The 263,019-nt window shown below is 46.2% G+C and overlaps 68 protein-coding genes across 68 annotated transcripts; 35 read left to right on the forward strand and 33 right to left on the reverse strand.

Moving 5' to 3' along the window:
- Nucleotides 1-28,905: 28,905 nt before the first annotated feature.
- On the reverse strand, nucleotides 28,906-29,805 carry MYCFIDRAFT_77962 (uncharacterized protein; the record flags this gene model as incomplete). Its single annotated transcript, XM_007930726.1, has 1 exon — nucleotides 28,906-29,805. One exon carries the CDS (start codon nucleotides 29,803-29,805, stop codon nucleotides 28,906-28,908), a length of 900 nt encoding a protein of 299 aa, XP_007928917.1.
- A 4,578-nt stretch (nucleotides 29,806-34,383) lies between these two features.
- On the forward strand, nucleotides 34,384-35,908 carry MYCFIDRAFT_177166 (uncharacterized protein; the record flags this gene model as incomplete). Its single annotated transcript, XM_007931031.1, has 2 exons — nucleotides 34,384-34,419; nucleotides 34,448-35,908. 2 exons carry the CDS (start codon nucleotides 34,384-34,386, stop codon nucleotides 35,906-35,908), a joined length of 1,497 nt encoding a protein of 498 aa, XP_007929222.1.
- Nucleotides 35,909-39,354: 3,446 nt separating this feature from the next.
- MYCFIDRAFT_177167 (uncharacterized protein) lies at nucleotides 39,355-42,039 on the forward strand (the record flags this gene model as incomplete). The annotated part of the gene is made up of 8 exons (XM_007931032.1): nucleotides 39,355-39,368; nucleotides 41,176-41,186; nucleotides 41,222-41,274; nucleotides 41,316-41,373; nucleotides 41,411-41,791; nucleotides 41,837-41,860; nucleotides 41,899-41,978; nucleotides 42,013-42,039. The coding sequence occupies 8 exons, from the start codon at nucleotides 39,355-39,357 to the stop codon at nucleotides 42,037-42,039; spliced, it is 648 nt and encodes a 215-aa protein (XP_007929223.1).
- Nucleotides 42,040-45,288: 3,249 nt separating this feature from the next.
- MYCFIDRAFT_177169 (uncharacterized protein) lies at nucleotides 45,289-47,015 on the forward strand (the record flags this gene model as incomplete). The annotated part of the gene is made up of 13 exons (XM_007931033.1): nucleotides 45,289-45,417; nucleotides 45,444-45,470; nucleotides 45,541-45,679; nucleotides 45,712-45,873; nucleotides 45,930-46,094; nucleotides 46,121-46,148; nucleotides 46,194-46,240; nucleotides 46,273-46,317; nucleotides 46,341-46,467; nucleotides 46,511-46,799; nucleotides 46,838-46,872; nucleotides 46,900-46,938; nucleotides 46,973-47,015. 13 exons carry the CDS (start codon nucleotides 45,289-45,291, stop codon nucleotides 47,013-47,015), a joined length of 1,275 nt encoding a protein of 424 aa, XP_007929224.1.
- A 1,096-nt stretch (nucleotides 47,016-48,111) lies between these two features.
- Nucleotides 48,112-48,600, forward strand: MYCFIDRAFT_77963 (uncharacterized protein; the record flags this gene model as incomplete). The annotated part of the gene is made up of 1 exon (XM_007930727.1): nucleotides 48,112-48,600. The coding sequence occupies one exon, from the start codon at nucleotides 48,112-48,114 to the stop codon at nucleotides 48,598-48,600; it is 489 nt and encodes a 162-aa protein (XP_007928918.1).
- A 750-nt stretch (nucleotides 48,601-49,350) lies between these two features.
- MYCFIDRAFT_77964 (uncharacterized protein) lies at nucleotides 49,351-51,217 on the reverse strand (the record flags this gene model as incomplete). The annotated part of the gene is made up of 3 exons (XM_007930728.1): nucleotides 49,351-49,472; nucleotides 49,554-49,644; nucleotides 49,724-51,217. 3 exons carry the CDS (start codon nucleotides 51,215-51,217, stop codon nucleotides 49,351-49,353), a joined length of 1,707 nt encoding a protein of 568 aa, XP_007928919.1.
- A 39-nt stretch (nucleotides 51,218-51,256) lies between these two features.
- MYCFIDRAFT_208509 (uncharacterized protein) lies at nucleotides 51,257-52,615 on the forward strand (the record flags this gene model as incomplete). Its single annotated transcript, XM_007931034.1, has 5 exons — nucleotides 51,257-51,353; nucleotides 51,404-51,421; nucleotides 51,450-51,521; nucleotides 51,555-51,915; nucleotides 51,991-52,615. The coding sequence occupies 5 exons, from the start codon at nucleotides 51,257-51,259 to the stop codon at nucleotides 52,058-52,060; spliced, it is 618 nt and encodes a 205-aa protein (XP_007929225.1). The 3' UTR covers nucleotides 52,061-52,615.
- Nucleotides 51,908-52,847, reverse strand: MYCFIDRAFT_155993 (uncharacterized protein; the record flags this gene model as incomplete). Its single annotated transcript, XM_007931035.1, has 1 exon — nucleotides 51,908-52,847. One exon carries the CDS (start codon nucleotides 52,845-52,847, stop codon nucleotides 52,089-52,091), a length of 759 nt encoding a protein of 252 aa, XP_007929226.1. The 3' UTR covers nucleotides 51,908-52,088.
- A 215-nt stretch (nucleotides 52,848-53,062) lies between these two features.
- Nucleotides 53,063-54,141, forward strand: MYCFIDRAFT_49844 (uncharacterized protein). Its single transcript, XM_007930645.1, has 2 exons — nucleotides 53,063-53,260; nucleotides 53,313-54,141. The coding sequence occupies exons 1-2, from the start codon at nucleotides 53,157-53,159 to the stop codon at nucleotides 53,998-54,000; spliced, it is 792 nt and encodes a 263-aa protein (XP_007928836.1). The 5' UTR covers nucleotides 53,063-53,156; the 3' UTR covers nucleotides 54,001-54,141.
- Nucleotides 54,142-54,159: 18 nt separating this feature from the next.
- On the reverse strand, nucleotides 54,160-54,973 carry MYCFIDRAFT_86804 (uncharacterized protein). Its single transcript, XM_007931036.1, has 2 exons — nucleotides 54,820-54,973; nucleotides 54,160-54,751 (listed from the first exon to the last, which is right to left on the reverse strand). The coding sequence occupies exons 1-2, from the start codon at nucleotides 54,958-54,960 to the stop codon at nucleotides 54,320-54,322; spliced, it is 573 nt and encodes a 190-aa protein (XP_007929227.1). The 5' UTR covers nucleotides 54,961-54,973; the 3' UTR covers nucleotides 54,160-54,319.
- Nucleotides 54,974-55,554: 581 nt separating this feature from the next.
- MYCFIDRAFT_166575 (uncharacterized protein) lies at nucleotides 55,555-56,887 on the forward strand. The gene has a single exon (XM_007931037.1). It carries the CDS (start codon nucleotides 55,563-55,565, stop codon nucleotides 56,790-56,792), a length of 1,230 nt encoding a protein of 409 aa, XP_007929228.1. The 5' UTR covers nucleotides 55,555-55,562; the 3' UTR covers nucleotides 56,793-56,887.
- Nucleotides 56,888-57,246: 359 nt separating this feature from the next.
- Nucleotides 57,247-61,830, reverse strand: MYCFIDRAFT_208514 (uncharacterized protein). Its single transcript, XM_007931038.1, has 6 exons — nucleotides 61,369-61,830; nucleotides 61,182-61,315; nucleotides 57,896-61,144; nucleotides 57,531-57,862; nucleotides 57,433-57,507; nucleotides 57,247-57,401 (listed from the first exon to the last, which is right to left on the reverse strand). The coding sequence occupies exons 1-6, from the start codon at nucleotides 61,427-61,429 to the stop codon at nucleotides 57,365-57,367; spliced, it is 3,888 nt and encodes a 1,295-aa protein (XP_007929229.1). The 5' UTR covers nucleotides 61,430-61,830; the 3' UTR covers nucleotides 57,247-57,364.
- A 554-nt stretch (nucleotides 61,831-62,384) lies between these two features.
- On the reverse strand, nucleotides 62,385-64,652 carry MYCFIDRAFT_77971 (uncharacterized protein; the record flags this gene model as incomplete). The annotated part of the gene is made up of 1 exon (XM_007930729.1): nucleotides 62,385-64,652. One exon carries the CDS (start codon nucleotides 64,650-64,652, stop codon nucleotides 62,385-62,387), a length of 2,268 nt encoding a protein of 755 aa, XP_007928920.1.
- A 633-nt stretch (nucleotides 64,653-65,285) lies between these two features.
- Nucleotides 65,286-65,908, reverse strand: MYCFIDRAFT_77972 (uncharacterized protein; the record flags this gene model as incomplete). Its single annotated transcript, XM_007930730.1, has 2 exons — nucleotides 65,286-65,361; nucleotides 65,445-65,908. The coding sequence occupies 2 exons, from the start codon at nucleotides 65,906-65,908 to the stop codon at nucleotides 65,286-65,288; spliced, it is 540 nt and encodes a 179-aa protein (XP_007928921.1).
- Nucleotides 65,909-67,136: 1,228 nt separating this feature from the next.
- Nucleotides 67,137-68,309, forward strand: MYCFIDRAFT_31107 (uncharacterized protein; the record flags this gene model as incomplete). Its single annotated transcript, XM_007930574.1, has 4 exons — nucleotides 67,137-67,457; nucleotides 67,513-67,731; nucleotides 67,779-68,045; nucleotides 68,091-68,309. The coding sequence occupies 4 exons, from the start codon at nucleotides 67,137-67,139 to the stop codon at nucleotides 68,307-68,309; spliced, it is 1,026 nt and encodes a 341-aa protein (XP_007928765.1).
- Nucleotides 68,310-68,336: 27 nt separating this feature from the next.
- On the reverse strand, nucleotides 68,337-69,437 carry MYCFIDRAFT_31190 (uncharacterized protein; the record flags this gene model as incomplete). The annotated part of the gene is made up of 1 exon (XM_007930578.1): nucleotides 68,337-69,437. One exon carries the CDS (start codon nucleotides 69,435-69,437, stop codon nucleotides 68,337-68,339), a length of 1,101 nt encoding a protein of 366 aa, XP_007928769.1.
- Nucleotides 69,438-69,692: 255 nt separating this feature from the next.
- Nucleotides 69,693-70,558, forward strand: MYCFIDRAFT_204500 (uncharacterized protein; the record flags this gene model as incomplete). The annotated part of the gene is made up of 2 exons (XM_007931039.1): nucleotides 69,693-69,861; nucleotides 69,908-70,558. Coding segments are annotated over exons 1-2 (672 nt in total), but the record flags the coding sequence as incomplete, so codon positions are not given.
- Nucleotides 70,559-71,276: 718 nt separating this feature from the next.
- Nucleotides 71,277-72,769, reverse strand: MYCFIDRAFT_156006 (uncharacterized protein). The gene is made up of 3 exons (XM_007931040.1): nucleotides 72,493-72,769; nucleotides 72,050-72,436; nucleotides 71,277-71,997 (listed from the first exon to the last, which is right to left on the reverse strand). Exons 1-3 carry the CDS (start codon nucleotides 72,701-72,703, stop codon nucleotides 71,420-71,422), a joined length of 1,176 nt encoding a protein of 391 aa, XP_007929231.1. The 5' UTR covers nucleotides 72,704-72,769; the 3' UTR covers nucleotides 71,277-71,419.
- Nucleotides 72,770-73,123: 354 nt separating this feature from the next.
- MYCFIDRAFT_49849 (uncharacterized protein) lies at nucleotides 73,124-75,149 on the forward strand. The gene is made up of 5 exons (XM_007930646.1): nucleotides 73,124-73,201; nucleotides 73,444-73,625; nucleotides 73,679-74,018; nucleotides 74,122-74,448; nucleotides 74,568-75,149. Exons 2-5 carry the CDS (start codon nucleotides 73,448-73,450, stop codon nucleotides 75,034-75,036), a joined length of 1,314 nt encoding a protein of 437 aa, XP_007928837.1. The 5' UTR covers nucleotides 73,124-73,201; nucleotides 73,444-73,447; the 3' UTR covers nucleotides 75,037-75,149.
- A 78-nt stretch (nucleotides 75,150-75,227) lies between these two features.
- On the reverse strand, nucleotides 75,228-76,216 carry MYCFIDRAFT_211997 (uncharacterized protein). The gene has a single exon (XM_007931041.1). It carries the CDS (start codon nucleotides 76,142-76,144, stop codon nucleotides 75,860-75,862), a length of 285 nt encoding a protein of 94 aa, XP_007929232.1. The 5' UTR covers nucleotides 76,145-76,216; the 3' UTR covers nucleotides 75,228-75,859.
- A 387-nt stretch (nucleotides 76,217-76,603) lies between these two features.
- MYCFIDRAFT_198503 (uncharacterized protein) lies at nucleotides 76,604-77,632 on the forward strand (the record flags this gene model as incomplete). The annotated part of the gene is made up of 3 exons (XM_007931042.1): nucleotides 76,604-77,130; nucleotides 77,185-77,238; nucleotides 77,293-77,632. The coding sequence occupies 3 exons, from the start codon at nucleotides 76,604-76,606 to the stop codon at nucleotides 77,630-77,632; spliced, it is 921 nt and encodes a 306-aa protein (XP_007929233.1).
- Nucleotides 77,633-95,829: 18,197 nt separating this feature from the next.
- MYCFIDRAFT_31199 (uncharacterized protein) lies at nucleotides 95,830-97,071 on the reverse strand (the record flags this gene model as incomplete). Its single annotated transcript, XM_007930580.1, has 1 exon — nucleotides 95,830-97,071. The coding sequence occupies one exon, from the start codon at nucleotides 97,069-97,071 to the stop codon at nucleotides 95,830-95,832; it is 1,242 nt and encodes a 413-aa protein (XP_007928771.1).
- A 602-nt stretch (nucleotides 97,072-97,673) lies between these two features.
- MYCFIDRAFT_156013 (uncharacterized protein) lies at nucleotides 97,674-99,953 on the forward strand (the record flags this gene model as incomplete). The annotated part of the gene is made up of 2 exons (XM_007931043.1): nucleotides 97,674-99,058; nucleotides 99,386-99,953. The coding sequence occupies 2 exons, from the start codon at nucleotides 97,674-97,676 to the stop codon at nucleotides 99,804-99,806; spliced, it is 1,806 nt and encodes a 601-aa protein (XP_007929234.1). The 3' UTR covers nucleotides 99,807-99,953.
- A 1,121-nt stretch (nucleotides 99,954-101,074) lies between these two features.
- MYCFIDRAFT_77984 (uncharacterized protein) lies at nucleotides 101,075-102,229 on the reverse strand (the record flags this gene model as incomplete). Its single annotated transcript, XM_007930731.1, has 2 exons — nucleotides 101,075-101,086; nucleotides 101,255-102,229. 2 exons carry the CDS (start codon nucleotides 102,227-102,229, stop codon nucleotides 101,075-101,077), a joined length of 987 nt encoding a protein of 328 aa, XP_007928922.1.
- Nucleotides 102,230-102,881: 652 nt separating this feature from the next.
- On the reverse strand, nucleotides 102,882-108,648 carry MYCFIDRAFT_104048 (uncharacterized protein; the record flags this gene model as incomplete). Its single annotated transcript, XM_007931044.1, has 4 exons — nucleotides 102,882-103,302; nucleotides 103,384-103,586; nucleotides 103,670-107,504; nucleotides 107,657-108,648. Coding segments are annotated over 4 exons (5,451 nt in total), but the record flags the coding sequence as incomplete, so codon positions are not given.
- Nucleotides 108,649-108,989: 341 nt separating this feature from the next.
- Nucleotides 108,990-109,811, reverse strand: MYCFIDRAFT_211999 (uncharacterized protein). The gene has a single exon (XM_007931045.1). It carries the CDS (start codon nucleotides 109,727-109,729, stop codon nucleotides 109,106-109,108), a length of 624 nt encoding a protein of 207 aa, XP_007929236.1. The 5' UTR covers nucleotides 109,730-109,811; the 3' UTR covers nucleotides 108,990-109,105.
- Nucleotides 109,812-128,752: 18,941 nt separating this feature from the next.
- On the forward strand, nucleotides 128,753-129,443 carry MYCFIDRAFT_156019 (uncharacterized protein; the record flags this gene model as incomplete). Its single annotated transcript, XM_007931046.1, has 3 exons — nucleotides 128,753-128,858; nucleotides 128,923-129,100; nucleotides 129,153-129,443. 3 exons carry the CDS (start codon nucleotides 128,753-128,755, stop codon nucleotides 129,319-129,321), a joined length of 453 nt encoding a protein of 150 aa, XP_007929237.1. The 3' UTR covers nucleotides 129,322-129,443.
- A 544-nt stretch (nucleotides 129,444-129,987) lies between these two features.
- On the forward strand, nucleotides 129,988-131,952 carry MYCFIDRAFT_212000 (uncharacterized protein). Its single transcript, XM_007931047.1, has one exon. It carries the CDS (start codon nucleotides 130,305-130,307, stop codon nucleotides 131,130-131,132), a length of 828 nt encoding a protein of 275 aa, XP_007929238.1. The 5' UTR covers nucleotides 129,988-130,304; the 3' UTR covers nucleotides 131,133-131,952.
- MYCFIDRAFT_204508 (uncharacterized protein) lies at nucleotides 129,988-132,463 on the reverse strand. Its single transcript, XM_007931048.1, has 2 exons — nucleotides 132,129-132,463; nucleotides 129,988-132,056 (listed from the first exon to the last, which is right to left on the reverse strand). The coding sequence occupies exons 1-2, from the start codon at nucleotides 132,427-132,429 to the stop codon at nucleotides 131,458-131,460; spliced, it is 900 nt and encodes a 299-aa protein (XP_007929239.1). The 5' UTR covers nucleotides 132,430-132,463; the 3' UTR covers nucleotides 129,988-131,457.
- A 331-nt stretch (nucleotides 132,464-132,794) lies between these two features.
- CYP51 (lanosterol 14-alpha-demethylase) lies at nucleotides 132,795-134,561 on the reverse strand (the record flags this gene model as incomplete). The annotated part of the gene is made up of 3 exons (XM_007930561.1): nucleotides 132,795-133,966; nucleotides 134,057-134,069; nucleotides 134,118-134,561. 3 exons carry the CDS (start codon nucleotides 134,559-134,561, stop codon nucleotides 132,795-132,797), a joined length of 1,629 nt encoding a protein of 542 aa, XP_007928752.1.
- A 702-nt stretch (nucleotides 134,562-135,263) lies between these two features.
- Nucleotides 135,264-135,836, forward strand: MYCFIDRAFT_63438 (uncharacterized protein; the record flags this gene model as incomplete). The annotated part of the gene is made up of 1 exon (XM_007930684.1): nucleotides 135,264-135,836. The coding sequence occupies one exon, from the start codon at nucleotides 135,264-135,266 to the stop codon at nucleotides 135,834-135,836; it is 573 nt and encodes a 190-aa protein (XP_007928875.1).
- Nucleotides 135,837-136,970: 1,134 nt separating this feature from the next.
- On the forward strand, nucleotides 136,971-137,910 carry MYCFIDRAFT_212002 (uncharacterized protein). The gene has a single exon (XM_007931049.1). It carries the CDS (start codon nucleotides 136,988-136,990, stop codon nucleotides 137,330-137,332), a length of 345 nt encoding a protein of 114 aa, XP_007929240.1. The 5' UTR covers nucleotides 136,971-136,987; the 3' UTR covers nucleotides 137,333-137,910.
- Nucleotides 137,911-138,542: 632 nt separating this feature from the next.
- On the forward strand, nucleotides 138,543-140,945 carry MYCFIDRAFT_86816 (uncharacterized protein; the record flags this gene model as incomplete). The annotated part of the gene is made up of 5 exons (XM_007931050.1): nucleotides 138,543-138,748; nucleotides 138,809-138,927; nucleotides 138,993-139,205; nucleotides 139,259-139,990; nucleotides 140,041-140,945. 5 exons carry the CDS (start codon nucleotides 138,543-138,545, stop codon nucleotides 140,811-140,813), a joined length of 2,043 nt encoding a protein of 680 aa, XP_007929241.1. The 3' UTR covers nucleotides 140,814-140,945.
- A 59-nt stretch (nucleotides 140,946-141,004) lies between these two features.
- On the reverse strand, nucleotides 141,005-143,593 carry MYCFIDRAFT_77993 (uncharacterized protein; the record flags this gene model as incomplete). Its single annotated transcript, XM_007930732.1, has 2 exons — nucleotides 141,005-142,819; nucleotides 143,507-143,593. The coding sequence occupies 2 exons, from the start codon at nucleotides 143,591-143,593 to the stop codon at nucleotides 141,005-141,007; spliced, it is 1,902 nt and encodes a 633-aa protein (XP_007928923.1).
- Nucleotides 143,594-143,719: 126 nt separating this feature from the next.
- On the reverse strand, nucleotides 143,720-144,599 carry MYCFIDRAFT_63440 (uncharacterized protein; the record flags this gene model as incomplete). Its single annotated transcript, XM_007930685.1, has 2 exons — nucleotides 143,720-144,523; nucleotides 144,582-144,599. 2 exons carry the CDS (start codon nucleotides 144,597-144,599, stop codon nucleotides 143,720-143,722), a joined length of 822 nt encoding a protein of 273 aa, XP_007928876.1.
- A 266-nt stretch (nucleotides 144,600-144,865) lies between these two features.
- Nucleotides 144,866-145,729, forward strand: MYCFIDRAFT_89874 (uncharacterized protein; the record flags this gene model as incomplete). The annotated part of the gene is made up of 3 exons (XM_007931051.1): nucleotides 144,866-144,934; nucleotides 145,001-145,049; nucleotides 145,131-145,729. The coding sequence occupies 3 exons, from the start codon at nucleotides 144,866-144,868 to the stop codon at nucleotides 145,727-145,729; spliced, it is 717 nt and encodes a 238-aa protein (XP_007929242.1).
- Nucleotides 145,730-150,313: 4,584 nt separating this feature from the next.
- Nucleotides 150,314-152,392, reverse strand: MYCFIDRAFT_198517 (uncharacterized protein; the record flags this gene model as incomplete). The annotated part of the gene is made up of 1 exon (XM_007931052.1): nucleotides 150,314-152,392. One exon carries the CDS (start codon nucleotides 152,390-152,392, stop codon nucleotides 150,314-150,316), a length of 2,079 nt encoding a protein of 692 aa, XP_007929243.1.
- Nucleotides 152,393-153,528: 1,136 nt separating this feature from the next.
- MYCFIDRAFT_116102 (uncharacterized protein) lies at nucleotides 153,529-155,355 on the forward strand (the record flags this gene model as incomplete). Its single annotated transcript, XM_007931053.1, has 1 exon — nucleotides 153,529-155,355. A coding segment is annotated over one exon (1,827 nt), but the record flags the coding sequence as incomplete, so codon positions are not given.
- Nucleotides 155,356-155,573: 218 nt separating this feature from the next.
- On the forward strand, nucleotides 155,574-157,776 carry MYCFIDRAFT_208526 (uncharacterized protein; the record flags this gene model as incomplete). The annotated part of the gene is made up of 5 exons (XM_007931054.1): nucleotides 155,574-155,585; nucleotides 155,617-155,803; nucleotides 155,852-155,927; nucleotides 155,968-157,465; nucleotides 157,514-157,776. 4 exons carry the CDS (start codon nucleotides 155,574-155,576, stop codon nucleotides 156,197-156,199), a joined length of 507 nt encoding a protein of 168 aa, XP_007929245.1. The 3' UTR covers nucleotides 156,200-157,465; nucleotides 157,514-157,776.
- MYCFIDRAFT_212004 (carbohydrate-binding module family 50 protein) lies at nucleotides 156,116-158,128 on the reverse strand. Its single transcript, XM_007931055.1, has 4 exons — nucleotides 157,962-158,128; nucleotides 157,833-157,894; nucleotides 157,550-157,775; nucleotides 156,116-157,501 (listed from the first exon to the last, which is right to left on the reverse strand). Exons 3-4 carry the CDS (start codon nucleotides 157,641-157,643, stop codon nucleotides 156,354-156,356), a joined length of 1,242 nt encoding a protein of 413 aa, XP_007929246.1. The 5' UTR covers nucleotides 157,644-157,775; nucleotides 157,833-157,894; nucleotides 157,962-158,128; the 3' UTR covers nucleotides 156,116-156,353.
- Nucleotides 158,129-159,650: 1,522 nt separating this feature from the next.
- MYCFIDRAFT_30750 (uncharacterized protein) lies at nucleotides 159,651-160,442 on the reverse strand (the record flags this gene model as incomplete). Its single annotated transcript, XM_007930562.1, has 1 exon — nucleotides 159,651-160,442. The coding sequence occupies one exon, from the start codon at nucleotides 160,440-160,442 to the stop codon at nucleotides 159,651-159,653; it is 792 nt and encodes a 263-aa protein (XP_007928753.1).
- A 507-nt stretch (nucleotides 160,443-160,949) lies between these two features.
- On the reverse strand, nucleotides 160,950-162,518 carry MYCFIDRAFT_56678 (uncharacterized protein; the record flags this gene model as incomplete). Its single annotated transcript, XM_007930667.1, has 2 exons — nucleotides 160,950-161,952; nucleotides 162,004-162,518. The coding sequence occupies 2 exons, from the start codon at nucleotides 162,516-162,518 to the stop codon at nucleotides 160,968-160,970; spliced, it is 1,500 nt and encodes a 499-aa protein (XP_007928858.1). The 3' UTR covers nucleotides 160,950-160,967.
- Nucleotides 162,519-164,475: 1,957 nt separating this feature from the next.
- On the forward strand, nucleotides 164,476-164,963 carry MYCFIDRAFT_31314 (uncharacterized protein; the record flags this gene model as incomplete). Its single annotated transcript, XM_007930584.1, has 2 exons — nucleotides 164,476-164,745; nucleotides 164,805-164,963. 2 exons carry the CDS (start codon nucleotides 164,476-164,478, stop codon nucleotides 164,961-164,963), a joined length of 429 nt encoding a protein of 142 aa, XP_007928775.1.
- A 451-nt stretch (nucleotides 164,964-165,414) lies between these two features.
- On the forward strand, nucleotides 165,415-166,676 carry MYCFIDRAFT_177203 (uncharacterized protein; the record flags this gene model as incomplete). Its single annotated transcript, XM_007931056.1, has 7 exons — nucleotides 165,415-165,734; nucleotides 165,770-165,814; nucleotides 165,856-165,900; nucleotides 165,929-166,270; nucleotides 166,302-166,430; nucleotides 166,462-166,553; nucleotides 166,579-166,676. The coding sequence occupies 7 exons, from the start codon at nucleotides 165,415-165,417 to the stop codon at nucleotides 166,674-166,676; spliced, it is 1,071 nt and encodes a 356-aa protein (XP_007929247.1).
- Nucleotides 166,677-168,130: 1,454 nt separating this feature from the next.
- MYCFIDRAFT_78002 (uncharacterized protein) lies at nucleotides 168,131-169,006 on the forward strand (the record flags this gene model as incomplete). Its single annotated transcript, XM_007930733.1, has 1 exon — nucleotides 168,131-169,006. The coding sequence occupies one exon, from the start codon at nucleotides 168,131-168,133 to the stop codon at nucleotides 169,004-169,006; it is 876 nt and encodes a 291-aa protein (XP_007928924.1).
- Nucleotides 169,007-169,190: 184 nt separating this feature from the next.
- MYCFIDRAFT_86820 (uncharacterized protein) lies at nucleotides 169,191-170,750 on the reverse strand. Its single transcript, XM_007931057.1, has 4 exons — nucleotides 170,591-170,750; nucleotides 170,309-170,466; nucleotides 169,585-170,247; nucleotides 169,191-169,525 (listed from the first exon to the last, which is right to left on the reverse strand). The coding sequence occupies exons 1-4, from the start codon at nucleotides 170,663-170,665 to the stop codon at nucleotides 169,432-169,434; spliced, it is 990 nt and encodes a 329-aa protein (XP_007929248.1). The 5' UTR covers nucleotides 170,666-170,750; the 3' UTR covers nucleotides 169,191-169,431.
- A 309-nt stretch (nucleotides 170,751-171,059) lies between these two features.
- MYCFIDRAFT_156029 (uncharacterized protein) lies at nucleotides 171,060-173,011 on the reverse strand. Its single transcript, XM_007931058.1, has 2 exons — nucleotides 172,495-173,011; nucleotides 171,060-172,443 (listed from the first exon to the last, which is right to left on the reverse strand). Exons 1-2 carry the CDS (start codon nucleotides 172,541-172,543, stop codon nucleotides 171,161-171,163), a joined length of 1,332 nt encoding a protein of 443 aa, XP_007929249.1. The 5' UTR covers nucleotides 172,544-173,011; the 3' UTR covers nucleotides 171,060-171,160.
- Nucleotides 172,837-174,734, forward strand: MYCFIDRAFT_189859 (uncharacterized protein; the record flags this gene model as incomplete). The annotated part of the gene is made up of 2 exons (XM_007931059.1): nucleotides 172,837-172,867; nucleotides 173,347-174,734. The coding sequence occupies 2 exons, from the start codon at nucleotides 172,837-172,839 to the stop codon at nucleotides 174,732-174,734; spliced, it is 1,419 nt and encodes a 472-aa protein (XP_007929250.1).
- A 3,693-nt stretch (nucleotides 174,735-178,427) lies between these two features.
- MYCFIDRAFT_4165 (uncharacterized protein) lies at nucleotides 178,428-179,631 on the forward strand (the record flags this gene model as incomplete). The annotated part of the gene is made up of 3 exons (XM_007930537.1): nucleotides 178,428-178,494; nucleotides 178,583-179,386; nucleotides 179,435-179,631. Coding segments are annotated over 3 exons (1,068 nt in total), but the record flags the coding sequence as incomplete, so codon positions are not given.
- Nucleotides 179,632-180,318: 687 nt separating this feature from the next.
- Nucleotides 180,319-181,601, reverse strand: MYCFIDRAFT_78007 (uncharacterized protein; the record flags this gene model as incomplete). The annotated part of the gene is made up of 2 exons (XM_007930734.1): nucleotides 180,319-180,335; nucleotides 180,500-181,601. The coding sequence occupies 2 exons, from the start codon at nucleotides 181,599-181,601 to the stop codon at nucleotides 180,319-180,321; spliced, it is 1,119 nt and encodes a 372-aa protein (XP_007928925.1).
- Nucleotides 181,602-182,714: 1,113 nt separating this feature from the next.
- Nucleotides 182,715-184,652, forward strand: MYCFIDRAFT_189860 (uncharacterized protein; the record flags this gene model as incomplete). Its single annotated transcript, XM_007931060.1, has 6 exons — nucleotides 182,715-183,249; nucleotides 183,300-183,555; nucleotides 183,610-183,715; nucleotides 183,768-183,871; nucleotides 183,926-184,124; nucleotides 184,290-184,652. 6 exons carry the CDS (start codon nucleotides 182,715-182,717, stop codon nucleotides 184,650-184,652), a joined length of 1,563 nt encoding a protein of 520 aa, XP_007929251.1.
- Nucleotides 184,653-185,737: 1,085 nt separating this feature from the next.
- MYCFIDRAFT_15555 (glycosyltransferase family 34 protein) lies at nucleotides 185,738-186,463 on the reverse strand (the record flags this gene model as incomplete). Its single annotated transcript, XM_007930548.1, has 1 exon — nucleotides 185,738-186,463. A coding segment is annotated over one exon (726 nt), but the record flags the coding sequence as incomplete, so codon positions are not given.
- A 3,081-nt stretch (nucleotides 186,464-189,544) lies between these two features.
- MYCFIDRAFT_212007 (uncharacterized protein) lies at nucleotides 189,545-190,851 on the forward strand. The gene has a single exon (XM_007931061.1). The coding sequence runs from the start codon at nucleotides 189,576-189,578 to the stop codon at nucleotides 190,608-190,610; it is 1,035 nt and encodes a 344-aa protein (XP_007929252.1). The 5' UTR covers nucleotides 189,545-189,575; the 3' UTR covers nucleotides 190,611-190,851.
- A 4,097-nt stretch (nucleotides 190,852-194,948) lies between these two features.
- Nucleotides 194,949-197,177, reverse strand: MYCFIDRAFT_78011 (uncharacterized protein; the record flags this gene model as incomplete). The annotated part of the gene is made up of 1 exon (XM_007930735.1): nucleotides 194,949-197,177. One exon carries the CDS (start codon nucleotides 197,175-197,177, stop codon nucleotides 194,949-194,951), a length of 2,229 nt encoding a protein of 742 aa, XP_007928926.1.
- Nucleotides 197,178-197,605: 428 nt separating this feature from the next.
- MYCFIDRAFT_32043 (uncharacterized protein) lies at nucleotides 197,606-197,892 on the forward strand (the record flags this gene model as incomplete). Its single annotated transcript, XM_007930620.1, has 2 exons — nucleotides 197,606-197,741; nucleotides 197,810-197,892. 2 exons carry the CDS (start codon nucleotides 197,606-197,608, stop codon nucleotides 197,890-197,892), a joined length of 219 nt encoding a protein of 72 aa, XP_007928811.1.
- Nucleotides 197,893-198,115: 223 nt separating this feature from the next.
- On the reverse strand, nucleotides 198,116-199,523 carry MYCFIDRAFT_70601 (uncharacterized protein). The gene is made up of 2 exons (XM_007930692.1): nucleotides 198,516-199,523; nucleotides 198,116-198,460 (listed from the first exon to the last, which is right to left on the reverse strand). The coding sequence occupies exons 1-2, from the start codon at nucleotides 199,509-199,511 to the stop codon at nucleotides 198,227-198,229; spliced, it is 1,230 nt and encodes a 409-aa protein (XP_007928883.1). The 5' UTR covers nucleotides 199,512-199,523; the 3' UTR covers nucleotides 198,116-198,226.
- Nucleotides 199,524-200,025: 502 nt separating this feature from the next.
- MYCFIDRAFT_56687 (uncharacterized protein) lies at nucleotides 200,026-201,383 on the forward strand. The gene is made up of 4 exons (XM_007930668.1): nucleotides 200,026-200,117; nucleotides 200,262-200,369; nucleotides 200,429-200,780; nucleotides 200,835-201,383. The coding sequence occupies exons 2-4, from the start codon at nucleotides 200,323-200,325 to the stop codon at nucleotides 200,964-200,966; spliced, it is 531 nt and encodes a 176-aa protein (XP_007928859.1). The 5' UTR covers nucleotides 200,026-200,117; nucleotides 200,262-200,322; the 3' UTR covers nucleotides 200,967-201,383.
- Nucleotides 201,384-201,610: 227 nt separating this feature from the next.
- MYCFIDRAFT_212010 (uncharacterized protein) lies at nucleotides 201,611-202,383 on the forward strand (the record flags this gene model as incomplete). The annotated part of the gene is made up of 1 exon (XM_007931062.1): nucleotides 201,611-202,383. A coding segment is annotated over exon 1 (660 nt), but the record flags the coding sequence as incomplete, so codon positions are not given.
- Nucleotides 202,384-202,599: 216 nt separating this feature from the next.
- MYCFIDRAFT_216157 (uncharacterized protein) lies at nucleotides 202,600-204,208 on the reverse strand (the record flags this gene model as incomplete). The annotated part of the gene is made up of 3 exons (XM_007931063.1): nucleotides 203,577-204,208; nucleotides 202,731-203,511; nucleotides 202,600-202,620 (listed from the first exon to the last, which is right to left on the reverse strand). Exons 1-3 carry the CDS (start codon nucleotides 203,582-203,584, stop codon nucleotides 202,600-202,602), a joined length of 810 nt encoding a protein of 269 aa, XP_007929254.1. The 5' UTR covers nucleotides 203,585-204,208.
- Nucleotides 204,209-204,620: 412 nt separating this feature from the next.
- Nucleotides 204,621-205,243, forward strand: MYCFIDRAFT_89878 (uncharacterized protein; the record flags this gene model as incomplete). Its single annotated transcript, XM_007931064.1, has 1 exon — nucleotides 204,621-205,243. A coding segment is annotated over one exon (623 nt), but the record flags the coding sequence as incomplete, so codon positions are not given.
- Nucleotides 205,244-206,021: 778 nt separating this feature from the next.
- On the forward strand, nucleotides 206,022-206,863 carry MYCFIDRAFT_204519 (uncharacterized protein; the record flags this gene model as incomplete). Its single annotated transcript, XM_007931065.1, has 2 exons — nucleotides 206,022-206,188; nucleotides 206,248-206,863. Coding segments are annotated over 2 exons (622 nt in total), but the record flags the coding sequence as incomplete, so codon positions are not given.
- Nucleotides 206,864-207,515: 652 nt separating this feature from the next.
- On the reverse strand, nucleotides 207,516-208,199 carry MYCFIDRAFT_212012 (uncharacterized protein). The gene is made up of 2 exons (XM_007931066.1): nucleotides 207,932-208,199; nucleotides 207,516-207,873 (listed from the first exon to the last, which is right to left on the reverse strand). Exons 1-2 carry the CDS (start codon nucleotides 208,138-208,140, stop codon nucleotides 207,756-207,758), a joined length of 327 nt encoding a protein of 108 aa, XP_007929257.1. The 5' UTR covers nucleotides 208,141-208,199; the 3' UTR covers nucleotides 207,516-207,755.
- Nucleotides 208,200-208,468: 269 nt separating this feature from the next.
- MYCFIDRAFT_212013 (uncharacterized protein) lies at nucleotides 208,469-209,900 on the reverse strand. Its single transcript, XM_007931067.1, has one exon. It carries the CDS (start codon nucleotides 209,813-209,815, stop codon nucleotides 209,099-209,101), a length of 717 nt encoding a protein of 238 aa, XP_007929258.1. The 5' UTR covers nucleotides 209,816-209,900; the 3' UTR covers nucleotides 208,469-209,098.
- On the forward strand, nucleotides 208,469-211,412 carry MYCFIDRAFT_86827 (uncharacterized protein; the record flags this gene model as incomplete). Its single annotated transcript, XM_007931068.1, has 4 exons — nucleotides 208,469-209,866; nucleotides 210,151-210,231; nucleotides 210,287-211,053; nucleotides 211,104-211,412. The coding sequence occupies exons 1-4, from the start codon at nucleotides 209,839-209,841 to the stop codon at nucleotides 211,410-211,412; spliced, it is 1,185 nt and encodes a 394-aa protein (XP_007929259.1). The 5' UTR covers nucleotides 208,469-209,838.
- A 602-nt stretch (nucleotides 211,413-212,014) lies between these two features.
- Nucleotides 212,015-213,040, reverse strand: MYCFIDRAFT_198537 (uncharacterized protein; the record flags this gene model as incomplete). The annotated part of the gene is made up of 4 exons (XM_007931069.1): nucleotides 212,015-212,148; nucleotides 212,312-212,638; nucleotides 212,736-212,815; nucleotides 213,021-213,040. 4 exons carry the CDS (start codon nucleotides 213,038-213,040, stop codon nucleotides 212,015-212,017), a joined length of 561 nt encoding a protein of 186 aa, XP_007929260.1.
- Nucleotides 213,041-215,525: 2,485 nt separating this feature from the next.
- Nucleotides 215,526-216,020, reverse strand: MYCFIDRAFT_6399 (uncharacterized protein; the record flags this gene model as incomplete). The annotated part of the gene is made up of 1 exon (XM_007930539.1): nucleotides 215,526-216,020. A coding segment is annotated over one exon (495 nt), but the record flags the coding sequence as incomplete, so codon positions are not given.
- Nucleotides 216,021-219,637: 3,617 nt separating this feature from the next.
- MYCFIDRAFT_212014 (uncharacterized protein) lies at nucleotides 219,638-220,996 on the forward strand. Its single transcript, XM_007931070.1, has one exon. It carries the CDS (start codon nucleotides 219,645-219,647, stop codon nucleotides 220,713-220,715), a length of 1,071 nt encoding a protein of 356 aa, XP_007929261.1. The 5' UTR covers nucleotides 219,638-219,644; the 3' UTR covers nucleotides 220,716-220,996.
- Nucleotides 220,997-221,365: 369 nt separating this feature from the next.
- MYCFIDRAFT_212015 (uncharacterized protein) lies at nucleotides 221,366-222,607 on the forward strand. The gene has a single exon (XM_007931071.1). The coding sequence runs from the start codon at nucleotides 221,774-221,776 to the stop codon at nucleotides 222,494-222,496; it is 723 nt and encodes a 240-aa protein (XP_007929262.1). The 5' UTR covers nucleotides 221,366-221,773; the 3' UTR covers nucleotides 222,497-222,607.
- Nucleotides 222,608-263,019: the final 40,412 nt, after the last annotated feature.

The raw sequence follows: 263,019 nt of genomic DNA on the forward strand, positions 1-263,019 counted from the left end.
GTAAGGCAAGTTTATAGCATTAGAGATAAAGGACAACTAGACAGTTAATGAATTCTAGACTAAGTTCTAGGAGTATAGCTAGCATATAAACTATAATAATGCCTAGGAGCTTTAGTAGTTTAAACAGAAGATTGCGAATACTAAGTAGTTCGGTCGCACACTCGCCTACCGAGCTACCTTAGTCTAGGACCTTCTAAATAAGATACGGCGCTAGGAGCTCAAATTTGATATACGAGCGACTGTTAATCCGAAGCCTGCTATATCTATACGAGCGAATAATAGCGTAGGTAACTAGCGTAACAATTAGGGCTCTAATGCTACTTCTATAAATGCTACTAATACTGCTCGCAATTAACAGCCTTAGTAGTTAGCTCAACAGAAGCCTTTAGTAGATCGCATTAACTATAGCATCTAGCGCGACTATAACTAGAGCAAGATAAGCTTTGCTTTTAAGCCTTATACTTAAGCGGAGTTAGATAAGGTTAGTATAAAGGGATGCCTCTTATATAAGACCGCTAATTACGCCCGCAACAATTAGTCCTACCCTTACTATAAGCACCGCATCCGCTTTCCTAGTAGCAACAACAATAGTATATCTGTTGCTAATAAGGCTATAACATCTAATACTACTAACCTTATCGATCTTAAAGAGGGAAAAGACACGCCCCGATTCTAGAGCGTATAGGATCGGGTATAGACATTAAAGAAGCGCCTTACGGAGAGCCTCTACCGGAGCCTCTGTTTAGACTACCTACGATACCGGAAAGCTTGCAAGTAGATTATATTCGTATATTAGCGAGTAGGACCTATCTAGTCGAGATTGCTAATTATATACTATTTAAGGGCATCCTCGCTAGTTACGAAGTTACGATCTATTTAGATAGCGGCGCGGACTCGGTGTATTGCAACCTACGGTTCGCATATAAGGCACAATTAATACAGAATTATTTAGAATATTCTATTCTAGTTATTCTAGCGAACGAGAGCCGCGGCAACGACATTAGCGTATAGACTAGTGCTCCGTTAAATCTAAATAGATACGAAGAGGATTTGCTAATGTTTATTACCGATATCGAATATAACTTAGTCCTAGGACACTCGTAGTTAAAGTAATACAACCTAGAGATCGATTAGGCAAAAGGCATTATTAGATTTAACTAGGAAGGTTGCGCTAACTACCGCTATATAATTAAGTACGTAGGAGGGAGCTGTGCTATAGTTAATATAGCTACTCCGGTACCGGAGGTTTACTATAGATATAGCAGTAGCCTAACGCAGCCCTTTGTTAATTATATAAGCTTACACTCTGTAGGTCGTATATAGGATAATATAAACGAAGGAAAGGAAGGCTTCTAGGTTTAGGATTGCGATAATAAGGAGCACCTTTTCTAGACTTGCGGACAGATTAACAAAGTACTCCGCTTAGCTAAGTTTTCGATACGACACTTCCGGTCGTATATATACAATAATAGACACGACTATATCTATAATGTACGTCTATCCCTAGAAGACATTGCGAAGTATATAAAAGGCAAGGAAGCTAAGGACAATTCGCACCTTATACCTAAGGAGTTTAAAGACTATGCCGATATATTCGATAGAGAGGTAGCGGAGATATTGCCTAGATCCTTACCGCCTTATAGAGAAGGCGTAGACCTAGCGATCGACTTCTTGCTAGATGCTAAGATCCCGTAGACGCGCCCTCGCCTAATGTCTAAAGATAAGTTAGGCATTGTATATAAACACGTTAGCGATTAGAAAAGCAAGGGCCTTATTAAGGAGTCTACTTCCAGCTACGTCTTAGCTCTTTGTTTAGTACGTAAGCCCGGTAGGGGAGTGCGTGTCTGCGTCGATTATCGAGTAGTAAACGCTATTACCGCTAAGACCCGATATCCTCTACCGTTAATCCGAGAGACAATAGCAAGGTTAAGCCGAGCTAAGGTCTTTACTGTCTTAGACATTATCTCCGCTTTCTACCGCATCCGTATTAAGGAGTCAGATACCTAGAAGACCGCCTTTACTTTACGATATAGAACGTACGAATATCTAGTAGTTCCTTTCGGCTTATCGAATACACTAGGCGCTTTCTAGTTATTTATTAATAGGACCCTAGGCGAGTATATAGATAATTTCGTTTCTGCTTAGATCGACGATCTAATTATCTATAGCGAAGATAAACAGACTCACATTGATTACGTTCGGAAAGTCTTATAGCGTCTGCGAGATACGCAGTTGCCTATTAACATCAACAAGTACAAATTCTTCGTTAAAGAAGTGTGCTACCTCGGGTTAATTATTACTACCGAAGGCCTACGGATAGACCTAGAGAAGGTTCGGGCTATTACTAACTAGTACGCGCCTACCTGCCTTAAAGACGTATAGGCGTTCTTAGGTCTAGCTAATTTCTACTGACGTTTTATTAAAGACTACTCGCGTATCGCATACCCGTTAACTTCGATATCGCGCGCTAGCAAAGAACGCGTTAGCTTCTAGTAGATATATAAATGTAAAAGCGCTTTTTAGGAACTTAAGGAAGCATTTACGACTGCGCCCGTACTTACGCACTATAATCCCTCTAGAGAATATATCGTCGAAACGGATTCTTTAGACACCGTTACTATAGGTATCTTATCGCAATATAGGGGTAATAGGCTACTTTACCTAGTTGCTTTCTACTCTAAGAAGATAACACCTGCTAAATGTAACTATAAGATCTACGATAAGGAACTTATAGCGATCGTAAAGGCCTTTAAGGAGTAGAGGCCGGAACTTATTAGTGTGCCTAAAGCTACGTAGGTTATTACTAATTACAAGTCCTTAGAGTACTTTATAACAACGAAGCAACTTAATAGGCGCTAAGCACGTTAGGCTAAGTTCCTAGCCGAATTCGACTTCTAGATCGCCTACCGACTAGGTGCTAAGAATACGAAGGCAGATAGCCTAACCCGCCGAACGTAAGACATAGATGCTATAGAAGATCTAGCGAACCGCAACCGAGCGCTAATTAAGAAACATTAGCTTAGTAATAACGTCCTTAAAGACGTAGATCTCTATATAGAGCCTATTCGGCTAAAGTCTTCGCGGATAAGCCGCGCTACTAGATAGAGACTAGCGGCCCTCGCCATTATTAAAGAGAATGAACAGGCGTTAGACACCCGCATCGAAAACGGCTATACGGATAATAAATTGGTACAAGCAATTATCTCAGCTCTCGTACAAGGTTAGGACAGACTACTACTAAAGATTAGTGCCGAAACTAAGATTAGTCTTTCGGACTGTTAATATATAGAAGGCGTGCTTTACATCCGCAACCGTACGTATATTCTATCGGACGAGGAACTTCGTTGTACGCTTATAAAGCATTTCTATAATGCACCTATAGCTAGCTATACCGGTCGTAAGAAGACTTACGACCTTATCTAGCGCTACTACTTCTAGCCTAGTATATATAATAATGTACGCAAGTATATAAAGGCTTGCTATATCTATACAAAGACGAAGGCCTCTCGTAAAGCATACTAAGGGGCGTTACGACAATTGCCTGTACCCGATAGTATATATAAAGTAATTACGCTTAACTACGTAGTTAACCTCCCGGAGAGTAAGCTCGATAGCGTAACCTACCGCTATATCTTAGTTAGTACAGACAGATTAACGAAACGTCGGCATTTTATACCCGCACCTAAGCTTACGGCTACTAAGATAGCGGAGCTAGTAGCTCGTTATATTATTAAGGACTAAGGCATAATAGATATTATAATCTCTAATCGTAGTACCGCCTTTACCGATACCTTCTATCGGCGCCTTTCTAAGATTACCAAAGTACAGCAGCACTTTAGTACTGCCTACTATCCACAGACTAACGGACAATTAGAGAATAGTAACTAAGGGATAGAACAATACCTTCGAGCTTATATTAATTAGACCTAGGACAATTAGGCTAAGTAGCTCTAGCTCGCCGAGTTTGTAGTAAATAACTATAAGAGCGAGGTGACCGGCTTCTTACCGTTCTATACGATACTAGGTCGTAAGCCACGTATAGAAGTATTACGTAACGTTATTAGAAACCCTATAGTCGGGCCGCGTATTCTTCCGGCCGTATAGCGCATTTCTCGTCGGCAAGTAGAAGAATACGTACTTAAACTAGAGCGTATTTATTAATACTGTAAAGAAGCTATCGCCTATATATAAGGACGGGTAGAGAAGTATAGCCGTAGCGTACCCGCTAGAATATTCTAAGTCGGCGACCGCGTCTAGCTCGACACTCGCAATATCCGTACGCGCCGCCCTTATAAGAAACTCGATAATAAGAAGGCTAGCCTATATCGCATTACTAAAGTTGTTAATGCTAACGTATATAAACTCGACTTAGTTACGCGCTCGCGCATTTATAATGTCTTCTATACTAACCTCCTACGACCCGTTTCCGAGTAGCTATATTATCCGACCTAGCTTATTAGTTAAATCGAACTACTACCGGAGCTAATTAATAGTAAGGAACGATAGGAAGTCGAAGAGATACTAGAAAGTAGGGCAGGTAGGGGTAGCGGTATATATTACTACGTAAAGTAGGTTAGTTCGGATAAGACAATATAGTATAAGGCGAAGGACCTATTAGACGATAGTTATAAAGACATTATTACCGATTTTCATTATAAGAACCCTATCGTAGCGCGGCCGCGAGGTTAGCGCCCGCCTAACGAATAGACACTACCGGATACAAATGCTAAAGGTTTAGCATACCTAGTATAATAGCCGACTTACGAGGATAGGCAATAGTATATTACTTAGAGGGTTAATAGTATATTAATATACCTTACTACCGATAGTGTATCGCGTAGTTCTTCTTCGGTCGCGCCCTCGTTCTAGATGCCGGTTAGATACTAGGCAATAGATCCGTCCCGCTATTAACGCCCCTCGGTATCTAGTTATATTTAAACGGCCTCTAATAGTCTACCTATTTTGTAATTTAGAGTTGTTAAAGGATATTGCATATAGTTATTATTATACGCTCGTAGGGACTCTCGCGTTTAGAGGGGGGGATATGTTATAGGGTAACGGTTAGTAAAGGACTGAGTTGATGCCTAAGGCATCAAGGCTTGGCGTTCTTTTAGGCTTTAGCGAGGCTGCGCTTTCGTAGAACCTCTCTCTCTCTACGTACGATCTAATAATTAATCGGTTACTATATATTAGGCTGTGCCCCGTATTAACAGGTTTATTAGCTAGCCTTGCTAGTCTAGGTTTATACAAGCGCTCTTTACTATAGCGGGCTTAGCGGATAGCTATAGTAACGATAATAACACCTTAAATTAGTCTATACTACTCGGAAACCGACGATACGAATATTAGAGGACTCTAGGCGTAAGAGAGAGAACAAATAATTCAAAAACCACCAAAATAGCGGTGTAGTTCCTCTCTCGGAGGTATAGGGTTCTCCCCGCACTTACTAACAGGTTTTAGGCAAAAGACAGTATACTAGGTATGCTAACGATAGGCGTGTCTTCGATCTTTTAGTCTTTAACAAGCACCGATTGGGTTCTATTTACAACCTCGAACGCCAATTGCTGTGTGCTATTATACACGTTACATCTAATAAAAGTCGAGTTATTACGGTACCTGTTAGAAGTGTTAGGGTCCTTATAGGCTATACTGTCGTTACTAGAGAAATCTGCGGTTAACTACGCCAAAAGCGGAGTTAACTAACGTCCGTATAGCCGAGTCTGTACGTAACCGTGCATATAGTTAGCCGCAAATTAGCGCCTACGCATCTACTTTCCTACTAATCGACTAATTCTTTCCCTTCCCTTTCCTTCTACTATACGAATACCCGCTTCTTAGACTATACAGATTACGAGCACCGAACAAAACTACTATCTAAAGCACCGACTAAAGCTATAAAGACTCTATTAACCTTTCTTCCCTATATATAGGAAGATTATAAACATAAATATTCTAATAAGCTTATCTCGTATACCGAGTCTATTAACGAGCGCGTATATATAAGCATATAGATATACATACCCTTTAGCTTACTAAGATACAGGCCTCTAATGTCTTTACGTTAGGAATGCTTGTAGAAGAAGATCGCATCGCCTTAGAGGCTACAGAAGACAAGCAGCTAGAAAGCAATATTGTAGGCTTAGCTATAGCTAATAGTATGCCTATACTTTCTAACAAGACTTAGCTACTTCCTCGACCCGGGCCTACTCTTATTATAAATGCTATATATACCCCGCTTTCTATTAAGCATATCGAATATATTGCTACGATACTAGAATACCTAAGTAGTTATAACTATAGCTATGTATATATCGTTCTACTTGCGGATTACTATAACTATACCGATCTTATCCTAGAGAACGTTATAAAGATTCCGGCCGTTCTTAAATATAGAGTATATATAGGCGTATATATTGTTATATATATGCTAATATATATTAGATGCAATATAGGGCAAGGTAGCCCTATTCCCCGAAGGAAACTAAAGCGTCGTACTTTAATAGCGTATCCTATATTCGGGTACGGAAGAATTGTAGCGGTATTAAGATATATTAATATGCTTGCTTATATCTCCGGGAGGGCGCTACGTACTATCGCCTTACGGACGAGTACCTAAACTAGAGGGTTAATTCTATACCTCCGCTCGTAAGGATATTCGTACTAAGAGGAGAAGAGACGCAATACCGGATAGAGAACTTACATGCGTATATATATCCGTAGTTAGATAGTTTACCGAGTACTAACCTACGGGCATAGGCTTTAGTATATAGCACAAGCAAGATTCCGGTCGAGAAAAGCCTACGACGATTAACGCGAAGATTGTAGTTTAACGCACGAGGAGGCAGAGACGCCTATAAGTAATTAGTTATATATATAGGTATATCTATAGCTAACTGTATAGACGCTAGCTAGTTATTACTAGTACTTACTCGTATGTACTAACTACTATACACACCTACGACTATTATACTTCCGCTAAGTTATTCTAAAAGAAGGGAAATAGTTAATCGATATACTTAAGGACTTCTTCTAAAATCCACTAGCAGGTCCGACTAACGTTTGTACGGTTATTAAGCCGATAAAGGTAGTTTATACGATATGCCGTAGGTACGTCTAGACCTATAGGCATAGATTAGCTAATACCGCGTAGAAGTCGATTACCTATAAGGGTAGGGCAAGCTCGTTACGTAAGAGTGTAAGGTCAAGTTCGATTTCATCGTCCCGCGCGATCCTATAAGGACGCCCTATATAATAATCGTATCTCGGGGCAAACATACGTATATACTACCCCCTCCGACGAAAGTCCCTACTCTTATCGAGGAAGAGCTAAAGGAATTAATTAAGAAGTGTATTTCGCCGGACCTAACAACGGGTATGTATATAGCTATACCTATAGACTTCCGCTTACGTAGTCCTTAGCCCGATTCTAGGTCTATCCGATGTTGTAGTAGTTCCTTAATAAAAAAGGGGTACTATTACTTACTAAGCTCTATATTGCTTTAAATAATACTTCGCGCTTAACCGCGATAATAGTAAAGCTTAAGCATACGGAGTATAGTTACCTTCGCGATATTAACGTAGTAGAATAGGCATATAAACAGTAGAAACTCAACCCGAAGACTATACGTCCTTATCTATAGCTATAGATGCTAACATACGCTAATTTAGTAGCAATACATCTAAGACGTATATATCTCCCCTATAGGTATATAGACAGTAGTATACTTTTATAGGGAACAAGCAGAGATCTTTACGTCTCTCTAGTTATTCGACGTCGATATATCCTATAAACGTATCGTAGGATCTAATATAAACGAGGTTATCTTTGCGGTTAAGTTAGGTCAGAATAGAAAGCGTATATATAGGCTAACCTATAGCTATATACCTGCTAACAAGATAGTCTTTACCTTAGCTCGGGTTATCTATAACGAGAAGAATACTAATCGGATATATTATCTCGTATAGAAGCGCCTATTTACGACCTTAGCGGCTGTCGTAGGTGTAGGCAGATATAGGTAGGCATATATCTACGGGGATACGGACGGATAGCACTATATCGCAGTCGATTAGCTCGGGTGCTAATATGCTAGTATCTATGCCCTAGCCTATACCCGTACCTATACTAACCTATAGGCCTTAGTCTCTACCTATACGAAATCGACCCCCTCTATACGGCGGAGTATTACCTATAGTATATACTTATGCTCTGTCGTATACACTTTATTAGGAACGTAGACAAGGTTATAAGCAAATAGCGTAGTAGGGTTACTATAAAAGAGCGAGAAGATATACTATCCCTTATCGACGCTCCGAGTAGGTAGGAGTACTATACGATTATCGGCATCCTCTAACGTACGTCTATATATATAGCTATAGACATTCGCTAATGTATACAGGGTCCCGGAACAAAGATCTCCGTAACTAGGCGACGAACAAGAAAAACGATATTATTATAGCCGCGCTTAACCCCGAGTATACGCTTATAAACAAGGACATATATAGAAGCAGACGGGCGAATACAAATGCTAATAAACAGACGGGATATAAGTTATACTTATTCGGAACCGACCTACCTTTAATAATAGGTATTTCTAGAGCTGCGACTATAGATATACGCGATATCGATTAGTTCTAGGGTTGGACCGACTACCGCGTAAAGCATACGTTAGTAAATGTCTCTATCTAGTCTAGATACGAGAGGGCACTATAGAAGCAAGGTAAGAGCTACCTATTAGCAGATTTATACCCGTACTAATGGCCGTAGTTGTAAAGAAGACTAGATATAAACAGGAAAAGGCTGTAAGGCTAGCGTACTAAGAGTAGGCCTCTAGCAATCTCTATAAGTATAGGAGTAATAGTAAGGATAAGCGTACTACTAGGGTCAATAATGCGCATCGCGCCGCTAGAGCTTAGGTTAGAACAATTCCTACCTAGAGGACCCTCCTAGAATAGGAAACACGTTTATAATTACGGGATATCGAGCCTAGCCTACCGCTATATCTACGACCGTTATAACGCCTAACTAGAAGTCTAAGCCCTACGCCCGCCCTACGACCGTTATAACGCCTAAGCCTACTACCCGGGATTCGCCTATATATAATCCCTATCCGGGATCCTAAACTAGAGGTTACTAGCCGGCGACGAAAGCGAGCGAGTACGGAAAGTATGCCTCTACCTTTACGCGTTCCTACGCCTAGAGAAAGGGGAAACTAGAGATTAGTTACTAACACCGCTATATTAGGACCTAGCCGTATTAGAACGCCTATAGGTACGCCTATAGATATGTCTCGAGACGGAATTCAACTTTAAGATTAAACCCGAATTGTCCCTAGCTATAACTAGCCGATAATTGGACAGCTAATACAGCTACTAACAATGCCGCTAATATAGCTACTAATAGGATAGCTAATGCAGCTACCGATAGGACAGCTAATACAGCTACCGATAGGACAGCTAATACAGCTACCGATAGGACAGCTAATGCAGCTACCGATAGGACAGCTAATATAGCTACCGATAGGACAGCTAATGCAGCTACCGATAGGATAGCTAATGCAGCTACCGATAGGACAGCTAATGCAGCTACCGATAGGACAGCTAATATAGCTACCGATAGGACAGCCAATGCAGCCCCTAATAGCTATACTAATAGCCGCGACAATGCCTTCCTCAATGCCTCCGGTTATATAACCTACCTTAATATATCCGCTAATACTAGTAGAGATCGCTAGTTTATAGGCGGAGTATCTACGGGCGCAGCTACGGGTATACGACGAGATAGCTCGCTAGTTAAGAGAGGGTCGGAGATAGCTATATATATAGGTTATATTAACATCTTTTTAGTATATATTACGTACATAGACATAGTCGAGCATATATGTATAGGCATAACTCGAGGGAGAGCCTTATCGTAAGCGCATAGGTATGTTCAAAGGGTAGATAAACTAGGCTAAAATTACCCTAATATTAAGCCTTTATTACTAAAAGGAAATGTAGGCGCATGCCTAAAGCGTAAGGTATGCGCATACCTATACGCAGCCGTATACAGAATAGAGGTAGTAACTAGAATAATAGTAGTAGAGATAAGTAATATTTCTATTAATATATATATAACGAGAAAATTTAGAGAGAGAGCGATATCGTAATAACGTAAAATGTAATAGCTATAGAGTATTATTAATAAGTATAGATCTAAAAAAATAAAAAGATCTTTTTAGCTATATATATATAGGGTCTTCTACTATATAGGCAAACAAGTTAAACTATTTACTTTATATTACACTAGCGTAATAATCTTATACTAATATAAAATAATACTAAGCCTTTATTACTAAAACGGAAGAAGGGGCGCATATCTATAGTAGGAGATATATGCATACCTATATTGTGTCTCGCATAGAATAGGGAGTGCCTAATCGCTAGTGCATAGGTATGCGTAAAGGGATAATAAAGTAGGACAAAACTAAGCTTTAACTATAATAATTATATTACTAAAACGGAGGAACGGATACATAGCTACAGCGTTGCCTTTGCGCATACCCGAAGGCATCTGTATGCTAAGAGAGGGGCAGTAACTAGAATAATAGTAGTAGAGATTATATTTCTATTAATATATATAACGAGAAAATTTAGAGGGAGAGAGATATAGTAACAACGCAAATTGTAATAGTATAGAGTATTATTAATAAGTATAAATCTAAAGAAGAATAAAAAGATCTTTTTAGCTATATATATATAGGGTCTTCTACTATATAGGTAAACAAGTTAAACTATTTACTTTATATTACACTAGCGTAATAATCTTATACTAATATAAAATAATACTAAGCCTTTATTACTAAAACGGGAGAAGGGGCGCATATCTATAGCAGGAGATTTGTGCATACCTATATAGTATCTCGCATAGAATAGGGAGTGCCTAATCGCTAGTGTATAGGTATGCGTAAAGGGATAATAAAGTAGGACAAAACTAAGGTTTAACTATAATAATTATATTACTAAAACGGAGGAACGGATGCATAGCTATAGCGTTGCCTTTGCGCATACCCGAAGGCATCTATATGCTAAGAGAGGGGCAGTAACTAGAATAATAGTAGTAGAGATTATATTTCTATTAATATATATAACGAGAAAATTTAGAGGGAGAGAGATATAGTAACAACGCAAATTGTAATAGTATAGAGTATTATTAATAAGTACAAATCTAAAAAAAAATAAAAAGATCTTTTTAGCTATATATATATATAGGGTCTTCTACTATATAGGTAAACAAGTTAAACTATTTACTTTATATTACACTAGCGTAATAGTCTTATACTAATATTAAATAATACTAAGCCTTTATATTACACTAGCGTAATAGTCTTATACTAATATTAAATAATACTAAGCCTTTATTACTAAAACGGAGGAACGGATGCATAGCTACAGTGTTGCCTCTGCGCATACCTAAAGACATTTATATGCTAGGAGAGGGGCAGTAACTAGAATAATAGTAGTAGAGATTATATTTCTATTAATATATATAACGAGAAAATTTAGAGAGAGAGAGAGATAGTAACAACGCAAATTATAATAGTATAGAGTATTATTAATATATATAAATAGGAATTAATAAAAAATAGCATAGGGTATTCTACTATATAGGAATACAACTTAAACTATATACTTTGTATATTAAAGAAATAGCAAAGATACGCAGATCTGGAGCATCATTTATACGTAGATATACGCGAGACATTGGCTAAACATATAGCGCTCCTTCTGTTCGTTCGGTAAAGGGGCTAGCGCCCCGGCAATAGCCGTCCGCTAGGTAAGTAGAGTTATAGGCGTAGATATGTCTATAGTTATACTAATACATCTTAGCTGCCTGCTATCGCGTCGTTCGAGAGGGTATCGAGTAAACAGAGCTATAGCTAGACGTATAAGCATAGCGATAGCCGTATGTATAAAACTCCCGCTACCCGCCGCTAGCTCGGTCGACGCTAGCTAAAGTACGTCTTAGCGATTAAAGAAGTTGCGGAAAATGGTATAACGTTAGCTATACCTCTGTATACGAGCTATACTATAAGCAGTAGTATAAACTTTGCTATACGTATAGGTCGGCGTATAGACTTGTATATAAATTACTGTATACTAAACGCTATAGGATGTCAATCTATATACTCTTACCGCCGCTAAGCCAAACATTAGCTAGCGCAAAGCCAAATCAACGCGCGAGCTATAGCTATAACCGGTTATATACGTATAGCTATCTAATTCCCTAACGAATCCCTCTCCCCGGTACGAGCCCTACGGTACTCTTGTCTATACGCGTAGGTGTAGCTATAGATTAGAGTACGTATACCTTTATATTCTCGTAGGTATAGTTACCCTATTTGCAGTCTATACATCCGTTAGTATACTAACAGACTAAAACGGATAGATAGGTATACTCGTCTTCGTACCGGCGGCCTTATAGGTATTATAGGGTACGGCTACATTAGGGAAGCGCCTTTTAAAGTCGTTGTTTGTAAGCGTCCTATTAACCTACGCGCATTAGTATAAGCATAGATAAGGCTAGCCTTATACTTACCCTGCTAGACTTCGAGGCAAGTATAAGCTCGAATTTGCTATATATGTTAGCGGCGACAAGTCTCTATAACTATATCTAAGTATATACCCTTGCTTAGACCTAGAATCTATTTCCTCGTCCTCGTCCTCGTCCTCCGTAGACGACTTAATAACTACGGTCGGGGTCTTAGGACCTTTAGTAGAGGGCTTATCGGTAGCTATATCGGTAGCCTTACTTTTCGCCTCGTTCTTAGCCTTGTTTTTAGCCTCGTTCTTAGCCTTGCTTTTAGCCTCGTTCTTAGCCTCGCTCTTAGCCTCGTTCTTAGTCTAGTCGCTAGCCGCGTCGCTAGCCTCGTCGCTAGTCTCGTCGCTGCCCTCGTCGCTAGTCTCGTCGCTACCTATATCGGCCTTCTTCGAGGTCGCCTTAGAGGGACCCTTACTAGATAGGTGTTAGAATGCGTATATCTATAATCGTAGACTTACGTATACTCTCGCGCCTCGTCCTCGTATATCTCCTAGAGGCGGTCGTAGAATTCTAAGGCTCGTTAATAGGAATTAATAGGCAAATGTATAGGTATAGCTATACCTATATAGCGCTTTAACTTGTCTTCCGGGGTATAGCGACCGCCGGTATCCCGCTTGCTATCTTCCTTACGTCCCTCTTCGACGACGCCGCTATACTATAAAGGTATAAGTATAAGCAGATCTATTCGGGGACAATATATACCCTATACTAAATATGCGTCGCGAGTGTCCTTATATCGCGGCATATTATCTACGCAAGTATTAGCAGAATATATAGGTATACGCGAAGGCTAGGTTATATATAATATATGCCCTCCTCGTCGTATATATCCTCTAAACTCTTATTACTATAGAGATTAGTGCTATATATAGATATGCGTAATAGTATAACTATACCCGTTATCCTCCGTAGCGTCGATAAATCGACTCTAGTTTTTAGTACTAGCCGGCATACGACAAACGACCTTACCTATAAAAAGGCGAATAGCGGGCACTTTCTTCTTTAGGCATATCTGTATATATAAGTATATAGATAGGTAAGGGCAGAAGAATGCTTACGACGACATCTAGAATTGGTAGAGGGACTAGCTCGCTACTAAGTAGACGCTTTTTGTACTTGCGGTAGCTGCTCTGTTTACGTATTAGTATATAGCGACGTATAGCTATAGGAATGTACTTACGCTACCGTTAACGAGCGAGCTTAGGAATACGCAGCCCTTAATGTCCTACGGTATAGTCGACTACTATGCGTATAGCTTTGTGCGGATGTATATATAAACACTAGAATTGATTCTAGTACTAAGCGGATTAGGAATGCGTATAGGTATATATAGAGGGCTCTAGGTCTAATACGTACGAGTAGTTTGTAGTAGAGAAAGAAGAAGAGGGTTCGAGCGTATAGAAAAGCGCAAAGATATTATATCCTTACTTAGCGTAATATATAATCCTAGCATAATAGAATCTTCGTATCCGGGATTGCCGGTCTCCTAATCCGATATGCGCAAACGTATAGCCATATGTCTGCGTATACACTTAGTATATCTTATTCGACCCTAATATAGTACTCTACTATAATCTCGTTATATATAATACTTAAACTAATATACTAGGTATATCTTCGTATGCTTGTAATTAGCCTTCGACTCGTTATCCTACTAATATATACTAGTAATAGTCTATTATAAAAATAGAATAAAACCTTATACTATTAGGAGTACTAAAGAACGTAGAGCTAGCATATTACTAGACGACTTTATAGGAATACTAGTAGTATCTTATAGATAGTAACTTAAAACCTATTAAATAAGCACTAGGAGTATAACTAGTATTCTAATACGAAGGGACCTAAGCTTTATCTACTAGCCTCTAGGCCCGAAGAAAAAGGGTTTCTATATAGGAGAATACAAGGTAACCTAAGGACTATTCTAGTCTATATAGGCTACCTATAGGCTTAAGAGTTACAATTATAACCTTCTAAATATTTTATCTACCTAAGATCTAAGATAGATACCTAGTATATTAATAGCTACTAGACTAAATATAATACTATATAGTAAATTAAATTGAGCTATACCTCGACTAATAGTATATTAATCTGAACTATTACCTAGTTCTAGCTACATATTTTGCCTCTATAAACGCTTAGATTTATAATAATATTTAACGAGTATCGCAAAGTCTAACGCGAATATAACGTATATACTTAATCCGATAGGCGAGTAGTTACTATTTAGGTATTAACTATTGCTAGCTAGTTATAGCTCCTTATAGTATTAACTATATCTCGACAAATAGTAGGTTAACCTATATAATTAGTATACGGTTAGAGGCCTATATAGCAAATTAAATGTTACTAGTAAATTAGATTCCTAGTAGGTAGTACTAAGCGGAGGCTACTACTACTACGACTACGACTGACTGACTACTACTACTACTACTACTACTACTACTACTACTACTACTACTACTACTACTACTACTACTACTACTACTACTACTACTACTACTACTACTACTACTACTACTACTACTACTACTACTACTACTACTACTACTACTACTACTACTACTACTACTACTACTACTACTACTACTACTACTACTACTACTACTACTACTACTACTACTACTACTACTATTAGCTATAATAGTATAAGGTTCTATAGGTAGTATAACCTATCGTAGTATATATAGCTATACTTAGTAGTTAGAAGAGTCTACTTATAATTTATACTATAGTATATAGCGCACTATATTAGCACCTCTATTAGAATAATGTGGGAATAGTATATTATACTAGGTTAATAAGGGTGTCTGTATTCTAGTAACAAGTCCTAGCGCTATACTAGGGGGAAGATCCCCTCTTAGAACCCTCTCTTCCGCCTCTGGCCTACAAAAAGAAGGCAGACGGAAGTCATGCTTCATTGTAGTATCGGAAGTAAGGTAATTAGCTATATCTAGGTTCCTTATTGTGCTATCGCTATATAGGCAACTATTAGTATAGATACTCTATAGGACTAACCGAGAATTCTAACGTATACTAGTAAGACTAACGATAATACTACGATACTATAATAATAAGCAACAACTATACCTCGAAATACGTAAATCCGAATTTAGCGGGTACTATTATACCTTACCGCGTCTAGAAGACAATATATTAATAATAATTATATATAATACCGACGGTTTTAACTTATAATATATAAAATCCGAAAACTTAAGTTTAGCTAAGCGAGTTCCTAGGGTATAGGGAATAGCCTAACGTCCCCTATTTTTAGAGACTATAGGCCCGGTTTGCTATATATGTCTAGGTACTAGGAGGGGCGAGGCAATAACCTAAGTACCTCCCTTAGACCCTTTCGTAGTATTTAACGTAGCTAATACTAATTACAAGTAGTATAATATCCGCTCGTAGTACGATAGTATCGAGCTAGTTAGAATATAGAACCTTATTACGCGGTTCGAACTAGGTACTTTTAACTAAAATATATCTAGAGACCGCCTAGATATCTAAATAACGTATACCGCTTTCCGATTAAAAAGGCAGCGTTAGATTCGTCTTAGATTCGAGATACGTTCTCGATTTATACGAAAGTTTTATATTAGATAGAATAAGATTGCGCGGTTCTAACGATATACTTTTTATTAGGTTATATTAAGAGACCGCCGAGAAATTTCATTAAACGTGTTTTACTTTCTAGATAGAAAGCGGCGTTAGATTCGCGCTAGATTCGAGGTACGTCTTCGATCTATATATTAATTTTATTTAGGACTAAGTTGTCTAGTAGTAACGGTATAGTAGTTTCTGTTAATATTATCTTAGTATCTACTAATATATATAAACAAATAATACTTTATCTACCCGTTAGGAAGATAAGGGTAAATTTTAGTAATAGAAGACTACTTAATAGGATGTCCTAGAATTGTTTTAATTTTATAGCCTAATTTACTCTCTTATTAAGCTTATAGTACTACGACGGGCCTAGACGATAGTTTTAGTATAATATTAGAAAAGAATAGGAGAATATTCAAAGAAATATTTAAACTACCTAATACTCTAAATTATACTACTACTTATAAACATCGTCTAAACTAGGGCGCTAGACGAGACTAATACCGTTTATAACGTAGGCTAAAACAAATTCTATCTATACTATAGCTATCTAGGAAGGAGCTTTCCGATTTAGGCGGAGGCTATAAGTACTACGAGGCTACTACTCCTCTATTCGCCTAGTAGTTAACCGGCGTCTACTAGTTAATTTAAACGTTACCGCTAGTGCCTTTTACTAACCTAGACTTCTACTTTAGCTTTAGGCTAACGCGCGTACTAGTAATCTTAACTAGCTTAAAGCTTTCTTTTATATATTAAAGGTCGATACCGCCGATATAAAAGATAGCTAGTAAGAGCTAATTAGAGTTAAGATTAGGACTGTTATCGGCTTTACGAAGGTCGCCGACAAGAATTAGGTCTAGCGTTTAAGTAATACTAACTAGGTTATATTCTGCTTTATCGACCCTATAAATACTATACTACGATAGATTACGGTTAATAATTACTTCCGTTAGTACTACGGAATTGCCCTTACTAGTAGGTACCTAGATCGTCTAGTACTTAACGTCGGTACGTGCGCTAATTACTAATATCTGCCTATAAAGTTATATATAGTCCGTCCTAGCTAGCCTTATCGACGCCTACTTAGTAGCAACTAGACTTCTAAGATACTTAAATTCGTAGCTAGATTTTTAAATCTTAACGCTATATCTGTTACTAGAACTCCCGGTACTAGACTTAGGAATAGTATATAACTCTTCCGTCTTACTAATCCTAATAGTAATCCTTAGTTAACTTCTATAAGGCTATTTAGCTTCTCGGTAGGTCCTAGTATAATTATAGTATCCGACTATATCCTAGATACTCTTTACGTAAGCTATAGTTCGAATTCGAAACCTATTACGCCGTAGAAGGGCTCCTAGAACTTATAGGGCGTTAAGTTTACTAGACCTAGAAAATCTAATAGGTAGTCGTTTCTAATTATTAACCGTAAAGGCAATCGAGGCAATACGCTATATAGGGACCTAGGTAATCTTAAAACTTGATTAATAGAGTTAAAAAGTATATAAAGTTATATAGTATTAGTATAGGCTAGCGTATTAAGCCTACGTAGGAAATCTTACTAGAGACCCTTACTACTATATAGAATCGCGACTTTAGTAACCGCTCGCTACGTAATATAATACTAATATCTTCGCGATAGCGGCCTAGGAGAGTATAGGTATTAGGTTCCTCTTTGTATTTATTCCGGAAGCCGATAAGTAGTTATACGCTCGTATTAAATAATTTAGTAATATTAAATTTAGTATATATACTATCTACTCTCTAGGATCGAAGCTTTAGAAGCCTATTAGATAGGGCATATATATTAGTAATCTAGTACTTAAGTTTAACGTAAAGGGTAGTAGCGTAGCGTACTATATACTAAATGCCTTTAGTAGTAAACTGCTTGATAACGAGATAATACTACTATTTAGTATTAATATTACCTACCCGTCGCTAGGCTCCTCGAAGGTACGCTATTAATAGCTACGCTTATTACTAGCGTTAATAAGTATGTACTCTAATAGCTAGGCTCGATCTATATATAGGATAGCCGCTAAGAAATAGCTAATAGGCTCGAAGAAACGGTAATTAAGCGTCTAAATTTGTAGTATAAGAAGAATAGCTCTCTACTAAACAAAGTTATTATTTACCGGAATAGCGTCTCGGAAGGCTAGTATAAACTAGTCCTATAGATAGAACTACCGTCTTTCGAAAAGGCCTTTACGAAGCTCTACGGTAGTAAGGAGAAGTAGCCGAAGATAACTATTATTATCGTTAGTAAGCGTTGTTATACTCGATTCTACCCGACTCGTAAGTAAGCTCTTTAGTTTCATATTCGTAGAGATAATATACTTAATAATAACTATAGCCTTATATGCCCTTTTAATATAGTAGTACTAGCTCTAAGCCTACGGCGTTATTCGCCTTAGCTTTAGTTAACTACGGTATAATTACAACGGGGACGAAAACTATATATTATATCTACTAAGAAGTATAACGGGATACTATAAAAAATAGGGAAGCTAGGTAGCGGTACCTAAAGTAGTATAGAACTCGTACGAGTCGAGACTAGACCCCGTAGTAGTTCGGGTTAGTTTAGTTTAGTTTAGTTTGCTAAGCTAAAGATCTAGTTTGGTTTAGGTTAGTTTGCTAAGCAACTATAGGAGTAGCTAGTTCGAACTATAGAATTTATCGGTTTCTAAGAAGTATAAGAATATATACGTAACTCGAAGCAAGCCCTTTATAAGACACGAGAGTATAGCCGGTAGCGTAGCCGGCATTTTTTAGTTATAGGAAGGTACTTATATAACCCTAAATCTATAGATAATTAGCTAAGGGCACTAACTAATTAAGAGCATATATATATACAAGCTATTATAGTTTAGTTTAGAAACTACACTTATTAGGTATAAATTTCATCCTTTCGCTCGCTATTTGATCCCCTAACTACTCGGTAGAATATTATTATCTATATCTAGGTAGAACTTATCAATTTCCCTAGAAGCCCTCTTTAAGAAGTTCTAACACTTTCCTACTAAACTATTCTCTAATATTAAGTAATGGGATAGCTCTTCCCTCGGTATCGGTATAGTATATAAAAGAGCTATAAAATAGCTCTATACTACGTTCTACTAGTTACTCGCTATACTAAGGCCGAATGCTAGTTCGTTCCTTAGAACTCTTAGTTATTTAGTAGATATAAAGGGTAGGGTAGGTAGTAACTTCGTATTATATAAGGATATAGAGGCTGCTATAGAGGAGTCCTTTAACCTATAGAAGATAGTAAAAGATATAGAGGCAGCTATAGGTCTAGGTATCTAGTTAAATTTCTAGTAGGTAGAGTATAAGGATATTTAGAGTAAGTATTAGGTAGAGTTGCGAAGGCAGGTATATAATATAGTCTAGAAAACAGGGATAATGCCTATAACTATAAGTATTAGGCTCTTTAACCTTCCTTCTTTTTCCCTATTTTCTTTTTATAAAAATATAAACTAATACAAATTAACTAAAATATCTATCTTCTTCTAGTTCTTTAAAAGACCTAGTAGCGTAGCTATTAGCGTAGCCGGTAGCGTAGCCGGCGTTTTTACTCCTTAGTACTAACGGGATTTTTAAAGACTTCTATTCCGTACGGCTAATAAAGTATACTATACTATATATATATTATATATGGAGTATTTAGAGCGCGGTATATAGCGCCGTATAACAGCGGCTTATTTCGTATATAGAAAACGCTTATAGATAACACTAAGAACATTCTTCCTACTATAATATCTATCCTACCTAGTAGTACTATTTCGAATATAGACATTCTAGCCTTTTAGAATCTAATTGAGGGCTTTAAAATCTTATCTATAATCGTAATACGCTTCGCGTAGATAGCTATAAGGACAATAGCTAAAATAGTATTAGTATAGTTCGAAAAGAGGTAGAAGAGAAATATATATTCGTAGATACAAATAAGGTAGGCTTCTAAAGCCTCTTAAAGGGTATCTATTATAGAGGCTTAGAAGCGAAGGTCCTATATAATATACTAGGCAATTTTACGAATAAGTCGTTAGAAAGGAGCTTTACGGATTAGGAGTTTAGTATCCTTCTAATATATCCGAATCTAACGAAGGGCTACGGCTAAAGAAGGATTAGTAAAAGAATAGTAAGAATGCCGGCTACGCTACCGGCTACGCTACCGGCTATAGATAGGACTTACTTCCTAGGCGCTATCGACGCTTCGTACGATTATTGCTACTAGTAGTAGAAGCGCTAGTCGTCGTCTTGCCTAGAGCCTTATCTGCCGTCGTCTTACGCGGAGCCTTACTCGCGACGCTCTTTCTAGTACTAGAGCTAGCGGTAGTAGTAGTAGCCTTCTTGCGTTAATATACTATACTCGTTCTACTACTTCCGGTCTTATTATAACCCGTAGAAGTAGTAGGTCCCTTCGTACGAGTCGTTATAACTTAGTTAAGTAGACTCGGTATTATAAAAGTCGTCGAATTAATAAAGAAAGTACGTTACGAAGGTATACGAAGGCGCGCGCGGAGCGAGGATATTAGTACGGAGGTAGTAGATATAGAGCGTAGAGATATAGGTATCGATACGAAGGTTAAATATAGCGAGAGAGGTAGTATCGCAGTATCGCTAGGTAATAGAGTAAGCGTCGCGCAAGCCTATATTATAGTAACATTAGAGCAAGAAAAGAAGTTAGATACGGCTAAAAAAGGCAGGTACGGCAAACTTTGAAATATAGCCGGTATATATAGCCGGTATAGTAATAGGCAAAAGCCTCCTTTTAATAAATACTCGGCGTAATAATAGTATCCTACTATAGTATAGATATTCTTTAGTAATTCCCTTACTGGCTGTAGTAATCTTATAAATAACCTAGGCCTATTACTAGGAAATATAAGAAATGTTAGGTAGGCTACTAGTATACTAAACAAGCTAGTTATTTAGTAGGAAAAGGCCTACTACTATCTCTATATACCGGCTACGAGTGCCGGCTATCGCTCTAAATTTAACTCCGCCCTATCTCGGAGGCTAAGGTACCGAGCGGAAACCCTATAGCTTATATTTAATCGGTTATCGCGGAGCGCTTATAGGTAAGGTATTAGAAAAGAGTATAAAAAGTATAAGAAGAGTATCCTAGGATATAGGTCGTAAGTAAATAAGAGTCGTACGCCTAGTTATTTATATAGTACGTTACTCTATACGACCTAGAGCCTATATTATCTCGTACTTCGCTTATAAGACCTCGACTCTACTAGTATACTATCGATCTCTTAAATCTTCCTTAGTCGCTATCTTAATTCTTCTTCGAGTTGCCGGACTTAGTACGTATCTGTCGCTATATAATAGCGCTACGTATTATAGAGAATCTCTTATTAAAATTTCTCTCTCGTAGGCTTACTATCTGCCTCGTAGTATAGAGGATTAAAGTGCTAATACTAAAGAATCTCTTTATAGTTAGTATATTAGGGCTCCTTAGGACCTTTGTATTTTAGGTCTAAATAGAGACGTATTATAAACGTTCTATCGCCCTTTCGCTAACTATCTACTCGGTCGCGATATACGAAGAAACCAATTTAAATATAGCTCGTCTCTATAATAGCCGAGTAAATATAGGGCGCTAGGTTTCTACTTCGTACCTTATATCTAGGTATAACGCGGGAATAAAACTAGGAGTATAGCCGGTATATATAGCTAGTAAAAGGATGCGAAAATAGGCCTCCTCCTAGGTTAATCTAACGACTAAATACAAAGTCTAACTAATCCGCTATAAACCGACGCCGAATTTTAGCTAGAAGCTATATATCTTTATCTTAAAGAGTACCCCGCTTCGTATAAATAGCAAGGAGGTTATAAAGCTTAAATTCGGTTATAAGAAATACCTCCGTAGCTTCCTAAAGAGCATTAATCGCCTTAGCCGTAAATCGTATACTAGACTAAAAATCTAATATAATTTCTTAGACGAGTCGCTAGAAGAGAGTCTTAGGGATTAAAAACTCGGTCCCTCTTTTGTCTTAGAATAGCCGGATCTAGCGAAGGGTAATAGTACCTAGTTTAAAGTACTACTTCTTTATTGTCGAGTCCTACCTTATACCCTTTTTTTTAATAGAAGAATAACTTTTCTTTACGATAGTCTTCGTATACCTACTCCTTTTAGCCTTCTCTTATCTATCTAAGGCCTTCTTGTTTTTTAGTACTGTTTTCCGAGGAACCCCCTTCCCTTATATATACTACGGAGAGTCTTACTCTTCCGATATCTCGTTCTCGCTACGGTCTCCCTATACTTAGCTTGCTTTAACCTTACCCTTTAGGCTCTAAAGGTATCTTTATATGCGCTTAGACGACGAAGGTATATCGCTAGAACCTAGAAAATTAATAAGCCTATAATCGTAAAGAGATATTCTATAACACTTCCTAGTAAGGATACGGACTATCCTAATTACGAATCTAACGATAACCGACTAGGACGGTTTAATAGAAGACTATTTAGTCTAGAGTATAAGAAGTATAAATATCTCTTTACAATTATAGGCCTATTAATTTTTCTAGGTCTTAGCGATATACCTTCGTCGCCCGAACGTATATAAAGATACCTTTAGAACTTAGAATAGAGTACGAGTAAAGTAAGCTAAGTATAGGAAGACCGTAGCGAGAACGAAATATCGGAGGAGGAATACTATATATAGTATATATAAGGGAAGGGGGTTACTCGGAAAACAGTACTACGAAATAAGAATACTTTAGGTAGATATAAGAAGGATAGAGTAGCTAAAAAGGTAGACAGACGAAGACTATTACGAAGAAAAGCTATTCTTCTATAAAAAAGGGTAAAAGGTAGGTTTAGACGATAAAGAAGCGGCGCCTTAAACCGGATACTATTACCCTTCGCGAGATCCGGCTATTCTAAGATAAAAGGTAGACCGAGCTTTTAATCTCTATAACTCCCTTCTAGCGACTCGTCTAAGTAATTATATTAGATTTTAAGTCTAGTATATAATTTACGGCTATAGCGATTAGTAATCTCTCGAAAGCTACGAAGGTATCCGGGGTTTCGTTAGTTATACTTTATCCCGTAGTCGCGGGGATTTCAACTATATATAGAATCGCACTTTCTTAGTAGGCTATACGTAAACCTCGATATAATCGTATATTCTAGTCCTATTCGGATATCTAGGTAGGTATAGTAAGGAACCGCGAGTCTAAATATTATATATATAGCCTTATCCGAGTATATTATAGCTATAGACTTTACTACCGCCGTTTTCTTATATAATCCTTAGCAAGCTAGTCTACCTTATTCTAAGGCGCGTATTCTTCGTATTCTTTCTTTCTAGTATACAAAGAGTATAGAAAACTCGGTATAGGGCGTAAAAAGGGCGAAAATATAAAGAGGGTACGTACTAAGCGGTTAACTAAGGTAGAGAGGGCGGAGAGGGTAGTAGATTACATAATAGATATATAGGCCGATATATAAAGTAATCGATTATATAGTAGACTAGAGTTTTACTAAGAGGCCGGATTAAGGTCCTTAGTCGCAATTTACTAGTTACTAATATAGCGGAAATCTACTGTTTCTTATCTCTTATCGTACTTATATTTAGTTTCCTATTATATTTACTCTATAATAGTGCTATCGTCGACTTTTACGTATAGCCTACTAAGAAAGTGCGACTTTACGTATAGTTTAAATCCCCGAACGTAGGCGAGGGGTAAAGTAGACTAACGCAACCCTAGATATTTCTTATAACCGAGTTTAAGCTTTCTAACCTCCTTACTATCTATACGAAGCGGGTTGCTCTTTAATATAAAAATATATAGCTTCTAGCTAAGATTCGGCGTCGGTTTATAGCGGATTAATTAGGATTTGTATTTAGTCGTTATATTAACCTAGGAGGAGGCATATTTTCGCATCCTTTTACTAGCTATATATACCGGCTATACTCCTAGTTTTATTCCCGCGTTATACCTAGATATAAGGTACGAAGTAGAAACCTAGCGCCTTATATTTACTCGATTATTACGGAGACGAGCTATATTTAGACTAGTTTCTTTCTATATCCCGGCTTGCCTTAATAGTATTCGTAGTTTAACTATACTAAGAAGTAGAAGTATATATAACTAAAGAAGAAGAGAGATCGTTATACGATCTAGGTATTATCGCTTACCGCTACTCGTATAGCTAGGATAACTAGGGAGGAGATCGATAGTATAAGTTAGTAGAGTCTAGCGACGACTCTACCTACGAGTCTAACGAAGAAGAACGTATAGCCCGTATAAGAGATTCTAAGATATATAGAAGCCTCGTCCTAAGATACTACCTCTACCTCCCTACTATACTTACCCGGTCGTATATAATATAGTCTTATAAGCGAAGTACGAGATAATATAGGCTTATAGTCGTTTAGAGTAACGTACTATATAAATAACTAGGCGTACTACTATTATTTACTAACGACCTATATCCTAGGATGCTCTTTTCGTATATTTTATATACTTTTTTAATATCTTACTTATAAGCGCTCCGCGATAACCGAGTAGATATAAGGTATAGGGGTTCTACTCGGTACCTTAGCCTTCGAGATAGGGGGGAGTTAAATCTAGAGGCATAGTCGGCACTCGGAGCCGGTATATAGAGACGGTAGTAGGCCTATTCCTACTAAATAGCTAACTTATTTAGTATAGCCTACCGTAGTATAGATATTTATTATATTTCCTAGTAATAGAGTTAGGTTACTTATAAGATTACTATAGCTAGTACCTCTAGCCGGGTCTTTATACTAGATAGTTAGACTATATATAGTAGTATTATTACTATTAAAGTAGTAACTGCGGAAGATATCTAGGTAGAATTTCCTACTAAATTCTACTACCTCTTTTGGAACTATACTAATACTATTTTAGCTATTGTCCTTATAGCTATCTACGTAAATCGCGTTACGACTATAGGTAAGGATTTTAAAGCCCTAGATTAGATTCTTAAGGGTTAGAATATCTAAATTCGAGATAGTAGTAGGTAGGATAGATATTCTAGTAGGATAGATATTCTTAGTATCCTCTATAAGCGTTTCTATATACAAAATATGCCGCTATTATACGGCGCTATATAGCGCGCTATAAATACTCTCTAAGTATATATATAGTATATTATGCTTCATTAGACGTCCGAAATAAAAGTCTTCGAAAATTCTATTAGTACTAGTCTTAAAAAGGGCTTGCTTTAAGTTACGTATATATTCCTATACTTGTTAGAAACCGACTAATTCTATAGTTCTAACCTGCTACTCGTATAGTTGCTTAGCAAACTAACTTAAACTAACCTAGAATTTCGGCTTAGTAAACTAAACCAAACTAACCCGACCTACTATAGGGTATAGCAATGCTAGTACGCTAACCTACGATAGTATATAATACTATCTTAGGCCGACTATAGTAAACGTTTATAGTACTACTTAGGGTTGCCTAGTTAGCGGTAGCTAAATATTTTAGTTATAGTAAAACATACTTCTCTAGATACTATCGATATACTACTCGTCTACGCCGCGGACTATAGTAATAGCACGAGCCTTACTAGCGTCCTAGTCTAATATACTACAATTCGGAAATATAATATAGTCGGCGACCTTAGTATTAGCTAGAATTAGATCGTATAGCAGGTATACAAACTAGTCTTCTAGATATATACGATCGAGTAGCAAATCCTTATTATTAAACTAACCTATAAAATCGAAATAGGCACTAGTAGTAGTGCGATTGCTACCGACTTTAAAGTAGTAGATATAAGTACTATTACCCTTCCCGGCCTACTAGTATAGAAAGCCGATTATCTCTAGGTTATAGCCTATACTGTCCTATTTAGTATAGGCGAGCGGGTAGGTAATACCTAGCTAAAGCACCTATATCTATACGATTAGCTATATATCTAGCTTGCTACGTTAAAAGTATAGCATAGTATTAGAGCAATTCGATACTAGTTAGAAACATACCTCGCCGACCTTAGTATACTAAACTAAAAAAGCGGGTTACTAGTAGATCCGTAGACTATACCCGATAGAATAGCACTATTAGCCGGAAAGCGGGTAAGTAGCGTATTATCTCCCGAGTAATACGAGACCCGATACTAGGCTACGCTAGAGATTAAGATATAGTTTAATATTAGTTAGTCGGTATATAGGCCTATACGGTAGTATATATATATATATATATAAAAATCAAAATAGGGTAGTATTAAACTAGAGTACTACTACTTCTATACGTTTATATAATTTAATATATATAACGTATTCGATAGAATAGTATATAGGCCTTAGGGCGTTATAAGATACGTACTAGCGCTAGTATATAGCTAACTTAAAAAGAATACCTAAACCTACTTTTTAAAGACTATACCTTTATTCTATTAACAGTAGGGGATAATAACGCCCTACTGCTATAGCTAAAGACTAGAGAATAGGTATAGTACTAGTAGTAGCATCTGTCCTATATAAAAAACCAGCCTACTAGTAACGCTATAGTATAATATCGATCGGTATCTCTATGTCTTTTAGACTAAAACTAGCAGTTATAAAATTCTAGGTATCTATACTAAAAAGGACCTACCCGCTATATACTAGTTTTAATTATTTTGATCCAGGTAACTTTACTAATATGGCCCCTATTATTTCAAACTTTCTATACTAATTCGTCTAAACTATAGCTTCTACTACCTATAAATCCTAGTATATATATAATTATTGTTAGTTTCTAGCTGTTAGTACTTATTAGTACTAGTATAGCTTATATTATTCTTAGGATATAACCGCTAGCCTTTCGTTATCCCCCTTGTTTTTTAGTTAAGCTACCTTTGTTAGACTCTAGAAGCCTCGAAAGCAGTTACGATATTGTAAAGGGCGACCTATAGCTATAGTACGGCGTATATAGGAAGTTACGAGTGCGGAGAAGATTTGGCTATAGTTAGATTTCAAGTCTAACTATAGCCGGGGCTTTTAACTAGTAGCTAGTTCTATACTTATATACGTGCCTATATAGGCAATAATTATCCTATATTCATCCTATGCCCGTGCCTATACCTATATCTATACCCTTATCCTATAAGGATAACGACGTTGTAGTTCTTAGTATAGTTGCAGGTATCGGCACTAAGGTTGCAGTCTGTTATAGGCGTTAGTATAGGTATTGCTATAGCTAAAGCTCTAGACTTACTCTTCTTAGCCTTCTTAGCCTAGCAACCTAGGCAAGGTACTATAGCCTCGGGGAACTCGGCACGGAACTCGCGGTTAGCCTTAGTTAGATTAATCTGTATAGGCGCTAGCATAGGCAAAGGTATATACGTAACTATTTATACCTTGCCGTACTTGCCGCGCCGGACGACGAAGGGCCTATTTAAGTTAGTATATAACTAGCGGTATAAGCATAGATCGGTATATACATCTCGCTATTACTTTTAGACTTAGACTTAGTCTCTAAGTCTTCGATTGTCTCGGCAGATTTGGCCGGTGCCCTACCCCTAGCTTTGCCCTTGCTCGGTATACCTAGGGCTTCGGGGCTATATACGGATTAGTACAGGTAAAGGTAAGGGCAAAGATGTAGCTATACTTAACCTCGTATAGATCCTAGGCATTGTCGAAGAAATCTAAGGGACACATTAGCAAAAAGCTTTGCTTATAGAGCTACCTAAACCTACTAATGCACTTTTTTATCTTAGTCTTAGGCGTATACCGACTACTACGGTCCTTCTCCTTAGGCTGCTCGACTTTTCCCTTATACTATATATGCGTTAGTATAGGCAAAGCTCTAGGTAGGGAGCTACGTACACTATAGATAATATATATAGCGAGAGCCGAAGTGTCGCGGTAGATAGTCTATAAGGTATTAGCTTTAGGCATATATATAGGCAAAGACAGAGTTATATACTATAGAAGCCCTTCTCTTCGTATAACTCCTTTAGTATCTCTTCGTCTTCGTCTTTTCTATTATAGTATTAGCAATAACTAGTAATATAGGCATAATACTATATATACCTATCGCGATTCTTCTAGGCAGCTAGGAAGCGACCGAAGTTCTTAGATCCTACCGGCATACGATAAGTTACCTTACCTATATAGGTGCGTACGGCCTCCTAGTTAGTCTTTAGGCAGATCTATAGGCATTAGTTTAGCCTATTATATAGGTAGAAGAGAGATTATATACTACGATTTCTATCTTAGGTATACTAAATAACTCGCCCTATAAGAGGCGCTTCTTATATTTACGGTAGGAGCTCTATATAGGTATAAGCATAGGCAGATATATACCCTAGTCTCTATACTTATAGATTGCTCTAGTAGGGTATTATTCTAGGCAACGGTCTTAATGTCTTACGGTATATTAGGAGGTATATATAGAGCTATAGGCTTAGGTATAGTAGTATAGGGGAACTCGGTTAGCTACGATATCGAAGTCGCCTTATTAGCTCGTCGCGTATATATATAGGTATATATAAAGGAATAGGGGTAGGGACTAGGGGTAGATACGTACTAGTAGTATATTATAGAAAGAAAGGAAGAGAGTATACGCGCAAAGATGCGCGTATAGATATCGCGTAACGCTTAGCGTAATAGAAGATCCTAGCGTAATAAAACTTTCGCGTACGGGACGTACCCGCTTTAGCGTCTACGGATCCCTACATCGATAGTCAACTCCGCGTTTAGCGTAGTCAAGCGCACTTGTCTCACGTCGTTGCCTAGCTGTTAGTTATACAAACACAAGCCTTCACCCATGAGCGGCCCAGTGGCAGCAATGAATATGGACAGCTGATCACCTTCATAGTACTTCTGACCAAGACGTCCAAAGGGCGAGTTGTTGAAGTAGTATGTTCCGTTTGCGCCGCCACGCAAGAATGGCACCAAATCTCGAGGCTCAGAAGCAAATGTAGTGTTGAAAGGATGCCATGCAAGGTAACCAGGTCCAACGATGTAGGTCTGTCGGCTAGGATCAGTCGCACGTACATAGTTGATGATATTGTCTTCGACAGCTCGTTTCACGTCGCCCTGAAGAAGTTCACACTTCAGGATCGGATTTTGCATTTCAATCTCCCAAGTTGAGTTTGGAGCAGGGGCAGGCATCTGTATGGTTGCACCTTGCGAGGCAGTAGCGACAACGATCCTGTTGACCGCATTTCTCGGGCCATTGTAGTTGAACAGAAAGTCTTTGCCTGTGGCGGCACTCGCAACGTAGGTCAATTCGGATGCCAAGTTGAAACTTGTGTAGCCGAGAAGAGGCCGACGAGACCACACTCCTGAGCCCAGCTTTACAATATGTACGAGTGCAGACATCACGACGTCCACTTCTGATACTTTGATAGGCGACTTGGTCCCAGCATTAAAGTGCCATATTGCCGCTTGGAGGTAAGCCGAGGACACCGCAGAGAACAGACACGCACGCACAAGAAATGCGAACGCTGTGCCTACAGCGGTGTTGAATTGTTGTTTCGCAACCTTCGAACCTGCGATAGTAAAGTCATCGGTTGGGTCGGGTGCCCCCTTTTGATCCAAGCTGTTGTAGAAAAGGTGATGTCTTATCGCGAATGCTATGCCGGATAGCAGCGCTCCAACCATGAGCGTTGGGGTAAGCCAGTGGATCCTAGTCATGCCGGAAAATGGACGTTCAGGCCCTGTCTACTTGCAACAGGTTATAGCGTAAACCGAGAGATTATAATAACCTCATAAGCGGCTCAGATTATAGCGACTTATAATCGGTTATCTATGAGACAGTACTAGGTGTTAAGACCTATATAATAAGCCTCCGGCTCGGTAGCTATACTCTACCTCTTTATAGTAGTAGGCTATATAGCTTCTAATAGTATTTATTACTATTAGAAGTATAATATCGATAACGGCGTAGGTAGTAATAAATCGGCGGGCGAGGAGCGGGGAGGACGAGTACTTTAGCGAGTATAGTTTATAGTATATTTACTATAGAAATATATAGTTAGTCGAGTAGCTAGCCTCTTAGTTTAAAGCTATTCGAATACTTGCTAATATAGTATCTCAATCTACTAAGTCTTAGCCCTCTTAGGCTTTATTATTAAAGATACCTTCGTTAAAGGCAAAGGCGACTCGGAAGCGTATAGCGACTATAATACTAATTAATAAAGATAGGTAGCGTAAAGCGCTATAATAGTAGACTTAAGAGTAGACCGAGTACTTCCTCGAGCAGTTAAACGAGTTTAAGAAGATTAGCCGTAGCACTAATACTAATAACTTCTAGTTAGGTAACCTTCGAGACCTCGCTATATTAGTAAATAAGAAATATAGTACCGAGCGTACCGCGGACTACCTAAAGAATAAGTAGTCGTTAATTAAGAAGGACTAGAGTATATAGATTGCTTACTTAAAGTATATAAGTAGCTAGAATAGTATACCTCTAACCGCCGAGTCGGACGTAGAAGACGCTTATTTCGACGAGAATCTAAGGTATACTTCCTTCCGTAATAAATTGCTAGAGCACTTCGATATTATAGACGAATTAATTGGCTTAGAAGTAGCTACTAGCGATTATATAGCGATAAACGAGGCCCTTAGTAAGGAGAGCGAGGATAATAAGGGTAGTAGTAAGGAATCGGAGGTCGAGGTTACTACCGAGGGCGCGGCTTCCGCGCCCTTTACGGAGGAGTAATTAATAGTACTACGCGCTACTAAGGCGGCGGAAAAGCATTAAAAGAAGATATAGAAGGAGGCCGATCGGGTTTATAAGAAGGCGGAGGATATAAACGAGAAGAATCTAACTATTATAAAGTCGTTATAGAAGGCCTTCGAGCCTATAGTATTAATAGTCGCGGAGGTAGTAAAGGATAGTAAGGAAGAACGTGCTTTAGCGAAGAAATTAGCGGACGAGTAACGCGCTAATACGCTAGCCGCTACTAAGGTTAGTTTAGTCGTTAGCAACGTTATAAAGCGGCTACTAGATAAGAAGACCTTTAAGAATATAGACGTACCGATAGCTAATCGTATATTGTTAGTACGCGAGGTCGCAAAGAAGAATAGGGAGTTCGACTATTACGAGGTCGCTTCGAGTATAAACTAGGAGTAATTTAAGGAGTACTTCTTATTTATACTAACGGATATTAAGTCTAACATCCGTTAGAATATATATTTATAGCAGATAGAAGGTAGATACGTACCGTTAGGATATAGATAGTAGGTTGTTATTAATAACAACCTTTAGAAATAGCAGAAGAAGCATATATTTAGTACTATTCGACGCGAGAATTTATAGATTAGGGATAGAATTTCGGTATAAATATACGCTAACGGCTATACTATTAATTTGTATAGAGGTATTATTAATTTTTACTAGCAAAATGTAATTACGTACGAGTGCTATTATATAAAAAAAAACTATACCCCGTTAACCTAAACTTTAATATCTTAGAAGTTTACTAAGAACCTACGGATTCAATCCTAATATAATTTCGATAAGAGAAGAGCCTATCCGCGGAAGAAGCGACGGTAATATTCCTCTAATATACGGTTTAGGCCTAGAATTCGAATCTATACTAAGTTTCTTACTAAAAACTAGACTCCGTATATCGCCTTTATATTCTATAGGTATCTACTAAACCCTATTATATCCTTCGCCGTACTCTAAGTAGTACCTCCTACCTCTACGCCCTTATATTAAGTCTAGTTCTTACCTAATTACCGTCGTATTCAGTATATATCTACCTCGCGATTCTATTACGATAGTTAGCGTAACTTTTATCCTTAACCTCTTCGGCGTAGCGCCTATTATTAGCGTAAACCTCCGCTATCGTATCGGCCTCTCGAGCGGCATTTAATTTAGTATTAGTTAGAAGGAGGCCTAGCTCTAAAGATAGCGGTTATCGACTATCGAATAGGATAAAATTATAGATAATATAATAAGCGACGACAAAGCGACTTTATTAGGTAATCGGCTAGCTATTTAGTCCCTCCTTAATAAGTCTAAACCGCCTATTTATAACGCTAAACACTCTCTCGATATAGTTACGAAGCTAAGTATAGCGGAGGTTGTAAATCTCTCGATAATTAGTCGGTCGTTCTTCCGCCTCGCTTTACTCGTAGAGGTAATATCGTATCTTCTAATATAGAACTAAGAGCCGTAGATCCTTAAAGGAATATCTACCGTCCGTAAGATAGAAGTAGCTATCTAGTACGTCGAAGCCTAACTAGTAGGCCTTCCTTAATATAGTACTATCCGTTACTAACCCTTCGTATCTAGGTATTATATATAAGAAGCGTAAGGACGAGTCGTATACGGCTATTATATTCTGTATAATATAGCCCTTCCGATAACGCTATAGATTACTATTAATCTTCGGTAGACTAGCTATTAATAAGGTACCGTCGATAGCGCCTATAACGCCCTTAAAGTATAGCTAGAACTTGCTACTGTTGGTACCCTTAGACTATAGCGGTTTATCGTCCTTCTATAGCAATTTAATCTATTACTTCGCTATACGATACAAACAGCGCGATACGGTATAAATTATCCTTCTTAGTATCTCTCTTGCTATACTAAAGTCGTTAGCGAGGTTGCTAAGGCTCCTATTATATCCGACTATAATAAGAAAGAGGATAACTCGTAACTTAATAGAGTATTTGTTTCTATTATTGCCTTCTAAACTATTCTTCCGTAGCTTATCTACTAACGCGCGTAATACCGGTTGCTTTAACCTCGTACGCTCGTAATAGTACTTCGGCGGACTATTTAGTACCCGAAATGCCTCGCTTTCTGTCTTATTGCGGTCTATTTAAACCGACCTTCGTCCTAACGGTCGATATATTATACGGCAGCGCAATTTAGGTAGTTCTTCGAGTAACAACGGTATCGTACTAGCAACGGCGCTTACCGATAATACGACCGCTAGTAATCGCTCTATCGTACCTCGTTTAGTTACCTCCGCCGTCCTATACCTCGTCGACTGCTATATAGCTACTTTTATACTTTTATAGAACGTAGAAAGAGGTAGATACTACGGCGCTATACCGGAAGTCTATAGGGCGTACGGATAGCCCAGAAAGCTCCTCGAGAGTTAGTTATACTAATTATACTATATATAGCATAATCTTAGCGAGTTTACGAGCATAGCGATAACCTACGATTTAATAATCGTTATTATATAAGACAGGTTAGTTATTAGAAGAGTTGTTATAATCTACGGTTAGGTTATACTATAACCTATTATAAGTAGATAGGGCCTTAGATATCTTAGTCTAAGATAATTAGTTTTTAGCGCATAGTAGAACCTATAACGTTAGCGAGTAAGATAGAAAAGCGAGGGATCGTAGTAGTATAGACTATATATAAGGCTACGCTAAACGTGCCGCAGACCGGTATCGTCTACGAATATAAGCTAACTGTCTGCTATCTAGCTATTTAACACTACTACCCTATACGATTTTGTCCTATACTTAAAGAGACCGAAGCTCGACTTAGCTATACGTATCTCGTAGGTAGATATATATTCCTACGCGTTTTACTTCGTTGCCGAACGCGTTAATTAGGATCTAGAACGGTTCTAAAGATCTGTATAGTAGCAGCGAGTATATATAACGCTTAGAGGCCGCACCTCGGAGATCTGTAATATTAATACGTAAATAAAAGGAAGCCGAAGTATCGCGTATAGTTTAGTAGATTGCATTACGTAATACGATATTAAAAGGGGCTGTTTATAGATAACTATATTATTTACTCCTTTATATAAAAGCAATCGACTTTATTCCCCTTTAAATAAAATAGTTTATACTTTAAGATTTTTATAGTAAAAAATAAAAGTTTCCTTTTCTTAGTTTTTTTTTAATAATTCTATAGATACTAAATAAATATATAGAATTGCTCCTTTTAATTAGAACTAGATATCTATTATTTTAGACTTAGAAATAGAGGATAATAGGTATATATAAGATATAGGAGCCTACTATCTACTATTTTAATTTTAAATAACCTATTATCTTTTCTATTCTTCTTTTTATACTACTACCTAGACTTTTAGTAATTTTATTTTCCATTTAACCAAACTCTCTATTTACGTTTCTATACTAGTTCTCGGCGCCAAGACTCGTAACGTTACAACTACGGAGTTAGGAGACTGGGCTCGACCCTGCGAGTTGCACCTTCCGCGCTCTTTATCATCTTGGCACCTTCAAGATGCTACACGACCTACCTATCGAAATACTAGCTCTCGTATGCGAGCATTTGTTGTATTGTACTGGGATACGCCAGTCGGCTCTTCTTAGGCGCGTATGCAAGAGGTTTGACCAATGCCTTCTGGACGCCATCTATGGCTTGCCCACATTCGAGAATCCCGATGAACAAAGCCCAAGCCATATTTCACGACACCATCACATAAGTAAGACCATGCTTGAAGGGCTTCTTACTTCAAAATTGAAAATCAAGGGCGAGTGGCGACCGCTGACTCGAGAGATTCTCCGCTCGGTACAGGTGACTAGAACTACGATCGAGGGAGCTGCAGAGGACCTATACGAGCGCGCCTTCGTACGCCTCGCGCTAGACCAGCTTCCGTTGTCCCGAATTGTTCAGGATCTGGTTCCGACTGGGACTTCGTGTGAAAGAAATGCAGCTCGTCTCCTCGACAATGCACTTGCTGCAGCAGTTTTCCTGAACCGGGCTTCCGATGTGCAGGCTTTCATGGAGCTCGGAGCTAATGCTTCTGGCCGAACAACGTGGTTTGGTGATACCTTAGTCGTCGCTGGATCTCACGCAGGGGTGGACGTTTTCTATCTCATTTTAAGGGCTACTCTGCGGTCGCACCGGAACTTGGCGATATCCCGGCTTATCATGTCCCTCGAGCACGCCGCCGAACGTGGGAGAGCTGCTTTGTTCTGCCCACGACTGTGGGCCGAGATAGAGAGACTGTTCACGGATTTGTCGCCTTCTCACTGCTTTGGCCCGGCCCTGAAGAGCGCCGCCCTAGCATCTCAGAACAGCACTGTGCTAGCCATCTTTGAATTGCTTCATACGCATGGTGTTGCTCTCGAAGTCGCATTCAGCAACGAGTTTTGGGCTGAGACTCTTCGAATCGTGGCGGCGAATGGATCTATCTGCGTGGCACAGCTTATCCTTGGCAATACTTCGCAGTTCCAACACCCGGGTAGCTTGGATGTTCATCTTGAGGATGCTTGCCGAAACGGTCATTTTTCAATGGTGCGGCTTCTAATCTCGCACAAGCAAGTAAACTCATACGCGGGAGCGATGTACTGGGCCGCTCGTGGCCTTCACTACGAAATTTTACGTTTCCTTTCCTGTCATCCTCCACGATCTGGTTCGATGAGCGTTGAAGACGCTTTGTGTGGTGCGTTCGCGGATCGAACTCATTTGGCTTCCGTGATGGAGACAATGTCGAGTCTCACATCTGTAGACCAGGCTAGTCGGGAGCAAAGCTTCTGTCAGATGGCTGTAAGATTACAACTGGACGCCGTGCGGGCTCACAATCAGCAGAATAATCCACCAGCTGAGACCGATGGAGATCCATTCCAAAGTCTTTTGCCGATCGGTCAAGTCAAGCTCGCGCAAGCATGCTCAGCGGGGGATTTTCCTACTTTCTGCCGCCTTGTGTGTGCACCTGACGAACACTATGCGGCCGAGAATTATACAGCAGGAGCGTTTTCGTCAACCATCAACTACCAGCGTCCTGGAATGCTTCAGTTCTTGTGCGAGAAATTTCCCTCAAGCAAGTTTTACTTGATGTAACTGATGTATTAGAAGAAGGACTAATCTATGTAGAAGTCCGAAGATAGAGTGCAGCAGTTGTAGCCTCAGGCATTAGGTACGTAATGGACCCTAATACCTAGGCATATACTCTAAGTTACCCCCTTAGCACGTATATATCGCTATAGAATGAAACAAACAACACAATAGCCATTCTGTTAGCAAAGCAAACAAGGGGTATTAGGTAAGCAGAAACAGGTAAACAAACTGGACTACTCTTAGGTTAGACAAAGTAAACAAAGGCCCTCCTTAGTATTTAGCAGCTAGCTTCGTAGCGTTCTTAATAGCGGCCTTGCAATCTACTAGGTTTAGTTGTTTAATAAAGCGGCCGTACTTAGTCTTATTAAGCGGCTTAGTAAAGCTATCGGCTATCTAATTATGTGTGCTAACCTATTAGACGACAATAGTACTATTAGTAATCTTCTCTCGAATGTAGTAGATACGAGCATCTATATGCTTCGTACGGCTATTAATAGTAGACTTAGTAATAGCGATAGCGGACTAATTGTCCTCGTAGAGCGTAACTAGAAGAATATAGCCCTTATAACTAATTTCCTTTAATAAGCGAGCTAAGGCAACTGCTTCCTTAGCCCCTATAGTAAGTTGAATATACTTAGCTTTAGTTGATAATAGTGTAACGAGTGTCTAGCGGCCGGACTTATATAATAGAGGTCCGCCTGCAATAGTAAAGTAGAAGCCGCCCGTAGAGCGACGAGTGACTAGATTATTAGCCTATAAGGCGTTACAGTATCTAGCGAATTTGAGGTCGTTAGCCTCGTTCTAATTGCCTTGAAAGCGTATACTACGACTAAGGGTACTAACTAGGTACTTAATTAGCTAAAGGAGCGCGGCATAATGCTCTTTAGTAGGGTTGGAGATAAATCGTAATAATAGGCCTGCAGTATAGCAAGCATTAGGTCGTATAATTATGGCTAGCTACAGTGCCTTACTAACACCTTCTTAATACTAAGTCTTAAAGGCGGTACTAGCTGTATAGCCCTTAGGTGCGCGTTGAATAGACGTCTTAATATAGCGAGGCGCTATTAGAGTAGCTAGACCGATACGGCTACGCATACTATATTTCTCACTAAGCCTATTTAGATAGGCATCCTAAACGATATAGATAGTACGTTAGTTGCGGTCACGGATGATCCTTATGCCGAGATAGTAGTATAGGTTACTAAGTTCTCGCATGCTAAATCGGTCCTTTAGTATCTAAGTAACGGCTTCTAGTGCTAACAGGCTGTAGGCGATAATGATTATATTATCGACGTAGATAACGATAATCGAGCCGCTAACAACGTGTTTAAACACATATACGTTAGTTATTATTAGTACAAAGTTCAGGCTCTTTAAGTACTTCCAAAGCTCTTTATACTATAGCATTAGTAACTGCTTTAGACTATATAGTGCCTTTAGTAATAGGCAAACTATGCCCTTGCTACTACGGTCCTCAAAACCGTGTAGCTGTTTAACGTAGATCTTGTGCTTGTCGCCGATAAGGGCATTAAGGAAGGCAGTTAGGATATTATACTGTTTAGCCTCTAAGTCGTAATAAGCAATCAAGCTAAACAGTGCTCGCAGCGTAGATGGCTTAGCGACAGCCGTATAGGTCTCGTTATAATCCTGTCCTTTAACCTATATAAAGCTACGGACGACCTAACGAGCCTTAAACCGGCTTAGATTGCTATTAGCATTACGCTTGATAGTAAACACCTATCGGCTACGGACAACCTTCCTGCCTTCTAGCACCTCTAACCGAGATATATAAACCTATATATAGTTGTCAATTAGTGACTTGTACTTAGCCTTATAGGCCTCCTTCTACTATAGCTAATATAGTGACTAAGTCGCCTCCTTATAGCTCTTCGGAATAGGGATAGTGTCTCTATTAGACTGTTTAGCAATGTAATAGGAAGCTATGAAACCCTTAACATAGGCTATCGGCATGTTAGCTATATTGCGGCGCGTAGAGCGCTTAATACTAGTATTAGCTAGATAGCTACGCAACAGTTTACGAGCGCTCTTATTGCTTCGTGTCTTGCGTATAGAACGACTACTAGTCTCGGTTGGCCGCTCAAACTTAGGCAACTAACTAGGCTTACCTTTCTTAGCCTATGGATTATATACAGGCTGTTCCTTAGCGGACTAGAAACTATCCTTATTACTCGATACTAGTAGTTAAACGTCTAGAAGGTCGTCCTCGATTAGCAATAGACTAACAACCTCGTCGGCTAAGTCCTGCACTAGCCCTTCTAGAGGTTGTTCTTCTTGCTAAGCTAGAAGTTGCTAGACTATACTAGCGGCTTCTAATAGGGGCGGAGGCTCGTTGCTTATAGCATTAAACAGAGCCGGCATAATAGACTCAATGCTGATAAACTCGCTTTTAGAAGGGTTATTAGGGTTAGTGTACGGATCTATACTATTTAGAAGTAGAAGGTCACTATCTAACTTAATAAACTGAACATCCTTAGAAGCGATAACCTTGCGCTAATTAGGCAGGTAGATTATGTACTTTCTAGAGTCTATAGAGCCCTTAGTATAGCTAACTAGCTTGCTAACTAGGCCTCTGCTGTCTATCTTCTTTCTACGAGCAATACTGTAATCGTAGGCAATTAACGTATAGCTATACGCTCGAAGGTGCTAAAGACGCGGCTGTATTCGTAACCAATTGAGCTCCTTAGCGATAATAGTATATAGGCTTCCTCCGTTAGCGGTTAGCGTAATATTAAGGACCTATATAGCGGAGGTAATAGTATATAGCTATAGGAACTTAGGAAGGTTAGCCTGCAGTATTATCTTTCTCGTAGTCGTATATACGATATAATTGCTAATCTTAGTAAGGCTATTCTAAGTAGAAGAATAAGGAGCCGTAATCTACAGTACAATGCCCTCGTCTCGAGCCTAGCTTAATAGCTAATTTCCGCCGTATTCACCCTCTCTATCGAGGCGGTAGATTGGGATTGAATAACTAGTCTGTGTACGGATATGTATACGATAGTCCTTAATAGCTACTGCAGCCCCTAACTTAAGCGTGCTAGCATATTCGTGTCGATAGCCTAACTTAGCGCATGTGAACAGTGTAAAATAGCGCTCCTGCAACAGACTAGGATTGGTAATAGTAACTATATCTATACAGACAATATAATAGATCGTAGATGGTCGTACGCGTAGCAGCCGATTGTACTCCTTATATGATATAGCTATACGATAGGCAATGCAGTTGCGGAAGTCCTTCTTAGTACTAGTAATAACAATCTGACCCTCAGATTCTATTCTTAGCAGCTTACGGTGATGAATATAGCTATATCGCAGATGCTACTCGTCTATAGTGCCTATAGGCACCCCCTTCTTCGACAGAAGGGCAACCACTTCACTATCTAGACTAGAGGTTAGTATATAGAGGTAGGGAAGACCATTTTTACGGTATGTCTGAGCGACAGTGACCTTATTGCCCTCTACTATCGTAAACAGGATACGCTTATTATTTCGGTAGAAACAACCCTTGTCGGCAAGCTTCTTAGTAGATAGAAGGTTAGCTGCTAGACCTGGAATATACAGCGTATTAGACAGCTTTATATTGCTAACACTACGCTTATTGACAACCTTAGTTTAAGCTATACTAACTATCGTAGCGTGCTTCGTGTTGCTACTAAACCGGATAGGAATGTAGCAGCCTTTATATTTAATAAGTAGTAAGGGGTTATTGACTATATATATACTAGTACCTAAGTCGATAACCTAATTAGTAGTACGAGTGCTAGCCGTGAGAGCCGTAGAAACCTAGTCGCTAACAGTAACTATAGTAGCGCTTATAGTAAAGGCGTAATTGTAGTTTAGGTCTAATAACACCCCCGGGGTAGCATTAGCCGTATACAGCCCCTAAGTACCATTTTAACTACCCTAACTAGACGGCTACTGTTGCTACTAAGCAGTTAACGCCTATTGTTACTTCTTCTTAGCCTTCTACTTCTCGCGACGAAGACGGTCTTCTTCCTTTAGGTAAGGGTATTTGGTATAGTACCGATCGGATAGGTAAGCGCCTTAGTAGTATAAGCACTTCTCGCGATTCTAACTATTCTAGCTGTTTCTACTACGACTACGACTATTGTTGCTATTTCCGCGGCTACTACGGCCGCTACGGTTCGAGTTACCTCGACCGTTGCTATTACTATTGCTACCTTGCTATTGTTAGCGCTAGAGACCGAAGAAACTATTATATTAGGCCTAGTTCAGTTAAGCTACATTCTTATTAAGCAACGCGCTAATAATGTTGTTAAGGGTATTGTTATTAATAGTGTACTCTAAGGCGCGTATTTGCTTACGGCGTATCTGTACGAAAGCCTCGTAGAATAGAGAGATCTGCATAATGAATATATAGACAGCCTAATACTAGCTAATAGCTAATTTAGTATCCTTTAAGGCACTAAGCTTCTTCTTGTAATTATTGCAGAACTTCTTAATGTCCTTGCTATTATACCGAAGGGTAATATATTCCTAGTAGAGCATAAATTTAGTAGACCCACCTTTACTAGTGTATTTCTTCTTAAGGAAGTCCTATACTTCCTAGGATATAGATAGACTAAGCAGTAATTGTTAAATATTACTAATACAATTAGCAAAGATCTAGGTACGCGCTGTTTAATCTTTAGAGTCCTATTTATCTTAGCGGTCTTCAAACTCCTTAGAAGACTTACTAGAGGCCTTAGAAAGGGGTCGCTAGCGGATGCCTTATATATAGCGCTAGACCGATATACCTTTAAGGGCGCCTTTAGCGGCGTAGGCCTATACTAGATAATTCTCCTTATTCTTTAGCTTAGGGATGTTGCTTATATAAGCGTTAGTAGTTATAGGGGGAGCTATTACGGACAGCGACGGCGATATAGAAACTATAGACTTTGTCTTAAGGGGCGGCCGATAGGCGCGCCTATATTCTAGTATAGCGGACAGCTAATACTAATATTAGAAACCGGTATAGCGGACAGCTAATACGGATAGTAACCGACTCGAGTCGGACTAGCACCTACTAGAACACTCGAGGGCGGCGAGGGTAGCGGCGACGATAATAGTGCTAGCGCAATTTTTAGTAACGAGCGCTATCTACGTAGTAGTCGGATTAACTATTAGAATACGTATAGAATGCGTTAGAAACGTAGGGGGCTTATAACCACTTAATGTAACTAATGTATTAGAAGAAGGACTAATCTATATAGAAGTCCGAAGATAGAGTATAGCAGTTGCAGCCTCAGGCATCAGGCACGTGATGGACCCTGACACCTAGGCATACACTCCAAGTGTTTTTTGCCGCTGGAGCCCTGCTCAATGTCCGGTCTACGGCTGTATTTCAGGTGTTGCTTGACAACGGATGGACGATCGACTCTTGTTCGAGCCGAGAAAAGCCGCCAATACTCGCGTAAGTCAGACTCATTTCGCTGGGCAGAGCATTGGTGACAATTCCGATTAGAAGCATCGCTGGGAGCGAAGAATTGACTCGATGGCTCATAAGGCATGGTGCTGATCCAAACGCACGATGTGCTTGGGATATCACTCCTTTGTCTGCTGCAATCTGCCGAGGGTCGTTAAGCACTATCAAGCTGATGCTCCAATGCGGCGGCGACACGCGCTTTGGGCAGCTGCTGCATTTTGCAGTGGAGAGGGGGTCACCTGATCAGCTAGCTATCATCGACATGCTACTAGCATTCGGTCTTTCAGTGAATGCTCGCATGTTCGAGAACTGTAGAACCTCATGGACATACAACAAGCCATACGGAATGGGAACCGCTCTGCATAAAGCAGCAGAGCTTGGCAAGCTGGATGTTGTGACTTATTTGCTTGAGCGCGGCGCAGATCCCCTTAACCGCCTCCGTGGTTAAGTCCGTCGAACACCCACCCTGGCAATCCCCTTGTCAGGTTCCACTTTCCATGCTAAATCCGGTGTAGTGCCATACAAACCTGCATCGCCCCTCGAACAGCGAAGCTGTCCGATTGGGGCTCGGATTCAGCCGTAGTGGAGCTCAAGGTTAAGAAGCCGACACCTTCACGAGTCGTCCTTGTTAGCTAAAGGCTCTGCAGTTATCAAACCTTAGCAAGTGAAGGTCTACAACAAGGTATAGAAGAAGGCATAATAGAAGCGCTAAGCACGCTATCGAGACAGGTATATAGACAATAGACTATACATATAGATTGAGACCTTCTAATAACTAATTAGCTACTACTACTAACGATAACCGAGTCTCGGCTGTCTCGTACACGCCGTCGACTAAGTCGCTATTAGCTTAGTAAGGACATACTCCGAGTACTAATTGAACCGCCGAGTCTACTTAAGAAGTAGTTCAATATTAGTCTACTTATAGCGAAGGTTAACCTCCTCGTAGAGGCAGTAAAGGACTTAAGAGTAGACGTAAACCTTCTATAGAAGAAGGAGGCTAAGGAGTCGCCTATAGTAGCTGCTAGCTCTGCCGAAGAAGGCTCTCAAAGTAAGGCAACGGTTGTTGTTACTATTAAGAGATCGGAGTTTAAGGCGCTTTAGCGCGAGGTTGCTTACCTTCGCGAGACGATTGCCGCACTCGTAAAGCAGCAGTATGCCTTGAATGTAGTCTCCGAGTCCAATATAGAAGCAATAGCGACTGTCGTTAACCGCTAGCGGCGCTCGAGGCATTATTAGGGTTAAGTCTCAAGCTCTCGAAGAAGGACTATAGATTAGCCTTATTGTGCTATATTAAGTCGCATAGATTGCATAGTGCTATAGGACCGCAATATAAGCAAGCCATTGTAGTCTAGTATTCTTATATACGTCCGAGAGGCTAGTATTTAAGACCCTAAGCGGTCCTTACGTACTTGCAGAGATAGCAACGCTACATTGCTAGAACAGACTTCCGCGTATAGATAGCGTTACCGCTACGAGCGAGGCGCCTTGCTTCTTCCGCTGCAGGAAGGCTATCGCCCTTCCTAATCTAATGTCGCTTAGATCGCTTTCTACTGCTATTATAGCGGTGACCTACGATGAACTAACCCTAGCTTCTAGGGGGTAGTGGAGTTGGTGTACGAAGAGCCCTATCCGCCGCCTCTACCGCTAGGCGAGTATTCTTCTCGTTCTGTGCCTTCTAGACTATTTGCTACGCTAATTTAACTCTAAACTCGCGTTAGTAAGTAAAGTCTTTATTAGCCTTATCGCCTCGAAGGAGTATGTATACGTTTACAATAGCGGCATTAAGTAGGAAGTAGAAAAGAGGGTACTAGCCCTTCCGCGACTTATACTAAGAGGAATAGTAGAACCGGAGCTAATCGTAGATATCTACGCTACCTATACTATTATTATAGCGAGCGGCGATGCTTAGCAATAACTTAAGTTCTCGCTCTTCTTTCTAGTAAGGTCGTACGTAGTTATCGATAAAGGCGTTATTGCAGGCTCGTAGTCGTGCCCTAAGGCGATTTTCTCGGCTTCGAGGATCAATAGCGTTTGTAAGGAACTAAACGAGATTTCTGTCCTGCTAGACAACCGCCGCTACACTATAAATTACCTTATATAGCAGGGTATCGAATGGGAAACGAGTCGTCTTGCGATTTAGTAGTGGAAACGTTAATTTCTTCCGCTTTCCATTTTTTAGAAGCTAACCTAACTTCTCGAATTTGGCGCCTCTCTAAGGCTACGATAAGGAACCGGATCGTATAGTGCCGGTCGCAGCAATTCCGAGATGCTTTAGAATAGCGAACAGGACAACGTTATTAAATAGATTGTCTATAAAGACGTAGAAGTAGTGTATTTAGAATGGAAGTTATAGCAATAGTCGAAGAACAGCGATTCTTAGCGGGCTTAGCCTTGCGCTAAGATTAACTCCGTAGGCGTAGTTGGTCGACTGTATGCTACTAGGCTCGCTTACGGCGCTTTCCGAGCTTTCCGTGCTTTCCGACTAGTTAGCGCCTCGCGAGGCAGGTGTAGGTGCAGGTGCGTAGAAGTCGACTTTTATTTTATTAACCTCGTAGACACTACTTATTCTATTACAACTACTACCCCTCGTAAGGCTATTAAGCCTGTCTCGACGCCTCTTATTACTCTCCTTCGTACGGTCTAGTATTTCAGCGCTAGTAAGCTGCTTACGAACGACAACCGGCCGCTCGAGGACCCCGGTTACGAATTCGTCTGTTTCGGCTTCCTAAGAGTGTTGCTTTCGAGGGCTTGAGAATAAGAAGGAATACAGGTATCCACCTTCGTATAGGCAAAGGACATAGTATCCGATAGGCGTCGGCTTGCCTCGTATTATTATAATGTGACTAGACCGCCCTATAAACCGGATTATAGACTCGTTAAGCGATACATTAGTTCTAGGTATAACAATACTCTTGAACCTGTCTCGCAATAGGTCGGCTAATAGCAATATCCACGCCTACGTAGGCAATCCAGAGCCTCTTAGAATAGGACTTCTATACTGTAGAGCGGCCTTAATCTGTCGGAAGCGCTACTTACTTATATATTTAGCGATTGCGTAGACTAGCTAGTATTTGTCGTCCCTCTAGTAATCCGACTTGTCGGCCATTTGGATCGCTAACATATAGATAATAAGGGCTACGAAGATTATTATATCTTCACGCCCTACTAATTTCCAAGGGTAACTAGATATAACAATCTTAGGTTCCCTATTGCGGCCAATTCGGGGGTTTCTAGCCTTGTCTAATTTGAACTCTTCTCGGGTCTCTGCATACTCGTTAGTATACTTCACTAGCCGGTCTATAACCTTATTAGTCTACAAGAGGTTAAAGAACTTATACTATACGTTATTAACCTCCGAGAGGTCGCCTTATAGGTAGGCAGGCAAGTTAACCCTCCGCTAGCGCTTATTGACCTCTAATAGCTCAAATAGGTCTTCCTATAGGTCGTCTTCTGTCGGATAATAGAGGCTACCGGCTCGGTTGTCGGTGCTAACAGTCTCGATTATATCGTCCTCGTTGCTAGTATTATATAGCTCCTAGTCAGACCCTCGAGGCGCCGCATTTGTTGCCCTCTTAAGAATTGGACCCTTAGTCTGTAAGTGCACGTACTTATCGTACTTAATAGGGTCACTATAAGCCTCTTTAACCTGTTATAGCTACCCTTAGTTGTTGTCTTCTTTATTAGCCTCTACGCTATCGATAACAGTAGCTTAGAAGCGGTCCATTCTAGCTGCTAACCTAGCTGCTGACCTAGTAGGTTAGACTTCGCGGACTGAACCTTCAAGAGTCAGTATTCAGTCTCCGAGAGCGGCGACAGCTAGAAGAGGCAAAGCGCTGTTACAAGCGAGTCCAATTGAGCCTTGTCTATTCACCTGCAGAGCGGCTTCCATATGCTAACTAAGTGGACACTGTAGGGGTTGATCCCTGTTTTGCCGATGAACGCCGACAGCCAACGAGTTAACCAAGGGGATCCTAAGCTAACCGACTCTGTGGGTCGCCTGGCTCGCGATATTGCGACATCTAAGGGGCACGTAAACATCGTTGCAGTAATTGACCAACACGCGGTCCAGCAACACTAAATTGGCCCCAGGCGATCATGCTTTACATGAGCAGCGTCGTGATGAGACAGCAGGGCCTAGAGCTGAATCGGAGCTCCTAGGCAGTGCTACCAGCAATTGGCAACTTAGCAATGGCATCGACCACTCAAGGCTTCGAAACAAGCCTGTGCTCGGCTCAGGCTGAATGAGGAGCAAAGGAAACTCAACCACACCAAACCGCGCGAGCTATATCGCCCGACAGAGAGCATGACCGAAGAGAGTGTGTATGGTTGGAAAGCTCCGGCAAGGACCTCGGATCAGATAGGCAGATCGTGCCGAATCTGATTAGTGGCTGCCGAACGGCGTCAAGTGAATTCAAGCTTGGCGGATCACCCCTCGGCATCCGGCATGAATACAAGTATTTTCAACAGTACTGGCTTCGACTTGTACGAAATGGAAATAGCGCTGGTCGCCACCCCACGGGTCCTGAGCATGATATATACTGGCCATTTCCCCTTCAAATTGCCGGAATCCTACAGCACGACTTACGCAGAACAGCAAACTTCTCTTTGAACTCCACAGAACGATCCACACAAGCACCATGAAGTACACTCTATCTCTCATCGTCCTGTCAGCCTTCTTTGCGTCTGCTACTCCCACCCCAGACGACCTCATCCGCCGCGACGGACCATGTTTCCACGAAGGTTCAACGGCATTCTGTTGCCCTGAGACTGGGGACCAGGTTGTTGCGACAAATTGTGTAGCACGTAAGTACCTAATCGGCGGACATAGAGCCTTCAAAGAAAACCTCACTCATTGCTCCTAGCCAACGGCGACACTAGCACACCTTGTGCTTTCCGCAAGACATGCAGCTCGGCGAAGCTCCAAGCCTACTGCTGCTCTTTCGCTCAAGGAAGCACTGGGCTTGTGTGCGCACCTTCTGGAGATAGTCCATTCGGCGATCCGAGCCCTTGCCCCGCCTGATCAGCTCAAGAGATTCAACGAGATCGACGGCTACATCGAAGCTTTGCAATGGCTTGTGGGGTCCATATGGCTTATATCTGGAAAAAGAACGAGGTGTGGTTTCAAATCAACTCTAAAATGATTGTAATTGATCCAGGATCCTGGTCGAAGATACTTCCTTTCGTAAGCTAGACCTGCCAGTGCGCCTCAGACGTATATTCTTTGCGAGGAGTCTGAGCGACGACAGCATCCCGTGCTACGATCCCGTGCTTTGGCACGATGGTCTTATTGCACATGTCGAAACAATTTTCTTCGAAAGTCTGACCGTCGCAGACATGATACAGCTGCTTGGACTCCATGTCACAATACAGCTTCTGCGCCGTAGAGACGATATTCCAGCCATACGAGTTCGGATGCTCACAGATGTCGCGCACATCATCACCTGGGTGGTCGGTAATACTAAGATGCCCCGGATCCTTATTAGCGCCACGAGCACGAAGATTGCGACGTAAAGCCCCAGTCGATCTCTTAGTCTATTTGCCTGAGCTTCAGACAAGCGAGGCGAGCTTCAAGGTTGCGAGCGAAGTGAGTACTAGAAGCAGCGAGGTACGAGCGACAGCGACGATGTACGACACCCGAGCGCGCAAGGCACTGCCCCTTAAAAAGGTAGTATCTCTCTGTTCCTTAACTATATTGTTAGTATGGCCCGTGTTGGTGCTGACTACTTACAACGAATCGACCAGCTCCTCGATGAATGTCGTCCCATGACGGAGACAAACGCCGCACAAGTTCGAAAATGTGAACGGCGCACACCCTACCAGGAAGATACCATCGTCTGGGATCATTGAATCCTCGTCAGCGCTTGACTGCATTGGGTGGACAGGCCTTGCGCTTGCTTGTCCATTCTACCGCCTCTGACTTGCATGTATCGATACTTCAAGATCGCCTGGAGCACTACAATGGTGGTACACTCTCATGTAACATGGAGGCACTGGCTGTCGATCCATATAGAGACACAGTTGCTCTTATCATGCGCTATTGGATTGCTGCGCCCCTAGTTCAGGAATAGGTTCTACTGTTGCCCCAGGCTCAGTTTACGCCGTACGGTCCATCACAGCCAGAGGATACGCGACGAGGGACCCTTCAGCTTTCCGTGCCACAATTTTTCTAATCAAAGCTCTTCTCAAGCATGTGATCGACGAGATCGTATAACCATGTATCGAGAATGGTATAACAGGACTGGCATTCAGTAGGAGTGGAAGCTCTTTGCATTGATATTGCGATAGTCATCTCTGTTCCCATTTCTCACGGCCCTTAGTACATACTTCTGGATTCTACACCTGATATCATCTCTCCAGCAATATGAAGGTCTTCAATACCAAGACGGCCGTTCTACTCGCCGCAGCGGCTGGAATCACCCCTTATCTCGCTTCAGGAGCACCAATCAAGGCTGATCCCCAAGACGAGAGTCTTTAGCATCCTGCCGCTGAACATAGATCGAGCTATTCTGACAAGTATAATGACATCCTTCTGAGCATCCGAGGATTCACTCCACCAAAAGCACCACCGTTCCCTGGACCAAGGGTGCCTTCAGGTGCCTCAGGATCTAGAGTTGCTCCAGTACCACCTGCTCGTCCACCTCCTCGACCTGTGTCGCTGCCACGTACCCCACCGTCACCAGCAAAACCCGACTGGAGGCCTCTAGGCATCGATACGAATCCAGGTAACGGTGAAGGCCGAGGCGAACATCCGAAACCAATGTCACACTACGAAACCCACGGCCGCGAGCAACTCGACATGTACGAGGCCATCATCAAAAGCAAATCAGAAGATACTAAAATCGTCCAAACGCAAGACGAACTGATCAAGTACCCTCCGAACCAAGCCTTCATCGACGGCCGCAACATCCCAGACTACAACTTCCGCACTCACGTAGTCATGACCAGCGATATAGACCGGGAACCACTTTCTTTCCGATCCTCAGACGTAGGCTTCCCAATCAAAAATCAACAGGTGCACGAAATTACCGTGGGAAACCAAAAAGGCCAAGTCGTCAACAGAAGTTCCTACAACACCGACGGAAATTCCATCGTCTACTCAATCGCCTTCAAAAAAGCCAACAACGACGTCCGAGGCCACATCCCCCTTAACGAACTCGGTCTCCAAAATTTCATCCGCATCGCAGGACCCAAAACCAAAAACCTGCAAGCCGTCTTCCTCACTAACATCCAAAACAAAGAATTCTAGGTCATTGCGCGAGAGAACTACAACGAGATGAAACAACCTTTCGACAAAGTTTTAACGTTTGAACGTAGGTCTCAAGGGTTTAAGAGATTCATATGGAGTCCGAATCTTAGGAGTAAGTTTTTCGCGTTTGCGAATTACTACAATGCGATCAGGAATAAGGTACTGTATAAAGTTGTTATAGTTCCGAAGTAGGCTACTAATAAGAATAATAATACCGGCGTTAGACTTGCTATTGCGGTTGTTTTTAGGGATGCTTAAGGGAGGTAGTAAGTAGGAAAATTATATATAGACGTACTGGTTTTAATTAATAAAGAAGTAAAGTATAGGTAAGTATACTATACAACTAGTAATTAGTAACTAAGTAATAGCTTCGACTAATTAAGAATTTAGGATAAGATTGCACTTAGCTTAGACTAATTAGGAATGTAAGTATACTATTGCTCTCTTATATAGGGGAGTATAGGACTTGTTTATATGCCTTCTAGATACGAGTCCTTGTCCTACTTAGATAGAGATAAGAGGTATAGATCTAATAGTATTGTATTAAGATTCGATAAGGAAAGAGGGGTTTAGGGGTTGAAGGGAACTAGAAACAGAGTGTTACGGGGTGACCTCTGGACCCTTTTCACATGTGAAGCTTGGCATGCCCAGCCATCCGCTTCGCGTACTCCAAGTCGCGTTGCTTCCTAGACTTAGGCTCTTCGTAGCAAGTACCCGATATTGGAAGCACCTACACACTATCGCCCCTTGTCACAGAGTCTTCGTGTAGAGATTATGAGTATAGCCACAGTCTTCGGTACGTGGTTCTGTCGCTAGTCGATCTCCAAGCTCGCGGAACGCAGCACAAAAATCCCAAACTTTTCGCCATGTCGCTAGGAACATGCGTATACTCAATCTGAATCAAAACTTTTGGTCGCTCTTCGTCCATGCTATTGCCAGCCCGTCCCTCATACCTTGATGCGCTTCTGCTGCCCAATATTGTCGCCAGTCGATCTCAAAGCCCGCGGAACGCAGCAGCAAAATCCCAAACTTTTCGCCATGTCGCTAGGAACACAGTGAATCTACTCAATCCGAAACAAACCTTTTCGCTCGCTCTTCTTCCATGCCAGCCCGTCGCTTATACCTTGATGCGCTCCTGCTGCCTAACATCAATCTTCTTCCCATCAATTCGTCCTTGATCGTAAGCGCTCATGTCGAGATGCTTGATCTTACGCTTCCTACCAGCACGAAGCTTGATGTTCATCTCCTTGAGACAGTCGTCGGCAATCTGAGAGAAAGTCTCGCGCTTGAGGACGAGTTGCATGTGTGACTCATACTCCAATTGCTGTGGTTTCTCAATGGGGGCCGCCAAGATGGCGTCCACTGACTTGACTGGAGGTGTAGACTTAGCGGTGGTAATAGGAAGTGGAGGCTGCAGGCTGGCGCTGCTCAGGTCCAGTGGAAACTTAGTGCCGCGCTCTTCGATTTCGACGTCTGCTTCCTCAAAATCGTCGTCGTCCTCTCCGCTCACAGCTGCCCCATATTCCTCATCGTCGTCGCTGAGGTCGTCATCGTCGAGATAGTCGCCACAGTCTTCGCTGCTGGCTAAACCCAGGTGTCGATTCATCTCATTACTGATGACGACTGTCATGTCGTCGGTGTGCACCACATGGCCCTGTTCCATGAGACGATTGAGCATTCTGCTCGCCTCGGGTTCCTGGAGATCAGAGTACAGACTGAGGTCCGGTTTGTGCTTCCCATTAGCGCTGAGTATCTGATCAGAGCGCAAGTCGAGCACCCGATTGCTGATAGCATTGAGGAGACGGGAGCGATTAGCCGTACGGTCAGGCATACGCTCGCCGAAGAGATTGACGCCGACACGCTCAAACGCTTGTCGCAGAAGCGCGTTTCTCTCTTCTTCTGGCGAAGCCCAGTGAGATGCATTGAGACGATCCACGCGAGCTTGTTCGTCAACTGCCTCTTGTTGCTCCTGTTGCTCACGCTCAGCTGCAGTACGAGCTTCAGCTTCAATGGCTCTAGCTTCTTCGGCGTCCTTCTCTTTCTGTGCCTTATCTTTGAGCTCCTGGGCTATGCCAAGGCAGTAGCTGTTCCGACCACGAAGGCCTTTGAACTCAGGGTTGAGAGCCCAAGCGAGAGAGAGGTTGTAGATTCTCGCGAAAGCATCTGCTGCCAGGTCCACGTTGCTAGCAACACCGTAGAAGACGATTTCCAACTTCGTGCGTGGTTTGTATGTGGCTGTGTAGTACTTGCAGTCAAAGAAGGTCGTCATCGCCCTGCAAAGCGTGCCCACAAACACATTCTGGTTGACTTCGCCATTCTCTTTGCCATCGTTGCGCAGTATCCGCACGATCGCATGTCCAGCCGACTCTTGCTGCTCTTCACGTGGGGCTCCAACCAAGATCTGGGCGTGTGAGATTCCGGCGCGTTCCATGATCTCAGCAGCAATCGTGAGAGCTGTTTTGGCCTCGAACTCCGATGCATTGGGATGTTGGCCACGCTCTAGGCATTTTCGCGCCTTGTCAACCGCCGCCTGGTCTGGATGTGGCTTCACAGGACCATCATCCTGGGCAGTCTTGAAAACTTCAGCCTTGTACAGTGGTTGTTTTTGAGTCTTCATGGTATCGCTTGTTGCTAAGTGCTGCGAATTGGTCAGTATATGGGGGCGCTGGAAGGGCTTTACCGTAGCAGAATCCATACGTGTTTGGAGCTGTGTTTGGAGCTGTATCCAAACAGTCCGAAGCCTTCAAGAAGCCGTTGTTATTATGAATTTCTTGTTGCTAGGCGGTTGTGTTGTTGCTACAAGAGGTCATTTGGTTTCTAGGTGAAAGTGCGTCTATAATGTGTTGAAGGCTCCTCGAAGCGGCTGATTGAACGTAGGTTTGGAGATGGACCTCGTATCTTAGCGATGAAGGCTCTAATCAGTGTGGTGTAGCTGTTAAGATAACGAACTCCAGGTGTTGTACGCGTACACGAAGTGTTACGTCTGTGCGCAACGTGCAAACGGTCGTGCATCAAGATCTCGAATGAATCCATATTTGAAGCAAGAGCAGTCCCTAATGATGCTTCAGTGAGTTCAAAGGACAGCAAGCAACGTCTACAAGTGGCCAGCGACGTTCAAATCCTGGCTGGAGCATCGGCCAGAATTACTGCAGCAGTGAGGTCTTGTAGTATGATGCATCGGGATACGCTGGGTTGGCAGAGAAGGGAAAGAAGCTGCAGGAGCGTGAGCTTTTCTTCCAACTGGGGAACGTCGTTTTTGCAAATCCCATTCATGTCTCTGAACGCTGATGGCTTGCGAAGTTTAAGTCAAGAAGAGTGATCCAGTCTACGGCGTATCGTACTTTCTTCGTGGTATCTCGTTCCTCTATTCATGGCCTTCTCGGCATGCAGTCCTCAAGAAACGCCGTACGCCATCGCTAAATTGACATCAACTCCCAACAATTTTTCCCGGCCCAGATGAATATTTTCTTTCCAGGATGACAACTTGTCTAGAACCTCTCCTTCATCCTCGCACTCACAGTCCTCAAATTCCCATACACCTTTCCAGGCGGACTTCCCAAAATCAAGCTCACAACCGCCTCTTGTGCGATATGAATATTCTTGAATCCACCCAGAATATGCACCTTCTGATCCGCAAGCACAATTCTTGTCCTGCTCGCATTCTCAATCGCAAATTTTGTCTTGCCATCTTTGCCCGCGATACGTCCAATCGCTCGGCTTTTGTGCTCGCCCTCCAGATTCTTGACATCCTTGATTTCGAAACTTCGAATGTAAAGGTCGTCCAGTCGCAAAAGTGCGATTGCATCGTCGAGATCAAATCCCAAGCAAAAGGCTTCGATGAAGTCTGCACCTTTCTGAATAGCGCCTGTGTCGGTTGTGTGCGAAGATGTGCGAAGTTCTACAGCTTTCTTGGCGATGTTCATTCGGACTTGCAATTTGAGGTGCTCGACTAAAGGAGGGTAGATCTTGGTCCATTCGTTCTTGAGAGGTGTCATGCGGTGCGGTGGTACTCGCACTTTGCGCTCTTCTACCCTGTGTCGTGACTTCGATGGCTTTTCTGGTGCGAAAAGAGCGCCTGATTCGGCGTCTACCTCCATGGCTGCATCGTTCTCTGCATCTTCGGTGGACTGGTCGTTGGTGGCGGTCACGAGAACGACTTCGTCCTCTACTGTGGATGGCAGAGCATCTTGAATGACCTCATCGGCCAGTTCTTCCGGTGCTCTTTGCAGTGCTGTCGGTGCAGGCATTTCGGTCGAAGGTCGTGTTTGAGAACTGGTGGTGAAGTCTTTCATCTCGAACTTTTTGGACGAAATGCGCGGCAAACCTTCCGCGCGGTGCGGGCTGGACCGGACCGTCTACGTCCGTGCGTTGCAGCTTCCAACTGCTCGCGTCAACTGTTGGAGCCTCACGTTTACCTGCGAGCTGCACTCATCGAAACATCACCACAATCCACTTCAGCCATACCAGACACCTCCATCAAGCTGCACCGACCAAACACTCACTCAAGTGGATACTCTTGAGCTTCGACGCATCCAGCGACCACGATCCCGGCCACAATGGCCTCTGCCTTCCACGCCCCGATGCTCTCAGAGCAACCTGGCTACTCATTCGCATCAGCTCCACAAGACCGCTCCGCACCTCGCCAACACGGCTTCTACCCGCACGCTTTCTCCCTCATCGCACTTCCAAATTCATACTAACAAATGCTCCAGATACACCGACAACGGCGGCTCAACGCTAGGAATCAGCGGCGAAGACTTCACAATTCTCGCAGGCGACACACGTTCCACCTCCGGCTACAACATCAACACACGTTACGCGCCCAAACTCTTCAAAATCGGTGGCGAAGGACCCGACCACGTGGGCGCAAAAATCGTCCTCTCAGTCGTAGGGTTCGCAGCAGATGGCAACGCCCTGAAAGAACGTCTCGACACCATCGTCAAAATGTACAAATACCAACACGGCAAGGACATTTCCATCGGAGCTTGCGCTCAGAGATTATCCCACATCCTCTACGGCAAGAGATTCTTCCCGTACTACGTGACTGCGATTTTGGGAGGGATTGATGAGGAGGGAAAGGGTGCTCTGTACTCTTATGATCCTGTGGGAAGTTATGAGAGGGAACAGTGTCGGTCTGCTGGTGCCGCGAGTTCGTTGATCACGCCGTTTTTGGATAATCAGGTCAATCTGAAGAATCAGCATGACCCTCAGGCGCCGCAGGGTTTGAACAAGACGGCGCTGGTGCCGAGGCCGTTGAGTCGGGCACATGTGGAGGATTTGGTGAAGGATGCGTTCACGAGTGCTGTGGAGAGACATATTGAGGTCGGTGATGGTCTGCAGATGATGATCATCACGAGGGATGGCATTCAGGAGACGTACTCGCCGCTGAAGAAGGATTAGGCGCAGTCGGAGAGGAGCGGAGGAGTCCTGTACGATACCATACCATGCGTCAACATGAGCGCGCTTGTGCAGAGTATAGCATGGCGATCGGAGTCAGGCTACTAGTGCAAATGACATACAATAAGATGCGATACTTCAACCACGCTGAGGTGTCGCCATGCAGTTAAATCATGATCGTATTACCAGATGCTCCATCTGCACTCATAAAAGTACAATAAAGCTGTCGTCGTCTCTCCGACGCGTTTTCTGGGTCTTGGAAACACTATGCAAAGCACATTCGCTTCCCTTACGCCATCGCTGAGAACTCGTAGAATCTCGTCTACAACAAAGCAACAACAGCCATACCCGCAGCCCCAAGCAAACCCCCAGCAATCACAGGCGCAGCAGTAATCTTAGCTCCAGCCTCTGACGTTCCCGTCGCATCATCCGCAGCAGAAGACGCAGCACTTCCAATCGTGCTCACGACGGATCCCGCTTCGTTCGTAGCAACAGTAAAGACTGACCCGCCCACAGACGTGACTTGGTTGCCGAAACTCTCTGCTCCAGACGTGATCGTCGAGACGATGGATCCCGCCTCGTTAGTCGCAACGGTATACACGCTTTCTCCAATCGAAGTGACTTGAGATCCGAATTCTCCTGCTTCAGAGGTGATGGTGGAAACTATCGAGCCTGCGCCATCGGTTGCTACGGTGTAGACGCTTTCGCCCACGCTCGTGATTGCTGTTCCTAGGCTGCCGAAGAAAGAGGTCGCCTGGGAAATGACACATGGGTCAGCGATGTTTTGTTAGAGGCCGACCGTGCTGTCACGGGTATACTCACATCACCACCTGCAGATGTTACGTCTGAAGCTATGCTGTCGATCGCGCTGGTTACGTCGCTGACGATGGAACTGATCACGTCGTCTTGGGCCGCAACCAGGGCGAGTGATGCTGGGAGGAGAAGAGTTTGTTTGAGCTGCATGGTTGAAGGTGCCTTGGTGAGTGGTGTGTGTGAGGGAAAGATCAAGAGCAAGGGATGATGGAATGCTGCCTATATAGACCAAGGAAAGAACGACGCGTCTTGTGGACCTGACGAAGCCGAGAATAGCAATGTCTTTGTGTCCGACTTGTGTGGCGTACCGGACCTACATAGGGATGACGTCTCGTTTGCTGATGACGTCCGCAGTTCTGCGCTGGCTGGCTGGCTGGGAGAGGTGAAACGAAGAGTTGGCCGGATTCTGCAGAGTCTGCGAATGGGATGCGGCTATGCTGATGGCGCCTTGGCGGCGTGGCACAGGATCGGAGGCTACGTCTGTCCATTGAGAGTCAAAGAGGCGGAACGCGAATACGTATGTACAGTCATCATCAAGGGCTCAGGCACAGAGAGATGCTGCTGGTATTCACTTCGAGAAGCTTACTTGCAGAGGTGAGGTCGTCGTTGCTTTCTATTGACTTTGGACCCATGCCCATGCCCATGCACAGGCCATCGGCTCCTGCCGACGACCGAGGCTTCTCTCTGCTAAACATCTTCCCGACTTCCACCACCACGACATCTCTCTAACCTCTGGGACTCTATCAGACAAGATGTCAGATCACGTCCAGGACAGCAACAAACCTCTACGCGAAGATCCAAGCAAAACCTTCAACTATCCCTGGGCCGCCGCACCAGACATAATCCGCTCAAACCAAAAAGACGCCTACTTCCAATCCATCCTCCTAACCCAACTCTCCTCCGTAATCCGCTCCCTATACGGAACCCGCTCCGAACACAAATGGTCCAACGAAGCCACAATCTTCACCGAACTCCTCTACCTATCCCTAACCACCTTCATCGGCAACAGAACCCTGGGCGAAGAATACTGCGACATAGTGCAAATCGAAGACGACACAAATCGCCTCCCCTCCCTACCTCGAAGATCCGGATACATCCTCTCCAGCATCCTTCTCCCCTACGCCTTAAAAACCTTCCTACCCGCATTCCGAAAACGTTTACGTGCCAAACTAGAAAAAACGTTAAAAAAAGCAGCCCATCATCACAACAGACGTCGTCTCTCAAATCCAGCAGAAAACCGCACCAACAAAAATCCACCGCCGAAAAACGTTCATAAATTTCAAGAATACATTCTCAAAAATCTCGACTCTCTGACTTCGCCCGCACCCGTGTATGCGGTGAGTTTGGCGGTGTTTTATTTCACGGGAGCGTATTACCAACTCAGCAAACGGGTGTTTGGGTTGAGATATGTGTTTACGCGAAAATTGACGGAAGGGGATCAGAGGGCGGGGTATGAAGTTCTGGGGGTTCTTTTGGTTGTGCAGATGGTTGTGCAGGGGTATTTGCATTTGAGGAGTACGTATCAGAATATCCAGACGACGACGACGACGGCGGCGGCGGCGGCGGATGTGAATGTGCAGAATTCTGGTCTTCTTCTTCGAGAAGGAGGAGGCGGTGGGACGGATGAAGGCATTGAGTTTGAGACAGAAAATCACTTCACGACCCCCCTCCTCTTCGAAACAAACCCGCAAGGTCTGGATCCAGAAGTGATCAAACGCCGAATCTCACAAGTCACACATACCCCTTCCGTGGCGTCAGGACATCGCTACGATCTCAAAAACTCGGAAGTCATGCAATGGATTGAAAGTGGACAGCAGAGGAAATGCACGTTGTGTTTAGAAGCGATGAAGGATCCTGCGACGACACCGTGCGGACATGTTTTTTGCTGGAGTTGTGTGACGGATTGGTTGAGGGAGCAGCCGATGTGTCCGCTTTGTAGGCAGGGGGCGCTGGTGCAGCATGTTTTGCCGTTGAGGGGGTGAGAGGATGGAAGGAGGGAATTTTTAAGGTTGGAGAAGGGCTGCGAGTTGTATGTAGAGAAGTAAGTAGTCGATGTGACAATGCTATGACAATCCTGATGAAGATTTCTTGATGTCGCGATGACTTGCCCTCTGCTAAGTAGGGTAGGGTAGGCGCGGAATGCTCTCTTCAATTACCTCTCGCCAATCTTCGTACGTTTAAGCAGATGAAAGTGCTTGACAAATCCCCAGGCTTGCGATTCCGAAGCACATGATCTACCCACCCACCCTTGAATATCAGCCCTGCCTCGCACTTTTCCTCCCTGGCATCCTCAGCACCCTCCATGAACAACACATAGTAGGTAGAGTTGATCAACGCTATACCTACTTCCTAGTCAACTGGATTAGTGCTCCAATCTGCTAAATCAGCATCGCTCTATTCCAGTGTTCCTAGGTAGCTGTGCTCATCAAAGTTCTTAGACACACTTGCATTGCAGGGTAGCGTTAAAAGGCATAAAAGAGCCTAAGTATATGCGTAGCCTCATCACAAAGAATCATGAAATTTCTTCTTTCCTCGCTAACTCTCTCACGGATCATTATCCATTATGCATTATCATCTCATCCCATCCCACCCTATCCATCACAATCCTTCACAATCCTTCACAATCCGATCCACGAAGCAATATCGCACATCGCATAAGCGTCGTACTCAATAGATGTAAATACACACACACACTCACTCAAGCGATCTCAAGCGAAAACCTCGGAGGAGCTGTATTCGCTCTCTTCCTGAGGCTAGAAATCCTCGTTTTAATCCCCGTCATAAGCGGTTGCCATTTGACAACGCCGAAAACCTCACCACGACCCTCGCCGGCGAGGATCTCAAACGCGCCGTCTAGATTCTGCCAATGCGCTTTGGCTCGGGCTTTGAAAGAGCGGGAGCGATTGATGGATCGCTCACGAATGGTCTTGATTCCTGATCGGTTGCTTGCGCGGCCGGTGAGGAGGCCATCGCGATCACGATCTCGGTGGGAATGCGAGCGTCTACGTCCTAGGAGGTCATTGATGTCCGGTAAAAGGTCAAGTTCTTCTTCCTGTGGCGATGCTTCGAAATTCTATTTCCTTACTAATCCTTCCATAACGTCTGATGTTCTGCTTTTGGGTCTCCCTGTGCTATTCCGGTTCAGGAGCTTTTCGCGATCGCGGGAGAGGCTGCCTGGCGAGGACCCCTGTATCGAACTTGGCAGAGCGGTGAGGTTGTCGCCATTGGCCTCCTTGCCAGCACTGACATGGGACTTGCCAAGCTTCAGCTCATTCTTGAGTTCAATGTACATCTTGGCTGCGTCGGAAAGTGGGAACGGCGACGGCTCAGTTGGGATGTCTGATCCATTCTGCAGAAGCAGCTCAGCAACAGCAAAGGCCTTTCGTGGGCGTGGGCTGTTTGGTCGTGGAGGCGCTATCGGCGCCGAGCCAGGAGGAGTCCGGATGGATGCGGAAAGCGAGGAGGAATGCGACGGTAGACTTGCAGGTGACGCCGGATCTGCTGCAGCCAAGGCAAGATAAAGAGCATGTGTCGACCTCACGCGGTCATGCGCATTCGGGTTCGCTTTCAGTGCCAGAGCATGCAGCACGTTCTGAATGTCATTCTTCTTGATACTAGTAAGCAGATGATCGTCCGGTGCCTGGCCCGAAGCTGGAGGTTGTACATAGGTACGGTCGCTATATTTAGCAGTGATAAAGTGGAGGCGCTGTTCTCTTGTCGAATGCGGCGACGGCTTCAAAAATCGGTCGAGCTTAGCTTCCCAGATCATGTTGCTCACGCGGTTGCCAATCAAGAGTAGAACTTCGATGATATCTTGGGTGAAGACTTGCGTGTCCAGTGTGAGCGATCTGACCTTGGAGATATGTGTGCCGAGCGATCGATGTATGCCACTGCATTCAATGCATAGTAAGACGCCAAGATTGATTGAGCACCAGTCCACCTTGGCATCAGAGCCACAGTCAGCGCAGACCTTGTTGCCTTCATCGGCATTTCGTATGCGCTGCAGAAGAGCGGATGGCTCAGGCTCGCTTTCTGCGCGTTTGTAAGCGGGCTTGTCACCGGTTGTGGCATGTCTGTTGACAGCAGAGGCAGCTGCGTTCCTGTTAGGATTCGACACCTGTCTGTGGCCAGAGAATGACGAGCTTTTGCCGGTCAGCACGGCCGCGATGTCCTTTCGATGCGATGTCTGCGAAGACGATGGCGATGCGGGCAGCTGCTGATTCTTATTCTCGAAAGCGCTTTGCAAGGCGTTGTTGATGGCAGCAATCCATGATCGCATGTCGTCCTCGGAAGGCGCCTGGTACACTCGCGTGAATTGGGGCGTGATGACTTCGAAGCAGAAACGCCGATCGGAGCTACGTGCTTCTCGCACAGACGCCATGCGCAAGTCGATCGGATCCATGTGCAGGTCCAGCTTCTCCTTCCAGTTGACGTATTCTGAGAGCCTGCCCTGATCCAGCACAATCCAGTATTTGTGCCATCCTGGTTTCGTCAGGCCTTTCGGGTCGACGTGACTGCCAGGCCTGCTCAGCGCCCACAGGAGACCCTCTTTCCGTTGAGGCCCGCCATTGAGACTTGCAGCGCTGTTGTCTTCAAGATCTCGAATGCCCTTGAACCTGCTGTTCGGACTCGATGACAACGCTGCGGCATTGCTTGCAGGCGTGTTGAGCATGCCATTTGCCGGTGCCTGGACAGCAAGGTCGCTCGCGTTGGGAGGTGATTGCGACAGCATCACGGCTCCACTAATGCTGCCCGTCCGATGTGATGCATACTCGCCCGGTCGCATGGAGTCTCTCACGGATGTCGAGTAGGACAGGCCGCCAGGTGGCACAACGTTGCCGTCTTCGCTGACAAGCTTGCTGCTGGTTTCCAGCATGCGACGTTTCTCTTCTCGCTCCTTCCGTTGAAGTTGGAAGTCCTGATCCGCGATCTTGACTTCTGCAACGAGTGCATCGAGTTGAGGAACCATCTCCTCCACCTTCTTCGCAGTGGCCAGATAGCTCTTCGTCTGCGCGTCTGCATATTTCGTCAAATGTGAAAGTACTTCCTGATCTTTGCGACCGCCATGCAAGTCGTGCATGAAGCTGGAGTAGTCAAACCGCTTGAGCTCAAACGTCCTTCGCTTCGTCTGGTACTTTTCGTCACTCTGCTTGACCTTCTTCTCTTTCAGCGACTCGGATCGCTGGCCAAGATACTTGCCAACATAGGCGTAGTATTCTTTGCTTTCTTCGTCGAACTCCCGCTTCTTGTCATCTGCACGCTTGAGCTCGAAATTATACAGCTTGCTCACCGGGTCAATGATAAGTCGCTGCAAGTTGGTGGTGTTTTGCTTCTCGTACGACAAGATTTCCTTGGCGATCTTCTCAAAGTAGTGGTCAAGCGCCGGCTGAACGGCATTCGCATTCGATGTGGATGCTTCTTTCAAAGCTTGTGTAAAGTCGAAAACGGCTTGATTGCATGCTTGCTGTGCTTGCACGGCAGCTTCAGCCGTCTTCAGCACCTTCTTCATGCGCAATCTCATGTGTCCGGTCTTCTGCTCCAAAGATCTCATCGTCGCTCGGAAAAGCGGCCCATCCTCGTTAAGCGACGGGTCCTCGCCGGGTTTGCATGTCGCAATGTCCACTTTCACAGGTGCTGCCGTATTTGTCAATGTGGGCACCAGACCAAGACCATTCTCCGGAATGGGCTCGAATCCAGGCGACTGTGGCTCTTTATAATCTTTATAGCTGCCTTCGCCCTCGGAGTCGCTGACATTGCTGACGCGAGATTCAATTGACTGTGTCGAAGGAATGCGTAGTCTTTGTGGTACATCCAGTCGGGGAGACTTGGGTGCAATGCTCATAAGCTTATTTGTGTTTTGCACCCAAAAGCTAAAGCTTGCAAGCGTTTCCAGCTTATGTGAGCGCTGGTTATACTCCACGAAACTGCAGCTGTTGCGCCATCCTCCACCCCGATCTTCTGACGGCTTCGGCGGTCTCCATTTCCACGTCCACGTGAATTGTGCACTGGCATTGCCACCGGTCGAGTAGTCGCCTATTAGCTGCACATTGGGATTTTTGTGCAAGTTCGGATCTGAATGGAATTCACGCACGACCAGGTGCTCTACCTCTTTTGGCGTGGATGCGAAGACGTAGGTCAGGCCGGAAAGTTGGGTGTCTATCATGGAAGGTGCGGCATTGCTGGTTGGGGGGCTGGTGGACTGAGTCTGCTGTCGAATGATGAAGGTGAAATGGAAATTTATATCGTCGCTATTCGAGAGGCGTACGAGGAAGGATGGTGGGAGGCCGCTGGCGATGCTCTCGGGGTCCTGTAACGCACGGTACGTTAGCCAGGCCTCAGCAACATCCTCCTGAATGGGAGCGATTATTCACCTGTACGAATTCGATGGGGGAGTCGTCGCCAGTATCTCGCTGAGCAGCATATCTGGTGGCAGGATAGGCATTTGGGCCCACTCTGAGCAGTGTCTGGCCCCGAGAGTTGGTAATGGTTATGCTCGCAATCGTGACTGCGCACGGATTAGCACATCCGAGGGAGATATGTGTATAGGATGCGACCAACATCTCGACTGGTCGCTCAGGCAGATTTGACCCTCGTCGGGTCTACTGGAAATGTTGCCCATGCTGCCTAGCGCGGAGGCACCGAGGCCTCGCTCGTGGTGGTCGCAACGCGGCGGGTGTGGAGAGGATGTATGCTGGTGTGTTCTGTATGCGCTGGGGATGGGGATGGGGGCCGGGTGTAACTGGTGGTGGTGTTGGTAGAGGCCGGGTATTCGGTGTGCGGTGTGCAGTCCCTGAAGGCCGGACGGTGCTTGGTGTTGCGAGGGTGCTGTAGTATTTGGAGCGGCACTGTCGCAGACCAGACCCTGGCCGAACTCTGCCAGGCAATGCAGGTGATGATTATTGATCCCGCGCGTGCTGAGGCGTGGCGTTCAAGGTTACACACACACCCTGACCACCCGCTGCCACTGCCACCGAGTCTTTCCAACACACTAATCTCGATCTCGTGCTCCCCGATCTTAAACTTGGCGAGAAAAGGGATGTCTGTGAGATTTCGGCGTTCGTCCACGAGACTCGTTCACGCGCGTGCGCCTCCGCTCCGCTCACGTGTCCGTCTCATTTACGTTGCCGTTGCACTCTAAAAACGCAGGCGGCGTGGATCAAGGATTTGCCGACCGCTGGGCCGGGCCGCTGCACCTGCAAGAAGTCGAGAGCACGGCTGGGGTTGGAACATTGTGACACTCTCTGCCAACCACCACCTCTTCCTTTTCCTTCTGCCACTCATACGTGACCACGGAGAGGCAAAAGGATCATGACAGCCGTGAAGAGTGGAGGCAGGAAGCAGGGAGGATCTCAGGGCGTGAAAGATGTCATGCAGCTGGTACATTACGTACACGGGGCCCCCATTGCGGGAAGCAGCAGGTATTCACACAGAGCGCAAAGGCACAGACATTTCCAAGTACACTTCATCTCTCCTTCAACCAACCATTACTTGCTAATGCCTTTCGTGCCTCATCATACCATACCATGCAGAATCTCGACGTTCCGTTGCGCCCACATTCCATTTCCCCTCCTCCATCAACCATACACCACGACCGGCTCGAATCTGCTGATATGATAGGAGACATGGTCATTCAACAGTGCCATCTGCAGCAAAATATAGAGGCACACGAGAACCCAGAGAAGCGAGCTCAGACCGGCCAATACGGAGAAGCCCTGCTGAGGCTTGGCAGCATGCTTAAGCTCGTTGTGCGATGCGAGCAGACGCTCGAGTCCTTGCTCGAGCTTCTGGAGCTTGGCGACGACCGTCTCAACCTGGCACTGGCAATGCTCCGGTGTGGTCTGTGTGCCTTGTGACAAGACTTGTGTGCTGTCCTCTGGCATGGTAGACTCCTCTTCGGTCTGAGTGCTGGCGGCTTCCATGTTGGACTTCTCTTCGGTTTGAGTGCTGGCGGAAACCATGTCAGACTTCTCTTCGGTTTGAGTGCTGGCAGAAACCATGTCAGAAGATCCGCTGAACTCCTCCTCATCCTCCGTGACCCATTCATCCTCGGATTCTTCTTTCGGGCCTTCAAGGCCATCACTCTGCGAATTCTTCTGGCCTTCAGGCTTTTCACCTTGGGTTTGAGCGGTCTTGCTCGTGCCTCCAGACAGAGAGGCGCTGATTTCCTCCGCTGGTGTTGACTCCTGAATAGCCTCAGGCAGTGGAGCAGTCATTCCAGCTGACGACAACGCTGGCTGTTCGGCCTCAAGTGCCAGTCTGCCAGTGCTCTTTCTCGATGGTCTGGCAGGCTTCCCACTCGCCAGCAGATCGTACTTGACCAGCGCTTGACGCTTCGGAAGGGGCGTGCAGAACTCTTCAGCATTGCGCTTCTTTCCAGCAATGGGTCCGCGTGGTGTCTCCTTCTCTGGCTCTTGCTCGGGCCCAGGGCTCATATAGAAATCGAGCTCAGAGGTATCGTCAGTAATGCCGTCTGGAACGTTGACCTCCTCTCCAGTCTGAGTTTCGCCTGAAAGCATGCTCGCAGCTCCGCCAGCCTTGCCGTCCCCATCCGTTAGCCCGACCACTGGCACTTCTTCCTGGGGCTCAACACGCTCAAAACCTGCATTGGCTGCGGCTGTTGATGGCTCTTGACTTTTTCCGCTCACAACGCGGGCGAGCGCACTGGTGCCTCCAGACAGGCGGGCAACCATTCTCGCTCTTAAAGTCTTGTCTGAAGCCGGAGTAGCCATATCCTGCACTATCCGGTGCGCCTCAAGTATCGATTCGCTCAAGATCTTCACAACCGGTCTGGCAAGTCCTCCATAACGCTCACGCTTCCCAGCCGACGCCTTGCGTTTTCTCCCCACTGCTGTATTCGAAGCCTGGCGTACATGTTTCGTGTGAGCGTCGACCTCACTGCTTGGAATAGGATGGTCTTTGGATACATCCTTCGAATTCGTCCAAGCTGTTGCCACAGACTTTGAGGTAGCTTTTCCATCTTCTTTCTCCAGGCGCTTGATCGAGTTCAGAGTGACGTCCAGGACTGGCAAAGAAAGATCGGGATCGTCAACCAGCCAGGAGAGGCTGGCCTCATTTTCCAGGCCGCGGGCAGAGATGGCATTCTTAATCTCTTGTTTAGACAGCCTCTGCCTTGGCATTCGAGCTCCAGGTTGCAGTGTCACCTTGAACTTCTGTTGCTCTTGAAGGAGACTCTCCAGTGCCACCACACTTCTCGCCCATTGCTCTTTTTGCCGCCCAGTCCTGGCATATGTGCAGTTCTTGGCCACCAGCTTGATCCGCTTCAGTTTCGGGAGTCCAGTAAGTCCAGACTGGTGGGAGACTTTCACAAGTTGTTCTCGCGACAGCGATACTTCCCAAGCGAACGCCGGCTCAGAGGGTTCGAAAATCTCATGATCGACAATGAGTGTTAGGTACTTCAAGCTAGGCAGCTCCATGAGATCGGCATAGGCGGGGTTGTAGGTAACACTGAGTCTTGTGCAGTGCTGTACGAGAATACATTTTGGTTCTGTGCTACTCGAGAAGTAGACTCGAGCGAATGCAACCGAGTAGGGGCCAGGGAAGGTATAGTCACGAAAGTGCTGGTTTGCGACCCAAGCTCTGGTGGCCGACTCAAAGAATGATTTTGACACCATCCACTGATTGACCTTGTGGATAAAGATCTTTGGAGTAAATGTGTTTGGGCTCGTTCGTCGGCGCTCTCTCTCCTGCTTTTCGAATGTCCTGCGGTCTATAAAGCACTTCTCGTCTTCAGCCGGATACGCGAAGTCGAGGATAATATCCAGTAACTCTTGCGGCAGGGACAGGAGATGCCGCTTCGGAGTCGAGTCTGACGCGGGCGCCATGGTGGGTAGTGTCGGTGTTCTGCACCATCAGTCGGAAGCGTGTTGATTTGAACACTGATCTTGACGTGTTCCTAGGTTAGAGCGGTGCTCGTGGTGGAGTCATAGAAGAAAGTCCAAGCTCGATGTCTGAGGCCAAAACACAAACGGAGCAGCGCGCCTACCCGTCGGAGCCGAAGAGGCTCCGATTCACTTTCACAACTTACCAAGTGCATTTTCATGTGCTTGTGCCTGCAAGCGTCTATCCAAGTGTCATTTGAGCGAAATGGTGAGTGTAGAGTAGAGAAGCAGGTACGATGTGGGAGGGAGGCAAGGAGGAGGTTGTGAACGCTCGCACGAACTTCGGCCGTTCTCACAGAGCATGCCAAGCAGTTCTGATTCCATTCCTAACAATCCATCACGAACAATGTGAAGACGCGTCAAAGTTTGGTCTTCATCTAAGTATCTTTGGATCCTCTCGCCAGTCCTTTAGCACGAATCCGCAGAATCTATACAGCCGCTGCGGAGGAAAGGTGGCCAAATGATCTCAAGCTGCAAAGCTGACTCGCAAAACTCCTGTGCGCTCAAGCAGCGCTTTGAGGGATTGTGATGGACATCGATGGTCCAACTCGGCACCTTCAGCATAGATGGAATCATTCAAAAAGCTTCGCAGGCCTCTGTCCTATGCAGGCTGATGATTTTGGCCTCCGCCTTGCAGTGGAAGTGCTTCATCCTGTTCCACTACGTCAGCAGCGTTTTGTGTCATGGAACATAAGATGCAGACCTTTAAATCTCACCTGGCTTTCCGGTGCATACAATGGAGGTGCGGTAAACTGGAAAGAGTCGTGCCTGGCTGTGGAGTGCATTTTGCTGCATAGCGGTGTCGAAGGTTCCGGATTGTCGAACTGGGGCACTTGATGGGGCAAGTGGTTTCGAAGATCGATTCGCAATTGCAAGACGTTCTCCAACATACTCAGATTGTTGCGCCAGGTGGTCTTCTCACCATCGGTATCTGCTTGATGGCAACCGCCGTCTGTTATGGAGATCCTGCGTAGGTATTTGCAGTCTCTCCATACTCGCTTCGAGATCTCCAGCTGGTCGAGGTCCTCTGCATCGAAGACACATTTCCAGGGAAGTCGATCTTCTTTCGAGGCCGTAGAGAAAGCTTCGGGATTGACTTGGACTTCTATGGCTACAACTCCACACAGCTCCGGGAGCACGTCGAGTTCCTTTGACTTCAATCTTATTAGGGGAGCATAATCAAAGCGGCGGTACTTCATTGTAACTGAGGGGTCGATGTCGAAGTGATTGAATTTCTGTAGTTGCAGGTCACCTTCCGCCCAGGAGCCAGGCTATATAGCAAAAGCTCGAGCGATCAAGGTGACGGAGTAATATTCATGGTGGATCCTAGGGCATCTTTCGCCCAGTGTGGATGGCCACGGATAATATTGATTGCAGAGCTTCAATCGCCGCGCCATGTCCGAACCGTTGGCGAACACAGTCCTCAGTTGAAGTCCTGTTGCAAATTTTGGTACGACTGGAGATGTGGGGACTAAGTTCGACCATGAGAGCACGATCCCAGAAGTCTGTCATGACCATTCTTTGCGGCGGAAGCTGAGGACTGCAACGTGATTTGGTTCGGGAGGCTCCATGCACAGATGTGATTGGTTGCGGCTCCTCGGGCGCTAGCTGAGGTGCGCGGAACCGCCAGCAGGTGGTTCGGTTTGGTTTGGGTTCTTTCTGTCTTGCGTGTGGCAGCCTTGTGAACCAAATATAATGTATCCATGGTTAGCTCAGACAGAAGCACCTTCATCGATGATTAGCATTGACGTCTCTGACAATATTCGTCTGCATGTACTGTTCGTTGCGTCCCGGACGGTGAAGGCGCCAACTGAAAGAGTTGTGCTCGGACTTTCTGCCCAAGTATTGTTTGCAGCGTCGAAAACCTGGTCGGCTTCATATCGACACCATGGCTGCATTTTTGGACATTAGAATGGCACCAGCATTATTGAAAGAATCGGGGCAATCTAGACAAGCATTTTCAAGGTCCCAGCCGAAAATCGGTATTGTCGTCGCCGCCAAGTTTACCCTAACACCGACTCAACCCTAAGAAGCGGACAAGATCGGCCGGACTGAAAACACAATCCTCCTTGCATTTCTAAGCCGAAACTGCCACATTCCTGCAGAGCCAAACGCTACTGCAAAGAACCTCTTCTAAGCCGGCCGACAGTCCCACTGTGACTTACAATCGATCCGTCGTATTGGTCAATTGCGCTCCTGGTAGACGGTTCTACAGCGCCACGACAGGCGCTGATGCTGGCAAGATGACCAATCGTGCGAAGTATGGCGCAATGCCTGGCAGTCAATGTAGTAAAGCCTCTTCATCAAGCTGCGACCTTCGCTGAAACTCAGATGGTATAAAGCTACGAATGGCCCGGACAGAAGCTGTCACACGAAGTACTCTACTACACCTTCACAGCTCTCCAACCAGTGCAATTGGTTGACATAATGGCGAACCAGGCTTGGAAGATCACGGCGCCGGGGGAGGTGACGCTCGTAGACCTGGACACTCCGAAGCCAGGCCCAAAGCAGGCACTCATTCGTTTGCAAGCAGCGTCCCTCAACTATCGTGACATTCTGGTGATGAACCACGACCCAAGCTATCCCGCTATGGCCAAACAAGACTTGATCCCCTGTAGTGATGGTGCTGGCGTCGTTGAAGAGGCGGGACCGGGGTCAGAGTGGAAAGCAGGAGATCGTGTGATTATTCAGCCAAATACGTGGGTGTCAGGTTTTGATCCGCGAGACTTTGACATTTTCAAGACAATGGTGCGTACATCGAGAAAGCAGTACTTGTTTCTTGTCCTTACTCGTTGGCAAACAGGGCGGTGGCGCAATGGATGGCACTCTTCGTCGATATCTCGTTTGGGACGATGACAGATTGATCAAAGCTCCTGATGGTCTCTCGATCGAGGAGTCGAGCACATTGTACACAGCTGGTGCAACGGCCTGGAATGCGCTCATGCACGGGCTGTTCAAGCTCGAGCCAGGAATGACGGTGCTCACCCAAGGCACAGGTGGTGTTAGCTGTTATGCAATTCAGGTACATCGATTCTGGCTCAAACATCCGCCATTGCTGACGTATGCTAGATCGCTGCAGCAAAAGGTGCGACTGTCATTGCGACCTCCTCGTCCGATGACAAACTCCAGGTTGCCAAGAAGCTAGGTGCAAAACACCTCATAAATTATCGCAAGACTCCGTACTGGGCCGACGAGGTGCTGAAGGTCACAGATGGCAAAGGAGTAGATATTGTGGCTGATGTCGTTGGCGCAGCAAGCATCGAGCAAGCCATCAAAGCGACTCGTCAAGCCGGGTTGATCAGGCTTCTGGGCGTGCTAGGTAATTCAGATAAGGCTGTGGCGATCACTAACTCTCTGCTTTTTGGCGCCAAGACTCGTAAGTCGAGATCCGAATCCGTCCGATATTGTACTAACATAGCTCCAGTACAACCAGTGCTCGGTGCTGGTAGCAGAGAACTCTCTCAGGAGCTGGCAGGGTTTCTTTATGAGCACCAGATTCACCCACCGGTGGCAGCGACTTTCGATTTCGAGCAGGCAGATAAAGCGCTTGAGGCGCTCAAGACTTTGTCAGCGCCTGGAAAGATTGTGGTGAAGATTTGATTAGGTCTCGCACGACATGGTATCATATTAGAAAGCCTTCTTGGGTTCACGCTTGGCGTCCTTGACCTCAGCTAGGTACTTCTTGTAGTCATCGCAGCTCCTCCTGACACCTTCTGATAGACTGATCTTGGGCACATATCCAAGGATAGCTCGTGCTTTTGAGTTGTCGGAGTACTGCGTGCGTATGGCGTCTTTGACGCTTCCAGTATTTATCGTTGGCGAAGCACCAGTGAAGAAAGTAACGAGCTCCATGATCAGCGCAACAATCCAGGCAAGCCATGCTGGTATGAACACACGAAAGCGCGGAACGTGATCGAACTCGGCCCAGATAGCCAGAAAGAAGTCCCAGAAGTACACCGGCTGCTGATTGGAAATGAAGAAAGCATGTCCGGCCGCGGTCTCTGTGGAGAGCATGTTTTCGATGGCCAGTACGTGAGCGTCTACAACATTGTCCAGGTAGACAAAGTCGAATAGCGTATCTCCGCTTCCTACGACGAAGTGGCTCTCCATCTTCAACATTAGATCGTGGATCAGGCTGATGACAGCCACATCTCCAGGCCCAATGATGGTGCACGGCCTCAAGGCGCAGGCCTTCAGTCCTTGTTCGGCGTGGCGCTTGGACAGGACATACTGCTCTGCCATGCCCTTCGATTTGCCGTAGTGAAGCGTTGCGAAGCCGATCGGGATGTCTTCCTTCATGTTGAAGTAGTCGTGGTCCAAATCGTCAATTATCACAGTACAGCTGCTGGTGTATACAAAGCGCCGACATCCGCTTTGCATGGCGGCATCTAGTACGTTGACAGTTCCATAGTAGTTGATTGCCTTGACCTTTTCCCACTGCTTACTATCTTGGCTATATCGGAGGTTTCGAGCGGGTACAATTCCAGCAGTATGCATCACCAAGTCTGGCGTATAGTCTGAGAGTGCATGTTTGGCGCTCTCGAAAGATGTAACATCTGCGAATTTGTACCCAACCCCTCGACTCTGTATGGTGTTCTCAGGTGGAAGGATATCCAAAACCGTCAATTGCCATTCCGGATGACGCTCGAGTAGTGCCTTGATGATAGCGCTGCCCAAGAAGCCACTGCCGCCCGTGACCAGGACTTTGAATGGCTTCCTGACGGCCATGTCGGGGGCAAGCGGCCTAGATTGCTGCGTCTGTAGCGAATGTGGATGTTCAAGACGATAAGATCGAGATGTGAGACGAGATTGACAGAATGCGCCCATACCATCGTCCCTACTGCTCTTTGATTGGTGGCGGACCTGTGTCCGATATCAAACCACATTGAAACTCAAACTCTCCACGCTCCCTTGTCCTTGCTTCCTCGACACGACAAAAGGCCGATTGCAAAGCGTATAGACCGAGCGTGAGACACTTGATGAGGCCGATAAAGAACAGGTAGGAGGCTTGTGCGAAGTCCTTGCAGGCTAGCGGTCCAATGTCATGTTGGTCTGTCTAATGTACCAGAAGTCTTGGTGACTTGTGATTAGCATTTTCACATTAGCATTCTGCATTCGGTTTGACGCACGATGAGGGTCAATGAGCATTCTGGTATGTACCGACCCACGCTCGAAGATATAGCACTGACCCTGCACAGCGCTCTCAACAGCTCAGATTCTGCTGGTGCCGTATAGCGAGCATCATGTTCCGGCCTATCATGAATGGATGCAAGATAAAGAACTCCAGGAAGCAACAGCCTCTGAGCCTTTGAGTCTTGAAGAAGAATATGCCATGCAGAAGTCATGGCGAACAGATCATGACAAGCTTACGTTTATTATTTGCCTCCCTATGCCTGCCCCAGCCATCAAACCAGTCTCCGATGGTGAGGCGCCTGTCTCGCGGACAGTGAGTGCCAAAGCTGATGACTCTCCGGATCGCATGGCAGGCGACATTAATCTTTTCTTGTTTCCACCAGATTCGGAGGAGATGAAGGAGGATGTCTCGAATGTAGGCGGCAATGTCGTCGGGGAGGTTGAGCTCATGGTAGCACGAAAAGACTTGCGACGTCAAGGGCATGGAAGAGCGGCTTTGCTCACATTTCTGGAATACATACTTGCCAACTGGTCGAGTATCGCGGCAGAATATGCGCATTTTCAACAACCGAAAGAGCAAGATGGAACAGAGACGCAGACTCCCGACACAATTACGACATCCACGGCAAAGCTCTCATTCCTGCGTGTGAAGATCAATCAGACGAATATCGGCTCGATCAAGCTCTTCGAGTCTGTGGGCTTCGTGAGGACGGTGGAAGATGCTAATTACTTTGGGGAGATCGAACTGAGGTGGTTGCCGGATGTCACAATTCTACGGAGACAGAAAGGTTGGGAGAGAGCCAGCGAGCTGGCGTACCAGGAGTGAGCAAGATTCATCCTCGCCACGCGTGAGATGCGTCTCTGTGCAGCGTGGCAAGCCAAAATGTTGGACCGCATGCTAGAAATCGACCGGGCCATTGTCTCTCGCGATAGAAGATTCGAGGTCGCTCACCGATCAAATGCACCACCAGAGAACCGCGATACTGCCGAATAGCATCAACCCAATGCGGCTACCTCAAAGCGTTCCACGTAGAAAATATCCAAGAAGCAGGATATTGGGCCCAAGTCACCGACGAGATGAGAGCTTTGGCAGCAAGTGATCCACACGGAAAAGTCGCCGAGAAACTAGGACCTTGGCGCGAAATGGATTATAGAGATAGAGGTCTTACATGGCCAGAAGATTATGGGAAATTTGTAGCCTCATCCGTTCGGGGTGGGCATGATGATGTTGGATGGGTGTTGGATGAGTGGACGACGGGGGAGATGTTGCCTTCGGATTGGGATACTTATGAGAGAGGATGGTTTGACTTGGCGTGAGAATCGTCAGTTTACATGGCGTGGTCTGCAACAGAGTCGGGTGATCGGAAAGTTTCCATTCATGCCAAATGCGAACGGTATGGAATTGATAGTCTGATCGGAATGCTGACAAGTCGTGGCGAAGAGAAGTTCAATATATCCACGCCGTCTAAAGTATTGTTGTACAGCAGCTGAGCGCGCAGCACTTTGCCTTCGTCAGCTATGCCATGCCCGCGTAACGCCATGCTCATCATGAATGCAGTAGCATATTATACATCACCCTAAAGCTTCTGGTACTCAAGCTTTCCTTCGAGCTTCTTGCTCTCTGCCACCTTTCTCACAGCCTTGTTGAAGTCATCTTGGTTGACTGACTCTCGATAGTCCTTGATTGCGAACAATCCAGCTTCTGTAACCACATTCCGCAGATCTGCTCCGTTGAGACCATCACTCATCTTCACCACGCTCTCAAAGTCAATCTCGCCCTCCTTTTGTACGCTCGATGCATGAATCTTGAGCACTTCCAACCGTCCCGCCTCGTTTGGTAGAGGAATCTCGATCTTTCGGTCTAATCGTCCAGCTCGGAGAAGCGCTGGGTCGAGGGTGTCGGGTCGGTTGGTGGCCATGATGATCTTGGTTTTGCCGAGGTAGTCGAAACCGTCGAGTTGATTGAGGAGCTCCATCAACGTTCGCTGGATCTCACGGTCGGCCGAGGTGCCTTCCGAGAATCGACGACCACCAATGGCATCGATTTCGTCCATGAAGATGATGCAAGGCTCGTGTTCTTTCGCGTATCCGAACATCTCCCGAATGAGACGCGCGGACTCTCCGATGTACTTGTCGACGATGGCGGACGAAACGACTAGAAGATGAAGTCAGCAGGGATACAGCGCCAGGCTTGGTAGATGTCTTACCCTTCAAGAAGTTGGTCTCCAGCGAACTGGCGACTGCTCTCGCAAGCAGCGTCTTGCCAGTACCTGGGGGACCATATAGCAGTACTCCCTTGGGCGGCTTGATGCCAACCCGCATGAAGAGCTCTGGGTTCTTGAGCGGGAGCTCAATGACTTCTCGCAGTTCTCGAATCTGGTCATTTAGTCCTCCAATACCTGCGAAAGATACCTGTCCTGGATCTTCCAGCGACATGTTGTATACGAGCGGATCTACCTCGCGCGGCAGCATGCGCATAATTGTGAGTGTGGTCATATCGAGGGCGACTCGCGTGCCTTGCTTTAGCTTGACCTTGTCGACCTTTGACCGGCAGCCGACAACATATCGTGGACCTGATGATGCCTTTACGATGACTGTGTCCAGAGTGGTCAGCATAACACCCTTCATCGATCCTCCAGATGCCACTCACATCTCTCCTCGTCCAGCTGTTTCAACACCTCTCCGATGATCTGCCCGACACTCTGCAGCGCCTTGATGTTGTCTTCTGATACGTCGAAGTCGTGCTGCAGACCCTTAATCTCTAATCGCAGCGCCTTCAACTTTGCCTCCCATTCTCGCGACTCCAGCAACTTGGTCTTGTACTCCTCCAGCGCGTGCTCTCTCTCTGGGTCGCTGGCCATCGCCTCGGTAGTGTGATGGATGTGTGGTAAAGGTGACCTTGAGAGAATTGTACAGTAGAGCGCTCGTATGGTATGGGATATTCGTGGGCGATGCGAAAATGGGCGAGACGGAGTGGTTGGATGTCGATGTTTGTGCAGCGAGCAACAGCATGTGAGAGCTCAACTGAGGCAGAAACGTCGGCGACGGCGACCGCGCATCATCGGCGCTGGCTGGCTGGCTTCGCTTCGTCCCGAGCTTCCGCCTGCCGCCCGCCGAGCCTGAGATGTGAGGCATGCAAAGTCGGCCCTTTCCTCTTTGCTCCGAGAGGACCGAGACAGCAGCCCCTGCAAGCCTGGCTCGTTTTGGTGAGCTTGAGAGAAGGTGGGCTGTTGAGCCCCCCGCCAAACGACGCATTATTTTTTGTCGCTCTGCGAACAACCTTGACCTCTCGTCATCACACTCTCTTCCCAAAACCATTGACATTACACAATAACTGAAGCAATATCGAGGGACATCAGGTAAGTTTGCAGGCATTTGTATCAAGCACAAAACATCCCATCTCCGCCTTACCATTGCGTTGGTCATTGGTCCTGCAGAGCTGTCATCTCCTACCGACGGATGTGTCTGGGAAAGGCGGTCAATGCTGGTGCATATGGCCATCAGAGTGCCTCTCCAAGCTGGGCTTGCATCCTGACTATCCACACGATACAAAATTCACTTCTATATTAAGAAACTTCCGACTAACAACATCCTGCTACAGCAAAATGGGTATCTCCAAGATCCACGCACGATCTGTCTACGACTCGCGCGGTAACCCAACCGTCGAGGTTGATATCGTCACCGAGACCGGCCTCCACCGAGCCATCGTTCCTTCCGGTGCATCGACTGGCTCCCATGAGGCTTGCGAACTTCGCGATGGCGGAAAGGCTTGGGGCGGCAAGGGTAAGAGCGGAGCGGATGTTGCACAACAAGAAAACACAGCTGAACAGACGCAGGTGTCACCAAAGCCGTCGCCAACGTGAACGAGACCATCGCTCCTGCCCTCATCAAGAAGAACTTGGACGTCAAGGACCAGTCCGCAGTCGACAAGTTCCTCAACGAGCTCGATGGCACACCAAACAAGACCACTCTCGGCGCCAATGCCATTCTTGGTGTCTCCATGGCCGTGGCCAAGGCTGCTGCAGCTGAGAAGCGTGTCCCACTCTACGCACACATCAGCGATCTCGCTGGCACCAAGAAGCCATACGTCCTCCCAGTTCCATTCATGAACGTTCTCAACGGAGGCTCCCACGCCGGTGGCCGCCTTGCCTTCCAGGAATTCATGATCGTCCCAAGGTGCGTCCGATCTGTATTCGTTGGGCATGCCACGAGCAGTGTCTGCCACATGTGCTGCAAGCATGTGCGTCTTCCGAATTTTCCCGAGCTAACAACTTTCCAGCGAAGCCGCCACCTTTACCGAGGCCATGCAGCAGGGCGCTGAGGTCTACCAGAAGCTCAAGTCTCTCGCCAAGAAGAAGTACGGCCAGTCCGCAGGCAACGTTGGTGACGAGGGTGGTGTTGCACCAGATATTCAGACCGCCGATGAGGCTCTCACCCTGATTACCGATGCCATCGAGCAGACTGGCTACACTGGCAAGATCAAGATTGCCATGGATGTTGCTTCTTCCGAGTTCTACAAGACAGAGGAGAAGAAGTACGACCTCGACTTCAAGAACCCAGACAGCGACCCAACCAAGTGGGTTACATACGAGCAGCTCGCAGACCAGTACGTCACCCTCTCATCCGATGCGGAAGGGCTGTAATGGCGGCCACTTCCCCCACCGCGCAATTCTGCCTATGTGCGCGAAGTGTTCCGCAATGAAAGGTTTGCTGACCTTGCTTTAGATACCGCGAGCTCGCCAAGAAGTACCCAATCGTTTCCATCGAGGACCCATTCGCCGAGGATGACTGGGAGGCCTGGAGCTACTTCTACAAGAACAGCGACTTCCAAATCGTCGGTGACGACTTGACTGTCACCAACCCAACTTTCATCAAGAAGGCCATCGAGACCAAGGCTTGCAACGCTCTTCTCCTCAAGGTCAACCAGATCGGTACTATCACCGAGGCCATCCAGGCCGCCAAGGACGCCTATGCTGCCGGCTGGGGTGTCATGGTTTCCCACCGTTCAGGTGAGACCGAAGATGTCACTATTGCTGACATCGCTGTTGGTCTGCGCGCCGGAGAGATCAAGACCGGTGCTCCAGCCCGTTCGGAGCGTCTCGCCAAGCTCAACCAGATCCTCCGTATCGAGGAGGAGCTCGGCAGCAATGCTGTATACGCGGGCACGAAGTTCCGCACTGCAGTCAACTTGTAGATTGTGGACGTCGATGAAAGCACATTTGGGATATACCAAGATTAGCGTTAGGGCGTGAATAGAACACGAACAGTTCCATCGGTTCCGCAAATTTTCAGGATTATACTTCTCCTATCTTATTCAGATCGTCTTTCGGCGATAGACGATGGACAGCAGACTGGGAAGGATACCAGGACATCTTAGCACACCACAACATCTTGGGAACTCGGCAGCCTTCGGAAAGAAGTCGATGACGTGGTCAAATGTCCAGTCAGGCTGGTGCCGTACTCGAAGACGCGTCGACGATGAGCGTAACCCAGGAGAAAGTGGTTCGCGTCCGAGCGATGAGTGATTGAAGTCTGGCCGAGCAAGAGGAACACTGACAAGCTTCATCGGTGATACTCAGTCACGTGACTGTGATGGAACTTGGCACTCTAGACCTCTTTGGGACACTAGCGCGTTCAACTTGCGTTCCTCCCAGGAGCTCGACGAAAACATCATCTCAATCGAAGGCACGCGGCAAGTCATCATATCGCAGCCGAACCGAGACTTGCCGGACAACTGGGTTCTCATTGATCGACCGTACGAGTACGATACACGCGATTCTGATCACACTGCACGTGGCATGCGTTCCAACACGAAACCTAAGACTCTAGCCACTCGAATAATCTCAAGATGAACTGGCCTGCGCGCGTGTTCCCAGTGAAGGCGAAGGGAAGGCAGCTCTTCTGCTCTGTATTCAGTCGACTTGTAATGTATGATGAGGAGCTGTGACTGACAAATCGGTCCAATCATCAATCCTACTTTGGCCTCGATCTCTCAGAAGGCGAGAGCGAGGCGTTCTTCAGTGAAGCGCTGTCATGACCATCAACAGCCATACGGAAATCTTGGTGTGCTTTGGCAATATCGCTGGATTTGGCAGGACGCAAAGCTCGCTTCGTTTGGTTGCACTTAGCACTGAGAGCACTAACATCGGGATTATCAGAGCGTGAGGTGAGACGCTGCATCGCGAGCCTTCATGCCTTGTCACCGAATCATGATCGCTCTCGACAGCCAAGAGAGGAATTTCACTGCAAATCTCCGAGCGTAAGAGCGACGGAGAGATGTGGATTTTTTGAGCTTGCAACATTTCTTGATCGGTAGCACTACAAACGCGACAGTACGGACCAAGTACACGAAGTCTGGCTGCCAATTCATTTCGCTTCACGTCTCGTTGCTAGATTCTAGCCTCCTCTGGTTGTTTGTATGCGGAGACAGGAATGTCGTGCTGATCGGTCGGCAATCTCCTCAGGAATGCATTCCGTATCAACACACACCCGCGAACGGTTGCCCAAGTATAAGGCCGCATACCTCCATGTTGACCAGGTTGTTTTCGTCCTTTCACCTACTAATTACTGCTTCCGGTAGATCATCACTCGTTCTGATCTGCAAAGCATTTGCTTTCTCTAACCACAGTCGCTCGCTCGTCTTACCGTCACTCGCTCTACGTACGAATTCGCGACTCTCGTTGAGCAGATCTTTGATCGCATAGTCAGCGTTTACGCGACTAATTCCCTAATTTTCTACACAGCACACCCCTTCGTTCAAAATGAAGGTCAGAGCACAAACGGCGGCCGCACTGGCCATTGCCGGCGCATATGCACAGGAGTCAGCTCCAACTTACGACGGTACACCTGCTGTCACCCCTCCAGTCTCATACACCACCGTCACATACGACGACTGCCCGACTAGCGACATCGCAACGATGATCACAGTCACAAATGGCATTACTGTGACTTACTGCCCAGAGTGTGAACACGAGACTCCAAAGCCAACAACGAAGAAGCCAGGCCACACCACTGTCTACACCACCACCTACCTCTCACTTTGCCCGACCGGTACCGTGCCAGTCACATACACGGTTACCGAGAGCTGCGAAGAGGAGACTCCAACCTGGACTCCAGGTCCAAGCCACGTGCCACAAGGCTTCACGGTCACTGTGAAGGAGTGCACAGCCTGCGAAGGCGGCGACAAGACTCCTGTCCCAGTCACCATCACCGAGCCATGCGATTGCGACGCTACCAGCGGTACTCCAGTCGCACCTAAACCAACAGGCAATCCAATCGAACAAATACCGTTTGTCTCCGCAACACTAGTCACTGAATCGCATCGTACTGACTCCCTTCTCAGAGACGGCCAAGTCCAAAACCCAGCCCCAACTGGCAAGCCAATTGAACAAATACCGTACGTCACAGAGCCTCATCCCCATCTTGCACAATTCACTAACCTCCTCCACAGCGACGGCCAGGTCCAAAACCCAGCCCCAACTGGCGGCAACATGCCACCAGCTCCAGGCTCCAGCAACTCTGGCGATGCCCCACCATACCCAACAGACAGCGCCACGACCGTCAAATGCCCCGGTCCAGACTGCAGAGCAAAGGCTACCGGTGGTGCTGCCGGCCCAACCGACAGCCCAACCACTCCACCAACTGACATGGGCGGCGAGGGTGGCGGCGACTCCCCAGCACCAAGCGACGGCCCTGGCACAGCGCCATTCGAGGGAAGCGCTGCTAGCTACAGCGCCGCTGGATTCGTGACCATCTCGGTCATGGTCGCTGCACTTGCTTTTGCGCTGTAGTTGGGGAAACACGGGGGTTAATGGATGATAGTGTTGTCGGTACTTTTGTAATGAATGACTAGTCACCTGTTGTGTACCGTGCCTTTCCGTCTCTCACATTTGAATGTTTGGGGCGATGGCGTTGAGATGGAGTTAGAGTATTCGGGCATATCGATTGGGGAGGAGGGGGGGGGGGGGGTTGATAGTGTACCAGAGAGATAGCATTTCCACTGTCAAACCATTGAATTGTCGGTTTGAAAGGATCTTTTGCTCAGGTCAGATAACTACCAACTCTAGAGCCATATCTAAACAGTTCTAACTTCTTCGAACAAGATAAAAGAATAACCTCCTATAGCATATCGGCCTATATGTCGTCTATGCCTAAAGAGCGCAAACCTAACGATAAGTCTAATACTTTTAAATTGTAGGACCGCGTCCTTTATACCTACGCTATTATAATATAAATAGTTACTAGGAAGTTAATATTTAAATTCGGAGTATATATAGATTACTCCTAAAAGGCGCCGCTTTCCGCTATAACTTATAAGAGATAAGAGATATTTAAGCTAAGATCTATCTTAATCTTAACGTAAGCAAATAATAGTAATTTAAAAAAAAGAGAAAATAGGGAAGTAATTAGACTATAATTAGACGAAAGAATATAAAAGTATAGCAAGCCGTAAGAAATAAAAATACTCTTCGTAGATTTATATAATAATAATAGTTATACGTAAAACTATTAAAGTCTTATTTAGATCTATTAGGTAGGATTTAATATTACTCTAAATACCGTCTGCTACTATACTAGAATATCCGCTTTATTTAAAATATAACTAAATCCTATTATAGCTAGAATTAACTTAAACTAGATCGGATATATTACGCGATTCTAAATTTCTATTTCTATCCCTTAGCTACTAGTTTCGGGGCCTACGTCGCGGACGTAGGCTAGAGGCGTAAAGGGAAACTATATACGTTCTAGACGTTCTAGATAGTACTACTCGCTATAGGTATTCTAGATAGTACTTAGTATAAGCGTTACGAATAGAATTTACTACTATAAGCTCGCTATAAGCATTTCGGATTAGCCTTACTATACGCGTTCTAGTTTATATAATACTAACTATACTAAGCGTTTAAAATAAGGCTTATCCTACGCGTTCCGAATAGTACTAGTACTCGCTATAGAATAGTATAGATATTCTATAGAGTACTCGCTATAGGCGTTTTATAGAATACTCGTAGTAGGCGTTATATAGGGTATTCGCTATAAGTAGTTCGAATACTATTTACTATAGGCGTTTTAGATAGTATTTACTATAGCAAGCGTTCCGGATAGTACTACTCGCTATAGATATCTCGGACAGTTTGTAAGAAGGGTTATATTAGTAGGTAGATAGGGTAGTAGTAAATTAGTATAGTATTCGATAGAGATCTAAGAGGAGAGGGAGGAAGGCAGGCTAGTTAGCCTAACGCTAAGCGCTAAGCCCTGCCTAAGGCATAAGGACCCTAGCTTTACTCGGTCTAGTTATATACCAATTACGTATAACCTCTAATATACGCTTCCCTTCTAAAGGCCGCGCCCTCGTAGCCTTTCTATGTTCTAATCTAATCTCTATTGCCGCTAACTTAGCAGATTAACTAAGCTATTTAGCCGCGCTAAATTAAACGCTTAACTATCTAATTATATTATTCTATCTAAACCTTACCTCCTATAATGTCTAACCTCTAACTAAGCTATTACTTCTACTTGTAATAATAAGGGGTTATATAGCTATATAAATTAAAGGCTAGCAATGTTAAGGGCGGCAACTAAGTAGTTCAAAACGAGTTCTCGAAGATGGCTGTCTGCGAGAGAAGCGTATAACGCCGAAGGAAGCGTAAAAGCAACGCTAAGAATTAATGCCTAAGGCATCTACAACTAGGAATAGGAGGGTTACCCCGTAATACTACCCCCCCCTTAAGCGGAGGTATTGCGACGCTTGTTTAAAGCATTAATATAGTATACAAATCGTTATAGAGTATAAGAAGCGTACCGTAAGCTAACAGACCTACTGCTCGGTAGTAAGCAAGTGCGGCGCGACGCTATATCCTACGGACGACACGAGAGGTGTAGTATAGTCCCTTATAGTTAGGGCCTTAGCTAGGGTCCAAAGAGCTATGCCGGAGGGCTATACCGGTAAGGTGTTTAATACTTCGGCGGACGGGTTAGGCAGAAGGCGCATTGTATACTAAGCGGCGAGGTGCTATAGGTACTAGTAGCTTCTCTATAGGCTCGTATAGTACCTAGTCTAATAGCTTCTTCTATCTAGGTAGCGGTCTAGCAGCTCGAGGGTTATCGTAATGCTAGTCGGCGATAGTATCCTCGGCTGTTCCTTTAAGATCCTTAGTGTATTTATTGTCCGTTAGCGCTCTACCGACCTATTATATAGTATAAACAACTTCCTTCTTGCTACGGCTGTTCTTCTAACGGCTTGCTACAATCTTATTAACCTCCTAACGCTCTTATCCTTATTCGTCCGCTTCGGGTAGAGGTTCGGTGTTAGTCTAGTTAGGATATAGCTTACCGTCGTCGAGTCGAAGTAGCGAGGTATAGAAACGGTCGTAGATACGCATCGTATTTAGAAGCGCTAATTGATAGACGTTAGGAGCGATTACTCGAGTAATCTCGAAGGGACCGATATGCTTATAGTCGAGCTTCTTCGCTAGGCGTTTAGTCTAAATATTGCGTATATTAAGCTATATCTTATCTCTAATTTTGTAGCTTCGAGTAGGTCCGTATCGGCGAGCCTTGTTATCGGCGGCGGCGGTGCGTGCTTATGTATATCGCATTTAGGTAATAAGGTGTTCGTATAGCAATTCTATTTGCTTCGCAAATTTATTAGCTTTAAGCTCGGACGTACGTACGGGCCCGGCCGTAGGTAGGTCCAGTTTTATAGGCTTAGCGGACTTCGTACGCATATTGCAGCTAGTCGTAGCGAAGAAGGGGCTAACTCCTATAACAGACGACTAGACACTGTTTGCTACAAACTCGGCGTTTAGAATCTAGTTAACCCAATCGTCTTAGGTATAGTTAACGTATGCTCGCAGGTATTGCTTAAGCTCTTTGTTAGTATTCTTAGATTAGCCGTTAGTTATCGGATAGAAGGCTATTAATATGCGTTGTTCTATACCGACGTTCTTTATTAGTCGCTTAAAGAACGACGAAGTCTATTAAGTGCCTCTATCCGTATAGAAGATGTCTATATAGCCTACGTCGCGCTATATATACTAGTACTAGAGGTCTCTAGCATGTTCTCCCGTTATATTTAGAGTAGGCATAAACTTCTTGCGTTTAGACAGGCGGCAAGTAGTAGTAAGTATATTCTCGTAGGTGTTATTATCGAGTCGATTAAGACTAGTAGGAAGCTCTACGATATAATCGAGCGTAACTTAGGTCTAGACGCCGTTTAGAAGAGGGAGCTAGCGAAGGTTGCCTTAGAATTGATTATACTAAGCTTTAATACGACGATACGTAGCGTAAGCGTATATATACCTGCGGACGTAGTCGTACATACTAGGCTAGTAGAAGTCTCGTAACACTAGCTCGTATGTCTTCTCGCGGCCTAGGTGTCCTACGGTAGGTTTATTGTAGCATACGTATATAACTTCTTAGCGGAGGTCGTTATTAGGAACGTAAATCTTGTTGCGAATGCGTATACAACCTTCGTTATTAATACGGCAATCGACTATCGAGATGCCGGCGTTTAGTTTAGCGAGAACCGTAGGACTAATGCGGTCCTTGTCCGTAGCTAGGGCCTCGCGAATAGTAGTTGCAAGCGGGTCGTTATCGTATGCGGCTTTAATAAGTTCTTCGGAGGATTTATTGTTACCTATATTAATTACCTCTAGTGCTATAAGGGCGAGATAATACTAATCGTACGCGAGGTCGGCGGCTTCGGATTCGTCTATCGTTAGGTAGGCGACTTATAGTATTATGCCTTCGGAGACGTTATACGGCTTAAGGATAGCTTGCTACCGGTTACGGACGTCGTCGGTAGCATCTTAATCTTAAGCGCGACGGGTAAGGGAGTCTGCTTTAGCGTTTTGCTTACTAGGACGATAGTCTATCTTAAAACGGAAGGCTAAAAGGAATTCACTCTATCTAGCTTAGCGCCGGTTAAGTTGCTTTATCGTTATAAAGTACTATAGAGTGCGATAGTTAGTAAGGACTTTGATAACTTATTCCGAGCCTATTAGCTCTAGTCTCTATTCCTTAAAAGCCTTAATAATAGCTATAAGCTCCTTATCGTAGATCTCGTAGTTGCATTCCGCCGGAGACATCTTCTTAGAGTAGAACGCAACTAGTTTAAGTGCGCCGTCTTCACTACTTAGTTAGGACAGCATACTAGCTATTACTCTGTCGGAAGAATCGGTTTCGACGGTATATAGCTTCTTAGGATTATAGTGTGCTAGTACTAGAGCCTTTGTAAAGGCATTCTTAAGGGCTACAAAGGCGTCTTAGTATACGGTAGTCTATACGAATAGAGCTCGTTGCTTCGGGTCTTTAGCATTTATACCCTTTATTAACGCTGTTATAGGGAGAGCGACGGTAGAGAAGTTAGCGATAAAGCGTCTATAGAAGTTAGCTATTCCGAGAAATGCTAAGACGTCTTTTGTATTGCGTAGCGTTGCCTATTCGACAACAGCTTTAACCTTATTAGGATCTACCCTAACACCTTTAGAGCCGATAACAAGTCCTAGGTACTTAACCTCCTTTACGAAGAACTTGCTTTTAAAGATGTCGATTAGTAACTCGTATTCGCGGAAACGCTACAGGACTGCTTTAACGTGCTGTATATAAAGGTCTCTTTCTCCGTCTATAAATACAACGGTATCGTCGAGGTAGGTAGAGCAGAAGTCGTCGAGGTATTCGAAAAGGGCCTTATTAATATACCTTTAGAACGCTGCTAGTGCATTGTATAACCTAAATAGCACTACTAGATACTCGTACGTCCTATAGCGAGTCGTGAAAGCTGTCTTCTACTCGTCTCCGGCCTTAATACGGAGCATATTAAAAGCAGCGATAATGTCTAATATAGTAAACTATTTAGCGCGAGCTATACGAGCTATTGTTTCGCGTATTTACAGAATCGAGTATCGATCTTTAAGCGTAATCTCGTTAATAGTACGATAGTCTATATACACTCGCAGGCCGCTACTAGGCTTCTTTATAATAAGAACTAGTAAGGCAATACGAGGTAACGCTTCGCGGATAGTGCTATTAGCTTTAAGGTCGTCGACGTGTTTCTTAATAACTATATTGTCCTATATACTTACTAGTCGAGGGCGAGAGTACGGCAGCTTCGCTCTATCCTAGAATTTAATAGCGAGGTCTAACCCTTCGCGGTATAGCGGTAACCGCTTAGCTCGTTCTTATTAGAAGCAATCCTAGTACTCTTGAAATTCTAGAGGCAGTATTGCTTTCGTTACTTCCTCGTTAGCTAGAGCTTTGCCCTTTATATAGATCTCTACATCTTCTAGTAATATAGAGCAGGCGTGTATTATAACGGCCGTTAGCGCGTCGGCCTCGTTATAGGAGGTGTCCGTAAAATCCTATATAAGGTAAGCGGAGTTATCCTTGTCTTCGAAGTAAGCCTCGCCGATAGTTACAGCAGCGATCTGTAGAGCTGCAGGCATCGTAGGAGTCGGGTTAGATAGCTCGGAAGGGAAGGAAGGAGTTATAAAAGTAGAGTTATAGTCTACTGTTTCGCACTTAAACTAATAACTAGAACGTAGAGTAACGATCCCTATAGCTTAATCGATATCGCTAGGTCTGTGTCTTGTCTACTAGTCGATGCTAAGGATGAAGTCGTACTAACTAATATCGGTAATCTATGCATTAATGTTTTCCTTTATTCTATTAAGATCGAGCTCGGTATATAGGACTTGTTCGATCTGCCCGCTACTATTCTGTTTGTAGTCGTTAATACCGAGTAGTCGAGGAAGTCGAGTGCGGTTTAACGATAGCTTAGCCTAGCGCGGATGCGAGTAGGTAGATATGCAGCCTAGATCTATAAGTATTCTAGCGAGTCTATTGTCTACGAGGCCGGTTGCTACGATATACTTACCTACCTTTAGAAGAAGGCTCGTATTAACGTAGATAGACGAAGAGTCGATAATTGCGGGTAATTCGTTTAGAGAAGTAAGCGCTTGCGATTTCGGTAATATACCGCGTATTAGCGTAGGTAGATCTTTGCCGGGTATACGTATCGGTTGAGAGTTACTCTAAGTAGTATACTTACACTTAGAGCTTACTCTTTTAACTAATCTTCGTACGTAGGCGGGTTCTCGACTAAAGCCGCGGCTATTGTAACTCTACCCTTTCCTTTAACGTGCTTACGGAAGGGAAATAGCGGGTATTCCTTCTGTGTTCGTATATGCTTGCTATCGCGGCAGGCAAAGCAGGTCTCTCTAGACTTAAATAAGGGCTCGGTAACAGGCTTATACTTATACTTCTTGCTATTAACCGTTATAGGCTAATCGTAATTATCGCGTATATCTTCGTTAGTCTAGTAAAGTGTCTTCTTTAGGCGAGCGTTCTTATCGTCTTTGTCTTTGTCTTTGTCCTTCGAGGCGTTGTTGCTCTTGCTGCTACCGCTAGCGGCTGCTAACTTCTTCTAGAGCTTCTAGCGGGTTATATTAATATCGTAGATACGTAGCTTATCCCGTATTATAAGGAGTAAGGTAAAGAACTTCGATCGGATCGAATGCTCGAAGTTTTTATTAAGCTTATCGCGTAAGTTGTCTATTATCTCCTCGTCGTTATTGCCGAAACTAAGGAATAGTTAATAGTAGATAAAGCGTAGCTAGAAGTTCGAGAAGGACTCTTCCTTGCCTTGCTAGAGGTTCGTAAATTTAGCACGCTTCGTATACTTCTAGTGTTAATCGCCCTAGCGTTCTTCTATAAACTAAAGGGCCTCTTAATAGGTAGAGAATGAATTAATTACTAGCTCGAGGTAATTAAAAGTATTAGAGGTAGTATTATCTAGTACTGCCCGAATCTTCTTTCTCTCGGATTTCTTGCTCTCTCTAAGGGCAAATAGCATCTTGCTCTTCTATTCGCGGAAAGGCATATCCTTATCCTTAGCCTTATCGTCGGCAGCGTAGATTGCTAGTAGCTTAGTAGACTTGTCTTTGCGTCTATACCTCTAGTTACGACTATCGTAGCGGCGGCGGCCTCGACGATCGTCTTCTAAGGACGAGCTACTATCGGGGCTTAATGCGGGATCGTCGTTGTCCTCTTCGGTTACGGTATAGGCGTCTTTAAGTTGCTTGCGGGCTATATACTCGCGATCGAGACGCGTCTAGAGCGGCGTATTGCGAGAGCTCTTCGTTGCAACCTTCTATATACGGCCGGTACTACTAGCGGCTTTATTCTAGCGCGCTATAAAGTAAACAGCCTTATCGTTATCGGAGTCTCGTTCGAATTAGGCGAGGAGGTCTTCGTTATCTGTCTATAGCTTCTGCTTCTTACGGCGCTCGGTAGGCGTGTACCCGGCGTTAGTACGAGCAGCATTAGCATTAGCAGTTACTAGCAGTACTTGCAAACCTTTAACTTTGGTTTAAAGCTTGTTAATATTAGCTTTGTCTTCGTCTCGGATATACCGATATCTAGCGATGCGGTCTTAGGCAGTCTTAAGAGCCGGCTTATATCGCTTGTTCTTCTTAGTTAGCTCTTTTATCTAAATAGCAAGGGCGTTGTTAGCGTTCTTAAGGTAGCTGTTACGGGTAACAGCGCTATCTCGTTCCTTCTTAGTCCGCTCGATCTTATCGATAGCGTCTTATAGAATAGCTAGCTAATTAGCGAATAGAAGGACAGTATTGTCTAGTACGTTAAGCTACTTGTCTAGGTGTTGCTATATACGTACAGACAGGTTATTAGTATCTATAATACCGCGGAAGTGCTTCGGATTATAACGAAGGACTGCTTTACTAGCTTAGGTATAGTCGTCGGGTATAAACTCTAAGAAATCGAGGTATAGACCTAGACGAGCTCTAGTGCCTTGTTCCTTGTTTAGAATAATACGACTAGAGCCGTCGCCTAAGCCTAAGTAGGTACCGCGTAGCTTAGACTTGTTTCTTAACGACTTAACTAAGCGTAGAGAGTGTAGTAGAGATAGGAGCTAAGAACCGTAAGATTTACGCTTACGCCGGCTCTCCCTACTACGACGCGGTAGAGCGTTGTCTTCTCTACTAGTATCGAGGCGCGGTACGCGCTCGCCTCTTACTAGCTTCTTAGCGAGAAAGTCGTCCTCGTCCTCTAAGAAGCGCGTATTATCGATATCTAGATCGGTACGGTCGGTATAGCTAGCACCTATAATTTCCTTAAGCTCTTCCTATATATATTAACCTAGCTTAGGTTTACCGATAGGCGCGTCGTTACTACCTTCCTCTTCCTTATCCGATAGGTCGTCGTAAGGATCGCTACTAAAGTCGAGGGATCTATCGTTAGAAGGATCTAGATTTAGGTTTAATTGCTCTCGTAGAGTCTTAGACTAAGTAGACTGCTAGTTATTGCTGCTATGCTATAGAACTAGCGGTAGAGGCATGCTAGCCGTCCGCTGCTAGGACATACTATTGTTCTTACCTAATAACTTGTTATTATTATTGCTAAGGTAGGCGAATGTATCTTCTATCTGTAAAGAGTCTATTCGACCGTGCTTACGTTTGTAATACTATACCGTTTATATAGTAATTAACGCGCTCTAGGCGTTAGGTCTGCGTACGAGTAGGACTAAGATACGATACTATTAAGTACCTAATAATAGTCGTGTCTCGATCTATTTAGGGATCTTCGAGAAATGTTAAGGGCGGCAACTAAGTAGTTCAAAACGAGTTCTCGAAGATAGCTATCTACGAGAGAAGCGTATAACGCCGAAGGAAGCGTAAAAGTAACGCTAAGAATTGATGCCTAAGGCATCTACAACTACGAATAGGAGGGTTACCCCGTAACAAGCAACTAATTATAATACGAGCGTACCTTCCCTGCTATAATAGGTAGGTATACGGGGTATTATAGTACTGCCTCTATTCTAAGTAAGGTTGTCCGAGTTCTTTGCGTCTACTCTAAAAGACCTAGAAATATCCGCTTCCGAGGGTTTATTCTTATTATTACGAGGGCTGTTATTTACTATCGTAGTTTCGCTAGCCCTAATTAGTTAGGTTTAGTAGCCTTTAATTGTTAATTAATCTTATCTTTTTAAAAACGCAGTTCGTCTAGTTTCTATAAGTAAAGGCTATTATAAGTATAATAGTTAAGGTTCGCCTCGCTTAAAGAGTCGGAAAGATTAAGGAGTAACCTATTATCCGCAAGATCGACCCCGGCTAGCTTAGCTCTATATTTTTGCTTTTAGTTAGTCTATTAATCGTTTAACCTTTTTAGTCCCTAAGTCCTTCGAACGGCTTAACCCTTTTTAACCTAGCGTCTTAGCCTTAAGCTATAGCATAGGTAAGGTTGTTCTTATAGGTATAACGATAATAGTAGGTAATGTTAATAAGAGCGGCGCTAGCCGCCTTAGCGCTAACTTTACCTTGCTTCCGATTTCCTTCTTCGACTAGTAATATACTCCGTAATACTATTACTAATATAGCCGTATCGGCTGTCGGCATACTACTAGCTCGTAGCGCGATACTATTATCCTTATTACTGTTATTCGTACGCGCGTACGTATCGCCCTTATCGATCGCTTAGGCCTCGAGGCTCTATAGAATAAATAGATAAAAGAGGGACCTATAGGGCTCGGTAGTAGAGAGGTAGATATCTTTTAGAAGAGCAGGTAATTAGCTAACGCGTTATAGCGCGCTAGTGTAGTCTTATTGTCCTAGTTTGCTAGCCTCTAATTAGTTAGCTAATAGTACCCTAGGGGTAGCATTATTCCTAGGCGACATTATAGGCCCTTAGCCTTCTTCTTGTTCTTTATACTAGTCTAATACTTATTTAACAACTCAGTTATATCCTTAAACGAGTCCTTAGCCTTCTACGAGTCTTATTTAGGTAAATAGCCTTGCTATCTTAGGAGGTATTCCTTCTTGCCTTACCTAGTCCGATGCTTTAGAATATATTCTATAGACTATAGCTCTTTACTATTAGCTAGTATATCCTCGGATTTAGCAGGCGCCTTATCCCCTTCGCGCTAGTAGTATAGTTTAAGGAGGGAGATATAGAAGGTGTTATAGATAGTATAATAAGGTAGAAGCTATAACTAGTAGGCCTAGCTATTGCCCTTCGGTTCTCGGATACGGAATAGGCTAATAAACCGTAGTGCTAGTTTAGGGCGTGTTTTGCTATTAGGCGACGGGTGTTTGCGGATACGGAGGTTCTTAGTGCTTAACATAACTATATCGCCTTGTTTAAAGGTTATTAGCGTATAGTGTTTGTTATAGTAGGCCTTCTAATAGGCCTAGGCCTTTGCTAGTTTGTTAGCTATCTTAGCGTAAATTTCTCGTATCTTTTGAACCCTCTTAATAGCCGCTAGTGTCTTAGGTTAACCCGCTTCCCTTTCCTTACGCTCGGCCTCGAGCGATAGGGGGTCTTATAGTAATATAGGGTTGCTGCCTATTATAGCGCAATAAGGGGAGACCTTAGTAGATAAGTAGACACTATTATTATACACGAATTTAGCTAGTTATAGGAGGTTAACCTAGTCGTTAGGGTTCTTATTAATATAGCTACGTAGGTATTGCTATAGGGTGGCATTTTGCCTCTCGGTTTAGCTATCTGTTTATAAATAGAATGCTATAGATAGGCGATGCTTAAGTCTTAGCTATAGGCATATCTTACTCTAATAATAAGATATAAATATCGAGCCCCGGTTAGAGACTATCCCCTTAGGGGTTCCCTAATAGCTATAGAAGATATTGTTCTATAGTAACTTAGCTAGATTAATAGCTATCTAATCCTTCTAGGCAGGGATATAGCGAGCACCCTTAGTAAATCGGTCTATAACGACTAGTATAGCGTTAAAGACGTCTCTGCTTCCTTTTCGCTTAGTAGGGGGAAGACCTATAATACAATCTATTATAAGCTCTATAAATAGCTTATTAGGGATTAGTAGTAAGGACAACTCGCTAAAAGGCTAATACTTTAGTGCCTTAACACGTTAGTATACGGCATACGTATTAACGTATTCCTTTATATCCCGCTTACTATTTAGCTAGTAGTATATACGCGATAGTAGCTCGTGCAACCTCTCTATACTATAGTAACCGGCAAGCTTACTATTATAGTATCGCTTAAGAAGTTCTTATCGGATCGAATGTTTAGCGGGGATATAGTATCTGCCCTTAAACCTTAAGTAACCCTTGTTATCGATCGACTAGTTACTCTTACTAGATCGAGTCGTTCGCCTACTTATAAGCTTATCGATACGTTTAGTAGCAAAGGCGTCCCTCTACTAAGTACGTAATAGCTTATCTATAAACGATTGCATATCCCTATTTGCAAGGTTATTTAGTAGTACCCTTACTATTAAACGAGGTACGTATTATATATATCTAATAGTACTAGCAGCCGGATTAACTATATTAGTGCTCTAATCGCTATTACTATATATAGCGATATCGACTAGGGAGTTTTTATAGCTCTTCCTATTAGTATTATTAGCCCTTGCCTTAATACGCACTATTAATATAGCAAGAGCATTAACATACTTTAAGCCGTCGCGGAGTCTAGTAAGCCGCTTATCCTACGCTTACTTATTAACAATACAGGCTATAGTAATCTTATACTATAGGGTTAGAAACAATAAGTTAATATACTAAGTCTCGCTACTATAATTAGGTCGCCTCGATAGGCTATTAGTAGGGTTACTTACGCCTAGACGATATAGTATATTAAAATCGAACCTAGCGAGGTAGACGGCCTATCTAGCCTGTCGACCTATAACCCTAGTAACCTTCGTAATTCTACGGAGGTTGTTATAGTCCGTATAGACCTAAATAGTGTGCTATATACTATCGAGATAGTAGCGCTAGTACTTAAAGGCTTCTACGATTGCTAAGAGCTCTTGCTCGTAGGTCTCGTAGCGACGTTCTATATCGATTATCTTTCGCGAAAAGAAGGCAATCGGGTGCTAATAGTAGTTATTAGCCTGTTATAATTTAATAGCTAATATAGCGAACTGTAAAGCGTTAGTCTTAACTCGGATCTGCTTGCTTAGCACGAAATAGTATAATAAGGGGACTTTAGTAAAGCGTTACTTTAGACCGTTAAAAGCGGCTTGTGCTCTATTAGTCTATTTAAACTCTCTAGTTAGGTTGGCCTTGGTTTTAGTAAGCTTAGTTAATAGCATTATATGCCTCGAATAGCTCTTAATAAAGCGGCGATAGAAGTTAGCAAAGCCGAGGAACGACTATAGCTCCTTAATTAACGTAGGAACAGGCTATTTAGTAATTGTTTTAATCCGATTAGGATTAGCCTTAACACTATTAGTTAATACGATAAAGCTAAGGAAGGCTACCTCCTTAGTAGTAAAGGTGTATTTAGAGGGCTTGCAATATAAGCTATAGGCCCTTAGGCGATCGAGTACCTTGCGGACTATAGCCTAGTACTCCGCAATATTAGATAAATAGGTATAAACTAGGATGTTATCTAGGTAAACTATATAGAGGTAGTCTAATAGGCCGGATAAGGCCCGATTAATATAGGACTAGAATGTTATAGGGGCGTTAGCTAGCCTAAATAGCATAACTAAGTACTCGAAATAGCTATAGCGAGTATAGAAGGCTGTTTTCTATTTATCACCCTTACGAATGCGGATACGATAGTACGTATCCTTAATGTCTAATATAGTATAAAAGTAGGCGCTAGAAAGGCGATCGAGGGTCTTATTATTAATTAATAAGCGGAAGTAGACAGCGGTCCTTCATAGTAACAGCATTAAGCCTACGATAATCGATATATAGGCGTAGGCTTCTATTCTTCTTTAGTACGAATAGGATAGGTATACTAGTAGGGCTGTTGCTATACTAAATTCGACTATTAGCTAGGTTCTTATCTAGATATTTACGCAATATAGCGAGTTTACGCTTACTAAGGTTATAGAGTAGTCTAAAAGGAACCTCTTTGCCCTCTATAATATTAATCTTATAATCCGTCTCTTTAAACATAGGCAACGTCGATGCTAGGTAGTGTTTAAACACCTTAATATAGGTTTCTCGAATAGGCTAAGGTATACGAGCAAGCTAATTAGGGTCTATGCTATTAGGGGGCATAGGCCTATCGTTATTACCTAATAGGTCGACTATTAGGTTAGCTACGGCAGGTGTTAGGTTGCCGATAAATAGGACCCTAATTTTATTAGGGCACTTGCTAGCGTCGATATGCTTAATATCCTCTTTCCTAGCGATTCTAAATCGCTACTATTAGCTGCCTAGGTCTATAGTTATAGCGTAGTGCTTAAGGACAGGGTTGCTAATAATAATAGTAGCTCCCCTATATAGGTTGTCTATATCTACTACGTAGGTAGTAAAGTCTAGTAGGCGTTTATTTCCGAGGTTGTCCTTTAGAACTATAGGAATATAGTAGGCCCTATAGGTTAAGTGCCGAGCGTTATTAAACTAAGCAAGGGTTAGTAGGTTAGCCCTATTTAATTATCGAAGGTCTAGTAGCTACTTAGCTAGGCGATAGCTAATAAGGGCACTAACTGAATCTCCTAGGTCTAGTATAACCTTAGTCTTATAGTTAGTACTATACGTGTCCTATATAAGGTAGGCGCGTATAATAGCTAGTATAATATCGATAGTTTTACGCCGTACGAGGCTAATAGTTAGTGCGGCGCCTAATCTTTTTTCGACTAATTAGAAGGTTAGCCTATAGGGGTAGCGTTAGCTACTAAGAGGTTCCTTTAGTACTTAGCGGTAGTACGGTCGATTCGGGCCTAGTCCTTAGGTTTGTCGTATTAGCCTAGCAGATAGCTAGTGCTATTATAGTTAAAGCACTTTAATCCGGTTAGGAGGTTGCTATAGCTGTTGTTATTAGCAGAGCGGTTAGTACTATAGGGATACGAGCCCCTTCTACGGCCCCTATCGCGGCCTCCTCTATATAGCCGCCGGCTACGGCCTCTTCTACGGTCGTTGTTACTATTCCTATTATTAGCGTTATTATTCTATTAGGAACCCTAGCTATTGCCTCTACGGGCACTACAGTTACCGCGGTTAGTACTAGCTAGTCGGATCCTCGATTCTAGTCGTTACTAGAGCTAGACAGCTCGTTTAGCTGTTTCTACCTCGACTATAAATTAAATACGTGTTAGATTAGCCTGTTTAAATATACGGCGACGGTCCAATTCTAGGATAAGCTCCTATCTAAGCTTTAGGCGTATTTCGGAGATCTATATAGAATTAGCCTTAGCCGGAAGATCGTCTTTAAGAGTCTTTAAATAGGCCTCGAATAAGCGAGCCGATTAATTAGTCTTTTGTTTAGCTCGAAGGTACTAGTCCTAAGCGTGTTATTGCCTTAGTATAGGGTTTCTAAGGGTGTCTAGTATAATAGTCTTATAGTCCTGCTACTAAACAGCGGTCTAATTATTAAGGGAGTCAAAATAGTTATCCTAGGTACGTTTTAGGTCTCTATTAATATATTATATAGTATAGACGACTAACGAGTAATCGTCTAGAAGGGCCCTTAGTGCGTTTCGCTAATTAAGCTTACAGTTACGAATGTAGTCGTTATATTGCTTTCGACTAGAGCTATTAAACACAGTATAGTCCTTAAGTTTAGCATCCTTCTTTTAAATAGCTAGTAAGGAAGGCCGTGCTACTAGTCTAGCATTAGTTATTAGGGACTCCTATAGGCGGCAAATCTCGAGAAGATTATCCTTTAGCTATTATTCTTAGCGTAGAGCAGTAAGCCTATTCTAGGTAGCTTCTTAAAGTCTCGCTACTAGCTAGGGGCTAAAAGCTAGTCGGTCGTATCGACGATTAACAATGTTACTAAGAATATCGTTAACAGGCAACGATAGGTTATTCCCTTCGATTATAGGTTCTTTAGTAGGCCCTCTAGTAGGGTCTCTAGTAGGAGGCACTTTAGTAGGCAGTATGCTACTAGAGTTATTATTGCTAGCGCTACTAGCGGCGCCGCGGTTGTTGTTATTGCTTCGTAATAAGCCGGCTATTATAATAAGGGGTAACACTAATAATATATTATAGGCCCCTATAGTACGGATATAGCGGAATTAGCGAGTATCGGTCTAGTGCAATTGACTTAGTATAATAGGCCGTATAGAAGGCCTTGCTTGATAATTAGTACGGTTATTCTAATAGAATAGTACGTATAGATCCCGCCTCGGGCGCAATATAGTTAGATTAACGGTTTTCGTAGCTATACTGCTAAAAGCTTAAAATAAGGACTATCTAGCTGCTGCCCTTAAAGGGTAGATCGAATAATGTATAAGAAGGGTTATATTAGCAGGTAGATAGGGTAGTAGTGAATTAGTATAGTATTCGATAGAGATCTAAGAGAAGAGGGAGGAAGGCAGGCTAGTTAGCCTAACGCTAAGCGCCAAGCCCTACCTAAGGTATAAGGACCCTAGCTTTACTCGGTCTAGTTAAATGCTAATTACGTGTAACCTCTAACACAGTTACCGCTATAAGCGTTTCGAATATTACTACTCGCTATAAGCGTTTTTAGTAGTATTTACTATAAGCGTTTCGGATAGGAGTTATATAACTTGCTTTAAGTATTCTAAATAGTACTTACTATAGGTCTTTTAGATAGTACTACCTACTATAAGCGTTCTAAATAGCACTTACTATTAGCGTTCCAAATTAGACTTACTATACGCGTTACGAATAAGACTTAGTATAAGCGCTAGGGATTAGAATTACTATATAGCGCGTTCTAAATAAAACTTAGTAATAAGTATAGGCGTTATAGATAGTAGTACTAACTACTAGCGCTCCGGATTAGACACACTATACGCGTTCTAAATAGTACCTAGTATTACAAGCGTTCTAAATTAGAATTCCTATAAGTGTTTCAGATTAGGATTACTATAAGCGTTTTTAATTAGACTTACTATACGCCCTATAGATAGTACTTGCTATAAGCGTTCCGACTTAGAAAGAACTACTTACTATAGATATTTCGAATAGTACTCGCTATAGGTATTCTAGATAGTAATTGCTATAGGCGTATTCCGGAAGTAGTTACTATAAATGTTTCGGAATATCTTGCTATAAGCGTTTCCGATAGTGCTCGCTATAAGCGTTTCCGAATAGTACTTCCTAATACCTATAACGCGTTCCGGATTAATATTACTACTAGCGTTTTAGATATAAGTTTATATAACTTACTATACGCGTTTTAGATTAGGCCTACTTATAAGCGTTTTAGATAGTACTAACTACTTACTATAAGTACTTTAGACTACGACTACCTACTATAAGCGTTCTAAAATTTAAATAGTACCTATTACTATAGGAGTTTCGGATAGTACTTACTATAAGCAATCTAGATAGTACTTGCTATAAGCCTATTCCGAGTATACTTACTATAGGCGTTTCGGACTGCTATATCTACTATAAGTATTTTAGATAGTACTAATCGCTATAGGTACTATTACTTCGGTTTAACAACGCGCGCGTTTCTCTCTTATAAATTTAAACGTACCGGCCGTCTAGGCGGCTCTATAGGCTTTAGGGTTTTTATATATACCCGGCAGTAGCGCTTATATCTATACGTAACGTCTAGGCGGCTCCTCCTACGAATTTCGAGGTTCGTCGAAGGACTTAGGTAGTAGTAAGGCCCGCGAATTAGCGGAAAACTATAAGTATTTCGTATAGTACTTCCATATTAGTACTATCTATAGCGAGATATCTATAACTATATAATCGGATAGTACTAATCGCTATAGATACTATTACTTAGGTTTAAAAATACGCGCGTTTCAAGTTCCCTCCTATAAACCTAAATATATCGGCCGTCTAGGCGGCTCTATAAGCCCTAGGATTTTTGTACGTATCCGGCGGTAGCGCTTATATCCGTACGTAACGTCCGGGCGGCTCCTTATACGAATTTCGAAGTTTATCGAAGCCTAAAGGACTAAGGCGGCGGCGAGGCCCGCGAATTAGCGAGAGTATCTACGAATTTTAAAGTTCCTATATATAATTTCCCTAGTCCTACTACTTGCTTTTAGGTTGTTATTATATTATATATAGTAACTAGTATATATAATCTTAATAGATAGCCTAGACTACCTAGTAGCCTAGCCTCTTTAGAAATTTCCGAGGGATATAGCTACCGCTATCTAGGAAAATAATACTTAGGCTTATAGAAAGATATATCTTTTTAGAGGAATAGGGATATATATAATTAGGATAGAAGATTTACTAGAGGGTATATTTTAGGCTACTAATTGCCTAAAGGGTTTAATAAGGCAGATTACTTCTAAGAAGAGTAGTAAGACTATAAGATAGGATAGTACGGTACTATAGGACTCTAAAGGAGGTCGATTTAGGGGAGTATTAGGGCGAGGTCTAGGTCGGATATTTACTTAAAGGGGTAGAGGGAAGTCTAATAGTCGATTAATATAGATACTAGAGAGCTATAGATATTAGAGATAGAGCTTTCGAGGATAAGGACTACCGATATTTCTAGCTCTATAATACTCGCTTATATTATAGACTACCTAAGGTTCGGAGCGTAGATTTTTATTTATTCGTTCGGTTTTAAATTCTATAGTATATACGATACCTAGCTAATTAAATTACTCTCGAAGTAGTTTTCGTAACCTAACGCTCGAACGATTTCTAGATATAAATCTATATAGGTCCTATATTAGTAACCTTAACGATTAGTAATTACAAGGAGACAGTACCTAGGTAAAGACCTCCTACTAATAGGTAAGCGAAGAAAAAGGTCTTACGTATAGCATGCTGTAATTGCCTTCTTCTTAGCCTCTATAGCAAACAAATTATGCTATTCCCCACGTCAACCGCGCTGTTGCGAAGACAATGGTTAGTCATTCACATGCACTTCATGTTCCAACGTCGTATTGCCGTAGTCGAGGTTTCTTCTATCCAGATTATGCTTTTGCAACGAGACTTGACAGGTCGAAATCTAACGCATATGGCCGTGTATTGTTGTGATGGCGTCGTGGTAAAGCCCTTGGTAGATTGTCATTATATCATAACTGCATGCCATCGATCGTGATGCTGCAGCCTCTATCGAGCTGAGTCTACAAATCCTGCTTGGCGTTGTCCGACTTGCCGAGTACATGAAGTACTATTCTCTGGTAGTCGTCCACGGCAGTCTCAAGGTCCTTCACTGTGATCTCCTCGTGGTCGCTGTGTGCCACAAAGATGGTGCCGGGGCCGTACAGGTAGCGCTTTTGATGCTTGTCGGTCTGGTCCCAGTTTGGGATGTCCGTACCATAGTTGACAGTAAAGACGTCAAAGCCTGGAACATCAGCGTCGATGTCCACTGGCCCATATCCTCTCGTAGCAAAGTCGACGTCAATGACATCTTCCGGCTCCAAGTGATGCTCCAGGAAGCCCCGAACAGAGTGATGCACGGCTTCGGTAATAGTCTTCTCGAGATCTTTCGGGTCGCCCGCTGCGACGCGGATAGTGATGGAAGCTGTTGCCGACTCGGCGATGACATTCCCAGCAACGCCACCTTCCATGCGCCCGATATTGAAGGTCGTCTGTCCATACTTGTCGCTTTGAGGCAGCTTCTCCGGAAGTTGCATAATTGCGGAAAGTGCGCTGACAAGAATCTCGTTGGCGCTTCTGCCAAGCCAAGGATAGCCGCTGTGACCGTTCTTTCCCTTGGCCGTGAGAAGCAGCTGCATGACACCCTTGTGGCCAGACACCAGCTTTCCCTCTGTCGGCTCACCGAAAATGATGGCTTTGGGCGTGAGACCGAGATCATTTGCTTTACGCATGCCATCGCCGCCTACTTCTTCGCCGACAACGAAGAGCAAGGCCACATCGTCGGCACTGATTTTCTTGGCATTGATGAGGTTGTTGACCGCGATGACCTGCGCGGCAACGGAGGCCTTGTCGTCCACGGTCCCACGTCCCAAGATGGTGGCATTGCCATCATTCTCGTGGTACTTGTAAGGCAAGAACGGTGGGACGGTATCGATGTGGCTACTGAGCACTACTGGAGCATCTCTGTTATGGCCGGGCCATGCGTAGACATTGAATCGCTCGGGATGCTTGGATAGATACTGCTTCTCGGCATGGTAGCCTTGCGAAACCAAGCTATCCGACAGCCAATCTCCGATGGCTTTCTCGTTCCCTGAAATGGACTCGATCTCGACCAACTTCTTGTGCAAGCCGATAAGATGGTCTGTGAGCAAAAGCGAGAGCTCCGACTCCGCCTCGGCTTGGAGAGTTTCTTGGGGCAGTTTTGCGGTCGAAGCAAGGGAGGACAGGCCGAGAGCCAGCAGGCACGCGCACGGTGAAACGAACATATCGATGGTGGTATACCGTATTTCCAGAGTGTTTCACTGATCGATCAATGGTTTGCGGTCTTGGCCAAGCGAACGTATCGTCGCGTCGCGTCGCGTCGTTGCCGTGCGGCACGTCGGGTCGATGTGGTCCAATCAATCAATGCCGTCATGAAATTGGGGGTGAATGTTTACCGCAGACACCCCTGCTCCAAACAACCGCCCGCCCCTCAGAGCTCAGACCCGACTCCCACAGCGACACACACACGCACGCAGCACGAACGAACGTCAGGCCAGGCCGAGTGCTGCTGATGCTGCTGCTGCTGCTGCTGCTGCTGCTGCTGTGCGACTGACACGCCGCCGCACCTCCTTTCCTTTGCCATGCCGCAATAATGCTGCACAGCGCCTGTCGACACTCGACCCATTTCCGCACGCCCTCCCACCTTGCCTTGGCCTTGGTATGCGCCGTTCTTTCTCTTGCATTGTTTGACGCGCTGCTGCTGCCTGCTCGTGCGCTCTTGCACCATACCAGAAGGCACACAACAAACACACTGCCTGCACTCTCGCTTAACACCTGCCCACCTACCTAATTCACGCCCGACCACACGCGGCCACAGCATCCCAACATGGCCACCACTCCCCAGAACGCAGATCCCGAGGCATTGTATACTAAGCAGGCATGCATAGGAGGGGGCAGTTTCGGCAAGGTCTACAAGGGCGTCGACAAGCGCACTGGGCAATCGGTGGCCATCAAGATTATCGATGTCGAGAACGCCGACGATGAGGTCGACGATATCATTCAAGAGATCTCCATCCTGTCGGGTCTCCACTCGCCATATGTCACCAAGTACTACGGCTCATATCTCAAGGGTTCCGACTTGTGGATCATCATGGAGTTCTGCTCGGGTGGCAGCTGCGGCGACATGCTCAAACCGGGCGTAATACCGGAGGACTACATCTGCATCATCGTAAAAGAGCTGCTTCTGGGTTTGGAGTATCTGCATAGCGACGGAAAACTGCATCGTGATATCAAAGCTGCGAACATCCTCCTGGGCGCCAATGGACAGGTCAAGCTTGCGGATTTTGGTGTTTCCGGCCAGCTCACTGCGACAATGACGAAAAAGAATACATTCGTCGGCACCCCATTCTGGATGGCGCCTGAAGTCATCAAGCAATCTGGCTACGACCACAAAGCCGATATATGGTCCCTCGGCATCACTGCACTGGAACTGGCGCTTGGCGAACCTCCATACAGCGACATACATCCCATGAAGGTGCTGTTCCTGATTCCTAAGAACCCCGCACCTCTACTCGAGGGCAACTTCAGTAAAGAGTTCAAGGACTTCGTGTGGAGGTGTCTGCGGAAAGAACCGCGCGAGAGACCGAGCGCCCGCGATCTTCTGAAACATCCATGGATACGGAAGGCGAAGCGGACGGCATACTTGACGGAGCTGATTGAGAGACATGAGCGTTGGCAAGCAACTCATCGTGAGGATAAGGACGACGATGAGGACGATGTGGAAGAAGATTCACCCTCACGGCAGAGCGAGCAGGAGGACTTGTGGGACTTTGGCACCGTGCGGCCGGTGGGCAAAAGAGCAAATCCAATGCCTGGCCTTCGCGCCATGAACGAGTCGGGCATGAATTCGAGAAGCTCACCTGTGCAGCTGTCTCCACCCAAGCGATCCGCATTGAATAAGGAGAGCTTCGGCGTGGAAGACAGCGAGAACTTGGAGCGAGGAACTATTCGAGGCGCAATGCTGCCGCCACCGCTTCCAAAGACACCATCACCATCGAAAAGGGCTGCACCTCCTCAATCACCTGGCCCAGCAGCCAAAGTCCCATTGCCGGCGTCGCCCACGCGGAAGCCCGTACCAGTAGTGCAGACGCCACCACAAACTCCTCGACATGACTCCACACCTTCATCACCCAAGCCACCGGCCACACCAGCATCGCCGCGACTTCTCAATGATGACTTCTTGCAGCAATCGATAGCATCGGACATGTCGCAGTACATGAAAGGTCTGGCCATCAAAGACCAGCCCATCGCAGCTCCGAAGCTACAGCAGCCTGCCTCGACGCCTATAGGATTTGACGCACGGCCCCCTCAGCCACAAAGACAGCCCTCGAACAACCGCATCACGAACGACCTTTTCCAGAAGCCTTTGCCCAAATTTGCGCCACCCGGCGTGAACCCCGACCCCACGTCGCACGTAGTGTCGACAGCTGCTAATGAGCAAGCGGCCACAGCCATTGCAGAACCCGAAACGCCCTTTGACAGGAGATTAAGTAATGCTGTGCCCACACCGCTCGAGGCGACGCGGAGCAGTAGTATCAGTTCCGTCACCACACCACCTGCGACAAACCAGGAGCCACAATACGAGCAGCAGGTGGATGGACAGGAGCAGCCTATTACCGCATTGAACTCTGTCGTGACACCCGCTCTTGAGGCAGCATTACATCGACGTGCATACCAGCTGTCCCTCGTGCAAAAGAGACATAATGCCTCACAAACGAGTCGCGCATCCGGTGTTGGTGTTTCTGACGTCAATGGCCAAGCACTTTCTGCAGAGGAGCTTGTACTCAAGCGGCAAGCACATGAGCAGATACGCAAGTGCATGGGCAAGATCTCGAAGCTGTTTAAGGAAATCGATCACTGGGACAGCGTATCTCCCGTTGGCATGGGCGATGGCGTGGAAGGACTTTTGGAGGGGTTTCTCGAGGAGATTTTGTGCCGTGTAGAAGCAGAGGATGCATAGATTCCCTTTTTTTGTTTGTTGGTAGACTTAGAGCGATGGCGCTCGGCGTCGGAGCTTTCGGACGGACGTGTGTAAATGACTGAATGGGTGATTCTTTGATGGATAGCACTGCATTGAGCTGAATATGAATGACATGGCATTGGATTGAATCGTGCATCCGTCAGTCACTAGAATGATTGTATGATCATTTCCCATTCCCATCGTCGTCATTCTCGCCACCTCCTAGAGACAGCCCAGCAGTGAAGAAGTCTCGAAACTAGCATATAACCCGATGGTTATTGAACTAACTCACTCTCCTCCTATTCTACCACACCTCAACCGAAAATCTAATCTAATCTAATCCAATCGCCACGAAATCATGAGTTATCACGATCACAACAACAACAACAACATCCGCAAATCTTCTAGGAAGAAGAACGCAACTGCAACTCAGAAGAAAGATTATGGTTCGAATTATGGTTCTATTTTCGAGGACGCGGAGACGAAAACTCGGGCTAGTCATAGTTATGTTGTTGAAGCTTCTTCACAGCCTGCTGCTTCGGCTCGAACGCGTTCTGAAGCCGATGCGCAAGGCTCTCATCATCAAGCCGCGGAATATGGGGAGGAAGTGCATCCGAATGCGTTTGATGATGTGCCCGCCGGACTGCGAGGAGTACCACCACCACCACAAGTCTTTTTTCATCCTTGGGACGACGTGGTGATGTCGGGGCCACGAGTGTTTAGTCCTTATTACGTCTTCGATGATGTGAATGGACGACGAGGTGGAGTCGTATACTACTACGTACCACCACAAGGCTGGAAATTGAATCCTTATCATGGCGAAATTTCGGGGGTTTATAATGACTTTGGAGGTGGTAGTGGTGGTGGTGGTGTTCCTGTTTGTCCGATGACTGGTTTGCAGTGCATCTATGCTTCCATGCGAGATCCATGGAATGAATTTTAATGCGAAAGACTGGACTTGGGTTTTGTATATGATTGGATTGGCTTCTTGAGGAGGCAATCTTGTGAGGTAGAAGGATTTGTGAGGGACTTGGGGACTCGGAGGTAGAAAGACGGACGGAATTGTGAGGGGGAGGGGGAGGGGAAGGAGATGATCATAATGGATAGTGAAATTGACAATGATGCAAGGAAAGAAAGAAGGAAGGGAAAAAAAAAATTTGTCCTGCACAGTGTGATTGATTTTTGTCTTTCTTTCTTTATCTAAACTAGTCTAGCGTCTATTCACACGTTCTACTATCCTATCCTATCCTATCCTGTGCTTAATACTATTATCCCTCTACCTAAAGCTAACTAAGTAATCCTATTATTATTATTATTATTATCATCCCCCCCCCTAAATACTACTCTCCTTAAATCCTACAACTCCCAACCCCCACCCCCCTCCCCCTCGCAATACCCAACCACTCCACCCCCTCCCCCCTCCCCACCCGTCTCTGCTCCTCACAAACCTCCCCCAAAAGCACCCTCAACCGAAAAATATTCCCCCCAATCCCCTCCCCCTCAATTTCTTTCATCAACTCCACCGCCCTCATCTGAACCCCAAAATCCGCACTCGCGACCCCGGCCATAAAAACCGGAAAAACCATATCTCGACATGCGAAGGCTTGATTTTGCACAAGGTGAAGGATGGCTTGCGCGCGAACTTCGGTGTCGGCGTTGATGTCGTGTTGCGAGGCGCTGGGGATGTGGCGTTGGTTGGGGAACATGCTGGTGCGACTGTAAATGGTGGCGGCGTGGTAGAGGAGGAGGGAGGTTTCGAAGATGGGGCGGACGCGGGGTGGGAGGGAGGTTGAGGCTGCGAGGGAGTCGGCGGGGGATGGGGTGATTGGGTGGGAGGCTTGTTGCCAGAACGTGTGGAGGTCGTTTTGGAGGGATGAGGTGGTTGCTTGCCATTGTGCGTAAGTGGAGGGTGGGATGGGGGATGAGGGGGATTTGATGGCTGTGCGGAAATTGTGGGCGGTTTGGGCGAGTTTTGCGGTGAGGAGGATGATGCCTTCGTGCAAGTGGAGGATTGCAGGGAAGATTTGCAATTCTTCGTGTGGATGGAAGGGGCTGGTACCGGGTGATAAGACTGGAGGAATTTGGTGCTCTAGAGGTGGGAGCATATTGTTGCGTGTGATGGTCTCGACGAACTCGCAAGCACCGCTGCCCATGAGACATGCGTACATGTCGAGCTGACAGATGGTCCAAAGGGTGTAACTGTAAGCATGCGCTTCGTGGCCTCGGAGCTGATGTCGCTGTATGGCCAAGAGACGCAGATGTGTGAGATGACCGGCCCACATGTTCGTATTGTTATCATCTCCTGCTCTTGTGGGGATACAGATGTCGTATACAAACAAGAGGAAGTGTCGGAAGAAGACACCATCCGAAAGCAAGTCGTGGGCTGCCACCGACGACGAGAGAGCCTTCTCGTAGTGCTGCATGGCGTCCTCAAGGGTCGCTCGTCCGTTGTTGTGGCGAGCAGGAAGCCAATGACAGGATGCCAGCTGGCGATGCTACGACGTGGGACAACTCTGCGCCTCGCCTCGCCTCACTGCTCTCTCACGGTCACGACATAGTCATGATCGATGGAGTGCAGCCAGTGATATATGACCTCAAAAGCGCATTGTCGCATGGCCTCTCCCGCGAAGAAAGCAGCCACGGCCGAATAAGGGAGACGGCGGCAGCATCCATGCTTGACATGGACGGTAAGAGCCGGCTGGCTGCGTCGGTGATGGTATGTCACGGCGCAAGAGGAAAGGAGGGTGTGAGTGTGATGTGGGAGCAGCATGGGCTAGACGGAAGGATCAGTGTGGTGGCGGCCACGCGAACGAGGCTGATCAGCATGATGCATGCATGAATGGCAAGTCGAGACCAAGCTCATCTCATGCGGCACGTGCGTGAGGGTGGCAGTGGCAGTGGCAGTAGCAGAGGCAGTGGCAGTGGCAGAGGTGACAGGGAAACGGCGTCCGGGTCCGAAAATAATTTAGAGTTTGTTGATCGAGAGCCTAGGCCACGTGAAAGACCAGGATGTCGCGGCTCGGTACGCTCCAGCCTGCGCCTCGCGTCTCACGCCCACGCCTCGCACGCGTTTGCCGCAGCACGCAGACGCTCTCGAACGGCCGACGACGTCTCGCTTGCCATGAGCACCGACACTTCCTCCTTCATCGCGTCCCCCACCGACGGTAACGCCCTCGCGGCAGACACGATCGCATCGGCGCGCATCAGCCTGACTGCTTCCACGCCCACAACCGGCCCGAATAGCAGCGTCTTGAGCGCGTCAGTGGCGGGGGCGTCCAGCGTCACTTCCCGCTTCTGTTCCCGCACGCGAGCGAATGTGCGCGCCACGCCTTCGAATGTGCTGCGCAGGATGGACGGCTTCGTGCCTGCCTGTGCATTGGTCGTCGCCACCTCGTGCATCGCTCGAGACAGCTGGCGGAGGAGCATGTTGCCGTCCGACACGTGCGCATTGATCGAAGCGAAAAGGGCCTCGATGGCGGCTGCCGTCGTGGCGTCCCTGCTGTGGGCATGTCAGTTCGGCAACGCCATCCATACCACGTGTGGCCCCCGTGGAGTGGAGAGGGGTGCATGTACTCACGTCTCTTCCGAGTGGCGAGAAGTCTCCTGTCCGTCCATCTGCGTGGCATCTTCGTCGCGTGTCTCGCGCAGGATCGGATCGACAATGTCGAAGACCGCATCGTGCATGTCGATATCGCTGCGTGCCAGCGCGATTCGAGCCAGCGCCTTGACCGAGTGTTGCCGGTATGCTGCATGTTGGCGCTTGGCTTCTCGAATGCCGACCTGGCATGTTGGTGTTAGCGCATGGCTTGAACTTGATATGCTCTCGGAGTCTCGGGGGCTGCTCAGCTCACAAGCACACATACCTTGATCATGCTGGAGCGCACACTCTCCTGATCTTGGTAAAAGGGTTGGGCGACCTCCACGAATTGGACGAATGCACGAAGGACCACCTCCTTTCCATCCCATGTCTTGCCGCCCAGCGCTTTGTCGATGGCAGGCCACAGGGCAGCTCCGCTCGCTGCGGACATCGGAGACTCGCCCGATGAGACGGCCACGACGGTATCAGCGACCGCTCGCGCAGCCGCGTGCTTCAGTGCCCACTGTGGGGAGTCGAGATAGTTCATGCAGATTGCGAGAATCTCCTTCATGTACACTTGTGCCGCGCGCCAGCCACCAACCGCTTCGTTCCACGTGTCTTGGAAGTGTTCCTTGACTTGCTCATCATCATCGTGCTTCGCAACGAAAATGAATGGCAGGATCGACGTGGCAAATGCCTTGAACCTGTCGCCTGCCTGCTTCGCAAAGTGGTACATCACTTCGCCCGATGCGATGCTCCTGCGCGGCGTGGAAGACTCGCGATCGCCCTCCGACGCGAAATACAGCTTCTTTGCGAAGGCGATCAATCGAGAGATTTGCTTGTCCGAAGCGCCACGAGCAACATACCCAGCTGCGGCGGCGTAAGAACTGGACACTGTGTCATTGCGATCCACCACAAGCCTTTCCATCAGCTTGAGAGCGTCGTCCGCAAAGGCGCGGAACAAAACCATGCGCCTAGTGCTCAAAGAAACCAGCACCCGACTCGATCCCACCTTCGATGGCAGACCAACCGCGCTCTTCATGGCATTTGAGAGTCGGGGCCAGAGCTGTCGCATGCTGGCCTCATCCAGGAGATCCAGGCAGCGCTCGATGGCCTCGATGAGAGGACTACTCCGTACGCTCGACAGTCGCATGTCATCGATCTTCTGTTCCGTCAGGTTGTACTTGGAAGCATTGAGATGAATATAATTCATCGCCTCGTGCTCAAGCGAGCTCAGCAATCCAATCAGGCGTTCGATAAGCTCAGGAATGTAAGGCTGCAGCGTCGAGCCATGAGCTTTCTTGATAATCTCAAGCAGCGTATGTACCGAGAACAGCTGCACTTCCTTGGCGCTGGACTCCATGCCGGATGGCGATAGGAGAAAAGGTAGGACGTGCTTGAGCATGGCCGACGCATTCTTCGTTGCACTGTGGTCGGCCTCAAGTGAGCGCGTAAGGACTCCGGTCAGAGTCCGTGCTAATAGAGCAGCGCTGGCTCGCACAGACTCCTTGATGTCGTCGAGCACCTTGAAGCACTGTGTCCAGATACGCTCCAGGTATTGTTCATACTTCTCAAGAGGGCGTCCTTGCACAAGATCTGCGATTGCCGCACAGCAGGCTTGTCGGACTCTCCATTCCTTGCCAAGAATGCTGGAAAGTAGGTCTTCCATGATGGCGTCGAAGTGCTGGTCGATCGTTGCAGCCGAGTCAGGCACCAGCGCAGTCCAGATTTCATTCATCGATCGTTGAACGCCGCCATTTGGATCGAATCGGTATCGGAAGAGCTTCGGATAAAGCTTCGGATTGCGAGCGAGGTAGCCATCGACAGAAGAGTCGGATAACACTCGGCTGAGTCCGAACCGTCCAAAGGCTGCTCGACTGGACCAGATGGCATTTGAAGAGGCCATCGACATGAACTTGTACACCAAACTGGAGTCTCCGACTTCTGCTGCCAGGCTCATGATATCTTTATAAGTCGATACGGAACCATCACTTGTGGGAAGTGCGCCGGGCTCGAAAAGCTGAGTGTCCGCGGACACATTGCCAGAGAGCTGTTGCTTGTCGGAAGAGAACGAAGACACAAGCTCGCGGACAAGATCGTCTTTGAGTTTCCGATCGCCCTTTTCATACACCAAGCCAAGTCCTCTGGATGCAGATTCCTGCACCAGCTCATCCCGATCGGAGAGACAGCGCCTGAAGGCAGCTTGACATTCAGAAAGTCGATCCTGAACATCTCTGCCGCAGTACTGCACCAGACAGAGGAGCCACATGACCGCAGCTTTTTTCAGCGCAGGTTTGGTGTTCGCACAGTCTGCCAACACCTTGTCCAACAGCTTGGGGAGAACTTGTGATCTCTTCTGTATCAACTTTACTTCCGCATCGATGTCAATGTCGATTTGAGTAGCCAGAGCTTCAGACTGCCAGCCGGAAGCCACATAGCTCAGCGCTTCTCCGACCGTGAAATGGACCTCGGACTGCCGAATTTCGTGAAGTTTGTGCAGATGATCCTCGATACTCGAGAGATCTTCGCTGTCTTCTGGGAGAATCATCGAAAGCTGCCCCAGAGAGAGAATAGCAATCTCATTCCCGTCCTTCGCCTTTTGATACAGCTTTTCGGATACCTTCGCTACGCTTGAATACTCGCTAATTGTCTGGCTTTCGAGACAGCCAAACATACTCATTTGGCCGATCGCGATATGGGTTGCTTCTTGCAGTAGGCCGTCTCCTCCATCTGTGAATGCCCTGAAGAGGACGCCAAGGTAGCTCGTCAACTGGTCAGAGGGTTGTCGTTCTTGCTTTCGATAGGCTGCTCTAGCATAGAAAAAGGACAGGGCGACGATCGACCCGTGGACGGCGCTTAAGGCAGCGCCGACGGCCGTGGCATATGTTTGGGATACTTCCAAGAGCTGTGCAAGTTGTTGCTGGGCTCTTGCGCTTGGATGCGAAGCCAGGATGCCAAATGCGTGCGCTGCAGTCATGCGACAACCATGGTGATTGGATTTGAGTAAGGTCAGGAGAAACTCGGTCCGTCCAACGTGCTTCTGGACAAGAACATCCGGACTGAGCGCCAAGAACTCCACCAAATGGTCTTCCGCAAATAAGCTCTTAGAGGACACGCACTCGAATAGAGCGTTCATCAGGACATCAACGAGGACTGGCTGCTGAGACGCAACGCTCTTTAGATGCGCTTTCCCAGCTCTTCTTGCTGGCATATCTGATTCGAGCATTGCATCGATCTTCTTCTCCCATTCGCTGTCGAGGTTAACAGCGATGCTTGCGTCACGAAAAGCTTCGTGGAACAGCATTCGCCGAGCGAAAGCTGTCATGGCAGGGAATGCAGACTCGTGAAGTTCTTTCGCTTTCTGAGCAATAACTGCCGCGTCGGAGCTCGTGATGCTTGTCTGTCGGACGAAGAATTCGGAGATGACACCTTCGAAAGCGGGAAAGTCTAAGGCAGGGGCCGAGTCTACATTCGAGCCGTTCAACATGCGGTACCAGTGTGGACTGAGACCACGCTCTCCCTCCTCACGGACTTCCGGTCTGTCAGAGGTGGCACCTATAGCCAGAATGTCCACCCATCGAGCTTTCACGGAGGCGTAGGGTAGACACCTGTTTGCGAATCTGACTGCGACATATCTTGTGCTCCGTAAACGTTGATGTTCCTCTAGGGAAGCTGAGTACCGCATTTGATCAATCAGAAGGTCCTCGAGGACTTCTTGCTCGTGCCTCTCAAGCTCAAATCGTGTGCTCATGGCACCGAGAATAGTTGAAAGAGATTCTTCTATGCTCACCGTAATCGAGTTGCCAGAGGAATCGCGAGCTAATGAGTCGAACAACCAGCGAAGCAAGTCGAGAGAGGTGTGTTCACTTTCCACTAGTAGCGTCCGCGGCCCAGCCTTGGCCAGGAGGCCAATCACCTCGTACGCATATGCTCGAGAGACCAGATCCTCGCTCAAGCCCGGCTTGGGCCAACCCTGATTCTCGATGAAGTCTCGCAGTCGAGCAACCACTATCGGAGCAATAGCGTGCAAAGTCTCCCTCGATCCGTGTCGTGCAACAAAATTGATGTATTGAAATATAGCTGTCCGAAGCTTGGTAGCTTCTCTGCCGATGCTGTTCGTCCTGAGAGCGCGCGGTCAGCGACTTTTGCCCTGCTACAAGCAATTTACCAAAAACTTGTACATGCACAGAATACGGATGCAAGCTTGGAGGGTAAGACTTACTCGGGAAGTCCGTTGGTCATCGCAGTATCGGCGCCTTCAGATGGTGCTGACTTCACGCCATCGTCAACCATCCTCGTGATATTGTTGTCAAACGTAGTGCTTTTCATGGATTTGCCCAGGAGATTGAGAATCTTCAAACGAAGTGGAGCTTTCACTCGAGGTGCAGTACCCTCTCCAAAGTAGAGATTGAATAATTGCTTGACCAAGTACTCGTCCTCCAGATCAGTAGCCGGTAAGGCGCGCTTCATCATGTCGTCGCCTGGATCACCGATCGACGAAGCCGGATCAGCAGAAGCAAATAGAGCAGGTAGGAAGCGCTCTGCATCATTGAAGAGCCCGCTAGCAAGTAATCTTGCACACAGAGCTTTTGTTTGCATGAGGTTCAATCCGCCTGCAGCTGGATTCCAAACGTCTGGCTTGCTGTCAACGTTGAAGAAGTCATGATCTTCTCTTGTAAGGCCCGGGCTTGGAGCAGCGTTCCCAGCCCGCTGTGGCGTGAACAGAATGAATTTGCCAAGCTTTGATACCAAATATCGAGCATCTTCATCGGAGATGTCGAGGGTCCGCCGCAACTCCGCATCTTCTTTACTGCCACGCTGAGGTATCCGATACGAGCCCAATGCTCTCAGAAGCAAGTAAAAGATCTGAGGTGCTTGCGTGCCAGACTTGGCTATACCGTTTGCCACTATTGGCAGGAGCTCAGCCTTGTCCGCATTCGAAAGCCTCACGACACCCTGCTGGATATAGAGCAGGTCGAAGTGTCGAATTAGAGGGCTTTCTTGCTCCTTGAACTGCTTGATCAGAGCTGCAACCGGGAGCTGGATCGACTGCGGCTGCACTCGGGTGTTGACGTGCTGGCATATGGTAATGACCTTTTTCCGAACGCTTTCATGTGGTGATGCAAGTTTCAAGAGCAGCGGAGCCAGGTACGTTTTGAGGATTGCTTCGAGCTTGCTGTCCGTATCCGTGAGCGCAATCCGCATCTCAACTTTGCCAACAAGAGTCAGCTCACGCTGTTCTGGCGATGGCTCGGAAGACGCCATCGTGGCTTCGTGGTTCGTTTGATGGGAAGAGGGCGTTTATTGGAAGGTGTCCGGCTGGATCATGGTGCAGTGCAGTGAGCCAGGTGGCATGCGATGCTGGAGGGTGTGCTTGAGAGACGGAACGATGTCTCGTCGATGTTTGAGATGATGAGCAAAGGCAGCAGTGGCCACGAAATGTCATGTAATCTCGAATCGCCGAGAAACGCCAACGCCAGCGCCACGCATCACGTGCTGATGTCGCTTGTTCCGAAGCACTTGGCATAGAATACTTGTATGCCTTGGCATCACAGATTGCAAGTGCTGATGCGCTGTCGACTGAAACGAGGTACAAAGACAAAAGTAACTTGGCTAGATGTGAATTTGAACATGCTGAAGCGTGAAGTAATCTACAATGCCATGGTTCTTCTAATCAACCCACGATGCTACTACGCTGCGCCACGCAATTCAGAGCGTTCATCTACAAATACTGCCATGCCTTGACGACGTCGTTGGCGAGCTGGTAAACGTGCCATGTAAAGCAGATGCAACCTTCGCCTGCCTGTGATGCCTCCACACGACTCTGAGCCCAGATGCCGTACCCAGTGTTGAATTCATCGACTGGGCAAGCAAACCAATCCTTCCCCTCAAACTGCAGCTTCGCATCGTACACATTCAAGAACCCATCGTACAGAGCAGGGCCGTTGGTCCGGCCAGAGTGTGCCGGGGTAAACCTCAGCTCACCGGCAAGTATTCCAGCCGTCTGATCGCCCGCGGTGACATATGCCAGCTGGCCGCCTGGCACTTGAGTCAACAGCGGCAGCTGGGACTCTCCATTGAGGTATCCAAAGATGGTCTGGTTCTTGTTCGCGGTCGCGCATGCATCTGCTGCTACTGAGTCTTCTGGGCAATATGTTGTGGTGTTCTTGCCGATCCAGAATTTTAGACCATTCGCGTTGATAAACATTTGGTGAATTGCTGTGCCTTCAGCAAGTGCTTGGCCCAGAAATGGCTGAGGAGAGCTGGTGCCGGCTTGAGGGACTGGCGCCGGCATAGCTGCGGCGCTCGCAGCAGCGGCGAGGGTGATGGCGATGAAAGACTTCATTGTGATCGGTGGATGTTTTTGCAACGTTCGTTGGAATCTTCTCCGAAGTGGTCGGCGGGATGTGTACAATGCTGAAGGTTGTTGCTGGACACTGAGGTCAATGATGATTACGTCCTTACCTGTTCTCTTATATGCCCGTGCTATTCATGGATCATTTCTATTTTTCGGTCGTGGCAATAATGCACATATGACATATGACCCAAAGACTCGTATAAAAGTCATTCCTGGTGACAAGACGAGAGCGGCGTGGCGCTGTTCCGCCGGAAGCAGGAGTGATGACTGCCGCGAGGCAAACAACCCGCCAGAAAGTACCACATCCTCGTATTTTGAGACCTATCGGTGTAACGTGTGCAAGGAGGACTTCGCAATGCTACCCCCTCCGTTAGCGCAGTAGGAAGGGCCGCTGCCGGGCCCAAATTTAATACCGCATGCACGGACTTTTGACCCCCACGCTCGTTGCGAAGGGCAACCTGCTATAGAATACGGAGGTAGGTGAATGAATTGGACGAGATTTACGACATATACGTCACTTTTGACACACATTCATTCGCAACGCTTTTAAAAACAAAGATGCTAATAGCCTCCGGCGGAAGGGGCCTATATCTCGCGTAGAATAGCACCCCTACGCCTCGAGCATACCTTACGGGCAGCGCCTCCCCTCCCTTCGGGGGGTCCCCTCCGCCCGACGGTCTCGGCTAGCAGGGGCCCCTACCATTCTTTGCCCCGGAGTAGAGAGAGAGGGCGGAGTAGAGGGGGAGGGCGGAGCAGAGGGGGAGGGCGGAGCGGACAAAAATAGCGACAGCGAGGTCAAATTTCCCGGCTAAAATGCCGGAAAGGGACCCCTACGCGAGATATATATACCGCGTCTGCGATATATATCGTCCTACGCGTTAAAATTAGTAGTAGATAGAGGGAGGGACGGTACTTACAATAGCGAGGTTAATATAGGAGAGAGAAAGAACGCGACCGGAAGATATATATATATATACCGAGAAGTAAACAAACCTTAAACAAACATCCTATTTAGGAACGCTAGTCGTACGGTATTAAATGTGCGTCCCCGCTACTAGCTATTTCCGGCAGACGCTAAACGACGGTGTTATATATAAGGAGAATAGAGTAGGTCTACTAGAACCGGAGATTACGAGACATAGATTCTATTATTAGCACCTTCTACTGTTTTAAATCTTAGTAAACAAACTACGCGTTTCCTCTCGCCTTTACTACCCTCTAACCTCGCTATTATATACTATAATAATAAAGCTAAAGCCTACGTATAGTATAGCAATATCGCTTAATTTAAGGTATTATTATCTACTACGACCGCCGCCGCCGCCGCCGCCGCCGCCGCCCTATTCTACGCGTTTCTCGACCTCTTACTACTATTACTACGCGTTACTTAAGTAAGTAAATACTACGGCATAGACGACGTATCTTATAGCAACTAATTATAGGAGCTTATCGGTACAGTTGCTATCTAATATAGCTATAGAAGTAATAGTGCTAGCGGCACCTAAAGGCCGAGTAACTAAACCTCTATAACTAGCTTAGCGACTAAGAGGGCAATAATAGGGTCTATAGCCGCCTATATTCGAGACAACTACTTAGTAAGTGCTTTATCGGCTATATCGTCGTCTATACTATTAGCTAACTCTTTATAGAGGTTATAGAAGCGTTCTCGGATATTAAATACCTACTCCTTTATCTCGATAGTACGTCGCTCTAGTCTTATTATTATCTCCGGCTCTAGGTTAATAATAATACGCTCTCGAGTAAAGTATAACTCGAAGCCGCTCTTTTACTAATCCTATATCTACGTAGTATAGTCTTCGGCCGAGAGATTATTATAGAGCTTGTTCCACATATAGATATAGCGGCATATAATCTAATACTTCTAGTAGAAGGCGCACTTAGAGAAATTATAGTTATTAAGGTCTCTAATATTGCTAGTATTAAATTCTAGCTTACCGAGCGTAATCTCGCTAGCAATAAGTACCTAGATTAGACCCCGCAGTAGTTCGGGTTAGTTTGGTTTAGTTTGCTAAGCCGAAATTCTAGTTGAGTTTAGTTTAGTTTGCTAAGGAACCGGTATACGGACCGGTTTGCCGGCTACGTGCCGGCTACAGACAAAAACCTAACCTAAAATACGTCTAAATAGCCCGAAACATAGATGCAATTATATAGCGTATATAATATAGGGCCCCCGAGGGCCTCCGGACCCGATCCGAGGTCGTCCGACCGTCGTTATATATCGTCGTATATCGTCGTAGTTTAGTTAGATTTTCTCGGAAACTAGCTTAGACTAGCGGGGTAAAAAACTAAACCGGAACTAAACCGGAGGGGTACCGCTAAGAAACCAAACTATATACGTTTTATAGTTCGCAAACCGAACTACTACGGGGTCTAGCCTAGATAGGGTAAGGAAGCGGCTTTAACTATTTATTAGAGTAGACAGTTAGGTATATCTTTAAGCGGAAGCTATAAAAGGTAATATTAGCCCTATAGTCGAAGCTATTCGCTACGTTATCGACGTAGATAGCAATGCCCTTTAGTAAGAACGCTACTATAGCGCGTTTAAGGTCCCCCTTCTTTAGATAAGAATATAGGCTTTCTAATAGATTAGTAGTCTTAATCTATCTATATAGAGGTAAGTGTTCTTATACAAAATTAGCCTATATTCGCTTAGTCTTAATAAACTCGTTCTTAATATATTTAAGCTGTTCTCGCTTAGGTTAGCCGTAGAGGTCGCGCGGAAGGATATTAATAGCTTTATTTATCGAGTCGTTATAACTAGGCTCCGTTCTTCTAAATTTTAATATAACTAGTATATAATCTAGAGTCTTCTTATATTTATCGGCCTTAAAGCGCTCGCGGAGTATAGTATCGACGTACTTATAGTAGAGATAATAAGTAACTTCTATCTCGCCTATAATAAGGCCTAGAATCGCGATTTTAACCGCCCGCTATTTAGCTCCGCTATCGTCTATAACCTAGTACCTAGAAGTCTACCGTATACTATTTTCTTAATACTATCTCTTAACGATAAGTATATATAGTAATATAATATCGCCGTCTTCGTATTCCGTAGACCGTAAGAAAATAGAAGGGGTAGCGCTAAGAACCGGTAGTATCGCGTACTATAATAGTAAATAGCTTCTAACCTAAGAAATTCGTCTTATAAGTCGAATCTATTAAACAAAGCCGCCTATATTTTTGTAGAAGCTCTAGTCTTTTAGGTTTAGTAAATACGTATCTAATAGTATCGGCGCTACTTTAATAATGCTTAGTTTCGACGTATTCGTATAGGTATTATACTATTGTTATTATAAGTTAGTATTCGAGGAAGATTCTAAATACGGAAAATAGAGAGGATAATATCTAAGAAAGGGTAGTCCCGTACCGATTAGCTACTTAGAGGATACGCTAAGACATATACTAAACCGCTTTTAAAAGCTTAGTAGTAATACCTCTAATTCTTAATACTTCGAGGAAATAATAACTTATACTCTAATAACTAATCTCTTAACTCTAATAACTATACCGAGGTACTTAATCGACCGCTAGTATACCGAATATTAGGGTATACTTTGCGGAAGCCTCGAGCGCTATTAAGAACGTATATTTGCTTAAAGCTAAGGCCTCCGGAAGCCTTAAGGACCTTATATTGCCTAGGGGCGTTTTTGCCTATTATATTGTCCTTTACCTCCGCCGCCCTATAGCCCTTTTACCTCTCCTTACTAACTACCTTCCGCTAGAAGGAATTCAACTTGTTACGGTTAGAAACCTCGAGAGAATAGTTATAAGGCGCCTAATCCCTACTTTAGTACGAAAACTAGTATTTAACCGGTTTAATACGCTTAAACTCCTTCTTGCTATTCTTAACGAGGTTGCTAGTAGGATTAGTCTCGTTATAGGGCTTATATAATACCTTAACCTTTAGTCGCGCCTTATAGAGGTTACGGTCCTTATTAGTATTACGAAGCCTCTTATTATTTAACTTCTTCGACTTGTTAGCCTATAAGGCGTACTATTTGCAACTAAGGCGATATTTAAAGCTAAAGATACGTATATACTTAGAGGCGGACATAAGGTAAGCGCTATTAGCATACTATACGTTATTAATTAACGGCTAGTAAGTGCTTCTATTGTCCTTACTAACCTAGAAGGGCTCTAGCCGCAATTTAAATAGCAGTTATTGCTACGAAGCGATATTAGCTAGAATAGGTATGTTAGAGGCTACACGTAATTAGTATGTAACTAGCTCGAGTAAAGCTAGGGTCCTAATGCCTTAGGCAGGGCTTAGCGCTTAGCGTTAGGCTAACTAGCCTACCTTCCTCCCTCTCCTCTAAGATCTCTATCGAATACTACACTAATTTACTACTACCCTATCTACCTGCTAATATAACCCTTCTTATATAGTATTCGATCTACCCTTTAAGGGCAGCAGCTAGATAGTCCTTATTTCAAGCTTTTAGCGGTATAGCTACGAACAAGACTAATTTAACTATATTGCGCCCGAAGAACGGGACCTATACGTACTATTCTACTTAAACAACCGTACTAATTATTAAGCAAGGCCTTCTATACGGCCTATTACACCGAGTTAATCGTACTAGACCGATATCTACTAATTCCGCTATATCCGCATTATAGGGGCCTATAATACATTATTAGTATTACCCCTTACAATAGCTAGCTCTTTACGAAAGTAACGAAACAACAACCGTAGTGCCGCTAGCAGCGCTAGTAATAATAACACTAGTAGTACAGAGCCTATTAATAAAGAACCTATAATTCTAGATAATAATCTAGAATTGCCTATTAACGACATTCTTAACAATATTGTTAATCGTCGATATAGCTAACTAGCCTTTAGCCCCTAGCTAATAGCAAGACTTTAAGAAGCTACTTAAAGTAGGCTTACTACCCTGCGTTAGGAACAATAGCTAAAGGATAACCTCCTCGAGATTCGCCGCCTCTAGGAGTCTCTAATAACTACTGCTAAACTAATAGTAGGGCCTTCCTTACTACCTATTTAAAAGAAGGATGCTAAACTTAAGGATTGCACCGTATTTAATAGCTCTAGTCGAAAGCAATACAACGACTGTATTCGTAACTATAAGCTTAACTAGCGCAATGCACTAAGGGCTCTTCTAAACGACTACTTATTAGTCGTCTATGCTATATAGTACATTAATAGCGACCTAAAACGCACTAAGGATAACTATTTTAACTCCCTTAACGATTAGACCGCTATTTAAAAGCAAACCTATAAAACTATTATATTAGACACCCTTAGAAACCCTATACTAAGGCAACAATACGCTTAGGACTAGTACCTTCGAGCTAAACAAAAGACTAACTAGTCGGCCCGCTTATTTAAAGCCTATTTAAAGACCCTCGAAGATAACCTTCCGGCTAAGACCGATTCTGTATAGATCTCCGAAATACGCCCTAAATTGAGGTAGGAACTTATCCTTAAACTAGACCGCCGCCGTATGTTTAAATAGGCTAATCTTATACGCATTTAATTTATAATTAAAGTAGAAACTGTAGAGCGTATAGTATAGCTATAGCAACGGTTAGAATCTAAGATACGACTAGCTACTACCTATAGCCGTAGTAGAAACTAAGAAAACTAAGGAAGTACTCCCTAAACGAATACTGCTAATAATAGAAACAGTAACGACTACTAACGTAGAAGAGGCAGGGGCCGATACTACGGTAGAAACCCCTAGCGCGGAAGAGGACAAGGAAGGGGCTTATTTCTATATGCCCCTAATCGCTCGTCTAATTCTAGCACTAATTCGAGCGGACCTAGCAGTGCCCTAACTAGATACAAGTGCTTTAATTGTAATAGTACTACTTATTTACTAGGCTAATATAATAAGCCTCGAGACTAGGCCCGAGTCGACCGTACTACCGCTAAGCACCGAAAAGCCCTTTTAGTAGCTAACGCTACCCCTATAGGCTAACCTTCGAAAAAAGAATAAGCGCCGCACTAACTATTAGCCTCGTACGGCGTAAGACTATCGATATTGTGCTAGCTATTACACGTACCTGTCTCGTAGGGGATATATATAGCAATAATTATAAAACTAAGGTTACGCTAGACCTAGGAAATTCAGTTAGTACCCTTATTAACTATCGCCTAGCTAAGTAATTAGACCTCCGACAATTGCCTAGGACTAACCTACTAACCCTTGCCTAGTTTAATAACGCTCGGCACTTAACCTATAGAGCTTACTATATTTATATAGCCCTAAGAGACGACCTCGGCAATAAGCGCCTACTAAACTTTACTACCTACGCGGTAGATATAGACAACCTTCCCTCCGATATTATTATTAGCAACCCTATTCTTAAGTACTACGCTATAGCTATAGACTTAGGTATCCAAAAGTAGCGATTTAGAATCGCTAGGAAAGAAGACATTAAATATATTAATATTAGCGAGTGCCCTAATAATATTAGGGTCCTATTTATCGGCAACCTAATACCTGCCTTAGCTAATCTAACTGCCGACCTGCTCGGTAGTAATAACGATAAACCTGTGCCCCCTAATAGTATAGACCCTAATTAGCTTGCTCGTATACTAGAGCCTATTCGAGAAACCTATATTAATATGTTTAAACACTACTTAGTATCGACATTGCCTATATTTAAAGAGACGGATTATAAGATTAATATAATAGAAGGCAAAGAGGTTCCTTTCGGGCCGCTCTATAACCTTAGTAAGCGTAAGCTTGCTATATTGCGTAAGTACCTAGAGGAAAACCTAGCTAATAGTCGTATTCGGTATAGTAATAGCCCTGCTAGTGCACCTATCCTGTTTGTACTAAAGAAGGATAGTAGCCTACGCCTATATATCGATTATCGTAGGCTTAATACTGTTACTATTAAGGACCGTTGTCTACTCCCGCTTATTAACGAGACCCTCGATCGCCTTTCTAGCGCCTATTTCTATACTACGTTAGACATTAAGGATGCGTACTACTACTATCGTATCTGTATTCGCAAGGGCGATAAATAGAAAACAGCCTTCCGCACTCGTTATAGCTATTTCGAGTATTTAGTTATACTATTTAGGCTAGCTAATGCCCCTATAACATTCTAGTCCTATATTAATCGGGCCTTATTAGGCCTACTAGACTACCTCTATATAGTTTACCTAGATAATATCTAAGTCTATACGCATTTACCTAACATTGCAGAGCACTAGGCTACGGTACGTAAGGTACTTAACCGCCTACGGGCCTATAGACTATATTATAAGCCTTCTAAATATACCTTTGCTGCTAAAGAGGTAGCCTTCCTTAGCTTCCTCGTATCGACTAAGGGTGTTAAGGCTAATCCTAATCGGATTAAGACTATTACTAAGTAGCTAATATCTACTAGTATTAAGGAGCTTTAATTATTCCTAGTTTTTCTAAACTTCTACCGTCGATTTATCGAAGGGTATTTACGGCACGTAATGCCCCTAACTAAGCTTACTAAAACTAAGGCCAATCTATCTAGAGAGTTTAAATAGACTAATAAAGTATAAGCCGCTTTTAATAGTTTAAAGCAACGCTTTACTAAAGTCCCCTTATTACACTATTTCGTACTAAGCAAACTAATCCGTATTAAGACTAACGCTTTATAGTTTGCTATATTAGCTATTATATTATAACAATCGGACAAGGACTATTATTAGCACCTAATTGCCTTCTTCTTACGGAAGATAATTAATACTAAGCGTCGCTACGAGACCTACGAGCAAGAGCTCTTAGCTATTATAGAGGCCTTTAAGCACTAGCGCTACTATCTCGATAGCGTATAGTATACTATTTAGGTCTATAGACTCTATACGGACTATAACAACCTCCGTAGAATTACGAAGGTTACTAGGGTTATAGGTCGATAGGCTAGATAGGCCGTCTACCTCGCCGGGTTCGATTTTAATATACTATATCGGCTAGACGTAAGTAACCCTACTAATAGCCTATCGAGGCGACCTAATTATAATAGCGAGACTTAGTATATTAATTTATTGTTTCTAACCCTATAGTATAAGATTGCTATAGCCCGTATCGTTAATAAGTAAGCGTAGAATAAGCGGCTTACCGGACTCCGCGACGGCTTAAAGCATATTAATGCTCTTACTATATTAATAGTGCGTATTAAGGATACAGATAGGAAGAGTTATAATAACTCCCTAGTCGATATCGCTATATATAGTAACAGCGATTAAAGCACTACTGCAGTTAATCCGGCTACTAGTGCTATTAGATATATATAATACGTACCTTGTTTAATAGCGAGGGTGCTATTAAATAACCTTGCAAATAGGGATAGTTAATCGTTTATAGATAAGCTATTACGTACTTAGCAGAGGGACGCCTTTGCTATCGAACGTATTAATAGGCTTGTAAGTAGGCGAAAGACTCGATCTAGTAAGAGTAACAATTAGTCGATCGACGATAAAGGTTACTTAAAGTTTAAAGGCAGATACTATATCCCCGCTAAACATTCTGTTAGGACTAAAGAGGTTACACGTAATTAGCCTGTAACTAGGCTCGAGTAAAGCTAGGGTCTTAATGCCTTAGGCAGGGCTTAGCGCTTAGCGTTAGGCTAACTAGCCTACCTTCCTCCCTCTTCTCTTAGATCTCTATCGAATACTATACTAATTCACTACTACCCTATCTACCTGCTAATATAACCCTTCTTATACAGTATTCGATCTACCCTTTAAGGGCAGTAGCTAGATAGTCCTTATTTTAAGCTTTTAGCGGTATAGCTACGAAAACTATCGATTTAACTATATTACGCCCGAAGAACGGGACCTATACGTACTATTCTACTAAAACAACCGTACCAATTATTAAGCAAGGCCTTCTATACGGCCTATTATACTAAGTCAATTACACTAGACCGATACTCGCTAATTCCGCTATATCCGCACTATAGGGGCCTATAATATATTATTAGTGTTACTCCTTATTATAATAGCCGGTTTATTACAAAGCAATAACAACCGTGCTACCGCTAGTAGCGCTAGCAACGACAACGCTAGTAGTATAGTACCTACTAAAGTGCCTACTAAAGTGCCTGCTAAAGCACCTACTAAAGTGCCTCCTACTAAAGAGCCTACTAGAGGGCCTGCCGAAGAACCTATAATCGAAGGGGATAACCCCTCGTTGCCTATTAACGATATTCTTAGCAATATTGTTAACCGTCGATATAGCTAACTAGCCTTTAGGCCCTAGCTAGTAGTAAGACTTTAGGAAGCTACCCGAAACAGGCTTACTACCCTACGTTAAGAATAGCAGCTAAAGGATAACCTCCTCGAGCTCCGTCGCCTTTAGGAAGCCCTAACGACTACTGCTAAACCTATAGTAGGACCTTCTTTACTACCTATCTAAAAGAAGGATACTAAACTCAAGGACTGTACTATGTTTAACGGCTCTAGTCGCAAGCAATATAATAACTATATACGTAATTACGAGCTTAACTAACGAAATGCACCGAGGGCTCTTCTAGACGACTATTTATTAGTTGTCTACGCTATATAGTACATTAATAGCGACCTAAAGCGCATATAGGATAACTATTTCGACTCCCTTAATAACTAGACTGCTATTTAGTAGCAGACCTACAAAACTATTATACTAGACACCCTTAGAAACCCTATACTAAGGCAACAATATACTTAGAACCTATATCTTCGAGCTAAATAGAAGACTAATTAATCGGCTCGTTTATTCGAGGCCTACTTAAAAACCCTTAAAGACGACCTTCCGCCTAAGACTAATTCTATATAGATCTCCGAGATACGCCTAAAACTTAGGTAGGAACTTATCCTCGAATTAGACCGTCGCCGTGTGTTCGAACAAGCTAACCTAATACGAATTTAATTTATAGTCGAAGTAGAAACAGCCGAACGAGCTGTCTAGCTCTAATAACGACTAGAATCGAGGATCCGACTAGCTAGTACTAACCGTAGCAACCGTAGCCGCGGAGGAAACTAAGGTTCCTACTATAACAATAATGCTAATAATAGGAATAGTAACGACCGTAGAAGAGGCCGTAGCCGGCGGCTATATAGAGGAGGCCGCGATAGGGGCCGTAGAAGGGGCTCGTATCCCTATAATGCTAACCGCTCTACTAATAGTAACAACAGCTACGGCAGTCTACTAACCGGATTAAAGTGCTTCAATTATAATAGCACTAGCTATCTACTAGGCTAATGCGACAAACCTAAGGACTAGGCCCGAATTAATCGTGCTTCCGCTAAACACCGAAAGCACCTCTTAGCGGCTAACGCTACCCCTATAGGCTAACCTTCGAAAAAAGAGTAAGCGCCGTACTAACTGTTAGCCTTATACGGCGTAAGACTATCGACATTGTACTAGCTATTATACGTACCTGTCTTATATCTAGGCACGATACTAACTATAAGGCTAAGGTTATACTAGACCCCGGAAATTCAGTTAGCGCCCTTATTAACTATCGCTTAGCTAAGCAATTAGACCTCCGATAATTGCCTAGGACTAACATGCTAGTCCTTGCTTAGTTTAATAACGCTCGGCACTTAACCTATAGAGCCTACTATATTTATATAGTTCTAAGAGATAACCTCGGCAACGAGCGCTTACTAGATTTTACTACCTACGCAGTAGACATAGACAGCCTTCTATCCGATATTGTTATTAGCAACCCTGCTCTTAAGCACTATACTATAGTTATAGACTTAGGCAGTTAATAATAGCGATTTAGAATTGCTAGGAGAGAGGACATTAAATACATTAATATTAGCGAGTGCCCTAATAATATTAGGGTCCTATTTATTAGCAATCTAATACTAGCCTCTGCCTTAGCTAATTCGACTACCGACCTGCTCGGTAGTAATAACGATAAACCTATGCCCCCTAATAGTATAGACCCTAACTAACTCGCTCGTATCCTATAGCCTATTCGCGAGACCTATATTAACGTGTTTAAACACTACCTAGCATCGATATTGCCTATATTTAATAAGACGGATTATAAGATTAATATTATAGAGGGCAAGGAGGTTCCTTTTAGACCCCTCTATAACCTTAGTAAGCGTAAGCTTGCTATATTACGTAAGTACCTAGAGGAAAATCTAGCTAATAGTCGTATTCGGTATAGTAACAGCCCTGCTAGTGCACCTATCCTATTCGTACTAAAGAAGGATAGTAGCCTACGCCTATATATCGACTATCGAGGGCTTAATGCTATTACTATTAAAGACCGCTGTCTACTCCCTCTTATTAATAAGACCCTCGATCGCCTTTCTAGGGCCTACTTCTATACTATACTAGATATTAAGGATGCGTACTATCGTATCTGCATTCGTAAGGGCGACAAATAGAAGACGGCCTTCTGTACTCGCTATAGCTGTTTCGAGTACTTAGTTATGCTATTCGGCTTAGCTAATGCCCCTATAACATTCTAGTTCTATATTAATCGGGCCCTTTCGGGCCTATTAGACTATCTCTATATAGTTTACCTAGATAATATCCTAGTTTACACACATTTACCTAATATTGCAGAATACTAGGCCGTAGTACGTAAGGTCCTCGACCGCCTACGAGCCTATAGACTATATTGCAAACCTTCTAAATATACCTTTACTGCTAAAGAGGTATTATTCCTTAGCTTCCTCGTGTTAACCGAGGGTATTAAGGCTAATCCTAACCGGATTAAAACAATTACTAAATAGCCTGTTCCTACGTCTATTAAGGAGCTTTAATTATTCCTAGGTTTTGCTAACTTCTACCGTCGGTTTATTAAGGGTTATTCGAGGCATGTAATACTACTAACTAAGCTTACTAAAACTAAGGCTAACCCGACTAGAGAGTTTAGATAGACTAATAAAACACAAGCCGCTTTTAACGGTCTAAAGTAACGCTTTACTAAAGTCCCCTTATTATACTATTTTATACTAAGCAAGCAGATCCGTATTAAGACTAACGCTTTACAGTTCGCTATATCGGCTATTATGTTATAGCAATTAGATAAGGACAATTACTAATTTACTAGCACCTAATTGCCTTCTTTTTACGGAAGATAATCGATATAGAGCGTCGATACGAGACCTACGAGCAAGAGCTCTTAGCAATCGTAGAAGCCTTTAAGTATTAGCGCTACTATCTCGATAGTGCTTAGTATACGATTTAGGTCTATACGGACTATAACAACCTACGTAGAATTACGAAGGTTACTAGGGTTATAGGTCGATAGGCTAGATAGGCCGTCTACCTCGCTAGGTTCGATTTTAATATACTATATCGGCTAGGCGTAAGTAACCCTACTAATAGCCTATCGAGGCGACCTAATTACGATAGCAAGACTTAGTATATTAATTTATTATTTCTAACCCTATAGTATAAGATTACTATAGCCTGTATTGTTAATAAGCAAGCGTAGGATAAGCGGACTTCTAGACCCTGTAGTAGTAACAAATACTATAGCGGAGTTGTCGTTCTTCTAGTGCGCGTTAGAAAGGACGTAGATCGCTCGAGCTATAATAACTCGATTAAAGACATTGCTATCTATAGTAATAGCCTATATAGCGACAGCACTATAGAAGAGGTTATAGTAGTTCCGGCTACTAGTACTATTAGATATATATAATGCGTACCTCGTTCGATAGTACGGGTGCTATTAAATAACCTTGCAAATAGGGATAGTTAATCGTTTATAGATAAGCTATTGCGTGCTTAGTAGAGGGACGCCTTTGCTATCGAGCGTATTAATAGGCTTGTAAGTAGACGGGCGACTCGATCTAGTAAGAGTAACAATAATTAGTCGATCGACGACAAGGGTTACTTAAAGTTTAAGGGCAGATACTATGTCCCCGCTAAACAATCGATTAGACAAGAGCTTTTAAAGAGGCACTATAATAGTAAGCTCGATAGTTACTATAGTATAGAGAGGTCGCACGAGCTACTATCGCGTATATACTACTAGCTAAATAGTAAGCGGTATATAAAGGAGTATATATAGACCTATACAGTATGCTAGCGAGTTAAAGCACCGAAGCACTTGCCGTTCGGCGAGTTGTCTTCGCTCCCGGTTCTAAAGAAGCTATTTGCTAAGCTAATAATAGACTTTATTATAGACCTTCCTCCTACTAAGCGTAGGGGCAGCAAGGATGTATATAATGCTATCCTTATTATAGTAGATCGATTTACTAAAGGCGCTCGATATATCCCGGTACGCAAGGATTGGACTACTATTAATATAGCAGAGGCGCTATAGACTAACATCTTCTATACCTATTAGGGAACCCCTAAGGGGATAGTATCCGATCGTAGATCGATACTAACATCTTACTATTAGAGCGAGATTTGCTTATAGCTAAGACTAAAGCATCGGCTATCGATAGCCTTCTATCTATAGACTAACGGTCAAATAGAGAGGCAGAATGCTACCCTATAGCAGTACCTGCGCAGCTATATTAATAAGAACCCCGAGGATTAGGTCAATCTCCTATAGCCTATAGAATTCGTATATAATAATAGCGTACACTTATCTACTAAGGTTTTACTATATATAGCTATAATAGGCTAAAACGCTACTCTACTACAAGATCTATTTACCTCGCTCGAGGCCGAGCGTAAGGAAAGGGAAGCGCGTTAAGTACTAGAGATACTAGCGGCAATAGAACGTATCTAGAAGATACGGGAGATCTATACTAAGATAGTTAAGAAGCTAACAAAGGCTTAAGAGTACTAAAAGACCTACTACGATAAGCGCTATATACTAATAACCTTTAAACAAGGCGATATAGTTATGCTAAGCACTAAGAACCTCTATATCCGCAAACACCTATTACCTAATAGTAAAACAAGGCCTAAGCTCGCACTAAGATACATTAGCCTATTTCGCATCCGAGAACCGAAGAGTAATAGCTAGGCCTACTAGTTATAGCTTCTACCCTATTACACTATCTATAACACCTTCTATATCTCCCTCCTTAAACTATACTACTAGCGCGAAGGCGATAAAGCGCCTGCTAAGTTAGAAGAAGTCTTAGCTAATAGTAAAGAGCTATAGTCTATAGAACGTATTCTAAAGTATTAGACTAGGTAGGGCGAGAAGGAGTACCTATTAAGATAGCAAGGCTATCTACCTAAATAGGACTTATAGGAAGCTAAAGCCTCTTTTAAAGACATAACTGAGTTATTAGATAAGTATTGGACTAGCGTAAAGAACAAGAAGAAGGCTAAAAGCTCGTAATGTTACTAAGGCCTAGAACTAATGCTACCCCCGGGGTGCTATTAGCTAACTAATTAGAGGCCGGCAAACTAGGACAATAAGACTATACTACTATAGTAAACGCGCACCGAGCATTAACAAACGCGCTATAATGCGTTAACTAATCGCCTACTCTTTTAAGGACTCTACCTCTTTACTAACGCACCCTATAGGTCCCCCTCTTATTCCTTTATTCTGTCGAGGCCTCGAGGCCTAGGCAATCGGCGAGGGCGGCGCGGCCGGCGCGGCTATGTTAGTAACAGTGTTGCGGAGTGTGTTATTAGTTAAAGAAGAAGATTGAAAGCGAGGTAAAGTTAGCGCTAAGACGACTAGCGCCGCTATTATTAATACTACTTGCTATTGTCGCTGCACTTGCGAAGACAACCTTACCTATACTACGGCCTAAGGCCGGAAGCGCGCTATACTAATCAAGTTAAAAGAATAGCTATATCAAAGGTTTAATTAAAACTTTAAGGCTAAGTTAAAACTTTAAGCCGCTTAAAAGATTGAGCGACTAATAGACTAATTAAAGGCAAAACTATAGAGCTAAGCTAGCCGGGGTCGATCTTACGGACAATAGGTTACTCCTCGATCTATCTAACCCTTTAAGCGAGGCGAACCTCTACTACTGCACTTATAATAGCCTTTACCTATAGAAACTAGACAAGCTGTGTTTTTTAAAAGATAAGATAAGATTAACAATTAAAGGCTACTAAACCTAACTAATTAGGGCTAGCGAAACTACGAACAATAATAGCCCTCGTAATAATAAGAACAACCCTCGGAAGCGGACATAGCTAGGTCTTTTAAGAGTAGACGCAAAGAACTCGGTACGACATTACTTAGAGCGGAGGCAGTGCTACAATACCTCGTATACCTATCTATTATAGTAGGGAAGGTGCGCTCGTATTGTAATTAGTCGATAGTCCTTAATTCTTATAGCTTTATGCCCCTTTACTTTATTGTATATAAGGATATCGCAGTTAGAGTTAGACATTGTATTGTATTAGAGGTAAGGTTTGATATAGTTACATAATTAGGTAGTTAAGTGTTTAATTTAGCGCAGGCTAAGCAGCTTATTAGACTTGCTAAGTTAGCGGCAATAGAGGTCGTAGAATATAGACAGGCTACGAGGGCGCGGCCTTTAGAAGGGAAGCGTATATTAGAGGCTATACGTAATTGGTATGTAACTAGCTCGAGTAAAGCTAGGGTCTTAGTGCCTTAGGCAGGGCTTGGCGCTTGGCGTTGGGCTAACTAGCCTGCCTTCCTCCTTCTCCTCCTAGTTCTCTATCGAATACTACTCGTACCTACTACTACCCTATCTACCTGCTAATATACCCTTCTCATACAAAGGTCTAAAGGGTAATCGAGCGCTTCCGAGCTAGCGAATACTAGTCTAAACTCGCCTACTATTAGAACTTTAAAATCTCCTATATAACCTTTAATAACTAAGTCCGTAGCCTCTATAGTAGCTTAGTATAGTATAGAGAGGGCTAGAAGGGACTAAATAGTATATAAAGAGCTACTCTAAAAGAGATAGTGCTAAGAACAATCGGAATAGGGTTTCTACTAAAGTATAAGACTATTTAAGGGTAGGTAGAGTAGATACTTACTATAGACCTAGATTATAACCCTCTTATAATACCTCTTATAGGCGTCTACTAGTAACTAGCTAGCTCGTTTTATTAGGTAAAACGATAACCTACGACTTTAGTAGACTACTATAGTAGACTACTACCGCCGTAGCGTTACTAATAATCTAGAGATATTAATTAAATACTTTAAGAAGCTAGAGAATACGACAAAAGAGTATAATATTATAGTTAAAGATATAGCTAACCCTAAAGAAGCCGGATACCTTACTAGTTACTACGAGCGTTACGCGTAACTTCTATATCGTTATTTATACGCGTAAAACTAAGTCTACCTTTATATAATAACCTAGCGGTCGTAAGTAGATAATAACTATTAAAGCTACCTAAGCCGATAGTTATTATATACCTCTATTCTTTGTATTTAAGGCGAGATAGGTTACTAAAGCGTTATAACGGCAATTCTAGCGCTAATTCTAGTATATAGGTACTAGCTTTGCTATAAATAATAATAGCTAGTCTAATGCTAAGTTTGCCGCTTAATAGATATAGTATTATAATATCCGTTACCCTCTAAGTAAAGAAGGCAAATAGCGGTTACTAATAATAGACGGTTACGATAGTTACAAGTTATTTAGTTTCCTATAGTATGCCTTAGCTAATCGTATACAATACTTATACCTTCTAAGCTATTTAACCGCTTGCTACTAACCGTTAGATTATAGCGTATTTAGACCTTACAAACTAGCCTATTTAAGCTAGTTAATATAGCGCTATACTGATTGTAGCCTAGTAGCCGTTACTAGGACTAGCTTCTTAGAAATCTGCTCTAGCCTATACGAAGAAGTCTTTATACCTAAGATTATAGCGAAAGCCTTTATAGGGATAGGTATAGTGCCAGTTAACGTAGAGCGAGTAGTTAGTAAGCTTCTACGGTCCTTTCGGCCTATAATACCTCTACTACTACGATAGTAAGAAGGGGTAGAATCGTTACTAGTTAATATACTACTAGTAGTAAGAGACTAAGAATACTAGTTATAGGTCTACTACTAACGCTACGAAGGCTACTACTATAAGAACTCTACTAGCAACCGGTTATACTAGTAAAGCGCCTCCTATTTAGTAGCAATCCTTCTATACTAATAAGCTATAAGCGACTAGGGACAATAGCTAAGAAGGTAGACTTCTAGGGCTTGCAATCTACCTCTAGCAACCTCGGGTATACTTACCTACCTTATACCTACGGCCTACGGCTAGCTATCTATAGTACTAGCAAACGAGTAGCTAATAAGTTTAAGAAGACAGCTAAGGCGGCTTAGGTACTCGTACTACTCGAAGTCCTCCTTATATAGGCTAAGTCGAAGTGTAGGCAAACCTAGTTATAAGTAGCCGGCTAGTAGAGCTATAATAATACTTATAATCCGATATTACTTAGAGTTAGGCTTAGCTAGCCCCTATCTAGGCTTGAAGTAACTTAGAAATTAGAATAGGTATTATTCCCCGGCCTCCTTTGTCTCTTTTCGGAAGAAGAAGCCCTTAAATATCTTAGATAGGTACTTCCGGATAAGTAATCGTATAATATAAAGGGCTAGATATTCTAGACAATTACTAACTTATAGTATACTATCTAAAAAGCGTTAAATATCGAGATTCTTTACTTATAGCCCGATATTGCTTATTCGGAACTTGCCTATACCCGGGTTTGACTGTAGAGTGTAGGGCTCATCAAGAAGAGAAAGAAAATCCGGCGAAATGGGTTGATCGCCGAAAAAGCCCGAATCCTGCTAAAAATAGACGCCCAGAACACCTTGTGATGTCGAGTGCTTCTTGGCCTTTGACCGTCTCTCTCTCTCTCCATTTTTTCACTTGGACACTCGCCCCACTGCTGCGCGCAGCTCCATTCCATCATCTGTAATCACCGGCTCCACGGTCGATCAGCGCCGGATGGCATCATCTTCGTATCGAGCATATCCTGAGCAGGTCACCAGGGAATGGCTTTCTGCATTGCGAGCCTGTGCTCCTCAGAGTACCTAAGCGCGACAACACAAAAGCGACCGGGTGTACGGAGAGCGAGATTGATGACGAGTTTCCCTCCCATTCCTGTCGATTCGCGAACGTGAACTCGGCGCGGCGCGGCGGATGTTGCGATGGCAGGCTATAGAGCAAATCAAGGCCTAGATGGTTAGACTGTCCGGGAGGATATCCTGATGCTCTCATCAGAACTCGAGCAGAAGATATGGGCGATGTTGAAAAGTCCGGGCGGAAATACTGCGTCCGGCATTGTTGTCGTGGGTTCAAGAGCACGGCGAGGACTGGCCCTTGACCCGCGACGTGTCGGTGTTCATGGAAACCACAAGCTCGATCTCTTTGAATGACATGAGGATAACACTACTGGGTGTCCGTCTTCGACCAACAGGAATGGGCATGCCGTGACGGTGTGACCTCTTTCAGGACCTGCACACGGTCAAGCTTTCGCGCAGATGCCTTTGAAATGTGCCGCCGCCGAAGCTGTGTGGCGTTCCTCATGTCTCACGATGTTCTCTGCCCGATTCTTTAAGCACAAAATCTCACATTGCGGGCTTTTGGATGCTTGGATCTTGTTTGCTCCTTGTCTGGGCCACGCGGCAGTATATATCGGCCCAACCATGGCACCAAGTAGGCTCTCAGCTTTCCCAGCCGCGCTTCAGCTCTTGCCAAGATATTCACTGAATCTTATTATTCCCTTTGCACAATATCGATTAAGGCGACTGCCTGTTCAGGAGCACCAACAGGAAGCCATCATCATCAGGAGCTGAGCTTGCGGATCATGTGGCATACGAAAACGAACACAGTGAAGATTCGATCACGGCGATCTCAGACCCGAAGGCGCCAACGGCACAACGGTCGGTAAGAATAGCAACATGGCTTGAAGTGGTATGATTGTGGACTTGCCTGCGATCTCCCATTCCTTCTCAGCAGGCTGTACCCGTATCTTGAACTTCAAGTCTAAAAGGAGCGATTGTGATCCGAGGAGAATCATCATCGCTATATATTAGGTGTAGAAATCTCTTGGTCACGGTCATCGCCTTCAAATCTCCATTCCACCATCATGCTCGGGCTCACTTTCTTCTTGGTGTCTGTCACCAGCATCGTTGCAGCGTACTCGACGGCGCCGAAAGGTTATATGGGAACACAATACGCATCGGCCGTGGAAGGGCTCACGCAAGCCGGATACAAGGCATCATGGACCATTGACAGCAAGAACTGGACGGCACTTGGGGAAGTCATGAGTAAGTGTCACACAAGAATACGTTCGCCCGAAACCTCTGCTGACCTCGACCCTCCAACTTGCAGCAAAAGACATCTACTACGACAGCTCAAGCCTGGGAGCCTACGGAGGGAAATCAGTCGGTCTAGACGAAGTCACAGCTGCTATCAGCGCCGCCGGTAAAAACGCGAAGACCGAACACCTCGTCACAAACCTCTATGTCAAAGAGCTGCAGACTCCGACCAAGGCTAGAGTCATCACATAGTAAGCTGAATGGATCTGCGTGAATGGCTGCAAGTGCTAATTCTTGGACCAGCATTACATGGTCGCATTGGGTGGAAAGTGCATTGAAAGACATCACCAAGACTTTTAGGATCTATTACATGTGTGATGACATTTGGGTGATTCAGGATGGAGCTTGGAAAATGCAGCATAGTATTGTGCAGAATATGGGGTATAAGGCTGAGGCTCCGTACTTTGGTTGAGATATTTGCTCCTCTTGGTGTTGAAAACGAGTATGTCATAATGGACGACCATGTTACAGACAGACAGACAACATGTGTTGACCGCCGTATCGTAATCATAACAAGCCGCTTCCTTCGATCCAGCAACCGGAAGACCGACCTAAGCACAAGCCGTTACAGGTTAATTATTGGGGTTGGGGTTGGTGTCGTAAAATGTGCAGTGTATCGCTGTGCGAGCAATCCAAGCATCATGAAGCGGCTGCTCGTGTATTATACTGCGTGTTATTCTCGTGACCGGTCCATTCGTGGTGTACTTATCGGCGTGAGTATTGTGAGGTCAAAATTCAGGCCTCTTGTTGGAGCCTCAGGTGTCCAAAGACCTTTACAAAGCTAAATTTGGCCAGCCAATCAGAACGCCTTCTCAGGCGCTCTACCTTCAAGCTCAAACAGCTTCACCTCCCTCCCAAAACTTCTACACTGACAGCGAACCGTTCGCCGCGAGACCAGGATGCGTGATGCGAGACACGCCCGTACTACACGATATGCGCCCACACACCCTTCACCACAAAAACCATTGGACGCCAGTCATGCCGACCTACAGGCGACATACGTTGGCAACATCCACGACGCAGGCTCTCATAGCATACTGCACCTTTCGTGAATTGACCTGACATCCTCCATTCACTCGTCCACGATACGTAGTTTTGCCTTCTTTCAACATTCACTTGTCCATCTCTTCACACAAGACCTTTGTTAATACTGCTTTGCTGGACAAGCACTTTCGTTAAGACAACAGACAACGCCTTTGTTTGAGCCGTTGCTTTTAATGAGACATAAAGCGCTGCGCGCACTCGAGAAATATTAAACCGTGTTTGCACTCCACCTCTTTGACGGCAGACATTCAAAGCAGTTGCAGGCAATTGCTCACGACACTTACGACTTGACGGCCGATCACCATATTTCAACATCTATCGACCGTTGGAGAAAACTCTTCATCCCTCCACATGCACTTCCAAGAAATTTTCGAAAAAAGTCTCAACGACAACATGTACGAGACCGACGACTGCCAACCAGGCCGAGCGCCACCAGCAGAAGCCATCGACGCCAACATGGATCTCAAAAAGAAAGGCTGCCCGTCACCTCAGCCACACGTCCAAGACCATGAGCTGAGCGAGAAGAAAGACCACCCACCACGCTTCTCAACACTCTTCGGCTCGAGCCCAGCTCCAGCACCCCAGCCACCACCACGCGAATACGTTCGAGAATACTACCCCGAACCAAAGCGACAATCCGGAGTCTTCATCCCAATGCCCCTCTTCATAATCTTCGCAATCATCCTCTTCTTCGAAAGCACGATCCTCTTCGCCTACACAGTCATAGGTCTCTACAACAACGCTCCAAGCCGACTCTTCCCATGGGCCGGGGCTGGAATCGCAACGACTTCTGCTGTATGCGAACACAACCAAGCACCATCGATCATCAACGCTCCAAATTTCATCGTGCCAGGACAAGGACCAGCTCATCAAGGAACGGAAATCATGACACAATTCGTCACCTTTCCTCCAACACAGAGAAGCAGCAGCACATCTTCCTCCTCGGCCGACACAGCAGCAGCCATCACGGATATCGCTGCTATCCTCGGATCTCTTGCATCGTCAACCACTTCTTCCGAGTCTCAAAGCATCGCGATCGTAACCGTGGCGCCAGAACGTAGCACCGCTACATCGATAAAATTCATCACAGAGGATGCTTCGGGTAATGTCGTTTCTGCTCAGCCGACGCCTACTGTCACTCAAACCACGTTCGTCGACCCACCGAAGTCTACTGCATAAGATGCGAGAAATGGAGCTAATTGAAATGTACAGAGCTTGAGTCGGAACATGTAGATGGCTCAGCGATGGAGTTGGAGGGTATAGGATAGTTCCAGCGGACAGACTTGCAGCTAGCCCGGCCAATATCACGGCTTGCACAATCATCCATTCTTCCCGTCATGCTTGTCCTTCGCATCTCTTCCACCTTCTACGGCTCACATCTAGCACATATATCTCTTTCCCTACACTCCTTCCAGAACTACTACCTCCCCATACCCAGCCATCCACTTTCCCACATGCAATTATTTTCCCTCAACCAACATAGCTCATTCCATTTCTCACCTCCTCACCCAGGTAGCTCCCTAACCTCATCCCTCCCCCCAGGCATCTCACTAACCTCCCCTCTCATCAAAAATTTCCTCTCACCAGCACGACTCCCCGCCATCTCCCCAACCTCCCTCGTACCTTCCATTTCCGCAACCTCATATTGTGGCGCAGGACTTTGGAAACCACCAGAGCCCGGGAACTGATCACGTTTCTCAGCAGCTGTAGGAGAAGACAGATCTTGGTTCTTAGATTTCGATTTCGCCTTTTTCGATCTTCTGAGGAAGAACCATATCGCACCCCCGATAATTGCGAGCCCGGCAACTCCACCCACGACGCCGCCGGCGATGGCTCCTGTGGCTATTGGGGTCCCGCGCGGGGCTGCGGCGGCGGATACAGGGCTAGCTGTGGATGAGGTTGAGGAAACGGATGCTGTTGATGTTGTAGCGATTGAAGAAGAGGAGGAGGATGTGGCTAGTGCGACGAGCGATGTGACATCCACCGAGTATGTGGTCGCAGAAGGGTTTGCAGCAGTAAGGCTCGAATAAGTCTCATTCATCAAAAGTTGTGAAACATCAGCAATGAGATTGTCTTGTGTTGCGACGCAGACGTTGATTTGACCTATGACCTTGTCAATATTTCCCGCGTGCCTAGTATTCTTGGATTGTCGTGTAGATTAGATATATTCCTTACCACTCCGACTCGTACACCTCTCCCCACTAGTCTCACTCAAACAACACCAGCTTCCATCGCCACAAGTCTGCGTGCTTGCGGAGTCGGTACAAGAAGTAGAAAACGCGCGACATGCGTTATAATATTCTCCAGAACAACAGTAGTATTTGTCTTTTACGCTATCGTAAGCGCACATGGAGAAAGGTGCTTCGCAGCCGAAAGCGAGACCGTCGCAGCCATTGCTGGAGTTGAAGTAGAATTGTGTGTAATCGGCGGATGTGAAGCTGACGAAGATTGTGCCTGCAATTGCTGAGAGCAGCATCGTAGACTGCGACGAAAATTGGTGTTTCCCTGTTCAGGCGGAGTTCGTCGACATTTCTTCTGTTCAGCTCAACACGGACCCATACTCAGCCCTGACAAAGGATTTCTTAGCGTGTCGAGCTAAAGTGAATTGGCCAGGCGACACTGCATATTTCGAGATTGCTTGGCACAATCCAAGCGCTTGGGAGTTGAATTGACTGGCTTAACCGCGGTGCCTTTACCGAGACAAAGGGATGCCTGTGGCTGCGTTGGTAGTGCGCTGCAGGTTGGTTCTTCTTATAGAATGTTATCGTGTGACAGATGGAGGGAAGCTGCAGATATGGATATAGTTGTCTGATTAGCATTAACATACTCTTACTGTGAAATCTATTTCTTTTCTCTCCTCTCCCATCGCACGACGGCTGGCGAGAGAGGTCTGCTGAACAACGAACTGTAATCTGTGCCGACAACTTTGTCGCTGCCGTCGACATTGTAGAGCTTGAAATCGCGAATCACTTCCGAGGTGATGGTCTGGAGCTGGACATAGGCGAATTGCTCGCCGATGCATCTATGTCGGCCAGCACCGAATGGCAGATATGGTGATGCGGCGCCTTTGCTGACGAGACCATAGCCGTAATCTTCAGTCTCTTCGGCGACGCCCTCCTTGACATGCTTTGGTGCGAGATGTGCGTACTTCTCACTTGGGTTCTCGTCCCATCGGTGGGGTTCCCACAGCATAGCTTCGGGGAAGTGCTCGTCCATTCGTGAGGTAGCACCGGGTGCAGCAAGGAGGGAGTGTGTGGTCGGGACAACGTATGGTGTACCTTCGAGTGGCATCGGAGACTTGACTTGTCGCAGAATAGAATGGATGGGAGCATGAAGGCGGAGTGTCTCCTTGACAACTTGATTGAGGAGTGGAAGGCGCGAGATGTCGGCGTACGTTAACTCCTTGATTGATCCATCTGCGTTGACGCCAAGCACATCCTTCTGTTCTTGAAGGAGCTCATCCTGGATATCTGGTCGCGAAGCCAGTCGGAGAAGGATCCAGCATGAGGTGGACGAGGACGAGTGTTGACCAGCCATGAGAAGGGCAATCATCATGTGCGCAATCTCCTTATCTGGAATTGCTTGACCATTCTTGTACTGACATTGCATCAGATTCCAAATCATGTCCTGCTCTTTCTCTCCCGAAGTAGGCTCGCCCTTTTCGCGTCGCTCTTTGATGATCGCTGTGTAGACTTCCGCCATCTTCTTCTGTGCGCGATCGCGTGCTCTATTCTGTGGCAGTGGAGCCCATGGAAGCATGAAGTTGATGGGAGTGAAGCCCATGTCGAGATCGTGGTAGAGGTCGGCAAAGGAGGAGTCGAATTTTTCGCGGACTTCTTTGCCCTGGAGCGAACGGCTGGCGGTGTAGATAGTAAGCTCAGCCATAGCAGGCGGGAGGTCGACGGTGCCGTGGGTGGATGCGAATTTCTTGCTTGGATTGTCCTTGGAGAAGAAGTCTTTGGTCTCTTTGGTGATCAATTTAACGTAGGACTGGAGGGCGGAGGAGGTGAGGCCTGGAGGCGCAGGTTAGCAAGTGTATCGCTCCAAAGTGGAAGCTCATGTTGAGAGCGCTGTCTCAGACGCGGCGGAGTCAAGTCACTGACCATATTTGACGAACTGTATAAGTTAGCATTGTCATAAATCCAGCTTATTGTGTGCACGCACCTTCTTCTGCTCCATGAGCTTCGAATTGGGACAATCGTAGACGACATCTGTGCCGAATACTGGCGTAGTAAGTGGGCTATAGATCTCCTCGGCATTGACGTCCTTGAGCTTTCCATTCAAGATAAAGACGTTGCCTTTAGTCCCCAGCACCACGGTGGTCTTCTTGCCAAGGAGGATGAAAGTGAAGCAATCTCCGTATTTTTGACGGCAGGCGAAGAAGAACTTGTAGGGGTCGATGCCATAGGAGATAGTGCTGCCAATGAAGGGCACGTAGTGGAATACTAGCGGAGGTTCGTTTGGATTTCTGAAGAGCAGCTGGCGCAACACGTTAAGCAACACGGATACGGCGAAGAAGATGCTGAAGCCGAGGGGGACTAGTTTCCATGTCGCTGTCTGGCCAAATTGCGCGTCGAAAAGCGCCGCGGCGTCCTGGAGGAGCCCCATTGCGCGGAGTCAGTGATGTTGATGTTGGTGTAGGGGGTTAGGCCAAATCACCAAGATCTTGAATGATTACCCTTCAGTGATGTTCGAGTGGTCCATGGGCAGGTGCTATCGTACGAGATTTAACATTTCGGCAGTCGCGTCACTTTTTGGCGCTAGTCATGCAGGAACGGGACACCCCTGCTTCTCATCAATTGCGAGGGTCCAAGGGTCCAACCATCACGCCGCATCTCGCGAAGTCGCGTTGCAATTGCCCTCCGGAGGTGATGTTTCTGTCGCACATATTTCCCTCTGATGCACGGAGTATGGGGAACTGACGCCCTGCGATATGACCTTGGGACGTCGGCGAGATGGCTAGATCCCAGGTTGAGTGGGAGGTCGCATGCCTCTGATCGCTCGATACAAGACGCTCGGCATTCGGTGCTAGAGAAAGACCATTGTCTGCAAAATATCCAGCTCTGCTCGATATGTATAGCAGAGTCATACATCGCGGCGCTCCCAGTTGCTGGCCAGAATGCCAGAATCTTGAGGTAGACTCGACCTCACTCGATTGCCGAACCGTAAGCCGAAGCAAAAGCGCTCCTCCACCTAGGTCCAAGTAAACAGCTCTTTGCCCCCTTCCCTCACCTTCTCTCTCCTATGCTCCGCATCCTACCCATTTCCAGAATTAGCAAAAGACCATTCACCACAACTGCAGTACCCAAAATGCGCATCCCCTACGCCTCCTCAACCCCTCCGACAGACGCCTCCCAAGAGACCCAAGACATCTACAACCGCATCGCAGAACGCCGCAAACCCCGCCCTCTGATCCCCCTCGACCTGGCCCTCCTCCACAACCCCCAAATCGCAGACGGCTACAACACCTTGCTGGGCGCAATCCGCACCAAATCTTCCTTCCCTTTACATGTCGCCGAACTAGCAATCTGCTACATCGCAGTCCTCAACACCGCAGTCTACGAGTGGAAAGCTCACGCTCCAATCGCATTGAAAGCTGGAGCTAGTCGGCCGGCCCTTCAAGCTGTTCTTGATAAAGATGTGAAGAATGAGGAGGTACTGAGTGAGGAGGAGAGGGAGGTTCTGGAGTTTACGTATCAGAGTACGAAAGAAATAAAAGTTGCGGAAGATGTGATGAGTAAATTGAAGAAGAGGTGGAATGATAAGCAGGTTATGGAGTTGACGATTACGGTTGCGGGTTATAATATGGTTAGTAGGTTTCTGGTTGCGCTGGATGTTACTGAGAGTAATGGTGAAGATATGGTGATGCCGAAGGAGGATTGAGGATTGTATACATGTGGCTATGGGTTCGCTTCTTGACCGTCCTGATGACTGTTTACGGTTGCATCGGAAAAGATGGGTGGATGTCAGACTCGGAAAATGTGTACGACGAACCGGCAGGTCTGTGAGAGGCTGATTGGTTCTGCGGTATGAGGGATATTCGGAAGGCGTCTTCGGGGAGAGTATGGGTCAGAGGAGATGAAGAGACGTTACGGATTGGTACATGACCGAGGCTATGAAGACCAATGCCTCTCGTGGCATTGACGAACAAAAAATATTTGCTCTCAAATGCTCATTCATGTCCTGGATCTTGGGGAGCATTCGAGGCTAGGAGAATGTGAAGAGAAACGGACTCCAATTTTATATTTCACGCACATATCTGTACACATCTTCACTTCACTCAACCCATTCTATCGCTCCAAACTACAATCGATTTCGCTTTCACCGATCTTTCACTTGATATCTTACGCATCTAAATGCACACATCTTCACTTAATCTGTTCTATCGCTCCAAACTACAATCGATCACGCTTTCACCTATCGTTCACTCTACCGCCTTGGTCTACAAAGCATCTTTGAGCGACTTTCCAGCCCAAAAGCAGCGAGCACCAACCAGCGGTGGGAATCCTCTCTGGTGATTATGGAAGAAGAAGAAGAACTGTTTCGTTGGTCGAAGAGCAATGTTTTACAGAGCTTGAAACGTTCGGAACAGACCACACTCACATGTTTGCAAATTGGAATGTGAATTCAGCGGATATGTGTCATTGCATGTGACGACAAGCCTTGTGACATTCACAATGTGTTGGCAGCGCCGCCAGTTGGCTCATGCATGCATCATTCATTTATACTCGTCGTGGGGCCACCTAGATGGGAGCCTTGTCTTCAACATATGTTCATATGAAAGTCCCTATGCTTTTTATATAATGCTTGACTGAGGTCCGGAACACCAGCCGGTGAATTCGACCGTGTAATAATGAATCAATTGAATGATGTTTGATGTCGCGAGCATTCAGGAACAAAACACCAACAGCGAAGTCGCTCGGAAGCCGCGCACAGACCGCTGAAGTGGAACTGTGGAAAGCTGCTTGAGCTCTCCTTCACATCGCCCTCCTTCGTCGTACTCCATCACGCATCAAACGCTTCGATAACATACGATGCTGCGAAAGACAGCTCTGCGGCCTTTCCGGCCACCACGATCATCACGCTCTTTCACAACGCGTCCTGCTCTGCGCCAAGAACAACAACCTCAGTACCAAGCACCATCTCTCTCTCCTGAACCAGCGCAACGTCCAAACCCGCATCGAGAGGTGTACACAAGCGGTGGCGCAGGACGAGCAGTGGCTTACAATTTCCTGATTGCGATGGTTACCTTTCAAGCGCTATACTGGAGCTGGCTTAAGCTGGAAACCATCGAGGTCAAGAAGGAGAAGCAGGATGAGATCAAATCTCTGGAAGGCGAGATTAAGAACTTGACGGGGATTGAGATGAAGAGGCGATGAGTATTACAAGGTGTTGGCTCAGCATAGCATGAGCTGCGAGATGGGTGCTGCTGCTCTGTCATGGGACAACAGGCAGCGATCTGCGATATCTTCACACGCCGCCGTGGAAATAACGTATTGAGAGTGAAGGCCGGAGACGGCTTGTATTCACGAATATTTCGGCAAGAGATAGCAATGGCCGGTCAAGTAGAATCCGGATTCGCAAAGGCATTGGATCATTTCTGAGAGCCCTCCGCCCGAAACAGTGGGTCTTGGCGTCGCAGCTGCCTGGTTGTTGCCTTGTCATCGAAGGCAATATATCAACGCTTCAGACCGATCACACTCGCTCGCCACCCACAACAAGCGCTGGCTCATATGGCTCGAACAACACGACAGAAGCGCAAGGAGATGGGGCCTCCAGAAGGTACTCGACCAGATGATACCAAAGAGATGGCATCTTTCAACACACTTCGAGCAGTGGGGCGACAGGTCGCAGACAGCAGTCTTGTCTCGAGCATTTGATGCAGAGCGCAGGAGTGGCAATCAAGATACCGTTACGTACATCTCCATCTCCACCAATTCAATCCACTTCCTCTCCGCGTATTCTGGCCTTCTGAGTCCCATCGCATCCCGAACAACGTGATACTTGGGTCTAATTGTTGCTTTCACCTGCTTCCTCGCAAGAAACTCGAAATAGAGTTCAACCAGGCGAAGACGTGATAGTCGTGGCGAGCACAAAGCATTCCCATCTCACGCTTTCTTCTGCACGATTAAATAATGTGTTGCTAAGCACGAGAATAGCGCTACAAAACAAGTCTGGAGCCAAGCCACTGCTAGAGAAGAAGCCGCGGATGAGGTTCGTAGCTTGTGCGTGCTTGATATCCTGCATCACGCCATTCTGCGCTCCATGTCGAACTAGGATCAACGACTGGATCTCACGAAGCGCCTCCACAGACAAACTTCCCCCAGGTCGGCAATTCCATGCCACGCTTCAAAGCCACATGGAAGCGACTGCCGCGAACACCCTTCTCCACGCACAATCCTTCAATGTTGCAATGGATAAGGTTTTGTTGTGCCCAAACGTGCGGGATCGCACAAGCGACCACCCGGTTTTGTCGTTCAGGTCTGCGGACATGGACTGCTTTAAGATGATGCTAGAGTCTGGCCGTGAAGTTTTGTCGACATTCGTGCCTGGAAACAATCCTTGGAAGGACACAATCATCTGCCAAACATGGCCGCAGGAGAGGTCGCACTCGTGAGCCAAGGCACCGGCTATGGAATCATCATTGGACTGGGAGCGCTGTTTGCCATCCTGATCCTCATCTCGGTCCGGGTCCAGAAGCGGTACCTGCTGGAGGACTCTGATCGCTCGGAAATGTTCATGGTGGCCAATCGAACGATTGGTACTGGACTGACAGCAAGCGCAGTCTTCAGTTCGTAAGTGAACGCAATCGACACAATTTATGGGGCTATGCCGCTGATAGATGCACGTTCAAGATGGATGTGGATCAACGAAAGCATGTATTCGACAGTATTCGCTTACTCATGGGGCATTGCCGCGCCAGTATGGTTCGCCAGTGGCCTGACCTTTCAGATCGCTTTGATGGCAGTATTGGGTATGCACAAGCTAGCGTCGACATGGCATGCGAGACATCTGCTGATCATCTACATGGTCATGTAGGGATTGTGGCAAAGCTTCGAGTACCATACGCGCATACATCCATGGAGTTCGTTCGCATACGATATGGGAATATCGGACACATCGTCTTCATCTTTCTCAACCTGATCAACAATGTCTTCGGTTGCTCGGCCATGGTCATCACTGCGGCACAGCTCGTCACTGGCATTACTGGAATGCACATCGTTGCAGCGACAGTTCTTATTCCTGCTGGAGGTGAGTGCTGGCATCGGAATGGACACCGACAACCATATTCTAACTTTTCTCAGTCGTCGTCTACACTGCTGTCGGCGGTATCAAGGCCACTTTCCTCACAGACTTTCTCCACACAGCTATCGCTTTGAGCATCATGATCTACCTGACCCTCAAGGTCCTCACGAACGAACATGTCGGCGGACTTGGCGGTCTCTACGACAAGCTACGAGCCAATGAGGACCGGGTTCACGTAGAAGGCAACTACATGGGCAGCCTGCTGACCTTCAAGTCCTACAAAGCCGCAATCTTCGGAGTCGTGCTCAAGGTCTGCAATCTTGCTCTGGTCACCATGGACACGGCTTTCTGGCAGAAGAGCTTTGCGTCTGACGTGCGCTCAACTGTGCCCGGATACGACCTGGCTTCGGCGGCCATTATCGCCGTCCCTTGGGGTATTGGTACCGTGATCGGACTTTCAGCGAGAGCCATTGAGAACACACCTGTCTTTGTCACCTATCCGGAAGTCATGACTTCAGCTCAAATCAATTCGGGCCTAGTCATGCCTTACGTGATCAAGTCGCTCTTCGGAGGCTCGGCTGTCGTTGCGATTTTGGTTCTGATTTTCATGGACATTACCAGTACAGTCAGCAGTTCTCTCATCGCTGTTAGCAGTATTGTATCCTTCGACTTCTACAGGACATACGTCAATCGAGATGCAACAGATCGCCAAATCCTGACCGTCAGCCATGCCGGTGTTATAGGATACGGGTTTGTCATCGCCGGCTGGACATTGGCAATGAATTACGCAGGTATGCATACCCTCACGCCAAAAATCTCTGCACTCACTGACACCCTATAGGCGCCAACGGCAATTGGATCCTCTACTTCCTCCCCGTAACCACAAGTTCCGGCATCTTCCCCGTAATCTTCACCCTCCTCTGGTCGCGTCAAACCCGCGAAGCCGCCATCATCTCTCCACTCATCGGCCTGGCTGCAGGAATAGCAGTCTGGATCGGCCTTTCCTACTCCATGTTCGGCGAAGTCTCCATCGCAAGCACCAGCGAACAAATGCCCGCACTATACGGTTCTCTCACCTCACTCTTCACCCCGGCCATCCTCTCAATCCTAATCTCATTCATTCGTCCCCGGAAATTCGATTTCCGAGAATTCTTGAGAATTGATTTGATCGAGGATAAGAGCCAACCGGCTTCGAGTCAGGCCAGTCAGATTATCGGCGAGGATGCGGAAAAGACAAATCCCGCCTCCTCCGTTTCAAAAGAACCTCCACAAACAATCGACCTCACAACCCATCCCTCCCGCACCTCTTCAGTGGAACATCTCGTCCATCCATTCGACGAAGCCACACTTCGACACATCAAATCCTGGCTTAAAATCGCCATTGCCTTCCTCATTGTCAATATTCTCGTCACCATCATCGTGTGGCCTTTACCCCTCTACAGGAACTATATCTTTGGTCGCACCTTTTTCAAGAGCTGGGTTACGATGAGTATTGTGTGGCAGTTTTTCGCGCTTTTTGCCGTGGTGATTTATCCCTTGTATGATGGAAGACATGCGATTGCGAAAGGGGTTCGGGGTGTTTGGGGGGATTTGGGGAGGAAGAAGGATCAGTGATGAGGTATGGTAGATGGCGAGGGGAGTGGATGGTGGATTGGGGCGAGACATGAATGAGGTCGATCATCGGATGAAAGGTTGGCATGATAGATGGGATAGAATTTCATTGGAATTGAGGTGTGTGGCGAAATGCGGAATTCGCATGGCGAACATGTCTCTGCTATTGGATTCCATGATCTCCTAATGCCATTTCATCGCGACGGCTTATGTCGATGCTTAAGCATAGATGCAGCTCTCGATCGACGAGGAACTGCTTTCTCTGCTTCTGGATCATCGGCGAAAAATGAGCTTCGCATATTTTGCATCGTGCCGAAGCGTCCTATGAGTCTTCTTCGCTTCACGATAATCCGAGCTACGAAGAGGGCTACGGCTAAAAGTGCGGTGATTGCAAAGTACCGTGTCGTGAAGGTGAGCTTGGAGTGGGCTGCTGGATCGGCATGCTCCAGAATTTCGTCCTCGAGGATCTTGGCGGCTGGAGTCGGAGGCACGTTTTTGATCAGGTCGTCGTCGGTGCCCGCTGCAGGAGCTCCTTCATCGTTCTTGTGTTGATGCGTATGCGTGGGCTTCTCGTTAGCATTCTGGTTCTCTGGAGGCGTAGTATAAGTCACCTTCGATACTCCGAGACTTTTCCCTGCCACATCGAACGCTTCAAGCACCACATACGCCGCGAATCCGCTAGCCAAGATTTGAGTCTCAAAGCTAGTCCTCGCTGCCAGGTTCAAGACTTGTCTCTTGCCTTCTTCCTCACTTGCATCATACAGGTTCCAGGATGCAACTTCTGTAGCACCATTCCAGCTCACAAACACTTCCGTGGTGACCTCTCCATCAATAAAATGTGCTGCTGAGACCACAGCGATCTCCTCCTGCTTTGGCTGTCCGATAAATGGGAATTTGTAGTTCCGGTATGAGCCAAGCCAATCCGGTTTCAGTTGAGCATCCATGATCAAGGTGCCGTTCGATAGATGTTCACTGAGAGTGGCCTGCTCGGACCAGCCGATGAAAACGTTGCCGTTCTCCAGCGCTTGCAGGTTGCCACGAGCTTTGGCATAGCCTCCCGGCCCATACGGATGAGAGTATTCACTGACGAGTGACACAGTCATCGGACTGGTTGTAGTGTCCAGAGCTAGGAGTAGTCCTCGCGAGTACTGGTGAGTAGGAGGCAGGTCATCGATTTTAGCATTGTCCAAGATCGTGATGAGAGTGTGCGTTTCGTTCTCGCTGACATAACGGACCGAATGTTGACCTGTGAAGTTAAGATCTCCCATTTCAAAGTCAGATTCCACACCGCCCAGCCGCCAGATGATAGAACCATCCAATTTCGAAATTTTGTAGATGGCATTGGTGAACCGAGCAGAAACGAAGAAGTCTCCGTCTCTGCTCTTGTCGACTGAATTGGCATGCAAAAAGTCCCAACCCTCTTCACATCGCTCCCTGATGGTACGAGAGTCCTGCCAAGTGCTTTCGCTCAAGGCAATACGACCAAAGGAGCTCCATTGGAAAGTCCTTTCCCACGTCGTTGTGTCAAACTCCTCAAAGCCATCGAACTCGGCCATGCAGGAAGTCTCCTCATCAAATCCCACAGCCTTCGCATCCTCAGCTCCAGCCTTCTTCCTGTTACCGCGCAGAATGATAGCCCTCCTCCCATCGTCCACGAAATGAAATTCATGCATGTTGATCAGATGTGGTCTCGTGAATTCTCGTGCCTTCACGATCTCATACGAAGAATTCATCATGACGCCAGCGCCATGTTCGTCCCAGATCATGGTCATGAGTAATTCTCCTGCTACATGGCTGATGCGGAAGTCATCGACCCTGGTTTTGAGGAATGTCGAGGCACCACTCCAGACGAGTTCTCCAGCGTTGTCGTAGATGGTTGGTCCAATCCAGCCTCCCATCTGTTCATTTGCACCCAGAGGCTCGCGTGGAGCAACGAACCAGTAGCCGGGAGAAACGAGGTCTGGATGGTGGATGTTGACGTTCCATTTTGGAGCACGGATTTCAGGGCGCTGGAATAGGTCAGAGAGGGGTTTTCTTGATGTATTGCAGCAGACCTACAGTCACAAATTTATACAACCCGCTTCGATCGACGCGTTTTTGTATTGTCTCTGAGGCTGCGGAGAGTAATAACAGGAAATTCAGGAATGAGCGACTAGGCATGTCGCCAAGAAATCAAGAGCACGCAATGGTCGAGAGGACCAAAGAAGTGAGAGCTACGAGGCATGACTGTTGTAATAATGTGAGACATCTTGCGCGATGTCGATGTCGGTAGAGAAAAGGGGGTGGAGGCGAAAGTCCAAGCTTGTCTTGTGATATGCAATTGATCGTCGTTCAACGCTCGCTACGCATCACGGAGTAAAGTTTCTCCGACTGTCACGTCTGATGGTCATTGGAAATACATTTCTATCAATCTATACTCCATGCCACTCGTCACGTTTCCAAGTTACTGCACAGAGCTCATATTTCTGCAAAGCCCTCCTAGCGAATGAGTTCCCCTTGCTCCTACGGCACCTGCAGCTCGGTGGCTTCGTGGACGGACTTGAGATGTTATGCTGCGGTTGAGTGAGAAGATATCAGAAGCAACGTTTTGATGCGAGCACGAGTGAGCCAGAGCGGGAGCCACAGATGTTTGCCAGGATCAGGACCATGGCGATTCATTCGCATAATTTTCCCTGGTGACGAGTTTGTAGGCGTACTGACGATAGCTGCGCGAGCAAAGCCGAATGGAAGTGAATGTTGCTATACGTAAAACCTGCGCCACCGCTCAAGTAGTCGCAGCTCATGCTTGTTGTAGTATACATACTCAGACGTCTCTATGCCAGAGCCACATCGCGGCTATCACGCGAGCTCATATAGGTCTTCGTGGTTTCCTCATCCATCTTGCGCAACCCACTACTCGCTCATTTATCTTACACTGTCTGCGTACCATAGCCTCTGATCCGATCTGCAAAGTCCCAGCTCTGGTTCTCCAACTTCTCGTCCTCGTGCAACTCTACTCCCTTCTCGTCGATGACTGCGATAGAGTACTCGTTCATGCTCCTCGCATCTCTGTAGAACAACACCTTCATGCAATCCTTGATGGCCTTGACCGCAGTTTCCCGATCGAGGTTCTTGCTCGCCTCCTCATCCGGTACCGATTTCCGCAGGATGGGCTGCGCAAGATGAGCACCAAAGCCTGTAGCCATAGTTGGTGCGCTAAATGTCGTGCCGAGCAAGTCTGCTGATGCCAGGAATGGTGTGCCCTTCTCGTCCAGACCCGCCACAAGCAGCGCATTCCAGAGAGGATTGAAGTCGGAGCGACGCTTGTACATGACTTTGCCGAGGTAGGTGTGCAAGTTCTTCGCGCTCATCATGTCCGCATCTCCCTTCTCCTCAGTATGCGAGCCGGTGCTGTAGTTCTCCTCCACATCTAAGCTCTTGAGCAGGCGGTCAATGTACTGCATGTCCGACACGTCGCCACCGAAGCCGACTACTGCCTTCTTGTTGAACGGCTTCAGTCTGTGGACATCAGTAAAGCGTGCGAGTGAGCCATACGAAGCGAGGTTGTCGGCGGCAATGACAACTCCGGACTTGAACTTGAGGGCGATGACGGATGTACCGGTCACGATGGGCGACTGAGTGTGGGTGATGGGTTGTTGGGTGCCGCCATGCGATTGTGGGAGGTATGCGGAGTTGTAGTGGCCATAGATGTCGTCTCGCGGTCTGCCCCAGGCCTGGTCTCATGTCAGATGGGTTAAAGCATTTGGTGATGGCTGGTTGCTATAAAGGTACCTGCGGGAAGTGGTTCATCTTGATCGTTGATCAGGTGAGACCGGAATGTGTGTGTCGGACGTATGGAGCTTCGGCGGGAGTTGCGATGCGGTCAGAGAGATGGTGTGGTGTTTGTGGTGATGTTTCTGTGTGTCGATCGAGCTTGATGAGTACGTCGGAGGCAGCTCAAGTTGACGCGGTCGCGGTCGCTAGCGTCGGGAGCAGCCGAGATTCATCATATGCATCAAGATTTCTACAAAATTGCCAAGTCAACATTTTGACTACATTCAGTTACTTTTGCCAAGATGAATGGACTGGTCGCGTACGGCAGCAGCGATGAAGAAGACGATATTCAGCCAGAGAAGCCGGCCAAGGTAGGCGACTGCTATATGCATCAGACTCAAAGGCACGGATACCTACTAACGATGCACAAATGCCAGATAGCCAAGATTGACCCCGGAGCAGCACCGACAGCATCGCAAGAGGACGGTGTGTAATCTGTAGAGTGGCACCTATTGAAAAGGTACTGACTGCCAGCAGCAACGCATCCTATGCATACCATCGCACCAGCAAACCATCAGCCAGCTGCAATCAATACACCTACTGCCGATATCTCGCCATCAGGACCAGCACCAGGACCTTCAGCGCCACCAGATGCGTCAAATATAGCAGAGCACGACTCGGAGCCACCGCTGTCACCATACACATACGAGCGCCAACGACTCCGGGAGCTGACTATGCCCACTGTACCGAATTTTGACATTCCCAATTCACCACTGCCTCCTGCTCGCAATAGTGAAGAAGCTGCAGCATTGGCAGCAACGACTAAGAAGTTTGAAAAGTTCTTGGAACTGAAGAAGAAAGGGTTGCACTTCAACGAGCGTTTGCAGAACTCAAGCAGCCTGCGCAACCCAAGTCTGCTACCAAAGCTCATGAAATTTGCGGGCATAAGTCAGGAGGATAGCCATCGATCCTCGCTTCCAGAAGGGCTAGGAGTAGCAGTACGCTGGCCAGAAGAATGCTATGTCGAGACCCTCATGAAACAGAACGAGCGAAGGGAAAAGAAACAGGCCCGGGCACCTGGGGACAAGATCGATTTCGTGCCTGCAAAGAGCACTGGCTCGACTCCTGGCGATGCTCCGAGAAAGAGCAAATTTGACAAGCGTTAAGCGGTTCTGGATGCTCTTGATACTACACGATCTCTGGCCTTGCGGCACAGCCAAGGGGCAGCCTTGGGCAGCCTTCCAATCTCCAAATTCACAGCGAACGCTGGTTGTTGTTGCCCTGAAAAAAGCGCTTCGGGGCACGGAGATACACAGCGCAGCGAACGGTTGGCCGTAGCAGCGTAGCTTGAGAAGGAGAAAAGAGAATTGACATGGTCCAGGGTACTTGTCCTGGAATGGACATCGCTCAATGACTCGCTCGTTCGTTCTCCAAGTGCCTCAACCAGAGTCTAGACCAGGACCTTGGATCGAGCAGCTCGTCACAACTCACAAGTCACAACATGCAAAAGGCTCCACTTTGCAGTCAACTGGCGCAAACACTTTTGTTAACCTCATCTGTGCTACGACACCGTCGCAATGGTTACGAGACGTCGAGGTAGTTCTGACTCTTCGCTGAATCCACGCAAACGACTCTGCGGGCCAATCGGCCCAGACGGCTACCGGACCTACGACGATGAACAAATGACGACAGCTAGGAGCAAGTCTGAAGCATGCCAAAACCGCGGCAAAGAACGCAATGGTGCAGACCACGAGCCTCACCCACGTCGCATAAGATCATATACACACCACGATACAGGTCATCCCTATTCTGCTTCAACAGGCTGGCAATGCTCCATCTACGCCGAGAACACCACCTTACCTACGTTAGCTCAGGCGCTGGCGTCGACCCGTGAACTGCTCCCTTGGCCTGATACTGAGAAGGCAAACGTTGGAAGTCAACATTATCTTGCACCACTTCCTATCGCGGGGGTAGCGGGTTTTGCGCAAACTGGAATGAAGCTGTCACACGATGCTTTCGACAATGCTATTGACGATGAACCCAAAAGCTCCATCGAAAGTCCCGCCAGCGACCGTCCCCGGAGCCGGACGCATAGTCCAATGATGACATACAGCTCTCTCTCACTTGAGAGCAGTGTGACGCCAGATCCGGGATCCTTTATGACTGTCGTAGCTGACAATGAGGTCCCATCTGCATACGTCGACTTCGCTTTATTCATGATGGAAAGAGGGACAGCTCTGTACCGATGGGTCCAGGATGCGAAGGCGAGGTTGCAAGCTATGCAAGCAAGGATTTCAGTTCTCGAAACTCAAGAAGCGAGAGCCATGGCTTTATATCCTACTTGATTCAGATGTTTCTTCCCGCGAAAGACGGCACCACCTAGGTAGCAGCTCGATTGCCCTTCTTTCCTCAAGCCGAATTCCCTCCTGGAGATGCAATGGTGCATCTTTGAGTCTGTTAATCGCAACAAATGCATAGCACACCATGAGGCTGATGACAAGCTTTCGCGGGCGCACTATCCGAATTGACCTGTCCCAAAGTATACGTGAGAAGTATACTGGCCGCTATCCTAGTCGGGATTTGATGAACAGCATGGATATGCTGCACGAGCTCACCTCGCCCTGCCAGAGCTGTTGGACGCGTAGAGACGTGTCACTTTCCCGTCCATCGATGGACCGACCTGCTTCATCTGAACTCGATTTCGCATCTGAACGCGACATCAAAGAGACGCTATCACTGACTTGAAGTCCGAGCACATTTCACACACGCTGCAAAGTGGGCGGCACGAAAGCCCAAAGACTGACACTTGTGCTTCTCCACCAACATTCCGTGCACAGTCTTATCCACTCGTCTCCTTCGCCATCGCAGAGTACCACAGGAACCTCAATTTACATCTCTCGCCTAGGGTTACTTCAACAGCAATGTCGAAATCTCGTCTGAGATTTCCTTCTACATTCAGGGAACGAACTTGGGCGCAATCTCCGGTAGGCACGCCAGAACTGGAGGAGCGCGTACTGGAAACACCCGACCTTGTCAAGTCTTCACAATTCATCGCCAACGATGAGGAGATCGAACAGGCTTTAAGTGAACCACTTTCAACGCTTGACTTCGATCTGGAAGGCATTGGCGCTGCCGCACCATCTATCGCACCTAAGACGCTGGAGCAGCGGCCTCCACCACGTTTCCAGGTTCCATCGTCAGACAGCGGGGAGGACTCAGTTCTCCCTACGCCAGAAAAGCCCTGTGGTGTGCCAGTCTCATCACCTCCAGTTCCGAAGTCTACGAGCTCCCACGATAGCGGGATAGAGATACCATCATCCCCTATGCTTAAAGCGACAACTGCTCCCAGATCTTCACCCCACCATGACACGGCGATACCAGTACGATCAAAAGCAGAATATCCGGGCTTTGTCGGAGACATTGAAGCACAGACTGAAGCTGTGATAAGCAACGCAGAGGCTCAGAAGAGCGCAAAGCCCGTCAGTGACAACACAAGGGCAGCAGCTAAGCTCGATTCCGTCACGCTACTACGCATGCTTGCAGCAGCAGCTTTTCTGGTGCCAGAAATGGAAGAATCGCATTTGGCAGCTGCAGTCAAGCAAGTGCAGACTTGGTCCATGGAAAGAGCGGGTCTGAATATTCTCATCAAAACAATTCTGGCGAAAGCCGCGAATGCTGAGGAGACGGACTTGTTCCAAAGCTTCGTAAGAGACGCCGAGACATACCTCATAGCTCAGGGCAAACTTGAAAAGACAGGCACTGGAGCGAATTCTGTTGCGGCGGAGCATGACGCAGTGGTGGATGATCGTATGAAGAGCAACCAAGACCACAGTATAGGCACGTGCTCTCCAACTTGGAGGCATGAGGAGGGGGCGAAAGAGACGAAAGGCACTGCTACTCCCAACAGCACAGAACTTCCCGCCAGCTCGCAGCCACGGTCACTACAGGAGCAAGTCGACAAAAGCATTAGCCATATTCTGGAGCGCAAACAGCTCGACAAAGCGCTTGCTATCTGGCAAGTACACCAGGAGGCAATCTACGATCGCGATGTCAAAGACTTGCTCGAGAAGTTTCTGCAAAGCCGCGCTTCTCGGGACGAAAGCCAACGATTCAGAACACTTTTGAAAGTCAAGCAAGACAGGTTCAAGATTCATAAGAAGAGCCCGAACCGCAAGATACGCATGGTCTCGAGGGCGATCCAGACGGATTTCAGCGCTGTTGACGAGCCTCGGAACTGCACAGGAAGGGAAATCATATCCACGGCCACACAAACCGATGAAGTCGGCCTCCAGGTCCTCACACGGTCTTCAGACAGCCTTAAAAGGCCACCTGCCGAGTCAGAAGAGGATGTGCCTGTGGAAGAAACAAATAACGGCAATGACAGATCTACTCATGTTATGGACGATGGTCAGCAAAACTCTCGCGAAAACAGTCAGATCCCAAAGAAGCGCGAGTGTGAACCTGATCCACAGCCTGACCTCATATCAACGCCAGCAGAAGGTCCATTCAGAAGTCTTCAGAACTTGCAGCGGAAACGACAGAAGCGGGAGGACGCGAGAAAATTTGCCAAGTTCCTTATGCAGACCGAAGACGGCAGGGACAGCCAGCTCTATCTGGATCTCCTCGAGCGCAGTGAACAAGGCAGGAAGCGAAGAGACAGCAATGCTGCTAAGACTGCTTCGCGGAGACTGCATGCAGCACTCAGTGATTCGAGCTCTGTCTGTGAAGGCGTGAGCACTCCTCGCTCGACGCCAAATACGATCTATAGCAGCAACTCGTTGACTCAGAGCGGCATGAGATTTGCTGCCGACACGAATGTTGGTGCGATTCGAGTAGTCGATGCACCGGTAAGCAGCTCTAAGCCATCTTCTGATAAGACTGCGAGTCCAGACGCAGTGTCACCAGATCTGCAAGCGAGCAAGCGCAGTGTGCGCTACCCTGAGGCGAGTCCAGCAGACTCTGGAGCTACCACTGCCCAAGCTTGCAAGAGCGAGGATCGGGAGGAAAGTCTTGGTGGAGCAGAAACCAGCTCTGTCGCACAACCATCGTTGACGGACCGCGATAGTGCCCCATGCGGGAGCACACCTGATACCAGCGAGACCACTTCTGACCGTTCCAAGACCAATACTAAGGAGCCGCCCGAGAGTACTGGACCTCAAGTCGATAGAACACCCAAACCTTCCGAAGTCACCTTTGCAGCGCTCAAGCCGCCTGCTCCATCGCCCCCGAACATCGCGTCTCCGCCTCGATCACCACAGCTACTGCATTGCAAACGTTGTGATTATCATGCATATGGAAGTGGTGATCACTCCCGATACTGCCATGGGTACAGAGCGCTACGCAAAGCGAACAAAGCTGCTCGAAGGCTTGAACACAGGTTAAGGAAGCAAGCGCAGGCTACAGCTGCAGCTCAAGACATGCCGAAGGCGTGCAAGAAGAGTGGTGTTGTGGAGACTGAAGAAGAAACGTATCGTATCGCAACTGGGAATCCGGGGAGATGGAATGTGAGAAGAGGTAGTTTGGCTTACAAGTCTTGGCGTTAGGTGTGTGATGGAGATGTGAGGGTGTGTATGTGTATATTCAAAGTATCGTATGCATCTACTAATCTCAGCACAATTGACATGTGCGGTGCAGAGTCTTGGCTTCTGCTGATGCTCGGAGAGCCACAGTGAATCCAAAAATGAATACTCGCTTTCCCTGTCCGACCCCTCAAGTCTCAATAGCATATCCTTCGCGCAAATTTTTTTCCCTTATCCCTCCACCATCTCCACTTCTCCCTCCCCCTTAATTCCACATTCCATAAGTAACTCCTCTCCTCCCCCTCCAGCCTCGACCGCCTCCTCCCCAAGTCCGACTCCACCCTCCCTCGACCCCTTAGCCTTCTCACAAGGATCCGTCGAAAATCCACGACCAATCTTTCCAAAGAAATTGAAATTCTTCTCCATAGCTCTACGCGCGTCGACAGCCTCTTGAAGGCTCGCGAACTCGAAGAGCATCAGGCCTGGGACTTCTGCATCGAAGCTCTCCTTCAGAGGCTTTCTAGCTCCTCCACGCATCATCTCCTCGACGACTCGATCGAGCGGGAACGTCTTTTCCGGATCGTGGATGTAGAGGACTCGGCTAAGGTTTTCGAGTTTCATTTTTGAGATAATCCAGGGTGGGAGAGGACGGGTGATTGTTGGGATTAAAGCTACAGCGGCTTCGAAAGTCGCGTGAGTAGTTGGGAGAGTGAAGGTTGAGTTTGTTTCGCAGGATTTGAGGAAGTCTTTCGTGTCTTTTCCTGATGTAAATGTGACGGTGACTACATTTGTCTCCATCGGTGGGTTGGTGCGGAAGCCAGCTGTGTCGTGGAGGATGGCTGAGAAGATTCTGCCGCATCGGATGTTGGAGAGGACGTCGTGGAGTGTGGCTGACTTTGGGATGTTGGAGATTGTAACTGCTCGGTAGGTATGAATGTTCTCCGGAGGCGAGGTTGCGAACAGCTCTTCGAGTTCCTGTGGGCCCCTTGGAATGAATCGAGGACGCTGACCGAGTGCGCGATCTCGATGCTGGAAGCGAGGAGGTGCCTCAGCCGTGTCATGCTGTAATGGAAGCTGCAAATCAGAGTCTACGGCACGTTGAACTTCTTGTGGTGCCTTTTGCTCCGCGTGCGTCGACAGCGCAAGCTGGTGTGGCACTTCAAGCACGACTTGTGGAGATGTGTCTGCATCGATGCCGACTGATTTCGGTGGCAAGTCCTCCTTCGCAGTGATCACGGTGAGATGATCGAACGAGGCTGGATCTGCTGGCTTTGGGGAAACAGAATCCACCTCAGATGGCTGTGTCTCGTTGCCTTTCGCCTCCATCGTCTCATCAGAAGCTTCCAATTCTTGATCGATGGGTTCGCCCTTCTCTCGCTCCGGCTCATGGTCAACCTCAGCCTGTGGAGATGCCGTGGCTAAGCGAGCGTTTCCCTGTGCTTGCCCTCGAGCTTTCATTTTCTCCAAGTACGCTGGCCGAATCACTTCCTCATAGTATTGGATGTATTCATAGCCATTGTGACGGGGATGGTTCACAGCATGTCGATGCCAAGCTCGATCACGCTCTTCAGGCGTCTGATCTTCCAGAAAGCAAGCCATCCCCATCATGCGCATATGCTCTGCATTGTGGAACGGAAGAGGAGCCACAGGCTCAATTGGTGCGGTAATCGGGGTAGGGACGAATGCTGATGTACCATCGCCGTACTTGATCTCGAAGCCGTGCAGCTTCTGGCGATGAGAAGTTGGAGGATGGTCTTGGTCGAAAAGATCGTCATTCGTGTCGGCGGAGAAAGAGTGGGCAATGCCCAGTCCGAAAGTGTCTCTCTTCTTCTCTGGTTTCTTAGGAGTCAGAGTAGTGACGGTGTCGTGTGAAACAGGCTGGAGGAGTGTAGTCTCAAGTGCTGACGTATCGTCCTCCTCAAAGCTAAGGAGCTCATCTACAGTAGCTTGTGTGCCTTCACGAGATGCTTCGGATATTGAAGCGACACTGTCTCTGCGTCGATGATAAGAGGGCCGAATGCCGATTCGACCCTTGAGAGCAACACTCGGCGCGAGACCAAGTTGGGCTTTGAGTCGGACGTTCTCGTGGATTGCACGCTCGTACTTCTGCTGGAGGCTAGCATTGATTTTGCTTTCGGAGTAGGTATCGCTCGATGGCGCAGAGAGTCTTGCAAGGAGGAATTGGTTGGCATTCCGAGCCTCGGCCAGCTGCTCCTTGACGTAGCGAAGCTCTGCCTCGAGCTCTCCGCTACGGTAAAGCAGATTGTGGAGAGTATTCGTATCCATGTTGTTGAAGTTGTTGATGTCCATGATGGATGTTTGTGTGAAGGTGGTTTGGTGTCGAGATGTGGTTTGAGATGGTGTGCAGAAGTCTGGATGCAGACTGAAATACCAGTTGGCAAAATGGAGTGAAATGGATCTGTGCTTGTGCTCAGTACTGAAGTGAGTAGCATGTGAGAGTGGTGTCCATATTGGGCCATTGACCGGTCAACCAGGCATGTGAGCTCTGCGGAAGCGTGTGAGCTCTGCGAAAAAGTGATGGCGCGTCAAGACCAAGTTCCATGTGGACAAGATGACCTGCTACTTTCTCGAATCCTGAGAGAAGATGCCCATCTCTCAATGTTCGACTACAGTGCTAGCCGAGATCTCAGTCTCATCGAAGAAGCATCTTCTTGCACACCGAGCGAGGTATAGTGTCAAGCATCAAGGCTCTTTCGAACTCTCCAACCGAAAGGCCAGCCGAAGCAGAGATATTGTGTTTCCTCTCCACCTTGAGCGATTCGATACATCATTTTTCTTGACCTGCGGCCACCTTGACTCTTTATGTCGATCTACACACGCCTACAGCGTTACCTTGCCGCCAACGATGTCAGCAGCGATTACAGGAGCAAGCAAGATGTTGCTCTTTGATTCTGCATGGGTAAGCGGCCTTTCCAGCCGCCTGAGACCATCCATACTGGGTGTCAAGATATGAAGACAACGCGGGCAGCGTTGATTCTTTTTCGCGGTAAGAAGCGTGCTCGCAGGTCCTACCAGCCATATGTAGGAGTTGTTTCGAGATCGAGACAGGCCCTGCGAATTCCATCCGCTTCGACTTGCCATGTTCTCTGATGATGGCGTTGTTTGAAGTTGATGAACAAGAGTGATGGTCGAGGCGCGTGTGAAGGAGAAGGTGGCTGGGCGTGAATTGCTTGGCACCACTTTATCGCTAGCGCGTTTGTACGCGACGCGACGCGTAAAGAAAGGCCGAGTCTCGTCGATCCCACCTTCTCCCACCACACATACACTGCATTGCGATTGCTTCCCGCCCACACACGCATACACCAGCAGTTGCGACTATGTCAGTACTCGGCAAGCGCACCAGAAGTGCCGCTGCGCCTACACCAGCAGCAGCGACGCCGTCAACGCGCAAGACGGGAAAGCGCATTGGCCTCGAGATCTCGCATGAAGATGCAGCAACCACATCATCCCGCGCAAAGCGAAGAATAGCAATCAACGAGCCGAATGATGAGAACCAGAATCCATTCGTTGTCAAGCGACAAGATGGAGGCGAATCGGGCGACGAGATGGAGGTCGATGTGGTCGAGCCACCGAAGAAGAAGACGCGTCAGTCTCCGAGAACAGCGCCTGCTAAGCACGGCGCGCTCGAATCTCGTGCAGAAGTCTCGCCTGTCAAACTCGGAAGCCACTTTAAAGTGACCAAGTCGGCAATTGGCGTATATCAGGACGGCAAGGACGACCGAGGGAAGGAGAATACACCAAAGACGCCGAGACATCGCGACGCGCTGTCTAAGAAAGTGCCCATCACTCCACGGCACAGAGTTCTCGCCAGTCAAGCTACTCCGAGATCCGCCAGAGCACCGGTCACGCCTTCCAATGCCTCAGTCTACAACAAAGCAAGGCAGTTGTTCTCGCGATGCTCAGATCCTGGCAAGCTCATCGGACGCGACAGCGAAAGAGCAGAACTTTCTACATTCATCCAGTCCGCCATCGAGTCGAAGTCGACGGGATGCCTCTATATCTCAGGACCGCCTGGCACAGGCAAGAGCGCGCTTCTGAACGAGGTGATCGAGGAGCACGTCAAAGACGGCAGCATACCCACTTCTGTCGTCAACTGCATGAGCGTACGAAACACAAAGGATCTCAGCCAGAAGCTGTCCGACGACCTCGACTTGCGAGAAGATGCAGGATTTGACTATCTCAAATCGGCGTTTGTGCGAGGGAAAGCGAAGGATAAGAAGAAGTATTTGGTGGTGCTAGACGAGGTGGATGTGCTTGTGGATTTGGACCTCTCACTCCTCTACGGCCTTTTTGAATGGTCGATGCACCCGAATTCCCGCCTGATCTTGATTGGCATTGCCAACGCGCTGGATCTCACAGATCGCTTCCTCCCACGGCTAAAGGCGCGAAATTTGAAGCCTGAGCTCCTCCCGTTCATGCCATACAGCGCGGCACAAATCGCGGAAGTCATCACTTCAAAGCTCAAGGGTCTTGCAGGCGGAGAAGCGCAGGTCGTGCCTTTCCTGCACCCAGCAGCGATTCAGTTCTGCGCGAAGAAGGTCGCGGCTCAAACTGGGGACCTGCGAAAAGCTTTCGATATTTGCAAACGAGCGGTGGATCAGGTGGATCAAGAGACACGCGAAAGAGACTTAAAGGCAGTTGCGGAGAACAGTCCTTCGAAGACGCCACTGATGGAGAATGTGAATCTCTCATCTCCAGTCTCGCCGAGCAAGAAAGCTGCATACACCATGGAGACTGCTCCAAAAGCAACGATCGCACACATGGCGAAGGTCACCGCCCAGGTGTTCAGCAATGGAGCAACACAACGTCTCACCAGCCTCAACTTGCAGCAAAAGGCAGTCCTTTGCGCGCTTGCAGCGCTCGAGAAGCAAAAGCGCGAAACACAGATCGACCGAATCATGTTCGCTACACCATCAAAGAAAGAAACTTCTGCGCCTTCGGTCAAGCAGCTCTTCGAAGCCTACACGAAGCTTTGTAAGCGAGACAACGTCTTCCACGCACTTTCAAGCGTAGAATTCAGAGATGTGTTGGCAGGCCTCGAGACACTGAGTCTGCTTTCGGCAGTCGATGGCAAGAATGGCAGCTTTGCTACGCCCATGACACCGAGCAGAACACCTGGCAGACCGAAGAAGAATGCATTTGCTGGCGAGCGAATCGGCGACGAAAGGAGAGTTGCGAGTGCTGTGGGTATGAAGGAATTGAATGCGAGTCTGGAAGGACCTGGAGGGGAACTGTTGAAGGAGATGTTGGAGGATGGAGTTCTCGCTTGATTCATTGCCCGTGTGTAAGCGACATGGCGGCATTTTGAGCGTTCTCGCGTGGAAGGGGACTTTACTGTTTAGCGAGGCGTTGTGGGCATTGCATGGCATGGCACGGAATTGCATAGCGCTGCATTTGGATATTATGATTGAGGGAGGGCTTTAAGCCTGTAGAATATAGAGATGATCAAAGCGAGATTGAATTGACGACGATGCATCAGGAAGTCGCATGTCCTATCCCATCACACATATAAGACCTTGACTGCAAGCTGCCAAGCTGGTTGTTTTTCCCCTTCATCTCAGCAGCTGATTCTCGTGATTCTCAATACGACCATTACAAGGCCATCTCGAGCCCTCTCCCCTGTTCCGCCTCCATTCCAATTTCCGGTCCCACCTGCTTCTCCAGCGACAAGGATTCATTCACTCGCGTTACGCGTATCGCGTCTTCCTTGCTACCGACTTTTGCCGTTTGTCTGTCACTCATTGCAAGAATTGGGAATCGGGAGCCGCAATGCTGCAATTCAGACGGATCCTGCTCCGTCAGTGGCATGCGAGAGCAGCACGCCGTCGGCAAAATCGTATACTCCTAGTAAGTATTAGCCATAGATCTGTTTACTCATTCGTATTGCTTTCTTTGCTACTTCTTGATATTGACCCATGCGAAACACATTACGAAGGTGCGGGTCCAGGTCGATATGGGCCAGAACTACGAAGCAGACCCACGAACACAACTCATGACCCAACGACCAAGGAATCCCACGAAAAAAAAGAACCTTCGCTTTTGAAAGTCCTGTGCTTCAGAACTTATGGACAGGACACTACTGCGGTTTGGCTATGATACATTACAGTTTTCCAAAAAAAAAACAAAAAAAAAGACAAAGAAACATGTTTCATCGTCGTGGTGCTGCTTCCTCCAATGCTTATTCTTCTTCTTCGGCCCTGTACGCAAGGATTGAGATTGCGATCCCAGAGACATCCCACCACAACTTTTCTTAAGCCTTCGGAGTGGTGGCATTGCGGCAGTTCTGCGGGAGAATGATCAAGTCACCAGGGGCAGTCTTGCTGGGGTCAACGGTAGGGTTGAGAGCCTTGATCTGTCCAACAGTGGCTTTGTATTTCGTGGCCAAGTCGACGAATAGGTCACCAGACTTGATGATGTAAGAGCCAACCGAGTCGCACCGGCTGTTTGGGCAAACTGTGATTTTGAGTTGCTGGCCGACTTGGATGAGATCTGGGTTTGTGATGTTGGGGTTGGCGGCGAGGATGGAGGCGAGGGTGATGTTGAAGTCCTTGGCGATGGCGGTCAGAGTGTCACCGGAGCGGATATTGTAGGCGTTTGGAAGACCAGCGACGCACGTCGCGGTTGCGTTTGGTGATGGTGGGGGAAGGCAAGTCGTGTTGTCTGGCTTGGTGCAGTTGAGTGGGATCTGCAGGGCCTGGCCATTAAGGATGAAGTTCGGGTTCGTGATCTTGTTGTACGCAGCAATGTCACAAATTCCGGAGCTGAAGTTCTTGGCGATGGTCGTGAGACTGTCGCCGGACTTGACGGTGTAGTTGGTGAAGCCGGTAGCGCCGCAGATGGTCTTGGTCACTGGAGAGCCAGAGCCAGAGCCAGAGCCAGAGCCAGAGCCGGAGCCGGAGCCGGAGCCAGAGCCAGAGCTGGAGCTGGAGCCAGAGCTGGAGCCAGAGCCAGAGCCAGAGCCAGAGCCAGAGCCAGAGCTGGAGCCGGAGCCAGAGCCAGAGCCAGAGCCAGAGCCAGTAGAGCCGTATGGATTTGGCGAGCCGTAGCCAGAGCCAGTAGAGCCGTATGGATTTGGTGAGCCGTAGCCAGCTGGACTTGAAGGCACTGTTGGTGTTATTGGGCTCGGTGGAGTTCCGCCACTAGAGCCGTAGCTAGCGGGACTGGGAGGCAATGATGGGTTCACTGGGGTCGATGGAGTATCTCCATAGCCAAGTGGAATGGCAGGCTTTGATGGGCTTACTGGAGTAAGATTGGGTGGTGATGATGAACCATAGCCAGCTGGACTGTCAGGGATTGACGGGCTTGCTGGGCTCGGTGGAGTTCCGCCGTAGGTAGAGGGGCCGGATGGGCTTGCTGGGCTCGGTGGAGTTCCGCCGTATGTAGAGGGGCCGGATGGGCTTACTGGGCTCGGTGGAGTTCCGCCGTATGTAGAGGGGCCGGATGGGCTTTTTGGATTCCCGTTATCATCACGGACCTTGACAACTGGGCCCGCGAAGACTGAGGCGCTGAAGAGCGCGGCGATCAAAGTTGCAGTGTGCATGGTGATGAAGGTGAGCTCCGCTCGATCGAAAGAATATGCCGATATGCCGGCAAGGATTTATTGCTGGTTGTCTTGTGCGATTTTGCGTGAATGAAGTGTGTTGTTGGTTAATGAGTGACAGGTAACGAATGACTAGAAAAACAGAACGTGTAAGCAGAGGCGGAGCAAGAGTCAGGTTTGACTGCGTACCTGGATTTAATTATATATCGCACGTCTACAATTCCAGCGATCTTTCGAAGCTAACAGATCTCCTGCGTCGGCCCTACAGGTTAGCCCATGCGTTCTAACAACCTCCTCACTAGGTCTCTCCTGCCGTACCTTCCGGTTCCGGATTAATGTCGCCAAATACCAAAAATGGTCGTTCTTGGCCGCGCCGTCGGACGTTCAGTAGGCGCTTGTCAGGTATGATCGAAACTGAGCGAGTTTGCCAAAGGAGAGCGTTAGCTTGTCGCAAGCTTGCGGCGTGTTTGAAGACAATAATCTATATTAGAAGGAAGAGGAGATTCAGAAAGGCGGAAGTGGAAAGGGTGCACTGTTAGCAGCCTAGCGCTGGCTAATCTCGGGATTAGTGAAGTTCATGGGATAATGGACTGGGGCACCTGGAGAGTGACCGGGTTTAGATGACCGTATTTCAGCACGGTGCAGCACAACACGTGCCTCTTTCGACGCTCGAGCACTCCAAATGAACTTCTATTTGATGCTGCAGAACACTCCTGGGAACTCACATCTCAGCATCGTTGTTTTGCTGCGTAGAGAAACATGGGATGCGCTTGAATACGATCCTACGCGGGACTTATCTACCAGATGGCCACGCAAGCGTATCCTCGATTTGGCTTGTCTCCTCGTTCTATCCATGCTTGGGATTGTTCTTGACAGATATATAACAGCTCATTCAGTTTCACTGCTTAAGATAGACACCATTCTGTCACTACTAAGAACTAGGAAGAACACCGAACCTCGTCAAAACGGAATGTCGGGGGTGAGAGAGGCACACGGGGAGGAACACTGTTTGATCCACTCGCAATGTCCCACCGCCGCAATGTCTTGACATCTAACCTCTCAAAAGCAAACAATGAAGCCACCTGAATACAACTTACATGAGACCTAGATGCGTTTGACTCTGTGATCCAGCCAGCTGGAAGATTCACCACCGTAGAAAGGGGTTAGAGTGCCCATGGACTCATTACTGTTTTGATCAACCTATCAACAACCAGGGAGGCGTACCGACGAGGACAGGGCCGATACTGATAGGCTTACGTTGCGAGCGAGTGATTTCAAGGACAGGCTTGGAAGTTGGATACGCATAGACTGGCATAGTTGCATTATTACCTAGCCTCACTCGCAGGGGCAAGACCATACACCCTGATTAAGCGAGATAGCGGACGGGGGTAATCCCCGTAAGCGGCAGTTAGCTCAAAAACGTTAGATGTAAACTTGTTAAAGGTGCGGATAGCTCCTTTAGGTAGTACACTAGCTTCTATCAGTTAGATCCTATTCTTAGAAACTACCCCCTTCCGCTATCACGCTTAATCAGGGTGTATTTCATTTCCACTCTAAGTTCTTCTTCTTGATAATTTAGTTCGACGGTCAGCAGTTCTGATTCCTGAACGTTCGGCGCTCGCGTAGAGGTGATTGTTGAAAACTTAACCTTTGAGATACGAGCTGGTTGGGCTTGCGTCTTATTTACAGCTTCGGCTCGAATTGCCCCTGAGTGATGCTCGTATATTGCTTGTAGTGGTGGAGGGACCTGGCCCTACCGTATAATTATATCAGCTGCCTCGTTTCCAAACAAGTCTATACGATGGTTGGGAGGTCGCTTGTCCGTTGATGGAATATCGAATCTTGAACTGCTGAGCAACGCACTTGAACTTACAAACAAGCTACAGAGGTTCTCGAAGCTGGCTGATAATACGAATTGCGGATTTGCATATGTTCTCTTGTAATAGCTTCTTGCTGGGCGAGATCAAGCCCTCGAGCGCTGACCTCTTGCATCCACCATTTAGAAGCCTATGCGGCGACAGGCAGCATCGACAAAGTACCACCATCAATAATGATCTCATGGCCAGTCAAGAACTTGCTCCTCATAGCAAACAAATACGCCTCCGCACAATCGTTAGGAGCACCAAGTTCACCAACAAGCGTCGACCTCGCGAATTTCTCCCTGACTTCCTTCCATCGAGCGTCCAACATCTCCGTATTGATAGCACCAGGCGTGACAAGATTGACTCTGATAGGTTTCAGATCGATAGCCAAACATCGGCTCAGCCCCTCGACGCCAGCGCCAACCAGTATAAGAGAGCTCATTCCGGGCTGAGGCCGCTTGACGAGAATGCCCGATGTCATCGTTAAGGAGCTCTTTGTCGAGACACTGATGTATTGTCCCGGATACTTGGCGATATGCTTGGCGACCATGAGTGGCATGATCAGTCTCAAAGTCTGTGCTGATGGGTCGATGGCTGTGGTAGCTGTCACTTCGTCGAGCTTGACGGGATCCCATCGTGCTCCGGCAGTGCTGACGATGTGGTCCAAAGGTCCGCCTGTGAACTTGACGGCTTCGTCAAGGACAAGTTTGATATTGGCCTCGACGGTATCGGCGGATGAGAGATCTGCAGATATGCCGGATACCTTGCTATCGGGATAGAGGGACTGCAGTCGTGAGATTGCTTTCGAGACCTTGTCTTGAGACGAGGATGTAACAAAGACTTGGCTGTTGACTGCGATCGCTCCAGAAGCTACTGCAAATCCAATGCCTGAAGTGCCACCAATCACCAGGATTCGTGATGAAGCAAGCGCCTCCATGTGCGGAGTGTCGATGCGTTTGGTCATGGTAGGATAGATCGTGTCCAATTGATGAAGTGTGGCCGCATCTCGACTTCGTGGCACAAGACATCCTGCCTTTATGTGTCTGGCTTTTCATTTTGAAACGTGCGGTGTATAGCTGCTCGTCGTTGTTCCTTCATATGCAGTCGGAACGGCAATAGGACATTGTGGCTCCTGTCCCGACTGAACTTTGTAAGCTGACCGATGGAAGTGTGCGAAGGATTACTATTCTCCACATTAAGGGCGTAGAAGTGGTATCTTCAACGACCACCGGCAATCCACGAGACGGCACAAACATGTCGCCGTTCGCCGATGTATCGTTTGTGAGAGCTACGTTCAGCTGGTTCAGCTGCAAGTTTGGGCTGTCTTCGCGGGCAAGATCCGGCCCAGTATTCCTCCTGGCGCAGTACGTGGTTTCAGCTGGCGAAGCAAACGAAGATTGGTCGACATGGAGCCGGCTGCGGGAATATAAAAGCGTTGCACGTTCTATCAAGAAAAGCACTTTCAATGAACAAAGATCCTCTTCCTATCCCAGTCGCGATCTTGACACCACTTTTCCACCTCTTTGTCAAGCTTCTCATAGCTGTCGTACACATTGTTCATCATCTCGTTGACACTTTTACCTTGCGCCTCCCTATCTGGTCCATCGACTGTCTCCCAGATAGATCTCATGAGCTCCATGACCGCGAATAATTGATTAGGTAGCCATGTGACAATCGGACTCCCTCCAGTAGCAGTCGGATGGGAACTGCGCCTGATGATGTACTCGCGCGCAAAGAGCCAATGCCGCCAGCGAAAGCTTCGCACATGTTCCAACAGACGCAGATACAAGACCTTGGTCTGAAGATCTTTCAAGCAGTACTCTTTGACACCGATCTCCTCCGCACGAGATCGCACATAGGCAAGGAAGTCTCGGTGTGGTTTCGGCCTGTATCCGCGGAAGTCTTTCAGAATCTCGGTGAGTGGATTTTGAGGCATTGGGATTTGAAGCAGCGAGTCCAGCAATGGAATGATGGCATCATTTGCACCAGACTCGCCACGAAAGTACTGTGGTTTATTTCCGTCGACACCTTCGTACACGACACCATTGGGAAAGAACGGCTGGTTTGTGATGCCAAAAATGAAAGTCCGATAGCTGATGTAGTCCTTTGGTCGTGACTGGTTCCACATGCCCTCCATGGAGTCTTCGATTACGCGCATGGTGTTGAGGAGAAGCTCGAAGGCGTCATTGACAGTGGAGCTGCCGGTATCTGCCGCCACGGCATCAAGCATCTGCACAGCGCCCTGTATGAGCGGTCCGGTGTGCTTGACCATATCAACGTGAGTTAAGATGAAGCCAGCCTCCGAAGAGCTTGGGTCAAGGCCCTTTTCAAATGCTCTGATCAGACGTAGGTTGCTATATTCGGATGCGCCGATGGCAGAGTTGGAAAAGCGATAATTGAATAAAGCATAGCCGGCAGCGTACGCCAAGAACGCTGGCACATCGAGGCTGTTACGCTGTTAGTTGATGCATCCGAGCTAGATTTCTGCCGATACCTACAGCTTGGCACACTTGACAAGCGGACCAGCGATTTCTTTGGGAAGCAGCTCACGGCCAGTTCCGTATGTGCCATCGATGTTCCACTGCTTCCAACAAGGCTCAAGTAGATAGGCGGATGCCAGAAAAGAGTAGTCTCTAAAGGCGGCAGAGACGGCAGTCAGGTCAGGCTTGCCATCCGAGGCAATGAGGTTGTCAATCTCATGGTTCAAGTCAGGCAATGCTTTCTGCTCGTCGATCATGGGGCCAAGCTTGTATGTAGCCAGCAGTCCAGGGGTGCCATCAAGTTTTTCAATTGGCATATCGTCGCATAGTTTCTGGAGTGGAGCAAAAACGGAAGGAAGCTCGACCTTTGGCGTCTGCAAAGGTAAGAAGCCATTCTGTGTTGTGATGGTGAAAGGATCCAGAGAAGGCGGGAGAGTAGCCGGATCAGCATGGATATGCTGAAATACCGTGGCAGTATTGGTCACCTTGACCTTATCATCATGGTCGGTGCCACCGCTGAGGTAAGGACTCATGTTGCTAAGGGAACGAAGGGCGGGTGGGGAGAAGTGAGATGAAGTTGAAAAGGCTTGGCGAAAGCCACGTGAGACAAAGAACAATATCAGATGGCCTTGCGAAAGGGCTCCAGATCTGTGTTTTGAGGGAAAAGAAAGAGAGTGAAATCTGGAGAAAAGCTGCCCTTATGTATCTGGTGGCCGGAATTTGCGCCTGAAGTCTGGCATTTCCATTATCGCAGGTTTGCAAGATAACGTTTCCTATTGGTCTGGCCGGAACATATGCGCGGTGGGGAGAGAGCGATAGCAGCGCGGATTGACCGCCTGATCACAATCCAAGGGATTAGGATGATGATTAACACCAAGACAGAGATGGAGAAGTGTTGAACTGCATCCAAGGTGGGTGTGAAAGGCCAGGACGTTGTTGTGAACGACGACCTGAGCACAACTGGCGCAGCGACAGCGAGTCTCATCCGGAATGGGAGGCGGCGGTGGCGGCGGCGGCGGCGGTCAGGCCTGCGTATGACGGGGTGTACAGTTTCAGGTAGCCACAAGCATGTGCCAGCAATCCGAGGCAGCTTGCCTTCTTGAACATCGGAATGAGGTTGAGATGTAGAGTTTGCAAGGTGTGGCATCACGGTCACGTGACCCAAGACGGAATCGAAGGAATCATTGGGGCGTGGTCCAGGATATGTCGTATAGTAGTGATGCATATCGTAATTGGATGTCTCTCAGCCTGATCACGGGACGTCCCGGTATGTTGAACGGGTCTGCATGATACTCCAAACACGCTCGAAGAATCGAGCCTGGACGAGCGCACTTCCGAACTCGTCTAAGGCAGCCAATGGTAATGAGCAAGACTGAGTAGCGAACACTTCCGGACGCTGGCTCAAGTATGCTCGGGACGCAGAGGTATAACTCAGGGAATAGCTCTAAAAGCGTTCTTCGCAGTAAGGGAAGATTTGGCCAACTCTTCCGGAGGCACAAATCCGATCATATCAGCTGACAGCAACACTTCCGGAGCTGCCAGGCTTGTGAGAGGCGAAGCACAGCAAGAAGCATCATCGTTCAGGTACGGAACCATTGGTAGCCAACACTTCCGGAGGCATCCAAATTATCCGCATCGGGGTACTGTGACCTGGCAGAGACAGGTACGCAGTGTAAAGGGCGGAGGTACGCGCTGGGTGCGGATGGTCGTTTCCGCCTTGGAGATGGGTTTGAGGTGAGCACTTCCGAACACCTCACCCTTGGCCGCCTGCGACGTTCATGGCGACGGAACCAGATCCAAGCATGTTTCTGACAGCAACACTTCCGGAGCTGTCAGAATGGGTGTTGGGTTGACAAAAATGTGCTCTTTGCGAACAGAAGATGCTATCCTCTACACTGATAAGAGTTTTCACCGACCATCACGGTGGTCTGGGCTAGCATGGACCACCTCTTTTCTCCGCAGAACATCTTCTGCACTTGATTAAGCCCGTCCTCTCGTCGACTTCATGCCTCTGCTTTCGAATGAACGCCGTCGCCGTCGCCGTCGCCGTTGCGCATAATGCGTTGGAGCGGCCTTTTCGGGCGAGTGGCTCGTCGCATGGAACCTCGAGATACGCAGCCTTCGCAAGCGTCGGATAGGGAATGAGGAGCCATAGTCGAAAGATGTAAGTCCAGAAGTCCGTAGAAGATTAGTAATGAGTTTGACGACGACAAGATGAACAATAAGTTATCGGCGTCGATGTCGTGTGCAAAACGAGGAGAAGAAGCTGAGCCGTCAGCTTCAGCCTCGGCAAACTTCTCCACTCACTCCCTCCCATTGCCAAGAACATCCCAGGCTTCATGACAACACCTCCTCTCACAGTCACCAGTCTCAAGCCACCTATCAATGACAAGAGCCATTCTCAAGATCCAGAAACACAGAACCGTCATCACAACTCCCCTGAAAAAGTCCTTCTTCACTCCCTCACAAATCAGGAACAACAGCACAACAATGGCAACCAAAGCCCCGCCGATCATCGCAACCAGAACATCCCAATGTCTCTGCAAATCGATCAGAATCGAAGTCACAGGACAAGACAAAGGCTCCGTGCTATGCCATTGCAATAACTGCAAGCAAACCTCCGGAAGCTCATTCATGCACAATCACAGATTCACGAAATCCGAGGTTAAAGTCCTCGAGGGCAAGAATCTTTTGAAAGCGTACAAGGACTCTGACACGAAGAGTGGGAATACGCTATCGCGGTACTTTTGTGGGAATTGTGTAAAGTCGCATTTTGACTCGTTTGTCTGGTTCTTCGGGTGCTGATTTTGCATGTGTAGGGATCGTCGCTTTATTTGACGAATTCTGCGATCAAGGGCTTTGTGGCTTTACACTGTGGGAATCTTGAAGGGATGAAAATGAGGCCTATAATGGAGTTGTTTCCGGAAGACAAACCGAGCTGGATTGGAAATGTCTTGGAGGAGAAGGCCAGGCTATGAGATAGCGGTCCAGTACATGATGAGCATGACGGCAGTGATAGAAGCACTTCATCGTCGAATCCGAGATCTGAGTGTCCATCACGTGCACTTGTTGGTAGACACGCTCGCGATGCGAGGCTGCGATATGGATGTAGAGTTTGATGAAGCTGATATGAGCTTGGCTTGGCACGGTCAACGTCACTTCTTCAGGCATCAAAGCATCACAGCGATCCAAGTCGGGATGACAACATGCAAGAAGTAGACAAACAGTCCGATCAAAAATCGTTCGAGGAAGAGAAAATGAAGTGGCTGGTCAATGGTATTTTGTTCCGAAGCCAAAGGTATGCATGTGGGGAGTCCCACAATGAACGGGACGAAGCAATGATCTTTTCTAGTTACACCACCAAGAATATAACGCTAACTCCAGACCACCATCTACAATCGCCGCCGATGCCCGTTCCGTATTTTGATCATGCCGACAATCTCAACTTCAGCCTGGGATGCAGTGGTCAGCAAGAAGAACAGTGATACACCCGTTCTCAGAAAGTCTTACTTACCATCATGTCATTCTTTTTCAAAGGCCGTTCACCCCTTCTTTGGAGTCTTCCACCCCAACTTCTCACATGCCGCACAATCTTGCTGCGTCTTCGGGTCCCAAATCTTGCCACCCCAGCATTTCTTGAGAGCACAACCAGCCTTGTTCTTGGTCTCCTCGGTCGCGTCTTTCGCCATCGCTCCAGAGTTTTGCCAGGCGACCATACAGGCGTCAGTTACGTCAACGCCGTTGGGTGTGTGGGCTGCGTTCTCGAAAGCAAACGCAGTTGCAGCAAGAGTGAGGAGGGCAAGGAACTTGAATTGCATCTTGACTTTATGTGTTGATTAAGGATTATTGATGTTGAATACGATAAGCGAGCGTCGTGGGATTGTGTTGCTGTACTGTTGCAATCTTTGGTGTTCTGTGGTCTCTGCTCCAGAACAGGAGGCAGTGCAGTCTGCTTATATCTTTGTGTCATTTTGATGACTCTCCTGATGTCTTGTCCTTGGAAACTTCACGAAGATGTTCGTGCTGTTGCCATACTTGTTAGCATTGACGTCTGTTTCATCAAAGAGACTCAAGTAGAGCCTGGTGGAACATCCCAGCTCGCTGTCAGGGCATTCCTTTTCGGGCAAGAGGCTCTCAGCCGATCTCAGCTCAGTGGTGCAAGGGCCTTCAGACACGAGAATCGAGGAAAGATTACACGCACTTCTCGTGAGAATGGTGACTTACTTGCTGTTATTCGTTGGCTGCAAACTTGGCCACGTTTCAAGCGACATCAGCCTCTTGCAAAGTTTCGGTAGTATCATTATACTTTGTGGAAGAGCCTCCGAGCCCTGGAAGCAGATGATGCCTGTATTGAGTCATCGAACCACGCCGGAGTCACCATCTACCATAAAAAGCTATGCCATCCATTCGGGCTGTGATTGCGACTTGTTATCACGCACAGCGCAGTGGATTACTTACGTTATACTGCCTTGCCAGCGGTTCAATTATCAATATGACTTCGTTGATTGCCTATGTTCTGCTATTCTATGGTCTAAAATACAGTGTGAAAATCCTTCTCCTGCCAAGAAGTCATGTGATAGTCATGTGACTGAGCTGACGCGTCACACTTGTTGGTAGCAGGAGCTCGATTCACCAAGTTATTGATCAGACTTCTCCAACGACAAAAGATCGACGAGTCAACTGACATTTAAGAAAGACTGCCTGCAAGTTGTCTCCGCGAAGGACTTGGAGAAGATCTATTCATCCCCTGGTAGATCATTCCAGTTGTTGTTCTGGAGTCTGACACAGTATGCTCCCACATTTGCAAACCAATCTATACCTAAACAGTGAATCAATTCACAACCACACTTGTTCTCCAGCTGATTGGTGTTGTATGTCTTGCTAGGATTCTCGCATGTCCTGTGCTGATTGATGCACTCTGAGCGCTTTGGTTCAGGTATGTTGTTTGGAACTGGAAAGGATTTCACTCCAGATCGGCGCCTGAGTTTTACATCTTGATGGATCCAATAGTTATTCTTGACCTTGTCGCGATTCTCTTCATTTTTAGCGTTGTCTTCGCACGTGTCGTAGGAGGGCACAGAAGTCGGTTTGGCGATGGCTATGGATGCTAATAAGCCGAGGATCAACTGAGTAGCCTTCATGGTGCTTTGTTGTGGCGGCGCTTTCCAGCGGGTGCTTAAGAATTTTGCTGACCGAGAGTGCTGATTGCTTTCCAGTCGGTTGTCGATGCTTATTTAATCTTCCTATTGTATATAACGGGAGGGAGGCACGCTCGAATATAACGCCTATCGAATGTAGGTCTGTACATTTGCCTAATTGGATGCCCTGGTGGATGTTTCTGGGCACGAGTTGGTGTGTTGGGAATAAGAAACCTCGTATCGATACGCCTAGACCTCTATCTAGGCGCTTCGTACAGCTATTATTAGTGCGATTCGAATATAACTTTAAGCCAAAGTACCTAGTTAGTAAGCTATTTATAAGGCAGAGTACACATACAACACTCATCCATGTTAAGGACAGAATAGCCAGTTTGCGATATTTGTCCTTAGTCTCTTCGATAAAGCCATCTTCAGGTCGCTAAACCCAATGAGTGTAAAGTAATAAGAGAGGTAGACCGTAGAAGGTGCATAGGACGGCACAGAGGCTAGCAGGATGTCATGCATTTAGTCTAGAAAAGACGGATCTCAAATTCTCGAGAGCTAGATGGGAAGCGCTTCGTTCTTATTAACGTTGCCGAGGGAATCTGTAGGCGCGGTCTTTGGTGACGAAGAAGAAAGATCCTAGGTAGTGAAGATTGGCGGGAAAGACCGCGTCTAGACCTATTCTCGACTAGGGTAAGGAGTATGCCTAACTACACCCTAGACATTACTTCATCAACCATTCATCGTTTTCAACATTCGCTACAGGTGGCGACGTGTCTGCTGAAGAATAGGCATTGACAGATTCAGACTGTTTTAGGGACACAGCGCAGCGTAAGTATGTTTATTACAGTTGCCACGCCTTCCTTTCGCCGTATCTCCAAGCATCATCCCGAACATCACCAAATTGCTCTGATAAATCGAAGTATACAGCAAGCTCACAGAAGCAGTCACAAAGCCAGAACGCCTCTATACCCCAAGATCCACTCCCAGACATCTAACAAAAAATGGCATCCAAGACCAACCCCGCTTCCCTCGAACATTCCAAACCATCCCATCCCCAACCCTACACAATCGGCTACAAAAAATCCCACATCCAAAACCACACCTGGCGAACCGCCGAAAACTCTTCCGCCTTCTTAATCCCCCATCTCCTCGCCGCCTCAAACTCCAACCCCACCCTAAAACTCCTAGACTGCGGCGCCGGACCGGGAACCATAACCGCATCGTTCAGCAAATACATGCCTTCAGGGCAAATCACAGCCACAGATCTCTCGGAAGAAGTAATGACGCAAGCCCGAGCCCACGCGGAAAGCGCAGGAGTAAAGAACATGACGTGTCAAGCGGCTTCGATCTACGAATTACCGTTCCCAGACGAAGAATTCGATATCGTGCATGCGCAACAAGTTCTCGTGCATCTCGAAAATCCTGTCAAAGCGATTCGGGAGATGGTCAGGGTTTGTAAATCTGAGGGGGGGATTGTGGCGTTGAGGGAGAGTGATATGAGGATGTGGAGTTTTTATCCTGAGACGCAGGAATTGAGCGCTTTTCACCGACTTATTCGGCGGGTTATGGAATCTTCGGGTGGAGCGCCGGATACGGGTGTTAGGCTTGTTTCTTTGGTTATGCAAGCGGGTATCGAGAGGGAAAGGATTGAGGCGAGTATGGGGACTTGGTGTTATTCGACGCCTGAGGAGAGAGCGGTTTGGGGCGGGACTTTTGTCAGTAGATTGCGAGGGGAGGATATGAGGGCTAAGGCGCAAAAGTTGGGGTATGAGGAGAGGGATTTGGAGAGTATGGCGAAGGGGTGGGAGGAGTGGATTGAGACGGAAGATGCGAATTTTGGGTGTCTGCATGGGGAGGTTATTGTGAGGAAGCCTTGAGAGGTAGTGGAGCGGCGAATTGGGTGCCAGAGATGGCAGCAGAAGGGAATTATCTCCTCCGCCACTCAATCCAACAGTACAGAAAGGGCAGGATTTGTTAGTTCCCGTAGATTCGTTCGCATTGATGTTCTGCTGACGGTGAGCATGTATTCAAAGCGAAGGGTCGAAGGAAAAAGCAATGGTTCTGCGAAACGCCATGGCCAAGCATGCCTTGCATATTGACGCATATACGGATCCTGTTCGAGTTGATGTCTGCGAACGTCAGATGAGCCGGAGGTTCAGAAACCATGCACGTTTGGAACTCTCTGATGTGTATTGTGAAACTCTTGTTACACGACGAAAGCACGCTAGAAAAGGTCTGTACATGCCAACTTCCTCTTGTTTGTCCTCTATTTATCTTTCTCCCCAACTTCATACACCCATGTCTATCGTCGGAAAATGGAACCAGGTTGCTTTGGTTGAGGGGTCTTTGGTGGGTTATATGCGATCTTGCGAGTCTTGATGGTCGACCACTTGTATCTGCGATGAGCGTATTAGTAAAGGGGCTATTCGATAGGTCGCAGATCTGGTCCTCATACCTCTTCACCCAGACGGACATAACAAAAAGAGTGGTTCCAATGGCCATAACCTTCCATCCCATGCGCTTGCGGTCGTCCATTTCTGGCTCTGCAGCCCAGTTCAAGAACTCAACAACATCCTTGGCCATTTGGGAGGCTGTCGCAGGAGTGCCGTCCTCATACTCGACAAGACCATCGTAAAGGACACGAGCCATTGCAATGCCGGTACCGGGGAAGTATGGGTTGAAGTTCAAGCCAGACTGTACGACTGCACCAGCCGGTGGCTCTTCAGGATATCCCGTGAGGAGAGAGAAAATGTAGTTGCATCCACCGTGACGACCCTTGACAATCAGTGAAAGATCTGGTGGCAGAGCACCATTGTTGGCGGCACGACCGGCCTCATCGTTTTTGTATGGGGATGGAATGTAGTCGGAGAGCTTTCCCGGTCGCATTTCGATCTCACCCTCATCATTCGGCTCGCCTGGGTACTCGTTCTCCTCGGCCATCACCTTGGCCTCATCCACAGTCATGATGTTTCCGACAAGCTTTCGGTACGGAATTCGGCTGAGAGAATGGCAGGAGGCGCAGACTTCGCGGTAGACCTGGAAACCTCGGCGAAGTGCGGCGTGGTCGAATGTCTTGATGAGCTTCTCGTGTTCCCAAGGGTACTGTGTTGCGTGAAGACTGTGCGGGATGCCCTGTCAGTTCCGATGCCTCAATGCGCCACCTCATAACCATTTCTTACCCTTCTTCGGCCGGTGTCATGGCGTGTGCCGGACGGCCGAATTGATAGTAGTACCATGCCACGGAACCAACACCGAGTGCTGTAGACGATGCGAGGAGGGTGTTGTTTACCCACTGCGAGCCGGCGGATTCGGAAGAGCTTTGCGAGGAGGCATTGCGCTGTGAGGAGATGTCCGTCAGCCCTCATATCTCTCGTATGTATACCGTATATCCCTCGCCACGATATGTCGATGTCGTTTTCCGCTGTCGCGTCGCCCGGGTGCTGGTGTCGGCGTCAACATACCGTGGCAGTCTTGGTGGCAGCGTTCTTGCCAGCGCCCACCGCGCGGCCTGCGCGAAGTGCTGACCGGCTCAGCATGATTCTAGCAGCAGCCTCAGCACTTGAGGCTCGCTACGAGATGTCGGATGGAGGATTGGAGCACTGTGGTGTCGTTATTCGTCGTTGTCGCTGCGTCCTGATGTCTCCGATGAACAGCTCCTTCCACAAAAACGAACACGGGCTGGTCCGCATGATTCAGCTCCACATGATTGGTCAACTGATATCCGCTCTTTGCTGGAGCGAATTGCAGGGAAGATACGTAGCGCATCTCTGACTTCACCATTTTCCACTATGTATTCATCCTGTGCAAGTGTCGGAAATGCTCTCACTATTTCTTGCTGCCAGACTCAAGCGAGGAAACACGTCGATGGAAGCGGAGACGCGTATGGCAAAGAGATGGACATCGAAGACAGGGCCGTGCTGGACAAGAAATGGTCGTGAAACGTCTACTTCGCATACATATCGCTTCTCAAAAGATGCGAATGAAGCATTTCGCGGGAACATTGTCAAACACTGCGATGATTGAGATTGCCATTAAACCCTCGCATAAATGCTATCAAACTCTTCATCGGCAATCTTCATCACATCTTGCCCATAAATCATCTTCTGCACATCGGCATCAGCCCATTTGTCAGGTACCGGCCCCTTACCCGCCTTCAAAGCTGCGAATTGCTTATCTCTTTCCTCCTTCGCAGCACCTTCGCCCAAATGCAAAGCTCGTCCAGAAGCCGCAGCCAGCTCCACGAGCTTATATGCTCGATCGCGTCTCACCTCTTCGTAGACCTTCAAAGCTTTATGAATCGCCTGGGGATCCGTCGATGGCAACTTCGAAAGCACGACCGACAGCACTGCTCCGTCCTCGATCGCCTGTGCAGCACCCTGAGCAAGATGGGGAAGAGTCGGATGACAAGCGTCTCCGACCAAAGCAGTCTGATTCTCCACCCACGTCGGGAGCGGTTCGTGAACACGTAATTTCCATTCGCAGACCTCTCCGTCCGGCACAAGATCCAGCATCTTACGAATCTTGGGGCAGAAATCTGAGAATACTTTCATCATCTCCGGTTTGCTTCCTTTCGTGGTATAGGTGGCTGATGGCGCAGAAGCAAAATGGGTATCTGGTTGTACGGTCGACATGTTGTAGATCTGGTTTGACGAAACCGGGTAGGCGATGATGTGACGCTTCTCTCCTATCCATCTCGTCACAGCTTCTGAGTCAAGGAGTTCGAGGAGTTCCGGGTCGTTTTTCATTTGGTCTCGAGTGAGCATGATTCTGTATGCTGCTTGGCCGGTATCGATGATCTTGGCGTCGATTTTCTTGAGGCGGAGTAATTGGTCCCGAATTGTTGATTTGACGCCATCTGAAGCCAACAAGATATCGCATTGGATCTCATACGGTTCTCCTTCTCGTGGAATGGCAGTAAAAGTAGGGTTTGGGCCGTACGACTTCACTTCCCCTGCCGCAGTCTTGAAGATGAACTTGATGGCCTTCTCTCGCTTGCAGCCTTCGTACATTGATCCCGCAAGTGATGATCGATGACCGACCATATGTGGGTATGTGTAAGCTGATCGCACGTATGTGAGGTCGACATGGCCAAGTTCCTGGTCCGTTGAGCCCTGGCGAATGCTGGTCTCTTTGAGGTCTACTGCTTCCTTTTCGATATCCGCCCATACGCCCAGTCTGTCCAGTATTCGGGCCATGTTGGGCGCAAGCTGAATTCCTGCACCGACGAAGCCGAGATTCGAAGCTGTCTCGTAAACTTCGATTCGTTTGAAGCCTTTCTTTGCTAATGCGAGCGCGGTGGCCAGGCCGCCCATTCCTGGTGTTCGTGAGCATTTGGAGAATGTGCAGTACTTTCTTTACGACCCACCTGCTCCGATGATACATATGTGAAGGTCTAGAACATCTTTGACTGCCATCTTGGCGTTGCTGTACTGTGTTGTGTGCTGTTTGGGTATAAAAACTCGTAGAATATGGGGGCTGTGACCTACACGAGAGACACTCTTATGTATACTACCACAAAGGCTCAAGTACCGTCTTGTCAGGGGACCGAATTCCGTGAATGTGTTGTTCGGCAAAAGTGGTCGGAACCCTTTCTCCACCTTGATTGAGTAGACCAAGTCGCAACCAGAGTCCTTGTTCAAACAGTTGGTCGTGCCCAGTCTTACGAAGACCACGCATCCCGACTTCGCTGCGCCGAACGGCCGAAATCATGTCGGATTTGGACGTGATGGTGCGCGCGAGTTTGGTTGCAAGAGGACCGAAGACGAAGGGGGTCGGATCTCGGCCAACGGCGGCGGCATTTGAAGATTGAAGATTACTTAGCAGAGAGCTGCACGCGTAGCGATGGTGTTCAGTGGAGGTCTTCTGCTTTTCGACGAACAGAGTGTTCGCAAAGACGTCCGAAAGACTCAAGAGGCTCCGTGAAGGCGAATGCTCCCTTCCGTTGGCTCCCGGCATCGTGCTGCGCGCGGGCAGCTGTGATGTCAGAGCAGAGCAGAGCATCATTACCTACACGTACCTCTCGTGTGCTTTCCTCGCGACTATGATTGACTCTGCAGTGAATAGTCCTCTGGGTATTGCAAGCTCCTATTGACAATGCAGTGTTTACGGCGGCGTGCTCTGACCAGAGTTACGCCTCAATGGCTGACAGCCAGCGCAAACTCCTTCCCGAACCCGCGACGATTCCTCTCGATCGAAGAACTGAACGACCAACGACAAGGAAAAGAGCGGGTGGTAATTCTTGGATCAGGATGGGCAGGCTTCACCCTTTCAAGAGCGTTGGACCCCAAGAAATATCAGATCGTGATCGTCAGCCCGAGATCGTACTTCGTCTTTACTCCTCTGCTGGCAGGAACGTCTGTTGGCACTCTTGAATTTCGAACAACATTAGAGCCGGTAAGATCGTTTCGTGGGAGAGGCGTAGGTGCAGAATACTTTCAAGCATGGGCGGACAAGGTGGATTTTGAGAGCAAGACTTTGGCGGTGGAAGAGGCGGTCGAAGATGATGTGCCCTCGCGAGCACTCACGCCGGGCCTAAAGGAGGAGAATCCGACGCAGCAGAAGAGCGCAGCAAAGAAGGGGGAGCTGTTTGAGATGGGATACGACAAGCTCATCATATCAGTTGGCTGTTATGCTCAGACATTCAACACGCCAGGCGTCAGAGAGAATGCATATTTCTTGAAAGATGTTGGGGATGCGCGACGGATCCGTAATCGCTTGCTTTCTTGCTTCGAGATTGCAGCTCTGCCGACCACATCGGTGGAAACCAAGAAGATGCTCTTGAATTTTGCAGTAGTTGGAGGCGGACCGACGGGAATTGAGTGGTCTGCGGAGCTCTATGATATGGTCTACGAGGATATCAAACGGCTTTACCCAGAGCTGGTCCAGTACGTGAAGATCACGGTGTACGATGTGGCGCCGACTGTTCTCGGCATGTTCGACAAGCGCTTGTCTGACTATGCCATGAAGACTTTTGGTCGCCAGGGCATTGACATCAAGACGAGTCACCACATCCAAGAGCTTCGCCTAGATGTGCCAGAAGGCAAGCAGCCGCCGCCAGGAGTGAGAGATGGAGGCTCGCTGTACACTTTGAAGATCGAAGAAGAGGGAGAAATCGGGTGTGGTATGGTTGTATGGAGTACCGGCTTGATGATGAATCCATTCGTCGAGAGCGCTTTGAAAGGAAAGGTCAAGCAGCATGAGAAGAGTCACGGAATTCTCACCAATGAGCGGCTGCAAGTGAAAGACGCGACTGATAAGCCGATTCCAGACGTGTATGCTTTGGGTGACTGCGCCATACTCGAAGGCACCTCGTACCCAGCCACGGCACAAGTAGCATCGCAGAAGGCATACTGGCTTGCCAAGCGACTGAACAAGGGTGACATCGAGCAGAACAAGTTCAATTATCGAAACCTGGGCGTTATGGCGTACATTGGCAACCGAAAAGCAATTTTGCAGAGCGGAGGCGGCGACATTTCTGGACGCATTGCTTGGATGATCTGGAGAGGTGCATACCTCACAAAGACTGTGAGCTGGAGAAACAGGATTTTGATTCCCATATACTGGACCATCAATTGGATCTTTGGACGGGACATCAGCAGGTTTTAAGAGATACAGAGCCATTTTTGCCATCTGCCCTCAGCGACTGGCCATCCAAATGATGATTTCTTTCACAACGTCGAAATTGGCTGAGGCCCTGGGCTCGTCATACAACCTGAGACAATGGCTTCGTATCCTACTTGGGTTGTCTCCACCTACCCGTCTCTTTGTCTTCGTCTGCATCCCCAGTGGCAGTTATTGTGCCTTGCGCACTGCTCGCGTGGCTCAAGAACCCCGGATGCGGACATCTCTATCATACGACAAAGAATACGCGACATGTCGTGGAATTTTGCGAGACCAATTCTAACATACTGCCTGAAAATCCCACCCAACATCAAGCTAGGCAGTCGAAAATGGAGGACATTGGGCAAAGCGCCAACCCGAAAGATCTGCTGTCAAATTCGGAGCTGATCAGGCTTGCACTCCAAGAGGGTCGCGATCCGCGAGAAGAAGATCTCAAAGTCTGGGACAGAAAAGAGAACTGCACTTCCGATGTATGCTGGACTTGTCAGCTCCAGTTCCCAGACCGGAAGCAGCAAGGGTTGATCAATCCTCATTATAATTACTCGAACATCGTTAACGAGGAAGAGGCGGCATCCAAACTTCGCCCCACCACCGAAGCACTCCTGAACAACTGGAACGAGTTGTCTGTTCTTCGGAAGAAATGGGGCAATGCAATTCTCAAGCGGTGGACACGCTGGGACAAGACTCGGCGTCACAACACTCTGCGTGAAGCATCCCCAAAAATTGCCAGCCACCGATGGGCACATGTCGATCATTGGTTTAATGCATCGTGGGGTCAATGTCCGGACCCAGAAGCTCGCAACTCTCCGGCTGTGCGGCAGGCCATGCTCCTTCCGTGGCTCAACCTTCGGGACCTTGGAGACGACAACACGAACTTGCTAGCGCTTATACATCACCGTGTCCTCGACAAGCCTGAGGAATGGATCGTCTTTGATACTGAGCAGATACGCTTTGGACGAGATAGCGGCTTGCTCGAGACCGAATTCAGTCCCTTGTGCGTCTCAGTCTGCCATGTCGATTACGGCAGATCTCGCCCGTTCAAAATTGATGAGCTCCATCGCGGCAACATTTATGGGTATCCGATTGCCGCGCTGGTTTTCGAGGCCCAAGCTCTTTTGTATACCTTTCTGCGAAACGTAGTCGAAATTATCGTGCGTCCCCAAGGTGCTTTAGAGGGCGCCGACAAATGGGACGAGGCGGCCAGTAAATCGTTCCCTGGCTCCAGCTCTGCTCTTGAGGGACCTTCACGGCCTGCGCAGTTTTCCAAATCGCCGACATGGAGTACGGAAGAATCCTTAGCTATCGCGCACCGAGGCATGGAAGATGCTGAGGCCGAATTACTCCAATTTCAGACCGACCCAATACATGCTCAGACGGAAGTCGATGAGATGATTCAATCGAAATTCTGGCAAGATCTGCAAAGCGATGAGCTGACCAAATGGGATACTGCAGCTCTGGCGGTCTTCGAGCCTGCGCTACGCCGCGCTGTAATGTGAGTCGATCAAGCCCGAGGAAATGCCTTCAGCCAGATGTGGAAGACCAAGACAGTATTCTCTGAAGTGGCAGCATTGCCTCACAACTCTGATCAGGAGTGGTCAGTCTTCAGAACATTGCTAATTTCTACGCTCGTCGCTTTTAGGTGGGACGCCATAGGAGTACACATCCAGATTATTCAGCATTTCGAGGAGCGTAGGTTATTCCCTGCACTCGTCGAGGAATCCTTGCAGGCTTTGTCAGTCTATCTCGAAAAATGTGCCCCCATGGTCGTTCAGTTGGACATCAACAGAGTTCTGTCCACAAGTCTCGCCTTTGAGGCAAGATTTGCTCAGCGCATCTCGAAGGGAGACGGGAGGCCTCCCACGTACAAAGACCGGATGAATCTCCTCAACAAGTACCGAGAGGCTAACTGTATGAAAAAGTCGGATTGGGACAAGGATAAACTCTTCTGGGCCGTCTCTCAATTATGTCGATGGGAGCAACCACTGTCGCCGCTAATGCGAGCAGCAAGTGAGTACCTCATTGAGTCAACATTCGGCGCAGACATTGTTCCTGAACTGGATGACACTCCTCTCTTGAGAGTTGCGGAAACATTGGAAGCTCTGCAGAAGCTCAGAGTCATGCTTTTGGGCCGTCGCCCTGGTTTTCATCAAGAGAGAACATTATATAATCGCATGCGTTTCTCTGAAAAGCCGCATCATGTCATGACGACTATGATGGCGAGAGATTCTCACTACACGAGTGGCTGCCCAGCCTTCAACAGTCTGTCGGAAGATTACGGTCAATGGAGTGAAGGCCATTCAAATCAGATCAAGGATGCACTTGGCAAATTTGCAGCTTTAAAATATCCCGGTAGTCGTGCCAAGCTTTCGGAGCCTGCCCTGGAGAAGGCCATTGAGTGTCGAAAGGCTATGAAGAAGTTCTGGGAAGTGGTACGCGAAGCACAAATCGATCGTTTGCTTGCCACGAACACGGCCGTCTCGCCTGAGGAAGTCGAGTCAAGCAAAGAAGTCTCGATTCTGCAGCTGTACAAACAGGCCGACGAGGAGATAGACAAGCTACAGCATCGACTCGATATGACCCGAGCGAACAAAGCCTCCGCCGCAGCCGCGCGCGGTGCTAAGCGTGATGCTGCCGCTGCGGAGGTGACAGAGATCGAGAAGCAAGGCCGGTTTCCCAACTCGGACCTGCCGTCGCCACCAAAGCGGCGAAACACGAAGAAAGATAAAAAGGCAATGAAAGGTGCGAAGAAGGTCAACGCGGGTATCCTGCAGAATGAGCTGCCCGAGCCTCCTGCTCTCGAAGCAGATGAAGACGACGATGCGCCAGAAGAAGCACCACAGACCGAGCCCGAAGCAATCCCCGTTGGCAAGGATAGTTATAAAGTGTTTGCAAAGCTCTGGCCGTTTCAAAGCATGACGCATGATGGCGGATCTTGCACTTTTCGAGATGTTCGTGCGGCTATGGAAGATGCTGGAATGGATGTCGTCAAAGTCGATGGCTCGCATTTCCATTTGAAAGGCGAGCGTGGTGAAGTCACTCTCGTGGCTCCGCATGGCCAAGATTCCATTTCCAAGGCGTTGGTTCGATGGAGGCGCATTCGGTATGGACAGATACTGCGAAGATGTCTGGGTTGGACTTTTGAGTCGTTTGTGGAGGTGAAGAGGTGATTCCAAGGGCTCTTTGAAGGAGGGGAGTAGTCGTGTTAGAGGATGAGGAATTACTACGTGTATAGTAGCTTAAACATTGAATTTATTAGCGGGCAACAGGTGAATGAAGTGAACCTGACCGCGGTAAACTTGCCTCATTTGGGCAGTTGTCGCCAAGCCCGAGAGAGGACTTCTGCATTACTAGCCGTCTCATTTGTGATCCACCAAACGGCAACACCATCACTGATCTTCAGAGAGGACATCAGCCTGATGCAGCGGCAACAAAGCTGAACGCTTTTGGGGGGGATTCTCTTCGATGGATCGGCCGAGGAAGTCGGAATGCTACCAGGTGTTGTTCCTCCAAAGCAATCTGACCATGGATCACCACATGCTCATCACGGCCAGTCACCTGCACCGCAACGCGTTCAAGATGCTGAGCTTCTTCCTCATCGCAGCTGTCTGGTCGTTCCTCGCCTTCGCCTTCGCCTTCACTTGCGCCAGCCCGACAGATGCCCGGTGGAAGTGGAGAAAACCGCTCCGATTCACCCAGGAAGGCACTTTCCAGATCGCCGTATTCGCCGACCTGCATTTCGGCGAGAGTATGTACCTCCTCCAGACATGCTTGCGTGGACGTCGAGCTGAGCTGACCTGACGCGGATGCTTGGGACCCTTGGGGGCCGGAGCAAGATGCCAACTCGGTCGTCGCCATGAATCGCGTGCTTGATGCCGAAGACCAGCAACTGGTGGTGCTGAATGGGGACTTGATCACCGGGGAGAATGCCTACCGGTTCAACAGCACGGCAACGATTGATCAGATCGTGGGCCCCATCGTCAGAAGAGGACTGCCTTTTGCGACCACCTACGGCAATCACGACAGCCAATACAATCTTTCACGTGATGCAATCTTCGCCCACGAGCATCGCTACCGGAACTCCAGGACGAATCCGATGATTCGAGGTGGCAACGCTGGTGTGACTAATTACTACCTTCCAGTCTATCCTTCGCACGGCGGGCGAGAACCTTGCCTGATTCTTTGGTTTTTCGATTCCCGAGGCGGCCTCTACTTCCAAGAGCAAGATGAAAATGGCGATGGAGTGGGCCAACCGGACTGGGTCGACCAGAGCGTGGTGGAGTGGTTCCAGGAATCCAATGCTTTACTCACTCGGCGATATCAACGGACGATACCATCGCTCGCATTCGTTCACATCCCGACCAACGCAAGTGCGGCACTGCAAACTGAAGTTGGAGTCGACCCAAACACCGAGCCTGGCGTCAATGACGACTACCCGTTGGCGTCGCAAGCACAGGGCTGGTGTCCGAACGGCACGGATTCTGGCTGTGATTACGGAGGGCAAGACACTCCGTTTATGCAAGCCATAACTACAACACCTGGCCTAATGGCTCTCTTTTCTGGTCACGATCATGGTAACACCTGGTGCTACAAGTGGGATCAACTTGTGCCTGGCATGGTGGTGGCAGGCAATGGCCTCAGTGAGTGTACGAGCTGTATTGTGATAGACCTTGGACTGATCGTTTCAGATCTGTGCTTCAATCAGCATTCAGGATACGGTGGCTACGGCACTTGGACGAGGGGTGCCAGAGAGATTCTCATCACAGCAGGAAAGCTCGCGAATTGCGAAATCGATACCTGGATTCGTCTAGAAACGGGCGAAGTCGTCGGATCTGTCACATTGAATTCGACATATGGCAGGGACTTCTACCCAGCTACTCCAAACGCCAATAGCAGCTGTCCGACTTGCAATTACACTATCGTAACGCCCATGGCAGGCTCCGAGGACGATATGCCTCAGAATAGGGCAAAGTCCGTTTTGGGTATGCGAAATGCGATCTGGAATAAGATTGAGCAGTGGATTGAGATATGCAGAAAAGCTGGAAGACGTCCATCGCACGCGGGACTCAGGTAGCCACTGCTGTGAGGTATTCGACGCTGACACGTATGGCTGGTCCCGTTGAACAATCCATGTGCATTGGATACGACCATCAAAGTCTACCCGAGAAATTACCATCGACGATGTCAGCCCATCCACCCAACCGCCTTCATCAGCACTCGTTTCTGGTCGTACTTCTTCCCATCAGCGTCGCCAGCGAGCATCACAGCGGGCCGGGTGAGCATGAAAATCTCCTTTCCACGCATTGCCAACGGGTCGGCCTGCAACACTTTTCTGTGTTGCGAATGAGCTTCCAAGGTGCTTGAATTGGCATGGTAAATGATCTTTTCCTCCTCGGTCAGCAAGGGCCAGCCAGCCATCTCGACACGACTCTTGCGAGTCAGTAGGCTCCACGAAAGCTTTGCGGCCTCTCTCATCAGCATCATCAGATCATGCTCTGCCTCCCAAAGCGCTTTTTCCAAAACGAGATATTTGACAATGCTTCGCGACATTTGGCTTGCTGCCAACTCGGCACTATGATTCCGGCTTGCCTGGGCCATTGTTTTCAGAGAATTGATCCCTGGAGTTGCCCTGTGTCCTGGAGGGTCCAGCAGTCGCAACAGCTGACACCTCCAAGCCTCTGCGTCTTCGGAACTTCCTGCATCATGCTGTCAGTAGGCACTCCAGACTGTCCTTCGCATCTACATCTACTTACCCCGACGGATCAATTCGCAAATCGACTGCGCGGCATCACCATCGGCATGTTGCAACAATTCGTGCTGCTGGCCACACGTTCCGGCAAATGCAAAGAACGGACTGCAGAAGACGGTGCCAAACACTTCAAAAGACACTATGGTCGAGAGCATCAGAGCAGATGCTCGTCCCGGTTGGCGAAGGTCCTCATTTGCGACGATTGCCTCTTCCAATTTCCCGAGAGACCCAATACAGCCGCTTCGTTTCAGATGCGTCTCAACCCGCCCGAAGCGCTCGTGCTCCAGGAGTATTTCGAGAGGTAGCAAGGAAAACCGCTCAGCCCAGTCCTCAATGTCCAGCATGAGATCTTTCATCTGTCTCTGGATATTCTCCGCCGAATCCGGTGCCCAATATGCCGCTTCTAGGGATTTCATCGCACTGGCCTGCAGGTCTCGGATCGCTTCTTGCTGTGACTGCACTCGGGTTTCGTACTCAACAATCTGGGTATCGCGAGCGGCCACGGTATCCTCCAGTCGTACAGCAAGATTGTGCAGCTTCCCGATCTCTGTGTCACGCTTGCGGATGACCTCGTTCTTGCGTGCCATCTCGGCCTCATGCTGCTTCTGCAATGTGGCCATGCGACTCTCGGTCAACGACGCTTGCTCTCTGCGCTCTTGCTGGAGCCTATCATGGCATTGCTCGCGCAGGTATTGAGTCTCCTGTCGCACGCGGCCATCAAACTCCTGCCTCAAGTTGGTGTTTTCTTGCTGCAAATGCCTTATGCCATTTTCGTAATTCATGATGCCTTGATAGAGGCGTTGATCATCAGCGAACAACTGGTCGATGGCGGGCTCTTGAGCATTCGCATCAAAGTGATTACGCACCCAAGCTATCAGATCCGTCAGCCACCCAAACGATGCTGTTACTGCAGATTGCAGCTGGAAGCGAGACGCAGCTTTCTTGTGGCGTCCTATTATTACGGACTGAGACTCTGGACACCTCGTTCCTATGCTCGGCTCGGCTGTGAAGATCCCAAAGGTAGAGTGTGATGCAGACGACGAAAGGGGCACTGCGGCGTGGCTGTTGACCTGAGTCGAACAGGTTGTTTGCGGAGCATCCGTCATCGCTATGTCTCGCTTATGGAAGTTCGATATGACTGGCTTGCTGCTATTCCGACTGTCCGTGATGAGTCTGAGAAGGCTTCGCTGATAGCGCTAATCTGAAGGCTGTAGAATACTGTAAGTGCTTGCTCTTGACTTTGGATCTACGGGATCTCACGGTTCTGGATTAAATACAGTTCCCACAACGGATGCTTCCAGTCGCGCTTTGTCTTGCCGAAGCTCTTTCTGAGACCATGCGGCTCACTGCATGTCGGAGTCGTCATTTATATCTTGCTGAGACACAAACGACAGAACTTCGGATACACGCACGGAGTGTACTAGCCTGTTCTACCGCATTGCTTTTACGGAATGAGTCGCTTTCGGCAAGCCCCACGGTGCATCAGTTGGTCAGGTTTTGATCCTCTTGCGTGAATCTTAGCCCACGCCAGAAATATGCACAACACGGGATGGTCTCAATCGGAGTCTCAGATCGGAATCATACATCGCAGCGGATCCGGACAGATGCGAACTGCTACTAGCGTGCGAAATCTCAGTAAACATGGCATAGCAAAGCAGCCTCACAATCGCTGTGTCCGAATGAGGAATGTGATAAGACACGGAGCTCTGATCGGGAAGAGAGTCTCTAGCAAATATAATTGGCAAGCTTGCGGTATGGGTTCGTCTTTGTTGCCTCTCAATCTCGTTGTGTTCTGAGATACCGGTCTACCAGTTATCAGAAGCGATCAAATGCCTCCAACGGAGAATCCACCGCCATATTCAGCAATGAACCGTCAGCACACCCAAGGTACAAACGAGCGACGCGACAATGAGAGATACCGCTTGGTCGTGGGTATCGACTTTGGCACAACGTACAGTGGTGTCAGTTTTGTCGGTACAGAAGGTCGTCATGTAAAGATTCTGGAAGATGTGCTGTGTGTTCGAGAATGGTAAGATTTCCTCCTGACAAAATCCTGCTCTGTTAACAATGATAGGCCTGGACCAGGTAGGCAAGGCGACTACTCGTGGAAAACACCATCCCGCCTTGCATACGGCTACGAGAACCCTTCCGAAGACAGCGAGCATGATGATAACGACGATGCTCTTGATAACTGTTACGGCTTCGAAGTTACTCCCAACATGAAATCCTACTCATGGATGAAGCTTTTACTGGATCCGCTGCAGCACTCCAAATACGATGATCCTGCCTTGTCACAATTCGTGGGCAACGGTGTACTCACCCTTCCACCAAACAGGAAGCCAGTTGATCTGTGCGCGGACTATTTGACTGAAATTGCCAGATTCGCATACAGAGAGATGGTCAAAAAGCTTGGCGAAGAGATTGTTAAGCAGACTCCCATGGACTTCTGGATCACCGTGCCAGCGGTCTGGAGTGACAAGGCTAAGAGCGACACGCTTCGTGCTGTGCGCAAAGCCGCACAACAAGCAAAGGTGCAATTACACTACGATAGCCAATGCTTCCTCATTTGCGAGCCAGAAGCAGCTGCAGTAGCAGCGATATCTTCACTTGCACAAGGCGACTCCCAGACTCAGGTCAAGGCGGGAGACGTGATTCTCGTTTGCGATTGTGGTGGAGGCACTGTCGATGTCACGACCTACGAGCTTGCGGCTCTCACTCCAAAGCTACAGTTTCACGAGCTTCAGACTGGAACTGGTAAGGCGGACATTGTTCTCTCATGTGGTTCCGCACTGACAATCATGCAGGTGGCAAATGTGGCTCGACCTGGATCGATCGAAATTTCATGATTTGGATGGAACAGAAGTTCGGCACAGCTTACACGGACCTCAGCCTGGAAACAAGAGGCCCGACCAGTCGCTTCATGAAGGACTTCGAGGGCTTCAAACGTGATTTTGGCAAGTCGTCCAATCCGACAAAGCGGTACAAGCTGCCTCTCAGTCTTCCCGGTGTTCCACGCTCCAAACATTACGATGATACGAACTCCTATGTCATACTCTACAAGTCAGTTGAACCTTTGCTCGATTTTTGTAATGAATGTACTGACGTTTTCCGCAGTGAGGACCTGAAGTCGATGTTCGATCCTGTGGTCGCGCAGATCTTCGATTTGCTCGAACAACAATGCAGCATCGCCACAAAGCAGCCGCAGAGCAAGCCCATTGATGTAGGTACCGCAGAGAACTTCTTCGAATCTGCTAAACTAATCTGCACTCCAGTTGCTACTGCTTGTGGGCGGGTTTGGCGAGTCGTTCTTCCTCAACGATCAGCTGAGAGCATGGTGCCAACAGCACGGAACGAGACTCATCTGCCCAGAGCACGCGTGAGCAAACATGAAATCTCCAGCTGGCCACCAATGTTCGCTAACTTCAAATAGTCAATCCGCAATCGTCCGTGGGGCAGCACTCAGTGGCTTGCATGAAATTCAGCCCGTTTCTCGACGTTCTCGTCGACACTATGGCTTTGAACTGTGCGAGGCATTCGACCGACGCCGTCACAAGGCCGAAAATGCTTATGTGGACGATTGGGACGGCCGTAAGATGGCATCTGGCAACATGCACTGGAAGCTCAACAAGGTACGACAACGCCTCGCTGCCAGAGCCTGAACTACTGACCCAAGCATTGCATTGTATAGGGAGACATGGTGGACGAGACCACGAGCATTGAGTTCAGTTTCGTGAGCCAAGTCCGACATCACCAACCCGGCAAAATCGCTGTCTATGCTTGTGATCTTGACGAAGCTCCCGATCACGTTCGAGACCAAGGTAAAGCCATCGGTGATCGCCATCCCCACACAAGAGCTGACCCGTGATACAGGAGTGTACAAACTCGCTGATGTCCGTGTCGCCTTTGAGGAGCTCGACCTCAGCCAAGAGCCTACCAGAATCGTCAACGGAGTTGTATTGAACCAGATTGAGACGGACTACTCCATCCATTTTGGTCATCGTCGTGGAGTCCTTGACTTCACGTGCTCTTCCAAGGGCCGCAAGATCGGAGACACGACCGTTCTATTCGATGGCCAGAACTTTCAGGATGCTGCAGAAGGTGCAGGTGCAGGTGCTGCGAGTGGCGATGTTCATGCTCCACACTGCGCGATGCAGTGATCCAGATCCAGCCGTGCAATGCTCGCCCGTCTCGATCGAGCATCGAGCATCGAGCATCGAATGCCCTGCACGAGGCGCGACAATGTCTGGAGCGTGGCGAGCCTCAAGACCGGGCGCGAGAATGGCTGCGGAGTGGCAGCTCCATACTGGCCATGTATATGGAGCTCTTGTCTCTTGGCCTGAGAAGCAAGTGACCAGGCCACACAGAGCGCGCTCGTGGCTCTGCTGGTCCGTGGGGAATGAGGCAACCACGTCAACTTCAGCATCAGATACTGTACAATAATCTATCGGAAGGGATTGGTCTTACAAATTCTCTAATTGCTCTCCACCCCATTCGAAGGCATCACAGGTCCCACATCCACCGTAGCAGACTGCACAGGTCCCACACCCACCGTAGCAGACTGCACAGCACCCGGCTGCAGTCCATCATCACGATCACCAGCACCCACCTCCTCACCCCCAATCCCCGCCTCCTTCTCCACCTGCTTCTTCAAAGCCTCCGCCTCCTCCTTAGCCTTCTTCCTATCCTCCTCAACCTTCTTCCTCGCATCCTCCGCAGCCTTCACCTGCTCCCGATACTTCCCCCTAGCCTCCGTAAGCTCATTCGTAGCATCAGAGATCACCCGTCTCTCCCACTGCTCCTGCGGCTGCATAACCAAACTCTTCAGACCCGTAACATGATCCATGATACGTCGCAAATCCGGCACGAACGCGGGATTCGAAACCCTCCCGCTCCCATCATTTTGGAAGCCAGATTCCAATAAATCTTTTTCTCCGGCGAAGATGGCTTCGTGCGCGGATTTCAAGAGGTTTTTGTTCGCTTCGGCGAGCGCGGAGTCGAGGGGTGAAGCTTTCTCTTCCAGTTTGTTGATTTCTTCTTCGAGGAGTTTTAGGTCGGTGTTGCGAGATTCGTCGTCGAGGAGGGTGTTGAGGTCGGTTCTTTGCTGTTCGATTTCTTCTTTGAGGTTCACGGCTAAGCGGTCGCCGTAGTCTTTGAGTTTTTGCTCGAGTTTGGTGATGAGTTCTTTGCCTTTCAGGCGTGCGTTTGCGAGTTGTTCTTTCCTCTGCTGTCTTTGCTGTCGTTGCTCGTTCCAGAAGTCTTTGGCTTCTTGCGGGTAGGAGGTGGATTTTACGGGGACTTCCCAGTCGTCGAGATGTTGTTCGGCTCGTTCGAGCCAGTAGTTCATGCGTGCTTCGCGGTCGGGAACGCCTGCGAAGTGGACGAGGAGGTCTCCGCGGCGGATTTGGAATGGTGCGAGGGTTTCGTTGTGCTCGCCTTGGTAGGCGTTGAACCAGCGCTGGGGTGCTTGGACGACATGGGGAGCGAATGCTGGTTCGTGCATAAGAGCGTCCATGGCAGACTGATCACGGAAGACAAGCGGCTCTTTGGGGCGATAGTGTCGCCACGAGACAATCGCTGCAAAGAGGTTGACTGCCCACTGATTGACGCGGATCGGGAAGACGCCATTGTTGAGCCCGTTCCAGTCATTGGAGTAGACAAGGTAAATGTCTTCAAATTCACTTCCTGGAGGTGGAAGAAAGACATCCAGCGGGATGTACGGGTTCAGCAAGACCGTGTCTGCATCGATCCAGAACAGCCAGTCCAGTCTCTCGCTCTCTGGTTTGCCCAATTCTCGCAGCAGAAGACTCAGAATGTACGCAGGCTTCGACCAGACATCGTCCATTAGTTCCTGACGAAGAACATGAAGTCGGTATCCGTGTTCCCTGTCGTGCCTTTCGTGTGTCCGAATCGCTCGCTCCCAGTAGCTGTTACCATGGAAGAGGATGGTACACTTTCCAATACGAGTCCTCGCACCAAGCTTCTCGTGCTCAGCAAGCCCTTCTCTGACATCCTCGCCACCAAGTACTGCCGTTGTAGCATTGTGGCTCTTGTGCTTGGCTTTCTTGGTAGCATTCGCCGCAGCACCATGTGACCCTTTGACAAAGTACGGATTCCAGGACTGTATTTTGTCCTTCACGGCGTCATGCAGTTCTGATAATGCACCTGTCACAGAAGGTTTCTTGCCATTTTCAATGTAGTCCTCCAGCTCCGCTTCCTCCTCGAGCTCCACGTCTCCAAGAATTCCTGGCTGTTTTGAGCTCGCAGCCGGATGCGTGCCAAACCCATCAGGATTGTTGAGCACACCTCCAGATGCCATATCGTATGCCGAGTCTAGATCGGCTAGATCGCTATCTGTTGGTCCTAGTGTCGATGTCAACATCCATCCCATTAGAATGCATCCAACCCCGATGAGCATGACTTTGAGTCTTCCATTCGAAAAGAGCGCGGACCTCGGCCGGTTTTGTCGAATCCATTGCGGTAATGCATTCGGCGAGAGTGGCGTTAGTGGTGAAGTCGGCGATGAATCTCGATATGGTGGTTCTCTTGGCGGACTTTGAGAGGTCATGGCGGCGATGTTGAATGCGGTCCTCTCAGATCGTCCGCAAAGTGCTAATGAAGCTGTCAGTATCAGCTGGGTGGCAATACGTGTTTACATACCAAGACGCGAAGTCGACGCCTCACAAGGTGTTGGCGCAAGGCATGCAGCCCTGGCACGACCACTTGTCAAGCAAGGGATGAGCCAAGTTCTAGATCTGGGAATTTTGCTTCCGAACGTGGCTATGAGTATCTCAAAAGCACAGAAAGGAGCAAAACATGCAGCAGGCATACATCAGCTGAGTGTAGATTTGGGCCGTTCGAAGCAGTTGTGGTAGCTTGGGAGACTGTGATGCAAATGAAGAGTTGTCATTTGCGAAGCTACTTACAAGAAAAGAGCAGACGTACTGCTATTGTGCCATCGTTGACGATCTCTTCGTAAGCAGGTACGACCAGATCGGCTGGCAAAGGCGTTCTTTGTCAAGGTGACAACCAACGACACTACAATCTTCTCTGGCATTGTGCCAGCCAAGTTGATATGTGAAAGTGATGCTCAACAACTTCCCTGGTGCAGGCCAGTCAAGTTGGAGTGTTGTAATATACGTGCAAGGAAACAAACATTCGTGCAAGAAACAAAAATTCGTACAGAAAAAAAACAAAGATGATCGACCGCGCTTTTGCGTCGGCATCATCAGCCTCTTCGCCAGTCGCTTGATGAGCGGAGCACTGCCCACCATCAGCGCCGTCTTGGGCCGCGCCGGCGAATACGCGACTGCGGCGGCGGTGACTGGGCGCGGGGTGGGCGGCGCGTAGGGCGAGCGATCTGGGGGCTCGTGGTGAGGAGATCATTAAGATCCAGGGGGTTCACCGGGCGACTCTCTCGCTGAGCGGCGGCGTCACGCAGAGCGGCGGCCTCGCGCTGAGCGACATCGCGCTCACGCTGTAGCAGAGAGGCTTCGCGCTCACGCACAGCACGGAATCTCTCTTCGATTTCCTGCTCACGCTGCCGATCCTGCTCACGCTGCCGATCCTGCTCACGCTGCCGATCCTGCTCCTGCCGAGCTCGAACCTGATCTGGTGGCGGAGCGTTGGGCTGCAGTGAAGGCGCAGCCCCATGTGATTGGGCGCGGCCTTCAGCGTACGGGTCAACATAGTATGGCTGGCCTGGAGGTGGGTGGCCATGGTTGCCCTGCGCCGCTGGAGCTTGAGGCTGCAGTGAAGGCGCAGCTCCATGTGATTGGGCGCGGCCTTCAGCGTACGGGTCAACATAGTATGGCTGGCCTGGAGGTGGGTAGCCATAGTTGCCCTGCGCCGCTGGAGCTGGAGGCGGGTGATGCTGTTGGCCGTATTGGTAGCTGCCGCCATGCCCGCCGTAGCTGGGAGGGGCGCTATGGCCTTGGTTCGCTTGAGGGTAGGTGTGCCCAAAGTCACCGGCACCTTGATGTCGTTGCCGGTACTCGAACTCCGCCTCATCGATCAACCATCTCCAGTGCTCTGGGTGAAACCTGTCTGATCGCGGATCTCCTGTTGGTCTCGCTGTCTCGGATTAGCAACGTGTCGCGTGAGAATCGAGGAGGCTTACATGTGTGGTCTCGGTTCTCGGTCTGACGATGATTGCCACGGCCTGAGCCGTGGCCGCCACGGTAGCCAGGCATCGTTATGAGCGCGATGTCTTCGCTCTCGGTGTGTTGATGTTGTTGGAGAGGTGAGCTTTCAGCGGCGAGCAGAATTTTCAAAACAAAGCCACGCCAAGAACGGGAGGCAAACAACGGCCACTCCCGTAAATTCTTCATATTTCCGCGACTCGCAGCTGCTGTGCAAACATCCAGACATCCAGACAGTGCTTGAACCTTCTGACATCGTAAGTTGGCCTGCCTATACGCGCGCCAGACACTGACAGCTTCGTAATACAGATCAGGAACCAAGCATGGACGACGCCATGGCAGACTCAAATCTGCCTTTCCAGAACCGAGACCACTATTCGAGCGCGCCGCCATCAAGCTCTATGGCAGGCATGTCGCAGGGAGATCACTTCTCGAGCGCGCCACCATTGGCAGGCATGTCGCAGGGAGACCACTTCTCGAGGGCGCCGCCATCAAGCTCTATGGCAGGCTTGTCGCGCCGAGAGGTGCAGCGACTGCAACAACCGCAGCCGCAATTCCCGCAGCAGGACTGGCGAGAGAACAACCAGCCGGTTAGTGACAACCCCCTTCCATCTGTATTCAATCCTGCCCTCGCCAACTGTTGAGCTTTCCTCCTCTCGCAAACAATTGCTAACTTTTCTATCCGTCTCTTTAGGATGAGAATGGCCTAATGAGGACCCATCCCTTCGAGACGACTCCTCTCCCTCCGACGACGGATGTGGTGAGGCGGAGCCAAGCCATTACCAACTACCCAACGGTGTGGACCGCCATTTGCCACGTCTGCGCCGAGAAGGGCTGGCATCGCAGCGTGAGCATTTTGAGTCTTGAATGAGAAGTTGCCCATACTAAAACTGGTCACAGTGCAACAGTCTGGAGCTGCTTAGCGCTGCCGTCAGACACGGCATGCCAAACGGCGGCATCGTGTGCAGCAATGTCGCTGGCCAGCCCTCGAAGAGGGGCGACGGTCTCCTGGATTACACCCCAAAAGCCGCGGGTAAACATGGCCTTCCGATGTTCAACGTGAACCGGACCTTCATGCACGATGCCGCGTGGGAGGCACTCTTGGACGGGCTCGATCACGTCCGCCCGACGAGGAGCGCTCAGGCGCGTCCGCAAGGTCAGTGGGATCGGCGAGACACGCGTCGGTCTCGAAGTCCAGCGCGAGAGCCGAGATCGTACAGAGAGCGAGGTGAACAAGGTCACCGAGGTGAACAAGCTCGTGGGCATCGGAGAGACGAGCGTCGGTCTCGGAGTCCAGCGAGAGTGCCGACAGAGCGTGAATCAGCGCAGAAAACCATTCGTCAGCTGCTGAGCGCTCAAGCGGAAGCGCTGGATCGAATCTCCAAGGCCGAAGAGGAAATTCGACGCCTGGCTGAAGATAAACTGAAGGCCAAAGAGAAAATTCAATGCCTGACTGCAGAGAATCTGAAGGCCGAAGAGAAGATTCGACGCCTGGCTGCAGAGACTCTTAAGGCCGAAGACGATCGACGCCAGGCCGAAGAGTATGCAGAGCAACAGCGTTTGCTTACTGTTGCTTTGACGGAGGCTTTGAACCGCAATCTTACACCTGCGAGTCACGACCAATCTCGTCGCCCCGACAGCCGGATGAGAGGCCGGGCGGACAGCCGCATCCCTCCTGGAAACGACCACTTTTTCCGTCATTCAAGCAACCCAGACGCAGGTCACTTGGGACATATGCGAGTCGAACCTCCCCCTGCACCTGGAAAGGGCAGCAAAGCGCCTGAAAAGGGCAGCAGCGCGCCTGAAAAGGGCAGCAGCGCGCCTGAAAAGGGCAGCAGTGCGCCTGGAAATGGCAGCAGTGCGCCTGGGAATGGCAGCAGTGCGCCGGGAAATGGCTACAAGAAGCGCCGTCGTGGCTGTCGTGGCGGTCAAAAAAGGAAACATGGTCGTCGTGATGGCGATGGTGGTGGTGATTGAGCAGAGCAAGCGGATATTTCGCAACAAGAATGGCCTTTCAGGACATTATGGTTGCATGCTTTCAACTGCATCTCGACTTGTGCTGGCAAGTTCCAATTTGCGAGCACAAGTCTTTGCTGTGAACCAGATCACGATGCTGGGTAGCTAGCATAGCGCATAGCGCATTTGCAAGCAATCCAATGATGTGTAATTTTCCTTTGAATTTTCCTCTCTTCCTCGCAAAACTCTCTTTGCCTTCTTCCTCCTCTCCAAGTGAACCGCATCATCGTCGACTTGACGCCATATACCTCATACACTCGCTCTTACTCCGACCCGGTCCCATGCTCGTCGTCTCATTTCGTCTTCAAGGATGTTGGCGAAGATGGAAGTGTGGTGACAGAACGCGCGAGGTCGAGAGAAGCATCCTCCACCTCCACCTTTCCGGACCCAGGTCCGTCTGGCTAGAACTCTACCACTCATTTCCCGGCTCCGACATTTCATCTTCTTTCTTCACACTCCGCGCATTGAAGGAAGGCTGTAGAAGTCACTTTCGTACCAGCATTTCTTACCTGAGGGCCATGCTCGAAAGCCATCCATGCTCGAAAGTCCTGCTGAATACGAATAACATGGCTGTTGTCATGCGAGGCGGAACCTGGACGAGAACAGCTGGTCTTTGCTGAGGCGACCTGAGACAGTGCGGATATTGTACGGTGCTCCTTGCTTAGCAACAGCATTTCCAAGTCCCGCGCGCAGCAAGGAGTGCGGTCGCAGATGGGCGGCTTAGCAGCGAGACTCATAAAGCTGCATCGACAACGGCCTTCACGTAATGAGGATAGATGTGCTATGGACGTCCGATACTCTCTGATCTGCCAACTGCAGGAAGCTATCTGGGGGACTACATCTATCTGCTCGTTAGTCAACTGTCGAGATCTTCTTCCAGACATCGATAGAAGAAGATAGATGTCGAGCTGGTATCTGCTTCGAATCACTCATGAGGCATAGTCGGCCAGTCTGGGTTGAGTGAAGCCCTGTTTTGACGAGACATCTTTGTCTTCGAATAGCACTTCATAACATGTGAATTGCTGTCGACGTCTCTCGCGGAGCCAAGCTGCAATTTTTCTCGCTTGACCTGGTCGCCTGCAGAGGCGATGTGGGCTGTGGCGCAGCGCTTTGTGCATAGCCTGAAGTTCAACAGCTGAAGAGTTCTGCTGATTTCATCCACGGCCACACCGAGAGCCTCCTCGAATGTCCCATCGAATATGGAATCTCTCGCTATTAGTGTCAAAGACACTGCTGTTTCCATATACGAAATGGCGACCGATGAAGACAGCCGTGGTACGTGGCGTGCTGTCTCGACATTGTTCATACTCTCGGCCATGGGCCTACTGGTCATCTTCCACCTCGTGCCATACGAATGCATCGATCTGGATCTGTCCTTGGTAAACTCATATTACGGGCCCGGTGCTTATTGGGGCTGGCTGATGAACATGTTGCATTCGATAATGCTTTGCGACTTCAAACTCTTACTCTCTGGTCTTACTGCTCTGGACGAAGTATGGCGTTCTTCGACTGGCCCCTACCGCAGCCCAGCGGAGAGTAAGATGCAGGATCTTCTCGATGCCATCGAGGACGAGTCCACACCATCTACTGACTTCATCGCCTCAGTGATCTATTCACTGGTTGCCAGTGGTGATGCAATATACCGAAGCATAACTTTACGCGATCGAATGACTGCTACGCACCAGGCAGCGATGAGCCTCTCACGGATGTCATTAGCGTTGAGCATATGTGTGCTTTGGCCAACATGGCTTCTGTACAGAAGACTGAGGAATATACGATTCGAGACGTCCCGAGCAGCGCTTGCTCTGAGTTCCAAAATCCCTCCGAAACATACATATCTTCTCCAGAAGTGGCGATATCTACTCTGGCTGTGCGTCTTGATCATGGCCACGATGGCCGTACTGGCCGAGCACGTTGCGCTAACCAAAATCGGACATCCAGTCTTTCAGAAACCAGAGTTCAACGACATTCCGCTCAACTTTACATCGACCGGCCTGGCGATTTGCACCATCGTTGCGGCAATATGCATCATCTCAGCTGTGCTCACTCGAAATTCAAAGTTCCAGGCTTTCGCCATCTACACGCCGCCCCTTGTGATACACATCTTACTTTTCGTCTACAGTACTCCCGACACGGTGCGATTTTCCGACAATACATCCTCAGGCTGTGTGGGCTCACACCGTTTTGCCGCTCCAAATACTTCTTCCAGGTTTAGCGATTTGGATCAAGCTACTGCGATGGCAACGGCAATTGTGGTGGTGCTCGCGCCGTATCGTCGAGCCTTGTGGAGCTTGGTCAAGGGACCTTGGGCGAGCTTGACGATGAGGCTGCGAGGTTCAATGGGGAATCTGTTCCAGGACTGGACGAGCAGTCCGGTATTGCCAGTGCAAGAGCGATATTCTCAACACGCTTGACTTGGATGTGATCATTAACGCTAGTTGACAATCGATCGAAAGTGACTTTGGCCGTGTTCTCGCCCACCTACCCCTTTGGCAGTTTTACCTTCTGGCCACGATCCCAATGCTTCAATATCGCGAGCCCGCTAGTGTGTAAAAATTCCGCTCAGGCACAGCTGCATATTCTCGAAGGTGGCGCAGTTGAACTCATAGTTGTTGATTGTTGATTAATCACAATCACATACTAAATATCACAATCACAACTGATTGTGAGTGATTAATCACAGAATCATAATCATAATCACAAGATTAGGGTAAGCTAGGGCAAGCAGCCTGCCTAAGGCTAAGTAAGCATAATTTAGACCCACTTTAGTGAAGGAGCGACGTACTATTTCTACCTAGGTAGGCAATAAACATACTTTATACCTAGAAGAACTTATATATTAAGGATGCCAATATACAGCGAGCTTATCGCTAGGCTAATATAGCCTAGAAAGACACATCCTCGTCGGAGGAAGTGATTGCGTGATTATAATCACAATCATTCTGCCGGGAATTACAACCACAATCACTGTGATCAACAATCAACAACTATGGTTGAACTCCGTCACATCGTCACATTGCATATCCGAGCTTCAGCTGCCGGAACCACTTTTTTTCTCGCTGAAGACGACACAATTTTAAATCATGTCAGATTTCTGACCTGTGCCACCAGGATGCTACATGTATCGACCTTTGGCTCGTGCCAAGAAAGAAATAAGAGTCCTCTTCCTGCTTGATGAAACAATTACAGCTTCCGATGGCAATGGGGTCCAGCTTGCAAAGTTCGAAAACATCTGCCTGGAGGATGGTATGCTGACGATACGCGTGCTGCAATTCTCCAGTGTAACGATCTGTCTTTGCTCAACAGCTGCCATCATCCAGCTCCTACTTCTGATCAGGACGCTTCTCTTCTTGAGTACCACAATATCACTTTCGAAGTCCCCTGCGCTACCGAAAGTCACACTCGATCACAAGCCTGCTCGTGACGTTTCAAAAGTTCAGGGTATCAGATTGGCCACTTCACAGAGCCTTTGGCGCCTGCAGCCTCTTTGCATGAATTTTGGCACGTAATCCTGAATCCTGAGCGGAATCCAGAGCTTGCTTGCGAAAAGATTTCCATACAGCAGCATGCTGATCGCCAGAACCATGTCACGAAGCTCAAAAACAGGCGGAAAATGGAAGTCTCGAGAAATTAGCAGAATTCCTCGAAGCTTTGTAGAAAAATTCTGGGCCGCTGGATTCCAGTGCCGCCTCGAGAACGTAGGAAAATATATATGGGATATATTGTTGAAGAAGACACCAGATTTACATATCGCTACTCTTATTGATATCGTCAGGACTGAGATTCTTCGTGTGGAAAGTTGGGGAAATGGGACATGGCTCATACAAATTCCAAGATCTGTAGCACGTCTTCCCGACAGAAGAACGAGAACGAGTCGTGGGTCATTTACTTCGAGGATAAGTGCTTCCTCATTTGGTCCAAGACTTGATGCTTACGTGCAGGCAGCTTCGGCAAGCGAACAGAAGATTCCCACTGCCTCGTACATCCAAGCATAAGGTCCATATTCACTTAAAGAAGCCAAGGGAATACAAGCTCTACTCGCAACGCCCGACTCTGCAACCAGTAATCCTGAGAAGGTCGCTGAATTCTCCGCTTCATGGTCGATGCGGCCTGGCGACAGTTCAAAATTGAACACGACAGGAATGGGTTTCCATTGCGGTGGCTTTTGGGGGAATTTCCTGCTCTCATTGGATTCTATCGTGCTTTCATGGCGATCGTCCACATCCACAGTAAATAGAAGCCATACACCACTATAATCACCACCGCGAAGAGCATCGCAACCCAGTGTAGACGAGGCAGTCACGATGGCAGAGCAATCCTACTCACACCTTCCCATCCCTCTTTCGCAGAAACCACGAGATCCTCCGCAGAAGCCTTCAAATCCTCATTCCCAAATGCATCGATTTCCTTCCCTAGCACATCGTCTTTCTGAATTTTTTGAACTACATCTTGGACTTTTAATCCCGCTGCTTGCTCAGTCGCATGGGTCTGCAGTAATTTGATGATTTTCATTGCTGTTTGCTGCAGGCTTGCTACTTCTTGTGGAATGTGTTCGGCGACTTCTTTGATGTACTTGCATGTTCGATGGATGATGAGCATGGTGTCGATGAAGATGTAGTGATCGGAGATGTGCTCTGCGAGGAGGTCTTTTGATGCGATGAGGGAGGAGATGGGGAGTTTCTTCACTGCGGTGGATATCACATCGATGGAGTCTTTGCTTGGTGAGGTGCCAGACTTGACTTTCTGGAGGACGGACAGAATCTTGGTGATGATGTGGGAGGAGAGGATTTCGGCACCCGTAAGATCACTATCTTCTGAAGCCGTGGCCTTCTCAAGGGCGGCCAATAGGTTATCCGTGTCGATGATGAGGGCGATTTGCTTCCCGGCCAGTGACCATGCGACATCAGCTGCGAGGCTGTAGAGCATCCATCCCTCGCCTGGAATCCTGCCATTGGTGCCGTATAGGGCTTTCTCGACGTTGAAACCATGGTTGAACGCGGCGTTGAAGTCACGATTGTCCTTGACTTGCGTCCAGTTTGCGAGCACTCTCGGACCGACCTCACTTGTGGCTTTCCCGTAGCCTTTTCCAGAAAGACGAGCAGTCCTCCTGTGCTCCAGGAGTAGCATTCGTCTAGACCAGCTATGCCGCAGCTCGCTTCGAAGTTGATTGAGCTCGAAGATCATGCCGGACTGTGCATGGTTAAGGATGGCGCACTCACAATCTGCTAGCTTGTCTTCATGTCGAGGATATACTTGTAGAGCTTTGTTAGTGCGCTCATGCGGCTCATACCAGTCCTCACTAGGCAGCTTTGTCCGGAAGGGGTGTATACTAGACAGCCTCGTGAACAAGGTATGGCCCACAGTGTCAAACTGGATCTCCTTGATATTCAGCGAATCGAATAGGCGCATCGCATTTCCGCCAAGTCCAAGCCGCGTGTAGATGTAGACCAGAATCAGTCTCGCTTCGTGTACGTGCTCATTGAACCTGAGCAGACTTTCCGTAAAATATGCTGCCTGCAAGAGGTAGGCTTCATCGCTTGTGTCGGCGAAAAGCTTCACGAGGCCCGAAACTGCGAGGAAGCAGGGATCTGCAGCAACTCGGTTCCGTGCTCCAAGATCGAGTGACGTTGTTGCGGTATGGAACAGCCGGATGGAATTGGCAGTGAATTCCTTCAAAACCTCGACCGATGCATTCGCATCAATGAGCTCGCCGAAGTTGTGCTTCAACTGGTCGACTTCAGACTGGAGCCATTCTCTTGATGAGACCTTCGACGGATCACTTTTCTCTCCTGTCCCATTCGCTTCTGCATTTGTTGTGCTCTTCTTATGCAGCTGAAGTGCTTCGTATACCTGCTTGCTTTCCCGGAACGCTGGTCGCTCTCTGATAGATTCGAGATCCTTCTCACTGCCTTGAATGGCAAAGATTTGACCAGCAACCCTACAATCGAGCGCTTTCTCATCATCGAATTTCTCGTTCACAGCTTTTCGCGCCAGACCAATAGCGAGTTTTGACTGCAAATCATCCTTCTTCGTGGACAGAAGTTGGGTGTAAGCAGCATGAGCCATGTAGATCGCTCGATTTCTAGGTGTTACAGCTTTCAGCTGTATGAGGGCTTGCTGAACATCCTGCAACCGGTTGTCGAGAACTGCTCTGGAGAAGCGCACGGAAAGTAGATCTAGCCTGTAATCGAGATTTGTGTTTGCTTTGAAGGCACTGTCCCACAGCTTGGCAACCACAGGCCCAGCTGTTGGAGGAGGCGGGAAAGTGTTCCTGAACGAATCGACAACGGCAGCCTCTATGATCTCGAGCTGTCGATAGTCCTGTATCGGTGGTGATATCGTCGACAGTTGTTCAAGCACTTTTGGGCCATCTTCTGATTCTGGTTTCGAGGCGCATAAGAGGCGAAGTTTGGTGGTCAAAAGATCGACATCTTTCGGGCTTGTTGCCAAAAGCTGCTCACATCGCTTTATGCCTTCACCGAAAGCATTGCGCTTGGCGTATTCTTCAAAGGATGGGTATCGAGCCATGCTGAGCAGTGATTGTCTTCATCGAATCCTCAAGTCGTAGCGGATGTGGTTTCCGTCGTGATCACCAGATTGATGCCATTTTCACCGCTTCATCGTGTTTTCTTTCGTATATCCACAGCGCGATTCATCACCGACTTTTTGTTGCATAAGTCGATGTTGTTTGCAGAAGCAAAAAGTCGACACATGCGGCTCCCACGATAGGGCTGAAACCAAGACCCCGTCTCCACACCCCTGCCCAAGCTTCCGTAGCCGAGCTTGGTGTCCTGTGCTTTGGATACGTCTCAAGTTCACTCACCACTCCCTTCAACATACATCTAGCGAGTCGACAGAGTTCCCAAACAAGCCACTTCAAACCCCCGGATAGAACACCAGCATCAACGCTTATCGCGCTCCTCACATCTCCCTGGCCTTCAGCTCGTCACCTCGCAATGGCACAAACCCCCCAACAACGCCGAGCAAACGCTCAATTCGCCCGCGAACAAGAAAAGAAAATGGGAAAGCCCATGTCTGCATTACCGAAGAAGGAGAAGCCTCAGAAAGCACCGATTAATAGGTGGTGGTTGTGTACGTGTTCTCCGTCTCAAAGCCATGGGAGAAGGAACGTTTTGCTAACGCTCGTGCTTTCGTGATAGATATGTTGCTTTTCGTGGTTTGTGGTGGATTGATATTTGAATTGCTTCGGGTGATAATTACTGGGGCGTCGAATTTCTTCTAGAATGGACGGGGGATGAATATGACGGTCGTTGGTTGGAAAGAACATGCGTCTCAACGCGCTGAGAGATGCAATGGTGGGAAGAGACAGATCCATGGGACGAACGACGCAAGCGAAACCTGTCTGCAAGATGAGAGGAACAACGGCTATCGTCTCGGGACAAGCCCTGACAAAGTTAGGCACGAGAAACAGTCGTGCTTGTGTACGGCATAGCAAAAGGCGTTATGGGATACCCATGATCTTTGGTATTGGCATGGTATGATACAGCAGCTTCTATGTATTCCAAGAGGACAGCCGGTCTAGAAAAAATCTATCATCAACTTTTTGAAAGCCACAACTATGACTTGTTCTTTGTTTTCCTCTTTCTCGCCTCGCCATTCGCATTTGGAGCGGTAGCTGACTGCAGAACTGCTTCCGTTGCATCAACCTCTTCTTCTTCACCCACAAGCTCGGCTGCTACGTGGTCGCTCGTTTGCTTGTTGAGGACTTTTCCGAGAGAGACGTTGTAGAGGTATTTCGGTATTCGGACGATGCCGGTGTCGAAAAGTGTTGGCATTGGAACCTCGTCAGGCTACAGCATATGTTAGCAAGTGTTTATTGTCAGTCAAAGTAATGGCGGAACTCACGTCAAGCAAGAATTCTTGCACATCACCTTCTTCCGTCTCGTCTTCCAACCAGACGTTGCCCACACTGTCCACGATCAGGACTTTGCCGTTCTCAGCGACAGTCCTCTTCTTCGCTCCAACAGGTCCAGGTGTGATTTCGGACTCAACAGGTGTAGAGACACCACTTTCTCTGGCCTTCTTGGCGGCAGCCGCGCGTGATGCTTTCACCGGATTCTTTCCGTCCTTCTTCTTCTGCCTTTCCATTTCCCTCTTCTGTTTGCGATTCCAAGTCATGCTCTCGTCACTGTCTTCGACATTCCGGTTCGGCGATTGGGCCACTGGTCCACCAAGACCTGGAATGGCTCCAATGCCCGACTCATCACCCCAAGCCATGCGCCTTGCATGCTTGATGTATCTGTTGACGAAATCCCGCTGTTGTTTCCATGTCAAGTACAAGAAGGCGTAATGCACTCCTCCTGCGCCAAACAGAAATAGACCGGTAAGCACTGTTCCGAAGCCAGGTCGGAAGCGCTCATAATAGTAGCCAGTACCTCGCCAGATTGGGAAGCCATTTTTCAAGAAGTGATCGTATCGTTCGCGTTCGGGTCCACGCAGAACATTCGCGACCAAAGAAAGACGTTCGAATCGAGATTGAGCTTCCTTTCGGACTTTCTCGACTTGTGACTTGGAAGGTTGCTTGTTCTTCTGCACATGCACAGTCGGCTTTGCGCCAGTATTTCTCACGACTGGAGGAGGCTTGTTGTAGTTTGCAATCCAGTTACTCGTCGCCTTGTCGGGATGGATCGTTCGTGACAGCTTGCGGTATGCGCGGTTGATTTCGTCTTGCTTCGCATTGGGTGAAATGCCTAGCCAAGAGTAAAAGGTGGCATCTGCTCCCTCGCTCTTCGTGACTTCATCGTGGAGACGAAATATTTCGTGGTCTTCTTTCGACCAAGCGGCGGCAGTGGCGGCGAGGGTCACAACGAGCAGCAGTGCTGCCCGATGGATGCCCAGCATGGTGGTGGGTGGTGGAGGTGGGTGTTCTTTGGGATGGAGCTGCAGGACGGGTGGATGATGTGACGAGCTGTCCGCAAGCTGTCCGCAAGCTCGAACAGAATCGATTAGGGCGTCCGACGTGGAGAAAGCTTATTCGATTGACCAGGCCAGGCCAGCAGCTCGGCTCAGCTCTCAGCGTGCAGTGAACTCTTGGGGTGTTGAGCAGACTCCAGAGACAGGCCGGTATGCAATTGCCGCCGGGATGATAAGGTCAAGCTGCCCTCACCGACATACACTCACGCGCCACTTCTCCTTTTCTTGCGCGCCTCCGGTTCATTCACTTGTTGTCCTTCACATGCCCTCCGTCCGCCGCGGGGATTCATATGCCAAATTTCGAAAGGGGTCACTCCGGATTTAGGTGACAATAATTAGCGCGGACGGCAGCCATGCCAAGGAAGCGATCGGCCTGAGCGACGAGAGCGTCCACGGTCCACAGACTCCACACAAGAGATCCCCTGTTTCCAACAACACCACACAACCGCCTTCCCCATCTGTTAACTCCTTCTTCTGCTCCTTTCTGAGTCGCTCGCCCGGCCACCAAACTCACCCTGACCCGCGTCTAATCATGTAAGCCATCTGCACCCATCTGCACCCATCCGCTGTCTCCTGCCGTCTTCCTCTCAAGTCTGCTGATTGAGAGCGGCGACGACGTGTCAGCACCGACACCCACGCGCCGGCCGCTGGAGACTGATATTGTATCTCGGCACGCAGACTTATTTCTACCTCTTTATTCCACCGGCCTTGTCACACCTTCATCCCACCGTCGACACACATGGCGCGCATCAACATCCCCCTCGACGTGATCACCAACCGCCTCAAGTATGTATCCTCGAGTCCCAATCATCTGGAATTCGGCGCATGCTAATGGACTCGTGTAGCCTCGCAGGTCGTTTCGACTCCGTACGAAGCACGTCTCTCACCTCGCGTTTCGCCAACCTACGACCGATATCTGAGTTCTTCAACCTCAAGAACCTCTCCAAGCCCGCCGATTTCTCGCAAGTCCAGAACCGCGTCAACTACAATCTATCATACTTTTCAAGCAACTATGCCGCGCTTTTCGTGATGCTGAGCATCTACAGCCTGCTCACCAATCTGCTGCTGTTCTTCGTGCTTGTTCTCATCATTGGGGGCATGTGGGGCATTGGCAAGCTTGAGGGCAGGGATCTCGATGTGGGATTCGCAAGGGCGTCGGCGAGCCAGATGTACACGGCTCTGTTCGTCATTGCCATTGTGAGTTGACGCATTTTCACATTCTGCGCGCCCTATTAACTTTGATGATGTTAGCCCCTCTTCTTCTGGGCCTCACCCATCTCGACCGTTCTTTGGCTCATTGGCGCATCCGGCGTCACCATCTTGGGCCACGCGGCGTTTATGGAAAAAGATGTAGCAGCAAGTTTCTCCGAGGAGGCGGTTTAGGCGGTCGACCGCGCACTCTTCGCCCTATGAAATGGGAAGACCGCCCGGAGCTCTCAGCGGGGATAGGCGAAGATATATACATTCGCAGGACTGGGAGCTTCGCGATCCACGCTTGATGGAAGTGGACAGCGACGAAGACGATACACACGGCGTTGTTTTGGATCCGAATGCATTTTCTGCGCGTGATCGCCGGCCAGCGGATTATGCCGGCGAAAACTTGTACTTTGATGGGTATGATCTTGGTCAGGATAGATGGCATAGAGGTGGCGTGTACGATGATGGAACATACGAGGATTATATTTCCGAGGAGGAGGAGGAGGATGAGGTATATTTACAGAACCGAAAATCTGCAGCATACCAGACTGCACGCTGGGACAAGGATGAGTCGTTGCGGCAGACCGCTTTCGATCGCATCGCACGTGCGCGAGCGCAAGGCAAGACGAATGTCAATTTGACATCAGAAGAGATGGCCGCTCTTGAGCGCAGGAGAATTCCGCATCCGGAGCCATCATCTGCTCTGGTTTCGCCGCCTGCTACTCCCGCGAAGTCGAAAGCGAAGCCAAGCAGTCGTTCGAGCAGTTCGACGAGCCTCAAGACTCAGCAGAAGTCACGCAAGTCCGGCACCTCCAGCTTTTTCGGGTCACCAGCAAAGTCGAATTCGAAAGCAAAAGTTCGACGATCTCCGGAAAGAAAGAACTCCACTGAGCAGGCATTGCCGTACCCGCCAGGGACAGCTGTGCTAGTGCAAGGGCCTGATGGCAGGCCAATGTATGCGCCTTTGTACTCCGGGCCACCCAGCCCTGAGCTCAGCAAGTCGCGACCTGGCACCAGCGGGTCAAGATCTTCTTCCAAGCAAAGTCGAAGGGAGCCGACGCCTCCAGAACAGATGCTGCCGCTGCCACGATACTACGATACTCGATCGGGCTCAAGTCGATTCTTGCCAGAGGATGCGGAGTGGTTTCCTCCACCGGCTCGAACACGATCTGCGTCAAGTGCCCAGCAGTTCGAGTACGACTACGACATGGCACCGCCGTTGCCTGCAGCGCAATCGCGGCGAAACGTCAGTGGTCCTGCTGCACCAGGGCATGGTGAGGTGCGGTATGCTTCATTGCGACGCACTCCACAATCATCGTCACCGCTGGCGCAATCGAGATCGAGTGCTTCGTGTGGTAGCGGGCTTCGTAGGGTGGAGACGAGCAGCAGTGATAGTAGTGACGGGCAGGGTGTGCTTGTGGATATCGTGCCTGATGAGCATGGAGGATTCAGTATCCGCCAGACCTCGCCTGGTACCCCAAGCACGCCTGCTGCTACTGCCACTGCCACGACGACGCCTACCAAGTCAGGTAACGAGGCAAGGAAACGCAAGTCTGGTCGCAGATAGCTTCTTCATCAATGAGCAATATTTCGGCTTCCTCGGCTCTTTTCATTTCATCATTTCCTTCTTCGCGATACAGACACATTTCATCGCACGCCAAGGTCACATTTGGTAACCGACCGAAACCTACTGGCTTCCCGTCAAGTTCAGCATACCTGGAACAAAGTACACAGCTCGGTCTGCAATAATTCATGTCTATGATTCATGAGATATCTAGTCGTGTCACCGGATGTGAGAGGCTGTGAGACAGAAAACTTCCTATTGTTGCATTACCGCATTCTATAAGATACGCAGCACAGACTACATATACCTCAGACATACTTGATCCCCTTCACTCACTCCAAACTCGGCTTATCCCCAGGCTTCCGATTACTAAACGGACTACTCACTTTCTCCAACCTCTCCCCATCAACCTCAATCTCAACCTTCTCATTGTAAAAACACACCAACCCCTCCACCTTCGCACTCTCCAGCAACGGACGATTATAAAACCAAACAACATCCTCATACACCTTCCCCTCCACCTCCACAGAATAATACTCCGCTTCGCCTTTATACGGACATTGCGTGACCGTCGTACTCGGTCGCAGAACGCTCGCGTCCACTCGCGTTAGAGGCATGTAGTATCTACACGGCAACCCGGTTTCGTAGAGATGCATCGAAGTATCCGTATCGGCGACGACGTGGCCGGCTATGCTGACGCGGATGTGTCGGGTCGATTGCAGAATGTCGATTCTTTTGAACGGATCTTTCGGGTGCACGAAGATTTTCGAGGATTCTTCGAACCATTGGTCCATGGATTCGAAGTCGATTTTGACGAGGTTGGAGAGGGAGTTTGCGGGTTCGGGGAGGTTGGGGGAGAAGGCTAGGACTTTTTCGACGGGCTTGGAGGAGACGGTTAGGGTCCATTGTGTGGCGAGGAGGTTGTTTTCTGAGTCGTGGATTTCGAGGCCCGGGGTGATTTTTAGGTCGTCGGAGCGGGCGGAGAAGTAGGATTCGATTTCGGAGGCGGGGATGTAGATTTGTGGGTAGTATGGGTGTTCCCAGACGAAGACGGATTTTGTGGTTTTGACGATGTAACGGCCGTTGAAGAGGACTTGGATGAGACGTGGTGTTTGGAGGGTGCGGACTGGACCGTTTTTGCCGAGCTTCAGGGCGAGTTTCTTCAGGCTGGGATATGTTAGTCTGATGACTTTGATTGCATTGTGGTAGCGTGAATGGGGATATGAGCTCACTCGTCCATGTTTGGGATCGTGTCGATATCGGTCCAATTTTCGTCGTCAGGAGGTAGGAAGCTATCACGCAAGCAATGTAGCAGTTCGATCTCGCGCGCAGGTACAGATTGAGCTCATGTGGCTGTTCAGGAGACAAAATACTTCGGAATTAGTATAGGGGTGGTCAGCGCAGGATGCAGGTGCTGTAAGCATATGGAATCGCATGTGGGGCAGCGGTCTCATGATGCAATGGCGGCTATTCTCGACTTCACCTCCGCTGGTCGTTTGGATATGCACTCCATGTGCCGCCTTCTCGTCAAGTAGACTAGACAGTGCTAGAGAGAAGTGAGGCTACGCTTCCTGCACACTGACGCAAGGATTGATCAGAATGTGTGTACATGACTCGGCGTGCAGCATGAGAGCCAAGAGACGCCGAGGAGAGCGGGTGGAGGAAGTTTGAACGTGAGATACTTGATGAGACCTTCCACAAGACCTGTGATGATATTCCTCGAGGTGGACATCTGATGTCTGTATTCTTATTCCAGGAGCATCTCGCGAATGCCACAGTCGCCGCCGTAGGGATGAGCGCATCCGGTGGGGCCTAGGGAGAGGGATCATCGGGACCAGAGATGCGAATAGGGGCCATCATTCTCATGACGGCGGCGAAAGATGGGTTGGACAGGAAAGTCGCATGTGAAGCGGAAGGAGATTCTGAGCAGCACAGACCAGGCCAAAGAAAGTTTAATGATCTGCGGCTCAACCCAGACCCTGACCCTGACGCGCATCGGACGGCGCTCCAACGTGAACGTTGCGCTTTCCAATACCGAAGCATCTCCTCGCACAGCAAACGACATCCAGCAAACGACATCCACATTCACAGCAGCTGCATTTCTGCTGCCACACACATCTTGGGCACGCAACAGTGGAAGGCGCCACGGCTCGGCAAGAGGCTGGCCATCGCGACTCCCCCTCCACGAAACAAGCCGCGCCGAATTCACTCTCACCTCCATGATCGAAACTTCCGCGTAGACGGTCCATCAGCGACAGAACTGCAGGACTTCTGCCATGCCCGGCGAAGACCGCCTCCACGCCAACGACGGCGCGTCTCGCAAACGGCGCAAGATGGACCGCGATCACCACTCCGCAACCAACACCCCCGCCGATGCCATCGTTCTTTCCTCTGACGCGCACTGCGAACACGAGAAGTCTCTCCGCACCTTGCAAACAGATCTCGAGGCCATGAGGCAGCTCATCACGTGCAAGATATGCCTCAAGTTTCTTTACGAGCCCTATGCCCTCACTTGCGGGCACACGTACTGCTACAGCTGCATCATGAACTGGATGGGCAAGGACCAAGCGCAGCAGAAGAAGAAGACATGTCCCGATTGTAGGACGATTATCCGAGAGCAGCCTGCACCCTCTTACCTGATCAAGGAAATGGTGCTCATTTTCTCGAACCGAGTGGAGCTGCTGCCAGACGGAGAGACTTCCGAAGAGCACCATGCCATGGCTAGAGAAGAGGCCGAGATTGTCGCCAAGGACAAAGCGGATACGGATGAAGAGACAGGAGGACTGTTCCAGGGCAGATTCAAACGTGGTGGCCGCCTCAATCCTGTTTTGGCCATCCGCGACGTCAGCGATAATGTCTTCAGATGTCCAAACTGCGCCTTTGAGATTCAGCGGAACTGGTGTGGACCCTGTGGCATGCGTGTGCTCACCGACGAGGACGACGAGGATATGAGTGATGAAACGGACAGCATGGATCGCGAGCTGGATCCCGAATATGAAGACAGCATCGATCATGAGCTGGATCGGGACATGAGAGAGGATGAGTTGGCATTTGGCTATGAAGGCCCTCGCGATGATGCCTGGACCGACGACGACGATTCTGACGATTCTGACGGCGGCGACATTCATCCCTACCACTTCCCCGCCGAAGCCTTCGAAAACCACAATTATCCTCTCCCTTACGACAGTGATCGAGATCCTGGCGATTTCGAGACTGATACCGATGCCTCGCTCGACAGATTCATCGATGATCGTGACCGCGAGGATGACGATGTGGGAGATGAGTCAGAGGAAGCTATTTCGACTCCTGCAGTGCCTCGCCTGCGTCACGGACGGGCTATTGTTCTCTCGGATGATGAAGAGGATGATGAGGATGAAGGCATCGCTTCACCTCGGAGAGTGCGCGTACAGTCTGAAGGAGCTTCCTCAGCGGGAGCCACTCGAGAGTCCTCCGTGCCTGAATCAGATGATGAGGAGCCGGTATTGCAACCAGGACATGCCAACCGTCGTCAATACCGACATCGATTTCTTGACGTTGACAGTGAGGTCGATGATGAAGACGACATTGACGACGATGGATTAGATGGAGAATTAGAGCCTCCATCGGACCACGAGGCTGAAATCAATCTGGCGAATCATCTGGCCATTCACGGCTACTCGCCGCCACCATTCGAGAGCGATGATGGTGAGACAGACACAGGCGCTTACGAGTATCGCTACGGTAACTACGCCGCCCATGATGATGATGCTTCCGAAGCAATTGCTGGCATGTCAGAGGATGCAGAGGATGATGAAGAGGACGACGGAGATGATGAGTCTGAAGATATGCACAGTATGGCTGATGGGTTTGTCCACGCATCCCGGCGTGCGAAAGCACAAGAGCTTATGCTAATAGGCGATACAGGCACGCTAGCGACTAGTGCACACGACACGAACAGACTTAATACCCTAACGCGCCGCCGCAATCGCCATGTCAGCCCGCCGCGAAACTTCTCCCCGCTTTCCTCAACCATGCCGTCACTCGCAGGCATCGGTCGTGCTCGAAGTGGGCAGGCCAACGCCTCAGCATCATGCAACGAGCGAAGTGGCTACTTTAGCAGCATGTTCCCTCGACACCCATTCCAGCTCTCGTCCACTCTGGATCGGATCAATCGCACATTGGCTGCAAACGCAGCTCGAAGCGACTCCAACAGAGGCAGTCAAAGCAGCACAGGAGGTGTTGCATTGAGAGGCTCCTCATCAGGAAGTGGTAGTAGCAGGACCGTTCGTGCAGGCTCAGAGGAGGATGTCGCTGCGCGTCGTCGACGATTGCCACGCCGGAGGATTCATATGGCCGATCTGGATGAGTCGGACGGATAGATCTGCGGCGTAGGACTTCAAGCATGAGCACCTGGATGATGCCCTGGAAGTGATCATGCTTTCACGATCGTAACATGAGATAGCCATGAGCGCTCCGCATCACATATGAACGTTGTGCCCACGATGGTGCTCTCAACGAATGATACTCATTTTGCATTTCCAATCTCCGTCTTTTAGCCATTGTTAAGAACTACATGTATTCCGACTGGACTTTGATCATGCTATCCCATCTCGAGCTCCAGCGCGAGCACAGGACGCTGCAAGGGAATCGGAATGGGCGTTGAAGTTGACGCCACGGAGACGGTAATGGTCGAGTTGAGCACTTCCGATATCACACCCAGCGGTAAGTCTCTGGTCAGGGAAGTGGGATACTGGATGGAGAGGCGAAGGAGTCAAATGCACAGGTATCGCTGTGCCTTGCTTTCCGCTGGCGCCAGTGATAAGAATCAGATCGTTGGTCAAAGCCATGATTAAACGAATTGATTGTTTTGTGGATGTGTTTGTCTTGGGTGCTTCGTGGTTGTGCCGACTACGCAATAGACTTGATATAGTCATGGCGGAAATCAGAGCCCCTTCCACGTCCGATGGCTTACCTGAGGTACCTCAGACCTATGTATTCCTGTTCCTGTTACTCTAGTGCGCCTTGTCGCAGATCCTTCGAGCATGCCACAGGACGAGCGTCCAGCATAGCAAAAACACCTACTGTATGCCTTCAAAGAGGCTATGTTCATGTCCCTGATAACTAACATGTGCTGCGATGTTCGTAGGGTTCAAGGCGCGGCGCGCGCCGGGTGGCAGCACCCCCGTAAAGGACGAAGAAAATGAGTTTGCTTTTGTTCACTATTTTCACCATTTGTAGCCAGACTACCTTACTGAGAACCCTCATTTATCTCAGCCGGATCTCCGCAAAGTGTTGAGCGATTCTCCAGAGAGGCAATGGCAGAACTTAAAGGATTGTTGCTCTTGTTCTGTCCATGTTCTTCATCTCGTCCTCAGCCAAACAACTCCCGGGCTACCAGTAGTTCTATGATGTCTCCGTGAACGCCTGGAATTCTATCGCGTACAGCAATATTTGTCGTCACCGGGGCCGGCTACCTCGGCTGTGTTTGTGTCACAGGGCCTTGTCGCACTTACATCCTGCGGGCTGCAAATGCATTCTGCGTTCTTTGATCTATTACATCCCATGTCAACAACTCGGTCATAATTAGAAGATATCATACTCTACTTACTTGAACCTCTTATAGGTGAATCCGGAGCCGCCGCACGCGGAATTGCAGTCTGATGTCTGAACGACACAGGTATTGCCTGACAGATCGACACATCCCCAAGCTCCATCCTTTCGGCAAGCCTCAACTCCGGCGCAATTACATCGGTTTGTTGCCGAAACGGTGGAAACGAGAGCGAGAAGAGTAGTGGCGACGGTAAGTATAGCCCGCATGGTGTTCTTGGTATTTTTCCGACTGTAGAGGTTAGGCTAGTTATGTTTGAGTACTAAGTTAACGACCGAACGAACGACGGCGATCGTAAAAGCCCTATTTGTACTCAACGCTTTGCCCCTGATATAAAGGAGTTGTTGTGATAAAACTCTGCTATAAATAGTATCGCAATTTTGTTAGCTATAGAGCTTAGGCTGGTAGCCTAGTAGCCTAGTTGTGTTTGCAACTTCTGCAAGGCAGATAACAAGGAAGGTTACGGGGGTCTGTAATAAATCGTATCGCTATTTTTAGTATTTTTTTTAGACGGCTGAGCACTTTCGAGTAAAAGCGCTCGATTCCTCAATTCTGGATTTATAGTTTAGTAGAACTATCTTAGGAGGATAAGAATTTCCTCGAGCCTAGTAGCCTAGTTATATTTGCAACTTCTGTAAGGCAGATAACAAGGAAGGTTATGACTCTGGTTTTCCCATGCCATGCATGTGTAGAGATGTCCATCCACGAGCCACAACCCTAATTAAGCTTATAGACTTGCGCATCCACCCTGGTATACTCGAGGAGCCGCTGTGGACCATTTGTAGGTGCCTAGGGGAATAGCCTGAGGTATCTAGAGCCAGGCCGTTCCTACTACTCTGTAGCTATTCTGGGGCCCGTGCTAGGCGACGTTATATGTTGGTCCACCTGCGGTCTTTTGTCGTCCATTCAGTGTATTCTGTGTTTTCTCGAGAATCGGTATGACCACCCATCTCTAGCCATGATTCCATGTCGTGCCGGGATTTGCATGCAGAGCGCGTGGCATGATTTACGCCAAAGACCGCAGTTTGCGTTGCTCAAATATCTGGCTCAATCATTGACCTTAACGCACTTAGTGGATTACGCGCACGACTTGGAAATCGCCGACGACTTTGGGACTTTGAGGAATTATCTTGTGGAGGGACTCAATCATCTCATTTCGACCCCGAACTACTGATCTAGTAGCAGATCCAGATTGAGATCCCTCCCGTTGGAAGATAGCTTCTCCTTTTGCTCGTCGCTCATCTCAGGCTTGTCACTAGCCCTTTTGATTTCTCGTGTGCTCACATCTTCTTCTTTGGCATTTCCCCCCTTCTTCTCATCGTCGTCCGCGCATCCACAGTCGTAGAAGTCGCCAATGTTCGCACAATCGAATATCTCCTTTTTCAGTCTCTCGTTCACTTTGTTGTGAACATGGCATGCCCAAGCCGCCGCAGCCGACCGCGAGGATACTTGGGGAGGGAACTTCTTGAGCAATCCTCCAAAATGTTCTGCGCACTCTCCGCAGGGGTAGAGTCTCTGAAATAGATGTATGAAGCTTCTCAAAGCAGTACTCTCATCTTCAGTCGGCTTATCTGGGAAGCGAGCCATCATGGTATGAAGAACTTTCCATGCTGCCCTTCCCAACTCTGCTTTCGCGGTCTCATTTCCCAGCTTCGAGGCAATGGCATGGCCTGTCAGCGCGGTCTGTCCCAGATGTAGGGTATCACTATCTGTCTCTTGCAATGCCAAAGAGGCATGAGTAGCGGCTCTGTCGGCTCGACGTATTGCAAGCGCATCTGCGCTATCTCTCATAGCATGGAAGCCCTTTTGTATACCAAAGAAGGCGAACATGCAGAAGACGGCGAGGATGATATAATATCGGCGGCCTGCTCGTACCGGCGCCATGGTGGGTAGAAGGCGCAATTGCTATGTGGCTATCGTATTTCGAATCTCATGGTGAATGTTGTATACGAAGCATATTCGCTCCTCATTGTCAGCATGAGGACACATGTGAAGTCGACAGGCGTCATCAAACTCTCAATGAAAGCTTCGGACGCATCGGCCCGCTCCTCCGTTCCTGCAGTCACCGTTACCGAGATCGCCTATCGCTTCACTTTGAGAAATTTCACCGACATACGCTGCTTCGTCCAAGACTCTGCCGGAAATACTGTCTAATTCAGCAACGACGACATGGCAAACACGTTCCCACCTCCTGCTGTCAATACTATTGGTATGAAAAGCAAGATGGCACACCAGTGGCTCTACTGACGAACGCTATCTCACGACAGACTGGTCAGACATTGGCTTCAAGGTCCGCGAAGGTAAGTCTTCAATTGATATGAATTGAAGTCTGTCGTTGCTGACACTTTAGTAAAGTCAACGGCCACATTGAATCTACCTACTCCGTCAAGACCGGCCAATGGACTCCTCCAAAATTTGTCGCCGACTCTTTTCTCCGTATTCATGGCATGGCACCGGGCTTGAACTACGGCATGCAATGCTACGAAGGTCTCAAAGCATCGCGGGGTCCAGACGACAAGACTATCGGCATTTTCAGACCACAGCAAAATGCCGAGCGATTGCAACATTCTGCCTCGTACGTCAGCGTGCCAGAAGTTCCAGTTGAGCACTTCAAGAAGTCTGTCCATCTTGCTGTATCTTTGAACGCCGGGTTTGTGCCACCACATTGGACTGGAGCTAGCATGTACATTCGGCCACTTCTTTTCGGCTCAAGTGCTCAGCTTGGTCTTGACCCACCGGAGGAGTACACTTTTGCCGTTTATGTTATGCCGACTGGTGTCTACCATGGTGTACATCCAGTAGCGGCATTGATTCTTGAGGATTTCGATCGAGCAGCACCCGAGGGCACTGGAAGCGCCAAGGTCGGTGGTAACTATGCTCCTGTCCTTAGACACAGTGGCAAGGCCAAGAAGGAGGGCTTTGGCATTACTCTTCACTTGGACAGCAAGACAAGATCAGAGGTTGACGAGTTCTCGACATCTGGTTTCATTGGTATCCACGGCACTCCAGATGATGGCGTTACAATAGTCGTACCAGACAGCAAGAATGTCATCAAATCAGTCACTAGCGATACGATCTGCCAGATTGCCAAGAGCTGGGGCTGGAAGGTTGAGTGCAGACCAGTAAGTCTGAAAGCATGATAGTTTGTGAACGTCACACTGATGAATACCAGATCAAATACGAGGAACTTCCAAAATTCACAGAAATCGCTGCTGCAGGCACAGCAGCCGGTCTCGTCCCAATCAAGAGCATCACCATGCGTTCCAAGAACGACACATTTAAATATCAAGGCGGCGGCGACGAGCCTGGTCCAGTTTTCGTGAAACTCCTCACACAGCTGAAGGGCATTCAGCAAGGCAAGGTCAAGGATGAATTCGGCTGGGTCGAGCAAGTACGCGCATACAAGCCAGATGAGTACGAGAGCGACGGCGCAAATGAGCCCAATGGTGGGAGTGGATATTCAGTCAGTCAATTGCCATAAAGGCCCCATATAAAAGGTCACTTTAGATGATTAATCTTCAAAGTGAAGTGCTGTTCTCCGAGTAGTTCCAATGCTAGCACAGAACGAACCGGACGTAATTGCCATAGCAGTGCATCAATAAAAGAACGCACAGCGCTCAGGACGCTTCAAAAGACAGTGCATGCACAGTGAGATCGAATTCCATCTGCGAACGAGCATCCCATCCCACCATCACTTCTTCGAAAACCCCAACACCTTCCTCTCCCCGGCCCCCAATCTGCTCGTAACCCCCAGGGCGATGACAGCCACTTGGAACTGCTCTACCTGGACTTACATGCAAGATGCAGAATTTCGACACCGCCAGCATCTCAAGCCCCGCCGCCGTTGAGAAACGCACGTGCACGACTCGCTAAAGCTATATAACCGTCAGAAAGCCTCTTCCATTTAATCAGAGAAAGGAAAGCACAAATGTAAGCCGCCATTCCAAAATGGCGCAATGGTAACGCGATCTGATGATAAGTCAAAAATTCTGCTAACTGCTGATTCAACTGCTACCAAGTAGTGATGACGAAAGAGGAATTTCGCTTCCGTCTCAATTGAAAAATTGGGGCGTTTCGTTTTTGCTATTGCACCCACAACCTCCTGTACTCCATCGGCTCCTCTCCCTCCTGCACCTCGACCTCTGCCTGCACTGCATCGTACAAATTTGCACTTTTGAAGGGCCGACTTTCTCTTAACCATTGAAATCTGATATTGCCTGCCCACTCCGAAGAGCCTAGAATTTTTGCCTCCGTTATTGACGTCTTCTGGATAGATATGGCTGAAGACTTTTTCGAGGTTAGGCCAGGATAGGTCGAAGTGCTTGAGGATGATTGCTATGGTCATGCGGTGGGGGTGAGTCCATGTGAAAGTGACTTTACTTCGCGGCTTTCTCTTTTTGGTGGTGCGGTTTGAAGTGATGGCGGAGTCGATTCGGGAGCAGGCTTTGGGATTTGGCTTGGAGTTGAGAGAGGGTGTCGGTGGGAGGGGAGGCTGATCGCCCTGGTCGCTCAGATCCTCTCGCTCCGTATCATTGCGCGGGATGGCTGGTGTGGAGGGCGCACTCTCGCGCATGACTGCGTTTGCGAGGCCAGAAGCGGCGAAGGAGGAGATTTGGAGGGAAGCCTTGTTTTCCTGGTCCTTCGCCTCGTTTTGTAGGAATGGCTGGAGCGGAGGGTGCACTCTCACCCATGGCTGCTTCTGCCAGGCTAGAAGGAAGAGGTAGGTCGCAAAGGATGCTGGCGGCGGTAAGATAATCTGCGTGATCGTGCATCGGCTGAATTGGAAAGGACGTGTAGTATGTACCTCGAAGGTATGCCGAGATGCTGAAGTTGCATTGCAGGTGCAATGCGTTAGCGACCGTAAGTATCACATCGAAGATGTTGCTGTTGCAACTACAGTAAGTCCGAGAGCTATCACATCCATGCATGTGATGAATGTGAGCGCTGTCGCACATGGTAGATAGACCAGGTGAGGTCGCATAGCCTCAGGGTCGGCATGCATGTGAAAGATATAGGCGGTCTCTAATGAAAAATGACCAGATGGTGCGTAGGTTGCGTATCACATTTCTGGTATATGAGCATTAGCTACCTCCTTCTCAAGCTCTTCATAGTGACTTCTTCCGCGACAAATGTACCTTCTACACTATAACTTGCTATCACTTTTATTCTCTTTATAGTTTAGCGGCTAGAAGAAGTCTTCTATAAAGAGCCTAAGGACAAATGTCGCAAAGCAGCTATTCTAGCGTTATATATATATAGAACAGGTTAAATAGTATAACAACTATATACTTTCGCTAAAAGTTATATTAGAATCGTACCTACGGAAGGATATAGAGAAGATCTTTGCTTATATAAAGGATACTCTATCTCTTTAGCTACGTAAATGAAAATTACAAAACACTACTCCGTAAGAAACGCTATACGAATAGTATCCGAATTGCTTCTATATCGGGTAGAAGGGAATATACAACCCTATCGTAAAGCATATACGGTCCTTAAGAATTGCCTAGCTAACAAGCTCTAAGTATCGCTATATCGATCGGCCTACGTTAAGGTATAGTTGTCGTTAGAGAGAGCTAGCTATACTAGCTATACGTATATTAGCTATATCGGGTACGGGCGTAATCTAGTTAGCTAGATAGCTAGCTCGAGTATCTCCCGATATATTCTATTAATATTCTTTCTAAAAGCTAAATCTATATCGTAGTATACGATACTATCTTGTATTCGGATTCCTAGTATTATAGACCGCTCGCGAGTTGTTTTCCAAATCTATAAGGACCGCTATATTAAACAGCTAACATTTGTCCTTAGACCCTTGCTAACGCAAGGAGTAGTAAGTAGGTGCATTAGTTAAAGATTAGTGTTAGAAGGTGCGTATTGTGCCTGCCTCTGCGACTTGCGTTCAATTAGGAAGGGGCTAAAACGGAGATAGCATTAGCTACCTCCTTCTTAAGCTCTTTATAGTGACTTCTTCCGCGACAAATGCACCTTCTATACTATAACTTGCTATTACTTTTATTCTCTTTATAGTTTAGCGGCTAGAAGAAGTCTTCTATAAAGAGCCTAAGGACAAATGTCGCAAAGCAGCTATTCTAGCGTTATATATATATAGAATAGGTTAAATAGCATAACAACTATACACTTTCGCTAAAAGTTATATTAGAATCGTACCTACGAAAGGATGTAGAGAAGATCTTTACTTATATAAAGGATACTCTATCTCTTTAGCTACGTAAATGAAAATTACAAAACACTACTCCGTAAGAAACGCTATACGAATAGTATCCGAATTGCTTCTATATCGGGTAGAAGGGAATATGCAACCCTATTATAAAGCATATACGGTCCTTAAGAATTGCCTAGCTAACAAGCTCTAAGTGTCGCTATATCGATCGGCCTGCGTTAAGGTATAGTTATCGTTAGAGAGGGCTAGCTATACTAGCTATACGTATATTAGCTATATCGGGTACGGGCGCAATCTAGTTAGCTAGATAGCTAGCTCGAGTATCTCCCGATATATTCTATTAATATTCTTTCTAAAAGCTGAATCTATATCGCAGTATACGATACTATCTTGTATTCGGATTCCTAGTATTATAGACCGCTCGCGAGTTGTTTTCCAAATCTATAAGGACCGCTATATTGAACAGCTAACATTTGTCCTTAGACCCTTACTAACGCAAGGAGCAGTAAGCAGGTGCATTAGTTAAAGATCAGTGTTAGAAGGTGCGTATTGTGCCTGCCTCTGCGACTTGCGTTCAATCAGGAAGGGGCTGAAACGGAGATAGAGCATTAGCACTGCTTTGCCAGCGCTTCTTTCTGATTGAAAAAGGGCGCAAGCCACTGGAGGCATCCGAAGTCTTCCTGTAAGAAGTGCTTTGATTTCGTTGAAATGAATCCGCGTCTACGAAATTCTTGTCGTCCAAAGAAACCTCTTTTTGTATCCAAAGCCTTGGTCAAGATGTCCTAGATGCTGTTAGCTTGACCCAGAAACCCAGTCACCAAGTGCTTCGACAGGATCGCTGAGTCAAACCGCCATCTGGTACTGATGATTGTTCGCCGCAGAAAATATCCTCATATCATAGGGCTGCTTTTGAAAGAAAGTGGTCACATCATGGTAGTGCGTTTGCGGCGGAGCATCAGGCAGCTTTGGTGCAAAAGTCATCTGAGGCAAGTGGCCAGGCGCATGCCAGCCGGACCTTTTCTTCGATCTTCGAGCCTAGGTAATCATCATCTCTATTATACATTTGAGCAGGCACCCTGCTTTGATATTCGTTGCTTCCCACGCACCATTCGCGATCGATCACCCTATGCCGCCTCTCAATGCAACCCATTATTACCCATCTCATTCCATTTCATATACATTGGCCATCCGCGGCGATGATGCGACCTTCCGATCTAGGTTGATTGAAGCCTTGGGCGTCACAGGACTATGCTGCCAACTCGATACCTCCGTCCGCACAGTCGCCGAAGTCTGTGGCCTCTCTTCGCCTCCTGGAGGATGAAAAAGATATCCTTGCGCGAATGACGAAAGCTTCTTCATCACCGCAGGATCTCGACCGAAAGCTGGTGTGCTCGCATCTCCAACTCCATGGTGTGTTACGTCGCCGATGAAGACATTGCATCCAATTACAAACGCGAAGCTTCGAGGATTCTGCTCGGAAAGAAGTAGGACCTCGCACTGAAGACTGCCGATGCTGAATGTCTGGCCATCTTGGAAAGAATTGAATCCCGAGGTCCCTAATGTGGTTCCGTATTGTCGCGCAAACATTCTCTGGACGCCAGCTATGGCGTTTCCTGTGCATATTCTGGGAGCCTGGCCAGTCTTGTCTCTGAGTTGACTACGCAAATACCACGCCGCTGTTTGTGAGTCTCGCTGAGAGTGTGTTTCGAGGATGCGTGTAATGTGGTAGCCATGCTGGTGAACGACTTCTAGTATCCTGTCTGCTCCTGTAGTTGCGATTTCTGCTGCGGTTTTCTTGTCGAGTACTGGATTTATGATTACTGCATCGTGAGATCTTGGATCTGCCACTATCCAAGACCAAGTCTGTGTTGTCGGTTCAAAGAACGTGTGGACTTCAGGCTCCATGTTTGCGAATGAGTGATTTTGCACCCAATGAGTGTCGCCGAGTTGGATCGAGCCTTTCCGGCCGTCGATGGTGTTTTAGTGAGCGTAGATGGAGAATTCAGCTCGGTCAAGGACGCGGTAGTAGATTACACGCGCAATCAGTCATGAAAGAAGTACGAAGCCACCTACCTCGAGGATCCGCCATGGGCCTAGCGGTGTAGCGCGTATATCAACCTGTACGACGTTGACAATCGCCGTGCATTAGAACGGCGACCTTTTCGGTTGGCAACCCGAGCGAATCTCATCGCTTTTGTTGCCAGGATCCTTTGGTAGCGAGCCCGTGTCTGAAGTCTGGGACAACCTGATAACAATGATCAAGCATGGTCTGTGAGCCAATTGCACGGCGTTTGCATGTAGAGGAACTGCTGATGAAACAGTACGTTCCCCCTTTTATGCTTTTTATCTTGACCTGTGCCGGTGAGGAGACTGCTTTGAGGATAGCGTCGATGCAAGGGCTTGAGGTTGATCATGCAGGTCCCTGCGTTGGAGAGTTGTGCAGACAAGCAGGCCAACGCTGTTGTGACGCACTGTGACAGCCATAGCAATATCCGTCAACCCGGCTGGTCACTCTGCCACGGCTCGTCTAACGGCAGTACCACAATGGCGATATTGGGACATCTTGGAAGCATGCATCCATGCCGGGCCGCCGACGAACCGGGCCGTTTTAAATAGACCTTCCATTTCTCAGGTCTCGATACTAGTGCACATGCAAGGGCCAGGGTTCTTCAATGCGTGCTAATAATCGTAGGTAGCACGCAAAATGGTGCGTGCTACCTATTGCGGGTTATTAGTATAGTAAATCTCGTAGATAGCACCTAGTATAACTCGTAGAGGGCATATCTACTATTACTATTAGTTTTTAACCCCCTAAGTATTATTTTAGTATAGTACGCGTCTTGCCTTCGCGCCTCTTATAGAACTAGCTTTATAGACCTTATCGTCGCTATTATTATCGCTATTGTATCGCATTCCAGCTCTTGTTACGTATATTTCTTACCTACTATACTAAGGAACGACGACTAGTTAGTATACCGCTATTTTACATAGTATAAGGATAGAGATAGCAAAAGGCGCGTATCCTATAAATATAGCGGCTGCTAGTATAATAAGGTAAAGGATCGGAGGCGTAATAAGGACTACGCGGACGCGTGCGAGTTTAGGAAGGCCGCTAAAGGTAGTAGTAGTAGAAGGTCGACGTTAGTAGAACTAGGACAAGAAACACTACTATTCTTCGAGCTAAGTGCGAGTTAGTACGCGTACGTCGAACAGCTATACGCGGCGGTCTGTTTCGAAGAGAACGAGCCCTTTACCTTCTAGTAGAAGCTAGCGATTAAGCGCCTATTTAGCGCTATCTATCTAGGCTTCGAGTTGCTAGACTAGAACCGTATTCGCCGTTACCTATTGCCGAAGTACTTCGCGAAGGTAGAAGAAGCGGTACTCGAGAAGATAGCGTATAATAACGAGCTGTCGCTTTAGATTAACGGCTCGACTAATAAGAATAGAATAGGGGTAACAACGCTCTTTATTATCGACTCGACTAGTTACTATACCTTCGAAACGCGTTAGATAGAAAGCACTAACGAGAGCGCGGAAGAAGGCGTACGTTAGACAAAGGCGAAGTATAAACAGCTTACTACTAGTAACCTCTCTCGGATTAGTACTATTATCTTCGATATTTGCGAGGTTAATATAAAGATAATAAGGTTGCTAGAAGCAGACCCTTTACTAAGCTACGTTATTATAGTGCCCTGCGACGCCTATAGCGAATGTCTTTATATAAAGGACATCTTCCGAGAGCCCTCAATCGCGGCATTCTATAGTAAAGTATTATACCTATATACTACCCTTACTCGGAAGAAGGCTATATACTAGTTACTTAAGCAGTACTAAAGAGCCTGTTACGATAGCAAGATATATACTATAACTATATAGGGCAGCACCCGATAGGCGACAATATTAGGTGTTTATAAGTCTATTCGCCGTACTAAACACGCCCTTTAAGACCTCGTACGCGACCCTCGCTATTTACTAGATTATAAGGCCGTTTCTTTAGTAAAGGACTAGAACTTCTAGACCTAACTTAATGCTATTATTTAGGTACTAGAGCCTCTAAATAACTAACTCGTTCTCGTATAAAGTAAGGCTTATACGCTCGAAAAAGTAATACCTAGCTAGTATTAAATAAAGGCGGATTTAGAGCGACTCGTAGACCTAAAGAACCCTCTACTAATCCGAGAGATAATCGACGGTATAGAATACGTCCGCCTTACTCGTAAGAACGCTCGTACTATAACTAGTTAGTAAGAGCGCTTTAATCGTTAGATTAATAAGCACTACTAGGCAGCATACTTCCTTAATCCGGCGACTTTAGTAAAGCCAGATAAGAGGCAACAAGAACAGGTTATTGCGGCCCTTCGGACGGTTATAATAGACGTTGCTAAACAGCTTCAGATTAAGAATAAGTACTACGACTTTATCCGTAGAATAGGCTTCTTCTTACCGTTAAATAACTGCTAGACTCTGTCTATAAAGGGCTTCTAGTCTAACCGCTATATAGTCGCTCCTATATTAGCCGAGTACGCGTTACGGCTTTGCTTAACGACCGCTAATATAGTAACTGCTAAGCGGACCTTCTTAGTCCTTCGGCTAGTTTAAATACGACTAAGATACCGCCTTATAATAGAGCGGTTAAACTAGTTAATATTTATCTACTTTAATAGCTGTATTCTACGCGCTTCTAAGCAACCTGTAACTAAGAAGCGGAAGCGTACTGCTTAGAGCTAGAGCTAGCAAAAGAGCGACTTTACTAAAGAATAGATATACTAATTTAAAGCGGAAGAATAGGAGGCTATATTTAATACTATAGTAGAGCTCTAAGAAGCATTGTCTACCGTAGTAAACACTACTTTAGACAATGTAATAGACAGCGAGAGCGAAGATCTAGAGAAGGTCTATAGATATATAGATATTAGCGACCTGCTAGCCTAAATTAGCTACTTTGTATACCTAGATTGACACCTTTCCTAAGTAATCTATGCCGGATTTCCTACCTCGGTTATATACCTACGTGCTAACAATATTGTTAGCACGCAAATGCGTGCTAATTATTTTAAATCGCATAAGCGCTACCTACGATTGAAGAACCCTAGCAAGGGCGTATTGGCTGTGAGCGCCGATGGCGTTTGCCTCGCGATGCACAGCCAGGCAGAATATCAGACAAACGATATAGTTGTTGATCAAACGCACAGGGGCCACAGGATGTCGACAGCAATATGCATTTACGATCTTCAAAGCTGTTCGGCGTCGGCGATTCGATACGGTGTCTAGAACTAACGAGAGTCGCCGACCACGCGATTCGTGATGTGATGCATGTGCGTTCAACAACACAAGTTCGAGGGTCAGCCAGCAGAGGAGAAGCCAGTCGGAGGCGTGTGGTGGATGAATAATACTTTCCATCCGCCAATGCCAAGCATTCACCTGCCTCTGCCTCGGCTCATCCCCAACCGCTTCCATCCGTATAGGCGCATAGCTTGCCCGTCCACGAACACCACTTTCACGATTGGTAATATGACAAGCGACAACATGTCGAATGGCAAGCCCAAGGTAGAGATCCCGGCATGGCAGCGAGCTGGCGCTCAACCCGAGCCAGCGCCCGCCGACGACCCCGTCCACAGCCAACCGCAACACGAAGAGAACAATGATAGCACTCCGGCCGAAGCGAAAGATGATGTTCCGGATGAAGTGGCCCCCTCTGTAGCAGCTACCGACCATGCACGAACCGAAGCATCTCAGCCAGAAGAGCAAGCCGAGAAGCAGCAAGATGTCACTCAGGCCGAAGACTTCGAAAGCTTCAAGTCACGACAGCAACAGCAGCCTGTCCAGCAGAGTGCACCGCCACCGCAGCGACAACAGGAGCGACCGCCGCCTATTATCACGTATCCCGAATTTTTGGTAGAAGCTCAGAAGCCTCCTCCTCTAGTCACTCCTGGCCGAGTGCTGAATGCATTGTACGCGGGAGGGGCTGTTGCTGCAGTCCTGTATGGAGCCAGCAGATGGCTTATTACACCAATGGTAGACGCGCTATCTGAGTCGCGACACGACCTCTTCAGCCACACGCAGACCAAGATGGATGAGTTCAACGAGCGTCTTGCAAAGATCGCGAGCAAAGTGCCAGAGTTCAAGGCGGATCAAGCCGAGTTCGATGATGATAACGCAAGCGATACCAGCGACCCAACGGAGCTTTATCATCGAGATATGGGCACGCAGACATCTCCCCCGCAGACCCCGAGTCCAGCGACGGGAGCAGAAGTCAAGAGAGATATGGTCACGCACGCAGAGGACACTCTTAAGATCATAAGAGAGCATATCAGTGAGCTGGCAGACGGCTCAGACAAGGCAGGCGAAGCGCACAAAGATAGACAGGAGAGTGTCAACACCCTGCGACATTATCTTGATGGCTTGATCTATGGCGCTGCAGGTGTTGGCACTTGGACGCAATCTGAAGATGCCATGACGATGAAGAAGAATGGTACAGACGCTGATGGCAAGGATGGCATCGAAGAATTGAAGAAAGAAATCAGAGGCGTCAAAGGCGTTCTGCTCAGCGCAAAACGCTTTCCAGCTGTTAGCAGGCCTATTGGCGCAACAGCATAGTCAGCGTCGAGCGATGCGTGAAGCTGCTGCCGCCAGGTGTGTAGCAGGTAGGACCAAACCAAAACCGAGCTGGCCAAGAAAGCACAAACCGTCTCAAGCCGCGGACTGGAAGACCAGCTGACTTGTGCGCGCCCATTCGTCATATATCTGAAGTGGTTGACGTGGTGCTTGAGCCACTTCCGCTTCTGACACCAGATCTCGTCGACATCATCACCAAGAATCCAACCACATCCCTGTCGCCGCAGATTCGAACAGCATCAGATAATGCAGCCACTAAATCGTGGGAAGATTGCTATCCAGGTTGACCGGCACTCCTGTTCGTAGCCACAATGTCAGGCCTTCCGACGATCGTTCTGGACAGGACCTTGACTGGTTTATATGGCAAACATCCGCATACGATAACCGCTCACATCTACTGTGGTGTCACCAGTGCTTCAAACCTCAGCCCTGACTTCCCACGCAATCTCAAGTATATCTACCTGGAGGCAGCATTTAACGATCCGCAACATGATGTCAGTGACGAGAGTGCACGGCGATCACTCGCCATCAAGATGCTTTCACTAGTGCCTCAGCGAGATTCATTCATTACTGGTTCATCACCAGTCATATTTCTCCATCTGGGCCAGACAGAGAACGGCAAAGCACAAGACAAAGAGGAACAGGCTCGAACACCAGCCGTGCTTGATCAATCGCAAAGGCCGAACGTCCTGTTCTGTCAAGGACCGCTTGATGTGCACCACATCAACAAGCAGCACAATATTTCTAGCGTCACATCCAGAGTCGTTGTTGATGCAGTGGCCGAAGCAACCGACAACCCTCCCGGACGCGGATTGACCTCGCTTGTCGAACTTGACAGGATCTGGTAACTGAACTCGAAGGAAGCTCTTGCCAAAAGTGGGCTTCCGACACCGAAAAGTACTGTTACTGAGTTAGAAGAATACGAGGATGGAGGCAAGTTCTGTACCCCAGGCATCGAAGACAGTCTCGATCAAAGTCCTTTTGACTCTCGAAGGCCATCCGGATACAATGTTTGGGTGGAGCAGCAAGTAAGCGCCATAATGACCGACTTGAGGAAACATCCTTTGCCAATTGTAGTGAAAGGCAATCAGTCGTTCGGTGGGGCTGGCACCTGGGTGCTTACAAGTGAGGAAGACCGAGAGAATTTCATTGACGACCTCATGACCGGAGGCCTTCTTCGGAAGCTTCTCAGCTACATCACCGCCAGTAATGAGCACCTCAATCTGGGGAAAGTGGTCATTCAGGAAGTCGTACACGACCCTGTTCGAGATGTTGGATTGAACTTCTTCGTTAAGGCTGATGGCACATCGGAGTTCCTGGCTGCTTCAGAGCAGATGATCGATCGTGTAAGTAGTGCTTGGATCGGCAGTACCATCGACTATTCTGAGCAGGACAAATGGCGTAAAGATCTTGAGCCACGCATGAACCAGATCGGTTCCTGGCTCCACGAGCACGCTTATGTTGGACCCGCCGGCGCCGATATCCTCGAAACTAAATCCGGAGAAAGGCTGATAGTGGATCTGAATGTGCGAACTACGGGATCGCTGTGCCTATCTCTGCTCAGCAAGCACTTCACAAGTCGTGGGTTGAATGCCGCTTCATCTTTCTCCATCACTGTTGAGCAGGACCGAGACCAATTCATTGATACTTGGCGTGATAAATTTAAGGAGGGGCGCTTTATAATAGTGGCATGGTATCATGAGGCTTCCCTGGGCCAGAGCTATGCGAATGTGGTCATTGGAGCGGAAGATCAAGCGGCGTAACCGGAGGTCATCGAAAAAGCGCGAAGCATGGGTGGCAGCGTGACGTTTTGAGAAGCTGACCCTCGAACATTATTTAAGCCTCCGACACTTGAAGACTAAGCTCGGCTACCCACAAGCTTGACACATGTTCCGTTTTCACCCGACCATGAGAGTCATATTGCCCTGCCCTTTTTATTAGGTATAGAAAAGTGAACGTAGACAATAGCTATCTCTCGACCCGTAGCTTAGATCTAGATCCTCCTATTTATACGAGCCCGGGAAGAAAGTGCGTTAGATACAGCGCGAGGCTACGCGATACCGTAGCTAGTACTTATCTATATACGTAGACCTATAGTCGCTACCTTTATCCGCCGCTATATCGAATAGCTATTAGAAGCTATACGGAAAAGTCTAGCTCGACCGGAAATATAAAGACATCTTAGCCTCTCTTAGCGAACACTACGCGATACCTTAAATACTACAAAATATAACGCGTTAGCTTAGTTACATAATAGGCACGTAACTTCTTAGCTTAAAGAATTTTCTATACTATATTTTAGACTATAGAAGAGATAGAATATAGGCAATTAATAAAGCTAATTCAACCGCCGGCAATATAGTATTACGTAAGTAATCTACTACGCTATACGTAATAGTTATAAGCCCGGATTTAATCCGCGGTATTAGAGACTTCTATAGTAGGAAAGAATTTTCTATTCTACGAGACCTTTAATAATCGATAGTCTTAACGGTACTATAAACAACAACTATTTAAGCTTCTATAAGCCTCTATAATCGCTTTAAAGCAACGTTAGTATATCCTTAATAGCCCTCTTATTAGCTAGCCGCCTTAGTAGTAGCAAGCTTATTGTCCTTCGTAGACTAAACGACTAGGATCGGTAGTTTAAGCAAACTAAGACGTACCTAACTAGATATAAGACCTAGGTCCTTACTAACCTATATTCGACTAAACCTACTAAACTAGTATAACCCCTTCTTCCGGAGTTCGATATAGAACAGTTAACTTATAAGTAACCCCCTATATTAGGCTAGAGCAAAGCTTACTAAGGAATACTTTAATATAAGGAAGGCGGAGTTTAAACGCTTTAGGAAAGCTCGCAATAAGACAATTAAATATCTAGCTACAACTATAGATATCCGCTATTACTTAGAGATTACTAATCCTAATATAGACAATATAGCACTAACTATACGGCTTATCCTAACTCGATTAAAGAACAAGCTTGCACCTAATATGCAATAGCAAAGAACGGCTCTTAGCAAGGAGCTATAACGCCTTATAAACTCTAAGCAGGTAAAGGACCCTAAGCACTAGTATAAGGAATAGCTTAACCTATACAAGACTATAAAGCGTATACAATACCCGGAATTTAACAACTTAGTAACCTACCTATATACTATAGTTACAAATATAGATAAGACCTATAGCAAAGGCCTCTATATAATATACTAGGTAGGTCTATCGGTTAACAACTTCTATTAACTAATTAGCATAGTACGAGAATATACCTACAATATACTAGGTACCTCTACGAAGAAGGGTTTATCTTTTAGCGTTATCTACGAAGAAACAGGTAAAGCTAGTACTAATACCGCTCTATAAGCTACGGACGACAACGACAAGCCTAATAAGAATAAGGGCCGTAGTAATAGTAGCAACCGTATACCGAAGACCTATACTAAGCTTACTAGCGTAGGCGAAAAGAAAGCTTATAAAAACCGCGGCAAATGCACTATAGTAAACTACCGCCTTCGAGAATAGGTTAAAGAGAGGATAAGGACAATAAGTAGAAAGGAAAGCTAAAGTACTTTAAGGCCTACCTACGCAAGAACAAGGGCTTCTGCTTAAGACAAGCTAAGTTCTTTAAGGACCTACTAGCTATTAAGATTGTATAGCAACACTATAGTTTATCCTCTTCCTCTAATAATAGAAATAATACTAGAATGGGCAATAGATCAGACAAAGTCTTACTAGCCTGTTTCTTTAAACCTGATACTCTAGACCTATTATCTTTCGCCTTAGTTACCCTTATACTAACTACCTATCTATTAATAGCTACAAATAGGAGTAAGAAATAGAACCCCTTTATTGCCCTAATGTACGATAGTAGATCTAACTGCAACATTGTTAACTACCCTAGTCGCTTTAACTTTTAGGCAATATTTATTCTACCGCGAGCTACTATAGCAACAGGAACTAGTTATAATAAGGTTATCGCTATCGGAAGGGCATTCTTTACTATTAAGTTAGTAGCTAACAAACCCCTAACTATTAAACTAAGGGAATGCCTCTATGTCTCTAACTTCTATACTAATATTGTTAGTAGGGCGATTTTCTACTACCGAGGGTTTAAGTATAATAAGCTTAATAATGTTCTTTATAACCTACAAGGAAAACCCCTAGTCCCTCTTATTAGACCGGACAACTATATACCCTATTTCGATATTACCTATAAAGTAGACGGTAAACCTCCGCTCGAATAGCTAATAGGGGATAAAGGCAAGCTATACCTATACCCCTTCTAACTGTCTCAGTTATTGGCAATAACTATACTATTAGCCTACGTAATAGCTCGTCGCTCCGTACGCCTACTACCGCTAAGGAAGCTTACCCTTAAACAAATATATAAGGTGTTTAGATATCTCGGCTCTAAGAGAGCGCAAGAGCTTATAGATAGAGTTGATAGAATAACAAGAGATTGCGCATATAACAATAAAGTACTAAGAATACTGCTTTGTCCGATATATATATAAGCAAAGGGCAAGAGGCTTATCTCTAGGAGGCTAAGGCACTATAATATATCGATATTAACTCTATATAGATATATTGTAGCCGACTTAATGCAACTAGATACGGCCTACAATAGCGACTAGTACATCTTTTACGTATACGACCTAAATACTAGACTTCACTTTATATAGACAATTAGTAATCGCTAGGAATTAACTCTCCTATAATGCTAGAACTAAATAGCTACCTTCGTACGTAGTATTAGACGAGATATTATTTGTTTGTTATCTAATAATAAAGGAGGTATATTAGGCTTTCGGTTTCGATCCTATCTACGTAATAACTATACCACTTAGAGGCTAACAGCCCTATATACATTAGAATAGGACCTAGCTAAGCGAGCAGGCCGTACTATTATTAAGGTAGCTCGAGCCTTAATAATATACGCTAGATTTCTATACAACCTATAGCTAGAAGCAGTTTATACAGCAACCTTCCTAGCTAATAGGTTACTAAGATTACGCACAGCTAACCTACCGATGCGTACCCTATACGAGATTGGCACTAGCTATAAGCTAAATATAGCCTATATCTACTAGTTTAGAGCAAGGGCATATCTAGTAATCTACGGCATAGAGACAACTAATAGCAAAAGGAAGGCTATACTACTAAACACTATAAAAGTAGCCTTACGAACCTATATTAGATACCTATATAGATACGGGAGACACTCTATCTATCGGATATAGGTACCCTTACGAATAATAGTGCTACGTATAAGAGACGTTATATTTGATAAGACCAAGTTCTATAATAGCTATAATAACGACCTAGGCGTTATTATAACTAACTAAGAGCTTGCAGAAGAATATAGTAATCTCGAAGAGCTATAAGTACCCGCCTCGGAGTATTAGTTTAACGAGCTTCGAGAAGCCTACGATATACCTCTAGACCTTGTTAGGTTTAGAGCTAAGGGGGTAGATATACTAATAGGGCCTAGTCGACTTATAATAGTTAATAGGCTAACAGATAACCCTATTAGACTAGGACTACTACTACCTTAAGAAGAACTACTAGCACTAGCTAAGCTATAGCTTATATAGGTACCTATATAGAAATAAGACTTTCTAATTAATCTACGCGAAATACTACAATCGCGTAATAACGTACTAAGTGAATTAGTAGAACTAACTATTAATTAGCAACCTTAACAACCTAAGAACGATGCTAGCAATAAAGCCCCTACTAACAATGTAGACGCACTAGGTTATATAGATAATATAGACTTCAACTTGCTACGTACTAAGCTAGCTAAATTACTAATGCTAATTGAAGCTGCTAATATATCTTATCGTTACTTACTAAATCTAGGCGGTCCGCACTACCGTATTAACAATCCAAATAAGAGACAACGAGTAGCCGCGATCCGCTATAATGTTAGCAATCGAGAACAGGCAAAGCACCTTCTATTACTTAGTAGCCTTTATATAGCCGCCGAACATAAAGCACGCTCTATATAGCCTCCTCGATCGAGTAAGCCCGATATACCTAATTTACTAGGTCTACTACTACTACTTCTATACGACGAGCATAATTCAAGCCTTATACCGAAGGTCTTAGACCTACTAGTAGAGCTACGTAACTAGCGCTAAGTATTAAAGAGTCGGTTTAAAGAATAATAGATACATACTATAGGAGTTGAATTCAACAAGGCACTAAAGATACGTACCTTTAAATAGGTAGATCTAAACACACTAGATAAGCCTAATCTTCTACCTCTTACCTAGGTATTTAAATACAAGGGTAATGCTAATAGCCGACTAATTAAGTTTAAAGCAAGAGTATATACAAGAGGGGACCTTTAGAAGAACACACACTTAGACACCTATGCCTTAATACTAGCTGTACGAGTCTTTAGAGCTCTTATAGCTATCGTAGCTAAGTTTAACCTAGAAGCTAAGCAAATAGATACAGTTAATGCCTTCCTTAATCCTATATTCCTATATACGCTATACCTTAGGCCGCCTAATAGATTTAAGTAGAAGGGCAAGGTATTAAAACTAATCTAAGCGCTCTATAGTCTATAGGAGTTACCTCGGCTATAGTACAACTACTTTACTATAACACTAGAGAACAAGCTCGGTATACAACCTATTAACAATGTAGACTGCCTATATATAGATCTAGACAAATAGGTATTTATCTTCTTCTACGTAGACGATATAGTGTTGCTATATTACTATTAGCATAGATAAAAAGCTCTCAACCTTAAGAAGAGACTAATAGAGGAGTATAAGCTTAGTAACCTAGGGAAGCTCTTATAGTTTCTTAGTATTAAAGTTATACGTAACAGACAGAATAGGAAGCTATAGTTGTTACAAAAGGCATATACTAAGAAGATAGGTTAGCGTTATAGAATTGATCCTAAGAATAGTAGGCGAGTAGAGGCACTATTGCCGACTAGATACGAACTATACGAGAAACCCTCTAACAAGGAGACTCGTTATATAGACTTATTAGCAATCCTAGCCTACTAGAGTCGTATAGGTTCAATTAACTTTGTAGCGGTTCAAACCCGGCCGGATATAGCTAAGGCGGTTTCTATACTATTAAAAGCCGTTTAGAATCTACGGCAAGAAGATATAGCCGCTACTAATTAGTATATTAAATACCTGCTATAAACAAAGCACCTATGCTTAGAATACAACGCTAATAGACTAGCGATTACTGCTTATTTAAGCTAACAGCTTTATAAGTTTTACGGGGCTTCTAATGCCTTATATAGTAACTATAAAGGCACTAGATAGTCGTTAGAAGGATGGATATTTAGCTTGTTTAACGGACTAGTCGATTAGAAAGCAGTACGGCAGTTAACTGTTACTAAATCTACGACTAAGGCTAAACTGCTAGCCGCCTTATATACAGGTTTAGAACTAATCTAGTAGAAGCGCTTCTTTAACAATATTAGCCTTACCTTAGATAGCCTTCCTATAGTATACTGCGATAATATATAGACTATCCGCATTATTAAGGCTAATACTAGTAAACTAGACACGAAGCTCTATAAGGAATAGTAGTAAGGGATAGTAGGGTCTCTATCGTAGAACGTATAGAAAGACAAAGTATCTAAGAGGTAGCTAGGGTCGAGGGGAAGAAGTAGGCTCGGCCTGTGCTAAGCTACTAGCGCATAGATGCCTTAGGCATCCCTAGTGAATATTGCGAGGGCGTTCGTAACAGTATCCCCCCTCTCTAAAAAGGAGCTCCTACGACGCCTTATACTTTATAATTGCCTATTATCTAATAACTATTATTTCTATTACTAATTCTATTGCTATAAGTCGTACTATTACTATATACGAGCATTGTCGGAGCGGTAGTTAGTCCGTTCTATAGGCGCGCGCGAGCCGCGCGACAATCGCTCGTATAGGCGCGAGCCTTACGCTCGCGAGCTAATAGCCTTTCGTAAACCTTTATTATATACTATAGCGACTGTCTCTATAGAGTGCCTAGAAGCCGCTATATATCTACCCTAAGTGCTTAAAGCTAGGTCGGCGTTTAGCTAGCCTTACTTACTAGAGTGCCTACCTCGTAGAGTTATTACCTTATTGTACCTTGCACTCGGCTCTTTAGTGTCGAGATAGCTGTATTAGATTACTATAAGACCGACACCCTGCGGTTAATAAAGCGATAGTATATCCTTAGGTAGCTTAGGCTTGTCTAGGTATCTCTAGTAGAATGTAGTCGTATAAGTAGGGTATATTAGTAGGTAGATAGGGTAGTAGTAGGTACGAGTAGTATTCGATAAGGAACTAGGAGGAGAGGGAGGAAGACAGGCAAGTTAGCCTATTGCTAAGCGCCAAGCCCTGCCTAAGGCACTAAGACCCTAGCTTTACTCGAGCCCGGTTACATACTAATTACGTATAACCTCTTTAGCTCTAATATACGCTTCCCTTCTAAAGGCCGCGCCCTCGTAGCCTTTCTATATTCTAATCTCGACCTCTATTGCTACTAACTTAGTAGATCTAATAAGCTATCTATTCCGCGCTAAATTAAACACTTAACTACCTAATTATGTAACTATAGTAAACCTCACCTCTAATACAATACAATGTATAACTCTAACTGCGCTATCCTTGTATATAATAAAGTAAAGGGATATAGAGCTATAAGAATCGAGGGCTATCGACTAATTATAATACGGGCGCGTCTTCCCTACTATAATAGGTAGACGCACGAGGTATTATAGCCCTACCTCCGCTCTAAGTAATGTCGTTCCGAGTTCTTTACGTCTACTCTAAAAGACCTAGAAATGTCCGCTCCGAGGGTTTGTCCGTTCCGAGGGTTGCTCTTATTATTACGAGGGCTATTATTTACTATCGTAGTTTCGCTAGCCCTAATTAGTTAGGTTTAGTAGCCTTTAAGTGTTAACTAATTACCTCTTTTTAAAAAACTCAGTTCTTCTAGTTTCTATAGGTAAAGGCTATTATAAGTGTAGTAGTAGAGGTTCGCCTCGCTTAAAGGGTCGGAAAGATCGAGGAGTAACCTATTATCCGCAAGATCGACCCCGGCTAGCTTAGCTCTATAGTTTTTGCCCTTAGTTAGTCTATTAGTCGCTCAATCTTTTAAGCGGCTTAAAGTATTAATTAAACCTTTAACATACTTAATCTTTTGACCTAGTATAGTGCCTTAGGCTCGTAGTATAGGTAAGGTTGTGTCTGTAGGCGTAGCGATAGCAGTAGGTAATGTTAATAATAGCGGCGCTAGTCGTCTTAGCGCCGACTTTACCTTGCTTCTAATTTCCTTCCTTAACTAATAACAACTCGGCAACACCGTTACTAACATAGCTGTGTCCTTCCTTTCTTAAACAGCAACACACTCTGCAATACTGTTACTAATATAGCCGCGCCGGCCGCCGGTATACTACTAGCTCGTAGCGCGATACTATTATCTTCGATAGAATAAAGGAACAAGAAGGGCGCTAAGAGAAGGGTCTTGTAGGGTGCGCTAGTAAAGAGGTAGATTCTATAAGAGAGCATACGATTAGTTAATGCGCTATAGCGCGCTAGTTAGCACTCGGTGCGCGTTTATTAGTGCGCGTTTACTATAGTAGTGTAGTCTTATTGTCCTTTATTGCTAACAATTGCTTGCCTCTAATTAGTTAGCTAATAGCACCCTAGGGGTAGTATTATTCCTAGGCGGCATTATAGGCCCTTAGCCTTCTTCTTGTTCTTTATACTAGTCTAATACTTATCTAACAACTTAGTTATATTTTTAAAAGAGTCTTTAGCCTCCTACGAGTCCTATTTAGACGAATAGCCTTGCTATCTTAATAGGTACTCCTTCTTGCCTTTCCTAGTCCGATGCTATAGGATACGTTCTATAGACTATAGCTCTTTACTATCGGCTAAGACTTCTTCTAACTTAGTAGGCGCTTCGTCGCCTTCGCGCTAGTAGTATAGTTTAAGGAGGGAGATATAGAAGGTATTATAGATAGTGTAATAAGGTAGAAGCTATAACTAGTAGGCCTGTATAGAAGAGCCCTTAACTTCTCGAATACGGAATAGGCTAATGTATCTTAGTGCGAGCTTAGGCCTTGTTTTGCTATTAGGTAATAGGTGTTTGCGGATACGGAGGTTCTTAGTGCTTAGCATAACTATATCGCCTTGCTTAAAGGTTATTAGCGTATAATGTTTGTTATAGTAGGCCTTCTAATAGGCCTAGGCCTTTACTAGTTTGTTAGCTATCTTAGCGTGAATTTCTCGCATCTTCTAGACACGTTCTATTGCCGCTAGCGTTTCTAGTACTTAACGCGCTTCCCTTTCCTTACGCTCGGCCTCGAGCGATAGTAGGTCTTATAGTATAGCGGCGTTCTAGCCTATTATAGCTATATAGGGTAAGATCTTAGTTAATAAATGTACACTGTTGTTGTATACGAATTCTGTAGGCTATAGGAGGTTAACCTAGTCGTTAGGGTTCTCGTTAATGTAACTGCGCAGGTACTGCTATAGGGTAGCATTCTGCCTCTCTGTTTAACCGTTAGTCTGTAGATAGAAGGCTGTTAATAGCCGATACTTCAGTCTTAGCTATAGGTATATTTCGCTCTAATAGTACGATGTTAGTATCGATCTACGATTAGATACTATCCCCTTAGGGATCCCCTAATAGGTATAGAAGATATTGTTCTATAGCGCTTCTGCTATATTAATAGTAGTCTAATCCTTCCGCGCCGGGATATATCGAGCGCCTTTAGTAAATCGATCTACTATAATAAGGATAGTATTATATACATCCTTGCTGCCCCTACGCTTAGTAGGCGGAAGGCCTATAATAAAGTCTATTATAAGCTTAGTAAATAGCTTCCTAGGAACAGGAAGTGCAGACAACTCGCTAAATAGTAAGTGCTTTAGTGCTTTAACTCGCTAGTATACTATATAGGTCTATATATACTCCTTTATATACCGCTTACTATTTAGCTAGTAGTATATACGCGATAGTAACTCGTGCGACCTCTCTATGCTATAGTAACTAGCGAGTTTACTATTATAGTGCCTCTTTAAAAGTTCTTATCTAATCGATTGTTTAGCGGGGATATAGTATCTGCCCTTAAACTTTAAGTAACCTTTGTCGTCGATCGACTAACTATTACTCTTACTAGATCGAGTCTTTCGCCTACTTATAAGCTTATTAATACGTTTGATAGCAAAGGCGTCCCTCTACTAAGCCCGTAATAGCTTATCTATAAACGATTGACTATCCCTATTTACAAGGTTATTTAATAGCACCCTCGCTATCGAACGAGGTACGCATTATATATATCTAATAGTACTAGTAGCCGGAACTACTACAACCTCTTCTATAGTGCTATCGCTATATAGGCTATTACTATAGATAGCAATGTCTTTAATCGAGTTATTATAGCTCGAGCGATCTACGTCCTTTCTAACGCACACTAGAAGAACGACAACTCCGCTATAGTATTTGTTGCCGCCGCGGGGTCCGGAAGTCCGCTTATCCTGCGCTTACTTATTAACAATACGGGCTATAGCAATCTTATACTATAGGGTTAGAAACAAAGAATTAATATGTTAGGTCTCGCTATCGTAATTAGGCCGCCTCGATAGGCTATTAGTAGGGTTACTTATACCTAGCCGATATAATATATTAAAATCGAACCCGGCGAGGTAGACGGCCTATCTAGCCTATCGACCTATAACCCTTGTAACCTTAGTAATGCTACGGAGGTTGTTATAGTCTGTATAGACCTAAATTGTATGCTAAGCACTATCGAGATAGTAGCGCTAATGTTTAAAGGCCTCGATAATAGCTAGGAGCTCTTGCTTGTAGGTCTCGTAGCGACGTTTAGTATTAATTATCTTCCTTAAGAAGAAGGCAATCGGGTGCTAATAATAGTCCTTATCCGATTGTTGTAATATAATAGCTAATATAGCAAACTATAAAGCGTTAGTCTTAATGCGGATTAGTTTGCTTAGTACGAAGTAGTATAATAAGGGGACTTTAGCAAAACGCTTCTTCAAACCGTTAAAAGCGGCCTATGTTTTATTAGTCTATTTGAACTCTCTAGACGGGTTAGCCTTAGTTTTAGTAAGCTTAGTTAGGGGCATTATATGCCGTAAATAGCCCTTAATAAAGCGACGATAGAAATTAGCGAAGCCGAGGAACGACTACAGTTCCTTAATTAACGTAGGAATAGGCTATTTAGTAATAGTTTTAATCCGATTAGGATTAGCCTTAATACCCTTAGTTAATACGAGGAAGCTAAGGAAGGCTACCTCCTTAGCGGCGAAGGTGCATTTAGAAGGCTTATAATATAGTCTATAGGCTCGCAAGCGATCGAGCACCTTACGGACTATAGCCTAGTACTCTGCAATATTAGGTAAATAGGTATAAACTAGGATATCGTCTAGGTAAACTATATAGAGGTAGTCTAATAGGCCTAATAAGGCCCGATTAATATAGGACTAGAATATTGTAGGGGCGTTAGCTAGCCTAAATAGTATAACTAAGTACTTAAAATAGCTATAACGAGTGTAGAAGGCTGTTTTCTATTTATCGCCCTTGCGAATGCGGATGCGATAGTATACATCCTTAATGTCTAATATAGTGTAGTAGTAAGCGCTAGAAAGGCGGTCGAGGGTCTTATTAATAAGCGGGAGTAGATAGCGGTCTTTAATAGTAATAGCGTTAAGCCTACGATAATTAATATATAAGCGTAGGCTACTATCCTTCTTTAGTACGAATAGGATAGAGGCGCTAGCAGGACTGTTACTATACCGAATACGACTATTGGCTAGGTTTTCTTCTAGGTACTTACGTAATATAGCAAGCTCGCGCTTACTAAGGTTGTAGAGTAGTCTAAAAGGAACCTCTTTGCCCTCTATAATATTAATCTTATAATCCGTCTCTTTGAATATAGGCAATGTCGATGCTAGGTAGTATTTAAACACCTCGATATAGGTCTCCCTAATAGTCTAGGGTATACGAGCGAGCTAATTAGGGTCTATACTATTAGGAGGCACAGGTTCGTCGTTATTACTACCGAGTAGGTCGGTAGTAGGATTAGCTAAGGCGGAGGCTAGTGTTAGGTTGCTAATAAATAGGACCCTAATATCGTTAGGGTACTCGCTAATATTAATATGTTTAATGTCCTCTTTCCTAGCGATTCTAAATCGCTACTTCTAAACGCCTAAGTCTATAGCTATAGCGTAGTACTTAAGAACAGGGTTGCTAATAACAATATCGGATAGGAGGCTGTCTATGTCTACTACGTAGGCAGTAAAGTCTAGCAGGCGCTTATTGCCGAGGTCGTCTTTTAGAACTATAGGAACATAGTAGGCTCTATAGGTCAAGTGCCGAGCGTTATTAAACTAAGTAAGGGTTAGCATATTAGTTCTAGGCAATTGTCGGAGGTCTAATTGCTTGGCTAGGCGGTAATTAATAAGGGCACTAACTGAATTTCCTAGATCTAGTATAACCTTAGTTTAATAGTTAGTTCTATACGTATCCTATATAAGACAGGTACGTATAATAGCTAGCACAATATCGATAGTTTTACGCCGTACAAGGCTAACAGTTAGTGCGACGCCTAATCTTTTTTCGAAGGTTAGCCTATAGGGGTAGCGTTAGCCGCTAAGAGGTACTTTCGGTGTTTAGCGGAAGTACGATTAATTCGGGCCTAGTCCTTAGGTTTGTCGCATTAGCCTAGTAGATAGCTAGTGCTATTATAGTTAAAGCACTTCAATCCGGTTAGTAGGTTGCCGTAGCTGTTGTTGCTGTTATTAGCCGAGCGGTTAGCATTATAGGGATACGAGCCCCTTCTATAGCCCCTATCGCGGCCTCCTCTATATAGCCGCCGGCTACGGCCTCTTCTACGGTCGCTGTTACTATTCCTATTATTAGCGTTGTTGTCTTAGTAGGAACCTTAGTTTCCTCCGCGGCTACGATTGCTACGGTTAGTACTAGCTAGTCGGATCCTCGATTTTAATCGTTATTAAAGCTAGATAGCTCGTTCGGCTATTTCTACTTCGACTATAAATTGAATACGTGTTAGATTAGCCTGTTCGAACACGCGACGGCGGTCTAATTCGAGAATAAGCTCCTACCTAAGCTTAGGGCGTATTTCCGAGATCTATATAGAATTAGTCTTAGCCGGAAGGTTATCCTCGAGGGTCTTTAGATAGGCCTTGAATAAGCGATCGGCTCGAAGATATAGGTCCTAAGCATGTTATTGCCTTAGTATAGGGTTTCTAAGGGTATCTAGTATAATAGTTTTATAGGTCTGCTACTAAACAGCGGTCTAGTCGTCGAGGGAGTCGAAATAGTTATCCTATATGCGCTTTAGGTCGCTATTGATGTACTATATAGCGGGTACGACTAAGGAATAGTCGTCTAGTAGCGCTCTTAGTGCATTGCGCTAGTTAAGTTCACAGTTACGAATATAGTCGTTATACTGCTTTCGACTAGAGCTATTAAATACGGTACAGTCCTTAAGTTTAGTATCCTTCTTTTAGATAGGTAGTAAAGAAGGTCCTGCTATTGGTTTAGCAGTAGTTGTTAGGGCTTCCTAAAGGCGACGGAGCTCGAGGAGGTTATCCTTTAGCTACTATTCTTAATATAGGGCAGTAAGCCTATTTTAAGTAGCTTCTTAAAGTCTCCCTAATAGTTGAGGCCTAAAGGCTAGTTAGCTATATCGTCGATTAACAATGTTGTTAAGAATGTCGTTAATAGGCAATTCCGGATTATTACCTAGAGTTATAGGTTCTTCTTTAGCAGGCTCTCCGGTAGGCTCCTTAGTAGGAGGCACTTTAGTAGGTGCTCTAGTAGGCACTTTAGTAGGCACTGTACTACTAGCGTTATTATTGCTAGCGCTGCTAGCGGCGCCGCGATTGTTGTTTCGTAATAAGCCGGCTATTATAATAAGGGGTAGCACTAATAATGTATTGTAGCCCCTTATAGTGCGGATATAGCGGAATTAGCGAGTATCGGCCTAATATGCTTAACTTAGTATAATAGGCCGTATAGAAGGCCTTGCTTGATAATTAGTACGGTTGTTTTAATAGAGTAGTATGTATAGGTCCTATTCTTCGGGCATAATATAGTTAAATCGATAGTTTCTATAGCTATACCGCTAAAAGCTTAAAATAAGGACTATCTAGCTGCTACCCTTAAAGGGTAGATCGAATACTATATAAGTAGGGTATATTAGCAGGTAGATAGGGTAGTAGTAGGTACGAGTAGTATTCGATAAGGAACTAGAAGGAGAGGGAGGAAGATAGGCAAGTTAGCCTATTACTAAGCGCCAAGCCCTGCCTAAGGCACTAAGACCCTAGCTTCACTCGAGCCCGGTTATATACTAATTACGTATAACCTCTTTAGCCCTAATAAGTCGCTAGCTCTTCGTAGCCTAGTAGCAGTCTATTATATCTACGCTAGTCGATAGTATTATCTATCTAATATACCTTATACTAAAGGTTGCCGTACCTTATCTTCGCGTTAAGAAGAGCGCGTACTTCCTATTCGTCGTACTCTTATTCTCCTTCGCGCGCGATAATTACGGGTTCTTGTCCTATTGTCGGTAGAATTTAGCCTAGTAGCGGGTTAGTCGCTACCGGACGGAGTAGACTTATATAGAAGGTTAGGAAGAGTCTACTTATTAAGTCTAGAAGTTTTAGCTAATAGGCGCGATTGCTATATCTAACTAGTTTAATAATTTCGAAAGGACCGAGCTATTTAGAGTCGAGTTTCTTCGATAGCCGTATAGTGCGGAAATAGCGAGTATTAAGAAACACCTTGTTACTAGGTTTGTAGTCTAGTACTAGGTTGCGGGTCGCATTTGCGTAATCGGCGGTCCGTACTTACGAATATTAGTATGCGGCTTGCAGGTCCGCTAAGACTTGTTTTATAAAGATACTAGTCTTACGTATCCGGTCTACTAACCTATCTGCGGCCTTAATCTCTTAAAGCTAATCCCTCGTTACTTGTAGACGTAGTACAAGATCTCTTTCCTTAATATACATTCGGGGATACCTTCTAGTATTAGCAAAGAACGGTATAACACCGGTGCTAGTTGCTTTATAGTTGTTAAGTGCGAACTTAGCGTTAGGCAAATGCTTAACCTAGTTATCCTAAAGGTAAGTAATATAGGCCCTAAGGTACTGCTTAAGGGTTTAGTTTATACGTTCGGATTGCCTATCGGTCTCTAGATAGAAGGCAGTTGAAATGTTCTGCTTTTAATCTAAGCGAGCGGCTAGTCTTTTATAGAATGCGCTCGTCTATTACGAGCCTCTATCCGAGAAGGTAACTTCTAGCACTCTATAGTGTAGGTAGACGTCTCGATAGAACAACCGCGACGTATGTTCGGCTTCTAGAGAATTTGTAGGTAACAATCGGACCTGCTTAGTTAGTATATCGGTAACCGTTATAATATACCGGTAGACAATGTTATCTACTTTATACCTACTAGTAGGGAGATCGATAATAAAATCGACGGCTATATATCTCTAAATATCCGGAGGAGTCGGGTTAGCTAATAATGTACCTTAATAACGTACTCTCGATACTATAGATTGCCGACAAGGAATGCAGTTACGAATATAGCGGGCGACTATCGCTCGTATACCGGGCTAGAAGATCTTCTATCGAATAATCAAGTCGAAAGTCCTATATAGGCCTTAGTAGCCTGCTACCGGGATATTATAGTACTATCGAACGACCTATATCCTAAGGTTCTAGTAATCGGGAATGTATAGCCTATTGTTAACGTATAGTCTGCCTTCTTAAATCGTATATTCGTTGCTTGCAATCTTCTATCGCTAAACCTAGGCGTTCGCTTTGCCTGCCTATAGATCTGCGGCTAATCGCGTAATACGACTAGCAATCGAAGGATATAAATATACTTCGGCAAGCATTGTTATAGCAAGGAACGGATTATCCCCCCCCTTAGGCGGGTCTTCTAGGATAGGCACGCTACTATCCGAGGAGTTATCGTCGCTATCCGGCTACGGCGGTAGCTACTCTTCCTTATTACCGGGCATTAGTGCTACTACGGGCTCTAGTTCTAGTTATGTTTCTAGCTGCTTAGTAGCCCTTTGCGCGCGGGTTTAGATTGCGAGGTCTTTAATATCCGGCGCTATCTATAGAGCGTATATCGCTACGACGTCGGCGTTGTCTTTTACGTACACTTCCTATACGATATCTAGGTTATACGGCTTTAAGACTAGCTGGTTTTGATGCTAGTAACGAGGGTTAAGTACTAAACTTAGAATGTCTTAGGAACGCCTCGTTAGACTGTTAGGCTTCGTGCCTTATACTCCCGGGCGATAGGTAATTTTAAAGTTGAACTGCGATAAGAACTTAGCCTATCTCGCCTACCTACGGTTAAGTTGCTTTATTGTTATAAACCACTCTAGATTCTTATAGTTAGACAGTACTCGAACCCTATTTAGGGCGCTTATAAGCTCCGGAGTCTATTCTTTAAAAGACTTAACTATAGCAAGCAGCTCCTTATTATAGATATTATAGTTCAACTCCTCTAAAGTTATCTTCTTAGAGAAGTACGTAACGGGTCGAAGAATACTATCCTTGCCTATTTATAACAAGATAGCGGCTTTAACCTAATCGGAAGCATCTGTTTCTAACTATATATCTAGTTCTAGATTGTAGTATACGAGTATAGGTGCTTAAACAAAACGCTACTTAAGCTCCTCAAAGGATGTTTAATATTGCTTAGTCTAGACAAATTTAACATCCTTCTTTGTTAGTACTACTATTAGTAACACTATACGTAAGAAGCCGTTAATAAATCTCCGGTAGAAGTTTGCGAAGCCGAGGAAGGCGAGGATATCCTTAACGTTGCGTAGAGTTTGCTAGTTGTTAATAGCTTCGATCTTCGTAGGGTCTATTTCAATTCTACCTAGGGTAATAATAAGACCGAGGAACTTGACTCTCTATATATAGAACTCGCTTTTGTCGATATCGACGGGCAGGCCTACGTTAACGAGTGCCTATAGCACTCGCTAGACGTGCCTCTCGTACTCTTCTAGCGTCTCGGAGTAGATAAGGATATCGTCTAGGTAGACTACGACAAAGTCGTCTAGAAACTGCCGTAACACGCTATTTAGGTGTCGCTAGAAGGTGCTAGGCCTATTATACAACCTAAATAGTAGCACTATGTACTTAAACAGCCTATATCTTATTAAGTTGTTATAAATGCAGTTATCTATTTATCTCCTTTGCGTATACGAATATTATTAAACGTAGCGACAATATCGAGCTTAGTAAAATACTTAGCTTTATATAGCCGGTCGAGTGTCTCCCGTATTAACGGGATAGGGTAGCGGTCCTTTAATATTAGGGCGTTAAGCGCTCTATAGTCGACATATATACGCAGACTACCGCCTAGTTTCTTAACGATTAGGAGTAGTAAGGCGCATTCTAAACTAGATTCCTTTATCGTACCTTTTCGCAGTTTATCGTTAAGATACTTACATACTACACTAAGCTGTTCCGGATTCATCGGATACTGCTTCTTATACGGTAGTTTCGTGCCTAGCTAAAGGTTAATAGCATAGTCGTTCGGTCTATAGTTAGGCATCTTAAACTCAGTTTTATATCGGAAGCCGTATATAAGATAATAGAGAAACTTTAGCAGTTTATCTAGTAGAACAGTCTTCTTACTATCGTCTATAAATTTCTCTATATCCTCTAGACTTATAGCTATAAGACTCTCTTCGTGCGCAGATATATACATTGCTTAGACAAACTCCGTCTTGTCTATATCTAATTCCTCGGCAAAGTAGGTAACTAGGTCTTTAATATGCTCTTAATTGGGTAGTAGGTTATTAGGCTAGATAGCGAAGATTTTATTAGTTGCGGCCGATCCTTGTCTACGCGCTCGTTTCGCTATTCTATAGAATGCATCTACGCTAATAATTTAGATATCTTCTATTAAGTTAGAGCTCGGCGTTCTTAGCTAAACCCGTAGCTTCTCGTGCTTAGATACGGAGATAGTATATAGTATTCCTCCTACATTGTGATTTTCGCAGTAGTAAGGTTTGTTAAATAATATAGTTCGGTTAGCAAAACTAATATTAGGATCGTGTTCTTCTAGCTAGGACATTCCGAGTACAATGTCGTACTGCCTAAGGTCGGTAATGTAGTATAGAGCTTGCTTAGTATAATCTCTAATAGAGGAAGTTACTAGAGCTTGCTAAGACATCGACTTAATCGTGCTATTAGCTAACCGAAGAGGTCGCTACTAAACGAGGTCGAAAGATAGTAAATTGTAATTGCGTACGTAACGGGGATATATAAAACGGGAAGTCGTACTAGAGTCGATTAATAATCTTACATTTAGTTCTACTATCGCATTATTGACTTTAGCTAAGCAAACTAGATAATCGCCGTACTCGGGCCCTGCTTCTAATAAGTAGAGTCGCTCTATTGTTTCTTCTTTAATAAATCCCTATTAACGTTAAGGTGCCTTAGGAGCGCGACTTAGCTCTAAGGCTAGGCATTTCCCTACTAAGGAGTGCCGAAGGTATATAGTAGTTAGTACTGCTGCTAATTGTTGTACGGCGGGTACTACGGCTAAGGCTAAGCGAAGTAATTCTGCTACTATAGCTACGGAGTAGAAGAAGTAGGTAGAGTAGTAATTGCTAATAGTTCGGGGGTTATAGCGTTCAATCCTGTAGTACCGCCCTTCTACTAAAGGTACTCACTCTATAGCATCTCTCGGTTAATGCCCTCGACGAACTTATAGCGTCCCTTAGTATCTATATTAAATATACAGTCTTTAGGGTTGCTATAGTTAGTCTTGCGACAACGGAAACAGAGGTTTCGAGCTACACAATCGGCTTTAATAGCGTCTATTATCTTCTCGACTTTGAATTTTATAGGAATAGTACGGGCAGGTAGGTTAGTAGTCCTACCTCCCGAGCTATTACCTCTATTGCCGCGGCCGCGGCCTCTATTGCCGCCGTTACCGCTATTGCCGTTATTGTTGTTATTACCGCCGCTATTGCCTCTACTATTGCTCTAGTTAAGTTCCTTAATTGTAATCTAGGTCTGCTGCTTACATTAAGTAGTAGCTATAAAGACTACCTAATCGTTATAAATGTAATCTTCTAGCGCCTTCTAGTATTGCCTATTAAGGCGCTCCTAGTATTTATAGGAGGTAAGAGTCTCTTATACTTGTATAGTAGAGCTTAAGAAGCGAACTAAGAATTTAGAGAATGTCTCGTAGTCCTTCTAACGCAGGCTACGGAAGTCGGTAGCAGCCTTAAGCTCTAAGTACTATACTCTATATATCCTATCGAGTTCCTTCTATATTTCTTCCTATAACTTCTAGCGCATTAAGTTCTCGGGATTAGTGTAGCATTCTATTAAGTCCTAAGGGCCGCCCTTAGTGCGGCTCTTTACGTATTTTATTAACTCGTATAAAGGAGTCTAAGGGGTATAGGTATTCTTAATCTTAGCGAAAATGTCGCTACGCTAAACCTTGTATACCGGGTCCGGGTTCCTAGCTAGTAGAGCCGTAAACTTCTTAGGATTAGTCTAGCGAGGGTTTGTAACTATAGCGAAGCGGATGTTATATTAAGTAAGAGCTAAAGGAGCGATCGAAACCGCTCGCTACTGCTGTCCTAGTGCGGCTTAAAAACCGCCTATAGGACCGTTTACTCTAGGATTAAAAGCGGGTAGCGGACCTCCTACTCCGGTAGCCGAAGCAGTGCCTCGAGGACGCGGCAAAGGATAACTATTAGCGTTAAAGCCTAGTTATACTAGTAGTAGAACAGTTTGCTTCTAGTTCTACTAAAGTTAGTTAATTAAGGTATTCTTTTCGACGATTTGCGCTTCTAAAGCAGTTAGCTATTGTTCCTGCTCTTCTAAGTCCTTATTAAGCTATATAATACGTCTAGAAAGTCGATTACCGAGGGATTTCAGCTTCTAGTTATAAGCTGTAGTAAGCTTACGGACTGCTCTATCGTAGACTTCTTATAGTTAAGTTAGGTCGTAAGCGTGTTCGATTGTAGTAAAACAGTTGTTAGGACTATAACTGTCTAGTAAGTAGCAGTTCTTATAGTCGCTAGCTTCTACTAGATCCTAAGCTAGATTATCTATCTGCTATTCGAGCTTCTATTTCTCTTCCTATAGTGCGCGGTAACGATCGCTAGAAGAGCTAAGTAGATTACGAAGAGTCGAGAGCTTAGTCTCGAGATCGGCGCATTTCTACTCTATTAGTTAACGGGCATCGCGTACCTCGTCTCGTACCTACTAAGCGGCGTCTCGCTCGGTATAATATTAATTACGCGCTCCTCGTACCGCGTTACGTTCGTTAAGATAACGCTACGCAAGTTTATCGAGATTAGCCGTATTGTTATAATTCTATATATTCTTAAGCTTATCGTAGGCGTTGTTACGCTCTTGTCGATAACGTAATATCTAATCCTTTAGATTTACAATATCTTCTAGGTATTGCTTGTTTTCGCGTTTAACTCGTATATTTAACTCGAAGCATTGCTTCGTAATACTATAGTATATCTTTAGCCGCTTTAAGACTACTCGAAGGAATTCCTTAGGCCCGACTACCTTGTACTCCTCTAGATTATAATCTTATACTATATACTCGCTAGTGCTACGATAGTCGATCGAGTCGATGTCTAGTACTCTATTGCGTTTAATATCTAGTATTATTAAGAAATCGATACCTCGTCTATCGTCGTCGACTAAGCTATCGTCTTTAAGCGCTTCTCGAATAAGCTTATTCGGAGACTCGCTAGACCTAGCTAGAGGCGGTAGAGGTAGCATTATATTCGGTAGTCGCGGAGGGCCGAAAGTAGGTGTGTGTTACGGTTACTCGCGACAGATCGTTAAGTGACTTCTTATTACGTGCAAGCCGAGGCTTCTTTAGAGAGGCTAATACAAGCGGGAGGCAGAGACAGAATAATTAGTACAAAGGTAATTCCAATTAGTAAGTAGGTAACATAAGTTAAACGCCTCGAGCTATAAGGGTATTCCGGCGTTCCTAAATATAAAGGAGATATCTTATCTATAGTCGTAAGCGACGTAAGCGACGCTATCGCTCTCGACCGCTCCTATCGCTTCTAGTAAGATAGAGCGATAGCTTAGCCTACTAGTCTTAGCGTCGCTCTAAGATTATATAAGGACTCTAACTAATTAGATCTGTAATACTATCCCCCTCCTTAAGCGGAATAGTCCCTTATTCCGGGACTTTCTAATTCTAACTTCTTTGTTATGCTAAAGTTATCTAAGGATTTGTCTTCTCGCTAGCGTAAGGAAAATATCGCAAATAATATCCTCGCCGACTGCCTTAAAATGCCGATTCGCTGCTTTTATTACGAATAGGCCGGTAAACCCTATAAAGTCGATCTTCGTTCCGGTCGCTACTCCGAGTGCGCCCTATACGGCTAGTCCTATAATATATAAGTTACTCGTATAGAGTATAAAAAAATCCGGAAGGCGCGCCTAAAGATAGCTAAAGATCTCGAAGCAGCCGAAGAGGAGGAGGACCTCTTTACGCGGAAGCTTTTCGAGTATCGCGTAAAGGTCCGTCGCTTACGTAAATCGCTACGTATAAAGGAGGATCGGGAGATATAAGCTCTTAAGGCAGAGGAAGCCTCTATTTAATAGGCGGAGGAGCTCGAAAGAGAGCTAGGCTCTTCGCCTATAGAGCCGATAATATTCTCGTTACCTGCTAACGAGCCGTTTCCCCTAGATAGCCGATTATAGATATCGCCTTATAACTAGAGTCGTCTAGATAGGACATCCTAGCCTATCTCTAAAATCCCTAGTAGGAGTGCCGAGAGTCTAGTGTCCTAAAGGTATATATTTTCAATATTTCCTATCTATTTTATCTTCTAGCTAGTTAGTCTAGTAGTATAATTCTTAGCTATAAAAGACATAGTTGCTAGGTACGCTATTAGAGTCCCCGCTCCTCGAGCTATACTGCCCTAGGTCGTTAAGAACTCTAAGGCGCTATAATCGATAGGGTCTAAGAGGTCGTAGGTTCAATTCCTATACTAGTTATTTCCTTTTTGTCCGGTTTTGATATTTTTTAATTATCTGCTAACAGTTCTATAGGTTTTCTTTTGGTTCCTAAGTGTTTCCTAAATGTAGGTATCCTTTCTATTTAATAAGGTATTTCTGACCTTGCTAATCTAGGATTTCCTCGACTTTAAACTTATTTTCTTCCTTAGGTTAGAAGTGAAATGTTTCTTAATATAGTGTTTCGGCGTCTATAGGTTCTAGTATAGAGATATAGAATACTAGGTGGATTTTCGCGTCGTCCGGTAGTTTAAGTCGGTAATTAACTAGTCCTTTAGGCTTATTAATTAAAAATGGCCCGACTTTAACGTAGTCTAGTTTCTTAGTCGATCTCCGGGTTTTTAGATTCTTTATTAGGAGGTAGACCTTATCCCCCTTTTTTAGCTAAGGTGCTATTTTTCGTTTAGCATTATATAGTCCCGTAATCTTTTCTTAAGACTCGGCAATTGCCCTTTGCAATTCTTTATATACCTGCTTTAAGTCTTCTAAAGCGACTATCGCTTTATCCGCGTATAGATGCTATAAATACTAGACCCCGCAGTGGTTCGGTTTCCGAACCACTAAACGTATATGGTTTGGTTTCTTAGCGGCGAACTAGCTCCCTAGTTCCAGTTTGGTTTTTTCGAACTATATAGATTCCTAGTTTGAACTAGAGACTGTATTGGTTTTACTATAAGGACACTCTTATTCGACTGCCGGCTACGATTGCCGGCTATAATAGTAACTCTGTTACATTTACTACGCTCTTTTGCCGTTGCTAGGGCGTAGTTGCCGTTGCTAGGGCGTAGTTACCGTTGCTAGGGCGTAGTTTTGCTATAAGGACACTCTTATTCGACTGCCGGCTACGATTGCTAGCTATAATAGTTACTAGGTTGTATTTACTACGCTTTATTACCGTTACTAGGGCGTGGTTGCCGTTGCTAGGGCGTAGTTGCCGTTGCTAGGGCGTAGTTGCTATTACCGGGGCGTAGTTGCCGTAGTTACGAAAGCTTACCTATATAACGTTACGTAGGCGGCAACAATTAGGGCTTCGCGATATTCTTATACTTTCAACTTCTTCCTCTATACCTATACCGATAACAACTACTATACGCTGCGCCCCCGCCCCTTTCCCTTACAATAGTAAGAGAGAAGCGCGCCGCGCGCTAAACAGAAGATAGAACTAAAGACCGCGAGTTTGTTTTGCCTAAGCGTCTAACTAAAAAGCGTAAAACTAAAGAGGAGTACTCTACGAAGAAGAATTCCGTACGAGACCGCGAGAGAAAGGACAAGATAGATAAGGATAAAAGAGCTAAGGATAAGAGAAGAAAGGCGCGGAATAAGGCATTCTATCGATAGCTAGCGCCTATAGAAAAAAGTGAAGGTTAGAATAAGAAGACAACCTAAGAGAAGGCTAAGAGGAGGAAAGAATTGCGGCTAGTTTTCGAGCGTAAAGTTCTAGTAGCGTAAGTTAATCTAGCTAGCGGCCGTAGCTAGTAGCTATAGCCGGCAGCCGTAGCCGGCAGCTGTAGCCGGCATATTTTTCTTTAATACGTTAACTAATAGTATTTAGACCTATAGCCGCTACCTCTATCGATACGACCGATAGTAACGGAGATATTTAGATAGCCGAGAACAACAATGCTAGAGTTTAGGATGCCGCGATAGAGCTTAATACTACGAATAAAGGAACTGAAAAAAGCGAGGAGATACTATACGTCGATCTAGTAATAGGTGTAGTCTTAGGGCCTAACGCTATAGACGATAAGCGCTAGGAGTAGATCGAGCATAGTCAAAGAGACGAGATACTAGTAAAGGGCTAAGGTATAAGTCCTATTAATCTAGAAAATTATAGTTAAAGCTACTACGAAAAGCTAGCAAGGATTGGAATCGAGACTAGTCGTCTTTATATCCTCGATATAGAGTAGAAGTTTCTTTATTAGTATTAGAGCGAAGCCTTTACGTCTATAAAGGCAAAGTAGCTTGCGATTAATGCGATCGGGGCTAGGTATCTAGGGACGGTAGAAGTGTTACTATAGGAGGAAGGGGTATAGGTAATTATTCTATACTCGGCATATATAGCCGGCGTTCGTAGCCGGTAGATACTAACAGTTAAATAGAAAGCGTTTCTCGAAGGCAGAGTGCTACTGCTATATAAAATCTTTACTAAGGCAGAGAGGGCTTGTATCCGGAATCTAAGCTACTAGTAGAATAGGTTAGCGTTAGAATTCTCTAAATCTCTATATAAGCCTCCGAAGGATTACCCATTTTAGCGATACGGCTTTATCTCGACTACTCCGCAGGTACCCGAAGAAGCTCGAGCGCTCTTTAAGGTCTTTACTAAGAAGCGGAAGGAGTTCGAGGATCAGGATTAGTTAATAGAGCTATTAGTTAGTCTTAGGTTTCGTAGTTAGACTCGGCCTAAGCATTTGCTTGTCGAGTGTCTTATGCCGAAAGAGGATAGATTAAGACTAAAAACGAGCTTAGATTCGTTAGGTATAGTAGCTCGGTTCCGTTAGTAGGAGAGAGCCGCCGTATAGAAGGCAAAATTCAGGTAGTTAGGGTAGCTAGGAAAGAAATTCTAGTGGTTAGGCTAGCTAGGGTAGCTAGGAAAAAAAATCTAGTAGTTAGGTAGCTAGGAAACAAAAAAAAAGGTAGCTAGCTATTTACTACCTAGCTGTTCCTAACGATACGATGCTATAAAAGAAAGGGTGTTTCCCTATAGCTACTAGTATATATCTACTACTCCTGAGTCCTTACCTTACCGTACGAAACCTTAAAACATACCGACCGACATTGTATATATACTAGGCGCTATACTAGGAAGGGTAACAACGAGACGATAGTCGAAACAGTCTAGTATACGAGCGAGATTGCGATAACGTCGAGAGGAGGTCGCATACTTACCTTTAAGCCTATCGAGTCCTAGACGACGATTAGGGCTAGATTCATCCTCTCCGAATCCTAGTAGTAGGAATTTATTATAGGGTACTACTACCTAGTCCTTACCTTTACGGAGTTTAAGTAGAAGGTTGTTCGGAGATATAAGAATATCGAGTATTAACCCGGAAATCTTCGAAAAGGCTAGCTAGGCGTATCTTTAGAAACCCGAGTATATAGAGCAGTTCAATCAATAGGTCTATAAGATATAGTTCCCTTTATACTTACGTTCGAAGGAGTATAAACTCCGGAAGTACTCGATGCGATAGGGGAGTAAGGAGCGAACGGATACATTCTAGAAGTTCTTTATAGAGGGGGCATTGTACCGTTATACGACTTCTCGACTTAAAGGTTAACTAGTAATTGTCTACAACTTCTACGGTTCAATCTTAAAATACCCGAAACTAGGGGATAGGAACTTATCGCCTACGAACTATCTCTATTCTAAACGGTATCGGGAATCTTAAGGAGAGAGGAGAGTTAATATAGATATAGCGTTCTAGAAAGAGGTACGTCTTCTAAAATGCCGGCTACAGCTGCCGGCTATAGCTGCCGGCTACAGATTCCGGCTATAGATTCCGGCTACAGATTCCGGCTACAGATTCCGGCTACTTAAATCAACCGTAGAGGTCTAGCTAATTATTATAGGCTACGCTTAAGGAAGCTCTAGGATTGAAGGCTACCGATTTCTCCCCCGAAGACTTTAAGCAACTAGTAAACGAAATGCTAGCTATAAACGGTCTTCCGGAAGACTTCTACGAAAGGGAGTCTATATAGAAGATATACCTATATCTTACAAACTACCCTCCCCTATTTCTCGGCGCGACAACCTAGCGTATTATATTCGAAAAGAACAAAGAGGCTACGTTAGACGACATTCAGGAGATCCTCCGTAATACTCGCCGAGTAGCTATTGCTGTCGATAGCTAGTTAAGCCGGACTATAAGAGCCTCCTTCCTCTCGATTATACTATACTTTATCAATTCGGATTAGAAACTCTAGGAACTTATAATCGGATTCCCTGAAATTCTAGGTTCCTATACTAGTAAGGATATAGCGAAGCTTGTCTATACGGCAATAGACAGGGTTAGCGTAACAACGAAACTAATCTCGATTACTGCGGACAACGCTAGTAATAATCGAATATTGTATAAGGCGTTATATATACAATTCACTCGCATATGTCTTTAAAATTACTAATTGTATCGATAGGGTCGAGTACGTAGAGGAGATTATAAGGTCTATAATCTAGCTTAATCTTCCGAATATTAAGCTCGCTACGATTCCGGATACGTACGATAATACGCACGATAATAACGATAAAGAGGAGCCTATTAATAGCCCTAGCCCTAACGAATCGGAGCCGACGTCGTTGCTAGTTATATCCCTATAGAAGTTTCCCTACCTCGCTTATATAGTTCAAATCGCGATCCGAGCCCTCTTTAAGACGCTTAAAATTGTACTATTAAACGACGATTAATAGAAGATCCTAGATAAGGATAAAGCAAAGTCGAAAGTCGAGAAACTTATTATAGTAATAAGACGGGATAAGGCAGAGAGCCTCGCTCTCGTTTTATATAAGGTATAACTTTTGTCTGTAGCCGGCACCTATAGCCGGCAACCTAGTATAGTTCTAACTCTTTTTCTCTAGCTTCGTCGTCTAGTAATATATACGAACTCGAGCTTATAGAGATGTAACCGATTCGAGGCTATTTAAAAGAACCTAATCGAGCGCCCTAAAACCGATGCCTAGAATATCGTATAGAATAAGCGATAGCAAAAGCGGCCTTCTTAGCGCCTACTCCGTTTTACCTAAGACGTTAAGACCCGGTTCGATTCGACTTTCTATATAGTTACGAGGGGATATACTTTACGTACCGCTCTCGAGATCTATTAGAGTTCCGAGGGTATTAAGTAGCTCGGCCTTACCGCCGCCGAATAGCGCTAAGTAGAGTATCTCGTCGATATTAGTAAGCATTACGCGAAGGTTACTACTACGATTAGAAGAACCCGAGGACCGACGATCTACCTTATCTTTACGTACTATAACTAGCTCTTTAACGAGCTCGAGGAAACCGTAGCTAAGCTAGCTAAGAAGAGCGTTCCCTAGAAAGTAGCTATAACGAAAGCTATAGACACCTCCTATACTAAGTTGTATAAATATTACAGTACTACCTTTAACTCGTTTAAGGATATCTATAGCGTTACGTACTTACTTAACCCGGTAGAAAAGGATATATACTAGTAGAGGCCGGAATAGAAGGCGGACGAGGTATAGCCGAAGCATTACTAGACTATTCTAGAAAAGATGTTCTACGAGCGTCGGAAAGAAACTAGTCTAAATGCAGCTCCTATAAAGAAAAAGAAGGTTTAGAAGGCTCCGACATTATACCTGTTTCGTAGGTAGGAAGTAGAGGCAGAAGAGGAAGCAACTACTAAAGTGAATAAAGAAGAGTTCGATCTCTATCGGCGCGCGAGTAAGTACAAACCCGTAGGCTCGGAAAGAGGGCTAATAATCTCTAGATCTTACCGGTCTTCTAGACGAATTCGGAGACGATATTCTCGCTATATAGTAGCGGTTAGAGCCTAAGTTTCTAACGATAGCGTCGGTCGCTCGGGACGTCCTCGCTATCCCGAGCGTAGGTATAGGCTATAAGAGGTCTTTTAGTATCGCTCGTTACTAGGGCCGCTTTAATCGAATATACTCGCCTACTACCTTCGAATCTATTATAGTATTCCGATACTATCTCCTCTACTAGAATCGCTAAGGTAGGTTACTAAAGATTATACTAAAGGAGTTAATCGAGGAATTAGAAAACCTTAAGATCGAAGAAACCTAGGAGCGCGAAGAGAATACGAAATTTAGTCTAAGCGAAACCCTAATTAGCGATAACGAAGAGGAGGAAGGCGGAGGTAGAAGGCGATACCGGGTCGAGAAGCGGAAACGTATATAGGCTTAGAGCAGCTTTAAGGAGACGAAGCGTTTATATATAAGGTAATATAGCCGGCGTATATAGCCGGCATATATCCGAAATGTGTTTCGAATTCCTAGGACTTAAACAGACTAGTTGCTATAGCAACCGACCCCGCTTACCTACGGACTATTTCTAATTCTCTATTCGCTCTTCCTCTCCTTCTTCCCTTTCCCTATATTCTTAAAGACAAATATGCCTTAAGGATTCGGCTCTTCGGGCCTTCCTAAGCCGGCTGCCTCCCCTTCCTTAAGCTACTATCCTTTATTCGAATCTAACGATAACCTAATAAGGCGGTTTAATAGAAGACTATTTGTTCTAGAAGGCAAGAAGTATTAATGTCTCCTTACGATTATATGCTTATTAATTTCTAGGTCCTACCGATATACCCTCGTCGCCTAAACGCGTAGATAAATATCTTTAGAGGCTAAAGGGTAAGGGTAAAGCAAGCTAAGTATAGGGAGACCGTAGCGAGAACGAGATATCGGAAGAGTAAGGCTCTCCGTAGTATATACGAAGGAAGGGGGTTCCTCGGAAAACAGTACCGAAAAACAAGAAGGCTATAGGTAGATAGGAGAAGGCTAAAAAGAGTAGGCGGACGAAGACTATCGCGAAGAAAAGTTATCTTTCTATTAAAAGAAAGGGAACAAGGTAGGACTCGACGACAAAGAAGCGGCGCTTTAAACTAGGTACTATTGCCCTTCGCTAGATCCGGCTTTTCTAAAACAAAAGAGGGACCGAGCTTTTAATCCCTAAGACTCCCTTCTAGCGACTCGTCCGAGAAATTACATTAGATTTTCGGTCTAGTATACGATTTACGGCTAAGGCGATTAGTACTCTTTAGGAAGCTACGGAGGCATTTCTCGTAACCGAGCTTAAGCTTTTAAACCTCCTTACTATCTATACGAAGCGGGTTACTCTTTAAAATAAAGATATATAGCTTCTAGCTAAAATTCGGCGTCGGTTTATAGCGGATTAGTTAGAAATTATATTTAGTCGTTAGATTAACCTAGGAGGAGGCCCATTTTCGCATCCTTTTGCCGGCTATAGGTACCGGCTATATTTCTAATTTTATCTCCGCGCCGTCCCTAAATCTAAGGTACGAAGTAGAAACCTAGCGCTCTATATTCACCCGGCTATTATAGAGACGAGCTATATTTAGATTAGTTTCTTCGCATATCGCGACCTAGCGGGTAGTAAGCGAAAGGGCGATAGAACGTTTATAATACGTCTCTATTTAGACCTAAAACATAAAGGTCCTAAGGAGCCCTAGCATCCTAACTATAAGGAGATTCTTTAGCATTAGCACTTTAATCCTCTATACTACGAGGTAGATAGTAAGCCTGCGAGAGAGAAACTTTAACGAGAAATTCTCTATAATACGTAGCGCTATTGTATAGCTATAGATACGCACTAAGTCCGGCAACTCGAAGAAGAATTGAGACAGCATATTAGCGACCGAGGAAGAGATCGATAGTATACTAGTAGAGTCGAGGTCTTATAAGCGAAGTATAAGATAATATAGGCTCTTAGTCGTATAGAGTAACGTACTATATAAATAACTAGGCGTACTACTCTTATTCACTTACGACCTATATCCTAGGATACTCTTCTCGTACTTTTTATACTCTTTTCTAATACCTTACCTATAAGCGCTCCGCGACAACCGAGTAAATATAAGCTATAGGGTTTCCGCTCGGTATCTTAGCCTCCGAGATAGGGCGGAGTTGAATTTAGAGCGATAGCCGGCACTCGTAGCCGGCATATAGAGACAGTAGTAGGCCTTTTCCTACTAAATGACTAGCTTGTTTAGTATAGCCTACCTAATATTTCTTATATTTACTAGCAATAGGCCTAGGTTACTTATAAGATTACTATAGCTAGTAAAGGCATTACTAAAGAATATCTATACTATAGTAAGATACTATTATTACGCCGGCTATTTATTAAAAGGAGGCTTTCGCCTATTACTATGCCGGCTATATATGCCGGCTATATTTTAAAGTCTCCCGTACCTGCCTTTTTTAGCCGTACCTGCCTTTTTTAGCCGTGCCTACCTTCTTTCCTTACTCTAACGTTACTATAATATAGGCTTGCGCGAAGCTTACTCTGTTGCCTAGCGACACCGCGACACTACCGCTATATTCAACCTTCGTATCGATACCTATACCTCTACGCTCTATATCTACTACCTCCGTAATACCCTCGCTCCGCGCGCTTTCGTATACCTTCGTAACGCACTTTTTTCCTCAATTCGACGACTTTTATAATAGCGAGTCTACTTAACTAAGTTACGACGCCTCGTAAGAAGGGACCTAGTGCTTCTACGGGTCGCAATAAGACCGGAAATAGTAGAACGAGTACAGTATATTAACGTAAGAGGGCTGCTGCTACTACCGCTAGCTCCGGTGCTAGAAAGGGCGTCGCGAGCAAGGCTCCGCGTAAGATAACGGCGGGCAAGGCTCTACGTAAGACGACAACTAGCGCTTCTACTACTAGTAGCAATCGTACGAAGCGTCGATAGCGCTTAGGAAGTAAGTCCTATTTATAGCCGGTAGCGTAGCCGGCAGCGTAGCCGGTAGCGTAGCCGGCATTCTTACTATCTTTTTACTAATCCTTCTTTAGCCGTAGCCCTCCGTAAGATTCGGCAGTATTAGAAGAGTTCTTAGCTCCTAATCCGCAAAGCTCCTTTCTAACGACTTATTCGCGAAATTGCTTAGGATTATAGAACGGACCTTCGCTTCTAAGCCTCCGCGATAGGCGCCCTTTAAGAGGCTATAGAAGCCTACCTAGTTCGTATCTTCGAATGTATATTTCTCTTCTACCTCTTTTCGGACTATACTAATACTATTTTAGCGGTCAACCTTATAGCTATCTACGCGAAGCGTATAACGATTATAGACAAGGATTTCAAAGTACTCGATTAGATTCTAAAAGGCTAGAATGTCTATATTCGAGACGGTGCTAGGTAGGATAGATGTTCTAGTAGAAAGGATATTCGTAGTATTATCTATAAGCTTTTCTATATGCGAAATAAGCCGCTATTATACGGCGCTGTATACCGCGCTCTAAATACTCTCTAAGTATATATATATAGTATAGTATGCTTTATTAGCCGTACGGAATAGAAGTCTCCCAAAATCCCGTTAGTACTAAGCAGTAAAAAGGCCGGCCACGCTACCGGCTACGCTGCCGGCTACGCTACTAGCTACGCTGCTAGGTTTTTTAAAGAACTAAAAGAAGATAGACATTCCGGTTGATTTGTATTAGTTTAGATTTTTATAAAAAGAAAACAGGGAAAAATAAGGAAGGTTGAAGAGCCTAATAGTTATAGTTATAGGTACTATCCCTGTTTTCTAGAGCATATTATACACCTGCCTTCGCAACTCTACCTAATACTCCCTCTAAATATCCTTATACTCTACCTACTAAAAATTCAACTAGGTACCTAGACCTGCAGCTGCCTCTATATCTTTTACTATCTTCTATAGGTTGAAGGCCTCTTCTATAGCAGCCTCTACCTCCTTATATAATACGAAGTTACTACCTGCCCTACCCTTTATATCTCCCAAATAACTAAGAGTTCTAAGGAACGAACTAGCATTCGGCCTTAGTATAGCGAGTAACTAGTGGAACGTTCTATAGAGCTGCCTTATAGCTCTTTTATATACTATACCGATACCGAGGGAGGAGCTATCCTAGTACTTAATATTGTCGAATAGTTCGGTAGGAAAGTGTATAAACTTCTTAAGGAGGAGGACTTCTAGGGAAATCGATGAGTTCTGCCTAGATCTAGATAAAGACATTCTGCTAAGCAGTTAGGGAATTGAACCGTAAACGAAAGGATAAAATTCATACTTAAGGAATACAGTTTCCGAACTGAACTATAATGCCTTATATATATATATATATACTTTTGATTGGTTAGTGCCCTTAGCTAATTGTCTATAGATTTGAGGTTATATAAGTACCTTTATACAACTACGTAGCCTAAGTAGGATTCGAAAATTCTATAAGTACTAAGGACTAAAAATGCCGGCTACGCTGCCGGCCACACTGCTAAGTCTCACAAAGGGCTTGCTTAAAGCTACGTATACATTCGTACACTTCTTAAAAACCGATAAATTATATGGTTCGAACCAGCTACTTATATAGTTGCTTAGCAAACCAACCCAAACCAAACTAGAGTTTCGGCTTGGCAAACTAAACCAAACTAACCCGAACCACTACGGGGTCTAATAAATACTGTTCCCCGAATAGCTGCGGATGTTTCCCAAAATTAGCGAAGAATAGTGTCTCTTTCGTAGTCTTAGATTGTTAGTTGTTTAGTACAAGTTGTACTATAGGCAATAGCGATACCTAATTGTTTTATGCGTAATTAACGTAGTGCCGTAAGTATACCTCTAAGGCCTAATTCTTGACTTCCGTTTAGCCGTCTGTCTATAGATAGTATGCCGTTAATAGCTTATGCTTAATTCCAAGTGTCGCTATAAGCGTCTTCTAGTAGTTTAACGTAAAGAGCTTGTCTCTATCCGTAATATAGGTCTTTGGAAATCCGTAGTATCGTACAAGTCTATCTAGTACGAGGTATCCGAGTTACTCTGCCGTACTTGCTTCGTTAGTAGGAATAAAGTGTATATATTTCGTAAGCCTATCGACTATAACAAGTATTATGTCGTAGCTATGTCCTATAACCGGATCCTTAGACTTCGGTAGTTTCGTAATAAAGTCTATTATAACTTCGTCCTATAGTTTATCTAGTAGCGTCCTAAATTAGATATATCTATATCTAGCGTATCTATTAGCCTTATTACGCTAATATTGTAGACATTTCTTAATATATTCTAGAACTCGTTGTCGTATATATAGGAATCCGAAGCTTCGCTTAACTAGTTCTATTGTTTTTGAAACTCTAGAGTGTCTAATTTCTAGTCCGTCGTAGTGTTGTCGTATACACTCCGTAACTCGTTCCTTAGGTACTTAGTATTTCCTATATTCGATTAGGAACTGTTCTTCTATATCCTAAAGAACTCGTATAATATAGTTGAATTCTTTTGTATTAGTACTAAAGCTTCCGTCTTGGTTTGCTTTTAATATCTGCTGCTGCACTAGTTCGTAACCCTCTATATAGTCGCTACGGCGGCTTAGTACGTCGGCTCGTCCGTTCTCGCGTCCTAGGGTATAGCGGATTTCGAACTTATACTATCCTAGTAGCTCCGACTAGCGGGCCTATCTTCGGGTTAGTACTTTAGTCGTAGTAAAGTAAGTTAGATTCTTATAATTAGAAAGAATCGTAAGACTTAGTGCTCCTTCCGCGTATACTCGCTAGTGTTATAGTAATACAACTATTGCAAGTAGCTCCTTATTATAGATATCGTAGTTCTATTCCGCGGGTAATATCTTTCTCGAGTAATAGGCTACCGGGTATCGTTTCCCGTTATGCTCCTATATAAGGTATACTCCTATAGCCCTATCCGACGCGTCTATTTCTATCTAGACCGCCTTATTTCCATCGAATAATCGTAGCGTTAGCGTAGAAACGCATTACTTCTTTAGCTGCCTAAACGCTTCGTCTTCCTTCGTACTCTAGTTCTATTTCTTATCTTTCTTTATAAGCTCCGTAAGGGGTACCGCTATCTTAGAGTAGCCCTCGATAAATTTTCTATTATAGTTAGCTAATCCTAGGAATAATTGTACGTCTTTAACGTATATAGGCGTTGGCTATTCCTGTATTGACTTAGTTTTTTCTAGATCGATCCTAATTCCTATAGTGCTAATAATAAATCCTAGGAACTTAACTTCCTTCTTATAGAATTCGCATTTCTTAGGTGTAGTCTTAAATCCTACTTGAGTAAATCGTTTAAAGACGTCCTACACTATTCGTATATAGTCCGCGAGAGCTCCCTTAGTATAGACTAAGATATCGTCTATATATGCGATAACGTATATATCTAGAAGGTCTCGGAGGACTTCGTTTACAAGGTCTTAATATAACGCTAGGGCATTTGTAAGTCCTATAGGCATAACTAAGAATTCGTAAAGCCTATATCTTGTTCGGAATGCTATTATCTATTCGTATCTAGCTACTATATATATTGCGTAAAACGTATCGCGTAGGTTAATCTTCGTATACTAGTCTAATCTAGTTAATCGGTCTTGCATTTCTTCGATGTTCGGTAGTAGGTACCGATTCTTAATTGTAATATCGTTAAGTCGTCTAAAATCGACTACTAGCCGTCCTTCGTCTAATCCGGCTTTCGGAACGAATATTACTAGTAAGGCTGCCGAGGATGTCGACTTCCGTATCTAGCCTTTTTCTAATTTCTCTTTTAGCTACTTGTCTAGGGTTTTAAGCTCTTTCTTAGATATTGCGTATAAGGGTCCCTATAGAGGCTCTTTCCTAGGCTGTAAGTGTATCTTATAATCCTATAGTTAGTGTTTAGGTAAGGCTGCCTTGCCTCTCTCCTCTTTAAAGAGTCGCTTCTACTTACTATACTCTTTAGGAATGTCTAGGTCCGAGATTCTAGTTTCATTCTTCGATAGCGTATAACTTCTATCCTTCCCGTAATTATTATTATAACCCTCCTAACCTAACGGTAGTATCGATCCGGGTTGAATACGGTTCTCCGTAATTCCTATCGACGTAAACGTCTTACGAGTCGCCTTGCGTTTGTTAATCTTATCTGCCTACGAACGCTACCGCTATATAGGTTAAATGCCGATTATATAGTCGTATTCCTTAAATGTAAGTACTCCTCTTCTCTAGTCTACGACTAGGTTATACTTTCTTAACTAAGGTATACCTAATACAATGTTATAACTAGCTATATTAGTAACATCTAAGACAATCTCCTCGTAGTGCTATTAGATAGCTAGTAGTAACGGTATCGTTTCTCGTTCTATACTAGGTAGCGGTAACCTATCTACTACTATAAGTTTATACGCTCCTTCTCTTCTGCTTCGGGTTACGATCCCTCGGCTTTTAACGAATAATTCGGAGGCAAAGTTCCCGCTCGCTCCGGAATCTATTAATACACTCGTCGGGTGCCCGTTAATAATAACTTTTATACGGAAGACTGCTATTAATGCTTAAGCGCTTTCGGTATTAAGGAACTCTCTTAGAACGCTCTAATCTAGAGAGTTAGTCCGTTTCCCGACTAATTAGTAGCTTAACGTTATTCTAACTAGTTACGGATCCGTAGTCCTACCGTTCGTGCTTCTTCGGTATATAATTTTTCCTCGAGGATATCGTTATATACATCCCGTCCCTACGCTACTATAGCCTTTCGGTATTACTAATTTAATCGCTAGACCGTCTAACGTATATCTTAAGTAATAATCGTCCTTTCGTCGGATAGGACGTATCCGTAGGGCGTAATTATACTTCCTATCGGTACTCGCTCCGTAATAAAGTTATAGTACGTATAGTCTATAGGTATCTAGGGGTAATTCTAGAATTTTGCCCGTAAGCTTATCTAGAAATAATCAAATTAGATAGGATCGACCTTCCGTTATCCGTTAACCTTTAGAAACATTTCCTCGTATTTGCGTACTAGATATAAGGCGATTGTTCGCGCTGCTATAGATATATCTATTATAAACGTAAGGATCGTATCGTCGTTAATCCCGAATTCGTCTTTACTTTCTTTATTTATAGTTTCTTCCTCGGTATCTAGACTTCCTTCTAAATCTTCTTACTATTCCTCCTCTTGCTAAGGGGACTCCGGTACTTCTAGGATAGCTCCTAACTCCTCCCTAGGAGGGAATAAAGCTTCCGGATCTCGGTTTTCTTTATCGTCGGTATCTAAGTAAGATTCATTAATCGTTTCTTCTTCTAACTAGGATTTCGTATCTTCTCGTACGAGTCGCCTAATCTAAGGGAAGAATCCTGCTTCTACTTTAGTAGAATAATGAATTTAGCATTAGTCGTCGTAATAGAATCTCTAGTAAAGGGTTCTATATATAGGTTCTTATCGTCGTACTATTATACAGATTTGTCGTAGCTCTTTCTTTACGACCTCTGCGTAGGTCCTCGGCGCGTTATTAATAGAGTATAGCTCTACTACTATTCGGTAGCCTTCTCTACCCGAGTCCTTTCGTTGTATTATATTGAACTGTTCGCGTCGCACTATATTCTTGCTGCGGCAGTTCCGTACTATATAGCCTTCCTTGCTATACGTATAGCAAGTTAATCTTCCTGCTTTCTTAGGCGAACTCTTGCCTTTTCTTCCTTTAATTGCTCGACCCTTCTAGGTAGCGTCTAGCTCTATTAGTTACGTACCGTAGTAGTTGTTCCCCTTTAGTTTATCGTAGGTACTATAGTTTCGTCTATTATCGTATCTAGGAGTATAACTAGCTTTTCTAGAAGTCTTGGAATCGTAACGTCGTTCTAAAGCTCGTTCGTAGAGCCTATCGTCGAGATCGATCGTAACCTTAACTAATGTTCCTATATTATCTATTTTTCTACCGTCGCGTATAAGCTCGTCTTTAACGTTATCCTTAAGACCTCGCTAATATATTATTATAAGAGCTTCGTCGTCCTAATCCGTAAGTTAGGCGTATTCCTGAAATTTAGCGGCGTAATCGGTATATAACCCCTTCTAAGTTAAGTGTTAGATAACCCTAACTATAGTAGCAACTTCGTTAGAAGATCTAAAGACCTTCTTTATCGTACGCTTAAGATTTTCGTAGCTTGCGAAGATTCTATCCGAATTGTCGGTCCCGTTACTATCTAGATAGGTCCTAAGAAATAGTTTAACCTAATGCTAAGCCCTGCCTCGTATAAACGTCGTTGCGAAGACTAGCTTTAAGTTATCTTAAACCTAGTTAAATATGAAATATATATCTATCTAGCTAACCTAGGTATCGAACTTGTCTCGGTCGCCGTAATAAAAGTCTAGCTTTCCGATCTTAAGAGAATCGTTTCCGGTATAGGTTCCTAGTGCATTGCTAGCACTAGAGGTAGTACGTCGAGTACTGCCTGTCTCGCTAGGGGCGGGAGTTCCCCTTCCGACTTATAATAAGGCACTTATCCTAAGGGCGTTTAAAGTGTTACGGTTACTCGCGACAGATCGTTAAGTAACTTCTTATTACATATAAGCCGAGGCTTCTTTAAAGAGGCTAATATAAGCGGGAGGCAGAGACAGAATAATTGGTATAAAGGTAATTCTAATTAGTGAGTAGGTAATATAAGTTGAACGCCTCGAGCTATAAGGGCATTCCGGCGTTCCTAAATATAAAGGAGATATCTTGTCTATAGTCGTAAGCGACGTAAGCGACGCTATCGCTCTCGACCGCTCCTATCGCTCCTAGTAAGATAGAGCGACAGCTTAGCCTACTAGTCTTAGCGTCGCTCTAAGATTATATAAGGACTCTAACCAATCAGATCCGTAATAGTGTGTTTACTTACGCTTGCGGTCGCGGAAGGCCGAAAGTAGGCGTATTCGCTTATAAGGCCGCGGAGGCGTATATATTCTAAGTTTAAGTCTACGACTCGATACGTGCCTTACGCTCCGCTAGGCGCTGTCGACGTTCCTACTCTTTCTGTTCTTAGGTGTTAAGATCTCCTAGATCTAACGGGGTTTAATCTCCTTCGATATTTATATTTAGTACTTATCGTAAGGATAGAGGGAGGTTCGGAGAATTTAGGCCGTATAATTGAATCTACTAAGTTTAGACTTGTCGAAGTCGCTATAAGATACGGTCTGTTTCGTTTATTAAGTGCTGCCTAAATTACTTAGGATAACAAATAAAGGAGAAGAGACAAGACCTAGGCTAGTAAATATTAACGCGACGTAAGAGCGCAACTTCGCGTAAACCGGGCAGTAACGGCGCTAGTCGCGTAGTCGAGGGTATAGTACTATCGCTACTACTTACGCGACTAGTATAGTAGTACCTATAGTGCTCGACTGCGTAGCGCGCTATCGAGTAAGTACTTACTATACTATCGGGATGTAACAAGATAGGCTTACGCGGTTTATAGAGCGTAATTAGTGCCTCCCTATTAACTTTAGGGAGTGTTTTATAGTCTTTCTAACTGTAAGGAATAGTAGTAAGGGACAGTAGGGTCTCTATCGTAGAACGTATAGAAAGACAAAGTATCTAAGAGGTAGCTAGGGTCGAGGGGAAGAAGTAGACTCGGCCTATGCTAAGCTACTAGCGCATAGATGCCTTAGGCATCCCTAGTAAATGTTGCGAGGGCGTTCGTAACAAGCTCCGCTATATAGATATTCACTAGTGCTAGCTAAGGCAAGAACATAAGGCTAGAAGGATTTAATATAAATACCTAGCTATATAGGACATACTAGCCGATAGAATAACTAAGCTCTATAGCCTATAGAACTAGAAGAGGTTTATTAAACAGCTAAGACTAACTAAACCACCTAACCTAACAACTAACTAAGATATATAGTTGTAAGGGTATATAAGGAGGTAACTCTTCCTCTAACAACCTCTTCCTCTTTAGTAATACGAAGACAACTCTATATAATAGGTAGTAGTAGCCCCCCCCCCCCCCCCCCCTATTTACTACTAATTATAACTAAGTCGATTAAGTATACCTTTATCGATTAGCGCTAACAAAAGTGTCTAACACGATAACGACGGCCAATTAGAACAAAGGTCTTAACCTTACCTTCTAATATAGACTAAATAATAGTATAGGTAACCTTACCTTGCGGGGTACGTTACTATCGCCTATATTATTACTTCGAGAGTCACTTCTACTAACTAATAACAAGTCTGCGGCGATTATATTAGTACTAGTAATAATAGTGCAGTAGTCTTAGCTAAGGGTAGCGTCCTTAGTTAAGTTACCTATTCTAATTTATTAAATCTATTTAAACAATATACATCTTACCTAATCCTTTATCTAATTAAATAGACGCTACCTATGCGATTGATATAATAACCGATAGTAATAATGTAACGGGCTTAGTTTAGCTAAACTAACTCTACTAACAATACGAGTTCTTATATAAGGCTTAATAGTATCGGTCCGTACTTAGACTACGTAGGAAGAAAACAGTTCCTAGTAATAGGGACCGTATATAAAGGTGTATACGCAGTCCGGATTATATAAAGATATCCTTCGGGGTACTCGGAGTATAAAATAAGACTCTCTTATATATAGTATAGATTTAAACCAATTTTTTATTGTTTTAAGAAAGCACTATATAAGAAGTCGAAAAGATTAATTTTTCTTTTATTTGTATATAAAGAAGCATTAACTACCTTGCCTAAAATAGAAGGCAACCCCTTTTATATAAGCTAAGGGGGTATATAACGCGTTAGCTTAGTTATATAATAGGCACGTAACTTCTTAGCTTAAAGAATTTTCTATACTGTATTTTAGACTATAGAAGAGATAGAACATAGGCAATTAACGAAGCTAATTCAACCGCCGACAATATAGTATTACGTAAGTAATCTACTGCGCTATACGTAATAGCTTAATACATGTTCTGTTTTTACCCGACTATAAGAGTTATAGTGCCCTACCCTTTTTATTAGGAGTAGAAAAGTAAACGTAGATAATAGCTATCTCTCGACCCGTAGCTTAGATCTAGGTCCTCCTATTTATACGAGCCTAGAAAGAAAGTACGTTAGATATAGCGCGAAGCTGCGCGATACCGTAGCTAGCACTTATTTATATACGTAGACCTATAGTCGCTACCTTTATCCGCCGCCGTATCGAATAGCCGTTAGAAGCTATACGGAAAAGTCTAGCTCGACCGGAAATATAAAGATATCTTAGCCTCTTTTAGCGAATACTACGCGATGCCTTAAACACTACAAAACAACCTTGCTTACACAATTCTCCGCCTTCTCCCTACCTCCTATTTAGGCGCTTCGTAGAATACTCGTATATCATATAAGAGGAAGCACGTAAAGGACTATAACTAATTAGGTTTAGCGTCGTGTTACGGTTACTCGCGACAGATCGTTAAGTGACTTCTTATCACGTGTAAGCCGAGGCTTCTTTAGAGAGGCTAACATAAGCGGGAGGCAGAGACAGAATAATTGGTACAAAGGTAATTCTAATTAGTAAGTAGGTAACATAAGTTGAACGCCTCGAGCTATAAGGGCATTCCGGCGTTCCTAAATACAAAGGAGACATCTTATCTATAGTCGTGAGCGACGTGAGCGACGCTGTCGCTCTCGACCGCTCCTATCGCTCCTAGTAAGATAGAGCGACAGCTCAGCCTACTAGTCTTAGCGTCGCTCTAAGATTATATAAGGACTCTAACTAATCAGATCCGTAATACTATCCCTCTCCTTAAGCGGGATAGTCCCTTATTCCGGAACTTTCTAATTCCAACTTCTTTGCTATGCTAAAGTCATTAAAGGACTTGTCTTCTCGTTAGCGTAAGGAAAATATCGCAAATAATATCCTTGCCGACTGCCTCGAAATGCCGATCCGCTGCTTTTATTGCGAATAGGCCGATAAATCCTGCAAAGTCGATCTCCGTTCCGGCCGCTGCTCCGAGTACGCCCTATACGGCTAGTCCTGTAATATATAAGTTACTCGTATAGAGTATGAAAAAATCCGGAAGGCGCGCCTAAAGATAGCTAAAGATCTCGAAGCGGCCGAAGAGGAGGAAGACCTCCTTACGCGGAAGCTTTTCGAGTATCGCGCAAAGGTCCGTCGCTTACGTAAGTCGCTGCGTATAAAGGAAGATCGGGAGGTACAAGCTCTTAAGGTAGAGGAAGCCTCTATTTAATAGGCGGAGGAGCTCGAAAGAGAGCTAGGCTCTTCGCCTATAGAGCCGATAATATTCTCGTTGCCTGCTAACGAGCCGTTTCCCCTAGATAGCCGATTATAGATGTCGCCTTATAACTAGAGTCGTTTAGATAGGACGTCCTAGCCTACCTCTAAAATTCCTAGTAGGAGTGCCGAGAGTCCTATATCTTAAAGGTATGTATTTTCAATGTTTCCTATCTATTTCATCTTCTAGCTAGTTAGTCTAGTAGTATGATTCTTAGCTACAAAAGATATAGTTGCTAGGTACGCTATTAGAGTCCCCGCTCCTCGAGCTACACTGCCCTAGGTCGTTGAGAACTCTAAGGCGCTATAATCGATAGGGTCTAAGAGGTCGTAGGTTCAATTCCTATACTAGTTATTTCTTTTTTGTTCGGTTTTGAAATTTTTTAATCATCTGCTAACAGTTCTGTAGGTTTTCTTTCGGTTCCTAGGTGTTTTCTAAATGTAGGTATCCTTTCCATTTAATAAGGTATTTCTGACCTTGCTAATCTAGGATTCCTCGACCTCAAACTCGTTTTCTTTCCTAGGTTAGAAGTGAAAGGTTTCTTAACACGGTGTT

Source organism: Pseudocercospora fijiensis, assembly GCF_000340215.1.
Source record: "Pseudocercospora fijiensis CIRAD86 unplaced genomic scaffold MYCFIscaffold_7, whole genome shotgun sequence".
Classification (NCBI taxonomy): Eukaryota; Fungi; Ascomycota; class Dothideomycetes; order Mycosphaerellales; family Mycosphaerellaceae; genus Pseudocercospora; species Pseudocercospora fijiensis.

Coding starts and splice junctions, on each gene's coding strand:
- MYCFIDRAFT_70601 (XM_007930692.1), bottom strand. CDS start 199,511: ATGCTGGGCATCCATCGGGCAGCACTGCTGCTCGTTGTGACCCTCGCC. Junction 198,461..198,515: donor TGCAAGAATTCTTGCTTGAC/GTGAGTTCCGCC, acceptor CATATGCTGTAG/CCTGACGAGGTTCCAATGCC.
- MYCFIDRAFT_212000 (XM_007931047.1), top strand. CDS start 130,305: ATGCACTTCCAAGAAATTTTCGAAAAAAGTCTCAACGACAACATGTAC.
- MYCFIDRAFT_212002 (XM_007931049.1), top strand. CDS start 136,988: ATGCTGCGAAAGACAGCTCTGCGGCCTTTCCGGCCACCACGATCATCA.
- MYCFIDRAFT_208514 (XM_007931038.1), bottom strand. CDS start 61,429: ATGGGCAACATTTCCAGTAGACCCGACGAGGGTCAAATCTGCCTGAGC. Junction 61,145..61,181: donor CCCCCATCGAATTCGTACAG/GTGAATAATCGC, acceptor GATGTTGCTGAG/GCCTGGCTAACGTACCGTGC. Junction 57,863..57,895: donor CAGACGTTATGGAAGGATTA/GTAAGGAAATAG, acceptor GCATCGCCACAG/GAAGAAGAACTTGACCTTTT.
- MYCFIDRAFT_49849 (XM_007930646.1), top strand. CDS start 73,448: ATGGGTATCTCCAAGATCCACGCACGATCTGTCTACGACTCGCGCGGT. Junction 73,626..73,678: donor AAAGGCTTGGGGCGGCAAGG/GTAAGAGCGGAG, acceptor GAACAGACGCAG/GTGTCACCAAAGCCGTCGCC. Junction 74,449..74,567: donor TACGAGCAGCTCGCAGACCA/GTACGTCACCCT, acceptor ACCTTGCTTTAG/ATACCGCGAGCTCGCCAAGA.
- MYCFIDRAFT_212015 (XM_007931071.1), top strand. CDS start 221,774: ATGACCGACTTGAGGAAACATCCTTTGCCAATTGTAGTGAAAGGCAAT.
- MYCFIDRAFT_166575 (XM_007931037.1), top strand. CDS start 55,563: ATGTCAGATCACGTCCAGGACAGCAACAAACCTCTACGCGAAGATCCA.
- MYCFIDRAFT_211999 (XM_007931045.1), bottom strand. CDS start 109,729: ATGAAGTCTTTCATCGCCATCACCCTCGCCGCTGCTGCGAGCGCCGCA.
- MYCFIDRAFT_86820 (XM_007931057.1), bottom strand. CDS start 170,665: ATGCTGAGCCGGTCAGCACTTCGCGCAGGCCGCGCGGTGGGCGCTGGC. Junction 170,248..170,308: donor ATGACACCGGCCGAAGAAGG/GTAAGAAATGGT, acceptor CATCCCGCACAG/TCTTCACGCAACACAGTACC. Junction 169,526..169,584: donor ATGTCCGTCTGGGTGAAGAG/GTATGAGGACCA, acceptor CGCTCATCGCAG/ATACAAGTGGTCGACCATCA.
- MYCFIDRAFT_212012 (XM_007931066.1), bottom strand. CDS start 208,140: ATGCGGGCTATACTTACCGTCGCCACTACTCTTCTCGCTCTCGTTTCC. Junction 207,874..207,931: donor TTCACCTATAAGAGGTTCAA/GTAAGTAGAGTA, acceptor GGGATGTAATAG/ATCAAAGAACGCAGAATGCA.
- MYCFIDRAFT_56687 (XM_007930668.1), top strand. CDS start 200,323: ATGGCGCGCATCAACATCCCCCTCGACGTGATCACCAACCGCCTCAA. Junction 200,370..200,428: donor GTGATCACCAACCGCCTCAA/GTATGTATCCTC, acceptor GGACTCGTGTAG/CCTCGCAGGTCGTTTCGACT. Junction 200,781..200,834: donor CTCTGTTCGTCATTGCCATT/GTGAGTTGACGC, acceptor TGATGATGTTAG/CCCCTCTTCTTCTGGGCCTC.
- MYCFIDRAFT_156006 (XM_007931040.1), bottom strand. CDS start 72,703: ATGGCCAGCGACCCAGAGAGAGAGCACGCGCTGGAGGAGTACAAGACC. Junction 72,437..72,492: donor ACAGCTGGACGAGGAGAGAT/GTGAGTGGCATC, acceptor CTCTGGACACAG/TCATCGTAAAGGCATCATCA. Junction 71,998..72,049: donor GGAGACCAACTTCTTGAAGG/GTAAGACATCTA, acceptor TTCATCTTCTAG/TCGTTTCGTCCGCCATCGTC.
- MYCFIDRAFT_86804 (XM_007931036.1), bottom strand. CDS start 54,960: ATGCAGCTCAAACAAACTCTTCTCCTCCCAGCATCACTCGCCCTGGTT. Junction 54,752..54,819: donor TAACATCTGCAGGTGGTGAT/GTGAGTATACCC, acceptor GTCATTTCCCAG/GCGACCTCTTTCTTCGGCAG.
- MYCFIDRAFT_156029 (XM_007931058.1), bottom strand. CDS start 172,543: ATGGCAGTCAAAGATGTTCTAGACCTTCACATATGTATCATCGGAGCA. Junction 172,444..172,494: donor CATATGTATCATCGGAGCAG/GTGGGTCGTAAA, acceptor CACGAACACCAG/GAATGGGCGGCCTGGCCACC.
- MYCFIDRAFT_49844 (XM_007930645.1), top strand. CDS start 53,157: ATGGCCTCTGCCTTCCACGCCCCGATGCTCTCAGAGCAACCTGGCTAC. Junction 53,261..53,312: donor CGCCAACACGGCTTCTACCC/GCACGCTTTCTC, acceptor CAAATGCTCCAG/ATACACCGACAACGGCGGCT.
- MYCFIDRAFT_212014 (XM_007931070.1), top strand. CDS start 219,645: ATGTCGAATGGCAAGCCCAAGGTAGAGATCCCGGCATGGCAGCGAGCT.
- MYCFIDRAFT_212004 (XM_007931055.1), bottom strand. CDS start 157,643: ATGCACACTGCAACTTTGATCGCCGCGCTCTTCAGCGCCTCAGTCTTC. Junction 157,502..157,549: donor TGATAACGGGAATCCAAAAA/GCCCATCCGGCC, acceptor CGAGCCCAGTAA/GCCCATCCGGCCCCTCTACA.
- MYCFIDRAFT_212013 (XM_007931067.1), bottom strand. CDS start 209,815: ATGGCGCCGGTACGAGCAGGCCGCCGATATTATATCATCCTCGCCGTC.
- MYCFIDRAFT_212007 (XM_007931061.1), top strand. CDS start 189,576: ATGCCAAACGGCGGCATCGTGTGCAGCAATGTCGCTGGCCAGCCCTCG.
- MYCFIDRAFT_211997 (XM_007931041.1), bottom strand. CDS start 76,144: ATGTTGCAAGCTCAAAAAATCCACATCTCTCCGTCGCTCTTACGCTCG.
- MYCFIDRAFT_204508 (XM_007931048.1), bottom strand. CDS start 132,429: ATGCTGCTCTCAGCAATTGCAGGCACAATCTTCGTCAGCTTCACATCC. Junction 132,057..132,128: donor GAGGTGTACGAGTCGGAGTG/GTAAGGAATATA, acceptor ACAAGGTCATAG/GTCAAATCAACGTCTGCGTC.